Consider the following 288,358-nt stretch of genomic DNA (forward strand, 5'->3'; position numbering starts at 1 on the left):
ATACTTTTAAATCATACCTCCTAGTGGGCAACCTTTCAAGTTAAATGGACCCTTAAAAAAGGTCCTGAGTAACTAAAGGGACCCTTAGGTGTCCAGTTACATAGGGGGGACTGTCTGAGTCAAATATACCCAAATCTCTGGGTCCCTACACCTGTCTTTGTTTATAAGTAGTCCGTTTGGAAAACAAGGGGGTGGGCTTTACAGGGTGGTCAAAAGTGGAAGGTATAGGCAGAGATCCTGGCAGCCTATAGCTACAATACTGCTGCCACTAAACCAAGTATATGGGCGTCTAGTACAGAATGTAATAATAAGGGTCAACTTCCCCTTTCTTGTTCCCCAAGACCAGACACTGAAGCATCACTAATATGCTGAGGCTCTTGATTGTGCCCGACAGTGATGCTTCAGTGGGGAGGCTGGTCTTGGGGTAGAAGAAAGGAAAATTGGGACTGAGCTATTATACCAGTGGTTTCATAGGTTCAATCCCATCTTTGTGATCCAAGGTTTGTTCAAGAACCCCATACCTCTTAGCAAGGTCTCTATATCACAGAGAAGTATAGCATACCGCTCAAATGTCCCATTTTTCTCGGGACAGTCACGATTTTGACAGCTCAACCCGCAGTCCCGGATTGATACTGAAATGACCCGGTTTTCTCTTTGATCTCCTGCACTGAACAGTGCGAAAAAGATACGATGTTTCTAACTTAACTGGCTTTTGACAGAGAGCTCATAATACGTGGCAGTTGCACTTGGATACATTTGTAACAATTTAAGATAAGCAAAGAATCTATTGTAACTATTTAGATAAGCAAAGAAACAATTGTAACAATTTAAGGTTAGCAAATAAGTAATTGTAACAATTTAAGATAAGCAAAGAAACTATTGTAACTATTTAGATAAGCAAAGAAACAATTGTAACAATTTAAGATTAGCAAATAAGTAATTGTAACAATTTAAGATCAGCAGGTCTCTTGGGGGAAACTGTGACTTGCAGCTTAAAGGGCAATTCCCCATCATTAGCAAAACTGTAATAACACATAAAAGCCACAGAAATGTGTTCAGACTTTCACAAGCTGTCAAATTTTGTAAAACGGACATGGTAATTAGGGGGCGTGGCCACACAATGGGCGTGGTCAAAAACATTTTGCCACAGCAAAACTTTTGTCCCTCTTTCTATTTCCAAAATGTTGGGAGGTTAGTTATACTTCCTACAATATCTATGAGAGCATATAAGATCTTACTCCAAATTTTTAGTGGAACTGACTTGTGGATTGAGTTGAGTTTACGGGACAGACGGTAGATCCTTCAAGTTTAGCCCCACAGTTTAGGGACCCATAGGAGAAAAATTGTAAGTTTGAGGGCCTCTGTACTAGACGCTTAGAATACAACTTACACCTCTACAAGAGGTCCCAGTTACACCTGACTTGTATAGAATGCACATGAAACCTTATCTACACAGGCATGGCCGTTCCCTTGCTTCACTAAAAAGGAACATTCATACAGACTCAATGTTAATCCCTAAAAAGACAGTAACAAATGTCACTTTACATTTCTTGTTTGGGGTTATTTCAGTTTGTTTAGCCGCGTATCGAATGTTCCTACGAGCAGACAGCTATAATCTAATACATAAAGGATTGTGAGCTGCTCTGAGTCACGCGGAACAGGCCACGGCAACTTCAAATTCTTCACTGCTCATTTCATTGATTTCAGTGGTTTCATCGGTTTCATCGGTTTCGACTTTTTAACAATGGGGCCTGTTTTAGGAATTCCCAGGGGCACAAGCCCTAATCATTGAACTCACGTTGTACAAAATAGAATTTTTAACGTTTGTCTGAAGATTCTCCCTCGTCCTGAATTTCTATTGTTCATAGTTTATTCAATATTATTATTATTCCAAACATTTAAAAAAATAGAAAGAAGGACAAAAATATCTGCTGTGCTGGGGCGTGGCAACATTTTATACCACACCCCTTTTGTGGCCATGCTCTAAATACCACACTGATTTTACATACTACAGTATAATCACTAAGTAAATGGCTAATAGGCCTATTAACCCCAGACATGCCAGTATAATCACTAAATAAAGTGTATAATCAATTTATTAATCCCAGACATGCCGGTATAATCACTAAATAAAATGGATAATGGGCATATTAATCCCAGACATGCCAGTATAATCACTAAATAAACTGGATGACTAGCAAATGAACCCCAGATGTGCCAGTATAATCACTAAATAAAGTGGATAATGAGTTTATTAATCCCAGACATGCCAGTATAATCACTAAATAAAGTGTATAATAAATGTATTAATCCCAGACATGCCGGTATAATCACTAAATAAAATGAATAATGGGCATATTAATCCCAGACATGCCAGTATAATCACTAAATAAACTGGATGACTAGCAAATGAACCCCAGATGTGCCAGTATAATCACTAAATAAACTGGATGACTAGCAAATGAACCCCAGATGTGCCAGTATAATCACTAAATAAACTGGATGACTAGCAAATGAACCCCAGATGTGCCAGTATAATCACTAAATAAAGTGGATAATGAGTTTATTAATCCCAGACATGCCAGTATAATCACTAAATAAAGTGTATAATAAATGTATTAATCCCAGACATGCCGGTATAATCACTAAATAAAATGAATAATGGGCATATTAATCCCAGACATGCCAGTATAATCACTAAATAAACTGGATGACTAGCAAATGAACCCCAGATGTGCCAGTATAATCACTAAATAAAGTGCATAATGAGTTTATTAATCCCAGACATGCCAGTATAATCACTAAATAAAATGGATATATATCAAATAATCCTCAGGAATGCCAATATAAATACAAAATAAAATGGATAATGGGCATATAAATCCTAGATATGCCAGTATAAACACTAAACAAAATGGATAGGTAGCAAATGAACCCCAGACGTTCCTGTATAATCACTAAATAAAATTAATAATGGGCATATTAATCCCAGACTTGACAGTATAAACACTAAATAAAATGGGTAAATGGCCAATTAATTCCTGACATCTGACATGCCAGTATAAACACTAAATAAAATGTATATATAGCATTAATTCTTCAGGCATGCCAATATAAATAGTAAATAAAATGGATAATGGGCATATTAATCCCAGATATGCCAGTATAAACACTCAACAAAATGGATAGCTAGCAAATGAACCTCAGACATGCCAGTATAATCACTAAATAAAATGGATAATGGGCATATTAATCCCAGATGTGCCAGTATTAACACTAAATAAAATGGATAAAGGGCATATTATCCCCAGGTATGCCAGTCTAAACACTAAATACATGGATAGTGAGCATATTAATGCCAAATGTGCCAGTAAAATCACTTAATACAATGGACAACATGCATAATAACCCCAGATTTGCCAGAATAATTACTACAGAAAATGGATAAGCAAAATATTACAGACATGTCAGCAAGATCACTGCAGAACTGGCCAGTGAGCACCTCATTAACTCCAGACAGGCCAATAAGATCAATGCAGAAATAAATCGATTGATAGAATGACCTCACCTAGACAAGCAGAATACCGGTGACAACGTTTTCTTCTTTCCTAACTTTCCCATCAAAATGATGGCTTCAAAACAGCATAAAACCACCCTCGTCCCTGCTTATAAATACAAAAGATTGTAGGATTTTTTGAAAATATTATCTGGGCTATTGCTGAGCTATTGTAATGTAAAGTAGGCCATACAAGCTTTGGTTGGGCAGTTATTTCAACCATAAAGACTGACCATCCAGGTTTTGCATAACCAGTGGTTGGGCCATTGATAATGATAATTCCGCAATCCTAGAGCATTGTGGATAATTGATCCATTGGTCAGGTTACCAACCATTTCTTTGCCTTGCTCCAGTTGAAAGTTATAAGGTGCGACACACCACGCCGCTTACATGCCTCAATGTTTGGGGAAGACTGGAAACTCGTAACCCTACAGACAATGAAGAAACGTCATCCATCAAAGGTTGCATTGTGAATTAAATCATAGCGTGTAGCCTCGTTTCTTCATTTTGCATGTTCAACCAATTAGAGCGGCCACTGTGTTTGGTCATTTGATAAGTCAACTTGTCACCTTGCTCTGAAGAGGAACCTGTGTTTCTGCAAGTTGTAGTTGAAAAGGTAGATAGACAATGTAATAACAGCATCAGATTGGGTCCACCAGAGAACCTGACACCCTGGGCCCACTCGTACAACACTTAAATGTAGAGAGTGCCAAATGGTATCAGATTTTATATAGGCCCAGAGTAGAAATAAAGCAGAGAATTGTCCTAGAGAGGGCCCCAGATAGCCTGCGCCCATTGGAAGATTCTCTTGTAGGCAACACTTGTGTATTTAATGGAGCTTCCCCCTGCAGCTTCCATTGCAAAGTAGAGATTATAAACTTAATTACATATGCAAGAGGATCACTTTGTTTTGGCACATACTGGCAGTTGTAGTCCAGTAGTATTTGGGTAGAACAGCTCTGCTATGTGAGGTTAATGTTCCTTATAATTGAATTATCCTTGTTCCGTACATGGTGATGAGCTGATGGCCACCATGTCTTGCCTTTTATTCAACCCTATCCTGAAAACCACAACTCTTCTGTGTTGAGCTCTCCGCTACAATATCTCTTTTATTCGATTCTCAGCCTTTGGCTTAGATGAGATCCCAGCAAAGGGAGGTATGGAAGTCCCCATCCGGTGTTGAAGGACAGAGAACTATTTCATCCTCTGGCCAAAGGGTTTGGAGCCTGAGTAATTTGTGTCCCAAGCTGGGGTGCCTGAGAATCACAGTTTTGCAGAGCACTGTGATTTTAATGGCACTAGAACGCTATATGACAGCTCTTTTACCGCTCTTTGCTCTTTTGGCCCCAGGTTTGTTGAAATCTTTAAAATCTGGCCAATAGGCTGAGGCTGTACACAGCTATTTTTTATTCTTTTAACTCTTTTTGGAGTCACCATGCCACTTTTGAATCTGGTGCAATAACCTCCAGATATAAATTATGGATCGGGAGGTGGCCATTAGGCTCCTCCCCCCCTAAAAGTTGTCCCTGCCAAGGGTTCATAATGTTGTTGGGACCTCGTCAGAGGTCCACTTGTTTATCCTAAAACCTTTAAGCTGGAGGGAGGAGGGACAAATGGGCTCTCCTAGCCTTGCGGTGAAGACCCTTGTCTCCTGCAGGCCTTTTGGTGGGAGAGGTTGGGGATAAATGGGCTTCCCCTAGTCTTGGCGAAGGGAAGCAGGAAGATTCTGGATCATTTTTTGTGATGACCAAGAGTTTGGACTAAATCATGCACCCTTCTGCACTTGTGTTCTCACTTTTGTGTTCTCACTTTTTTTACAGGGCCCACCTATAGTAAAGAATTAATTAATACACAATGGGGTTATGTAATGAAAGGCGCTACATTTGCCAAGGAGAAGTAACACGTAGCAACCAATCTGCAGGAAGCATTTACTGATCACCTATTTCAATGCAAATATATTTTTGGTTGCTATCGGTTAGCAGTGTTTCTTTTAAATCCATCAACCCACATGCTATAAACAATAATATATTGACGGAGTAGGCTTAGGGTTGCCACCAGTTCAGTTTTGACCCGGGCAACCCGGTTTTAAGAAGGGCCAGAAAGTGGCCCAGTGAAAGGTGGCAACCCTAAGTAGGCTGGGAATGTAGTTAATGGTGAGGAACAATGTTTTATATAAACCTTCACCCCCACATTGAATCTAATCGGCAAGTCTAGTCAACAACCACAATACTCATCTCAGAGGCATAAAATTCTATAGTTTTTTAGATTTCCCTATTTTGTCCCTCGTTCGTATGATAATTTCCCAATCTAGGTTGCCTAAAGGAACCCTTACGGTAAGGATGGTGATCACTGATGTTATTTATCCTACTGAGGATGGGGGAGTTCCAAGTCTCTTATATGGGAGCTCCATGGTATAGTTCCCACCAGTGACTTGTCATTCTCCATCCAAAGGCTTCATTTACTAAGCTCAATGCAGGTGCACAAATGCAAAAACACAGGCAGAAAGATCCACAAAGGCTCAGTTACTAATGCAAGTGCAAATCTGGTAAAGTGGTGCAAGGTACTTGCACCCATCATCATTTCTTGCATTGCACTGTATACATTAAGGCTAGGGCCACACAGCACGAATCTTGGCCTGCAAAGAAAAGCAAACTGAAAATCTGCTGCTCCTCTTCTACTGAACTCCCTGCACTCCAATACTTCTACTCAGGTGCAGGCAAAAATGCAAGAAGAGAGGAGGAGGAGTGCGGCAGCGGATTCTCTGCCAATGCGCCCACCCAGCTTGCTATTATGAATTATGAGCAAGTGCACCAACTGACGACGGGAAACCCTAAAATTACCTCCAACCTTGAACATGGAGATAACTGGAGCATTCTTACAGCGGGTGCAACAGACTTCCAGTGAGCAAACTGCATGAAATTTGTTTTTGTTTTGTTTTTTTGGCCCATCACACACAGTTGTGGCAGAGACAATCAGGCACACTTTGCATACTGCAGTGCTTTCTTAAATGAGGATTATAGGTTTTTGCTCTTTGCACCCTGCCCCAGAGTTTGCACTGAAAGACTTAACTTTATGGGAAAGGAGGTGTGCTTTCCTAAGAATAAAGCACTGGGACTGGGCCAGTGGGACACTTGAAAAAAACCCTGTGAGCCCACCAGCCCAGTCCTTCTACCCCACCCAGACCCCAAACTTGCTCCCCACCCAGACCCCAAACTCGTTCCCCACCCAGACTCCAAGCTCTCTCCCCACCCAGACTACAAACTCACTCCCCACCCAGACCCCAAAATCGTTCACCACCCAGACTCCAAGCTCGCTCCCCACCCAGACTAAAAACTCGCTCCCCACCCAGACTCCAAGCTCACTCCCCACCCAGACTCCAAGCTCACTCCCCACCCAGACCCCAAGCTCGCTCCCCACCCAGACTCCAAACTCACTCCCCATCCAGACCCCAAGCTCGCTCCCTACCCAGACTCCAAGCTCACTCCCCACCCAGACTCCAAGCTCACTCTATTATGGGAGGTCAAAGAGTACAAGCTTAGGGATAAATTAAACATTGACCCCCTGCCCTACAATTAGCAATTAAGCCTTCAAGGGTTGTTTTTACAGCATCGCACCTTGCACCAATTTTTAATCTGCGATCCAGCACTGGTGCCTGTGGGATTAGTCAGTGAGGTCCCATATATACAACTGTGTCCAATTTATTGTTATTTTATATAAAGGTAGGGGACCTGTTATTCAGAATGATCGGGACATGGGATTTTCCAGATAATGGATCTTTCCGTAATTTGGATCTTCATACCTTAATAAATCTACTAGAAAATCATGTAAACATTATAGGGTGGTTTTGTTTCCAATAAGGATTAATTATATCTTAGTTGGGATCAAGTTCAAGTATAAGGTTATTAGAAAGAAAAAGGAAATCATTTTTAAAAATTTGTATTATTTGGATAAAATTGAGTCTATGGGAGACCATTCCGTAATTCAGAGCTTTCTGGATAATGGGTTTCCAGATTATGGATTCCATACCTGTGTGTGTGTATATATATATATATATATATATATGGGTTTTTTGCCTTCCTCTGGATCAACTGGCAGATAGGTAGTTAAAAAAAAAAAGTTGAACTTGATGGACATGTGTCTTTTTTCAACCTTACTTACTATGTATATATATATATATATATATATATATATATATATATATATATATATATATATATAAAATTCAATAACAATAATATCCATAAGTGGACAACAAAGACAGTGTTTTTTTCATTATAGAGATGGTGACCCAGCTCACTAAAGCTTTGACGACACATCTCTGAAGCTCATATCAAGGTGATACAGGGAGGCCCCAGGCATTGGCTCATTCTCCTGATAATCCTTCCTGTACTGAGCGTCATTTCCAGAACATCACATTCAGCCCAAACTGGTTGTGCAGGTACGTCCTGCTTGGTGAGCATATTATATCTATGATCTGTGCAGTATCTGTGGATACAGAAAATATTTTTAAAGGGTATTTTTACATACCCCTTGGGTGGTTGCCTTTTCCATTGCATGTGATGTACAGGAAAACACAAACCAGAATTCGCAGAGTAAAACCGCTAATATCCCAGAAAGCACTAAAATTAGAAAATGAACGTGAACTGCAAAATGCCCAGAGGAGAACTCTAAGCAACTTTTAAATTGGTCTTCATTATTTATTTATTTTTTATAGTTTTTTAATTATTTGCCTTCGTCTTCTGACTCTTCCTCACTTTTCTCCTTTCTAATGGGGGTCACTGACCCCATCTAAACAAAATGCTCTGTAAGGCTACAAATTGTATTGTTATTGCTACTTTTTATTACCCATCTTTCTATTCAGGCCTCTCCTATTCATATTCCAGTCTCTTATTTAAATTAATAAATGGTTGCTAGGGGAATTTGTTGAGATTACAAACTGGAGAGCTGCTGAATAAAAAGCTAATTAACTCAAAAACCACAAATAATAAAATTCTCTTCTATTCTCTGCACTGCTGGCTCAGACTGTCGATACAATATAAGACAAGGCAGCTGATAAACAGACCTATATTTGCTGGGGAACTCAGACTTTTGCAACATTGTTTAAAAAGCAAAAACAACCAGGAGTTACGCACATTAATGATGTACAAACTGGGCTGTTGCTCTTCTTGCGGGTTGCAGGTGGGTTCGGGTTGAGCTCCTCTGCCTGCTCTCCCCACCCATGACCTTAGACTGCTGCCTTCCGACTTCTGGCTTCCTGTTTTATAGATATGTGCCTGCCCCGCCCCTTTTCTGATGTCATCAGCGGGGTGGGTTGGTGTGGTCTATAAATGGGGGCGGTCCGTGTCCGGTGCGCACATCACATACATGCTGCTTTCAATAGCAATTGTTTTTACAAATAACTTTAAAAGCACTGAAAATCTTTAATAAATGTATATTGGAAAGTTGCTTAGAATAATGTTTTCTTGTAGTAGGCACATTTTTATTTTGGGTTGGACTTGACCTTTTAACCCAATGGAGTTGAAACTGTTAAAGGTAAACATCCGTTTCTCTTCCCCTCTATAATCTGTTTCTATTTATCCTGTGGCCCATGCCTTTAGATGTCCAAAATATCCAAATTATTTAAATTTTTAGAATATCTATAAAATAACATCTCTCAGGATCCTTGTCTAATTTTACGTATAATCTAGTGGGGAAGGGACGAACCATACGACTTGTATATTGACTAGGGAGGCACCAGATCCAATATATGGGATTAGGCCAAACCCCTGAATGTTTCATTAAAGATTTAAACCAGATACCGAACCAAATCCGAATCCGTATTTACATATGCAAATTGGGGGGCGGGAAAGGAAAAATATAAAGTGGAAAGAAGATAGTAAATTCAGGATGGCACCTTCCTACCCTAAATAACTTTATTTTCTTCAGGTAGACGTGGCATTGGGTGTACCTACCGCAGCTACTTTATCTATCCATCTATTGACTTAATTTATACTGTTACCTCCTACTTTTATTTCTACATTTTCATCTTTTTGTTCCTTTATTGGTTTATGCTCCTTAGGTATCAGATGACTCCTTATTCCATATTTACTACCTTATTCACATTATATTTTTTATCAGTATTTTCCTTTTATCATTGTTTTTTTATCAGCCTTTTCCTCTTTTCATTTTTTTTCAACTCTTTTTATTTGATTTTCTTCATAAGGTTGAATACATAGTATTAAACAAAAATAAAGACATATTATATTTAAAATAAGTTGCAAAATATAACTGTGAATAATACAAATAATCATAACAAATAATAAAGCAAAACTAAGCAAAATTAAATTAAATTCAAAGAACAAAGACAAGGTTAGATCTTTTATTATTTTCACGCTTTTATTACTGTAGTATTGGCTTTTCTTTGTATTTTGAATATTTTCTTCTGTATTTCTGTAGAAAGTCAGGTGATCATTTTCATCATTAGAATATAATGAGGCTTGACCAATTTGGTTGGCTCTAAAGGTCTTCTCAAACCTAAGCCAATAAATCGGTCCAAGGGGGTGGTTTACCTTTAAGTTAACTTTTAGTTATAGAATGGCTAACTCCAAGCAACTTTTCAATTGGCCTTAATTTTTATAGTTTTATATTTAATTATTTGCCTTCTTCTTCTGACTTTTTCCAACTTTCATACGGGGGGTCACTGACCCCATCTAAAAACAAATGTTCTGTAAGGCTACACATTTATAGTTATTGCTACTGTTTGTTACTCATCTTTCTATTCAGGCCTCTCCTATTCATATTCCTGTCCATTATTTAAATCAATGCCTGGTTGCTAGGGGAATTTGAACCCTAGCAACCAGATTGCTGAAATTGCTGTAGAGATGCAAAATAACAACAACAAAAAAACACAAATGATAAAAAATAAAAACCAATTGCATACTAAAAGTTTATTTAAAGGTGAAAAGCCCCTTTAAGATTTTTCAGCAAATAATACTTAAAATACAATATTTGGGGAAAGCTGCTGCCTAGAAACACACAGATAATAAAGTAAAATATAAATAAAAGTTGTTGGCGTGAGTTTAGGGTATTTATATAATATATGTGATGTCTTAATCAAGGTCCTCTGTGCAGGACCGAAACGTCGACTTACACCATTAAAGTTTTGCACATTAATTAAGTCCCATGAGTGCTCTGGGTTCTTCATGCTGATATATATATTTATAAAAAAAAAAAAAAGCTTACTGTCTTCATTGCAAGTTTTTTTCCAAAACTGCAGCAAAAATTTAAACAAGAAAATTTACAAGAAAAACTAAGGAGAAGTACACCCTAACAATGAATGTGGCTAAAAATGCCATATTTTATATAGTGAACTTATTGCACGAGGCTAAAGTTTCAGCTTGTCAATAGCAGCAATGATCCAGGACTTCAGACTTGTCACAGGGGGTCACCATCTTGGAAAGTGTCTGTGACACTCACATGCTCAGTGGGCTCTGATTGGCTGTTGAGAAGCTAAGCTTAGGGCTCGTCACTAATTATCCAGCAGAAAATGAGCTTCCCCTGTAATATAAGCTGATGCTACAGGTTTGCTGATTATTAAATTCTGATGCTAATTGCACTGGTTTCTGTGCTGCCATGTAGTACTTATCTGTATTAATTACTAATCAGCCTTATATTGTGACATTTCTATTCTATGTGTACTGTATATTGTGAGTGGGTCCCTAAGCTCAGTAAGTGACAGCAGCACAGAGCATGTGCAGTGAATCAGCAGAAAAGAAAATGGGGAGCTACTGTGGCATCTTTGGAGACACAGATCTTTATTGCTAAAGGGCTGTGGTTGCCTTGGGCTGGTACAGTAGCCCAAAACATAACGTACAACATTTCTACCTACTTCTTTAGTTAGGCTTTAGTTCTCCTTTTTAAGCATTTTTGGCATGAGAAAAACACCCATTGACTTCAATGTATTTTTTGCATTAAAAAAAAAGAACATGACCAAAAAACACCTAGGTAGAGCGACTGAATCCAACTGAGCCCTGAGTGTCAGATATATACAGTAATTAGCACTGCCCAGGCCTTTCATTATACACCTTGTTCAATTAGCTTAGCCTGCAGCCTTTGTTTGTTTAGGAATGCTCGGCTTGGAGGATGAAGTTGAGAGTGTGAGGCTCCAGCTGTCAATGTCACTACTGACTCCACCTGTGCTGTGTCTGTTCAACTTTTATATCCCTGTTATCTGCTCTTGCCATAACTCCCGTCTAACCATCTACCCGTGTTCATGCCTATAGGCCCAAATTTTAAGCAAGAAAAAAAATCGCATTAATCGAGTGTTCGAGTGAAACTTATCGAAAAAAAACCCCGAACATCATGAAGGCTACAAATATCTTCAGATGGTTCAAGGGAGCTCCGTCATTGACTCCTACATGACTTCGGCAGGTTTTAGCTGGGATTCAATCTATTTCCAGCTTGGGGGCAAAAAGAAATTTATCCCAAAAAAATCTACTTTTTTTTTTACCCAAAATATTGAGTTTTTACTGAAAACTACCCTTGAACAGGGTCGGACTGGAGCAATAGGGGCCCACCGGGACTGCCACATGAAGGGCCCTCCAGGCCAGCACGAACGCCATCAAGTTTTTTAAGGGGGCTCCCAAACAGGGGACAGGTCTGGGCCGGCGGGGGCCCAACAGGGCCGGGGCCCACCGGGTTTTTGCCCAGTCCAACACTGCCCTTGAAAACTCGAATTTTTCAGGAAAAAACAACACTCAACCTTACTGTAGCCTTACAGAGCATTCATTTTTAGATGGAGTAACTAACCCCCATTTGAAACCTTCAAAGAGTCAGAAGAAGAAGGCAAATAATTCTAAAAATATTTAAAAAAATAAAATAAAATTAAAAAAAAGACCAATTGAAATGTTGCTTAGAATTAGCCACTCTATAACTAACTAAAAGTTGACTTAAAGGTGAACCACCCCTTTAAGGCTTTTTTTGGATATTTAAGTAATGTACACAAGGAACTACCTCCCAGCTGAGGGCATCGGCATAAATACAACAGTAATTATAAGGGGAAACGCACCTATCATTTGCTATTTTAGTGTCTTGTAAATGGAAGTTATCAAAGCAACTTATGATTGGTGGGAAAAAGCAGGAAAAAGAAGGTCACAATTCACCACTACCGTTATTTTCCTCTGCTTAATTAAAGGTGTTGTTCATCTTTACGTTCATTTTTAGTGTGATGTAGAATTTTCGAGTAATTTAGCTTTTCATTCCGCAGCTATCCAGTTTGCAGTTTCAGCAGTCCGATTGCTAGGGCCCAAATTACCCTAGCAACCATACACTGATTAGAATAAGAACTGGGATATGAATAAGATAGGGCCGGAATAGAAAGATGAGTAAATAAAAAATAGTGAACACAAAATTTGGGGAATTTTTTTAAGATGGGGTCAGTGACCTCTATTTGAAAGCTGGAAAGAGTCAGAAGAAGAAGGAAAATTATTTTTAAAAATCTATTTAAAAAAAAAAATGAAAAGAAAACCAATTGAAAAGTTGCTTATAATTGGCCATTCTGTAACTAAAACGTTAACTTAAAGGTCAGCCACCCCTTTAAGTGATTATTAAATATTCCCTGCTAACAAAGCAGAATGGGGCCCAAAATGTAAAAAATCCAACTAAATTCCACACTGGCATGTACTAACCAGCTCAGCCATGACGCATTATACCCAGAACATGACCATGGTCTTCCCAAACCCTGTCCACTACCCCTACATTCTCTACCCCCTGTACAATCCTCATCTCACAGGTCCCCCCTCTATTGGCCCCCTGCTTGGACTGGACTACCCTGTACCCCCTGGTCCTATTAGCATCCAATTCACTTGTCAGTTACACATTTCTGATGAACGAGCTCAGTGTCGGCCCACCCAAAAAGCTTTGACCAGGGGCCCACCAATTAATCTTAGACCAGGGGCCACTCTTCCTCTCCTTTCTTGCTCTCCTCACTCAACCTCTATTCTCCTAGTCTCTTTTCCTTACATATTATACTCTATTTTTCCAACTATTTAGCCTCTTTGTTCTCATAAAAATATGAAATGACCATGAAATAGGCAAAATGTTTAGCAGCATGAGGGCCCACTGACACCTGGTGCCACCGGGAGTTTTCCTGGTATACCTGTGGGCCAGTCCGACACTGAATGAGCGAGGGGAACCCTTAGGGGCAGATTTATCAAAGGTCGAAATTCTAATTTTAAAAATTCAAATTTCAAGCTATTTTTTGTGCACTTCGACGAGGGAATAGTCCAAATTTGATTCGAATTTGAGAAAAATTAAAAAACTCGAATTTCTAAATTGATCATGTACCTTCGACTGTTCACCATCTAAAAGCTGCCACATTGCTGTTTTAGCCTATGGGGGACCTCCTAGAATTTACTACTATTTGGAGTCAGTTGGTGAAAAATAGAAGTTTTTTTTTTCGGGAATCATATGATTCAAATGTGCTCAAGGTGGATGCCTCCGAAGATGCTGTGGGAACGATTCGTACAATTCGAATTTGATCAAAAACAGACCTATTCCATGGACCTATTTGGCCAAATTCGAAATTCGACCCTTGATAAATCTGCCCCTTAATCTACTGCCAGGTCCATGGTTCTCTTGAATCACTTGCACCAAGGATTGGGGTGAATTTTAGTTCACTTGTCAGTTACACATTTCTGATGCTACAGGAACCCTTAGGGGGCAGATTTATCAAAGGTTGAAATTCTAATTTAAAATATTCAAATTTCGAGCTATTTTTTGTGTACTTCGACGAGGGAATAGTCCAAATTCAATTTGTATTTGAAAAAAATTTGAAAATTTTAATTACTAACTTTATCATGTACTGTCTCCTTAAAAATTCGACTTCAACCATTCGCCATCTAAAACCTGCCGAATTGCTGTTTTAGCCTATGGGGGACCTCCTAGAACCTATGTGGAGTCAATTGGTCATTTGAAAGCGCTATTACTTCGATTCGTATGATTCAAATTCAATCGAAAATGGACCTATTTGGCCAAAAAAAAACTTCGATTCAACTGCGATTGGTATTTTTGAATTCAAATTTCGAAGTTTTTGAAATTCGACCCTTGATAAATCTGCCCCTTAATGTACTGCCATGTCATGGTTCCCTTTGCATCACTTGCACCAAGGATTGGGGTGGCTGCTTTTCCATTGCTTTTGGGGAGGCTAAGCCCCCATAATCTTAATATCCATCAGGTTGAGGAGGTGCGTTGGCCCTCACCAATCAGATCATGTATCTTTCCGATCAGTGTCAATTTGTTGTCCATTTTAGCATTTTTCAATTGCTTTTGCATTTTTGTATTTATGGGTAGTCTTACGGAGCATTTGCTTTTTAGATGGGGTCAGTGACACCCATTTGGAAGCTGAAAAAGCATCAGAAGTAGAAGGCGGATAATTCAGAAACTATAAAAAAGAAAAAATGAAGGCCAATTGAAAAGTTGCTTAGAATTAGCCATTCTATAACATACCAAGGGGCCACTTTATCAAAGGTCGAGTTGAACTTTCGAATTCAAAAAATTAGAATTTCATTTTTTGTGTACTTTGACTAGGGAATAGTCCAAATCCGATTCGAATTTGAAAATTTTTTATCATGTACTGTTTCTTTAAAAATTCGACTTCGACCATTCACCATCTAAAACCTGCCGAATTGCTGTTTTAGCCTATGAGGGACCTCCTAAAACCTATTGGTGGACTTTGGAAAATCTATGTTTTTTTGGGGGAAAACATTGATTCTATTCGTTCAAATGCGCTATTATTTAGATTCCTACGTTTCAAATACGGGCGAATACAGACCTATCCGATGGAAAACAGGCCTATTCGGCCAAAAAAAACTTCGACTTCATTTTGGTTGGTCTTTTTGAATTCGAATTTCAAAGTTTTTGAAATTGATAAATATGGCCCTTTATAAATATGCCCCTTTAAATGTTGAACCACCCATTTAACTCCACTAGAAAATCACATGAAATAAACCCAATAGGTTGGTTTTGCTTCCAATAAGGATTAATTAAATCTTAGTTGGGATCAAGTACAAACTACTGTTTTATTATTACAGAGAAAAAGGAAATCATTTTTAAACATTTGTCTGGTCTTTCCGTAATTTGGATCTTCATACCTTAAGTCTAGTAGAAAATCATGTAAACATTAAATAAACCCAATAGGCTGGTTTTGCCTCCAATAAGGATTAATTATATCTTAGTTGGGATCAAGTACAAGCTACTGTTTTATTATTATAGAAAGAAATAATTTGCATTATGTCAATAAAATAAAGTCTATGGGAGACAGCCTTCCTGTAATTCTGAGCTTTTTGGATACTGGATCCCTTTGTCTCACTTGTTACTCAGCCTAAACGTGGTGTTCGATTTCAGTTTGGTTCAAAAATGATCATTTCAATAATTTTTAAAATGGCACATTTATTGGAGCTCCCCACAGGTTTTCTCTGGTCCCTGACTATGGGGTGAGGGTTGGACGGGGACCAATGCTCTTTACTTCCTAGGAACACAGTACGGTGTGGGCAGCTCTTCCCTCGCACAGGATCAAATATATCAGAGTTCACTCTCAGTTATTCCAAGCGATTGGCTCCCTGCTCACACAATGGCTACAGACTGGCACCCAGAATGCAACGTTCCTAAACAGCCTGGCAATGCAGCCAGCAGCAGTGAAAGTGTTGGGGAGGGTGCAACAGGCCGCAGCACTGAGCTCAAACACCCCTAAATTCAAAAAAATAAATAAATGTCATTTTTTTCTTATCATATAATATTGACAACTGCCCAATAGAAAGACAATTTCTTCTGCCATAAAACTAAACAACCACGGCTTGCACTCGACTCCTAACAAATTAGGGATGCACCGAATCCAGGATTTGGTTCGGGATTCGTCCGGGATTCGGCCTTGTTAAGCAGGATTCGGATTCGGCCAAATTCTTCTGCATATGCAAATTAGGGTTCGTATTCGGTTCGGTATTCAGCCGAATCTTTTGTGAAGGATTCGGGGGTTCGGCCGAATCCAAAATAGTGGATTCGGTGCATCACTATAACAAATGGAGGAGATCTGTAAATGATCAGAATCATAAATTCTTGTGTTTTTTCCTGGTTTCAGAATAATACCAATAAAGGGACCCTGCAATTAACCGTTAAAACTGTTTTTGCGGAACTTGTTTGGGGAATGTCTGAGTGAATGGAACAACATATACTTAAAGTTCAGGTTTTGCATCAGACACAAGCCACACCCAGATAGTGTATATTACCTTCAATTCTTGCTATTAGCAGCACTTTTACTACTGAAGGGCTGACAGCTGCTACAGACAGGTAGGTGTCCCTGTGCTTAACTACTAGAGAACTTTCCATTTGTGTCTATAGATAACCACGGAATATTGTGATATATATCTATATATTTTTCTATTTATTTATTTATTTTTAAATATCATGTTATATTAAGATATTTTTTGGGGAAAATTAAATGTGAAAAGCATTTCATGCAAAATGTTTGATACTCCAGGTTCGCTTTTGAAGCCATGCAAGGCTCTACCATGTCGTACAATATTATGCTCCCTATATATCATGTGTATATTAAAACATTTTCTTTGCAATAATACATTTCAGCATCCCTAGTGCAATTTATGCAAAACGTTACTTTTTTTTAGCTGACTTAACTTATAGTGATCTAAATTATGGAAAGGTCCCTCATCTGGAAAACCATACATTCAGCATTCCAGATAGATAGATAGATAGATAGATAGATAGATAGATGATAGATAGATAGATAGATAGATAGATAGATAGATAGATAGATAGATAGATAGATAGATAGATAGATAGGAGATAGAGATAGAGATAGAGATAGAGAGAGATAGAGATAGATAGATAGATAGATAGATAGATAGATAGATAGATAGATAGATAGATAGATAGATAGATAATAGAATATAGAGATAGATAGATAGATGATAGACAGACAGACAGACGGACGGACGGATAGATAGACAGACAGACGGACAGACGGATAGATAGACAGACAGACGGACGGATAGATAGACAGACAGACAGACAGACGGACGGATAGACAGACAGACGGACGGATAGATAGACGGACGGACGGACGGACGGACGGACAGACAGACAGACAGACGGACGGACAGATAGACTGACGGACGGACGGATAGATAGACAGACAGACGGACGGACGGACGGACGGACGGATAGATAGACAGACAGACAGACAGATCCCCAACGCAAACTTTTTAACATTTCATAAGCTTCACTTGTGAGAGTCAATGAATATTATTAACTAAGCATTACTGCAGATATGGAATCTATTATAGAAACCACGAGGATCCAAAAAATGGGAATGTCACACTTTAAAGCGGTTGTTCACCTTCCAAATACTTTTTTCAGTGCAATTGTTTTCAGATGGTTCTCCAGAAACAAAGACTTTTTTCAATTACTTTCATTTTTTATTTTTGACTGTTTTTCCACAATCTAAGGGGCCGATTCACAAAGGGTCAAATATTGAGGGTTAATTAACCCTCGATATTCGACTGGGAATTCAAATCCTTCAACTTCGAACAACGAAGTCGAAGGATTTTAGCGCAAATAGTGCGATCGAACGATCGAAGGAATATCCTTCAATCAAAAAAATTTAGGAAAGCCTATGGGGACCTTCCCCATAGGCTAACATTGAGTTCGGTAGCTTTTAGATGGCGAACTAGGGGGTCAAAGTTTTTTCTTAAAGAGACAGTACTTCAACTATCGAATGGTCGAACGATTTTTAGTTCGACTAGTTCGATTCGAAGTCGTAGTCGAAGGTCGTAGTAGCCCATTCGATGGTCGAAGTAGCCCAAAAAACACTTTGAAATTCAAAGTTTTTTTACTTCGAATCCTTCACTCGAAGTTAGTGAATTGGCCCCTTAGTGTAAAGTTGAATGTTGGTGTCTCTGGTGTTTGAGTCTGGCAGCTCAGTAATTCAGGTGCAGATTCTGATCTGTTACAGTTTTACAACATTTAGTTGATACATTTCTCAGCAGCATCTCTGGAGTATTAGCAACTATTGTATCAATTCTAACAGCTGCCTGTAATGAAACCCAGGGATTCTGCTCAGCAGGGACAAAGATAAGAAATGTATCAACTAAATGTATCAATTTAAATCAGTTTACAGGGTCGGCGACCCCCTCCCCCCGAGCTGCTTTAGAAGGTAAAAAATGACAATTTACACTTTAATATTAGAAAAAAAAGGTCACACATAGAAAATAGAAAGTCATTGGAAAACGTCTTTATTTCTGGGGAACAATCTGAACTGAAAAAAGTGTTTGAAGGTGAACAACCCCTTTAATGAGTCATATTTAAGCATTAGAATCTTATTTTTTGACTGATTTTCTTCCTTTCTACAATAATAAAACAGTACCTTGTACTTGATGATATCAAAGCTATAAAAAGTAATTGTTGTTGGCCAAACAAAACCAATCACAGTGTTTTTTAATGTGTAAATGTTTATTAGTGGCCTTAAACCAGGCCCACCTGCTGTGGCATTGGGGGGGGGGTTCAGTCTGAAGGTCAGTAAAGGAGACTTTCAGTTTGTTCTCCTACATACACCTGAAAGTCCAGCTTGATGGACAAGTTGGGTGTTTGGGGTGAATATCTTCCCCTAGAATAACTTCTATGGATAGTATTTTCCTATATATATTTAAGGGGAGCCATGACCAAAGGTTGGACTTTTAAGTGGGTCTTAAACTGAAAAAGTTTGACAGCCACTGCCTTAAAGGGGTTATTCCCCTTTGAATTACCTTTTAGTATGATGTAGAGAGGGATATTCCGAGATAATTTGTAATTGGTTTTCATTTTTTATTATTTGTGGTTTTTGAGTTATTTAGCTTTTTATTCAGCAGCTCTCCAGTTTGCAGTTTCAGCCATCTGGTTGCTAGTGTTCAAATTTCCTTAGCGACCATGCATTGATTTGAATAAGAGACTGGAATATGAAAAGGAGAGGCCTGAATAGAAAGAGGAGTAATAAAAAGTAGCAATAGCAATACATGATGGCTGATTCAGTTAATGACTATAAGAATGGCTTGGATGATTTCTTGGACAGACATAATATCAAAGGCTATTGTGATACTAAACTCTATAGTTAGTATAGATATGGGTATATAGAATTTATGTGAAAGTTGGGAGGGGTGTGTGTATAGATGCTGGGTTTTCATTTGGAGGGGTTGGACTTGATGGACTTTGTCTTTTTTCAACCCAATTTAACTATGTAACTAACTATGTAACTATGTGTAGCCTTACAGAGCATTTGTTATTTAGATGGGGTCAGTGACCCCCATTTGAAAGCTAGAAATAGGAAGAAGGCAAATAATTCAAAAACGATATGAAAAAAAAATAATGAAGACTAATTGAAAAGTTGCTTAAAAAAAGTTGGCCATTCTATAACATACTAAAAGTTAACTTAAAGGTGAACCACCCTCCCACAAGGAATGGTGATCTAAATAACCGTAATACCCGTTTTCTGGAAAACCCCACTTCCCTCAAATTCCAGATGACGGATGTCTTACCTGCTACTGGCTTCCACTTGTGCACATCTCTATCTCTGCTGAGAACAATAAATAACTGTGGACTAACTACAAATGATAGAAATTTGTCTTTGTCCTGAAGTAGAACAATAAAACCCACGTTTGACCAGAGCATTTATCATGATGTAGAAAGTTGCATGCTGCTGCTCTACCATAAACCCAATACGTTTTGTTTTCTACACAGGCTGATTGTCCTGACCTCAATATGGGGGTTCCGCTGAAAAGTGCCCTGATTCTGACAAGTAAGTGCAAACCCATGGAGTACAGTATATAAAGTACCCCCTATTGTAGAATATATGGTGAATAAAGTACCCCCTTTTGTAAAATATATTATAAGTTACCGAGGAGTTTCATGACCATATAAAACACGAGGCCGAAGGCCGAGTGTTTTTATACAGGTCATGGAACTCCGAGGTAACTTCTAATATCATCATATTTTACAACTGGGGGTACTTTATTTATTATAATACACAAGTTTCAGTGAGTCATGTGACAGAAATGACATCACTACTCACCGTTTATAACTGATGACATCAGAACTCACCGTTTATAAGGATATAATTTACAGGATATTCATGGCTTTTGTGTATTATAAGGATATTATAACTTACAGAGGAATTCCATGACCAAATAAAAGCATAAGGCCAAAGGATACAGATCATGGAACTCCGAGGTTACTTCTAATATCCTCATATTTTGCAACTGGGGGTACTTTATTTATTATAATACACAAGTTTCAGTGAGTCATGTGGCAGAAATAACATCAGAACTCACCGTTTATAACTGATGACATCAGAACTCACCGTTTATAACTGATGACATCAAAACTCACCATTTATAACTGATGATATCAGAACTCACCGATGAGTAACTGATGACATCAAAACTCACCATTTATAACTGATGATATCAGAACTCACCGTTTATAACTGATGACATCAGAACTCACCGTTTATAAGGATATAATTTACAAGATATTCATAGCGCTTGTGTATTATAGTGAATAAAGTAGCCCCTCTTGTAAAATATATAGTTTATAAGGATATCATTTACAAGATATTCATAGCCTTTGTGTATTATATGTAGTTACGTGTGAGCACCAACACAAATGGAGGCAAAAGCACTACTGGATTTTGTGTTTGGGCAATGTCCTCCCTGAAGTCGTTATACTTTTGTTCTATATTTCAGTGGTGGAAAATTACAGTCCTGGTGTATTGTGTTATCTTATAGCTTCTTCTTATCTGCCGTTATGGCAGAAATGCGAGTTATTTCTGATATGAAGATCTATCCAGATCTATCCCATTCTGCAAGCCAAACCTGCCCGACTAATGGTTTTACTCAACAGGCCCAGTAAAACAATACCCCAAAAGGGGACTGGATAGAGGTCACACTGGTCTTTACTGGTGTTTGTTTTGTTTTAGTTCTGGTTGTGTAGAATAACAAAATGTTGGCTGTGGTTATATCATAACAAAAGTCAAAATGGCTTATATAGAAGAGCAATTATTCACATTCCTAAAATGCCTTTTACCGTGCAGAGAACTGCATTTGTGCATGGGGTGCTTTTTGGCACTTTAAAACCTGGAGAAGGTATCAAAGCTCCCCAAATTACACCACTCCGGAACATCCATAAAACAAATAGTAGAATCCTTACGCGTTTCATGTCATTCGCTCTCCTATGATAAGTGTCCCTGGATGACACGAAACGCGTAAGGCTTTATCTTTTAGACATAATGTAAAATAAAGAAACATTTTATTCTTATACTTCAAGTTTGGCTCTTGGATTCTACTATTTGTTTGATGGATGTTCCGGAGTGGTTCCTGCCTGTCATTGAATTGCCGTATCCCCTATGCTAAAGGTCTGGGGCATGAGCACCTGGACCCAACTAGGAAAGCAGTAATCTTATCCTGATGATTCTATTGATTCTTGCTTTTCTAGTCTATCTAGTGAAATGTATATCCCAAATGACCCCCCAATCTTCTTGCATTGTAATATTTGTGCAACACCTCACTCCCAGCCACTATCTCCTAACAAGCACGACTAAGCGCCTTTGGTATTGCGTTTCCACCTTTACCCTTAAAATTTAATATACTGGAATAAAACCATCCCTCATATGAGACATTCATATATAGGTCCCTTTTGGAAGAGAAACAAAATGACTGCGAGTGTAACTGATATGATGTTTCTTTTGTTGCATTCAGGCCTTCTGGTTATTGTGTCTGCCGCTGTCAACAACACTGTAAGTGTAAAAACTTCCCTGTCCCAATGTATTTGCTTTTTTCTCTCCCAATTATGTGGTTTGTTACAGGGTGTGTGAATTTAAGGAACTAAGGGGTACAAAAGAATTTTGCTTCCTCCCCCAAAATGGCACTTCCCCTTGCTCTTAAAGGGGAACCATTGTGAAAATGAAAATGTAATATAAGCTTCCTCATACTGAAGTAAGAAACTTTCTAAATACAATCAATTAAAAATTCTGTACTGTTTCTGAAATAATCAGGTTTATCTTCACTATCCCTCTCTCAGCATCTGTTTCTCTTCATTCTCTCTTCATGCAGCAGTTGGGTGTCAGATATTCATTGACAGTTAGATCCAATATATCTTATAGGGGGGCTTCTTTTGCCTAGAAGATGTATTAGAGCTCACGCAAATAACTGATTCCAGTACAAACAAAATCTAACAAAATAACTGCCTTTTGCACAAAATCTGCATGTAGAGAGACATGATGTCTGGTGATTTTAATAGAGTGAGCTCTAATACATCTTCTAGGCAAAAGGAGCCCCCCTATAAGATATATTGGATCTAACTGTCAATGAATATCTGACACCCAACTGCTGCATGAAGAGAGACTGAAGAGAAACAGATGCTGAGAGAGGAATAGTGAATATAAACTTGATTATTTCAGAAACAAGGCAGAATTTTTAATTGATTGTATTTAGAAAGTTTCTTATTTGAGTATGCTGAAGCGAATATTACATTTTCATTTTCGCCATAGTTCCCCTTTAAACTGGAGACATACAGGCAGATAAAGTCAAATCAAGTGTCCCCCTCTGATTTGGTCTATATACAATTATAATAAATACATTTTAGCCGAGAGTTGGAGTATACAACATTTCAAGGTAGTCCACTTAGTTTATTGGAACAGTTTTTCTAAAGATTCCTTTACTAGTCCCGTTTTGTATTGTCCCAAATGTGATGAGACTAATGTATCCCTTTTCCACTATCTATGGTCTTGTCCAGAGATTAGTCTATTTTGGAGGGAGGTCACTAGTTTCTTGAACATTAGATTGAAAATAATAATAAAATTGTATTCATGTTCATGTATAAATGGCCGGTGGGATGGCATTCAGAACGCTTCATTTACCGAAGTTCGGGCGACTTTGGAAAATGAATTGCTCCGAGTGCCATCCCACCGGCAATTTATATTCTAGTCGGCGGGGAGGCAGTTCGGGGAGATTAGTTGTCTGAAGAAGAGGCGATTTGTCGCCGGGCGTCTAAATATCCCAGAATCTTCTTGACTGTCTTAGACTGCCCTTAGACTTAGACAGCCTCCTTATTTTGAGGTCTGTGACTCCCAATACCAAAGGTCAAATTCAGGAGCATAACTACAGAGGAAGCAGACCCTGCGGCTGCAGGAGGGCCTAGAAGGTATAGGGGCCCCATGAAGCCCTAATTCATTTACTGCTTCGATAAATATTTGTAAAACTGGTCAACCTCTAGACACTGTACGGGTCTGAAAAATAATTAGCTGTGGGGCCCAGTAATATCTAGTTACGCCACTTGTCAAATTTCTCAGTTTCTTCGAATGTAAAATGAATGACTGCTGGGAAATTCGACTTTCCCGAAAACAATGGGCTTTTTCTCTTTTCTTTTTGCCTTTACATCCACTGGCTTAGTTCCTTTTTCTGTTTTTCTCCATTAAATGTTATTCATCTTTAAAATAACATGCCGTTGTACCAATTACACCACATCCTTTGAGTCTGTATGGTATTTGCTGTCATGTTGATTTCTCTTGTTTATGTGAAAATCAAATAAAATATTTTAAACACATAGGGGCACATTTAGGGGCCCATTTACTTAGCTTGGCTACTTTGACCATCGAATGGGCTACTTCGACCTTCGACTTCAATTCAAACGATTCAAACTAAAAATCGTTTGAATATTCGACCATTTGATAATCGAAGTACTGTCTCTTTTAAAAAAAAAATTCAACCCCCAAGTTTGCCACCTAAAACCTACCGAGGTGCCGTGTTAGCCTATGGGGAAGGTCCCCATAGGCTTTCTAATGTATTTGTGATCGAAGAAAAATCGTTCTATCGATGGATTAAAATCCTTCGAATCGAACGATTCGAAGAATTTAATTGTTTAATTGATTTTTCGTTCGATCATTCGAATTGCGGTAAATCCTTTGACTTCAATATTCGAAGTCGAAGGATTTACATTCGGCAGTCCGAATATCGAGGGTTAATTAACCCTCGATATTCGACCCTAAGTAAATCTGCCCCCTACTATTGGTCGAATGTTAATTAATTAACCCTCGATATTTGAACCTCGAAGTAAAATCCTTTGACTTTGAATATCGTCGTCGAAGGATTTACCGCATTTCTTTGATCGAACAAAGGATTTTAATCCATCGATCAAACGATTTTCCTTCAATCAGAAATTGCTAGGAAAGCTTATGGGGAAGGTCGCCATAGGCTAACATTGATGCTCGGTAGGTTTTAGTTGGCGAAGTAGGTAGTCAAAGTTTTTCTTAAAGAGACAGTACTTCGACTATCGAATAGTCTAATAGTCGAACTATTTTTAGTTCGAATCGTTTGATTCAAAGTTAAAGTCGTAGTCGAAGTAGCCAATTCGATGGTTAAAGTAGCCAAAAAAAACTTCGAAATTCAACGTTTTTTTCATTCGAATCCTTCACTCGAGCTTAGCAAATGTGCCCCATAAAGTCAGTCAATAGAGTGCAATTACAGAGCAATATGGCCAAAACCCTGCTGATGTTTTTGAAGGGTCAGTAGATGAGCTTATCTGATCATGAAGCTAATAGGGTACCTACTCCCCCACATTATCTTAGGGAAAGATTGCATCTGAACTTGGCATGTAGACAGAGTAGACATGATTCTTTTTGCAGCTCTCTGATGATCAGTTGATTGGTGCTGCCATGTGCTGCCCCCATTTTTGGTATACAGGCAGATAGACATGCCATGTATATACTTTAAGGCTGCCTAGTCTTTGATAATACAGGACTATATTTACCCATGAACAATATAAAATATATATTAAGCTTAGGGTAATCGTCTTTAACTCAACATTTTTGCTTCTCCTACTATTGAACCAATGAGCCAATGCTGATGATGAGCCTATGTTGCTCTAAACTCCCAGTTTCCATAGACAACTAAAGCGTCATTTAATAAAAGTTTGGCCACGTCCACTAAACTATAGCAACCAATCTGGCATTTGTATTCAAGCAGCTGACCCATAAATGGGACCTGCTGATTGGTTGCTACGAGTGAGTAGGCCAGTAACAAACGTTGCACCAGTTATTACTTCCACCCCATAAATGGATTATGATAAAAAAAAAAAATGACCGGTCCTAATGCAAAATGCATCTCTATGATTGATTTACATGCTTTTGTCATTTTGCCTGAAAACGATGCTAATGTCTTGTTGGTTCTCTCTACAGTGCCCCCCCAGCTCTGTTAATGGTAGGTTCCTAATGTGACATTTTAATGTTTTGGAGTAAAATAAACTATGTTGCCCTAACCACTCTTTTGTTTGTTTTTCATAGAAACAGTGCTGTGTTCCAACGTCAACAGGTAAGGTAGTTGTTATTCCTGATTCTGCGATGCCCATCTAGCAATGGGAGGGCAGCCTGGGACAGTGACCGCATGAATAAGCCTTGGGCTAGTGGCACACAGTTCCATAGACTTAAAGGGATCCTGTCATCGGAAAACATGTTTTTTTAAAAATGAATCAGTTAATAGTGCTACTCCAGCAGAATTCTGCACTGAAATCCATTTCTCAAAAGAGCAAACAGATGATTTTGAAATCTGACATGGGGCTAGACATATTGTCAATTTCCCAGCTGCCCCTGGTCATGTGACTTGTGCCTGCACTTTAGGAGAGAAATGCTTTCTGGCAGGCTGCTGTTCCTTCTCAATGTAACTGAATGTGTCTCAGTGAGACATGGGTTTTTACTATTGAGTGTTGTTCTTAGATCTACCAGGAGCTGTTATCTTGTGATAGGGAGCTGTTATCTGGTTACCTTCCCATTGTTCTTTTGTTTGGCTGCTGGGGGGGGGGGAAAGGGAGGGGGGTGATATCACTCCAACTTGCAGTACAGCAGTAAAGAGTGATTGAAGTTTATCAGAGCACAAGTGACATGACTTGGGGCAGCTGGGAAATTGACAATATGTCTAGCCCCATGTCAGATTTCAAAATTGAATATACAAAAATCAGTTTGCTCTTTTGAGAAATGGATTCCAGTGCAGAATTCTGCTGGAGCAGCACTTTTAACTGATTCATTTTGAAAAAAAAAATGTTTTCCCATGTTTTTACCCAATGGTCACTTAACCACCACTTATCCTGAAAACACACACATAGCTTCTGATTCCTGTAAACAGAACTGAATAAACTGTTGTCTAAAGCTTTTTACACATTCGCACGTCTTGTTCCATCCATGGCTCAACTGAACAAATGTTTCCCAGTGCATCCGTACACATGAGAAATCAAATCCAAAGACAAATCTGTATTACTTTCTCTTGGGTTCCATGAACCACCGAAGCAACTGACCTATCTTCAATATCTTCTTTTTTTTCATAGAACAATTTCAAACGTTGCAGACGTTTGCCGATGGACGTTCAAAGAGTATGCCTGTACACCAGTGAGTATGCCTGTTACCCCTACTAACTATGCCTTGAGTTTACAATCCCTATATGTGCTGATAATTTTGGTGATCTCTTCCAGGCGGCCAATTTTAGTAACTTTACCCCTGATCTCCTGCTGAATATGACTGCCTGTTCCAACAACAGTGCAATGATCAACGACAGTCTGTATTCCATCTTGTTTTTCTCAAAGCTGAGCAACAACAACTCAGTGGCCATGCTCTCCAACCTCACTGGGCAGGTGTGTATAACTATCCGTTACATAGACTCCAAAGACAACGCATGACAAACTGTAAATTCCATAAATCATGGAAGTCCCTCTGTACTTTCATTTCCAATCAGCTTATCAGCTTGAAAAAGGAACTAAACTGTTCTGAAAGCTTCCTATGATTATATTCGTTAGCCAATAAAGGTATCACCTTTATATTTTATTTCAAAAGGGTTGCCCTGTAATACTTTCTTTTTCTAAACATTCCCAAAAGCCTTTAGTTCATGGTGGGACATGTTCTACAAATACCTCTAGCTTTGCAAGTTGGACATCTCTTGTCTAAACAATATTGTTGGTTCTAGATGTTTCTAACTGTTCTAACTAAGCACGGAATCCCTATTCCAGAGCTTATGAGCTCACATGTTTCCTATTCATCTTACCTACAGCTGCTGCTTTGTCTCCATCTTATGTATAGGTGAAACTACTTTGATTGGAATTCAGACAGTTCTGCTCTGCATCTCCATTCATAATTGATTGACCCATGGTCAGTCAAAAGCCCATTCATTTTTCAGAGATCCAAGTGCAGCCCAGATATCCCTTCCTAGAGCCATTGTCTACGTCAGTGATCTCCAACCAATGGCTTGGGAACAACATGTTGCTCACCAGCCCCTTTGATGTTGCTCCCAGTGGCCTCAAAGCAGATGCTTATATTTGAATTCTAGACTTGTTTTGATTGCATAAAAACCAGGTGTACTGCCAAACAGAGCCTCCAGAAGGCTGCCAGTCCACATAGGGGCTACCAGTCACAGCCCTTATTTGGCATCTTCAGGGACTATATTGATGCTTGTGTTGCTCCTCAACTTATTTTACTTTACAATGTGGCTCATGGGTAAAAAAGGTTGGGGACCCCTGGTCTACATGGTTGTATTTTAGAGGAAAAGTTCCTTAAAATTTACGAATTCTAGATAACCTGTTTGGGTAGAAAGTATGACTTGATACAATAGCCAAGTGAATGTCTGTACGCCTGTATGTAAAGTATGGGACCGTTTCAGGCAAATACTGTTTGTTGTCTATCTAAATCTATTTTGACCAGAGCTAAGGAAATTTTGTTTGTTCTCAAATTCCACTTTTTCTGGTTGGTTAACTTTTTTAACCAAAACACGTAAAGGGCGAGTCAGAAAAACATAATGACTCATTGCAGTCATGCCATTGTTCTGCCTTCTGTCTGTCATTAAGTTTTTTATTTATGTATTCATGAGCACTAAATAGATATGTCGATACAGTCTAAAGGCATAGAATGGATGGCGTCCGGGAAAATTCTGATTCCCTGTAGCAGAATGACATAACAAGACGTTCCTTTGCTCGGGAAATTAATTTTCAGCCAAGGGTAGACAGTTGTCCAGATGGATTCACTATATTAGGTGTTTAAAAACGGCTAATATCTAGAAAAAAAGGGTTTACAGTTGCTTTAACAAAAACCATAACAAAAAATAGTGACATTTCTGCTTATTTTCTTTTGATTAGTTTGGGAATGTAAGCCGAGAATGGAAGTATTTCTTCTTGGCAGGGATCTGGCCCACTATTATACAGAACTTAAACAGCAGCGGCCCTGCTAATGGACCCCCTCCTCAGTTGATCCCAAAACATGTTTGGCCGTTCCTGCCTTATCTTAATGCACCAATGATGCAGTGTCTGGTGGACAAGAAAGCGCCATGTGAAAACATCCAGGAATTGTAAGTATCCACTTTAGGATGAAGCGGACGCTGGCACAACTACGAATCTTAGGGGCAAATTCACTAAGATTCGTAGTTGCGCCAGCGTCCACTTCGCCGCACTTCGCCAGGCGTATTCTCGCCAGCGCTACGCAAATTCACTAAAATCCGAAGTTACGTTCAGGGGAAGCGTAAGGTTGCGAAGTTGCGCTAGCGTTAATTCACCAAGTAAAGCGAAGTTACGCTAGCGATGGTTAATTTGCATACAGCGCCAAATTTAAGTTACAATGGAGGTATATGTAGCAGCACTACACAAGCCTGGGAAACCTTCAAAACAGCAATTAAAATTTTTATTTTGCCCTACACATGTGCCCACTGTATAGTTAAGGTGCCATGAATTAGGAAATGTAGGGGGGAAGGAGGGTAACCCCAAAAAAATTTTCGTTCTTTTTCAGCTTATCACCCATAAAAAAGAAAAAACGCCAGCGTTTTTTGGGACTTAGAAAAATGTTTAACTTTTTTTGAAGCAATCCCTATCTACTCTATTGCACTTCGCCTAGTCTGAGGTGGCGAAGGAAGTCTCACGTAAAAGGTAGCGTTCAGAATAATTTGCGCATCAATGAATTTGCGTAGTTACGTCCATTGCACAAATTCGCCAGGATAAGGGTGCGAAGTAACACTAGCGATTTTACGCCAGCGTCCGTTAGTGAATCGGCGAATTAATGAAAATGCGATACGCTAGCGAATTAACGCTAGCGTTAGGCGCTTCGTCGTTTAGTGAATTTGCCCCTTAGTCTCCACTAACCAATACAGTTCCCTTCTAAAGATGTTAAGGCTGGTCAGCTAATCTGGGTGATATCAAAATACTTTCTTATTCTTCAAGGGTGAAGAATATTGGTATGGAAGACCCTGGTATGACTATCACCAATGGGAAAGAGCTGTTTCCAATCCTCAAGTCGTTGTTAAATGTCCGTCAGAATTCTTCAGGTATGTTCTTCCACCAAGGACCTTCCTGCATAACATCATCAATTTGATTGGACCCAGCCCAAAAATAACTGTATGTGAAATGTCATTGACCCAACTGCATGGAAGCAGCTGGACATTTTTAGGGTATTTTTAGTAGCACAAAATGTCTTAATCCCCTATATATATCTTGATAATGGGTGAGTTCAGAAGATCTCTAGTCTTTAGCAGTTGGACATTTTGCAACTCTTTGTTTCTTTTACTAGGTAATGCCTGTTCAAAGAACGTCAACTCCAGTAACTGGCTGGCAAACAACTTTGGGCAATTTGCTCAGTTTGCGGACTACAAAGACTTTACTGAACTTAACCCTAACTTCACGGCTGTAAGTAGCAAATGGAATAGTCTCTAAAAGCCACCAGTCATGGGGATACAATAAACCAGGAATGGTGATATCAGTAATAACTGATGTGAATGAATGAATGTGAGTGGTTGTAGTCAAAATCATGACTACATCATAACATCATAACACTGTGATGGCTTCTTCTTCCAATCGACGAATAATTCTGGTTGGTCTTGAACACTGAAAGACAAATATTAAAAAAAAAAGTGGGAGGAGCAACATATTGGTGTACCAGTCATAGTTCCAAGAATCTCTAGGAGAGAAAAAAGGAAAATACTTATTCATCCCAAATCTTACCCTGAGCAACCTTCTAGTAGGGCTTCCAGATTATGGACATTCTTCTCAGTTCTCACCCTAACTGGCCTGAAGACAGAGGCTCCCCATGACACTACTGCAACCTGCCCAAGAGGCTAGCCACATGGTTTGGAAACCATTGCCCTAAATTACCCAAAATGTTTATAACTGAGCATAATAGTGAAACCCTAGAAAATCTTCATATTATAGTTGGGTCCAGTGCTGATACGTGAGCTTACTTCTATAAGATCCAGGCATGGGCAAGTCATCTACTTTAAGGATAGGTGGTCTTGTAGAACGGCTTAGCATAAGGCCACATACCCAGAGGGATTTGTAGACACATTTGGCACTACACTGTCTTTTAACAAACTCAAAACTTTTTCAGCATAAATTACCCCCTCTGTGTCCAGAGCCCTATTTGCCCTGTCCAATGTATTCTGATATAAATAAACGTCCCTTCTTTCCGAATCCCTCATTGGTTTCTTGTGTGTGTTATGCCTTGCAGTTGGACGCATTGACTAGCCTGACACTGCCGCAGCTGGCAACCTTCAGCCTGCAGCCAAATGCAGCAATTGATGCTAATGCCACTGGCCAGATTATGGGAGTACTGAAAAATTCTACTGACCTCCAAAGCTTCCTAAATAACTTCAATTTAGCTGTGGTAAGTTATTCTTATTTACATTATTATGCTACATTTGTGCATATATAAATTCACAGAACCCCTTATTGACTTCTAATATCCTTATCATTTACAGTAGGGGGTACATTATCCCTTATAATACATGAGTGATACTCAGAGTTCCCTGTATTACTCAACCTGCAGCCTTGTGTCTTTATATGGTCACAGAACCCCTCAGTGACTTCTAATATCCTTATCATTTACAGTAAGGGGTACATTATCCCTTATAATACATGAGTGATACTCAGAGTTCCCTGTATAACTCAGCCTTGTGCATTGTGCCTTTATATGGTCACAGAACCCCTCAGTGACTTCTAATATCCTTATCATTTACAGTAGGGGGTACATTATCCCTTATAATACATGAGTGATACTCAGAGTTCCCTGTATAACTCAGCCTGCAGCCTTGTGTCTTTATATGGTCACAGAACCCCTCAGTGACTTCTAATATCCTTATCATTTACAGTAGGGGGTACATTATCCCTTATAATACATGAGTGATACTCAGAGTTCCCTGTATAACTCAGCCTGCAGCCTTGTGCCTTTATATGGTCACAGAACAACCCCTCAGTGACTTCTAATATCCTTATCATTTACAGTAGTGTGTACATTGTCCCTTATAATACATGAGTATCAGGGGGATACATAAATAAAAATTTCAAAATAGAAAAATTCAATGGCATCACTATGAAATTTCATCTACCTTCAATTACTATGTTACAGATTCAGTCACCCAGCAAAACTCAATGAATGTCTGCCTTTTAGTGTTTTAAAAAGCTCACCTATGCAAAGCTCACAAAAAGAAAGAATTAAGCATTTTTCCAGTAAACCTTAGCAGCAAAACAGGCTATACAAATCTGCAAAAGCCGCACCCTTCTGTGCTATTCTAATAAAATAACTGGTCTCAAGAAGATGCAAATAGAACTGACCGCTTTGTACTGATCCATGACAGAAAGTATTTAGTATTTATTTAAAGGAATTACCCAAAAGCTTTCACCCACGCACTTCTTGTCACAATAAAGCTTAAACTGCGGGAGTGTACAGTCTGTATGTATTTGTTGTCCATTCCCATGTTACTCAACACACAAAAAATTTAGAAAAGGTTAGTTACTAATATGATAGAGGCTTACAATAGGTGGCTATAGAGCTCGGCCTTTGGGTGCTGCTTAGACTTCACAAAAGGAAGAGGTTCACCTTTTGTGTATTACTAATGGAAATATTAAGAAGTAAATATGTAAATATTTTTCCTGATCTTTTTTTTTTTTGTCCTTTTAATAATACAAACTACTGTTTTAAACTTGCCAAAGATGATAAAGTGCATAGAAACAAGAAATGGGTGGAGGGCACTCCAATTATATAGAAAGGCAAAAATGTAAGAAATTGAACGAGGAGCAAAAAAGCCCCAAACCACTCCCATATAGTGGTCAGGGCCACCATCAGGGGGGGACAGGGGGCAGAGTTGTAGGGGGCCCCGAGGGTAAGGAGGGCCCGGCCACGCCACACTTACTTAATTAGCCGGCCCCCCATCTGACTTCGGGATTTACAAAATTGAAGCATGGACAGACTGACAAAATAGTATTATACAGGTCCAAAGCTCATAGACTATACAGAGCTAGGGTTGCTACCTTTTCTTGAAAAAAAAAAACTGGCCTTCCTATATTTTTATGGATTTCCCCTCATCATCATTGGGATCAAGCTTAATTTTTACAGGCAAGGCCGCTAAAATACCGGGCACGTGGCAACACTATACAGAGCTAAATACAATAATGTCAACAGTGTACCCAAGGTTAGACTGGTCAGTCACAACACAAGAAGTTCTCCCAGTAGGCTATAGTCTGGGTAAATTGCTGTTAGATCTTTCTGACTAATACCATAACCCTGTATAACTTTTATACCACTTGGCACTGCCAACTAGTCAGTTGGAACATGGGTACAGTCAGTTGCACAGGGCACCCCTGCGGATTCCGGTGTTCACCAACGCCATTTTGGGGCCTTGGGCTTTCTGCTGCGGAACCAACAAGGAGTTAGTGCGTAAAATGGTAAAAGTCAGTAAACGAGGTACCGGCGAGGATTAGGCAAAACGTAGACAAAGATCAGGCGAAAGGGTCAAGGTAGGCGGCAGGAATCAAAGTCAAGAATCAAGCAGGAGTCAAAAACCAGGAATTCAAACACAATAACAATGCTTCAGCAGGATCAGTAAACTGAAGCCAGCTTGGGCACTGCCAAAATGGAGAATTGGCCTTTTAAAAGGAATTTGGTGCCAAATTCTGGGCCAACTGATGATGTCATGGCGCTCATCGTTGACGCTGGCGAAGCAACGCCAGCATCACTTTAAGGCTGAAGACATCAGCAACGGACACGCCCGCGCCCACAACACAGTGGAAGAGACGCGCCGGGAGGTAAGGATGCCAAGAGATCTCCCGGCGCATCTTATACTCCGCTTCATTGTTGTGAGAGCAAGACCTCAATGTCAGTTTTTCTGGTGGGCCCTAGGAAGCCCAGGGGCTTATTTAATGAAAGACAATAAGTTTGCCCAGGAGAAGAAACCAATAGCAACCAATCAGCAGGTAGAATTTACTGGTCTACACCCTATTGGTTACTGCTACTGGTCAAACTTTTATTACATCCCTCTCTGACCCAAACCCCATCCCTATTCAGATGAATCCACCCATTTTGGTCCAATATTCAGGACTAAAATAGGGACAGTTGGGAGGGAACAACTACAATGTAGAACTGAGCACTTGAGGCTCTGTGAAGTCTTTTAGATACTTTTGTTTTACCTTCCTTTCAGAAGTTCAGCCATAACTGCCATGGTTTTAAAGCTCTTCCACAAACTTTATTATTGTTTTATTTTTTGCAGAACAACCTAAGCTCAATTCCGCGCCCTCTAGCCCAGGGTCTGATCAACAAAACTTTCCAGGTTTTGATTCCAAACCTCTCAGCCTCCAAGAGCTCTGACTGGGCAGGGGTCTTCCAAGATAACCTGAAATTTGTTCTGCCTGAGATCACAACTGACCAACTTAGGATCTTACCCTCAAATTTCTCTTGTGACTCCTTCCAAGCTGTGTAAGTGAAGTCCAACCTCAGCCATAAATGCAGATAGGACTATGGTGCTCCATCTGTGTTCACTGGTGTCAAGAGAGTACTCCACATTTCAATATTTCTGTGCATTTGTATTGAAAGCCCTTGCCTTTAAATCAATGTAGATTGTAATGAAACCTGTTACGGAGACCCAATGGTGATTTAGAATGAAGCAACGAGATTTTATTGACTGTAAATCTACATTTCCCCAGTTTTAATTTTTCTGTTTCTACCAGAATGAAATCAATGGACTTGGCCTTCAACCAACTGAAAAATATAAAACAAGAGGATGTTTACAAAGTCGTCATTCAACCTTATCTCAAAAACAATGGTAATTTTAGAATTATAGTAAAGATCTCAGTTTACTAGTTTACATTAGGTTACAGTATAATAGTGTCTAAAATGAAATGCTTTCTTCAACTTTGTTCCCTAGAAGACCATTCGTCCCATTAACAATGGAAGGTAGTAGTCCAGGGGTTTAAAGACATATAGGGGGTTATTTACTAAACTCCAAATGCAAAACTCCTGAAAAATTTGTGAGTTTTTTTTAAAATTGAACTTTTAAAAAATCGCAATTTTTTTGTAATTTATTAAACCCAGAGGTTGGAAAACTCTTGCATATAAGTCAATGGGAGAAGTCACAATTACTTATGATGTGCGCTGGGTTTCGTGCATTACCCCGAAGTTTTTGGGCAAAAAGCATAAGAAATCTGAGTTTTCGGGTGAAAAATGTGAAAAAATAGCTTTTTTTCCGCAAAGCAAATTTTCGGGAAAATGTTATAATAAATAAGCGTAAAAAACCTGAGCAAATTTGATTGGAGTTTGTAGCAGAAAATGTTGAGATAAAATCGGACTTTGATAAATAACCCCCATAATGTTTATACAGTTCAGCTGAATAGTAAGCCCTCAGCCAAAGCCGAATCCTGTAAATAGTGGTTGGATTCGGTCAAAAAGTCTCCTGGACTCAGTGTATCATTAAAGTGTCTAAAACAGTTCATCTTAACCAAGATTGGGGTAATAGGCCTAAAAAGATTTGGTGTTGAGATGGGGAACTTCTCGTCATGCCTTTGTAAACAGTTTGTACCAGACAGATACTTTTCCAGGTGGGGTTGTTTGTAATTTGTACATCGTATGAATGATGTCTACCTGCATCCTGGACTTGATGCATCCAAAATGTTTGTAAAACAGTTCTTAACCAAGGTCTGGGGAAAGGGGATGAGGAACTTCTTGTCATGCTACTGACAGATAGATTTAATTTCTTTGTAATGCCTACATCATATTGGGCTGAAGGGCGCTACAACAATGGTATCCTTATTCTATTCCTTTCCTCTTCTGTTAGGTTCATCCTGCTCACAGAACGTCAATACCAGCACCTGGGTCATGCAGAACCTTGGGAAATACATGCAGTTTGCAGAGTACAAGGACTTGGTTGCCTTAAATGCCAATTTCAGTGCAGTAAGTATTGTACCCTCCATCTGTTTGTCCATCTTTATTTTTCACTTCTCTATACAGTCCCTAAAAATATACAAACTACATTGTGAAAATGTGACTGTTTATGTGTACATGTGGTTCCTCAATGAATTCCTGGCTAACTGTTTTATTTATTGTGCTTTGTAGCTGGATGTATTGTCTAGCCTGACAGTTCCGCAGGTAGTGAACTTCAGCCTGGAGTCTGATGCTGTAAACAACGCTAATGCTGTGGGACAGATAATGGCACTATTTTCGAACCCGGGAGATGTCCAAAATGTCCTGACTACTCTTAACTCAGCAGCTGCTCTAGTAAGTCTTATTCCCCTGCTTCATAGTCATCAGTTTCAGTTCACCCACGAGGTCAACTTCCTTTTAGGGGTGTAATGCAAATTACTGGTTAGAAGTTTGTCGCAGTTCTATTCAGCTAGCATTTACCAGTTTGCTGTTTAAAAAGCAAACATCTGCTGCTGCTGGTAAGAAGACATGAACCAAAACGTGGTGACACATAACTACATTGTTCCATATTTTGTATTTGCAGAAAAATATGAGCACCATTCAGCGCCCTCTTGCTCAGGGTCTGATCAACAAAACTTTCCAGGTTTTGGTCCCAAGTCTCTCGCCTTCCAACAGCTCTGATTGGGCAGGGCTCTTCCAAGATAAACTGAAGTTTGTTCTGCCTGAAATCACAACAGACCAGCTCAAGCTTCTCCCCCAGAATTTCTCTTGTGACTCCTTCCAATCTGTGTAAGTAACACTGTTCTCTTAAATTCACCTTGTTAATCCCTACAAGTGCCATTATGATTAAGTAATAAGTGTAGAACAATGACAAACTTTACAGAGAACCTATAAAATGTATGCTCATAATTGGTGCCCAGTGATGTCCCTTGTGTCACCTGACTGAAGACTAGGGGGCAGATTTCTCAAGGGTCGAAGTGAAAAATTGCATTTTGAAATTCAAATTTCAAGTTTGTTTTAATGAAATTCGACTAGGGAGAAGTCAAAATTCGGTTCGAGTTTTTAAAAAATTAACTGTCCCTTTAACACTTTGAAATCGACTATTCGCCACCTTAAACCGAATTGCTGTTTTAACCTATGGTTTGGAGTTGTTTGCTGGCTTCCTGACATTCAAGTTTTTTTTGATTTTTTTTAAACTTGGGTGAATGGGATCGACCCACAAACTCCAATTGAATTTGAATTACATTTGATTCAAGTTTCCAGGTAGATCCCATTCACTGAGTTTACATTTTTTTTTAATTTTTTGATACATTTTGATTGGTTTTTAACTCGAATTTCGGGTTCAGTTAGAGTCCCATGAACTCTAAATTCAACCCTTGATAAATCTGCCCATAGGACTTGATGATGACACCAAGGGCAAAGCATCTAAGCTGTCCTACAGATCATACGATTCCATAGGCTCAGATGACTAAAAAGATAAAGCTTATTAAAAGTGAATGCCTTTAAACTGATGCAGAATTTACTGAAACCCAACAGTACACAAGAATTAAGCTGTTGTATATACCTGTACAGCAAATCTACGTTTCCCCAGTTTTAATGTTCTTTTGTTTCTAACAGAATCAAAGCAATGGACTCTTCCTTCAACCAACTGAAAAATGCGAAACAAGAGGATGTTTACAAAGTCGTCATCCAATCTTATCTCAAAAATAATGGTAATGGGAGAATGTAATTTGTTCAATTATAGCAGTGATCCCAAAGCAGTGGCTTGTGAGTAACATGTTGCTCACCAATACCTTGTATGTTGCTCTCAGTGGCCTCAAAGCAGGAGCTTATTTTTTAATTCCAGGCTTGGAGGCAAGTTTTTGTTCCATAAACACCAGATCTACCACCAAACAGAGTATCCTATAGGCTACCAGTCCACATAAAGGCTACCAAATATCCAATCACAGCCCTTGTTTGGCACCCCTAGGAACATTTTGCATGCTAATGTTGCTATCCAACTCTTTTTATATTTGAATGTGGCTCATGGGTAAAATAAGTTGGGGACCCCTGGTTTATAGTATAGATTTCAGTCTACTACATAACAGTTTCTCATGAACTGACTGAGATTTTTCTCATGAGTGACTGAGATTGTGTCCAGCAGTCTTGTGTTGTCCTAATATAACAACAATCAAGACTAATTGCTAAGAGGAAAAAATATCACAAAAATAGAAGGACAACGATTTTACAGTGATTGAGTCATAAACAGATAGGTTCCGGGACTCAGATGCTCCAAGAGGTCATCTTGAAATTTAGTTTTGAAGAGATTGAGAGAAGGAATGGAGGGATGAAAATTCAGAAGTATGGAGCAGCAAGAGGGAATTTAATGAGGAGGAGAAGCGGCAGTGGTGGTGTGATCAGGTGGAGCATCTGAGAGGAACACCAGAAATGTATGGAGACACAAGAGAAGAGATGTAGCGCAGAGGAATTTGAAAGGCATGAAAAGGGTTTGTAGTTATTCTTTTGCTGAATGGGAAGCCATGGTAAGAATTTCAGAAGTGGAGGAACCTGTAGTAGCAAGCAATAAGCAGGGATAGTATGAAGGCTCTGATGAATGTTGCTTGCGAGAGAAAGGGACAGATGTTTTCAATATTGCGTGGGAAAAAGTTACAGCTTTTGACCATGGTCTTAATATGATCAGAAAAGGAGATGGGTGAGTCAGAGCTTACCCCAAAGGGCGATTGTAAGAGCTGGACACCTTTCCTGTTCAAGTATCTAAGCTCTATATTCCACTATGTGGCCAACAGAGGACCATTTGTCCCACTGCCCAATATTTTGGTGTATACCACTTGTTTTAGGTGAACAGTGATATTTGGCCAGTTCTTGTCATGCCAATGTAAACATTAGTAACAAACAGACTTTTTTTAAAAGGGGGATGCATAGTCTACAACAGAAAATCCTTTGTAATGTCTACATCATATTGATTGTAATTACTCCAATGGCACTATTCCTGTAACTTTCTTTTTGTCTCCCTTAAGGTTCAGTCTGCTCAAAGAATGTCAACAGCAGCACCTGGATCAAGTGGAACTTTGGGAAATATTCTCAATTTGCTGAATACAAGGACTTGGTTACCTTAAATCCCAATTTCAATGGAGTAAGTATCTGATGCTACAGCTAAAAAATCTAGTCCAGTCGAAAGTAACATACATTAAGGGGCAGATTTATAAAAGGTTGAGTTGTGTTTTCCCAAATAAATTCGAGTTTTTCAAGGGTAGAAAAAAATACAATTTTGCAAGACTTCTTAAATGAGTTCTCTGAATAGGTATGCTCTGTTTGCACTTTTAAATGTTATCTAAGGGATTTACTTATATGTTTCTGTTTCTTTTCTGTTCATTTATATTCTAAGAGTATTTATAGATGTTAACCTTCTATTGGTCAAAAACGTTGTTTTTCATGGTCAACTTCCTGAGCTCAATACAGGAAAGAATGCAAAAAAAGGAAAATGCAACTGTATCTTTATATATATATATATATATATATATATATATATATATATATATATATATATATATATATATATATATATATATAAAAAAAACCTTAGTAGAAAAAATGAGTGACAAAATCTCCAGCCATGCCAAAAGGTGACTCCTTTGAACAGTTTTCTTATAGGTAGATAGAGCCACACAAGGAATGGATTTTTTTTTTCAATAGCATTAGAAACATACTCATGCTCATCAACTGTGTCTTTATTCATTACTTACGTTCATTTTTCAGCTGGACGTGTTGTCTTTGCTCACAGTACCACAAGTGGCCAGCTTCAGTTTGGAATCACCAGCTGGAACTAACCCTAACTCCGTAGGACAAATTGTGGGATTACTGCAAAATACCAACGATGCCTACAATTTCTTGGCTCAGATCAGTTCTGCTGCTGCATTGGTGAGTTCTGTGATCATTCTCTGTAGTGTCCCAGGGAAAATACAGTATATTCTATTAATAAGTGGTGGCTTCTCTACCACCTTCCGCTGATGTCTTCTGGAATTCAACTGTTTACTATTTGAGCCTGATGTGAGAAGCTATGCACGTCATCAGTTTCAACAATCCTGAAAATTGTGCTTCTTATTTTACAGAAAAATATGACCTCTGTTCCATCTCCACTAGCTCAGGGGCTACTAAACAAAACCTTCCAGACTCTGGTTCCTCAAATCAATAATTTGACCAGTTCTGACTGGTCATCGCTTGTCCATAATCTGAGCCTTGTTCTGCCTGAAATCTCTAAAGATCAACTCAGCCTCATCCCACAGAACATCACTTGTGACTCTTTCCAAGTAGTGTGAGTTATCTCTTTCTTCCTTTTGGGCTATATACACCAATAGAAATGAAGCCAGCTGCCTACTTCTGTATGTCCTGACCAATGGGCCCTCTAATCCAAGTGCTTGCATGTGCACAAACCCACACAACAAACTGCTGCACAAAAGTCATCATTCTGCTATTCATAGGGAACATTGCTCCTGACCTCCTTTAAATTTGTCATGCACATACAGTACTATGAGTTGCATTGACCCAATTTCCTAAATTAGTTCTGATCTTGATAGCTGCTTCTCAGTTAATGCATTTCCCATGGGGTATTAATTATAACTCCCAGAGCCCCCAGACAGTTAAAAGAGCAGAGACAATTGCTAGAAAATGAATGAAGTAATGAGCAAAGGTTTGCCCTGGTCTGGATTCATCAGCAATTAGACTCATCACTGGTCTAGTGTAAAGTAAATAAACATCTTATTGGCTGCTCACTCAAGACTATATTTGCTCATATTACCACTGTGACCCCAAATGGGTTCTATAGGATCTTCTTGGTCATGTATATGTCGCTCAATGATGTATGGCCAATAGCTTGTTTGGAAACCTTGCCTGTGATGTTTATGTGTATGGTGAGCTCACAAGTTGTAGTTGATCATATTAGATATATCATCTCTTAATGTTTTGAAATCTATTTTTTGTATCTAATTGTATATTGTTTACATTCTTCAGATTCAATGGTTTGAACTCCGCTTACAAACAAATGAAACCAGACAAACAGCAAGCTGCTTATGGATCCTTCATCAAGCCCTATCTGAAAAATAATGGTCAGTTTCATTAAGCCAACAACCATCATAACTATGAAGGACTTCCTCCAGAATGCAACTGGGCAAGGGATACAACTCAGACACACAGAGATTGTCCTCATTTGTCACAAATTATGTTGTAGAACATAACATCCCTAAGCAACATTTTGGCCAACCCCAGCTTGACAAAGAGCTGGGAGAAACCTATAACACTGGTTGGAAGCGCTGTGCCCTACACACTTCTCCATAAAGGGCTTGGGGAGCCCACAGTGTTACTTGTGACTATACACACTACATCATTCATGAATAGATCATTCATCTGACATAAGGCCGTGCTGTGATTTGTATGTTGGCAAATTATATGTAAATGTGCACAGTTGTCCCACTTTGTGGATTGATAGGGAGTGTAGTTTTATAAGATTTTTTGACCCATGTAAATGCAAATACAGCAGCATAGGTGATTGAGTGGCCTGTGCTTGATAACTATACTGTATGCTCATGCATGAATGTGATTTCCCATTTCCCAAACCTCTATCTTTGTAGCTCAAGCACCAAAATGCTACAACCAAAGTGATCCCAACTCTGGAGTCTGGCTTTTGAACAACATGGGCTACTTCTTGGCACAGTCTAGCCAGACAGATCTGTTAACATTTGCAAATGAAACCATAGTAAGTTCTTTTGCTTTCCAGGTTCCTGGTTACTCTATGCAACTATGGTAGAAAGACAAAATAGTTAATCAAATAACCAATATACTGATACACCCAGTGTAATTGTGTAAGCCCCTTAAGTTTGCTCATTGTCTGTACAGAGAGATACCATAAAACTATGGCAGCATAGGTATTCCCCTGTACTAAACACAATTAAGCAGGAACAGTCCCCTAAGTTTGCTCATAGTCTGTACAGAGAGATCCCATAAAACTATGGCAGCATAGGAATTCCCATGTACTAAGCACAATTCAGCAGGAACAGCCCCCTAAGTTTGCTCATAGTCTGTACAGAGAGATCCCATAAAACTATGGCAGCATAGGTATTCCCCTGTACTAAGCACAATTCTGCAGGAACAGTCCCCTAAGTTTGCTCATAGTCTGTACAGAGAGATCCCATAAAACTATAGCAGCATAGGTATTCCCCTGTACTAAGCACAATTCTGCAGGAACAACCCCCTAAGTTTGCTCATAGTCTGTACAGAGAGATCCCATAAAACTATGGCAGCATAGGTATTCCCCTGTACTAAGCACAATTCTGCAGGAACAACCCCCTAAGTTTGCTCATAGTCTGTACAGAGAGATCCTATAAAACTATGGCAGCATAGGTATTCCCCTGTACTAAGCACAATTCTGCAGGAACAGTCCCCTAAGTTTGCTCATAGTCTGTACAGAGAGATCCCATAAAACTATGGCAGCATAGGTATTCCCTGTACTAAGCACAATTCTGCAGGAACAGTCCCCTAAGTTTGCTCATAGTCTGTACAGAGATACCATAAAACTATGGCAGCATAGGTATTCCCCTGTACTAAGCACAATTCTGCAGGAACAGTCCCCTAAGTTTGCTCATAGTCTGTACAGAGATACCATAAAACTATGGCAGCATAGGTATTCCCCTGTACTAAGCACAATTCTGCAGGAACAGTCCCTAAGTTTGCTCATAGTCTGTACAGTTAGATGCCTTAAAACTATGGCAGCATAGGTATTCCCCTGTACTAAGCACAATTCTGCAGGAACAACCCCCGATTTGCTGTCTTTGCTGGTACAGAACATGATTATTGGTGTTTAGTTGTAACTTTGCTAAAATTCCATTTTGCAGCTGAAACAGTTTGCCAACAACCCGGCCACTGCCCAGTTTGCCAGCCAGCTCAACTTTGACAAGGACACTGCCATTTACTTCACCACACTCATGACCTCAGGTGGAAATGCCAATCTAAGCAGGTACAGTAGAGACAGATTGTTATTTGGTTGATGGCCAGCTGTTCCTCTACTTCTTTATGAATCCTGGTAGTACGATCCCCTTGTCTCTGTCCCTATAGGCACCTGTCTCCCAATATCAATATGGAAACTGAGAGCAGAGCAATAACCATTCCAGCACTACCCATTGCCTTTCATATTTAATGGACTGGACTAGAAAAGTCTAGTCAATTACTAGTATAAAAGTATTTCACTCTGTTTAGAGCAATTTTCTCTCTGCTATATCTGAGATATTGTGTAAGAACACTCAATAACAGTAATTCCTTTATTTATCTACATTGATACTATTCTTAGTCTATCCCATACTATGCTGTACACCTTTATTTTTTACTTAAAATCCAATAAAATATAAAAAAAGTATTTAAAGGATAAGTAAACCTTAAAAATAAGTGAATGTAAAATTGATGAGGGTTCTATTCTAAAGGCATACTGTCATGGGAAAACATGTTTTTTTTAAAACGCATCAATTAATAGTGCTGCTCCACCAGACTTCTGCACTGAAATCCAATTCTCAAAAGAGCAAACAGATTTTTTTATATTCAATTTTGAAATCTGACATGGGGCTAGCCATTTTGTCAGTTTCCCAGCTGCCTCCAGTCATGTAACTTGTGCCTGCACTTTAGAATGGAACTACTTTCTGGCAGGCTGCTGTTTCTCCTTCTCAATATAATTGAATGTGTCTCATTGGGACCTGGATTTTACTATTGAGTGCTTTTCTTAGATCGACCAGGAAGCTATTATCTTGTGTTAGAGAGCTGCTATCTGTTTACCTTCCCATTGTTCTTTTGTTAGGCTGCTGGGGGCGGAGGGAGAGGGTGATATCACTCCAAACTGCAGTAAAGAGTGACTTAAGTTTATCAGAGCACAAGTCACATGACTGGGGGCAGCTGGGAAACTGACAATATGTCTAGTCCCATGTCAGATTTTAAAATCGAATATAAAAAAATCTCTTTGCTCTTTTGAAAAATGGATTTCAGTTCAGAATTCTGTTGGATCAGCACTATTAACTGATGTGCTTTGAAAAAAACATGTTTTCCCATGACAGTTACCCCTTAAGCACTTTTGCAATGTACTATTAAGGGATACATGGACTGTTAATATGAATGAACAGCTCTGATGTTCTTCTGAAAAAGGTTGAGAAAGGTTTCTAATTTTTGTTCATAAGCAGAAGAACATCAGAGCAGCCTTTTTCTTCACCTGACAACTTCCTTGACTACTTGGTGGTCAGACTGGTGGGAAACTGACCAGCAGGTGGCGCCATTGTAACAAATTTCATTCATATTAACAGTATATTTCCCTTAATATCTTGGAATTAAAAATAAATAAATAATGAATGTACATGGCAAAAGTGCTTAGAACAGCTGCCTCATCAATTTTACATTCACTAATTCTTAAGGTTTACTTATCCTTTAACTCTAGCTGTGGATCAAACTACACCACCGTACCTCTAGGGCCAGATTGACCTGACAAATACCACAAAACCTCTTGAAGGGCCCCACTGCTGGAAAATTCCCATAACTTCTCTTATATCAATCAGTCAGCCATTTCAAACCAATACCCTTTAGAATTTTTTAGATCTAATGGTGGAGATCTAAGAGGGGGGGGGGCTCGGGATTTCAGCTTCCCTAGGAGGTCCGGTCCAACGCTGCATAAGTCTCAACATCTGGATATCAAAAAGTTGCCCCAATTACATACAGTAATTAAAGTATCTCCTTGTGGTGCTGAAGTTTATATCAATCTCCATCTCAAGGTCAACTAGTAATAATTGTTTTATTTTGAACTTTTTTAGCATCCCGCCTAGTTTCCTCTGCTTCCTGACACCAAAAGCTTTTGGCAATATGACTCCCGCTGATGTTTTAGAAATCTCCCAGAAAATCAACAAGGCCTGTGCTAAAAACCAGACCCAAGGAGCTTCGGTCCAAACCACTGAGGAACTACAGGTAACAATGTATTCTGTAATTTGTTGTTTCCCCTTTACATCCCTAGTGGCCATAAATAGATAACACTGTTCAGTTGCAGCCTGTACGGCTATAGTAACAGTAGACAGAGCTACACATTAAGCCCTGTCTGGGTATTCTAATACTGTCTAATACATATTCCTAATACTAACAGCGGTAAACCATTAGTGGAAGGAAACTTTAAAGGGATACTGTCATGGAAAAACATAATTTTTTTTCAAAACACATCAGTTAAAGTAGAAGGAAAGGCTTAAATTAAGTAAGTTTTATCAGAAAGGTCTATATAAATACACCAGTAAACCCTCAGAGTAATGCTGCTCTGAGTCCTCTGTCAAAAGAAACACAGCATTTCTTTCCTTCTATTGTGTACTCATGGGCTTCTGTATCAGACTTCCTGTTTTCAGCTGAAACCTCCAGTGCAGGGCTTGAGCATGCTCAGTTTGCTCCTCTCCCCCTCCCTCCTCCCATCCCTGCTGTTATCTGAGCCCAGAGTTGTAAGTGAGCAGGGAAACATAGGCAGGAAGTGATGTCACACCAAGGTTATATGGCTGCTTCTATCCTAAAGAAACAGAGACAGTGTCTAGAGCTGTTTACTCAGGTATGGTAAAGCAGTCTGCAGAATAAATATAGCATTCTAGCTTGCACTAATGTGGCTATGTTGGCAATAAACTGTCTTGGAGCTTTCCTTGTCCTTTAATAGTGCTGCTCCAGTAGACTTCTGCACTGAAATACATTTCAAAAGAGCAAACTGATTTTTTAGATTTAATTTTGAAATCTGACATGGGGCTAGACATATTGTTAGTTTCCATGGAGCCCCCAGTCATGTGACTTGTGCTCTGAAAAACTTTAGTCACTCTTTGCTGCTGCACTGCAAGTTGGAGTGATATCATCCCCTCCCCCCAGCAGACTAACAACAGAACAATGGGAAGGTAACCAGATAACAGCTTCCTAACACAAGATAACAGCTGCCTGGTAGATCTAAGAACAACACTCAATAGTAAAATCCAGGTCACATTCAGTTACATTGAGTAGGAGAAACAACAGCCTGCCAGAAAGCAGTTCCATCCTAAAGTGCTGGCTCTTCCTGAAAGCACATGACCAAGCAAAATGACCTGAGCTGCACCTACACACCAATATTACAACTGAAAATAATTACACTTGTTGGGTTGCCTTCTTCTCCCAGCAGGTTTGCCCGACGGGAAACCAGCAGTTCAAATAAAAAGAAATATTAAAAGAAAATAATAATTGAAAAAAAAGCTACATGGGCCCCTGATCACAATGGGCCCCTAGGCTACAGCTTAGGATAGCCTGTGCATTAATCCGCCCCTGTGTAACAGGATTTTGCTGTGGGACCCAGTAAAGCTTACTTATGCCAGCATATAGCACACATGTATCTATATTTCAGCTAATATTCTATTCTAACCCTCCTTTTTATTTCCTTAGGTCTCAATTTCCCTTGTCAGCAAGCTGAACAACTTTACAGCTGACGCTCTCAATAACCTGGGCCAAACTGCCGTCGGGCTCTCACAGTCCCAAATCAGCAGCATTAAGGACAGTGATCTCAAGAATGCCCTGCCCTCTCTCAGCAATGTCAATGGCTGGAATTATGGACAGTCAAAGTCAATAATGAATAAGCTCCTCAAATCCGGTTACCAGGTAAAATGTTTTTACGGATATGTTAGATGCATTGTGCTTTCAAAAAGTTGCCCGTTGCAGATCAGTTCTCAGCATGCCTCTACTAGATAATAAAAAAACATTTCAGGGATGTCCAGCTGGAGACCCGAGTTATGGCCATTTGCAGGCACAAGATCTTTATAGACCTCTTTCTATGGCTTGATTGTTTTCTAAGAAGCCGGCCTTTTGGCATGTCCATTTAAAGATACTAAACATTATGATTTCTTTTATTTATTTTAGGTCACAAATCTAGAAAGCTTGGGCAGCTTGGTGGTTGGGCTTCCAAGCCAGAAGCTTCTAGATATGGATCCAAGTTTGATTGTTAATGCATCCAAAAATGCTCAGTTTGCAAGCCAGTTGTCCAGTGCTCCTTCTTCTCTGCAGACCATATTTGTTGCCAAGGTGAGTGGATATCCAAAGCCATCTCACAGACATGGTATGGAATATTAATTATCTTTGAGCATTTTTATGTATGTATCACCATGGTTTATTAATACTATACTTATTATAAATACTCATTAATAAAAGGCCAATCCTTGCAAACGTTCTTCTGCACAACTTTCATTTTAAACATCAGTTAAGGAGGCCATATTTAGACTGATCTGGTATGCCCTCCTGCTGATCTGGCCCAGGCTAAACATATGTAGAGCATATGATGGACCACACATGGTGTAGTTGACTTTCTATAGTTAAAATTGTTAATGAAAAGAGAAATGAACCATGATGAACCATGTATTGATGAACCATGTACTGGCCAAAATGCCAATATTAACCGTCCCATTTGCCAAAATTTTACTGACTATCAAGCCTGACTAGTCTTTATTTTTAACACTTTTCACTAGGTTTCAAAAAGGAAATTTCCTTTTTCTGCATCGGGACGGTATTTTCAGGTGTTTTGTCCATCCAAGTGTCATTGCCCTAAAGGCAACCACAACTTAATCTTATTTTCTTCTATTTCCATAGATTCTATCTGCAGATCCCAAGCCAGAAAACTTTGTAAAAATTGTTCCCAACGCCATGGCCGTACTCATTCCCAAATCACGTCTTGTCTTCGTGCCCGTTCTGGATGACATTAATAACAAAGCCTGGGCCCCAGAACAGGTAAGTCAGTAGCAAGAGAGTTATACAGAGGGATGAAAAGAGAGAGTAAAGAAGGTCCATAGTCAGAAAAGCAAAAATGGATTGTGATTTGACGGAATGAACGCTGACCAAATTAAATCCAAATTCAACATTACGTGACGTTAAAGCTCCACACAACAGAAGATTGATATCGGTGTTCAAATCTTTTGTGCCAAATCAGATGTTCATTCAAATCAAAAAATGTATTGACTTGGTGCATTCTTGTTATAAATATATTGCCAAGACCAGGCAGTGAAAACTTATGTTGTGCACAGACAAAACTATACACTCTGCCATTACATTATTGAGCCAGTGATGGAATGAATAGTAGACTAGACTAGATACTAGAGATGCTGTATCTACCTACTTTCTGTTGAACATTATTTTGACACAAACTTTGTGTTTCACAGGCCGCCATGTTTTTTGATAGTGTTGTGCCTGCACAATCCGTCTTATCCAAGTAAGTTCCAACTTACCTATGATAGTTTTTTTTTAAAGATATTATGCAAACACATGGAAAAAAAAATCTCCAGTGATCAGTTTTTTGGTTTGTTTGTGAATTACCAACTGTATCATAGCTTAAAGGGGGGCTCTTTTTGCCAATGTTCAGGGATATTGTCTCCCCTTGAATAAAAATGAGAAGATTTGGTTGAGATCAACCCAGAAAATCACCTAAAGCAACATAAGAATAATGTCTCCTCTTTTTTTAATTTTTATCTGCAGTATTTCTGCCTCGGTTTTGCAAGGGTATACCTGCGGCTCCAATAACATAATGACTGCTTCCCAAGTCCAGTTGTTGGCCAAGGCTATGAAGATAAAAAATGCCAGCCTGTCAGAAGACCAGGTATGATTTTTTTTAAGCATTGGGTTCCCTTTCGATTTTGGTTTTAATGGTTTTTGGGGCTTCAGTCTCCATTGTTGCGTCACTAAAAATGTTAATGAAGAACCCATTGATGGGGCACCAATAATCTAACTACAGAATTAGAACCCCAGAATGTGTCTTTCTCCAACTGTCATCTATAATATTGAGTGTAAATTATTACATTGTATTGTATTTTCCAAAATAATATAGCATTCCCGTTGTTATGTCATAATATAATAGAGTGGTCATTATTACATAAGTAATACATTTACTGTAATACATTTACTGTCTCTAGAAACCTAGATTATGTCTTTTCCTAAGAGTCATCTATAATATAAAGTGACCAGTTATATCATGAACAATTTTACTGTGGCTCTAAAACCCCCTAGATCATGTCTTTCTCCGAGAGTCATCTATAATATGGAGTGCCCGTTGTTACGTCATACATAATTTTACCACGGATCTAGAACCCTAGATTATCAATTTTCCCAAAAGTTATCCCCCGAGTTAGAGTTCCCGTCTTTATGTCATAATATAATGTGTGTGCTCATTGTAACACAGGTATGGGACCTGTTATCCATAATGCTCGGGACCTGGGGTTTTCTGGATAACAGATTTTTTGTTACCTTAATTCTACTAGAAAATTATTTAAACAGGATTTATTATATCTTTGTTTGGATCAAGTACTATTTCATTACTATAAGTATGTGGTCTGATATTCAGAAACCCGTTATCCAGAAAGCTCCGAATTACAGAAAGGCCATCTGACGTAGATTCCATTTTATCCAAATAATCCAAATTGTTTCAAATGATTTCACTTTTCTCTGTAATAATAAAAGAGTAGCTTGTACTTGATCCCAACTAAGATGTAATTAATCCGTATTGGAGGCAAAACCAGCCTATTGGGTTTATTTAACCCAATTTTCTAGTAGACTTAAGGTATGAAGATCCAAATTACGAAAAGATCCCCAGGTCCCGAGAATTCTGGATAATAGGTCTCATACCTGTACAAAGAAAAAGGAAAGAATTTTTAACAATTTGAATTATTTTCATGGAGTCTATGGCAGATGGCCTTTCCGTAATTCGGAGATCTCTGGATAATGGATTCAATACTTGTATCGTTAATTGTGTCTGTAGAACCCTAGATCATGTTCCTTCTAAGACTTGGCTGTAATATAAAGTGGCCATTAATACTTTTTAGTGAAGCTCTCAAACCCTAGATGATGTATATTTTCGAACATTGTCTATAATATAGAGATATGTCCATTATAATATTATAGAGTGACCATTGTTACATCACTAATCATTTTACTGTATCTCTAGAAACCTAGGTCATCATATAATTATAATGGAAGATGCTGATTCACAAAAATGATGGGGCTTTGTTGACACCATGTTATGAAAACCTAGTCAACGTCCCAACTTTCAATCCATCCTGCCCGGCTGAACCAAATCCAAATCCTAATTTGCATATGCAAATTAGGGGTGGAGAGGGAAATTGCTGGACTTTTTGTCACAAAAAAAGTAGTAAAAAAAAAGTTCCCCTTTCCCACCCTAATTTGCATATGCAAATTAGGACTTGGTTTGGTATTCGCCCGAATCTTTCACAAAGGGTTCGGCTGAATCAAAAATAGTGGATTCGGTGCATCCCTAATTTATATAGATCTTTTATGATAAAGCTTACTTAATGTTAGCCTTTCCTTCTCTTTTGATGTGTCTATGTTGTCGATTTGTCACCACAATGTCAATTCTGTTTCAGTTGAACTGCCTAGCCAAGCCCATCATCAAAATTAGCAGCGATGCGGACATGGACAGTTATCCAAAAGAAATATTCCTGTTTGCCAGGTAATGCCTCGACCATTTGGGAAGGCTTAGCCTCTGAAGTTCCTGCTGGGGTTGTAGATAGGTGTATAGCAAACCTGAAACTCTTGAAACATTGTACACCACACAGATTCAACCACATTGGTGGTACTAGGAACCTAAGGGCCCTGGTGCACATTTTAAAGGAACAGTAACATCAAAAAATGAAATTGTTTTAAAGTAATAAAAATATAATGCAATGTTGCCCTGCACTGGTAAAACTGCTGTGTTTGCTTCAGAAACACTACTATAGTTTATATAAACAAGCTGCTGTGTAGCCATGGGGGCAGCCATTCAAGCACAGGATACACAGTAGATAACAGATAAGTACTACTATAGTTTATATAAACAAGCTGATGTGTAGCCATTGGGGCACCCTTTCAAGCACAGGATACACAGTAGATAACAGATAAGTACTACTATAGTTTATATAAACAAGCTGCTGTGTAGCCATGGGGGCAGCCATTCAAGCACAGGATACACAGTAGATAACAGATACGTACTATTATAGTTTATATAAACAAGCTGATGTGTAGCCATGGGGGCAGCCATTCAAGCATAGGATACACAGTAAATAACAGATAAGTACTACTATAGTTTATATAAACAAGCTGCTGTGTAGCCATGGGGGCAGCCATTCAAGCACAGGATACACAATAGATAACAGATTAGTACTATTATAGTTTATATAAACAAGCTGCTGTGTAGCCATAGGGGCAGCCATTCAAGCATAGGATACACAGTAAATAACAGATAAGTACTACTATAGTTTATATAAACAAGCTGATGTGTAGCCATGGGGGCAGCCATTCAAGCACAGGATACACAGCAGATAACAGATAAGCTCTCTAGTATACAATGGAATTCTTCAGATCTTATCTGTTCTCTACTGTGTATCTTGTGCTTGAATGGCTGCCCCCATGGCTACACAGCAGCTTGTTTATATAAACTATAGTAGAGTCTCTGAAGCAAACACACCTGTTTTACCAGTGCAGGGCAACACTGCATTATATTGTCATTACTTTAAAACAATTTCATTTTTTGGTGTTACTGTTCCGTTAAAACTAATTTTAACCCCTATAAGCCCTTATCTGACGTGTTATTCACATGTTGATTTCAGCCCTCCAAACAAAACGAACGCAACAGCCTGTAAAAATTTCTATACCAATGTCGGTGCGGCAAACATCAGCGTCCTTTCAGCCGATTCCAAAAAGCAAAAGAATTTACTGCCAAATGCCTTATCCTGTTTGGTAAGTGGAATAAATTACAGATTTTGGTATGGTTCAGCAGTAGATTGTGTATACAGGTATAAGACCTGTTATCCAGAATGCTTTGGACCTGGGGTTTTCCAGATATCGGATCTTTCCGTAATTTGGATCTTCATGCCCTAAGTCTACTAGAAAATCAGGTAAACATTAAATACACCCAATAGGCTGGTTTTGCCTCCAATAAGGATTAATTATATCTTAGTTGGGATCAAGTACAAGTTACTGTTTTATTATTACAGAGAAAAAGGAAATCAATTTTAAAAATTTGGATTATTTGGATAAAATGGAGTCTACGGGAGACGGCCTTTGCATAATTCTTATCTTTCTGGATAACAGGTTTCCAGATAACTGATCCAATACCTGTATATATCAGCAGTTGTAGTGCTATTCTGAGTATTTTTTCCATAATTATTTTTGGAATTCAAAACCCCCAGATTTGTGCATTTATACTTCCTTGTTTAGAGCAATAACAAATATATTAGGCGACAGTGTATATATATATATATTCCCTGAGCTATTCTAATGTTTATGGTTTTCCTACAGAATGTTACAGGGTTTGCCCTCACCAGTGACCAGATCCAGGTACTTGGACAATTAGCCTGCGACTTGAATGGGACATACATTGAAAATTCCGACAGCAGTGTAATAACCCAGCTGCCCCAGTGCACGGCCTTCACTGATGACCAAAAAACCTCCATTATTAAAGTGATCGCTCAGGGGAAATCACCATATGGGTAAGAGCGTCCACTCAAACAATGTACATTATTTCTGCAAATCTGAATGATCTGACTTATAATACGAAAGTGTTATTGTTAGTTAAATCTACTTCTGTAATCCAGGCTGCTATAAAATAACTAGCAGATAATGTACACTCTAAAATATAATATACAATGATATCCCAACAGCCTATATGGACACAGGGTGGAGGCAGCTTAATAGAGGTCTAATAGGGAATTTACAGAATATTATAAGGGATATTGTCCCCCCCTACTGTAAATTAGAAGTATAATTAGAAGTCACTAAAAGCACAAGGCTGCAGGTTGAGTAATACAGGGAACTCTGAGTATCACTCGTGTATTATAAGGGATAATGTACCCCCTACTGTAAATGATAAGGATATTAGAAGTCACTGAGGGGTTCTGTGACCATATAAAGGCACAAGGCTGCAGGCTGAGTTATACAGGGAACTCTGAGTATCACTCATGTATTATAAGGGATAATGTACCCCCTACTGTAAATAATAAGGATATTAGAAGTCACTGAGGGGTTATGTGACCATATAAAGGCACAAGGCTGCAGGCTGAGTTATACAGGGAACTCTGAATATCACTCATGTATTATAAGGGATAATGTACCCCCTACTGTAAATGATAAGGATATTAGAAGTCACTGAGGGGTTCTGTTGACACATAAAGGCACAAGGCTGCAGGCTGAGTTATACAGGGAACTCTGAATATCACTCATGTATTATAAGGGATAATGTACCCCCTACTGTAAATGATAAGGATATTAGAAGTTACTGAGGGGTTCTGTTGACCCAAAGACACAAGGCTGCAGGCTGAGTTATACAGGAAACTCCAAGTATCACTCATGTATTATAAGGGATAATGAAACTCCAAGTATCACTCATGTATTATAAGGGATAATGTACCCCCTACTGTAAATTATAAGGATATTAGAAGTCACTGAGGGGTTCTGTGACCATATAAAGGCACAAGGCTGCAGGCTGAGTTATACAGGGAACTCTGAATATCACTCATGTATTATAAGGAAAAATATATGCCCTAGTGCTGGTTTATTAGCACAGATACAGCCTTGTAATTTCAGAGCCACAAATCCAAAGTTGTAAACATCTTGTTTCAGTTTTGTTGAATCTTATCATCAGAGGATATTAGAACAGGCTTCTCAAGGGGTAGGACTTGGAAGCAAAAGAAACAGAGAGGCCTGGTTGAGATGTGCTATTATACGTTCATAGAACTCCTTATATAATAATCCTTATATTTTATAGTAGAGGTATGACTATGAAGATTTTCATTATAGTAGCGGCTACACGATTGCCATTATAAACAAAGCATAAATAACCCACGACACTGCTAATAATTATTCATGGAATTCGTTTTTCATTTGTTGTTTTTTTTTAAGGCAACCATCCACTTGGTCAAAGTCAACACTGATATCTCTTAAGGGAATCATGAGCTTTGTTAACATGGACATCCTCTCGAATATTTCCAGAGTAAGAACTCAGAGAATAACTGATAATTATGTTTATACTGGGGGTGTACACCCTATCACTATGAGCCTACGTCTGCCATACTGTTGCCTCTTTGTCCTAATCCCACAATCTTGCCTAATGTTTCCATCAGACCCTCACATCTCCATCTTGTCCTAATGTTGGCCCCTTGTACTGCTGCCATTATGACTATAGATTTCTTGTCCTACTCATTTCATCTTTTGTTATAGCCTTTACAGAGACTTAAGATTATTTGTGCTGGGAAGTTTACTGATTTAGTGCCCCGTGAATTATAATTCTCCAGTTTATCCCATAAATCTGTAGAGAGGCACCAGTACATTGAAGAGGGCTGATGATATTGATTATGGTTTTTTTGCACAGGATGTCTTAGCATCGTGGATAAAATATACCTGAATGATCTGACTTATAATACGAAAGTGTTATTGTTAGTTAAATCTACTTCTGTAATCCAGGCTGCTGTAAAATAACTAGCAGATAATGTACACTCTAAAATATAATATATGATGATATCCCAACAGCCTATATAGACACAGGGTGGAGGCAGCTTAATAGAGGTCTAATAGAGAATTTACAGAATATTATAAGGGATATTGTCCCCTCCTACTGTAAATTATAAGTATAATTAGAATTCACTAAAGGCACAAGGCTGCAGGCTGAGTAATACAGAGAACTCTGAGTATCACTCATGTATTATAAGGGATAATGTACCCCCTACTGTAAATGATAAGGATATTAGAAGTCACTGAGGGGTTGTTCTGTGACCATATAAAGGCACAAGGCTGCAGGCTGAGTTATACAGGGAACTCTGAGTATCACTCATGTATTATAAGGGATAATGTACCCCCTACTGTAAATTATAAGGATATTAGAAGTCACTGAGGGGTTCTGTGACCATATAAAGGCACAAGGCTGCAGGCTGAGTTATACAGGGAACTCTGAGTATCACTCATGTATTATAATGGATAATGTACCCCCTACTGTAAATGATAAGGATATTAGAAGTCACTGAGGGGCTCTGTGACCATATAAAGGCATAAGGCTGCAGGCTGAGTTATACAGGGAACTCCAAGTATCACTTATGATCATGATTATGTTTTTTTGCACAGAATGTCTTAGTATCGTGGATAAAAGATACCTCTGACCTGAAAAGAAGTCAACTTGCAACTATTGTGAAGACCTTATATCCCAATAGGGCACGACGAGCAGCTAGTAAGCATCTGTACATCTTGTTTTATTCTTCATTCCCATTAAACAAACTAGAAATAAAATATAATATATAAATAGAATATATATAAAAAATAAATAAAATATATATATAAAAAAAAAATATATATATATATATATATATATATATATATATATATATAAATTAAAAAAAACACCATCAAGAGGCCAATTTACCAACATTTGAATTTCTATTTTTTTCCCAGAATCGTATTTTTAAAAAATGTCTAAAACGTCACGTTATTATGGGGCAGATTTATCAAGGGTCGAATTTTGAAGTAATGGGAGTTTTTTGGAACTCCCATAACTTTGAAATTCAAATAAAAAAAAGACCAATCAAAATGATTCGGGTAACTTCGGGTGAGTAGGCTGTATTCGAATCGTTCGAATCAAAGTTTTACTGCATTCTATGGAATTCGAATCAAAGTATTTGTCCCAAAAAACTTCGATTTCACCAAATGACTCCAAATAGGTTCTAGGGGGTCCCCCATAGGCTAAAACAGCAATTTGGCAGGTTTTAGATGGCGAATGGTCAATGTCGAAGTTTTAAAGAGACAGTACATGATAAATTTTAATATTCAAAGTCAAATTTTTTTCAAAATATAAATTAATTTTGCCCTATTCGACACACAAAAATAGTGCGAAATTCAAATTTTTTTACTAAGAATTTTCAGTTCGACCCTTGATAAATCTGCATAACATGCAGAGATATGATTGTCGGCCGACAGAAATCTTTTAACCTGTCCGATCGACTGAATGACCGATTGGCACGGCAAGATAAATGTCGGGACTCTCCACACATGATCTGAAAATCGCACGAATCGAGGATTCGTACGATCGGATCTTTGTGTCTATGGCCAGCTTAAGTGTAAAAGTCTTGAAAAACGCTACTACAAAACTTCATCAAGTAAAAGTAGTTGAGGTCCTATCAATGGGAGCTGTGCTGATCCTACGTGACTTTTTTTTTTTAAAGTTATTCAGGCTTAGATATAATAGATATAAAACTATGATTGCTAATGAAAAGTTTTGTATATAAAAAAAAGATATTTTTATGGAATCCATTATCCAGAAGGCTGTGTATGGCTACGGTCGTGGAGGGGCCCGGGGAAAAGGGAGGTTTGGACTGTAGGGTCTGTTTCCTCTATAGTGTTGAATCCCCCTCCGGCTGCTTTCTCTTTCTTTAAATTGACACACCGGGGGGCCCGGCGCGCTGTTACACCCCTGCTCCGAATTACAGAAAGGCCGTCTCCCATAGACTCCATTTTATCCAAATTTCTAAAAATGATTTCCTTTTTCTCTGTAGTAATAATAAAATAGTACCTTGTAGGTGCTATATAAATACATGTTAATAATAATAATAATACTTGGTCCCAACTAAGATATAATTAATCCTTATTGGAAACAAAACCAGCCTATTGTGTTTATTTATTGTGTACATGATTTTCTAGTAGACTTAAAGGGATACTGTCATGGGAAAATCCATTTCTCAAAAGACCTAACAGATTTTTTTATATTGAATTTTGAAATCTGACATGGGGCTAGACATATTGTCAATTTCCCAGCTGCCCAAGTCATGTGACTTGTGCTCTGATAAACTTCAATCACCCTTTACTGCTGTACTGCAATTGGAGTGATATCACCCCCCTCCCTCCCCCCCCCAGCAGCCAAACAAAAGAACAATGGGAAGGTAACCAGATAGCAGCTCCCTAACACAAGATAACAGCTGCCTGGTAGATCTAAGAACAACACTCAATAGTAAAAACCCATGTCCCACTGAGACACATTCAGTTACATTGAGAAGGAAAAACAGCAGCCTGCCAGAAAGCATTGCTCTCCTTAAGTGCAGGCACAAGTCCCATGACTTGTGGCAGCTGGGAAATTGACAAAATGTCTAGCCTCATGTCAGATTTCAAAATTGAATATAAAAAATCTGTTTGCTCTTTTGAGAAATGGATTTCAGTGCAGAATTCTGCTGGAGCAGCACTATTAACTGATGTGTTTTGAAAAAACCATGTTTTCCGATGACAGGATCCCTTTAAGGTATGAAGATTCAAATTACGGAAAGATCCATTATACGGAAACCCCCAGGTCCCGAGCATTCTGGAAAACCGGTCCCATACCTGTATCTTAAATTGTTAAATTTATCATCTTCCAGATTGCACAAGTGGACAAATAACAGCAGATAACATTAAGGATAACAGTCTCCCACTGACTTACACTACTGAACAATTAGATGCTTGCTTAAATGACACGGTACTAAAAGATTTCCTGCAAGACCTCGGCAGCAAGCCTTTCACCAACAGTCAGCTGGGAATACTAAAGAACCGACTGGACACGGTGAGAATCTAAAAGAATTACAAATCAATTGTAATTTAAAGTGATTCATGTTATTTTCCAAAACAATCAAAAACAAACATAAAAATGAGAGAACTCTCTGTTTTTCCAGATCTATCCCGGTGGTTACCCAGAGGAAGTGATTCCCACACTCGGCGCCATCGCCAATGTCTGTTCTGAAGCCGATGTGGCCAAGTGGAACATCACCTCTGTCGATACCCTGGAGAGTTTGCTGAAGAATGATCTGTCCAGCAATTTGGTACGTTACCACAACCTCATTCTTTATTTAAGAGCAAAAAAATTGAAAATTGCAAATTAGGATACAGTTTCAGTTTGGTATTCAGCTGAATCTTTCATGTAGGTTTTGGGGATTCGGCTGAATCCCAAATAGTGGATAGTGCTTGACCCAAATTTTACTTTAATTGGCCTTTCGGTTGGGATTCCTGTATCATCTAGGGCAGAGATCCCCAACCAGTAGCTCGCGAGCAACATGTTGCTCACCAAGCCCTTAGATGTTGCTCCCAGTGACCTCAAAGTAGGGGCTTATTTTTGAATTCCGGGTTGGAGGCAAGTTTTGGTTGCATAAAAACCAGGTATACTGCCAAACAGAGCCTCAATGTAGGTTGACAATCCACATAGGGGCTACTAAATGGCCAATCACAGCATTTATGTGGCACCCCAAGAACATTTTTCATGTTTGCATTGCTCCCCAACTCCTTTTACTTCTGAATGTTGCTCACGGGTTCAAAAGGTTGGGGATCCCTGATCTAGGGAAGCATTTAAGTATCCACTCCAGATCTCATCCTGAATTAAATTTACACTGAGCTTCCAGAATATCTAGGGGAGCAACTGCACCCACCCCAAATCTCAAACTGGAAATACTGTATATCAAGTTTGCAAAAAAAGAATGGTGCTCAAAGCAAAAGTATTGGTACTACCAGGAAAAGATATAATTAAAAATGTAAGCAAAGGTAAATAAATGTTCACAGAAGGGCATACTCACAGTTCACCCCAGTCCCAGGGGGCAAGTTCACAGTAACATATGCCACATCGCTAGCTATTGCACTCGCTGCACTAGAAGAGCCAAATTTCCATTTCAAAAAACACAAATTCGGCCCTAGTAACTGCCCGCTCCGTGCCGTCTGAGGCCAGAGCGGCCCTGTACGATGCCACACAAGACACAAGTGTTAAAACATTAAGTACACCCCTACAAGTTATAAAAAAAAAAACATTGGTGGCCACGGACCCCCTACAATTTATAAAAAAAACATTGGTGCAAGGGCCCCTACAAGTTATAAAAAAAATCATTAGTGGCCAAGGCCCCATCTTGTTATTTTTTAAAAAAGTTTGTGGCTACGGCCCCTACAAGTTATTAAAAAAACCTATGTGGCCAGGGCCCCAACAAGTTATAAGAAAAAATAACACTGCTCTTACTTTAGCCAGGGAGCTCAGGTGCCTGTATCTTCTGTTTCCTGTGCTCTGATTCGCCAGTGAAGTGTAAGTCCCGGTAAAGCCGCATGGTGACTGGATAAACTGGAGGGGAGGTTCAAACTTCACCCATCCAAACCCCAGGTAGCTTTACCAGGACTTACACTTCACTGGCGAATCAGAGCACAGGAAGATGCAGGCTCTGGAGCTCCAGCCCAACCTCCCTTCCGAAACATGCAGCTCACTGACTGCAGGGCCCTGGCTATGCAAACCCAATTACTCCAACCAGATCTGAACCCACATTTTTGCCCACGCTTGAACACCCGACCGCTTCCCACTAGGGTTGCCACCCGGCCGGTATTTTACCGGCCTAGCCGGTAAAATACCTGCCAAGGCCGGGGCCAATATTAGAAATTTACCGGCAATGTAGCTGGTGGTAAATTTGTAATGCGATTAAAAGGAGCCCTCGGCCTGCCCCCCAATCCCCTGGAACATCCCCTGAAACTTACCTTTTCTCTTACTTCCTCTAGCGTCCATGTCGTGGCCCGCCCACTTTGCCGTCACGGCCCGCCCCTTTGTGTCCCCGCCCCCCAGCAGCCGGTAAAAGGTTTTTAAAAAGGTGGCAACCCTACTTCCCACATACACAACACAAAAACCAGATGTGATGTCACATGAACTGGAAGTGACATCACATAACGGCTGGTTTCAATGGAGAAGCATTATATTTTCATTTTTTAACCTCCCAAATGGCCACCTACTTGTCCCAAGCTGTAGCTAAATGGTGCCTGTGGACGGCCTGCACAGTGGGGACATAAGAAATATTCACACCACTTTGTGGGTATTCCGTGGGTTAGTGATGTGCGGGCTGGCCTGATACCCGTGGGTCGGGCGGGTTCGGGCAGAACTCGCACTCCTCTCGGTGGGCTCTTCTCCTGCTCTTCCCGCCTGCCACCTTCAAATGCCGGCTTCCGGCTTTATAGCCGCACGCCTGCCCCTTTTGTGACGTCATCAGCGAGGCGGGTCTATAAAAGGAACCCGGAAGTCGGATGCTGGTGGGCGCGGGATGAGGGAGGGCGGGTTAGGGTCGGGTGCAGGTAGGGAAAAACCTGACCTGCACATCACTACAGCAGGTACCTGACCCGACTCTACCTTCCACTGCTGGGTCTCCCTAGACTGGACAGCACCACAGTTTAGGAGGTTATGTATTAACCAATGACTATGTAATGGGGGGGGGGGGGCTTTTACCCCACTAGCAAATAATATAGCTAGAAGTTATTAAGGCCCATGGCAACATTTCTTAGGAAGTTTCATAGTAATTCTGTTTTTTGTAAACACCAAATAGTTGCAGGGGCTTTAAAAAGGAAAGACCGTCCCCTTATCTAGTTCTACCCATAAATGTACTAAACTGGAGAGAAAAAAAATCTCTGTTTTGTATTTTACAGGTTAAAGCAGTTATTGATAAATTCATTTCCGGAAACCCACTGAACACTTCTGCACTGAACGTCATCGGCAGCCCATACATTTGCCTTCTGAATAGCACCCAGCTGAGCGGCATCACCCCAAGTGCCATCGGGTGAGCCATGCTCTTAAAGTCATTTACTAATTATGGACACAATTTCCTTGCCAGGTGGCTGTAGAAGCTATTTGAATGTAAGATCCAGTGTTGAGTGGTGTGTGTGCTCCGGGTCCAGTAACCCATAGCAACCAGAGGTCTGATCAGTAAATGTTACCTGCTGAACAGTTGCTATGTTTTATGGATTTTCTAGCACTGAAGGAAATGTTTTGCTATATATCATATGCAAGGTCTTTAAACAGTCAATTTCACTAGACACTTTTCAAGTAATGTTGCTGAAACTGTTTTTTTTTCACTTAAAATGCGTTTTTTAAAGGGGCTGTTCACCTTCCAATTAACTTTTAGTATGATGTAAAGAGTGACATTGGTTTTTAGGTTTTATTATTTGTGGTTTTTGAGTTATTTAGCTTTTTTTTTTATTCAGCAGCTCTCTAGCCATTTCAACAATCTGGTTGCTAGGGTCTAAAATACCCTAGCAACCATGCATTGATATAAATAAGAGACTGGAATACAAATAAAAGAGGGACCGAATATGTACATAATATTAACTAGAGCTGGGTCAGTCTAATGCTACTTATAATTGCATATTTTTTTTATTTTAAATAGGGAAATCTGCAGATTTCAGATTTCATTATATGTTTTATGAAGTGTTATAGACTGATTATAAATTAATTATGCTCACTTCACTTCTTTATATCATTTGCTGTTGCTTTATAATTTTTTTTTTTAAATATTTTTTCAGAGATGCCAAACCATTAAACGTCAACCCATGTAGTCAAACAGTGAAGGACCAGCTGTATACTAAGGCCAATACATCATTCCAGAGTATGCTTGCCAACTCATCTATATACTTTAACCTCAAGAAACCATATTTAGGTGAGCACAAAACTCCACACCCATAACTCTTTTACAGGAAACCTGTTATTCATAAAGCTCAGAATTATGGAAAGGCCGTCTCCCATAGACTCCATTATAATAAAGTAATCCAATTTTTAAAAAATGATTTCTCTGTAATAATAAAACAGTAGCTCGTATTTGATCTAAACTAAGATATAATTAATCCTTATTGGAAGCAAAATCAGCCTATTGGGTTTATTTAATGTTTACATGATTTTCTAGTAGACTTAAGGTATGAAGATTCAAATTACAGAAAGATCCATTATCCGGAATACCCCAAATCCTGAAAATTCTGGATAACAGGTCCCATACCTTTATAAGAAAAGGAAGGGGTTCTTCTATTACTTGACAGAAGTGATACCTTATGTGAAAGGTTCCTAAACTGTGCGGCCAAAACAGTAGAGAAGAAGCCCAGTATTATGGTGAAATGTGGGGGGTTTGCTAATATTCTGTTCTGGATACCCCTAAAACTGTTAAGTCTGGTAGATACGCTATGATGTTTTTATAATTATGACTGAAGGGTAAACCAACTACAATTTTTGCCTGAAAAGGGGGAACTTAAACCCCAAAACCTCCACAAAAAAAAAACCTCTCTCTTCACACAGATTTTTTTTTTACTGAATTAGTTCTAAAAAAAAGGGCCAAAATGAAAGTCAAATAAAAAATATTTTGACACAGAAGTGATTATTTATCCCATTCTACAGTTTAGCGCTTTAAAGAGCCAAGGATCATCTCATTTACAAGTCCTCCCCCTCTCCCTTATATGCAGATTACACCGTACACTCTATGCCGACGCTCTATCATGGAACGTTTAATTGTGAGTTTTAAATGCCATTGTCTTGCATTACAGGCGGGGCACCAGCTACAGATTTGCAATACCTCGGCTCCAAAAATGTTAGCATGGACATCGGAACGTTCGTGAATTTAAATGTAAACTCAGTGCTGGTAAGTTCTAAGTTCAAACAGGGTGGCACAATTGTTGATCCTCAACCGTGAGCAACATTCAGAAGTAAAGGGAGTTGGGGAGCAACACTAGCATGAAAAATGTTCTTGGGGTGCCAAATAAGGGCTGTGATTCGCCATTTGGTAGCCCTTATGTGGATTGTCAACCTACATTGAGGATCTGTTTGGCAGTACATCTGGTTTTTATACAACTAAAACTTGCCTCCAAGTCTGAGGCCACTGGGAACAACATCCAAGGGGTTGGAGAGCAACATGTTACTCACAAGCTACTGGTTGGGGATCACTGCTTTAGAACATTTTCCTTATGTCATCCTACTGGTAAAGTTTTACTATTACCATCTTGTCCTACCAGTTTTCCCATATTATTCCGACCAACAACCAATGTCATAAAGGGAGCCATTGTGTTCAGGATAGTCTCCCCTGTTTGGACCTCATAAATAAAGCTCTTTTTCAGGACTAAAGAAACTAAATTGGTAGTAGACCAACCAGCCTTGAATCTCTTTCATGCCTACATGTCTGCTTTAAATGTTAAGCAAATGCAATGATATATCCGTGTTGGATGGATCCTTTATTGCCTTGTAATATCTTCACAGGGTCTATCAGTCAACGATGTGAAAGGCCTACTTGGAAGCAACGTGGCTGATCTAAAGACTCAGGAAAACAACACAGTTGTGAGCACATGGGTCAAATCTCAGAGTCAGTCAGCCCTGGACCTACTTAACATTGGACTCTCTGGAGGAAGAGTTGATGCTGCGACTACGACAGTGAGCCAGACCACTAAAAAAGGTATTCAAATTGATAAAACAGGTTTCACTGCAGCAGGGAGACTCCCAGACCAAATGCAAACTCCAGACAAATTTATTGTGGTCCCTAACCTGATCAAGGGCTCTAAATACTTCATTGTACAGTATATCACAATTTCCTTATAATTCAGTCCTATAATATGTCATACATTGGATAATCGGCTCATTATATCCTAATGCATTGCTGAACTGACCCTTCTCATAAAAGGGGATTGTTCACCTTGAAATCAACTTAAATGTGCTGTAGACAGTTCTATTCTAAGAAATGTTTTTTTTCATATTCTAATATCAGTTTTTTATTTTCTAGTGAGTTCTTCTGCTGTAGCAGTTGTCCTTTCCCATTCCTTGCTCATCACTGGTCTGATCGCCTTCCTCCTCTCCTAAGTTCCAGAACATCAGAAATCATTCAGAACCTCAACTTGTGTTCTAATAAGCAAAATGATGCGACTAATGAAGAATTTTACTTATAAACTCACTGTCCTACCTCTACCATCCTCTACCATCTTTTGAAGCCGTTTCTACTAAAAAAAAAACATGAGAGAAATGCTTTTTTGACTCCAAATGTGATGACCTTTTCCAGATTCTTGACCCAATGATATAACGCTGTATGATTTGCTTCTGAAAATTCTCTCAACAGTATCTACCATCCTATACCCTGTAGGCATCAATATATGAATAAAGAAAGTTATCCATATGGCCAACCTATTGATTATTTATAGAAATAGAAAAGAATTGGTATCTGGGTTATGCTCAATACCGGACAATGTTTGCAACAGCTGATCATAGTCAGGCCATCCCCATGCCCAGTGCACACTTTCTCCCTTTTGAGGGGTTGTTAAATTAATTATTGCCTGGAGTGCTTCTGGAAATGGTTAGTATTCATAATTTATATTTTTATCAATTACATGAAAATATGATTAGTAGACACGTAAATGAAAGAGAGTACCTTGATTGTTAAAGGCTGTACCTTCTTCCTCTTTTTTTCTTCTGTACACAGCTCATGATATAATCAAATCCTACTCTCTGGAATACAATTTAATTTATTATTTGTATCATAAACTTTAAAAAATGTATAACGAATGTAAGATAATGTTAAATAAACCTTCAAACCTGTAAGCATCTGATTCATGATATGTTTGGAAGTATAGTCTTAATTCAGGCAGTAACCCATAACAACCAATCAGATGTTTGTTTTTTAACAGGAAACCAGTTAATTCTGCTGTCTGATTGGTTGCTATAGGCAATAAGCAAAATCTGCACCTTTTATTACATTACCCCTTTAGAGAATAAAGCATGGCTACAGGATGTGATGAATAAATGTAAAAAAAAAAGCCAATTCTGGTGTTTCTGAGCCTGCGTATCTGAATGCAGAGTATAAACATTGACTCACAACTCACACAAACCTATGGACCTAACTCATAAGTAAAATCCACACCTTGCTAAGATGGTAACATTGGTTTTCTTCCGTAATTCATTTTATACAAGACAACATATCAGAGCCAGCCAAATGCCTGATAAGATGGAAATCATGCAAAAGAGCCATATGAAAAATAAACCATTTTATTTTATATGATGAAAATTAAGTCACAGGGTACGTCATTCCATGAACACTTCACTATCCCAGAGTTATTGTTGGATAATGCTTTATATAGCAGCTTCATTAGGGGTAGACCATAGCAGCAGCAAAGGTGTTTCTTCCAGTCCCAGACCAAGTTGGACTGGGCTGATAGGACATCAGGAAAAACCCGGTGGGGCCTGTTGACCCAGTCCCTCTCCCTGGCAGTGGCGCTGCTGTTTTACCTCCCACCCGGGACCCAATTGTGCCTTAAGAATAGAAGGTACGAGGGGTGGAGGTGTGGCTGAGGGGTTGCCTTGGGGTGTGTGGGGGGCCCTGAATCGTAAGTCCTGGACCCCACACAGTCCGATGCTGGTCCCAAATGCTTCACCTTAAAAAAAAGTATATAACATTTAAAATATATTATATTTTCCTGTAGAAACTCTGTCCAGTGGTCAAAGCTTTCAGGAGTATTTCCCAGCAAGGAAAGATTCTCGGAACTTTCTTGAAAAGCTGCAAGAACATCCAGCTAAAAGATTTACCATTCAAGTTGGTATTCCGGTTTCATTTCGAATTTGACTAGCGCTTGTCAAATAGATATACTGAAATTCCATAAAACTGCCCAGCAGACTTCAAAGACTTGACTTATTGTTAAAATACAAATTAAAATAAAAATGGAGCTCACCGAATGTGTTCATCGGATTTTCCCACGGGGTATCCTGTGTCTGATATCCCAATTAAGTCAATCTATAGAAGTTTAGAGGTGTGGGACAAATCCAAGGCAGCAAATGGACTGCAAAAACTTCTTTATTGGGGGGTAGAGATACTGCGCCGACAAAGGGCGCAGCCTGAAACATGTGTATCTCTACCCCCCAATAAAGAAGTTTTTGCAGTCCAGTTGCTGCCTTGGATTTGTCCCACACCTCTAAACTTCTATAGATTAATTGTTAAAATAATTCCTTTGGTTGTTCTGGAGTGCCATAACGTACAATTTAAAAAGAAAGCCATATCCTTTTTCTCTCTGACGTTTCTTCTTAGAATGTCATGTGCTTGTGTCAACAACGAAAGGTGGCAGCTTCAAACCGTTTGACTTCCTGTTAATAACGCACCTATGTACCGACGCCATAACTTGCTCCACCAAAGGAGGGAATGGAAGCAAATGGCTTGTTGACTTCAAAATAGTGCATGCCTTAATGTTTTACTGCTAATAGAGCATACTGCTATGCTGTTATAAAGCATGCAAGGTAAAAACATCAAACTTCTATGGCAATGCTGGAAGATATTCACTATGACATTAGCACAGGAAGGTGGAACTACGGCATTAGAGCTTGTCATCCAATGACCCTACAGTAGCAATAGGTTTAGTCTAACGCTGGAAGACTTGCTACAACAGTGTTGGTTGAGGGGAATGTAGGCAGCAACTGGACGAAGACGGGCAATCTGAATAGGAGCTGGTTGCCAAAGGCATTATTCAAAGGCCCACTCTGCTAACCACTGCTGACACACTGCTCTCTCTTCTTCTGTGTCGTTATTGGAGCTCTCTGGCTTCTTCTCAGGTTTCTCCAGTTTACTATTCTGTCTGTTTCTTTCTGATGCCTTTGCAGTAGCAGTTAGGGACTCCATGGCTTTGCCCAGTGGACACAAGGTGTCATGGGGTGTCCAGTTAGGATCCTGGTCTGGCTGGAAAAGGTCAGGAGCTGTGACTTCTATGAGCTCTAGGTCAGAAGGGATACGGAGGTAGTAGGCGTGCAACATCATTCTATATGGTTCAGTGTCCTTCTTAAAACTGTATGTAAAGTCTCCAACGATAGGATACCCCAACGCACTGCAGTGCACTCTCAGCTGATGCGTTCTGCCTGTTGGCAAACATAAAAACTTTATATTCTAATTCAGAATTAGGTTGTTAAAGGAATTTTTAGATATATTTGAACACATTCTATAACGTAAAGGGGTGGTTCACCTTTAAAGGAATTGTTCAGTATAAAAATAAAAACTGCATAAATAGATAGGCTGTGCAAAATAAAAAATGTTTCTAATATAGTTAGTTAGCCAAAAATATAATGTATAAGGGCTGGAGGGACTGGATGTCTAACATAATAGCCATAACACTACTTCCTGCTTTGCAGCTTCCTTGGTTTCCAGGCAGTAACCAATCAGTGACTTTAGGGGAGCCACATGGGACATAACTGTTGCTTTTGAATCTGAGCTGAATGCTGAGGATCAATTGCAAACTCACTGAACAGTTATGTCCCATGTGGCCCTCCTTCAAGTCACTGACTAACTCAGAGTTGAAGAGCTGAAAAATGTACCGCCAATTGTAAAACAAAAAAATATTAAAAATCAAGAGGCAACGTGCTTTTTATACAGGTCATGTAACTCCGACATGAACTTGTGACTAGGGACGTACCAAATCCACTATCTGGGATTCAGCCAAATCCCTGAATCCTTCATGAAAGATTTGGCTGTATTTCGAACCGAATCCTAATTTGTATATACAAATTAGGGGGGGGAAGGAAAAAGTGCAAAAAAAATTTACTTCCTTCTTTTGTGACGAAAAATCATGTGGTTTCCCTTCTTGCCCCTATTTTAAATATGCAAATTAGGATCCAGATTTGGTTCGGACAGGCACAAGGATTTGGCCTGAATCCAAATACTGCTGAAAAAGGCGGAATCCTGGCCAATACAGAACGGAATCCTGGATGTGGTGCATCCCTACTTGTAACATCCTCATAATTATTAAAAGCAGGTACATTATTCATTATAATAAACAAGTTTCAGTGAGTCATGTGACAGTACTGATTATAACGGATGCCATCACTAAGCACATTTTTTTTTGGATATAATTTATATATTATATTTCAAACAGGGGAATCCAAATATCCTGGATATGGCACTCCAAGATATTGTAATGATCCCTGCCTATGGGCTGCATAGACTGCTGTGTATGACATCATTTTTAAATAATCTGTCCCATTGATATGTAGTATGTTAACTACCGTATATACTCGAGTATAAGCCGACCCAAGTACAGTATAAGCCGAGGTACCTAATTTTACAAAAAAAAAAACTGGGACAACTTATTGACTCGAGTATAAGCCTAGGGAGAGAAATGCAGCAGCTTTCAATGCTTTCTTTAACTGGACTACAGCTCCCAGCATCCTCCAGCAACCATTCAATTATCAAATCATAGGGGGCACTAAGTTTGGAAGTGAAAGGTTGGGCGCATGGATCTCCATCCCGGATCAGCTAGGTACAAAATTTTTGTGCAAACAGGCCTGACTCAAGTATAAGCCGAGGTAGACTTTTTCAGCATATTTTGGGCGCTGAAAAACTCGGTTTATACTCGAGTATATACGGCAATCAGCCCACTACATGGAAAAAGTTGGACGGCTTAATAGTTTGTACTAGCTCAGAGAAAAATAAGTGGGGCTCTTTTATAAACACTGGGCAAATTTGCACCTGGGCAGTAACCCATGGCAACTAATCAGATGATTGCTTTCACTGTTCAGCCTACAGTTGGGTGAAAAAATTTAATCACTGATTAGTCACTATGGGTTTCTGCCCAGGTGCAAATTAGCCACTTCAATTAAGTGTACAATTTAAATTCCAGTATTAATGGCTGCTACCCCAATGGCAACAGATGACATTCCATAAGCTGATTGGCTAATGCTGGTATGGGGATTATAACACAACAGGAGGGCTATATGGTAAGAAAGGTTTTGGCCAGCCGCCCTGGAGACAACTGCCAAGATCAAAACAGCAAGCTCAGATAAACTGGTTTGTGCAGGTTCTCCGTCAACTTCATTAAATCTAACAAGCTCTTGGTTTACTGGAGGTGGAGTGGGAAGCGATGTCTACATATCATAGGCTAGAGGCTGCCACATGATTAACCACATACCTGTTAAAGGCTGTAGCAAAACCTTGGTGACTGGATCTCCTTTATAGGAACCATGCTGTAACACAAAGAGGTCTGTCTGGCAAGGCTTGGCATTCTTACACCCTGCAGGGAAGGAACAAATGTTAGGGCGTCAAAATTCATCCCCTTCCATAGAATGCTCATAAAAAAACAGAATCCATCATCTTTTCTAAATGAAAATAAGACGCTGCAGGAGAAATAACATCATTCTTTGTGAAGGCCTCTCTGGCTGGAATCCAGTAAAGTATTAAGCTCTTAAAGGAGAAGGAAAGCTACGGAGGCATTTTATTGCCAATAGATTAGCTACAATAGTGCAAGCTAGAATGCTATATTTATTCTGTAGAATGTTTTACCATACCTGAGTAAATAGCTCTAGAAACTCTCTGTTTGTTTAGGATAGGAGCTGGAGTATTAACATGGTGTGACATCACTTCCTGCCTGAGTCTCTCCCTGCTCTGGGCTCAGATTACAGTAGAGAAAGGAGGGGGGTGGGGAAGAGGAGCAAACTGAGCATGCTCTTGCCCAGGGCAATGAGATTTAAGATGAAGGCAGGAAGTCTGATATAGAAGCCCATGAGTACACAATAGAAGGAAAGAAATGCTGTGTTTCTTTTGACAGGGGACTCAGAGCAGCACCACTTTGGGGGTTTACTGGTATATTTAGATGGACCTTTCTGATAAGGCTTACTTAGTTTTAACCTTTCCTTCTCCTTTAAGGGCAAGAGCTGTCTATTTTAGTAGATTGCTACATTAATGTGTTTTAAAATCCCATTTTTTCCTTGCACATAAAGCAATTAAGCAGGAGCCAATGTATGTGAAGATCAGCTGAATCGACAGCTATAAGTAATTATGTCTCAACACTTACCCGGCACCCCTTCCACACACATCATATGGGTCAACCCTTCTTGAGTGTTTTTGCCGATGGCCAATGAGATTCTCACGCATTTTTCCGAAACTGTTCCTCTGACCTGCACATAGAGCAAAACAACATACTCTTAGCTACGGTATGCGTAGTGGACCAAATAGTGCCAACGAACCATGCAAGGTTGAGGTTTTGATACCTGTTATTTATCTTTTAATTAATTTGCCTATTAAGGGGACCTGTTGCAGCAAACCAGTGTCCCTCACTGCTGGCCAAGTTAGGGATAATGTATGGCTCTTGGCAGGTCCGGACTGAGAATTAAAATAGGCCCTGGCATTTCAGGTACACAGAGGCCCAAACAGCCTTCACCAGCCCACTAAATACTGACTTTCTATGGGAACTTATAGCAGCCCCTCTGGCATTTGCCAGAACCCACAGATTGCCAGTCCGGGCCTGGCTCTTGGACACCCAGGCAAAACACTGTAGAGGGGGCAAGAATAGTATGGTTCCCTCAACTATCTGGATATATAGTGATTGCTTCAGTGATTTAGCAATGTGACTTTGAAGCAATGTATCTGTGAAGCACAGGGCCGCCATCAGAGGGGCACAGGGGGTACATTTGTACCGGGCCTGGGCCTAAAGGGAGCCCAGCTATGCTGCACCCTTCAAATTAGCCAGGACCGACTCAAGAGTGCCAAATCATAGAAGTCCAGTGGAGCCGAAGATCTTGAATAGCCGAAGTCCCCAAAGCTGTGAAAGGAGCCGAAGCCGCGAAAAGACCCGAAGCCACAAAAAGATCCAAAGTTAAAGTCCTGAAGCCTCAAACGGAGCCTAAGGTAAGTTCCACTGAACACCAATGTGTTTTTTTAAATTTTATTAAACCACTGGCCACCAATGTATTGTTTTAAAATTATATAGGCCCCTGGCCACCAATGTTTTTTTTAAAAATATTCTTTGGGGCCCCTGACCACCAATGTTTCTTTTTAACCTGTAAGGGGGGGGGCATGGCCACCAATGACATTTTTCAACTTGTAGGAGGGCCCTGACCACCAATGTATTTTTAAAAAATTTTATGTGGGACCCTGGCCGCCAATGATTTTTATAACTTAAAATGGGGTCCTGACCACCAATGGCTTTTTTTAACTTGCGTGTGTTGGTTTTTACCATTTTTAGCGCTGCCTGTGTGGCCTTTTTACTGTGGCATTGGCAGGATCTGGGGAGGGGCTTGGGGACTGGAATTTTTGTACGGCCCGCGTGATTTCTGATGGCAGCCCTGGTGTAGCAAAATAGAATCTTCGCAAAATGTATCTTTTTCACTAGTGGTTACGGTGACAAAGTGCAATGAGAATCAATATGGAAAAACAGAAAATATTTTTCAGCTGCTATATCATTTTGGAGAACCAGCAGTGCAGAGACTGGTTTCAACAGCAGCAACATTTACTAACTTTTGCACCATTAAAACAATTGGAACGAACGCACATTCAGGTTATAAAAGAAACAGCATTACCAGGACATATCTGGTATTAGTAATTTTAAAACAACTGGACTTGCTGAGTAATCATTGAAGACGTTTCACTACTCATCCGAGCAGCTTCTTCAGTTCAACTGACATTGTAACTCTTTAGGGTGGTGACACACACTACAATTCGGGGTGATTTAGTCGCCAGTGACTACTCACCTCTTCTTCGGGCTACTAATCTCCCTGAAAAGCCTTCCCGTCCGCTGAAATGTAAATCGCCGACGGGATGGCACTCGGAACGCTCCGTTTTCTAAAGTCGCCTCACAAGGAAACTTCGGAAAACGAAGTGCTCTGAATACCATCCCGTCGTCGATTTACATTTTACCCGGCAGGAAGGCTTTTCGGGAGATTAGTAACCTGAAGGCGATTTGTTGGTGACTAATTCTCCCCAAATCTTAGTGTGTGTCACCACCCTTAGGGTTTGGCAACACGGGGAGATTAGTCGCCAGTCGACAAATCTCTTCTTCACGGCGACTAAACTCCCTGAACTGCCTCCCCTGCTTTCCGCCGGCTAAAATGTAAATCGCCTTCGTTTTCCGAAGCCGCCTGAAGTTTCCTTGTGAGGCAATTACGGACGACTTCAGAAAACGAAGCTTTCCGTGTGCCTGCCCCCAGGCGATTTACATTTTAGCTGGTGGAAGGCAGATCGGGGGGATTAGTTGCTGCAAAGAAGAGGAGATTTGTCGTTTGGCGACTAATCTCCCTGAATCTGCCCATGTGGCCAGTCCATAAAGAGTTACAATGTGTCACCAACCTTAGAGAGGTGACATCTGAAACTCTACCAGTCAGTTGAACTAAAGAAGCTGCTCAGATGAGTACTCAATGATTACTTAGCAAGTCCAGTTGTTTTAGTATTACTTATACTAGATAAACAATGATCTGCATGAATAAAAATCTTCATAGTAATTACCAGGGCAAGATAAGCCTTCGTTACTGTACGATCCTTAAAACATTTGTATGCCCTTCCTGCAGCTTCTTTGTTGAGTGCAACACATAGGGCTCCGCTGGTAGAGAAATCAAGCTGGTGGCAAAACCTAAAGAGATAAGAATTCAAATGCATAGATTTCATAGATACATAGATTTCTCATTAGACTGTGCAGGATCCAGTTGTGGATGAGCTGGGTGTTTAGTTGGTGCCTACTAGCCCATGTGTGGGCTCAAATAGATCCCTTAACTCATCAAAATGTAAAGGGGACTTGCTCAGACATCAGTCATACAAGGTAGAGGACAGTAGGGGAACAGGTTATCTCCATAATGTGTTGGCCTGAGCACCAAAGACTTGGCCAAGCAGAAATAACATTTTGATACACTTAAAGGAAAGTCATTTGCCAAATGTGAGGCATCCCAAAGTGATTGTATTTACTTACCGGACACCCCGGTCCGGTGCTCCTATCAGGAGAAGCGTGAAAAGCCAAACTTTAACTAAGAAGTTGGCTATTTAGTTTTAATGCACATCTGTCTGCCCCAGGAAATTTGAAAAGAAGAATCAGGAAGACGATTGATCCGTAGAATAACCCCAGGCCGGTGTAGATTTCTGCTGATAGGAGAACTGGCCCGGGGTGTCATGTAAGTAAATACAATCACTTGTGGTCCCTAACATTTGGCATCCCCAATTGGCAAATGGCTTTCCTTCTCCTTTAACTACCAACTGCCATAATAAGTGGTGTTGGCAATGATTTTGCCCATAGGCCCTGTAATATGCACCTACCTGAATCCATAATATGTGCCCGGGTCAGCTAGTTCTGGGAACCTGTGCTTTAGCTGGCTCTGCACCGTTAGCTTCTCATACCACATCTTGCTGTCGATACGGATGTCCCAGTGCTTGTTGACCACCAGAAAGTCTGCGCTCTGGTATAGGATGGAAAGGTTCTCAATGCTGCAGGGCTCCATACTGAAATATTAACTGGAGGACAAACGAAGTATTCATTTCAGCAAAGTAAATACCCCCCTTTACTTACATGCAATGATTCCTAGAAGGCATTCATGTGAAAATGTACAGTGAAACCCTAGTGGGTGACCATGACACTTTGGGCTATGGTACATGGGATGATTTCAGTCATTTTGAGCAACTGTTTCTTAAGTAACCCAAAAACAAGACATTGGGAGAACTGAGACTTTCAGCTTAAAGGGCAATTCACCTTAATTAACAAAACAGTAATAACTAGGGATGCACCGAATCCAGGGTTTAGTTTGGGATCTGGCCAGAATTCACCCTTTTTCAGCAGGATTCGGATTGGACGGATCCTTCTGCATATGCAAATTAGGATTCGGTATTCAGCATAATCTTTCACGAAGGATTCCGGGGGTTCGACCGAATTGAAAATAGTGGATTTGGTGCATCGGTAGCAATAACACATAAGACATTGTACTAAAACTCCCAGAAATGTGTTCAAACTTTTCATAACCTGTATATTATAATACAGGTTATAATATAATAATTCTTACTTTAATAAAATTGCTTGTTGGTCAGAACCTGCATGCATGACACACTTTTTCGTACGACTGGCAATAAAATGTGGTAAAGCCTACGTATCTGTTTTGCATGTCTCTGCCCATAATGCCTGTGAGAGCAGGTATTAAGGCCGTGCTATGTATATGGAAGGAGGCAAGTAAACACCTTCTATTTTCAGAAGGCTGCATGTCTTGCATGTGAAGGGCTTTTTGGCTCTTTTCAGCCTGTCTCACCCTAACCAAGTTGGTTTCTTTGTTTCACTACTCCACAAGTCCCAACCCCTCAGAAGCCATGTTCCAATATCTTGCACTGATGAGATCTAACAAGATGGAAACAGGCTGTCTCAAAGTTGGATATATGACTCTGAACTGTTAGACTGTACCTTTGCTATAAAACCAGCAGATCTGGATGCATGGTTGGCCAAAGGGACAAAAAGGAGTGATTTGCATGTCTCCACCCATAATGCTTTATGTGAGAGTTAAACTTCAATTTCTGGAATTAAGGCAGTGCTATGTTTTCAGAAGGCTTCATGCTGCATGTCTTGCATGTGAAGGGCTTTTTGGCTCCTTGTAGCCCGTCTCACCCTTACCAGGCTAGGTTCTTTGCTTCGTATCTGTTCTTGAAAGGCCCAGTCAGTTAGATTAATTGGTCTGGGAAAGAGGAGCTAGGGCACTTTTGCAATGGGTAGGTTTTTTTTATAGGCCTAGTGAGATATGCGCCTTAAAAAATGAAACCTATCACTATCAATTCCATGCCATGACCCTGTGCTACAGGCTAAATGGTGAAGTGGTTCAGACTTACTACATTTGGATATTGTTAAAAACAGTGGTTCTTAAACTGTAAAGCTGGCCCCATAGCAGGGCCAGAGCCTTGGGACGAAGGAGACTGAATCAAGGCAAGTTAGGAAAGTTTTGAAGCCAATGCCTATGTCCCTTAGATACTCCTTGATGTTTGGGGTGAACACCTATTTGCTGTCCTACATAATGTTGGAGCTATTACGGAATGAGTGATAAAATGAGGTGTAATTTATATGTTGGGTCTAAAGGGGGGCTTGGAAACCACTGGTTTATCAGTTTAGAGCTTCTTTTTATACTGCTTCAGATTTTTCCCTTTGTCTCATCAATCATCCAACATGCATCTTCCCCAAGCAGTGGAGTCAAAATAAGATATTTGACTGATGGCACTGGCTCTGATCCTGAGATTAAATGTATAATCTCTACCATAACGCAGAGCAGAACTTCTATTCTTTGCCAGCAGGTAAAAAGCAATGTATTCCACCAGGGACAATAACCTCACCGGAGAACTAAAAGTAGAATAAATGGAGGGGAGGCACCTCCCAACGATTATAAATCGCTTACTGATACTTTTTTTAGTCTACTGCATATCCGCCTGCCTGGAGAAAAGAAGTCCACAGAGGAAGTTGATAATGGTGAATGACCTTCTACACCAGAACACGGTATTCAAGAAGGGATTATAAGCAGGGAGGGGCATCCTCCAGTGATTTTACCTTTAGTTCTCCTTTAAAATCTTCTTAATGTACCATATCACTTAAAACAGGCCTGCCCAGTAGGAGGTCTGGTGGCTGAATAAATGCCTTCAAGGGATTTTAAAGGGGTTGAGTTAACTTTTAGTATGTAGTAGAGAGTGATATCATTTGCAACTGGTTTTCATTTTTTATTATTTGTGGTTTTTGAGTTATTTAGCTTTTTATTCAGCAGCTCTCCAGTTTGCTGTTTCAGTAAACTGGTTGCAAGGGTCCAAATTACACTAGCAGCCATGCATTGATTTGAATAAATAACTGGAAATATGAATAGGAGAGGCCTGAATAGAAATATGAGTAATAATTACCAATAACAAAAAAAAATGTAGCTTTACAGAGCATTTGTTTTTAGAAGGGGTCAGTGACCCCCATTTGAAAGCTGGAAAGAGTCAGAAGAAAAAGGCAATAATTAAAAAACTATAAAAAAATAAATAATGAAGAAAAATGTAAAAGTTGCTCCGAATTTTCCATTGTATGACATACTAAAAGTTAACTTAAAGGTGAACCACCCTTAAATGATCACCAGCTTGATTTAAGACAGCCATAAACTTCACATCATTATTGAAGTATAATCTGGCCCAGGAATATGCAGGGCTGCCTTGCCACCAGCAATAATGGAACAGAATACATAAGCCATGAGAGAGAAAGGTATAGTCGCCATTAAATAGAAAATTTATATAAAATCTGCTTATTAAAACAATAAAATGGGGCACCAGGACATGTGGTGTGTTGGTGCAACCATTGTAACCCTCATTTCATTTGTGTGGCTAACTCTAACCTCCTATTGACTGCCATATGATATTCCTCGTTCTTTGGGTGTAACATCTTATGTGGAAGACCATACGTGCCATGGTACATGATATGGAGAAGAGCCAAGCCAAAAGCTACTGGTGTAAAAGGCAAGGGCCTTGTGCTACCCTTGTCACCAATCCCACCTGCTTGCTCATGTGCAGGGCTGAAGTTAGAGAGCAGCAGAAATATAGGCTGTGTCCTAGGAGTCCACTCCACCCCACGGCTATGCCCTAGGCATGTGCCTCTTCTGTCTACCCCTAGTTCCAGCCCTTGTTTGGAGCACGTTGCAACAAAAGAGCAGCTACTATTTACTAGTTTTAGGTAGGGATGCAACTAATCCAGGATTCGGATTTGGCCGAATTGAATCCAAATCCTAAATTAAATATGCAAATTACAGGACAGGAAGGGAAATGACAACTTTTTTGTCACAAAACAAGGAAGTAAAAAATGTTTTTTCCACTTTTTCCCTTCCTGTCCCTAATTAATAGTAATAGAAGTACAGAATCCTGAGTTTTTAAAAGCAAAATAATTGTATTAGAGGCAAACAAAAAAAACTACACCAGCAGAGATCATTTCATTGGCTTTATTGCAATTCAATTTAAAACTAGCAAAACAGATACATTAACACATCTTCTTGCCTTTTAATAGACACAAGAGCATTCGCTATGGTGAAAGGGGGCATCTCTTGTTGACTCTTAATTAGTTAAATTCCATATACCCTACATTAGTTGTTGACAAACTGCGGAGCCTGGAAATAGTGTGTTGGGTGGGCCTCAGCCTCAAAGCCAATTAAAGAAAGGCGAGAGACGGAATCCAGGGATTCCGGCCTTCTACCAACTACCCCACATAAGTAGCCCTCGAGATCTTGGGCCATGCACCACCCCTACTATCCCCTCACCTCCCACTGTGGGGAAACTCCTATTTAACTCACTTTAGATGCTTGCAAGACTCTGCTTTCTGGCCAAGACAGTGTATCAAATGCTTGATGGACCTCCTAGAAAATCACACCTTCCTCACATATCCCACACTTCAACGAAAGTGCCACCCAACGCAAATTCTACTTTTTAAGTACCTCCAACTCCAACATACCTTCTACTCCTAATTTAGCACCATTACCCCCCCCCAAACAGTCTTGCCTTATCAGAACTCTAACTCTCCATGATCCTAACCCTGTAAAACTAGTGTCCTCGTTCTATCAACAACTCCTTCTATCTGGCCCCAAACCTTTTCAATTAGCACAAGAGTGGTGGACTAGCAAAATTGTAGGCCTTGAGCAAGATGACTGGGAGGAAGCAATAGAGCAGTGATCCCCAACCAGTAGCTCGTGAGCAACATGTTGCTCTCCAACCCCTTGGATGTTGCTCCCAGTGGCCTCAACGCAGGTGATAATTTTTGAATTCCTGACTTAGAGGCATGTTTTGGTTGTATAAAAACCAGGTGCACTGCCATACAGAGCCTCAATGTAGGTTGACAATCCATATAGGGGTTACCAAATGGCCAATCACAGCACTTATTTGTCACCCCAAGAACATTTTTCATGCTAGTGTTGCTCCCCAACTCTTTTTACTTCTGAACGTTACTCACTGGTTCAAAAGGTTGGGGATCCCTGCAATAGAGCATGTATACACTGGCCTGATCTCGTTGAAAGACAAACTAATACAGTATAAAATTATGCACCATGTTTACACAACCCCCATACGACAAACAGATGGGCCAAATCCCTTGTGACTCCTGCCCCAGGTGTCATCAACTGGCCACGGATTTCTTCCATCTAATCTGGGAATGCCATCACATTTTGAGCTTCTGGACACAAGTCGTAAACTATCTAGCGCAGTGATCCCCAACCAGTAGCTCGTGAGCAACATGTTGCTCTCCAACCCCTTGGATGTTACTCTCAGTGGCCTCAAAGCAGGTGATTATTTTTGAATTCCAGGCTTGGAAGCAAGTTTTGATTGCATAAAAACTAAGTATAGTGCCAAGTATAGCTCTTGTAGGCTGCCAGTCCTCATAGGGGCTACCATTTAGCCAATCACAGACGTTTTTTGACCCCCCAAGGGACTTTTTCATGCTTGTGTTGCTCCCCAACCCTTTTTACATTTGAATGTGGCTCACGGGTAAAAAAGGTTGGGGATCCCTGATCTAGCGGATAAAATTGACTTCCCGAGAGTAATTACTCCTAATATTTGAATTTTGGGGGTCTTAGAAGAGATAATCCCAGCCAAATATGCTTGAATTTGTTTCCGTATCCTACTTTTTTTATACAAAAAAAATGTAGCCATCCACTAGATGGGTAACCCCCCACCCTCTCTTAGAGCTTGGATACAATTGGTTAATAGTGTAGTACCTCTTTATAAACTCACCTACAAAGCTAGGGAAGCACCAATGAAATTTTATAAAATTTGGGGCTCATGGAATGACATCGACCCAATTCCTTTGTAGTGAGTCTCAGTTGAGATCACCCCTTCCCACTTAGTCCGGCGAGCCTTAGCTCTCCTTAATACTCTCGAGGGTTCCAACCTAGCCCGTAGCTGTAACGTACAACTGTGTTTGGGAGTGTCCATCTATACCTTTAAATAACTTTATTGTATTATGCTTGGTGACAGCTTGTGCCTTATATCCACTTTTTTAAAGTTGTATGGATTGGTCTGCGTATGTACTTATCTGTTGTATGTATGATTGATGTGTGTTAAAAAAGGAAATTACCTTTAAAAAAAAAAAAAAAAAAAAAGGCAAGAGATGGGCGCCTACCTGCTTTTATAAATACTCTTAAAAACCCCTATCAGTAACCTTGTTATTCACAATGGGGGACTGCTACACTAGCTTTATTGCCAAGATATTTTTTAATCATCACATATCCCACACTTTTTGCTATGGCTCTGTGCTGTGATTGATGCAATTAACACTGCTATACCCCTCCTCCTGACACTATGGAACGATCTACATTCTTTTGTTTGTTGCACATTTGCATATTCTACATATAATTTGGATTCAGCTATATTGAACTTGCCATGCCTTCCAATTCTAGAATACCGTTTTATAAAAGAAAAAAAAATAATGACTATCATTACTTACAAAACTGGCTATACTTTATTATTGCATCAAAAATTAAATTTAAAAAGCACTATTTCCACCGTTTATTCATCGAAACAGGGTTACAGTACAGACTGTGCTTTGTAATTGTATTTGGGTTACTGAACATAAAACCATGGCAGCTACAATTTGTCAGCTGCTTAAAAATTTTACTTTAATGTCACAGAAATAAATATGAGTTTGTGAGGCGCAAGTTAAAATCATGGGAATCGTCATAAAACACTCGCATTGGGTATAAAATAAAAAAAACCTTTGGCATGAGAAGGAACACCTTGAATTGTAATGAACTGCACAAAACTCAAATGAGCACCGACAATCACTTCTTTTTCTTTAACCCTGAACAGCATTATATCAATGAAAATAGTTTGGCATCAGTTTTAAAGACGTTGACCTATCAACTTGGACCAGTAGCAAATTAACCAGAAGATCGGCCAGTTTTTGGGTGACTATTTTGCACCTTGGAGCAGGGTGAACCTTGAATTGCAGTTCTGGATCTGGTTAAGGGAGCACAATTTTATAGCATCCAACATCATCTTCCGCAAATGAGCATTTGAGTTTAATTTGGGTGGTGATTTCAGTTCAGATGGGCTGTTGGTTCCAGAGTAAACTACTTTGTGTCTCTGTAGGCAAACACTTTCCTTTACTTTTGAGGATACTTTAGGCTTTGTGTGTCCCATGTGCACATTTTCATTGTATGTAAGAGCTGCTAGTTTGGTCCTTGCATCCACAGCATCCATCCTGAAATAGACTTCACTGGGTCTATATTTTTGAAGAAAACGATGGTATAACTTAATTTCTCTTCCATTACTAAATGGAGAAAGACAGGCCAAGTCTTTTGCAAGTTTGGAGGAAAAAATCACGCCTCGTAAAGCATGGAACGCCAGACTCCATTTCTTGATCCAGGGAAGTGACCGTGAAAAGCAATTCAGAGCTTTATGGCAACATGCATGGCACACTCTGGAAGCATCACGCTTATTGTGGTTTGTAATGTGCAGGAGTAGTGATTGCCACTTCTCACACAGAAGTTCTGCATCCCCATGACTGGTTCTCCAAGACCATTCCAAGTGTTGGATGATTGCAGGAATCCACTTGCTAATATGTGAACAATTTCTCCTTTTGCTGGCAGCTATCAACTGTCTTTTTACCTTTTGGGCACACACCCAAATATCATACTTGTGAACGACAGGATTGTATTTTTCACACATTATTTCTTTTATAGCAGGATGTTGGTCTGTTGCAATGGCCTCAACAACAAAATTCTCTTCCAGAAGTCGATTTAAGCAGGTTTCAAAGGCTAGCTTTTCCATTGCAAGGGATGTAGTTGTCTTTGACTGCTGGACAACTTGAAAATCTAGAATACGTTTTGTCTCAACATCAGCGAATGTGTACGTAGAGTACTTGGAGACCTGCTTATCTCCAGAAAGGCACATCTTTTTGCATCCCATTGCTTCTTTAAGCCTTTTGCGCTCATATTGCCAGTGCTTATCAATTGTAGGAAACAGGAACATGCGCTGGTATTTATAGTATGTATCATAGGAAATAAGCTGTAGGCCTAGAAGTTGACTCATTTCTTCAACTTTATAAAAGCCAGAGCCGCTAAAAAGCACAGCAGCGGAGGACAAAAGATTTCCCAGTGCAATGTCTCCTACTACAGGCTGGCTGTCCCAAAGATGAAAGTGGTGGCCTTTGTAACAGCGTCCAAATACGGACAACCAGGAACCCTTTATGTGCTTCTCAAGTTCAACAATATGAGCAGTGCAGTCCACATCAAACCTGCAGGGAAGCTTGAGAAGCAAGACATCAAGGCAAGACTCAAAAACGATAAACTTTCTTTCATTCACAAGATCTCTGATTGCAATGTCATAGTGCATGGAGAAGGGTGGTCCTGTTACTACAGAATTGCTGGAAATATTTGGAATATTGTCAGTTTTTGCTTTGTAGGAGGAAACTTCAAGTGTCTCTTGGATTCCAGAAACCCGTACCTGACTCTGTGGTGGGTCATCAGAAATAATCCTATAAGAGTCAGCGTTCGCTGAAGTATCGTGGAAATTCTTTCTGAAGAAATCAGTGTGCTGATCATCTTTTATTTTCAATACTTTGCCACTTTCGTTTATCTTTTGCCACGGCAAAGATTCATCTTTGGAAAACATTGCCGGATCTGTGAGCGTGCTTGCGTCAACCATTTTCTTATGTACGCATTTGCAAATTGCTTGCCCCATGGATATATTGCTGGGATAAGGATGACCATCTTCTCCTACATAATATGGAGTGCTCAGAGAGGGCTTTGCGGCTAAAGCATTTACTTTAAAGGCAGATGGAAATCTGGTATAATTTGCAGAAGGTGAGCTTTGGGCTCCATTTAACGGGGCACATATTTCAGCATAAGCAGGAGCTGTTTTCCGGTTAGGAAAAATTGAGGGCAACGCATCTGTTCTAAGCCGCTTTGTTTCATAATGGTCCACATAACTTTCAGGTAGAAAATGCTCTGAACACAAACGATAAGCACCATTTCTCTTCTGATCCAGTATTTTTTGTGCAAAGGCATCAATATCACCAAAGTTTTGGCCGATCTGCAAAAGCCATAACTTAATAGTTTTAATGTTCGCTGGGAAGCAATGCATTTTTATTCCTTTTGCATGTGTTGTTTTGTTAGTTTTGTTATTGCAAGCAGACACAAGGCAATTCGGCATGATTTAAACCTGGAAACATAACAATAAATGAATTTTATTGTGGAGCACAAAAGTCAATACTAAACGCAGCAGTGCATAAATAACTACATAGACTTCCATGTCTAAACATCACGTATACTAAGCAGCATCATTACTGTGATTACAGAATAATATATAAGGAGCAACTAGGTAGTATGCAATGATGTTATGAGAGTTTAATGGTCTATAAAATCCCTTTAGAGCTTAGAAACTTTTGGTTATCAACTACAGTGCTGCAGAGCAGCAGCCTTGGAGCAATGCTCAACATGTTTGTGTGGAGACCAGCAAAACCAAAGTACCATTACCCAAGGAGACTTAATCCAGAATGCACAAGCCCATGGCAGTGGGTTAGATCTGTTGGTCAGGGAAAATTGGTTATAGCAAGTATAGATTTCTTTTTGCACTGGGTTCCTATAGTTCTTTGCCGGACTGCACCAACAAGACATAAAAACTTTGAAAAGCACATACAGAGCTTAGATGGGGCACAAGGACATGGGGTATGTTGGTGCCACCGTTGTAACCGTCATTTAATTTGTGTGGCTATCTACAACCTCCTATTGCCTTCCATGTGATATGTCTTGTTCTTTGAGTGTAACATCTTATGTGTATGTGCCATGGTACATGATGTGGAGAAGAGCCAAGCCAAAAGCTACTGGCGTAAAAGGCAAGGGCCTTGTTGTACCCTTGTCACCAATCCCACCTGCTTGCTCATGTGCAGGGCTGAAGTTAGAGAGAGCAGCAGAAATATAGGCCTAGGGTCTTAGGACTCCGCTCCACCCCACCGATAGGCCCTAAGCATGTGCCTCTTCTGCCTACCCCTAGTCCTGGTTTAGAACAAGCAGCAACAAAAGAGGTGTTCCTATTTACTAGTTTGGGCTTTTAGAAGGAAGTATGGTACTCATTTACGGACAGTCACAAGAGCAGTTACCCATAGCAACAAATCAGATCTTTGGAACAGTAATGCCATCAAGCGAAAAGTTTTAGTGAGGTTCATACATGCTCTAAATTGTACAAATTAACACTTGGCGAAAAATTACCTTTTTTATATGACTACACAGCAGCTTATGACAACAGAAAACACCCAGGCATTTTGGGGGTTGCTGTGCCCCCAGAAGGAACTATAAAATAAAAAGCTCTACTTATGTCAGAAGTTGCCTCTATTAGACAGGGATTACTATGGTAAGTTCAAATAAGCAGTGCGGAAGGCAGTTCGGGGAGATTGTCGCCCCGAAAAAGAGGCGATTAGTCGACAGGCGACTAAATCTCCCTGAATCTGCCCACGTGCTAAAGCCCTTAAAGATGCCATAGCTGCAAACATCCAATCATTCGAATCCTCGTACGATCTCCCGATCTGCCACTAACCATTCCGATCAAATAAAGTAGTAAAACAACAGATCAGCCAATGTTCTGCCCCTGACAGCAATCGTACGAAAGTTATGTCCGACAAAAGCTGGTGACAGTCTCCCACTGAAAATCGTACGATCAGCAATACAGTCGACAGAAATCTTTTAACCTGTCCGATCGACCAAACGACTGATCTCTGTGGGACTAAAAATGTCGGGACTCTCCACACACAGTCTGAAAATCGTATGAATCCTCAATTCGTGTGATCGGATCTTTGCGTCTATGGCCAGCTTTAGAGACTAAACATACCAGCACCCCACCGAGAAGCCTCTATAGATTGAGCTGCGCTTTATCTTAAAAGATAACAGGCTGTATAGCTGGGGGAGGGAAGGGTTCATTTATACAGAGGGCGTCTCAGTGGACTGCTGATTTGTTTGACATTGCTATGTGGGACCAGGAAGTAGAATGTGGCTTTAGTTTTTATTTTAAAATGTTGGCCTAATTAGAACAAGAAAGATATTTCCTAATTAGAAGATATTTCCGAATTAAAAAATAGGCAAAACTTATGTTTAGCAGAATCTCTATTCATTGATCCAATGTTGACAAGGAGACACTGTCCCTTTAAAGAGACCATCCTTTAAAGTAACTTTCATGGGAGATTACTAGATTTTAATGACTTCTTACAAAATGCAAAAAGCTTCCATAAAATTCCTTTGGTCATCCATTACCTATATCCCAAAGTATGAGATGCAGGATGGATATAAACTTTTAATACACAGTAAAATAAGTACAGAGCCCCGAGTTTTGAAAATAACAATTGTGTTTTTCCCGACGATTACCGAAGAAGATGGAGCTGTGAACTCCACTGGACAGAATCTGCATGGAGGGGTAAGTAAAGACTTAGGGGCATTTGCCCGGGGGCAGCTAGGCAGGTTGGGTTTTTATTTATTAAGGGGTTGTTTCTCCTTTAAGTAGACAGTACAGCATTAGATATGGTGGAAGGGGTCACAGGGATGCACCAAATCCACCATTTTGGATTCGGCCAAAACCCCGAATCCTTTGTGAAAGATTCAGTCGAATATCAAACCCCAACCCTAATTTGCATATGCAAATCAGGGACAGGGAAGACTTGTGTGATCTGATTTTTTTTTATAATATGAAATATAACAAGTAGTGATGGGTGGATTTTTCGCCTGCAAATTTTCAACGCAGTTTCGCAATAACATTCGCAGGCGGCAGAACACGGAAATTTGCCGCGTAACCATGCCTGTCGAATTTATCCGCTCATCACTAATAACGAGTGCCGGTAAAGTCCATAAAAGGGTAGTAATTATTTGTCCAATGAATCACATAAACCTAGAAATTTAACTTTTTGAATATGAAACTGCCAAACTAATATTTAAACTAACAGGGCCAGGCTAAAGCTTTAAAGAGGTTGTTCAACTTTGAGATAACTGTTAGTATGATGTAGAGAATGATAGTCTGAGACAATTTGCAATTAGTTTTCATTTTTTGTTATTGAAGGTTTTTTAGTTATTTAGCTTTGTATTCAACAGCTCTTCAAATTACATCTTAAGAAATCTGGTAACTAGGGTTCAAATTCCCCTAGCAACCATGCATTGATTTGAATACAAGACTGGATTATGAACAGGAAAGGCCTGAATAGAAGTATCAGTAATAAAAAGTAACAATTTGTAGCCTTACAGAGCATTTGTTTTTTAGAAGGGAGTCAGCAACGTACATTTGAAAGCTGCAAAGAGTCAGAAGAAAAAGGTAAATAACTATAAAAAATAAATAATGAAAACCAACTGAAAAGTTGCTTAGAATTTGCTGTTCTACCCCTTTAAAGGAACAGTAATGCTATTAAGTTATTTTTTTATTTGAAGGGACAGAGTACCCCTTTTCATAAAGCAGAGAGTGATATTCGGAGACAATTTGCAATTGGTTTTCATTTTTAATTATTTGTAGTTTTTAAGTTATATAGCAGCTCTCCGGTTTGCAATTTCAACCCTGCATTGATTTGAATAAGAGACTGGAATATGAATAGGAGAGGCCTGAATAGAAAGATCAGTAATAAAAAGTAGCAATAACAATAAATGTGCAATCTTTGCAGGGTGTTTGTGTTACGATGACACCAGTGACCCCTATTTAAAAGAGTCAGAAAAAAGCACATTTTTTTTTAATTAAGACCAATTGAAAAGTTGCTTAGAATTGGCCATTCTATAACATACTAAATGTTAAATTGAAGATGAACCATCCCTTTAATCAATAATGCTTGTGCTTTTACTTTTTTTTTTTTAAACTTACTTGTACTTTTTGCTTATTGTTTTAAATAAGAAATCTCTTGTTTAAGGCAGAAATAACCAAAACATAGATAATTCTAAGAGTTTAGGGTAGGGACACACTGGACGATTTGTCGCCAACGTTTTTAAAAAGTAAATCGCGGCGACAAGACGGTCGTCTTTTTTGAACAGACGATTCACAGCGACTATTGGCACAGAGCGATTTGTATCCCATTACTCTGTGCGGTACGTGCTCCACCCAAACCGGAAACAGTTTGTGCTTCCCGCTGTAACCTGGCGTCTTTACGTGCTTGCGTTCTTGCGTCATTGCGTTCGCATTGTAATTTGAATACAATTCCTGCTACCTATCTGTATGTGTGTGCGTGTCTAGGAGATTTCAGTGCTTTTCTAAGTACAGTACATGCTATTTCTGATAAATCGCTCGGAAAAGGGTCTCAGTGCGTTTTGGAGCTACAGGCGATTCACAAACGCGCTGTGGGCACAGGAGCTGGCGTCTTTCATTTGGTTTTGTTCAGAGACAAAACGAGCGATATGTCGCCGCGATTTGCTTTTTAAAAACATTGGCGACAAATCGTCCAGTGTGTCCTTAGCCTAAAGATGCATTTTAAGTACAAGTCATTGTGCTCACTTTAAGCAAAATTGTTTTTAGATGTATATTGTCCCTTAAGGGTAGGGACACACTGGGCGATTTGGGGAGATTTAGTCGCCTGGCGACTAATCGCAGCGACTTTTCTCCCCGAATGCTTCCCCTCTCTCTGCGCCTGGCTAAAATGAAAAATCGCCTGCGCTAATCACACGCAGCGATTCGTTTTCCGAAGTCGCCCGAAGTTGCCTCACGAGGAAACTTCGGGCGACTTCGGAAAACGAATCGCCGCGTGTGATTAGCGCAGGCGATTTTTCCTTTTAGCCAGGCGCAGAGAGAGGGGAAGCATTCGGGGAAGATTGGTCGTGGAAAGTCGCGGCGATTAGTCGCCAGGCGACTAAATCTCCCCAAATCGCCCAGTGTGTCCCAGCCCTTAAAGTTTGTAAGCGTTCGCCCCACAACTTAGCAACAAAATGTCCTATTTTATATAAGGGCTGGGACACACTGGGCGATTTGGGGAGATTTAGTCGCCTGGCGACTAATCGCCGCGACTTTCCACGACCAATCTTCCCCGAATGCTTCCCCTCTCTCTGCGCCTGGCTAAAATGAAAAATCGCCTGCGCTAATCACACGCGGCGATTCGTTTTCCGAAGTCGCCCGAAGTTTCCTCGTGAGGCAACTTCGGGCGACTTCGGAAAACGAATCGCTGCGTGTGATTAGCGCAGGCGATTTTTCATTTTAGCCAGTCGCAGAGAGAGGGGAAGCATTCGGGGAGAAAAGTCGCTGCGATTAGTCGCCAGGCGACTAAATCTCCCCAAATCGCCCAGTGTGTCCCTACCCTAAGAAAGGTTTTCAGTCTAGAGCTGAATGGCATACCATGAATGGCATGTGGTCTCCTGTTGATCTTCCTGTTCCATATACAACACCATTGTATTCTAGGCCACTTATGTTTTATCTGCTATGTAAACATGTGCATCAATGGCTGCACCCATAGCTACACAGCCGCTGATTTGTATGAACTGTAGGAGTGTTTATGAAGCACCCAACACAATACAAATGTAGAGTTAAGGTGGCCATAGACGCAAAGATCTGCTCGTTTGGCGACATTGCCAAACGACCGGATCTTTCCCCGATATGCCATTAACAAGCATGGCTATATTGGGGGTAATCTGAACGTTCAGCCGCATGGCCCGAACGATCCGATTACAATGCGCAATGGGCTCCGGCGGGTCAAAATCAAACCTATCCGATCGACCAAACAACCGATCTCCGCCGGACGAAAGATGCCGGCACTCTCCACACACGATCCGAAAATCGTACGAATCAGACGGGGAGATTAGTTGCCCAGTAAATGCCTCGCTAGGCAAATTAGGAAAACTGAAGCGATCCCGCCGGCGATTCACATTCTTACCGGCAGGAAGGCAGTGCGAGGAGATTAGTCGCCCGCAGTAGAGGAGATTTGTCACTGGGCGACCAATCTCCCCGTCTGCCACCCCCTTTAGAGCAGAGACACACACACTCAGATTCAGGGCAGATTCGGGGAGATTAAGTCGCCTGGCGACTAATCACCTCTTCTTCGGGGCAACAATCTCCCCGAACTGCCTTCCCCCCTCACGGTGCTTCATTTTCTGAAGTCACCCGAAGTTTCCTCGTGAGGCAACTTCGGAAATTGAAGCGCCGCGAGTGCCATTGTGCTGGCGTTTTTTCATTATAGCAGGCGGAAGGCAGTTCAGTGAGATTGTCATCCCGAAGAAGAGGGATTAGTCGCCAGGCAACAATCTCCCCGAATCTGCCAGTGTGCCCCTGCCCTCAGGGAGTTTAGTCACTCCGCAACAAATCAACTCTTCTTTGGCGTGACTAATCTGCCTGAACTGCCTCCCGCTGCCTAGAATGTAAATCGTCGGCGGGATGGCAATTGGTGCGCTTCATTTTATGAAGGAAGGAAACGTCGGGCGACTTCAGCCGGGAGGAGGCAGTTTGGAGAGATTAGTCGCCTCAAAGAAGAGGTGATTTATTGCCTGGTGACTAAATCTCCCAGCATCTGAGCGTGTGTCTCTGCCCCTATATGGTCATGGTATATTTTGACTTTTTTTTTCTTAAATGAAACGTTCACAAATGTGCAACTTTAGCTAGACAAAAGATAAGGCCTGTGGGATAAAAGACTTTCTGACTTCTTCAATGCCCTTAGAAAGAACTGCAACCCTGATTTGAGTGGTTTACCTGCAGCAGTCCTCAGTGCCTACAAGGTAAACCAATTTTCTTGACTTGTCACCGCACTAAAATGCTGGAGACAAAATGATGCATCTACAGTGCGCTGGGACCTCCTGCAAAAAAATAGAGGATTGGTACAATTTTCGGATTGGGTGTGGAGAGTGCCAACATCTTTCGTCCATTGCACATCGTAATCTGATCGTTCGGCCATTCGGCCGAACGTTCAGATTACCCCCGATATAGCCATGCTCGTTAATGGCATATCGGGGAAAGATCCGCTCGTTTGGAGATGTCGCCAAACGAGCGGATCTTTGCGTCTATGGCCACTTTTACTCATTAATGATAAAATGGCTCACTGATAAGTAGAGCTGCATTTGTGCATCGCTAAATAGAAGTTGTTTCATTTACAAAAGCCAATGGGAAAAAAGCATGTCCACAAATAAATACATACTGGAACTATTATTCCATTAATTTTTGTAAGGTGCAGGCTGGAGTGAAGCTGGGCAGCCAAGGAGAATAGCGAGGGGCTAAAACCATCCAGGGGAGAACACTAAAAAATATATATAGATACATAGATGTAGAGCAGGGGCACACGGGCAGAATCGGGGGAATATTTAGATGCTTGGTGACTAATCGCCTCTTCTGCGGGGTGACAATCTCCCCGAACTGCCTTCCCCCTGCTATAATGAGAAAACGCTACTGCAATGGCACTTGCAGCGATTCGATTTCCAAAGTCGCCCGAAGTTGCCTCACGAGTGAGTGCATTGGCACAGGTGATTTTTCATTTTACCAGGCGGAAGGCAGTTCAGGGAGATTGTTGCCCCAAACAAGAGGAGATTAGTTGTCAGGCGACTAAATTTCCCAGAATCTGCCCGTGTGCTCCTTCCCTTACTGTGTATGGTAACAACAGATTAAAAGAACGCCTTCATTTCTTATTCCCACTTTGTACTCATTGAATGGAAACCCTAAAGCAACACTAACATAAAAAAAATGAAAGTGTTTTAAAGGAATGATAATTCAATATACTGTTGCCCTGCACTGGTAAAACTGGTGTGTTTGCATCAGAAACACTACTATAGTTTATATAAACAAGCTGTAGCCGTGGGGGCAGCTATTCAAGCACAAGATACACAGTTGATAAGATCTGAAGAATACCATTGTATACTACAGAGCTTATCTGTTATCTCTTGTGTATGCTGTGCATTTTGACCTTTTTCATTTTGAATGGCTGCCCCCATGGCTACACAACAGCTTGTTTATATAAACTATAATTGTGTTTCGCAAGCAAACCAGTTTTACCAGTGCAGGGCAACACTATATTATATTGTCATTGCTTTAAAACACAAATTTTTTTGGTGTTCCTTTAAAGGAAAGCTAAAGCTTAACAAAGAAGCAGGCTAGAAATGTTGTACATTATGTTATGGGGTTCAGTACCAGCCCAAGGCAATCACAGCCCTTTATCAGTTAAAGGGGTGGTTCACCTTTAAAGTGGACCTGTCACCCAGACACAAAAATTTGTATAATAAAAGTCCTTTTCAAATTAAACATGAAATCCAATTTCTATTTTTTATTAAAGCATTCATAGCTGTTGTAAGCTCATTTAAAAATCTCAGCTGTCAATCAAATATTGTCTGCCACTCGTCTAGGCCAGTGGCATAGAGGCGGGGCAGACAATTACTTTCACTTTCTATTCAGCACTTCCTAGATGTCACTGCTCTCCCCACATTCCCCCAGTTCTCTTAACCATTTAATTGTGTAGCCAGGACATGGGGATGGACATCAGGTCCCCATTCTGGTTCACAAACAAGATTCTGAGATGATACAAGGCTTGTCTTAATAACAGTGTCCACAAAATGGCTGCTGCCTGCTTGCTATAATTTTGAAATCCCAGACTGAAGGAAGCAAGAATTAAATAATTTATATAGTGTAATTAAAGTTCATTTTGCTTGACTAATGTGATAGAATAGGATTTTGAATAATTTTTTTGGGTGACAGGTCCCCTTTAAGGTAAATTTTATTATGTTATAGAACGGCCAATTCTAAGCAACTTTTCAATACGTTTTCATTATTTATTTTTTCATAGTTTTATAGTTATTTGCCTTTTTCTTCTGACTCTTTGCAGCTTTCAAATGGGCGTCGCTGACCCCTTCTTAAAAACAAATGCTGTGTAAGGCTACTGATCCTTCTATTCCGTATATCACTTTCAGTAATTGCAGAGGCACACTAACATTTAAAGGGAATCTGTCGTCATTTTAAACTTTTTTTTTTTTTGCATTTTTATAAATACCACACATCCATAAACACTGTCTGGCAAATAAAATGTTAATCCACAACTCCATGCATGAGTTATTTTAGTTTGTATTTTGTCATCGGGGCTTCCATTTCTGCTCATTACACATTCATCCTGTGCTGCTCTAACAGCAGGCACAGCATTACCTGTGTGCTTGGAGGCAGCCACTCTGTAATGAAAAGCCAGGTCGCACTACGACATGAGAATCCCCTCCTCTCTGCCCATGCGTGTGATGTCAGGAGGAGAGAGGTCACATCAGGGGTGTGCCGCCAATGAGGCGAGTTGAGAAACTCGCCTCAGGCGGCAACGCAGGAGAGGTTTCCAGGGGCGGCAAAAAGCCGCTCCTGGTACCTTTAAGAGCCGAATTTCCAGTTTTTAAACCGTTAGTGTTTAGTGTTCCTGCCGGCGAGGGAGGGGCGGCATTGAAGGAGCCGCCTCAGGCGGCGCTGTAAGTAGAATCGGCGCTGGGTCACATGGTTTGCAGGGAAGCAATAACTTTCTTTGCCTGCTCTACAGCTGCACTAGCAGCCCCCCCTCCCACAGACACTATCAAAGCTCCTGCCGTTCTGTAAGTTTGTTCTCTGCTTTCCTTTGGAGGGGGGAACTTTCTCTCCTTGCTGCCTTCCTAGTTAGTTTTACTGGTTACTAGATGAGGTAAAGGAGCTGTGAGTTCCCTCTGCTATCCACCTCACACACACTGCGCTCCTTTCCTGCCTGCAATACTTCTTTTTTCATTAACTACTTACTGCCTCCTTTCTCCTGAGCTATTTTTACCCTTCCTAGACTTCCTCCTAAGTTTTCCTGGTTTTCAAGTATGTCCTCCTTATTTTATCCTTTTTTTCCTATTCCCTGTCATCAGTCCTGGGATTGTACTCCTGTGTTTCTGCCATTCATTTTTGTGTAAACAAATATAAATAAACTATCTATATAAAATATTTTTCCAGTGCCCAAAATTAATTGTGTGAGTATTTATATATTATTATTTTTTTTTTTTTAAAAACGTAAGTGGGGGCAGTGATCACAGGATCTTATTTCAGTCCTTCTGAAGTGGTGTCAGTAGGAGCTTATCTTGATACCTGCCTATTGTTCAATTGACAGGCTCAGCAGACAAGGCTCTATTTACATTACAGCAGCTTGTAGGAGGGAGGGGTAATGACATCACTCCAACTTGCAGTGCAGCAGTAAAGTGTGACTGCAGTTTATCAGAGCACAAGTCACATGACCTGAGGGCAGCTGGGAAATGTCAAAATGTCTAGCCCCATAGCAAATTTTAAAATTAGATATAAAAAAATACATTTCTTGTTTTGAAAAACGGATTTCAATGCAGGATTCTGCTGTAGTAGCACTATTAACTGATACATTTTGTAAAAAACATGTTTTTCAACGACAGTATCCCTTTAAACTCAACCTCTCCTCTAATATACATTGTTAAAAAATAAACTAGAAAAAAAATACTAAGTAACATTCTGCTGCCCTCTATGTCCATTTATTGCTTTCTTAGCCGCAGCTGAAGTTTTATGTTACATTTAGTATCTAAAAAAGAGATTTTAATTGCCTCTGCAATTACTGAGAGTGATATACGGAATGAGTGTATAGTCTTAAATATATGTATGCTAATTTTGTTACGGATTCTGACACGACTTTTTCAATCTGAATTTTTCCCGCCATTCTATTTTGTGTGAACCTTATCTGTATGATATTGTATCTAATTTCGGACACTGCACCCAGGCATATTTGAATTTTGTGACGTGAGTGCCGACTCCTCCATGGACTGTGTATGTATGTATGTATGTATGTATGTATGTATGTATGTATGTATGTATGTATGTATGTATGTATGTATGTATGTATGTATATATATATATATATATATATATATATATATATATATATATATATATATATATATATAAAGTCCTTGTGTTTTCTCCGCACTCCAAACAGCAGTAAGTGACCCAGGTGCTACCCGTAATGGAATAGATAAATATGTTGTAGATGGGTGCACACCAGGAACGTTTAAAGCCAAATTACTTAAAGGTTAAAACATACTTTATTGAAAAATTTTTTAAAAAACAGGCCAACGTTTCGGTCTCCTTCTCAGACCATTATCAAGTCTTGATAATGGTCTGAGAAGGAGACCGAAACGTTGGCCTGTTTTAAAAATTTTTTCAATAAAGTATGTTTTAACCTTTAAGTAATTTGGCTTTAAACGTTCCTGGTGTGCACCCATCTACAACATATATATATATATATATATATATATATATATATATATATATATATATATATATATATATATGACACACATGCTAATAAAGGTGATTTGACTCACTGACAAATTATATATATATATATATATATATATATATATATATAGACCAACCAACACCCACAAAACTCAATCACTGCCACCATCTATCATTCACAGGCGATAGAAACCTAATGTGACTATTTCCCCTGTTCTCTCTAACAGGTAATAATTCACAATACACCAATGCATTAAACACTCTCTCACTATAGTCAGTTATTTCCTACTGATTCTACAAGTACTTCAGCATGCAGAGGGTTAAGGCTCACAGTTACACTCTTTCAGGCTAGGTTCGTTTAGAGCATCAAAGACAATCTTATTAAATTCTCTTTAATATTATAAAAGGTATAACAGTGCAATATACAAATAGATGTTACAAGAAGAGACATACATGCAATAATACAATTACAAACAGTTGTAAAATAAAAGGGAAAACATGGAAAACCTATACTTAACTCTAAATATATAGAATTCCTGGTCCTGGAGGCAAGGGGAAACAAACGGGATAACTTCCAATCGCAATTGGTCCTCCAAAGTAAATCCAAAGTTTAGTCAGAAGAGCTGACTATTTATTAGTGATTTCAGGGCATCAGGTAACTGCACACTCCCCCCTCCCTCAGAAATGCAAGGGGTGTGGCCTAGCAGGACACAGATTGAGTTTTCATGACCTCCTGTGAGTAGGAACTGGACCAAGAATTATGACCATAACTCTTTATAGGAACATAGAAGAGAGATGATATTTTATTCATTGGTTATTAATTCTCTCAGGGATTCCATAGATACTAAACATCAATACTGTGTGACCTTCCCCTGCCCAGATATTCACATCTGATCTACAGAGTACCAAGCCTAGTCATGTTTGGACTCGTTTGAAAGCTGAAATTGCCTTGAACCCGTCACCAGTTATTTATACTGTTGGTACAACAGGTATGGGTTCTGTGAGGAGAAATATATTTGAGTTTACATTATGTGTGACCTTCACTTCACCTTTGAGGGTCTTGCTGGGAAATTTAAGTTCTCACTCCTTGGGCTTCCCCCTCCCTATGGAATGGCTCTTATCAGCCAGGGCTTACAGGAGGGCATTACAGCTCTGACCCCCCTGACCATAGTGAAAAGAGGCCTGTTATGTGTCTGATTTAGATGTTGGAAGAAATATTTCTCATGATACCATGGCCTGTTTTATTTACTATTACAGGCCTGTATCATGACATTATATATATATATATATATATATATATATATATTTATTAGGGATGCACCGAATCCACTTCTTTGGATTCAGCCGAACCCCCGAATCCTTCACGAAGGATTCGGCCGAATACCGAACCGAATCCGAACCCTAATTTGCATATGCAAATTAGGGATGGGAAAGGGAAAACATTTTTTACTTCCTTGTTTTCTGACAAAAAGTCATGCAATTTCCCTCCCTGCCCCTAATTTGCATATGCAAATTAGGATTCGGCCGGGCAGAAGGATTTGGCCGAATCCGAATCCTGCTGAAAAAGGCCGAATCCTGGCGCTGGTTCGTACAAAATAGTATACCGTATATACTTGAGTATAAGCCGACCCGAGTATAAGCCGAGGTACCTAAATTTACCTACAAAAACTGGGAAACCTTATCGACCAGAGTATAAGCCTAGGGTGCTGGTAAGTTTTCCTAAATTTGGCCACCAAAAAAATCTAATCAAGCAGCAAAGCTAATATGATTATCATATATTTTGAGTGTGTATACCACTACATGTTAAACATTCAGGAAGGACATCTTGTATTTATACTTTACAGCACTAAAGGAGAGAGAGCTCTGTAAAATCATTACAACTCAGTAAATTTTTCCATAATAATAAGTATCAACCCCCGAGTGTTAATGCCCATTCTCTGAACCAGTAGTAGTAGACAAGTGATGTAAAATTAGATTTGGAGCAGTAAAACTTCAGCCATCTACAGAACTAGTTTTTTATATTTTTAATATGCCCAAAGATTATGTTATTGAAAACTTGTTTTTAGCTTGGAAATGTTAAAGGCTATGAACAGTAGCTGAAATGGCTTGCATATACCATAATAAAAGGAGAGAGAGAGACAGAGCTATAGCTAGAGAGAGAGAGTTATAGAGAGCTATAGAGAGAGAGTTATAGAGAGAGAGCTATAGAGAGAGAGCTATAGAGAGAGAGCTATAGAGAGAGCGCTATAGAGAGAGAGAGAGAGCGCTATGGAGAGAGAGCTATAGAGAGAAAGCGCTATAGAGAGCGCTATAGAGAGAGCGCTATAGAGAGAGCGCTATAGAGAGAGCGCTATAGAGAGAGACCGCTATAGAGAGGAGAGAGCGCTAAAGAGAGAGCTAAAGGGGTATATTTATCAAAGAGTGAAGTTAATAGTGAAGTTCCGCCACTAGAGTGAAATTCCACCACTATCCATTCATTTCTATGGGATTTTTAAAGGCGTATTCATCAAAGGGTGAACTTTCACCCATTGATAAATACGCCTTTCGAAATCCCATAGAAATGAATTGAGAGCTGCGGAATTTCACTCTAGTGGCGGAACTTCACTCTTTGATAAATTTACCCGAGAGAGAGAGAGAGAGAGAGAGAGAGAGAGAGAGAGAGAGAGAGAGAGAGAGAGAGAGAGAGAGAGAGAGAGAGAGAGAGAGAGAGACAGACCCCTCCGGCACTAGAGTCCCGTAGTTATTGTGTCAAAAAAAAACAAACAAAAAAACCAAATTATATATATATATATATATATATATATGCCGTGTAGTCATGGAGACAGACATTTCAGTTGAATACGGCCAAAAAAAGCTTGTGTCTACAGAAAAGAGATAAGCTTTGCAAGTTTTGTTCTTGCACAGGAAGATAAACACAGATCAAATATCTTTCATGGCTCTCTACAAAACTACAGAATGAAAAGCTGTTTTTCTATGAAATACAGGCTTTTGCTATTGTGTGTGTTAGTTTGACACTTAACTTACACGTCTGCCTAAATGTATTTTGTCTAAACACAATGATTGATCCATCGCTATTGCTACTGTAGCTCACAGGGAACACACCTCCAATGTAACAAGAATATTTAACCCTTTTTGTATAACCAGGCAAATCATTCAATTGCTGCCGATATAGAGACAGTCGCCAGTTAACAAAGCAGTAACGCCACCACCTGCAGATTTAATTTGCTTTATTTTAACTCATTTAAAAAAAAACAAAACACAGCCACAGTACTTTTTTTGGCATCAAGTGCCTATAGCTTCATAAAGCTACAGCAGGCTGTATAGACATGGTGTAGCTCAAGAACAGAAGAATGAGCTGAAAACAATGATGTATATGTATTTTAAACCAAAAAAAAAAAAAAAATCAAGGAAATCTCCAGCATGGAGTATTGTAGCTCACATCCCTATCAAATGCATGCCAATACACCATTATTGAATGTGCACATACTATACTATGGCCTGATATCACTAATTATTTAAAGGGAAGCCGTTAGTACATATAATGCTACCAATAAACATCTTCCGGATCTTCGGTCTTCTCTGGGTCCTCTGTTCTCTTCGACAATTCACAGCACTTTTGGTGCATGCGCAGTTGCTACAAACTGGAAGACTGCTGCAACTGCACCGATATTGTGTTCCCTTTCAGACCGAAGATCTGGAAGATGGCGCCCATGCGCTTATCTGTGCTTACTCTGCACCAATACGTGAGCTATGTATATACATGTTGTTAATAATAATAATAATAATGTATTTGGGACACTTTCAAGGGCAATGAACTATGCGGGGGGGGGATAGTTCTCTTCAGGCCTGGACTGGGAGTCAAAATAGGCCCTGCCATTCCAAGTACACAGAGGCCCAAACAGCCCCCTACCAGCCCACTATATGGTAACTTTCTATGGAACCATACAGCAGCCCATCTGGCATTTGCCAGAACCCACAGATTGCCAGTCCGGGCCTGGTTCTCTTTAAAGTACACCTCCATCCCACATGATGGGGGTGTGGAGGCTGTCTGCGTCGAGTTGGGCCGGGACGAATCACTGGATGGCTCACAGAAGAATTTTGTCCTATCTTGTTTAAAATTGGTTTTGTATAATAATTTTTTTCTCTTCAAGGACCAATTCTTCTTACAAATACGAGGAACGGCGATGGGGTCCAATGTGGCCCCATCATATGCAAATATTTACATGAATGCATTTGAGGAGGCTTTTGTCTATACTAATGATTTATACAAAACACATTGTTTGAGCTGGTATAGATTTATTGACGATATTTTCATAATATGGTCGGGGCCACAGGGGACCCTGGAGGAATTCCATCGCCAGATTAATCATACCAGAACCAAACTAAAATTTACCTTACATAGTGATGTAAATCAGGTTTCTTTTTTAGATACCCTTATCAGTCGAAAGGAGAATGCACTGTCCTCGGACCTTTATATAAAACCAACTGACAAAAACACTTTATTACATTATAGATCATTTCACCCCATACAGATTAAAAAGTCAGTACCTAAATCACAGTTTAGTCGAGTTAAAAGGATTGTGTCCGACGACAGTGCATTGGAATTTCGACTAGATCAAATGCAAATAAAGTTTGAAGAAAGGGGATACCCCACAGAGTTATTGAAAAAACAACGGGCTGATTTAAAACACAATATAAAGAGACCCCTAAACAACCAAATACAGAGAATTCCATTTGTGTCCCGATATAGTACTATAAGTACACACGTAGAAAGAACAATTAAGAAACATTGGCCATTATTGAGGGAAGGTTTACCGGATATTGATATATTCAAAAATACCCCATTGGTCTCATATAAAAAAGCGAAAACCATAGGATCAATGGCTATAAGATCAGATGTGGAAGGGACACTAACACAGGAGCGACTGTTGCGGCCAAAAAAAAATGGGACATACCCATGTCTTGGCTGCAATTGTTGCTCTAATTGCTTAAAGGGAGAGATTTTGTATCACCCTAGGAAAGGAACAGCAATTAAAATTAATGGATATTATACATGCGAAAGTACTTTTATAGTGTATGTGATCAAGTGCCCGTGTGGGCTATCCTATGTTGGACAGACCACAAGAAGTGCTAAGGAACGGATAAGAGAACATAAGTCCGCCATAAATACTAAGAAAAGCGATCAAGCAGTTGCAAACCATTTGCTTGTTGCGGGTCATGGGGTCCAACAATTAAAATACCAAATAATAGACCATGTTCCGAGAATGCGGAGAGGTAGTGATAGAGTTAAAATATTATTGAAAAAAGAAGCGAGATGCATTAGAAGATTGGAAACGTTGGCTCCCCATGGCCTCAACAGGGAATATGATTTAAGTAAAATTTATCGGTAAATTTGTCTTTTTAATAATGTTTTTTAAAATTGAGTAATGGAAAATTTAATAATGGAAAATGTTTTACTGATAATGTGTTTATTATGTATCTTTTTTACAGTCAATTTTTTCAGAAGGATATTTATGGACACTAAAGAAATATGGACACTTTATTGCGTAAAGGTAGAGAGAAATTTTTTGTATTATGTAGCAGAATGTATATTGCAACAAATGTGATGGTTTGGGAATGTGTAAGATTGCATTTTGGAAAAGAATCACTAGGGGTCACTGTGTGATTATGTATAAATAACTGAGCACAGGTGTTGTAAAGGTGGCTTGATAAAAGACAGATGGCGGTCTGAAACGTTGCCAAGTGTATTGGGGCCAGAAACCCATGTCTCAATAAAGGCATTTTAAACAGCATAATCTATGGCTGGTGCTGTCGACATCTGTAAATTGTGAATAAACGGACGCATGGTGGAAACCGTTGGACGTGCATCAAGCTTAAGATTTGGGAAGCATAGGTGCTGACTGAGAAATCTAAATCTCTTTAAAGAAGGACACAAGTTCTTAATTTCTTATTGGCACTTTGTACTTGCCTCACGAGAAAACTTCAGGAGACTTCGGAAAACGAAGCGATCCGAGTGATATCCCGCCGGCAATTTCGATTCTTTTTGGGGAGATTAGATGCCCGAAGAAGAGCCGATTAGTCGCCAGGCGACTAAATCTCCCCGAATCTTCATGTGTCTCTGCCCTAAAGGGACAATACTGATTTCTCATTTATACTTGCATTATGGAAATATTGAGGTGCTAATACAGGTATGGGACCAGTTATCCGGAAATCTTATCCAGAAAGCTCAGAAATACGGAAAGGTGGTCTCCCATACATTTTAAAAAATGATTTCCTTCATCGCTGTAATAATAAAACAGTACCTTGTACTTGATCCAAACTAATATATACACTCAGTCTTTATTGGAGGCATAACCAGCCTTTTGGGTTTATTTAATGTTTAAATGATTTTCTAGTAGGCATAAGGTACGAAGATCCAAATTACGGAAAGATTGGTTTTCCGGAATGCCGCAGGTCCTGAGCATTCTGGATAACAGATCCCATACCTGTATTTGATTTCATCTTCTATTTGTTAAATGACACTAGTGCTCATGGGCCCACAATTCATGAATTTGAGATGCATCTTTAATGCTTTATAAATACACAACACTACTCTGAAAAGACACAAATTCATACGATACAAATTACATTGAGCAATACTCACAAGTATTTATAAAAGTTGTTGTAATAATGAACATTGTGGCTATGAAATGCATAAAAATTTCACACAAATGCGCTGTTGCCATACAATTCTTAATATGGGCTTATTCAGGTTTGCAATAAAAAATGAACAGTCATGTATATCCTCAACTTGTATGTAGTAAATACTATATACGGATTTGTCCATTAAAACATTTCCATTAACCTCTTGACTGCCTGCCACATTTGTTTTGATTACTTATTCATATTCAACCATGAACAGTAAAATGTACACTGACAGGAAATAGGGTTCCGGAAAAAAAATAAATAAAATAAGGCGCAGGAAGTTTTATGATCTACGGGAGGCATGGGGTTAAAAGCAGAAAAATGCACACAGTTCTTAATGTAGTCTATATTTAGAGGACCTCAAAAAAGTCACTTTCATATTTACATTACTAAGAGAAAAAAAAAATCACAGCTTTACAGAAAGTTACAAGATCTACAACAAACCCTATAAAAGTTGCAATCAAAGACAAGTATAATTTCCTGCGACCGGTGTAAATGAAGGGTTAAATATAAAAACCATGCTGAGGTGGTGATTTGACATAGCACACAAAAAAACCCTCAGGCATCAAAAGGGTCCTCCCTCCCTAAGAAGATGCCCTACAATTGCAAGATGCACAACACAATGAAAGGACTGGTTTGTTAAAGGTACAGTAACACCAAAAAAAGATAGTGTATTACAGTAATGAAAATATGATGTACGTATAATGTGCTGCACTTGTACAAGCGGTGTGTTTGCGTCAGAAACACTATGAGAAAAGGCACAGGATATAACAGAAAACGCTCTGTAGTATACAATGGGATTCTTCAGATCATATACCTGATCTACGGTGTATCCAGGGTTTGAATGGCCTCCGTCATAGCAGCACAGCAGCTTGTTTATATAAACAATAGTAGTGTTTTGGAAGCAAGCACACCAGATTTACCAGTGCAGGGCACAGATTTTTATAATGTAGTTTTTATTTCTAAATTACACTGTTACACTGCAATAATTCACTCTACAATATAAAATTTCATTCCTGAAGTGTATGTTTTTCAGTTGTAATATTGGTGTCGGTCAGTGGGACCTGGATTTTACTATTGAGTGCTGTTCTGAGATCTACCAGGCAGCTGTTATTTTGTGTCTGGTAACCTTCCCATTGTTCTGTTGTTAGGCTGCTGGGGGAGGGGGGTGATATCAGTCCAACTTGCAGTGCAGCTGTAAAGAGAGACTGAAGTTTATCAGAACACAAGTCACATGACTGGGGGAACCTGGGAAACTGACAATATGTCTAGCCCCATGTCAGATTTCAGAATAAAAAAAATCTGTTTGCTCTTTTGAGAATCAGATTTCAGTGCAGCCTTCTGCTGGAGCAGCACTATTAACTGATGTGTTAATTTGTAATTCCTTTAAAACACTTTCATGTTTTGGTGTTACCGTTCCTTTAACTTTTTTTGCAGACAGTGATCATTGTTGCCTTAAAACAATAGAAATAAGATAGGATACCCTTTTAATTGTTCTCCTTTTGGGTTCTGATATTTGCAATACAGTGCATAGCAAGGCGTATCTAGACTGCAAGGCTTGGGTTAACAGAGCACAATTTTATAGCATCCACCATCATGCGCAACAAATGAGCATTCGAGTCTGGTTTGGACAGTGATTTCAAGGTCCGCCAACTGTAATCCATCTTGAGTCTCTCCTGGGCAGCACCACCAGATGTTTCTAGGGAGACCTGAGATTTTGTATGCCCCATGTGTACATTTGCATTGTATGCAAGAGCCGCTAGTTTGGTCCTTGCATCCACAGAATCCATCCTAAGACGGACTACACCAGGCCTATATTTCTGAAGGAGACGATGGTATAACAAAATCTCTCTGCCGTGGCTAAACTGAGAAAGACGGGTCAAGTCCTTCGTCAGCTTGAAGGAAAGAATCACTTCACGTAAAGCATGGAAGGCCGGACACCACAACTTAATCCAGGGAAGTGGCCGCGAATTACGAAGGAGAGCTTTATGGTCGCATGCATGGCATACTACGGAGCCGCCCCACTCATGGTGATTAGTAATGTGCATTAGCAGCGATTGCCACTTTTCACGAAACAAGGAAACGTTCCCTTGACTAGTTTTGGAAGACCATTCAAAGTGTAGAATGATCGCAGGTATCCACTTGCTAATCTGTGAGCACTTCCTTTTTTTGCTGGCAGACACCAATTGTCTTTTTACCTTTTGGGCATAAAAGCCAACATCATACTTGTGAATGATAGGACTGTACTTCTGACACATGAGTTCTTCAATAGCAGAATGCTGGTCTGTTGCAATGGCCTCAACAACGTAATTATCTTTTAGAAGTCGATCTAAACATATTTCATAGGCTAGCTGTTCCTTTGCTAGGTCCTGTTTTTGACTGGTTTTAGACTTCTGAACCACCTGAAAATCTAGAATTAGTTTACTCTGGGGTTCAGTGAACGTGTACGTAGAGACCTTTGAGTTGTGACCATCCCCAGAAAGGCACAGTTTTGTATATCCTACGGTATCTTTGAGCCGTCTACGCTCATTAAGCCAATGGCGATCGATTGTAGGAAATAGAAATGCACGCTGGTATTTACGGTAAGTGTCGCAGGAAATTAGCTGCAGGCCCATCAGCTGACTAATTTCTTCAACCTTTGAAAATCTAGAACCGCTGAAAAGCAGAGCAGCTGATGCCAAAAGATTGCCCAGTGCAACATCTCCTGCTACAGGCTGGCTGTCCCACAGATGAAAGCGGTGGCCTTTGGAGCACCTGCCAACTACAGACAAGTAAGAGCCCTTCACTTGCTTCTCAAGTCCAATGATGGGGGAACGGCAGTCCACACCAAAACCACAGGAAAGCTTGTGAAGCAAGACATCAAGGCAAGACTCAAATACGATAAACTTCCGTTGATGCGCAATATCTAGAACTGCAGTATCATTGCCCATGGGTAAGGTGTGCTCTGTACTTCTATTACTGCTGGACTTGTTTTGAATGCGGTGTCTTACTTTGTGGGAGGATGGAGTGGAATCCATAAAACTGTCTGCTTTGGTTATTTCTGGTATCCCAGAATGAAATGGATCTAAATTTACGGAGGGCTGGTGAGTCTGGGTGTTATCATTGTTACTGCTATCATTATCATCCACCTCCTGCTCCTCATCTCGGCTGTTTTTATTATTACTCGTGCCCATCAGATCTTTTTGACAATCGCGACCGACTGTAGGTTTCTGGGTGCTTTTCCTTGAAGAGCTTGAATGGTAGTAGTGATCGTGCTTTATTTTCCATCCCTCACCAGCTGTATTAAACTCGAATTCTGGCCACTGTACACCAGCTTCTTTGTAAAACATTGCTGGATCCGTGGATGTGCTTGCATCAACCATTTTAATTTTCATACACCGACCACAAGGTCGTTCCGGGTACATAAAGTAGCGATTGCGAATAGCGCTGCGCCCTCTGCTCTCTGGGGTGTTCCAAGCAAATATCGTGGGCACTGCATCTGCTTTCAGTCCCTTTGAATAGCCGAATTGGACGAAACAATCAGAGGAAAAATGGGCAGAGCAAATTCGATAGGAATTCTGTTTCTTTCCATCCAGGACTTTCTGTGCAAAATCATCAATGTCGCCAACATTTTGTCCGATGTTCACGAGCCATTGTTTTATTCTGGAAAGGTTGTTTGGGAATCCGTGCAAGGCGATTCCAGGAGAAAGGCATTTTCTTGCTGTGCTGTGATGACAACCACGGACTATGCAAGATGGCATTGTTTCAATCTGAAAATGCAGTAGTACAATTGTAGTGAGATAAATAATTAACTTTTATCTATAAAGTGCCAACATATCTCACAGCACTGTACAACACATGGGTGCATACACTGAACACAGATTAGATAACAAAACATAGACCTAAAATGAGTGGTGAAGAGGGAACTGCTCAACAGAGCTTACATTCTAAAAAAAGAAATAGTCATGAGAAGGTATAGGGATGGGCAAGAGCAGCGAGACATGTGGCACTGAGCACTGCAATTTAAATGACAAGGAAAGGCTTCAACTGCATCACACATATCATAAAGCCCCTGTACCTCTTCGCCAACTTTATTTTTTCAAAATTCCGCTCATGTCTCCTGCAGTGCTTTTTCAAAGTTTGCACAACTTCCCCTTCATCACAGCTGCCGTTTTAGTTATTAATACGTCATTAATATGGCGCTGCAGAACTCATTGCGCATGTGTAAAACTGCAGGACAGCAGGGCTAGCAGAACGGGGAAGGATGATAGAAGGAGGCAGAAGCAGCATTAAAACACACCGATGGGCTCACAGGAGAATTTACTACTGAAAACTAGCCGATCAGTGTGTATTTCTTCTGTAGAGAAGCGCGTCACCATGGCAACCTTCGTAGGCTGCTGCCATTGGCGCAATCTTGCAGAAGGCAGGGCTTCTGGGTTCAGTGTACCTTATTGAAAACGAACAGGCGCACTCACAAAGATTGTTTATGTCCCCGAGCTGCCTGTCCACGATTGTTCTGAGCATGCCAGAAAGTCTTGGTCTTGATGAAAGAGTGATGGATCATGGGAATTTTACATAATGAAGTAAGCTGTTTTGCCTAGAACATGGGGATAGCACTGACAAAGCTCTTAATGAAGAGGAGAATGGAAATAATGAATGGCATCACTGTAAGTATGGCTTATAATAGAGGTTAACTCATTCCTAACCTTTCCTTGTCCTTTAAAGTAAGCCTTATCAGAAAGGTCCACCTAAATATACCAGTAAACCCTCAATGTAATGCTGCTCGGAGTCCTCTGTCAAAAGAAAAACATTTCTTTCCTTCTATTGTGTACTCATGGGCTTCTGTATCAGACTTCCTGCCTTCAGCTTAAACATCCTTGCCCCGGGCGTGAGCATGCTCAGTTTACTCCTCTCCTCCCTTCTCAGGTATGGTAAAACATTCTGCAGAATAAATATAACATTCTAGCTTGCACTATTGCAGCTAATCTATTGGCAATAAAATGCCTCTGTAGCTTTTCCTTTAACAAAACAAAAAAATAATATTTATAGTAAGAGTGTAAAGAATGTACAACTTTGGACAGATGGACAGACAAATGTAGTAAAGGTATGGGATCCATTATCCAGAATGATTGGGACCTGGGGTTTTAATGGATTCTTCTGGATATCAATACCTTAAGTCTACTAGAAAATCATGCAAACGTTAAATAAACTAAATAGGATTGTTTGGCCTCCAATAAGGATTCATTATATCTTAGATGGGATCAAGGACAAGGTACTGTTTAAAGGGATACTGTCATTGGAAAAAATGTTTTTTTCAAAATGAATCAGTTAATAGTGCTGCTCCAGCAGAATTCTGCACTGAAATCCATTTCTCAAAAGAGCAAACAGATTTTTTAATATTCAATTTTGAAATCTGACATGGGGCTAGACATATTGTCAATTTCCCAGCTGCCCCAAGTCATGTGACTTGTGCTCTGATAAACTTCAATCACTCTTTACTGCTGTACTGCAAGTTGGAGTGTTATCACCCCCCCCCAGCAGCCAAACAAAAGAACAATGGGAAAGTAACCAGATAACAGCTCCCTAACACAAGATAACAGCTGCCTGGTAGATCTAAGAACAGCAGTCAATAGTAAAAAACCATGTCCCACTGAGAAACATTCAGTTACATTGAGAAGGAAAAACAGCAGCCTGCCAGAAAGCATTTCTCACCTAAAGTGCAGTCACGAGTCACATGGCCAGGGGCAGCTGGGAAATTGACAAAATGTCAAGCCCCATGTCCGATTTCAAAATTGAATATAAAAAAATCTGTTTGCTCTTTTGAGAAATGGATTTCAGTTTAGAATTCTGCTGGAGTAGCACTATTAACTGATGCGTTTTGAAAAAAAAAACATGTTTTCCGATGACAGGATCCCTTTAATTATTACAGAGAAAAAGGAAATCATTTTAAAAAATTTGGATAAAATGGAGTCTATAATTCTGAGCTTTTTGGATAACAGGTTTCCGGACAACGGATCCCATACCCGTAATTATTTATCCATCAGGCACAGAACAAATGCCGCTTCAGTGACTGCAGAGGACCCTGGTGTATGTAGATCATATTAGGAAGCTACTCCTGTGCAATATCAATACATGTATGGGACCAGAATGGAATCCAGTATGCTTGGGACCCGAGGTTTTCTGGATAATGGATCTTTCCCTAACTTGTATCTTCATACATATCTCCTATATGTCATGTGCCTTTTCTCCTTTTTCCGCTTTGAATGTCTGCCCACATGGCTACAAAGCAGCTTGTTTATATAAACTATAATAATGATTCTGAAGCAAACCCACCAGTTATACCAGTACAGCGCAACAGAACATTACTTTAAATAACTAATTTTTTTTGGTATTACTGTTCCTTTAAAGAGGGACAAACAATCACAGCCCGGCAATCACACAAGCAAAGACAGACTTCAGTTCCCTATCAGGTCAGTTTAGCTGCTGATTGGTTCCTGGCTTACAGTGCAGTGTACCGTCAGCTCCCCTGCACAGACTGGGAAAGGAGGTAGTGGGTAGTCAAAAAGATGGGCGGGACTAGTAGTGTTTTTGAAGAAATTTTCAATAAACCAGCCCAAAACACTACCCATTCACAGCCAATAGGACCTTCGGCATTCTTGGCTCAATTCAAGTGAAAAATCAAGAAAGCTGTCAAGAATCATAACCTTGTTATCTGGTATATTCTAATATTTCCCACTGCCTGTAATGGGGGGGGGGGTTAACTGTGAGTGTTTGAGTAGGTGACAAAAGAAACACACTGTGTAGGTAATAACCCTTTGTAAAACGCATGCCAAAGTAGAAATCCCATCAGAAAACCTTTGTTTCTATGGCCATTGTGATAGAAGTAAAAAACACAAAGGCTGTGATAAAAGAAGTAATTATATAAACCTGCCTGTATTTACAGAAAGTTTGCCCAGGACCAATTAAAGGTGCATAAAGATGAGTTAGCAGCGCACATCTTATATGCACACCAAGACAGTCACAAACAAAGGGGTGAAAGAAGGCAGTTATTTACGCAAAGCCCATTATCATTAGTTAGTTCATTTATTTATAGGGGAGTGTGAAACCAAAACAATGCTTGGTTACTGCTTTAGAATTGTTTTTGCTCATTTTGAAAAAAGTGTGCATATGGTGGATACTACCCCTTTAAGCAGCACTGATTTAAAGGAACAGTAACTCTGCATTATAAGAGTTTAAGTAATTCAAATATAATGTTCTATGTCCCTGCATGAGCACAATTGGTGTGTATGCTTTAGAAACACTACTGTCATTTATATAAACAAGCTGTCCTGCTATGGCAGCAGCCAGTCAAAGCACAGATTACATAGCAGATAACAGATGCACTTTGTTGAATACCATTGTATCCTGTTACACGGAATATGTTATCTACTCAGTAACCAGAGCCTTTTCTCCTTTTACAGCTTGAATGGCTGCCCCTATTGCTACACAACGGCCTATTTATATAAACGATAGAAGTCGTTCAAAAGTATAACACAACGTTTACTAATGCTGGGCAACAATACATGATATTTTTGGCACAGAGTATTTCTTAGAGGGATTCTTTCAACTTTAAAGGGATACGGTCATGGGATATAAAAATGAATCAGTTAATAATGCTGCTCCAGCAGACTTCTGCACTGAAATCCATTTCACATAAGAGCAAACAGATTTTTTTTATATCCAATTTTGAAATCTGACATGGGGCTAGACATAGTCAATTTCCCAGCAGCCCCTGGTCATGTGACTTGTGCCTGCACTTTAGGAGAGAAATGATTTCTGGCAGGCTGCTGTTTTTCCTTCTCAATGTAACTGAATATGTCTCAGTGGGACTTGGATTTTACTATTGAGTGTTGTTCTTAGATCTACCAGGCAGCTGTTATCTTGTGTTAGGGAGATGTTATCTGGTTACCTTCCATTGTTCTTTTGTTTGGCTGCTGGGGGGGGGGGGGTGATATCACTCCAACTTGCAATACAGCAGGAAAGAGTGATTGAAGTTTATCAGAGCACAAGTCACATGACTTGGGGCAACTGGGAAATTGACAATATGTCTAGCCCCATTTTACCTTGTAAAAATGCCATTATATCAGAGCTGCACAGAGATGTTTACTCGTCTGTGTCTATGCTGAAATGAGGAGTGGGCGTGTCTCTTCTTTCTCCCACAGGAAATTGTTATCACACTGACTGACAGGCTGAACACACACACAGCAGGGAAAGCCCTTCCCAGGTTCCTGCCCGTATCTCTCATCAGCCTGCAAACATGCGGATTCTCCCTGTATCTAACCTTATACTGATCCTGCACAGTGTTATTTATTTTTAAAAAATTAAAAGGCTTTGATTTATTTTCATATGTGCTGTACATGTGGGAGGACGGTAGCTGATTGTGTAGGTGGCGATTGGGGGAGGTGAATGGGGAAGGCATCAGAGTGGTGATCGAGTTAGGTGGACGGGGAAGGCAGCAGGAATGCAATCGGGGGAAGGCAAAAGCAATAGTGTAGGAAAGTAATGTGGGGAAGTGCATGGGGAAAGCAGCGAGGGGATAATGGAAAAAAGAAGGGGGAGGGCAGCGGGGCAGTGCCTCCCCCATCTGCCTGCCCAGTCCTGCCTAAAGCTGGCCATAGACGCAAATATCTGATCGTACGAATCGAGGATTCGTACGATTTTCGGACCGTGTGTGGAGAGTCCCGACATTTTTCGTCCGGCGGAGATCGGTCGTTTGGTCGATCGGACAGGTTAGAAAATTTCTGTCGGCTGCCGATAATATCTCTGCGTGTATTGCTGATCGTACGAATTTCAGTGGGAGACTGTCACTAGCTTTAGTTGGACATAGATATCGTACGATTGCTGTCAGGGGCAGAACATTGCTGATCTGTTCTTTAACTAATCTGACTGGTAAGACTTTGATCTGAATGGTTAGTGGCGGGTCGGGAGATGGGAAAGTCCGAACGTACGATGATTTGTACGATCGGATCTTTGCATCTATGGCCAGCTTAAGTGGATATGCTGTTGCTTCTGCCTTTGGAACAGCCGTCGGCCGCTGAGAGATATGGAGAGGAGCCTTGGACCGGAAGTATGGTGGGCTTAGTGCTGTTTTTTGGATTTTTGATATAAATTTGACCTGAAATGTGCAAAAATAAAAATGTATTCTATTTCATGTTCATAAGCATATTTTAGTGCACTCTGAAATTTTATGGAATATGTCCCCTTTAAAAGTTACATGTCTTGGTGTTTTTTTTTTAGTTCTATACAAACAAATTTTTTTATTATGCTATGGCCTATTCTTAGGAAATGTTTAATTGGTCTTCATTATTTTATTTATAGTTGTGTGAGTGATTTGCCATCCTCTTCTGACTCTTTCCACATTTCAAACGAAGGTCATTGACCGCAGCAGCTGAAAAACGATTGCTCCATGCATGCGTTTTTTTGGTTATTGTCACGTATTATGCCTTATCTTTCCATTTAGACCCTCTTCTATTTATATCCGTCTTTCTTTCAAACCACTGCCTGGTTGCTAGGTTAAAGTGGACCCTAGCAACCAGATTGCTGAAATTGCAAACCGGAGAGCTGCTGAACAAAGAGCGAAATCACAAACAGGCCTGGACTGGCATTTTTACCGGCCAGGTGGCAACCCTACGACCAACTGCAATTTGTTAGGGGTCCCCAACCATTTTTGGCCCGGGGACCAAAAAAGAGCAACATTTTTTTCCAGGGGTCGAGATGGGTTGGAGTCCAATTCAGGGCGCTCCGCTTAAAATGTTCGGCGGCCAAGTTCAAGACTGTCTGCAGCCCGGTTCTTGCCAGCAGCCCTGCTCTACATCATACTAAAAGTTAATTTAAAGGTGAACGACCCCATTAAAAGCGAGTAAACTTGAACCTGGGCAGTAACCCATAGCAACGAAACCAGTGATTAGATTTGACCAACTCCCAGAAATACTAAGGGGCAGATTTATCAAAGATTGAGGTGAAATTTCGAGCTGAATTTTCCGAATTTAAAAACTTCGAATTTCGTGCTGAATTTTTCAAATTTAAATACGTAGAATTTCGAGCTGAATTTTCCGAATGAAAAAATTTGAATTTCGAGCTGAATTTTCCGAATGTAAAAACTTTGAATTTCGAGCTGAATTTTCCGAATGTAAAAACTTTGAATTTCGAGCTGAATTTTCCGAATGTAAAAACGTTGAATTTCGAGCTGATTTTTCCGAATTTAAAATTTTCGAATTTCGAGCTGATTTTTCCGAATTTAAAATTTTCGAATTTCAAGCTGATTTTTCCGAATTTAAAATTTTCGAATTTCAAGCTGATTTTTCCGAATTTAAAATTGTTGAATTTCAAGCTGATTTTTCCGAATTTAAAATTGTCGAATTTCGAGCTGATTTTTCCGAATTTAAAATTTTCGAATTTCGAGCTGATTTTTCCGAATTTAAAATTTTCGAATTTCGAGCTGATTTTTCCGAATTTAAAATTTTCGAATTTCAAGCTGATTTTTCCGAATTTAAAATTTTCGAATTTCAAGCTGATTTTTCCGAATTTAAAATTGTTGAATTTCAAGCTGATTTATCCGAATTTAAAATTGTCGAATTTCGAGCTGATTTTTCCGAATTTAAAATTGTTGAATTTCGAGCTGATTTTTCCGAATTTAAAATTTTCGAATTTCGAGCTGATTTTTCAGAATTTAAAATTTTCGAATTTCAAGCTATCTTTTGTGTACTTAGACGAGGGAATAGTATAACTTCGATTCGAAGTTGAAAAAAACAAAGAAATTAGAAATTTATCACGTATTGTCTCTAAAACTTCGACTATTCGCCACCTAAAAGCTGCCGAAGTACTTGTTTTGGCCTATGGGGGGACCTCCTAGAACCTGTACGGAGGCAATAGGTGGAGTTTGAGAGATCAAAGTTTTTGGGTGAAAAACTTCTAATCGAAGGAGACATTCCATTTCGATCGACCACTTCGAGCCCCAAAAACCTTCGGCCTCTATTCGATTGGTCTTTTTGAATTTGAAGTTCAAACTTTAATAAATCTGCCCCTAAGTGAGCAAAAAAGTAAATGGTTGCCGCAGTTTACGGCACTAGTGTAAAATGTTCCTACTGTAAATAAACCACATCCCACCCCAACGCCCTAAATATTAATGAAGGCCACCATCGGGCCCACCCTGCTACTGTTAAACTACATCTCCCACTCTGAGAGTCGCGGCTGGACGAGAAACAAGTACAGGTTGCCTTCAGCTCAGTTATTGCTTTTAGCACTTAGCTAGCGCCTATACGTAGAAAAAGTCACATTACCTGATCAGTGCGTAGTTTCCTCTGATACAACTAGCGCGCAACTCGACAGCAATGGTTGTTCCGCCGTATCCGGAAACACGTAATCGTTCCCCTAGGAACCAATCGCAGAGCGCTTTCTGGAAGAGCAGCCAATCAGAGGTCCGGAGCACGACCAGCCCGATGAACGTCAGAACGGCGTCCGCGAGGAAGTGGCTGTGATTGGCTGAGGCAGAGTGTTGGCGCGAATCTTAGCAGGAATCCAATGGTACCTTGCAGCGAGTGGGGGGCAAAGCAATGGAATGAGAGGTGTCACAGGCAGCGGTCGGTTCGTGATTAGCCATGGAGGAATATGACTTGTACGGAGTGGAGGATGATTTCGAAAGCCAGTTCGCCTCGGAGCTGGAAGTGCTGGCCGAGCTTGAGGGTGAGGGGAGAACAAGAAAACAATATCATAGTTCTCACATACGTGTGACTCTGCCTGATCCTTGTAGCACTACAACTCCCACAATGCTCTCTGCACTCAAGGGCAGGGGGTGGTTGGGAGTTGTTTTGTAAATAGCTAAGATTCTAGAAGATACACTTCTACCTCATCCTGTAACCCGAAGTGTATGTATATTAAAAGGAGACCTATTATGTAAAATATAATTATGTACCAGTGCATTCTACTCATTTAGATATAGAAGAATTGTGCGTAAAAAGTAGTGTTTCAGGCTGATTTATTGGATATTTCTGCAAAAACCCTAATAATCTCTCCCTTCTCTTCCACTTCCTGCTCCCTGAATTCCCAGGCTGTGCAGGGGAGCCGTGGCTCTCAGATCACTGCACTGTAGGACAGGAACCAATCAGCAGCTAGCAGGAACTGAAGCCTGTCTGTGCTTGTGTGAATGCAGGGCTGTGATTGGCTGTCCCCTCCTACTGTGCTTCTGGCAGTGATCATTAGGACACGCCCACTAGTGATGTGCGGGCCGAGAATTTCTCAACTCGACCCTAACCCGCCCACTCCCTACCCGCATCTGACCCAGACCCGCTGCTCCCCTTTATTTATAGACCCGCGCCCGCCCCACAGTGACGTCACAAAAGGGGCAGGCGGAAGTCTATAAATTCCTGCGCTGGAAGCCGGCAGTACTAGGTGCGGGCAGGGAGAGCAGGAGAAGAGCTCGACCGACCTGCGCATTTTGTCCAGGGGTCAGCCCGGACCCGCAGGCCTCGGATCGGCTCGCACATCACTATCACCCACCGCTCATTTGAAACACAGACAGGGACCAGGGAACATCTATAGGGAGCTCCAAAAAGGGGCTATTTTTAAAGATAATATTAATTTTAAGCACCATGTAAAAGCAAAACCATATATTATAACTGCCTACAAAATTAGTTTTTTTTTTTTTTCATTTATCCTACATGTCGCCTTTAATTTCTATAGTGCTCCTTGAGGGTAAAGAACTGCATAGCAGAACAACGAATTAGTAGAAGAAACGGGGTCATTGCAATAATAAATATTAATAATTACATTATTAAAGGGCACCTGTTGGGTAAAAATGTTGTCCCCAAGCTTTGTGCCCTAGGCACTTGCCTAACTCTGCCTTCCCCTAGTTCCAGCCCTGAATACAGATGAAGTGCTCCGTGTCAAGGAGATAAAAGGATGGAGGGTAGGGCTGCCTTACAGTCTAAATGGGAGGGTAACTTACAGACACAATTCAGAGGGCTATTAAAGGGCCATAGGTTAACAGTGTGTGACACTGCCATGTATAAGTGTCAGGTCCCAGTTCAGGTCTTATCCAGGTGCTCCAAGAGGTGGGGCTGAAGGTTCCTTACCCAATCATTTTGGATTTTTTTTTTAGCGGCAGGTCGGGAGACGAGGACGTACGATTGTTCGTCCGATATTGAGGTAAAGTCTTTGCGTCTATGGCCAGCTTTACACGTGGTGGTTTGAGTTGGTGTAAATATACAGCGACAGCCTGACATACTGACAAAATACACGTGGTGGATATATAGAGTGTGGGTCAGTTCGGCCATATTAGTATAAACTACTACACTATATTAATCTTTATGCTATTTACTTGTTTGTTGTTTTAGCGCTGACTCCAACCTATTGAAACACCAGTTTTACCAGTGTAGGACAACACTGCATTATTCTATTTAATACAGATCCAAATTCTGTGTAATAACTGAGTTGGTGCTTTATTCTGGGGTACTCTGTTGCTCAGGAGTTCCAATAGCAACCAGAACAAGAAGGAATATGATGTCACTGATGCATTCAAAATCTGCTGACTATTCTCGGTTTGTTGAATAAACCAAGAATATTTCAGCACATTTTGCATGCCATCTGATTCCCTTTTCATTTTTTGACGTTACTGTTCATTTAACAGACCTGCGCAAGCCTGATTTCTGTCTCTGTGTATTCCGCAGCATTACTGATCCCCTTGCATAGATATTTCACAGGACCTGGGGCATCCAAAATATCTAATGTTTTCTTTCTATGTCTTTACTTGCCTCCCCCTCCTTGTAGTAGTGTCTTCACATCACAGTTACATCACTCTAAATAACCATCATAAATAAATGGCTTGCGTTCTATATGTTCCCGCCATCTCTGGTATATTGTTTGCTTCAGAAGTTAAAGGGGGTACGTTTAAGTTAACTATTCGTATGTTATAGAAGGTTCTAAGCAACTTTTCAATTGAACTTTTTTTTACAGTAGAACCCCCATTTTATGTTTCTCGGGGAACCAGAAAAAAATTTAAAATCCAGGGAAATGTATTATGCATAATATATAAGTGGGACCAGAAAACAACAATGTAAATGAGGGGAAACTTAAAATCAGGGGATGTAAACTGGGGGTTCTACTATATTTAACATTTATAGTTTGCTTTCTACTTTTTCTACTCTTTCCAATTTTCAAATGTGGGTCACTGACCCCATCTATAAAACAAATGCTCCACAAAGCTACACATTTATTGTTATTGCTTTTTATTACTCATCTTTCAATTCAGACCTCTATTCCTATTCCAGTCTCTTATTCAAATCAGTGCATGGTTGCTAGGGTAATTTGAACCAATAGTTGGCCTTCGTTGTTGTAAGACCCACTAAATCAGACAACTTCGAGGCAGACAGACATGGTGTTTGAGTAACTGGCCCACAAGTTAGTTCAGTGGTTGTCAGATTTCTTCAGTTTGAGCTTCCCTTTGGAGCTCCAACATTTGCTTGTAACTTTTATAGTTGCATATACCTTCCTCCAAACTAATCTTCAGTTTAGGATAAATGCATTGATGCACTGGCCCTTATCTGTTCCAAGTTGGCCATGGATTTTCCACGTTCACCCATAGAGAAATCAATGGATCAGATCTTTTATTCACTATATTTTACCAGCCCGTAATAATTTGTCCTGGGGAGGAGATCATGACATGTGGTTAAAGGGGACCCGTCACCCAAAAAAATTATTCAAAATCCTATTTTATCAGATTAGTCAAGCAAAATGAACTTTAATTACACTATAAAAATTATTTGGATCTTGTTTCCTTCAGTCTGGGATTTCAAAATTTATAGCAAGCAGGCAGCAGCCATTTTGTGGACACTGTTATTAAGACAAGCCTTGTATCATATCAGAATCTTGTTTGTGCACCAGAATGGGGGACCAGATGTCCATCCCCATTGCCCTGGCTACACAATTAAATGGTAAAAAGAACAGGGGGAATATATGGAGAGCAGTGACATCTAAGAAGTGCTGAATGGAAAGTGAAAGTAATTGTCTGCCCCGCCTCTATTGCCACGGGCATAGAGGAGGGGCAGACAATATTTGATTGACAGCTGAGATTTTTAAATGAGCTTACAACAGCTATGAATGCTTAAATAAAAAATAGAAATTGGATTTCATGTTTAATTTGAAAAGTACTTTATTATACAGATTTTTGTGTCTGGGGTGACAGGTCCACTTTAAAATGCTTAGCAAGGGAACGTCGTGGGGAAACTGGTCAAAAATATATATATTTTTTCTGTATGACCAATGTAAAATATTAATCCTATGGATAATAAAGGGAGCAGTCAGTGGGGTAGGCTTTTACTTAAGCAGGTGTAAGGTTAATAGAGCTCTGTGGTGTAATAACTAATATATTTTGTAAAACCCACGTGTTGCTCTATGTGAGTTTGTGCCTTGATAAGACATGTAGGTGTCTCTGCTGATAGGCCCCTAGAAGTCCCAAGGAGGTTGTGTGCACACTTATAAAGCAATGTACTGTGCAGATTTCTGCCCACCATATATAATATGATTCTTTTAATATTTTCCTTACAGATGATGTACCTTCCCGTCCTGGTCCCCAAAGGTCCCAGCTTCGCACCAAACTTTCCTTCGAGGAGGCAATTTCTGCCGGGGATACCGTAAGAAGCAAACCAACTGGCGAGAGCAACGGCGAAGCTCTCGCTTGTATCGATACCAGCAAGTCCAAGAAGAGAGATGCAAGCTGCATTGATTTTGAAGAGGATGAATTCTCGGACAGCATCTATGAACCTCCTATCAGTACGTTCTGAGATGATTCCTGCTACTTGTTTGACCTTGATTTTGTGTCACTGCGTTAATATTATACAGTTGTTTTTTTGCACCTCTCCCGTATATTATGATCCAACATTTGTGTTACTACAGATGCATCCTCACTATTGAGCTACTGAAACTTTTTTTTCTTTTGAATACAGCTTATGGAGTTAGTAACAGATGCACATATAGAGGTACATTTATCAAAGGTCAAATTTCGAATTCATGTGAGTTTTAAAAAACTCCCATGAACTTGAAATTCAAAGATTTCAATTCAAAATGAAATCTATTAAAAAAAATTGGATTTGTAAAACTTGGAACATTTTTTCCTCATATCCGTCATATGTCTCTTTCTTATTTAATGTATTTTTCCACTATTCCCAGCTCCCAAACACAAACGTGCAAGAATTGAAGCTGTTAAGAAACTAGACTTTGGAAGAGATGAATATGCAGGCAACAGTACTGCTCTCAGTGATGACATCACACCTCCACCCTCACCCAATCATTCTCCGAAGAAAAATGAAAGGTAACACTTCAATTCACAGTAGACAATTGTTAATCTGTATTTGCATAGCCCAGTATCTATACTGTATAGATTTACATAATTTCCCTGTGCAGACAATTTAAGGGGGGTCGGGGTTTATTGGCATAGCCCAGTATCTATACTGTCATAGATTTACATAATTTCCTTGTGCAGACAATTTAAGGTGAATGGGGGTTTATTGGCATAGCCCAGTATCTATACTGTCATAGATTTACATAATTTCCCTGTGCAGACAATTTAAGGGGGTCGGGGTTTATTGCATAGCCCAGTATCTATACTGTCATAGATTTACATCATTTCCCTGTGGATCCAATTTAAAGGGGATTATTGGCATAGCCCAGTATACCAGGGGTGTCCAACCTTTTGGCTTCTCTGGGCCACATTGGAAAAAAGAAAAATTGACTGGGGCCACACATGAAATACACACTTTTGATTTGTTAAGATTAAAGAAAATACACAGAAAAGAACTACAATACCAGTTGGATAACCAGATGGAGCTATACGTTGGGAATATGGGGACACCTGGATATTAAACAGACATTATATTATTATTACTAACTGGCAATGGGCAGAGTCCTCCCTACTCCATAGGTCACCACATTGTTACAACCTGGCATAGTACATACTCAAGTATAAGCCAACCCGAGTATAAGCCGAGGTACCTAATTTTACCTACGAAAACTGGGGAAAATTTATTGACTCTAGTATAAGCCTAGGTGTAAAATGACAGATCAACCTGTTCCATTGCATACCTATACTATACAGTATAAAGATCCAATATATAAATACCCCCAGAAGGCATAGTAGGATGGCACAGAAATTATTTCATATATAAATACCCAAAGAAGGCATAGCAGGATGGCACAGAGATTACTTCATGTATAAATACCCCCAGAACTTAAGGTAGCTGGTTGTGACAATGGGCCAGGCCAGAGGGACCACAGGTAGCAAACCAAAAAAACATTTTTTTAACTGACAGTGGGTCCCCAAAATGATGTGGGCACTGTAAGTGCCATTCAGCTTTAGAAATCAGCATTTTTTTACAGGGGGCCTTGCCTTCATACTAAGGCAGATGGATAGAAAGAGAGAGAGAAAGGCAAGTAGAGATTGATAGCAGAGAGAGAGAGAGAAAGATGATAGATAGACCAGGAGGAGGAGGTTAGAGAAAGTGTGCTTGAGGGTGCCTGGCTCAGCTGGCTGGGGCCTGGGGTGAAAGTGTGCGGAAGTGGAACAGCTGCAGAAGCCGGTCACTCACTGTGTGCGACAGACTCAGTGCGGTCGGGTAGCACTGCAAATCCGGATGGCTCTTGGGAGGTATTTGCAGGAACAAGCGAGCACGGTGCGTGGTGTGATATGCAAACGTTCCGCGATGCGTCGACTCCCTCTCTGCAGGACTGCGAGTGCCACCCACTGATAATCCAGGAATATACGGTAATCTCCCATTGCTCCCATGGAGTCAGGACCAGCGCGTGCTGTGATGACATCAAGTACCAACGCGATACTTGGCTCCTTCTGAGGCGGCACTTCCTCTATCCGCCTATTTGTACTGCTGGCCACTTCCACTTTACCGGGTGGAGGGGGGTGCGAGCTGATCGAGAGAGGGAGCCCAGACACAAAGCAGGTACAAGCAGACACAAGCAGGGGCCCCTTTTGCCCGCTTATTAAAGCGGCCCTGGGACGGGGCAGCTAGGGAAGATCCGGCCGGGAAAGGGGGAAGCGGCACTGCCCCCCCTCTGTGGAAGCTGACTCGAGTATAAGCTGAGGTAGACTTTTTCAGCAGATTTGGGTGCTGAAAAACTCGGCTTATACTAGAGTATATACGGTAAGCCTGTTCCTAACAAGATGACAGACTGAGGTGGTTAATGTGTCTGGACTTAAGCATAAAGTGTTATTTCACTCTTGTTTTCTCTGTATTTCCATACATTATTTCTTAATTTCTTTCCCTTCTCTTCCTTTTCTGTCTCCTTCAAGCTGGGCCACATTCATAACCATCCTGGCCGCAGGTTGGACTCCCCTGATCTATACTGTCATATATTTACATAATTTCCCTGTGCAGCCATTTAAGGGGGTGGGGGTTTATTAGCATAGCCCAGTATCTATACTGTCATATATTTACATAATTTCCCTGTGCAGCCATTTTAAGAGGGGTGGGGTTTATTGCATAGCCCAGTATCTATACTGCCATAGATTTACATAATTTCCCTGTGCAGCCATTTTAAGGGGGTGGGGGTTTATTGGCATAGCCCAGTATCTATACTGTCATAGATTTACATCATTTCCCTGTGCAGACAATTTAAGGGGGGTCGGGGTTTATTGGCATAGCCCAGTATCTATACTGTCATAGATTTACTTATTTTCCCTGTGCAGCCAATTTATGTGGGTTTATTTGCAATTGCTATCTAAATATTATATTGCTACTAAATATCCCTGGTGGGTATTGTAACAGGTGTCTTCCCACATATTCCATGGGTTTGGTTTTTCCTGGTGCATGTCTACTGTTATTGTAAAAACAATTTTCTCAGTGCACTGAGATCTGCATATCAAACATTACAAAGAATTTAAGGGAGGTGGCACAGCATCTGTGACCTCGAAGAATCATTAAAAGACTTTTGTACGTTTTTGTGCTTATTGTCCTTATATACAAAATAGAGTGTTTGTTTGTATTGGGCATATTTTTTTTCTAGTCTTGTACAGAGACTGTAATTAGATGAGGACTCAGGCTATATTTCTCCAGTTCAACCTAAGGACCAATTGTTTTCAAATGAGATCTACTGATAACAAGACAACGAGAGATAATTTGGCTGCTGCTGTCAAAAAAGTAGTGTTTAGTTAGGCCTAAAAGGAATTTGTAATTCTGTGTTTAGTAGTGTCAAAAATTCAATTGATAACATATTCATGAATGGGTTAAGTTCTTATCACGTTATAGTGATCACAATAATGATCAATTGATATATGAAATGTGCATCATTGAACAAAGATGTTTCTTTTCACTTCCTCATGTTCTGATTATTTGGGCTGTCCGATAAATAGCAAGTTGGCCATGCAGTATATTGCCTACACTATCCATCTGTTTGGTGCACAGTCCAATCGGTTCTGTATTATATAGAGGATAATATACTATAATTATAAGTCTCTTAGAAGCCACTGAGGGGCTCTGTGACCATATAAAGGCACAAGGCTGCAGGCTGAGTTATACAGGGAACTCCGAGTATCACTCATGTATTATAAGGGATAATGTACCCCCTACTGTAAATGATAAGGATATTAGAAGTCACTGAGGGGTTCTGTGACCATATAAAGGCACAAGGCTGCAGGCTGAGTTATACAGGAACTCTGAATATCACTCATGTATTATAAGGGATAATGTACCCCCTACTGTAAATAAGGATATTAGAAGTCACTGAGGGGTTCTGTGACCATATAAAGGCACAAGGCTGCAGGCTGAGTTATACAGGGAACTCTGAATATCACTCGTGTTATAAGGGATAATGTACCCCCTACTGTAAATTATTGAGTATATTGCATCACTTGTCCACTTTGTATCCACTTGTTTTGACAGGGATTCCAAGTTCCCAAGCTGTGAAGCCTTTGAGGTGAGTGACATGGCACCCCTGCAAGTAACACCCACGGAATCGGAGCAGAAGCGTGTGCTGAAGCGCCCCCCTGTGCTGGAAGATTATATCAACGTTACATCCACTGATGGTTCCAGGGTGTATATGGCATTAAAAGAGGATAATGATGGTGCTCAGGTAAGACAAATATGATAAATAAAGGTGGTGTAGCAGGAAAATTATAGCTGATCATATAATGCTCCCTGTTTAGAAGTGGACACCTAACCTATTGCCATTTGTCACGTCCCCTTGCAAGAGGTTACCTGTTTGGCCTTATTATGCAGGAGCCATACTTGAAGTCATTTTTCATTTTGCACTTTAATATTTGTTGCATTTACAGGAAGGAAGGAGTGCTCATAACTTATGCCTGTAACCTTGCTTATATATAAATAAAGCTCCATGTAAAACATTACCAAACACTCAAAACACTGTTCTGTAACCTTTTTATGAAATTTTGCTGGTGTTTAGGACAAACATGTCGTCTTCTTCTTTCGTCTTTCTTTTTTTCGTCTTTCTTCTTCTTTCTTTTGTCTTTCTTATTATAATTCTTGATCCTTCCCTGCAGCTGTTTAGCTCAACTTGTAGCAGTGGCACTTCTCTCAGTGGGCTGTACACAGTACAAGAGAACAGCTAATCAGAAAATGTTTTGTCTCGGTCTCTTAAAAGTTTTACTGCTGTTAAATGTCTTATGGATACTTTCCCAAGAAGAGCATTATTATACTCTTAAACATTTTTTATATTTCAGCAAAAGCAAGGGAACTTGAAGTGGAACAGTGGTCAGCAGTTGCATCTTCTGGGGGTTCCATTCTCCTACTTAAAGGAACAAGTTAACGACGAGGTAATGTCTGCCTTATATTTGTGCTCTTTTATTATGTACTTCAATAAATATGGTAGGGATACAGGTCTTTTCTTCCTTGGGCATCGCTGGAGGCTGATAGCATGATTTGGCTTTATAAAACTCTATGATGGTTGATTTTTATTTATTTTTACTTGGTTAGTCCTGCCATGTTGTAGATTCAGCAGATTCGTTGTTTACCAGTATATTAAACTCTCTCCAGATAAGTGACATGAAGCATCTGCCTGCCTTCTCTCTCAAAACATTTTCATTTCTTTTCATTTTTCATGTCTTTAAAGTCATTCTAGTGCTGTACTTTTCCTGCATACCCAACCCACTAGTAAATGACTATTGCACTTGTCTAAAGGTGGCCATACATGGAGAGATCTGCTCGTTGGCGATGTCGCCAAACGAGCGGATCTCCCTCCGATATGCCCAGCTTGAGGTGGGCAATATCGGGCTGATCCGATCGTGGGCCCTAGGGCCCACGATCGGATCCTAACGATGCATAACGGGCGGTCGGATCGCGGGGCCGCATCAACGAATAGATGCGGCCGCGATCCGACGGGATTTTTTGTCCCATCCGATCGAGATCTGGCTGACTTTCGGCCAGATCGAGATCGGTGAAGCTTGTTGGGGGGCCCCATATAAGGGCCAATAAACTGCCGACACAGTCTGTCGGCAGCTTTTATCAGCCCGTGTAGGGCCACCTTAAGTGTAGTTAGATAAACAGTTGGGTGGCAGACAATGATTTTTGTTTTCCCAGTGGTGCCTGACCATAAAGGTGAAATAAATAAATAGAATAAAAAAAACTTTCCATTTTAAATACACAGTGAAGCTGCTCTGTCAGGTATGTCCTTTCTTTGCCCGTCTGCCTTGTCTGGTTCCCATTTTTGCCATGCTTTTCTTTGGAAGTAACTGGCCACACATTAAGGAATGATAGCGAAATCGATATCGGAGTTGCATTGCACAGCATTCACAACCGCTTTAAATTTCCCTTGTCACCTTGCTGGATAGTTACACTGCACCACTGTGATTGGATTTTTGGAAGAGTTTATATTTCGAGGATTGCCCGTACTAGTCAGTTGAACTGAAGAAGCTGCTCAGATAAGCAGTGAAAGGTCTTCAATGATCAGTCCAGTTTCTCTAGATTTACTTCTACTTGATATACCATGGCCTGGATGAATGGAAACCGTCATAGATGTATATTGGTCCCTAAGCTCAGGTAGAAGATGGGAAGCCACAGGGGAGAGTCTTGGAATGCACAGATCTTCAGTTCTAAAGGGTTCTGGAAGCCCAAAACATAACACGCGCCATTTATAGCCTACTTCTTTGTTATATCTTCAGTTCTGCTAATTCTGATACTTATGTGTAAAAATAATGAACCTATATAAGTGACTTTTTGTTTTTATAAATACTCTATTTTGTGTCTTAACGCACTTTTAATTGCTCTAACTATTTTCTGTTACTTTATTCCAATGCAGCACCGACGGAAGGTGTTGGAAGAATCCCAGCGGCTTACAGAGATGCTTAACAGGTGGGTATAATTTGTACGCTGAAGTGTTCGACTCACGATGAGTGAATGTTGCTGCTCACTCAATATGCACATGATGGGAAATCAGACCTTCACATACTGAGCAAACCAAGACACTTACTTGCTATGGGTGTGACCCAGTTTGACCTTCCACACCTGGGGGCATATTTATCAAAGGTCGAGTGTTAAAGTGGCCATAGACGTAGAGAGCCGCTCGTTTGGCGATGTTGCCAAACGTGTGGATCTCACCGATATGCCCACATTGAGGTGGGTGATATCAGGCTGACCCTTTTTTAACCTGCCCGATTGAGATCTGGCCGACTTTCAGTCAGATATCGATCGGGGAAGCCCGTCGGATGGCCCCACACCCGGGCCAATAAGCTGCCGACTCGGTATAAACTTGAATTACCTCAAAACTCGAATGGTATCTTATTTAAGAAAAAAACTCTTCTTAAATTCCGACTCGAAAACTCGAATTGAATTGGAATGCTTGAAAAACTTGAATGTTTGGTAGGCTATTAACTTAATCAAATAGGTTAGCGGACCTCTGCCATTGACTTCTGTCATCTTGTGTTAGGGAGCTGTTATCTGGTTACCTTCCCATTGTTCTGTTGTTAGGCTGCTGGGGGGGGGAGTAGGGTGTTATCACTCAAATTTGCAGTACAGCAGTAAAGAGTGACTGAAGTTTATCAGAGCACACGTCACCTGACAGGGGGCTCCTGGGAAACGGACAATAAGTCTAGCCCCATGTCAGATTTCAAAATGAAATAGAAATAAAATCAGTGCAGAATTCTGCTGGAGCAGCACTATTAACTGATGTGTTTTGAAAAAAATGTTTTCCCATGACAGTATCCCTTTAAGCTCAAGTGGGGAAAACAAATTTTCTTTTATAGGTTCCCTTTAAGTAGTCTTAATTATACACTGTTAAATAAGCTGTGACCTTATACCAGTTGGTGGAGGTCATGGTAATATTCAAGGTAGCATTTATTCTCTGTACTGTAGTGGCAGCAATCGCCTGTAGTTTGTCACCAGGTCTGACTTATTCTCTGATGTCTACAGTCAAATTAATGAGGAGTTTGGAGAGAACGACAGTGAAATACTGGAAAATGACGATAATGCTGGGGAAGAGGATGACGAAGACGAGCCTTCATCTCACTCACTGTGGGTAGACCGCTTCACTCCCAGGCACTACACAGAATTGCTCAGTGATGATGTAAGATATCGTGACTGGTTTTCTATGTGTGTGTTGTCGTACATCCACATGTAATATGGTCAGAGGTTTGTTTACTGTCATAATTAGTGATGAGCGAATTTATTCGTCATCCATGAATTTGCAGCCAAATTGCGAATTTAGTCATTTGCAAATTTTTTTCACAAAACTCTGGCAAAAAATTTGCAGAGAAAAACGCCCATTGACTTTAATGCATTTGGTCAAAAAAGTCTATAAGCAAAAAACACCCACTGACTTTAATGCATTCGGACGAAAATGCCTCCATAAGAAAAAAAACCCATTGACTTTAATGCATTAGGATGAAAAAATCTCCATAAGAAAAAAAAAACCATTGACCTTAATGCATTAGGAATTTAGGACGAAAAAGTCGCCATAAGAAATAACGCCAATGCGAGGGGATTTAATAAAAGTCGGTAACGGAAAAAATATTCGCAATGCGAAAAGTTATGCCTATGTGAGAATAAATTTTGCTTTGCGCAAATGTAATATAGCTTGCGAACCCGGAAACTGTTTAGCGACCACTTCTGACAGTGGAAGACCATTTGCGGATTTCATAGTTTTGCGCCGTAAATGTAATAACTCCTTACTGAAAAAGTCGTTATGTTTGCTCCAAAAGATTACGACACCTTCAAGCACTTCTTAAGAGTGCGCAATTAAAATTCGCAATGCATAAACAGTTTAAGGAACAATATTACATTGCGAGATGTGGATTTTTATTCTTATTGGTGCGAATTCTTTTTCTCTTTGTGACTTTAATTACATCCCCCCATTGACTTTAATGCATTAGGACAGAACAAAAACCGCGTTAGAAAAAAACGCCCGTTGACTTTAACGCATTTGGACTAGGGATGCACTGAATGCACGGTTCGATTCAGGATTGGGCCTTTTTCAGCAGGATTCGGATTTGGCTGAACCCTTCTGCCCGGCCAAACCAAATCCTAATTTGCATATGCAAATTAGGGGCAGGGAGGTAAATCACGTGACTTTTTGTCACAAAACAAGGAATTCAAAAATGTTTTCCCCCTTCCCACCCCTAATTTGCATGTGCAAATTAGGATTTGGTTCGGTATTTGGCCGAATCTTTTGCGAAGGATTCGGGGGTTTGTCCTAATCCAAAATAGTGCATTCGGTGCATATAACCTATTGACTTTAATGCGTTTTGATTGTTGCATGTGTAAAAAAAAAAGTTGGGCCCGTTGACTTGCGTTTCGTGAATTTTTTGCCGTTTCGAGAATTATTTTGCAATTTTGCAAATTTTTCAGCGAAATGGGACAGATTTTGCTCATCATTAATCATAATGAATTCTTGAGGGTCTGAACAGAAAGAGAAGTAACATGCAAACAATATCTCTAGCCTCAACATCTGATGTATGGTTTCCCGAATCATTGAATCCAGGCAACAAAAATAATTCAGAAATTACAAAATATCTGTACAAAACATTATGCCACATTTTGGTTAGTTGGTTTGCTATTTATAGAGCAAAACAAGCCACTTTATACTATACGGTTATTAGGGCCCATTTATCAACACTGAGCAAATGTGAACGCGTGCAGTAACCCATGGCAACCAACCAGTTTTTGCTTTCATTGTTATACCACACTTAGTGGCTTGAGGCTGTGCAAAATGTCCATAGGCTGTATAAATGTTATTAAAGGGATACTTTTTTTCCAAAACACATTAGTTAATAGTGCTGCTCCAGTGCTGCACTGAAATCCAATTCTCAAAAGAGCAAACAGATTTTTTTATATTCAATTTTGAAATCTGACATGGGGCTAGACATATTTGTCAGTTTCCCAGCTGCCCCAGTCATGTGACTTGCGCCTGCACTTTAGGATGGAATTACTTTCTGGCAGGCTGTTATTTCTCCTACTTAAAGGGATACTGTCATGGAATAAAGTTTTTTTTTCAAAATGAATCCGTTAATAGTGCTGCTCCAGCAGAATTCTGCACTGAAATCCATTTCTGAAAAGAACAAACAGATTTTTTTTTTTATATTCAATTTTGCAATCTGACATGGGGCTAGACATATTGTCAATTTCCCAGCTACCCCCAGTCATGTGACTTGTGCTCTGATAAACTTCAATCACATATTAATCCTAATTGGAGGCAAAACCAGTCTATTGGCTTTGTTTAAAGGGGCTGTTCACCTTCCAAACACTTTTTTCATTTTAGTTGTTTTCGCCAGAAATAGACTTTTTTCAAATACTTTAAAATTTTATTTTTTTTTATAGTTTTTCCAAAATCTAAGTTTAAACTTGAATGTTCTTATCTCTGGTTTCAGTCTGGCAGCTCAGTAATTCAGGCACAGATGCTAAACAATTTGCTACATTTATTTGATGCATTTAGTTGATACATTTGTCAGCAGCATCTCTGGAGTATTAGCAACTATTGTTTCAGTTCTAACAGCTGCCTGTAATGGGATTCTGCTCAGCTGAGACACAGATAAGAAATGTATCCATTTAGACAGGGCTGGTCCTATCAAATGTGGGGCCCAATTGGGACCATGTTGGCGGGGCCCCTAGACAAAGTGTTGCTGGCTACTGACACACCAAGTATTTAGGAAAATAAGGGCATACAGGCACAAAATAGAAAGGAAAGGGGCAGACAAGGTAACATAATAGGGGCACACAGGGTAAGAGAGAGAGGGAGGAAATAGGAGAGTGGACTGGGCCAATTAGTTTGGGGCTGGGCCGATTCAGCTTGGGAGCAGGCTTGGTTGGATTGGGGGCAGGCAGGGCCTATCAAGGTTGGAGGAAAGCTGGGCCTATGAGAGTTGGGGGCAGGCTAGATCTATGGATTTGGGGATGGGCTGGACTCTCAAAGTTGGGGGCAGGCCAGGCAGCATCATGTGCTGAGGGAAATATTATCTGTGCTGCCCTGTGGTGCGGGGCCCCCCAGAGGTGCGGGGCCCAATTGGGCCCAATTGGTCCGGGGCCCAATTGGCCTAAGGCCGGCCCTGCATTTAGAAGTTTACAGGGTCGCGATCCCCCCAGAGCTGCTTTAGAAGGTGAAAAATGACACTTAACGCTTCAGTATTAGAAAAACTGTCACACAGAAGAAAATAATTGGATAACGTCTACCCGAAACCAACTGAACTGGAAAAAGTGTTTGAAGGTGAACAATCCCTTTAATGTTGACATGATTTTGTAGAAGGCTTAAAGGGTTTCTTTTTTTTTTTTTTTATTATGTAGTTTTTATTCCTATATTACACTGTTTTCACTCTAGTATGTAAAATATAATTCCTGACACAAGTGTATTTTCTTAGTTGTAATATTGGTGTGTAGGTGCATCTCCGGCCATTTTGCCTGGTCATGTGCTTTCAGAAAGAGCCAGCACTTTAGGATGGAACTGCTTTCTGGCAGGCTGTTGTTTCTCCTACTCAATGTATCTGAAGGAGTCGCAGTGGGACCTGGATTTTACTATTGAGTGCTGTTCTTAGATCTACCAGGGAGCTGTTATCTTCTGTTAGGGAGCTGTTATCTGGTTAACACTGCTGTTCAGCTGACGAGCTACTGGGGGGGGTAAGGGGGAGCCGTGATATAATTAAAGAGTGACTGAAGTTTATCAGAGCACAAGTCACATGACTGGGGGCACCTGGGAAACTGACCATAGGTCTAGCCCTATGTCAGATTTCAAAATTAAGTATTAAAAAACCTATTTGCTCTTTTAATAAAAAAAAAAGAGGTCTGCTGGAGCAACACTATCAACTGGTGCATTTTGAAAAAAAAAAACATGACCGTATCCCTTTTAAGGTATAAAAATCCAAATTACGAAAAGATCCGGAAGACCCCAGGTCCCGAGCATTCTGGATAACCTGTCCCATACCTTTACTGATTCCTATTTATTTTCATAGACTCTGTAGAAAACAGACATTCCTTCCTCCTCCCTTTTGTATCCTACAATACTAATCATTTAGCATTTTACAAGCATTCAGTTCAGTTCAGCAGTCCACGTGTTGGTGATTGCTATAGGTATTTTTTTTTTTTTTTTATCAACATCCTATGGAAAGTGACTGCAATTCCCAGCATGTGTTCCTTGTTCCTCATAGGCATCTCATCTTCTTGAATGTTGTCTTTGTAGTACACAAACCGCTGCCTCCTGAAATGGCTGAAGCTTTGGGACACTGTGGTATTTGGGAAAGAGAGGGTGGTGAGAAAACCCAAGGCAATTGTGGATCCACGAGCCAATCATTTTAAGAACCAGAAAGAGCAGCAGAGCAAGTTCAAGACCAAAGCTCAGATAACAGAGGAGATCCTGGAGGCTGAACTGGATCACCACAACAGACCCAAAAACAAGGTGGTTGTTAACTTCATTCATTTTAATTTAAAGGACCAGTAACATCAAAAAGTTTTTTTTTTAAAATCCGTTGGTGTATCATGAAAAAAAAAACAAGACAAATGAAACTTTAAAATTGCACAGCCTTTATTAAGAAATAACTTACCAAAGCGCCGCTTGCACTCCTCTTCAGAAAAGGCGTTGCGGCAACGATCCGTCGTGCGGTGCTCTATTTCTCCTCCCTGCCTTCCTTATAGGAGATAGCCAGGGAGGAGAAATCGAGCGCTGCACGATGGATCCTAAGCGGGAGGATTGCAAGCGGCGTTTCGGTAAGTTAATTTGTCTTGGTTTTTTTTTTTCATGATACGCTAACGAACTTCTTAAAAACAATTCAGATGTGTGTACCTCCGTATAAAACTGCTCATGGGAAAAGTAGCTGCTGTGCTACTTACCATTGATTAAAGGGGAATTATTGCGAAAATGAAAATATAATATTAACTTCAGCATACTGAAATCAGAAACTTTCTAAATACAGTCAATTAAATATTCTCTATAGTTTCTGATATAATCAAGTTTATCTTCACTATTCCTCTCTGTTTCTCCTCATTCTGTCTACTTCAGGAGTTGGGTGTCAGATCAATGATCCAATATATCTTATAGGAGGGCTCCTTTTGCCTAGAAGATGTATTAGAGCTCACTCTATTAAAATCACCAGACATCATGTCTCTCTACATGCAGGATTTGTGCAAAAGGCAGTTATTTTGTTAGATTTTGTTTGTACTGGAATCAGTTATTTGAGTGAGCTCTAATACATCTGCTAGGAAAGGAGCCCCCCCTATAAGATATATTGGATCTAACTGTCAATGAATATCTGACACCCAACTCCTGAATGAAGAGAGAATGAAGAGAAACAGATGCTGAGAGCAATACTGAAGATAAACTTGATTATTTAAGAAACAATGCAGAATTTTTAATTGATTGTATGTAGAAAGTTTCCTATTTCAGTATGAGGAAGCTTATATTAAATTCTCATTTTTGCAATAGTTCCCCTTTAATCATTTTAGCTTCACAAAATGTTATAGATTCAAGCCATATGACACAGAAATATACATAGACTGCATAGAGCTCATCATTTATTTGTAACTGCTTTAATCCAAGTGCTTTTATTATCCTATAACAGGTTTCACTTCTTTGTGGCCCACCGGGCCTTGGAAAGACCACACTGGCACATGTAATAGCAAGGCATGCTGGATACAATGTGGTGGAAATGAATGCCAGGTAAGATTGGTCATTTTTCATTTAAATCCCTGTCAGTGTGTATACAACAGAGTTACATAAAATGGGTTGTAGGGTGTATATTCCTTTTTAAACCCCCCCCCCATCCATCAATTCCATTGCTCCATTAAAGGAGAAGGAATGCTACAGAGGCATTTTATTGCCAATAGATTAGCCACAATAGTGCAAGCTATAAGACTATATTTATTCTGCGGAATGCTTTACCATACCTGAGTAAACAGCTCTAGAACCTCTCTTGTTTGTTTGGGATAACAGCTGCCATATTAGCTTGGTGTGACATCACTTCCTGCCGGAGTCTCTCCCTGCTCACTTATAGCTCAGATTACAGCAGAGAAGGGGGGAAGAGGAGCAAACTCAGCATGCTCACGCCCGGGGCAAGGAGGTTTAAGCTGAAAACAGGAAGTCTGATACAGAAGCCCATGAGTACACAATAGAAGGAAAGAAATGTGATGTTTCTTTTCACAGAGGACTCAGAGCAGCATTACTTTGAGGGTTTACTGGTGTATTTATATAGACCCTTCTGATAGGTCTTACTTAGTTTTTGGCCATTCCTTCTCTTTTAAAGGGGTTGTTCACCTTTGAGTTAACTTTTAAGAGACCCCCCAAATGGATAAATAGCAGACAAAATTTCCATGGGCAAAATGAAGTAACAAAGAACTGAGCAAAATACAATAAAATCACTAAAATCCAATAAAACCACAATCAATGATTTTTTTTTTTCTCGCTTACTGTAATCGGCAGTCAGAATCACAGTTTGGATATTTTAGCATGGCCAAATAGGTTTTACGGACAGAAGTAATAAACAACACCTAAACAAAGCTGACAATGAAATAAAATCGCTAAACGTGCAATAAAATGCACCAAAAGCACTGAAATTGCAATATAATGACCAAAATAACATACAAAAGGTATTGCGCAGTGCAATTAGCAAATACGCTCTTCGCAATGGCAATAAGTTTTTTCAGGCAAAAAAACAGACGATGCAATAAAAAGACACAATATGGTATAAGTGTGTGTGTGTATGTGTACACTTGGCAAATTGCGTGCTCTGTGCCTGTGCAAGCGTGTGAGTTCTGTGAATGTGTGTGACCCCCTGATCCACTAAACTAGGGAAAAGAGGCAGGAGCGCTCCAACCCCCCCGCCGCCGTATGTTTAATCCAATATACTGGAAGCCTTTTCTTTTTAGCGGTTACTTTTACGTTCTCAGAAACTTGCTCACCGCTATTCTAAAATGGTTCGGGTGCACTTGCCCTGAACCCTCCGCTTTTAACTTTCCAATGCAGTAAATTGTGGGTCACTCACCGCTCCTGTTCGGTGGCCCGGGTGCTGCGCCCTGAACCCTCAGCATGGGGGAGACATCAAAACTTGAAAATCGGCAGTTTGGCACGCATAGGCATGCCTATGATTACGCGTGGTAACACACGAAACGCGTTAGGACGATAAATGTTTGTGTAACAAAGTAAAGTGATCAGGGCCGGAACTAGGGGTAGGCAGAAGAGGCAGCTGCCTAGGGCACACCGATTAGGGGGCGCTGGGCAGCTACCTCTTCTGCCTACCCCTAGACTGGACTCACCTGGAACTTCGCGTATGCAATACGCCCCAAACGTTCCTGCGCATGCGCACCCGCGCCGTTCCTGCGCATGCGCACCCGCACCAGCGTGTGTGACGGAGGAAGAGAGGGGGCGAGCTGACAGCTGGGCTGCCTTGGGCGCCCGGCTTGCCTGGCCCGCCTCTGAAAGTGATATTTTGCCGATGTCTGGAGTCCTGTCGAGTGTGTGCCAAACTGCCGATTTTCAAGTTTTGACCCCCTGATTCCCCTAAATGTTATTTGTGTGTAAGCGTGAATGTAAGTGTGTATTGGTAAAATAAGTGTGTGTGGGGCATTAACCTGTGGTGGCATGCTCACAGTCATCCAGGAGGCCTAGAGGAAGAGATGGCACAGACTTCTTCATTTATCCTGTAAGTAGGCGGAGCTTGGCACATCAGGAAGTGCGGGCAGCAGCAGAAAACGTATATTGCACTTTATAAGCCACTCCTCCATTCCAAAACCCTTTAATGCTGCATAACGTCGAATCTACGATCTGTGGCATTTCAAATGACTTGTGGCATTTAAAAGGTTAAAACAAAGTGCATGATTGGTTGTAAACGAATTATTGTTTGAAGCAAATTCATTGACAACATTTTTCTCATGGGACACAGATTCAGAAACACTGCATGGTGCTCCGAAGTGACATAAATACAGGTATGGGACCTGTTATCAATGCTCGGGACCTGGGTTTCTCTGGATTACAGATCTTTTTGTAATTTGGATCTTCATACCTTCGTTCTACTGGAAAAGCATGTAAACAATAAATAAACCAATAAGCTCCCAATGAGGATTAATTATATCTTAGTTTGCCGAGCATTCTGGATAACAGGTCCCATACCTGTACAGCACTGGCCTTATGCTAAAAATGCTAATCCACTTTCATGCTGTGTTCTTCTGCTGGCACTTTTTTTGCAAGCTTTGCTCTGTTTGAGGTCAGTTTGCTGGTGTTTGGGGACCACCTTGGAGTCGAAGCTCATGGTTGGGATGTTGGAACTGAATATCAGAATGAGAAGATTCTTATTTTCAAGTTGATTAAACCAAATAATATTGTGTGTGTTCAATATTTATTATGTCTTTCACTGCAGTGATGATCGGAGCCCTGAGGCCTTCAGAACCCGTATAGAGGCGGCAACTCAGATGAAATCTGTTTTGGGTGTAGACGAGAGACCCAACTGCCTCATTATCGATGAAATTGATGGTGCTCCAACCGTAAGTTTTAATTGTTTTTTAAGCATTTGAATGCAAGCCTTATTAATATGCAAATGATACTGTATGTAAAATACCTTGGCAATGCAGATGAATATTAGGACTGCTGTTTTGATTTTTTAGCTGGTTGCCCAATACTAGCTGTGAAGTATAGGAAAACCACATCAGCTCCTATTAATATTCCCGTGAAACTGCCAGGGATACTGTCATGGGAAAAGTTTTTGTTTTTTTTAAAAAATCCAACAGATTTTATTATATTCAATTTTTAAATCTGTCATGGGGCTAGACATATTGTCAGTTTCCCAGCTGCCCCCAGACATGTGACTTGTGCTCTGATGAACCTCAGTCACTCTTTACTGCTGTACTGCAAGTTATAGTAATCTCATTCCCCCCCCCCCAGCAGCCTAACAACAGAACAATGGAAGGAGCCAGATAGCAGCTTCCTAACACAAGATAAATGCTACCTGGTAGATCTAAGAACAGCACTCAATAGTAAAATCCAGGTCCCACTGAGACACATTCAGTTACATTGAGTAGGAGAAACAACAGCCTGTCAGAAAGCAGTCCCATCCTAAAGTGCTGGCTCTTTCTGAAAGCACATGACCAAGCAAAATGACCTGAGATGCACCTACACACCAATATTACAACTAAAAAGAATACACTTGTTGGTTCTGGAATTAAATTTTATATCGTAGAGTGAATTATTTGCAGTGTAATTTAGAAATAAAAACGACATAATAAAAATCATGGCAGAATCCCTGTAACGGGGTGGTTTGCCTTCTAAATACACCTGTCTTCCCAGGTCTCCATCAACATGCTGCTGAGTTTAGTCAACCGAAAAGACGCCAAGGAAGCCGAGGGGGGCACAGAGGCAACAACAGGAAAGAAGAAAAAGAAAGAAGGGGGTTTGCTGCTCAGGCCAATCATCTGCATCTGCAATGATCAGTTAGTATTCCTGTCAGATTCTTTTAGCTTTACATCCATGGTTCTGTTCTCTGAGAGAAAAAGCTTTTACCAGATTGTTGTAAATAGCAACTTGCTCTGTTTTCTTTCCTTTGCCTAGGAAAATTACAGTATAACCCCCATTTTATGTTTTTTAGGGGACCGGAAAAAAATGTAAAATCAGGGAAATATGTTAAAGTAACTTTTCCTTCAAGTACTGTGCTTGAATGGCTGCCACCATGGCTACACAGCAGCTTGTTTATATAAACTATAGTAGTACTTATCTGTTATCTACTGTGTATCCTGTGCTTGAATGGCTGCCCTCATGGGTACACAGCATCTTGTTTATATAAACTATAGTAGTACTTATCTGTTATCTACTGTGTATCCTGTGCTTGAATGGCTGCCCCCATGGCTACACAGCAGCTTGTTTATATAAACTATAGTAGTACTTATCTGTTATCTACTGTGTATCCTGTGCTTGAATGGCTGCCCCCATGGCTACACAGCAGCTTGTTTATATAAACTATAGTAGTACTTATCTGTTATCTACTGTGTATCCTGTGCTTGAATGGCTGCCCCCATGGATGCACAGCAGCCTGTTTTTATAAACTATAGTAGTACTTATCTGTTATCTACTGCGTATCCTGTGCTTGAATGTCTGCCCCCATGGCTACACAGCAGCTTGTTTATATAAACTATAGTAGTAGTTATCTGTTATCTACTGCGTATCCTGTGCTTGAATGTCTGCCCCCATGGCTACACAGCAGCTTTTTTATATAAACTATAGTAGTGCTTATCTGTTATCTACTGCGTATCCTGTGCTTGAATGGCTGCCCCCATGGCTACACAGCAGCTTGTTTATATAAACTAAAGTAGTGTTCTGGAAGCAAACACATCAGTTTTACCATTGCAGGTCATTACATTATATTTTCTTTAATCTTAAACACTTACATTTTTTGGTGTTCCTTTAACTTTTAGCTGCTTCCCTATTCCCTTACCGACGTGGGGACTGCCATGTTTGGCCACATCACATACTGTCCGGTGCTCCTAGGAGCAGATCGCTGACCACAGCGATGGGCACAAAAAAAAATCATGCATCTGCAAGTCAAAGAAATTATTCCTCAATAAACTGGCTGCTGTATGGCACAAGAAGCAGGCAGGAAAGAGAAATGTCTAAGTGTTGCTATAACAGTGTTGCTAACACTGACAGCCATTTTTTATGTTTTCTTGCACAGATATGTACCTTCCTTACGGCAGCTGAGACAACAAGCTTTCATGCTGAATTTCCCTCAGACTATGCCCTCCAGACTGGTGCAAAGGCTGTATGAGGTCAGTGATGGGAATGGGGTACCATTCTATTGGCGAGTAAATCAAAAACAGAAGAACTTCAGCAGGATAACTGCAAAACATTTATTCCAGGTTGTGGTTACACAACATGTTTCTGGTCAAAACCCTTTATCAAGTGTACAAAGACCATTACCATGTGATCCTAAATTATACCAGTAGAGACCTTGAGCCCAATTAGCCCAAAACATTCTGGTTAAAGATTTAGCTTAAACCTCATTAAATCCAGAGCAGTTCTGCGTGGCTATTCAAGGTGAATCATAACAATAAAAGACATATCAATAAGTGATGTTTTAAATATTTTAACACAATGTTGCAAAGTGTCGAACACTCCAATAGGCCAAAAACCGGTTATGGCAGAAAAAAATTCCATCTTAAATAGTCCAAATCTATTTGGTTATCTGGAAAATCCAAGGGAAAGTTGTCCCAAAGACAAAATTCAAATAACTCCACTTAGGACAGGCCACTGCATGAACCTGATCTTCCTGATGGGAAACTGCCCATAGGCCTATCCCAGGTCGAGACTTCCGTCACAGAAATGTAGTATATACCTCAACATGGCACAAAAAGCATATATACATCTTTAAGGTGGAGTTGCAAGCACAGAGCAACTACATGGAAGTCGAACACAACACTTTATTCGTGTTTGTTTAATCGTATTGTACAGACCACCTACAATCTTTTTTTGGACTCCATTTTATTGGCTGCAAGCCTATTTTTTTCTAGCCCTTATGCTCTTTTAGCCTTTTTATTACTTTAAAGGAGAATTCAACCCATAGTAAAAAAAAAAAACCCTCCCCCTACCCTGGGTAGAGCCCCCTTCCTCCCCCCCCCACAGCCTACCTGCCCCCTCGGGCAAATGCCCGCTCTAGACAGATAAGTTCTCTTCTGCTACAGATGGGTCAAGTTAAAGACAGACTTGGACTTGACCATCTTAATTAATTTGTGCTGGATCATATTATTCGACTTCTATTGATGTCAGTGGCTGTACATGCTACAGCCCAGATCAGATTTACACCACAGATATTTAGGCACACCAAAGCCTACAGTTTTAATGAGCCTTTAATTCACAATCGCATTCTTTGTTCTTTTTACTTCACAGTCGCAACTGTAGTCTCTTGTCATTTGACAGTTATTCTTCTTTAAAATACAAGCCAGGAATCAGATAAAATGAGTAGACTTGCTTTCATTATGGCAGAATTGTGTGAATGAACTCCATGCATCAATGTTTATAATACCACACTGTAGTATTTAGGAATGGTAACATCATATTTAGGTTATTGTTTTAATGAAAACCCTGCAAACCAAACCTTTATAGCACCTTCATTGTGCACATTTGTTAAGTACTCCTTTTACATATCCTTAAGAAAAAAATGTAAATTATCACAGAAATTCATTGGTTTATAACGGATACTGTAGTGCTGTGTGTTCTCAAACTTGTCTCTACAGATCGCAGTTAAGCAAGGGATGAAAGCAGACACTGGGGCTCTGATGGCTTTATGTGAAAAGACAGAGAATGATATCAGATCCTGTATTAATACACTGCAGGTAAGTCTGTGGTTTCTGTTTTCCTTTTTACTCTTCTGAGGTCTCCTAAATCAATTAAAAAAACAGCCAAGTTCATAATATAATGCATCGATAAATTACATATTAGCAGTACAATTCATGTTCCGTTCCAATTGATTATTTTGAATAAGCCATTGAAATGGAACACGAATTGTACTGGAAATATTTATCGATGCATTATATTATCCACTTGGCTGTTTTTTAATTGATTCAAGAGACCTCCGGCCAATAAAGATTGATTGGGAATAAACACCTTTTTGGTATAGTCAATTCTTGATTTATTCTGTTCTCACACACCCCTTGAAATATGTAGTAGTAAATTGTTGTTTACTTTTTTGCGCCGAATGACCCTGTTCTTCTTGAGATACGGGGAGGTTAGTTGCCCGGCGACAAATTGCCTCTTCTTCGGGCGACTAATCTCCCCGAACTGCCTTCCCGCCGGAATTAAAACCAAACTCAAAAAACACAAATTATAAAAAATGAAAACAAATTGTCTCAGAATATCACTCTCCACTTGAGTTAACTGGAAGGTGATCAACTCCTTTAACCAATGGGGTTTTAAACCTAGCACTACTGTCTGCAGCAAAAATCTAAGTATATTCTGCTTTAGGCACAAACTAGTAAGAAAATAGCATGACTTTAATGCAGGGATCTTTAACTGATCCGGTAATGAAATTATTCTTTTTTGGGGTCCGTAAAGGACAAGGAAAGGTTTATAAAGAATTAATCTCCATTCACCTCCAGTGCTGTTATCCATGCATTTAAGGGAGAACTAAACCCTAAAAATGAATGTGGCTAAAAATTCCATATTTTATATAGTGAACTTATTGCACGAGGCTAAAGTTTCAGCTTGTCAATAGCAGCAATGATCCAGGACTTCAAACTTGTCACAGGGGGTCACCATCTTGGAAAGTGGGCTCTGATTGGCTGTTGAGAAGCTAAGCTTAGGGCTCGTCACTAATTATCCAGCAGAAAATGAGCTTCCCCTGTAATATAAGCTGATGCTACAGGTTTGCTGATTATTAAATTCTGATGCTAATTGCACTGGTTTCTGTGCTGCCATGTAGTAATTTAATCATTATCCTCTCTGCAGTTCCTACACGGCCGAGGAAAGAAGGAGCTCAATATGCGCAGTGTGCAGACCATGAGAATTGGGTTGAAAGATCAAAACAAAGGACTGTTCTCTGTTTGGCAGGAGATTTTCCAGCTTCCCAAAATTCAGAGGTGAGGAGCTTTTTTTGGCAGTGGAAATTCATGATGGATGTTGATAAACCCCCCCAAAAATTACAGCATTAGGATTATTGTTAAGATTTGGGGGGTTATTTTATCCTTTTAGTAGTCCTGCACCATCCCTCATGCCTTTCTTGTCTTCTTCAGGAAACGCATTGGCCAGGAAGTTGCAACTAATGACCTACATCTTCTTTTGGGGTCGGAAAATGATTCTCTTGGCATGCTGGCTAAGGCGCCATTAAACGCCGTGGCACAGAGATTTCATCATATTCTGCACCTTTCCACTTCCACGGGAGAGTACGAGAAGCTCACCATGGTATGTAGATGCATATTAATGGCTGATATTTCTCTATGAAGAGACTCAGAATGGACAGGCAAATAAAATTATCTCAGTTTATAGATGACTTCCAGCAGGCTAAAACTAGTTCCCCTATACAGATGAGCTTCTAAATAGGGGTTATGTGTGAAGGGGTTATGTGTGAAATATTCTGGTTGCAAAATTACACTCAATTATTATAATTAAGGATGCACCGAATCCAGAATTCGGTTCAGGATTCAGCCTTTTTCAGCAGGATTCGGATTCGGCTGAATCCTTCTGCCTGGCCCAACTGAATTCAAATATGCATATGCAAATTAGGGGCGGGAAGAAAAACGCAAACTTTTTGTCACAAAACAAGGAAGTAGAAAATGTTTTCCCCTTCCCGCCACTAATTTGCATATGCAAAGTAGGATTTGATTCAGTATTTGGACGACTCTTTCGTGAAGGATTCGGGGTTCGGCCGAATCCAAAATAGTGGATTCGGTGCATCCCCAATTATAATTACACAATTATTTTGATTATGGTAAAGATTTCACTTACATTTTAGCATAATCTAGTGACTTTTGTGGGATCCCTTTCATGCGGTTACTACTGTTTCCCAGGTACCCCAGGTGACTTGTGCTCTGATAAACTTCAGTCACTGCTGTACTGCAAGTTGGAGTGATATCGCCCCCTCCCTTCGCCCCAGCAGCCTAACAGAACAATGGGAAGGTAACAGCTCCCTAACATAACCGCTGCCTGGTAAATCTAAGAACTGTATACAAGAGTAAAAATCCAGGTCCCACTGCAACACATTCAGTAACATTGAGTAGGAGAAACAACAGCCTGCCAGAAAGCAGTTCCATCCTAAAGTGCTGGCTCTTTCTGAAAGCACATGACCAGGCAAAATGACCTGAGATGCACCTACACACCAATATTACAACTAAAAAATACACTTGTTGGTTCAGGAATGAAATTTTATATTGTAGAGTGAATTATTTTCAGTGTAAACAGTGTCATTTAGAAATAAAAACTACACCATAAAAATCATGACAGAATCCCTTTAATCAGAGGCAACATTATACATGCCCCCTACATTATAAAGTAATCTCAACAACTGAGAGCTGCATTTCCCAGTTAGAATATGCTGGAGGCAGTAGTTCAGACAGAAATGCTGTATATAATCACGAGGCAGTCGGGAAAGCTTGTAACTCACTCTGGCTTCTTCTCTCTGTGCAGGGTTTGTATGACAATTTCCTAAACATGAAGGTGAAAGAGTCCAACTTCAGTACAGTGTGCCTGGCTTTGGATTGGTTGGAGTTCACGGACATTGTTAATTCGACTATAATGCACGGGCAGAATTTCCAGCTCATGCGATATCTGCCCTTCCTGCCTGTTGCTTTCCATCTGCTGTTTGCAGCCTCAAATGTGCCTCGCATTGCATACCCCAGCAGCCACTATGAGGTATGTCAAAGATAGTGGACACTTAAAGCATAAGTAAACCTTCAAAATAAGTGAATGTAAAACTTGTATGGGGATTATTCTAAAAACTTTTGCAATGTACATTCATTATTTATTCTTTTTTTCATTCCAAGATATTAAGGGATACCTTAGGGATACAGCACCACCTGCTGGTCATTTTCCAACCAGTCTGACCACCAAGTAGTCAAGGAAGTTGTCAGGAGAAAGAAAGAGGCTGCTCTGATGTTCTTCTGCTTAGGAAAAAATTAAAAACCTTTCTCAAATCTTTCCTAAGCAGAAGAACATCCAAACAGCCTCTTTCTTTCTCTCCTGACAACTACGTGATTTGAGTATGCTCTAATACATCTGCTGGGAAAGGGAGCCCCCCCTATAAGATATATTGGATCTAACTGTCAATGAATATCTGACACCCAACTGCTGCATGAAGAACGAATGAGGAGAAACAGATGCTGAGAGAGGAATAGTGAACATAAACTTGATTATTTCAGAAATGATGCAGAATTTTTAATTATATTTAGAAAGTTTCTTATTGAAGTATGATCTAAGCGTATATTAAATCTTCACTTCCGATGGTTTCCCTAAGGATCAAGAAGGCTCCAGAATGTAATAACGCCTAAAATAAATGCACTCTAGCCTGATGATTTTTATTTGTTTTTTGTTTTGTGTAATAAATTCAAACAGGTTTAAAAATGGTTGTGGTCAAAATAAAATAATCAACACAGACAGATCAATACTATTCGTTTATTTTCGGAAATGTCATATGCCCACCTGAATGCACAGCTCTTAGTTACCCTTGCATATCATTATTAGCAAGTTGTTGTTCCGTCACCAATACATTGTTTTTTACTTCACCTCTAGGCTCAGTCCAAACGTAATCAGATGCAAAATCTTCTCAATGCGATGGTATCCGAAATTTCTCCAGCTATCCGGACACGCGTGGGGCCTCAGTCGTTGGTGCTTGATGCTCTGTGCCTTCTCCTAGATGTTTTATCTCCTAAACTGCGTCCGGTAAGTTCTACGTACTTTAACCCAGAGTTTCCAGGTCAGATATGGAAAGAAAACTGTGATAAAATAACTGAAAACCCACAAATAATTCAAATTTTCTCAGAATATTACTCCCAATATCAAACTAAAAGTTAAATTAAAGTGTTCACCTTTAAGTTAACTTTTAGTTTGATTTTGGGAGTAATATTCTGAGACAATTTGGATTTTTTTTTTATCTGTGTTTTTTGCATTATTTGGCTTTTTATTCATCAGCTCTCCAAGTTGCAATTTCCGCAATCTGGTTGCTAGGTTCCAAATTACCCTAGCAACCATGCATTGATTTGAATAAGAGACTGGAAAATGAATAGGAGAGGACTTCAATAGAAAGATGAGTAATTTAAAAGTAGCAATAACAATACATTTGTAGCCTTACTAGGGATGCACCAAATCCACTATTTTCGGTTCTTCCAAATACCGAGCCAAATCCTAATTTACATATGCAAATTAGGGGGTGGGAAGGGGAAAAAATGTTACTTCCTTGTTTTGTGACAGTCACGTGATTGCCCTCCCCACCTCTAATTTGCATTTGCAAATTAGTATTCAGTTTGGCCGGGCAGAAGGATTTGGCCGAATCCTGGATTCGGTGCATCCCTAAGCCTTACAGAACATTTGTTTTTTAGATGCGGTCAGTGACTCCTATTTGAAAGCTGGAAAAACTCAGAAGGCAAATAATTAAAAAAAAAAAAAATTCTAACCTATAAAAAATGAAGACCAATTGAAAAGTTGCTTGAAATTAGTAATTCTATAACATACTAGAAGTTAACTTAAAGGGGAACTTCCTCTTTCCCTTTTCAACATGGGTTCAATAACATGAACTTGTGCCAAACAAATTTTCTGTTTTAATCACAATCTTTAGTGTTCTACAGATTTAGGGACTGGCCTTCCAGAGGATCTCCTTTGAGGCCCACACACAAGTTGGGCACATATGAATCACAGTAGTAGCCTACATAGTATTGGCTTAAAAAATAAAAGAAAATTCATATTTTGTAGTATGTGTTATTCCTGCAAGAGTTAATGCTCTAGTTAATGCTCTCAAGGTTCACCCCCTTTTTTTAATTTAAATCTTCTTTTGTCAATTAGAAAGGGAATTTAATTTGTATCTCAAGGTGATTCAAGCACCAGTGCAATTAATTGTAAAGTTCTGAAATCTGTCTCTTCTGCTGAGCATTATTATAATTGGTATTTACTCGTATTTATAAAGGGCCAGCGTTGGGGGGGGGGGGGGGGGTTTAACACTGAACTTGTAAATTACATTGTGTTCTACATAGTATCATAGTTACTAATTTACACTGAACTTGTAAATTACATTGTGTTCTAGATCCAAAAATACATTAATTAGAAGATGTGCTAAAGGGGTTCACCTTTAAGTTTAACTTTTAGTGGCAGATTTATCAAAGGTCGCAGTGAAAGTTCGAATTGAAAAAAATTTGAATTTAGAGCTAATTTTTGTGTACTTCGCCTAGGGAATAGTCAAAATTCTATTCAAATTTGACAAAAAATCTAAAATTTGAATATCGAAATTTATCATTTTCTCTTTAAAAATTCGACTGCGATATTCGCCATCTAAAACCTGCCCAATTGCTGTTATAGCCTATGGGGGACCTCCTAGAACCTATTTGGAGTCAATTGGTGGACTATTACTTCGATTCGTACAATTCAAATTAAAACGAATACGGACCTATTCACCCAAAAAAAAAAAAATTATATTTTTTTGATAAATTTGAAAAAACTCCCATTACTTCGAAATTCGACCCTTGATAAATCTGCCCCTTAGTATGTTATAGTATGGCCGGTTCTAAGCAACTTTTCAATTGGTTTTCATTATTATCTATGGTTTTAAAATTTATTCCTTCAGACTGGGGGTCACTGACCCCATCTAAAAAACAAATGCTCTGTAAGGTTACAAATATACTGCTATTACTGCTTTTTATTTCTCATCTTTCTATTCAGGCCTCTTATTCATGTTCCAGTCTCTTATTCATATCAATGCCTGGTTGCTAGGGTAATTTGGACCCTAGCAACCAGATTGCAGGAACTGCAAACTGGAGAGCTGCTGAATATAAAAAGCTAAATAACTCAAAAATCACAAATAATAAAAAATGAAATTGCAAATTGTATCAGAATATCACTCTCTACATCATACTAAAAGTTAATTTAAAGGTAAACAACCCCTGTAAAGGCACGTGGAGGTCCAGAGAACTTCTGGTGTATATATTGTTGGATAGCATTTGAGTTGTAGAATTTAGGCACCTTAGAATAAAACCTACTCTGAGGCACGCACTGTGTTAAAGGGGTGGTTTACGTTAATGTTTAGTATCTTATAAAATTGCCAATTCTAAACAACTTTTTTTAATTGCTCTTCGTTACTTTTTTTTTTTATATATAGTTTTTTTTAATTATTTGCCTTCTTCTGACTCTTTCCAGCTTTTAAATGGGGGTCACTGACCCCATCTAAAAATGAAATGCTCTGTAAGGCTTCACATTTAGGGGGTTATTTATCAAAGTCCGAATTTATCTCAATATTTTCTGCTACAAACGCCGATCAAATTCGCACTGGTTTTTTTACGCTCGTTTATTATTACATTCCGAAAATTTGATTTTCACGATTTTTTCATACGATTTTCATAATTTTGCAACTTTGGGGTGTTGCATGAAACCCAGCGCTCCTCAAAATATCATTTAGACTTCTCCCATCGACTTATATGCAACCTTGACAGGTCTGAGATGCCAGATTTTCAGATTCAGACTTTTCCATCCTCGGGGTTTAATAAATTCCGAAAAATTTGTGATTTCTTAAAGTCCAATTATTTATATATATATATATATATATATATATATATATATATATATATATATATAAAATCACACATTTTTTGTGATTTTTGCATTCAGAGTTTAGTAAATAACCCCCTTATTGTTATTGCTACTTTTTATTACTCATCTTTCAATTCAGGTCCTCTCATATTCTAGTCTCTTATTCAAACAAATATATTGTTGCTAGGGTAATTTAGACCCTAGCAATCAGATAGAGAAATAATAAAAAATGAAAACCAATTGCAAATTGTCTCAGAATATCACCCTCTACATCATACTAAAAGTGACCTTAAATATGAACAACCCCTTTAAAGGAGAACTAAAGCCTAACTGAAGAAGTAGCTAGAAATGTTGTATATTATGTTTTGTGCCTCTGTACCAGCCCAAGGCAACCACAGCCCTTTAGCAGTAAAGATCTGTGTCCAAAGATGCCCCAGTAGCTCCCCATCTTCTTTTCTGCTGATTCACTGCACATGCTCTGTGCTGCTGTCACTTACTGAGCTTAGGGAGCCACTCACAATATACAGTACACATAGAATAGAAATGTCACAATATAAGGCTGATTAGTAATTAATACAGATAATTACTAAATGGCAGCACAGAAACCAGTGCAATTAGCATCAGAATTTAATAATCAGCAAACCTGTAGCATCAGCTTATATTACAGGGGAAGCTCATTTTCTGCTGGATAATTAGTGACGAGCCCTAAGCTTAGCTTCTCAACAGCCAATCAGAGCCCACTGAGCATGTGAGTGTCACAGACACTTTCCAAGATGGTGACCCCCTGTGACAAGTTTGAAGTCCTGGATCATTGCTGCTATTGACAAGCTGACACTTTAGCCTCGTGCAATAAGTTCAGTATATAAAATATGGGGTTTAGTTCTCCTTTAACAGTTAACAGCAGAGCAGGTCTATGAGAGTCCCAACACAATTGTCCGTAACTGAAAACATGCACCGGCAAGATCAATATGTTTCCTCGAAGGAAAATGTGTTGCCGTCTCATCCGTGATCAATGTTTCGAAAGCGCTACCTTCATTCTGCTCACTTTCCATCAATGAATAAATGATGGTGGTTGAGTGTTTGTAATCAGGAAGTTTGTCTTGACCCCTGCTTGTCCATGCCGTGTTTTAACACTTCCCCATCCCTAATATTTGCCAAACAGCTGAGGCTTGTTCATATGAGTGGTAAAGGGTCATTAGTTTATTTCAGGAACAGTGCAGAATTTTTATTCACAACTGAGCATTTTGTGTTATGCATAAGAGTATTATTATTATTATTATTTAATGCATTTTCTTTTCTCCAGGTAAATACCCAACTGTTCAGTACCAAAGAGAAGCAGCAGCTGGCTGAGCTTATTAATACAATGCTCGCCTATAACCTGACATACCACCAGGAGCGTACTATGGAAGGGCAGTATGTCTACAAACTGGATCCGTGAGTAGGATTTTGTTTCCTCCATAAAGGGATGCTGTCATGGGGAAAAAATGTTTTTGTTTTTTTTTTCTTTTTCAAAATGTATCTGATTTCAGTGCAGAATTCTGCTGGAGCAGCACTATTAACAGTTTCTCAAAAGAGCAAACAGATTTTTTTTTTTATATTTAATTTTGAAATCTGACATGGGGCTAGACATATTATCAGTTTCCCAGGTTGCCCCCAGTCATGTGACTTGTGCTCTGATAAATTTCAGTCACTCTTTACTGCTGTACTGCAAGTTGGAGTGATATCACCCCCTCCCTTTCCCCCCAGCAGCCTAACAACAGAACAATGGGAAGGTGACCAGAAAACAGCTCCCTAACACAAGATAACAGCTGCCTGGTAGATCTAAGAACAGCACTCAATAGTAAAATCCAGGTCCCACTGAGACACATTCAGTTACATTGAGTAGGAGAAACAACAGCCTGCCAGAAAGCAGTTCCATCCTAAAGTGCTGGCTTTTTCTGAAAGCACATGACCAAGCAAACGGACCTGAGGTTAGAGTCCTGCAGTGGGTCGGGTACCCGTGGGTTGCCGAATGAGTGGAATATTTTCAGGTGCGAGTATACCCGCGGGTCTCATCTAAATTTCTTATCTTATGTAATATTGTCTATATTGTACTACTTTTAAAGTTTTACAAAACTGGTTTCGGTCCCGCCCACTTTTGATGACATCACTTTCGGTTTGCAGCACCACCACTTCCTGTTTGATGGTGGTTAGCAGGTTGCGGGTCGGGTTGCGGATAAGCCAGTTGCGGGTCCGGGTCTGGTAGCAGAGTGGGTAAATATGCGGGTTGCAGTTCGGGTCGCGCGGTTGGGTCTTGGTCTTAGAAATTAGTTCTGCCCAGAACTCTACCCGAGGTGGCAGCCTACACACCAATATTACAACTAAAAAAAAAAAAAATACACTTGTTGGTTCAGGAATTAAATTTTATATTGTAGAGTGAATTATTTTCAGTGTAAACTGTAATTTAGAAATAAAAACTACATCATAAAAATCAAGACATAATCCCTTAAAGGGATACTGTCATGGGAAAATTGTTTTTTTTCTAAATGAATCAGTTAATAATGCTGCTCCAGCAGAATTCTGCACTGAAATCCATTTCTCAAAAGAGCAAAACAGATTTTTTTATATTCAATTTTGAAATCTGACATGGGGCTAGACATTTTGTCAATTTCCCAGCTGCCCCAAGTCATGTGACTTGTGCTCTGATAAACTTCAATCACTCTTTACTGCTGTACTGCAAGTTGGAGTGATATCACCTCCCTCCCTTTCCCCCACCAGCAGCCAAACAAAAGAACAATGGGAAGGTAACCAGATAACAGCTCCCTAACACAAGATAACAGCTGCCTGGTAGATATAAGAACAACACTCAATAGTAAAAACCCATGTCCCACTGAGACACATTCAGTTACATTGAGAAGGAAAACAGCAGCCTGCCAAAAAGTATTTCTCTCCTAACGTGCAGGCACAAGTCACATGACCAGGGGCAGCTGGGAAGTTGACAAAATGTCTAGCCCCATGTCAGATTTCTAAATTGAATATAAAAAAATCTGTTTGCTCTTTTGAGAAATGGATTTCAGTGCAGAAGTCTGCTGGAGTAGCACTATTAACTGATGCGTTTTGAAAAAAACATGTTTTCTGATGACAGGATCCCTTTAAAGGAACAAGAGTTTGACTCTCAATACTTTTTAAAGGAACAGTAACACTATTTTAATTGCTTAATCCCCCCCAAAACAGCTTGTGATAAAACAAACTTGATTTGCTCCTAACTGCTTCAACAAATGGTATGTGTATGATAACCTTTGCTCCTTTCCCTATGTGGTTTTTGATGTTGTATAGCCAGACCCGCATTGTCAAAAGAGCAAACAGATTTTGTTATATTTTATTTTGAAATCTGACATGGGGCTAGATATTTTGTCAATTTCCCAGCTGCCCCTGGTCATGTGACTTGTGCCTGCACTTTAGGAGAGAAATGCTTTCTGGCAGGCTGCTGTTTTTCCTTCTCAATGTAACTGAATGCGTCTCAGTGAGACATTGGTTTTTACTATTGAGTGCTGTTCTACCAGGCAGCTGTTATCTTGTGTTAGGGAGCTGCTATCTGGTTACCTTCCCATTGTTCTTTTGTTTGGCTTCTGGGGGGGAAAAGGGAGGGGTGATATCACTCTAAAGCTCCCCATAGACTTGACGATTCTTCTTGCCGAACGACTGATTTTAGGGAAGCCCGACCCATCGTTGAAATTATCGTGCAGTTAGTGGGATTCAAACGATGGTACATCTTACGATTTTTCGGCCGACATCTGTCATGAAATTGATCGGCCAGGTCAAAAAATCTTTGTCGGTCCCAGTGCAATCTATCTATGTTTGCAGGGCCAAGCAGGCAGCTCCCCTTTGTTTTCCTGGCAAATTGGTCTTTTTAGTTGATGGTTAATTCGTAACGATCGTTCCGAGAAAATCGCGGTCTCACAATGAGGATCTGATCTTTTAAAAATGTCAACATCTATGGCCAGCTTAACTTGCAATAAAGAGTTTATCAGAGCACAAGTCACATGACTTGGGGCAGCTGGGAAATTGACAAAATGTCTAGCCCCATGTCAGATTTCAAAACTGAATATAAAAAAATCTGTTTGCTCTTTTGAGAAATGGATTTCAGTGCAGAATTCTGCCGGAGTAGCACTATTAACTGATTCATTTTGAAAAACATTTTTTTCCCCATGACAGTATTTTTTTTAGGGTTTTTTAAGCTTTTCTTAGGGTTTTGAGGAAGTTGGGCATTTATTCTCAATCTGTTTTTACACTTTCCAATAAAGACCAATTTCCTGCGAAGTGATTAAAAGAACTACATTTGATTTGTTACATAACACTGCATTTTATTCAGTTTGTACAGCACTGCTTCTCCCTTTCCAGTAAGCGGCCGATTTATTAAAGGTCGAATTGTAAATTCGAACCTTGAGCCTTGGAACAATTCGACTATTCGCCACCTCAAACCTGCCGAGTTCATGTATAAGTCAATGGGACAGGCCCAGTGACCCATTTGAAGATGTCAATAGCCTTCCTGGCATTCAAGTTTTTTTTTCGATTAGAGTTTTCGGGGTCGATATTATTCGTTCAGTTTTTATATATTCGATTTTTTTATGAAATAACCTTCCTATCGAATTTCGAGTCTATTTGAATTTATTAGAGTTAAAAAAAAAATTGTCCGCTAAGGGGCATATTTATCAAGGGTAGATTTTCGAGTTTTTTTTATGGCCAAAACTGTCAAATTGACTAGGGAATTGTTAAAATTTAATTTGTTGGTTTTTTTTAATTAGATTTTCCAGATTTATCATACTCTGGCCCTTTAACAACTCAAATTCGACTATTCGCTCCCTAAAACCTGCATATTGCTGTTGTAAGAGACGTCCTGGGATCAATTTGCTGCCTTCCTGACATTCAAGTCAAATCGACTTTTTAAATCTCAAATTGAATTCGATTTGAGTTTTTGGGTCTATCCTATTCACCCGGAGTTTAGAAAATTAGATTTTTTTTTTTAATAAATTTCAGTTGGTTGAATTCAAGTTCATGGGAGTTTATAAACAAATTCCCATGAATTCGAAATTTGACCCTTGATAAATCTGCCCCTAAATGTGTGATATTTACTGAGGCATCTTGACAGCATTTGGAGGAAGAGCTTTGATTTATGCTGGTCACTACTTGGCAGCATGTGAAGCCGGGAGTCCATAAATCAGATCAGCCTTAGAGAAATTAGAGTGAGAAAAGGAGGATTAGAACTGCTTGTTCTCTTATCTATAGTATCAGCGCTTCAAGGAGCTCCACGGGCCGATAAAAGCTGCCAACAGACCGAGTTGGCAGCTTATTGGCCCATATATGGGGGCCCCCGACGGGCTTCCCCGATCAAGATCTGGCCGAAAGTCGGCCAGATCTCTATAGGATGGGACTAAAAATCCCGTCGGATCGCAGCCGCATCTGTTCGTTGATGCGGTCCCCGCAATCCACCTCCCGTTCGCTAGGATCCGATATTGCCCACCTCAAGGTGGGCTTATCGGAGAGAGATCCGCTCGTTTTTACAAAAATTCGTTAGAATACAACGAAAAAAACCCCACCAAGACAAATTAAAATTTAAAATTGCAAAGCCTTTATTAAGAAATAACTTACCTAAACTCCGCTCTGCTTCAGAAAAGGCGACATGCCGACCATCCATAGTGCGGCGCTGGATTTCTCCTCCCTGGCTAGCTCCCAAATTTGTGTGACGTCAATTTTGAAATGGGGAAACACTGACAATAAATGCACTAGGTCACCCTAATGTGATGCCCAAAATGAAAACAGATTGATTTGCAACTTACTGGAGTGTGGGGGTCTTTTGAAGACATATTTATAAATAATATATTTATAAATAATATATATATATATACATATATTATTTCTTTCTATCTTTTTTTATTTCCTCTTAGGAATGTTGAAGATGTGTGCAGGTTTCCAGATCTCCCAATCCGTAAACCATTGACTTACCAAACCAAGCAGCTTATAGCGCGTGAAATTGAACTGGAGAGAATGAGGAGAACAGAAGCGTTCCAGCAAGCGAGAAATGCGGGAAGGGTAAACCTAATCTTTGCTCTTTATAAAAACTGCCCATTAGCTTTCTGTTGGTTCAAACCTGTGTGCGGGGCTCACTGGCACTTTGTGGATAATCTCATAGGTGAAAAATTCCTAAATCCAAAGATCACTGTCCCAAGGCTTTTTTCTTCAGTAAAAAAATATATTTTTATTTAAATTAGCATTAAAACTGAGATACATACTGACCCCACAAGGCCCACCTTACGCGTTTCGCCCCCTCCGGCGCTTAGTCATAGAGACACCTATGACTAAGCGCCGGAGGGTGCGAAACACGTAAGGTGGGCCTTGTGGGGTCAGTATGTATCTGAGTTTTAATGCTAATTTAAATAAAAATATATTTTTTTTACTGAAGAAAAAAGCCTTGGGACAGTGATCTTTGGATATAGGAATTTTTTGCATACGATTGCCTGTGAACTGGGGCGAGTCCCTCAGGCATAATTAGATGTGTTTTCCCAATTGACGAATACTATAATCTCATAGGTGAACATAAGGATAAGGTAAGTGAATGGGGATTCAGGTTTGTGACCGTGGGATTATGGGTACACGTGTGCTGCGACTAGTTAATTAGTTTGGGATTTGCTGGCTGCAGATGCCAATAAATCAGACCCTTGTGTAGCATACAGATTGAGATCAAAAAAGGGATAAAAGCTTTGTTAAAAAGGAAACCAATCCCTAAATGCATCCAAATCCGAAGCAGGAATAGTAGGATTAAGTGATTTTCCTCCAGTAGGAAGGATTTACCTAGATCATATTAGGGATTTCCATATTCGGGATTGGCTAAATCTACTTACCCTTTAGTAAAAGCAATGCAGGTCATGAGTCCGAGGTGTTGCTCTTATGCTTCAACCACAACCCATATATATTATTATTTTTTTCCCTTTATAAATATCTCTCTGTGGAATTCGACCAGGACTGCATAATCTAGATGGAAAGAAAGTAGAAAAACCTATTTTTGTCCTTCCAATTTTCAGTCCCTGGAGCGCTGCTGTGTGACGTTACTATTGCAACACCATTATTTCTAATGATGAACGTTGTCTCTCTCCATGCCAGGCAATCCCAGTAGGTTGACAGTTGGGGAAACATGAACGTCCCAGAAGGGTTCTAGTTGACACTGTATCCCAGAGACCGTAGGCAGAGGACCCATAAACAAATGTTATAAATACACGGCCTACACGAGTTGTTGACTGTGTTTTGCTGCTGCAATACCTAATAGTCCGCAATTTGCTGCTAAATATTGCCAATAGATTAGCCACAATAGTACAAACTATAAAACTACATATTTATTCTGCAGAATAAACAGCTCTAGAAGCTCTTTCTATTTCTTTAGGATAGCAGCTGCCATATTAGCTTTATTGTGACATCACTTCCTGCCTGAGTCTTTCCCTGCTCACTCATAGCTCTGGGGTCTGATTACAGCAGGGAGGGGGAGAGAGGAGCAAACTGAGCATGCTCAAGCCCTAGAGGGTTAAGTCCATGTGTACACAATAGAAGGAAAGAAATTCAGTATTTCTTTTGACAGAGGACTCAGAGCAGCATTACTTTGAGGGTTTACTGATGTATTTAGGGATGTGCCGAATCCACTATTTTGGATTCAACCGAATCCTTTGCGAAAGATTCATCCGAATACTGAACCAAATCCGAATTTACGTATGTAAATTAGGCATGGGAAGGGGAAAACTTTTTTTTTACTTCCTTGTTTTGTGACAAAAAGTCACGCTATTTCCCTCCTCGCAAATTAGGATTTGGTTCGGCCCGGACAGAAGGATTCGGCCGAATCCTACTGAAAAAGGGCAAATCCTGGATTCGGTGCATCCCTAGTGTATTTCTATTGCCCTTTCTGATCAAGCTTATTTAATATAAGCCTTTCCTTCTCATTAAAACACAATATGGAAGCTTTGGTTGAATTTCATCTGCACAGAAGGAAATATATTGGAGGGGGGGAAGAAGTATTATCTAAAATCTTAGTTTATGATCCTAGTAGTGAGTAGGTCCATAGCAATAAGTACAAAGGTTGCTCCAGGCCATCTAACTTATAGCAACCAAATAGATGTTTGCTAGGCAAGGAGAAACTAATTACATTATCATCTGGCTTCCTTATAATCATTGGATAGACTGGAGAACAGGGTGGAGAAAATGACAGTGGGCTACCAGTTTGTTCTTATATCAGACCACATAACTCCTGCTGGTCCACCAATCCGATTGCTGCTCACCCCCCTCATGCCTCTCAACCATTTCTGTAAGTCACTCAAGTCTGCAAATGTAAACGGTTCTCCAGCTTATGACTGAACCAGAGAGGCAGAGGTAAGCCACATTCAACTGTGGTTCATTACAAGTAACAGACACTTTCCTATCTGTCACCTCTGTCAGTATCACTTTAAAGGAGAACTAAACCCTAAAAATGAAAATGACAAAAAATGCCACATTTTATATAGTGAACTTATTGCACCAGCCAAAATTTTCAGCTTGTCAATAGCAGCAATGATCCAGGACTTCAAACTTGTCACAGGGGGTCACCATCTTGGAAAGTTTCTGTGACACTCACATGCTCAGTGGGCTCTGATTGGCTGTTGAGAAGCTAAGCTTAGGGCTTGTCACTAATTATCCAGCAGAAAATGAGCTTCCCCTGTAATATAAGATGATGCTACAGGTTTGCTGATTATTAAATTCTGATGCTAATTGCACTGGTTTCTGTGCTGCCATGTAGTAATTATCTGTATTAATTACTAATCAGCCTTATATTGTGACATTTCTATTCTATGTGTACTGTATATTGTGAGTGGGTCCCTAAGCTCAGTAAGTGACAGCAGCACAGAGCATGTGCAGTGAATCAGCAGAAAAGAAGATGGGGAGCTACTGGGGCATCTTTGGAGACACAGATCTTTACTGCTAAAGGGCTGTGGTTGCCTTGGGCTGGTACAGAAGCACATAACATAATGTACAACATTTCTAGCTACTTCTTTAGTTGAGTTTTAGTTCTCTAAGAAAAAAGTATGGCCTTTCAGTATGTTTTAATAGTAACCTTGGTTGTTTCCCATAACAGGACAATACTACTGCTGCTGCTGCTGCTGTCAAGACCGCTGACCCCAAAGGTGCCAAAAGCACAGCTAAACCTGCTGCTTTAAACCACGAGCAGCGGTTGGAGAACATCATGAAGAAGGCAACATTTGAGGAAAAGGTAAGTGTGAAGGACTAATCCACTGCAACCAAACTTGGAGCATTAAAGGGGTTGTTCAACTTTGAGTTAACTTTGAGTATGATGTAGAGAGTGATATTCTGAGACAATTTGCAATTGGTTTTTATTATTTGTGGGTTTTTTTGGCTTTTTATTCAGCAGCTCTCCTGTTTGCAATTTCAGCAATCTGGTTGCTAGGGTCCAAATTACCCTAGCAACCATGCATTGATTGGAATATGAATAGGAGAGGTCTATATTGAAAGACAAGTAATAAGAAGCATCAATAAAAATACTTTTGTAGCCTTACAGAGCATTCATTTTTAGATGGGGTCAGTGACCCCCATTTGAAAGCTGGAAAAAGTCAGAAGAAGGCAAATAATTCAAAAACTGTAAAAAAGAAAAAAATCAAGTCCAGTTGAAAAGTTGCTTAGAATTATTCATTCCATAACTTACTAAAAGTTAACTTAAAAGTCAATCACACCATCAATCGGTTTGTTCAATATTTTTTGCAGCCTGAAAAAGATTTCTTTGGACGCCAGATAGTCAAGAAAGTGGCAGCACCTGTGACAGGTAAGGAATACATATAAATATATTTGCCTTGGAGAGTGGAACCTTAGCAAATACCTTCGGGAACACTACAAAATGCCTTGGTAACCTTCATCAGCCCTTACTTGCCCTTTACTCGGGAGCATTCTTTGCCGTTAACTTTTTAAAGACACAGTACCTCAAATCTTTAGCTATTCGGAGCCATTCTTGGGCAAAGGTCATGTGGACTGATGCCATAGAATTCCAAGGTGTATTCTCCATTGATAAGTATGATGCAATCATTTTCCTTCAGTGCATCTGATGTCATGCCCAGCAAACAAGGCAGTAAATCAACCTCAATAACTTCCAGCTTAAAGGATAAGTAAACCTTAAAATTAAGTGAATGTAAAATTGATGAGGGGGCTATTATAAGCACTTTTGCAATGTACATTGTTTATTTATTTTTAATTCCAAGATATTAAAGGATACATGTGCTGTTAATATGAATGAATTTTGTTACAACAGCGCCACCTGCTGGTCCGTTTCAAACCCGTCTGACCACCAAGTAGTCAAGGAAGTTGTCAGGAGAGAAAGAGGCTGCTCTGATGTTTTTCTTCTTAGGAAAAAAAAAACAAACCTTTCCCAAATCTTTCCTAAGCAGAACATCATCAGAGCAGCCTCTTTCTTTCTCCTGACAACTTCCTTGACTACTTGGTGGTCAGACTGGTGAGAAAATGATCAGCAGGTGGCGCTGTTGTAACAAAATTCATATTAACAGTACATGTATCCTTTAATATCTTGAAATATTAAATATATAATGACTGTACATTGCAAAAGTGCTTACAATAGCCCCCTCATCAATTTTACATTCACTTATTTTTAAGGTTTACTTATCCTTTAAGGGCAGAGACACAAGCTCAGATTCGGGAAGATTAGTCGCCCAGCAACAAATCTCTTCTTCGGGGCGACCAATCTACTCAAACTACCTCCCGCCGGCTGCAATCTAAATCGTCGGCGGGCATCGGTGCACTTTGTTTTCCGAAGTTGCCTCACGAGGAAACTTCAGGCGACTTTGCAAAACGAAGCCCACTTATTGCCATCCCGCCGGCGATTTAGATTCTAGCTGGCGGGAGGCAGTTTGGGGAGATTAGTCGCCCCAAAGAAGAGGCGATTTATTGCCGGGCAACTAATCTTCCCGAATCTGAGCGTGCGTCTCTGCCCTAAGTGTTCCTGTACTAAGCACAATTCAGCAGGACCAGCCTATATTTGTATAACAAAAAGATTTATATGTGTGTTTTATTTCCCCCCTCGGCTCAGCAAGTGCAAACCAGGAGGAATCAGTGGAGAGAAGAATTGGGAAAGCGGTGGGAAACAGCGACGTTTGGTTTCGCTTTAATGAGGGCGTGTCTAATGCTGTGCGGCGGAATATATACATTAAGGACCTCCTTTAGGTTTTCATGTCTTACAGAGGGACGTATGTGTTTTATAGAGACTGACCGTTCCCACTGAGGACGACTGGGTTACTTTTGTCTGAACCTTTCCACCAAGCTCGTTTGGCTTTCACTTAACCCGTTCCTTCAGTGGAAGCAATAAGGATATTTATGGAAACAGTGTTGCCTTTGTACATAGGGAGTGTGTTCTTTCCCGGTTCACGTGCTTAAGGACCAGGTCTGGGCACAAAAAGATTATTAACAAGTTATTTGGTTACAACAGTTCTTTGTTATTAAGAAAATAATAAAAACATTTTTTCAACACTTCTACCTGCCTTCTTCCCAGTAGCGTGCACGTGCTTTATCCATTCCACCCCACTTCTCCCAAACAGCAAGAACTATCTCATGCCTATCTTTCAGTTACCGTTTTGGTATTTCATAGAATGGCTAATTCCAAGCAACTTTTCAATTGGTCTTCATTATTTTTATAGTATTTGTATTATCTGCCTTCATCTTCTTCTGACTCTTTCCAGCTTTCAAACGGGGGTCACCGGACCCATCTATAAAACAAATGCTCTGTAAGGCAACAAATGTGTTGTTATTGTTACTTTTTATTACTCGTCTTTCTCTTTAGGTCCTCTTACATTTATATTCCATTATCTTATTGAAATCAATGCATGGTCGCTAGGGTAAGTTGCAAACTAGAGCTGCTGAATAAAAAAGCTAAAAATACTCAAAAATAATAAAATGAAAACCAATTGCAAATTGCCTCAGAATATCATTCTCAACATCATACTAAAAGTTTACTCAATGGTGATGTTTTTCCCCTCTTGCTTTGTGCTCCCTAGCTTCTGTGGTTTTAGTCTTCCATTGTTTACTGCCGGGCTGGCCACAGCCTTCCCTTCACTTTTAGTTTCTGTAATGTTCTAAAGCCCTTACAAACTAGAAGGGAGAGTGGATAGGCACGACTTCTTGTTGTTTGGGAGAGGTGGGGTGAATTGGAGAAAAAATAATATAAGGGCTAGAGGTTTAAAAGTTAAAGGACAAGTAAAGCTTGAAGCAATAGGCACCCCTCTGCGACTGTGTTCACCTTAGGGATGCATGGATCTTCAGCAGGATTCTGTTTCGGACGAATCTAATCCAAATCCAAAAAATCATGTAACTTGTCACACAAAAGAGGAAAGCAAAAATATTACGTGTACAGCACGTGGTTCTCTCCATATGCAAATTCTGATTTGGTATTCGGCCAAATCTTTCACAAAGTATTCGGCCAAATCCTAAAATAGTGGATTCTGTGCATCCCTAGTTACCTCTACCTGTGATGCTCCACTTCTATAAAAGGAACACTAGCCCAGGATGGTTTGCAGCTAGGTGGGACACCCTTATCTGCCCTCCGCTTCTCAGGCATCCCCTGTTCCTTAGTCAGACTTTGATACAAAATGTTCTGTACTATTCATCAGGGTGGACCTGCTTGATGCAACCCCAGACCGGTGGACTTTTTGAAGTGGAGTGCTTTAGGTAGATGTAAGCGACTACCTTTACGGGGGGGGGGGGAGGTGGGGTGTCTAGCAAATTGCCACTTCCACAGTTACTCAAACTTTCCTTGTCCTTTATCTTTAGAAAAACCAATGATGAGTCCCTCCAAAAAAGTAAATCAAAAAGTACAAAAATGTTTTTTTAGGACACAATGGACAAAGCCTGATGCGTTTCGTGCCTATTAGGGCACTTTTACTTCTCCTTTGTCCATTGTGTCCTAATAAATTTTTTTTTTTTTTCCATATGGATATGCACTACTGATATTCTGCCTACTCTGTACTCCTACTAGAGTCCTGCAGCGGGTCGGGTACTCGTGGGTTACCCGCAAGAAAAGCGGGCACCCTGCGGGATAAGTGGGAGGATTTTCACTTCCTGTTTGACGGTGGTCGGCAGGTTGCAGATAAGGCAGTTGCGGGTCCAGGTCGGGTAGCGGATCAAAGTGGGAAAATATGCGGGGTCAGGGTCTTAGAAATCGGTTCTGCGCAGGACTCTAGCTCATACTGGCTTTAGGTAACCTTTGTTATACTTTATCTTTAACCCTCCACCTGTGGCTTTTCCATTATTTCTTATCCAATTACTCTCTTCTAAGGCAGGATTATTACCCCCTTTTTTTGTACCCGTTTTCCATTATTTGTACGTCTTTTCTGTCTGCATAGGTTAATTTTGTATTTCTCTATTCACAAGTCCTTCTTTCCTGACCACCTAAGGGACCATTATCTCCTTTACCCCTTTCTTTATGTGCCTTTGCTCCTTCTCCATGAGCTTTGCTATCCCCAACCCCACTGTGTTGTTCAATCGTACCTTCCATATTTCTCCATATATTTTGCTCCTCTCCTGGGGCCTCCTCTTACTCGCCCTATCCTGAAATCCCTAAATCTCAAGGTAGGTCATTTTTTTTTTTTTTTTTTTTTTTTTTATAATTGCATAAGTTTTTTATTGCATGAAAAAACAAAAAACACAACATGGGAGGAACGGTTAAATATATATATTTTTTTAGAAAGCATTTTGTTTTTCCTTTACACATTTGAAAAGTAAAATAGCTCCGTGGAAATGCATTAGAAAGAGCTACATTTTAAGAGAAGGAAGAAAAACATCAAGTTTCTGGAGTGGTCTCTGGGGTTAGTTGACTTTTAGGGGTAAAAGGCTACAGAAGAGTTGGGGATTTAGCTAGTAAAGTATTGACATCAACCTGAAGAAAGCTTAAAGAGACACTACAAACATCCATTACCCTACTTGTTACTCCTTTGTAGAGTTGCCAGTGTATTAACCCTGTCTTTGCCATAGTAGCACTTACTTGGAAAATGAGTCTGAGCCTGTACGCCATCACTTTTTAAAGTTACTTGTAGGTTACAAGTCTTTGTTGAGTCTCGGGTTGGGTGGGCATTTAGGGGCAGTGCTTTTTCTCCGCAACAGATGACAGTTGCGAGCAGTTCCTCCAGCTGCCCATACCCAAACTGAGAGAAAATGAGCCTGAATAACTTTCTAGATAGACTCTATTTATCCAGGTTAGTGCTGTAAAGCCTTTAACGTACATTATGAGGGGGTAGCATTAGACTAGGGCTAAAAAAAATAGGGTAATTGACTATTTGTAGTAACCCTCTAGTGCATAGGCCGGTAAGTAGTGTGAGTGGGCTTTGCATTTACCCACAGCAGGCTGGGAATTATTTTCTGCATAGTACGGATCAATGTTCCGCCAAAGCCCCTGTCTGGTTTATTGCTGTCATACAAACGTGACAACTGAATACATGCCAATATCCCCCCCCCCCTGCCCAAATGGATTCTGACACCATCTAATATAACGATCAAGCTAGAGATTAAATATTAGAGATTTAGGGCCACATTAATCCACTGACCTTGCAAAGAAAAATCCCAAATCCAAATGATTCCAGCCCCACCCCCTCCCTACACCTCTATTATTTAATACATTTTGTTAAATAGCTCTGATAATCTCTCTGAGCAGCTTCCTATCTATATCCTAATATTGTATAGATTATAGTACATTCAGAGTACGTGGCTAATGGATACTGCCGGGACGAGGGTCGGGAGCGAGCGCTTCACAGTATGCTGCATTTTCCTCTTTCCACCCAAGGGTTATTCTTCATCAGCTCCGGATTTAGGAAAGGGTCGTTGGGTACGCCTTCCTCAATCCACTTTAGCAGCCTGTCGGAAAAACAAGACTCTGTATTTGAACTTGCAGCATAGCATTGATGTCACAATGGGTGAACCTTTTGTCCCTACGACTTATACTACCAAACCCTACAGGGGATGCACCAAATCTCAGCTGCATTTAACTGAATACACAATGTTTGAAATGCAAAGGGCTGGTCTAATGTGGAGTCAAATCCAGACTGTAATTTGCATATGCAAATCTTGGCACAACTGACAAAATTGCATCGTTTGTGAACGAAGGAAATGGTTCTGGTAAAGTGATAGCATTCAAATCTGATGTCATTAATGTAATAGATTTCAGTTTCACTCGCACTCCCTTCCCAGAGCTATTACCCCACTGTTACTATAGGCACCATCTCTCCCTACTATACCTGCTATCCCACAGTCACACTCCCTTCCCAGAGACTATTATCCACTGTTACTATAGACACCATCTCTCCCTACTATACCTGCTATCCCACAGTCACACTCCCTTCCCACAGGCTACTATTACCCACTGTTACTATAGGCACCACCTCTCCCTACTATACCTGCTATCCCACAGTCACACTCCCTTCCCAGAGACTATTATCCACTGTTACTATAGGCATCATCTCTCCCTACTATACCTGCTATCCCACAGTCACACTCCCTTCCCAGAGACTATAATCCCACTGTTACTATAGGCACCATCTCTCCTTACTATACCTGCTATCCCACAGTCACACTCCCTTCCCAGAGACTATTATCCCACTGTTACTATAGGCACCATCTCTCCCTACTATACCTGCTATCTCACAGTCACACTCCCTTCCCAGAGACTATTATCCACTGTTACTATAGGCACCATCTCTCCCTACTATACCTGCTATCCCACAGTCACACTCCCTTCCCAGAGACTATAATCCCACTGTTACTATAGGCACCATCTCTCCCTACTATACCTGCTATCCCACAGTCACACTCCCTTCCCAGAGCTATTACCCCACTGTTACTATAGGCACCATCTCTCCCTACTATACCTGCTATCCCACAGTCACACTCCCTTCCCAGAGACTATTATCCACTGTTACTATAGACACCATCTCTCCCTACTATACCTGCTATCCCACAGTCACACTCCCTTCCCACAGGCTACTATTACCCACTGTTACTATAGGCACCATCTCTCCCTACTATACCTGCTATCCCACAGTCACACTCCCTTCCCAGAGACTATTATCCACTGTTACTATAGGCATCATCTCTCCCTACTATACCTGATATCCCACAGTCACACTCCCTTCCCAGAGACTATTATCCACTGTTACTATAGACACCATCTCTCCCTACTATACCTGCTATCCCACAGTCACACTCCCTTCCCAGAGACTATAATCCCACTGTTACTATAGGCACCATCTCTCCTTACTATACCTGCTATCCCACAGTCACACTCCCTTCCCAGAGACTATTATCCCACTGTTACTATAGGCACCATCTCTCCCTACTATACCTGCTATCTCACAGTCACACTCCCTTCCCAGAGACTATTATCCACTGTTACTATAGGCACCATCTCTCCTACTATACCTGCTATCCCACAGTCACACTCCCTTCCAGAGACTATAATCCCACTGTTACTATAGGCACCATCTCTCCCTACTATACCTGCTATCCCACAGTCACACTCCCTTCCCAGAGACTATTATCCCACTGTTACTATAGACCACCATCTCTCCCTACTATACCTGCTATCCCACAGTCACACTCCTTCCAGAGACTATTATCCCACTGTTACTATAGGCACCATCTCTCCCTACTATACCTGCTATCCCACAGCCACACTCCCTTCCAGAGACTATTATCCCACTGTTACTATAGACACCATCTCTCCCTACTATACCTGCTATCCCACAGTCACACTCCCTTCCCAGAGACTATTATCCCACTGTTACTATAGGCACCATCTCTCCCTACTATACCTGCTATCCCACAGTCACACTCCCTTCCCAGAGACTATTATCCACTGTTACTATAGACACCATCTCTCCCTACTATACCTGCTATCCCACAGTCACACTCCCTTCCCACAGGCTATAATCCCACTGTTACTATAGGCACCATCTCTCCCTACTATACCTGCTATCCCACAGTCACACTCCCTTCCCAGAGACTATAATCCCACTGTTACTATAGGCACCATCTCTCCCTACTATACCTGCTATCCCACAGTCACACTCCCTTCCCAGAGACTATTATCCCACTGTTACTATAGGCACCATCTCTCCCTACTATACCTGCTATCCCACAGTCACACTCCCTTCCCAGAGACTATAATCCCACTGTTACTATAGGCACCATCTCTCCCTACTATACCTGCTATCCCACAGTCACACTCCCTTCCAGAGACTATTATCCACTGTTACTATAGGCACCATCTCTCCCTACTATACCTGCTATCCCACAGTCACACTCCCTTCCCAGAGACTATTATCCACTGTTACTATAGGCACCATCTCTCCCTACTATACCTGCTATCCCACAGCCACACTCCCTTCCCAGAATGGGGGGGGGGGTTATTTATTTTAAAAAAAAAATGATATTTAAATAGTAAATAGTCCCGACCCGAAAACTCAAATCAATTTCGATTAGACTAAACTCGACTAAACTCGATTCGAGTTTTTTCTGTGAAACAAACTTGTCTGTCAGGAAGGCTACTAACCGCATAAAGATGGTCACTGGACCTCTCCCATTGACTTATACATGATCTCAGCAGGTTTTAGGTGACAAATGGTTGAATTTGAATTCTTAAAGGGCCAGAGTATGATAAATGTCAAAACTCACATCAAGTTTGGATAATTCACAATTTGAATTTGATAGTTTTCACCATTAAAGAAAATTAGAATTAGAATTTTCAATTCGGCCCTTAATAAATCTGCCCCATAGTGTCAGTACTCACTCGGGTATAGATTTGGAACACATCTCTCTCTTGTAAGCCAGCTGGTACTTCAAGCTCTCTACCTCCTTCTTCATCTGTGGAGCATCCATTTCATCCATTGCAGCAGAGTTAAATGGTACAAGCCCTTGGAGAATACACTGTAATACAGGAAAGAAATTCAGGGCTCACAACTTGAATTTAAAGCGGCAAGCCCTGGTTACAATATATTTTCCATGCATTTACTATAGAACAGGACTCCAAAGTTAAAGAAGAATGCAACAAACATGCCTTTGGGGAAAACTTGCATAAATTGCGAATATTCAAGCTCCGGCTGTTGCAGAACTATAACTGGCAGAAACCGGAACTGTATAAATGACCCAACATTCACAGAGTCTGCTTCCTCAATATTTACTCCCAGTTGTTAAGTCCCAAGGCACTGTATATACAGACCGGGATTCTAGTTTATTGTGATTTTGGCAATCTCAGCCTAACTCAGCGTTGTAGAAACCCAATGAGCCCTGAGCTGGTGGTTCTTTCTTACCTGCCGGAAGCCTGATGTCTTGGGGTTGTCTCTCCTCTCCGACCCTCAGCTGATTTCTCTTTTTGCGTAGACTCCCAGCAAGAGCTTTGGTATTCAAATCTGCAGAGAGAATTTGATTCTGATTTGAATTTTCCAGTGTCGGAGAACTACTGTGACATAGAGAGAGGGGGGGGCACTGCTGAGCCAGTGGCAGGTTGAGGCTCACAAGTAGGACAAGCTGTGGGGGTACGGTGGTCTAAGTGTCTGGGGGGGGGATGCTAAAGTAGGACAGGAGCAGGCTGGAAAGAAATTATTCACTACTAGGGGCTTTCAGCAAGAATTAAAGGGGATCTAAAAATAAATGTAGCAGGTCTGTCTATCAGCTGGCTTCTGCTCTATTGTTCCAGGAGTCGCAATCGGCAGTGCAGAGAATATCAAAATCCACATTCAGTGCACTCAATAGTGATTACAATTACAAATAACTTTAAAATGCAAATTTTGCTGTCGTGCCCCCATCTGCCGGCTCCCCTCCCCCCATACACCAAGCTGTCTGTGTGCGAGTGTGTGTCTGTGCCTTTAATTGAGATGAGACACACTATAACAGATGCTGCCAGGGCACATTAGCTGAACACGTTGTAGAACACACAGGGGATGTAAATATGAAGGTATTTGTTACCGAGGCACACGATCGTTTACCAGACTTATGTTACCTGCTGCTTTAATTCAAGGGTCAGGGCACACAGGCAGATTCGGGGAGATTAGTCGGCCCGGCGACAAACCTCCTCTTCTTCGGGGCGACTAATGTCCTTGAACTGCCTTCCCACCGGCTAAAATGTAAATTACCGGGATAGCACTTGGAGCTATTCGTTTTCCGAAGTCGCCTGAAGATTCCTCGTCAGACGACTTCGGAAAACGAATTTACATTTTAGCCGGCGGGAAGGCAGGGGAGGCATTTTCGGGGAGATTAGTCGCCCCAAAGAAGAGGAAATTTGTCGCCGGGCGACTAATCTCCCTGAATCTGAGCGCGTGCCCTGACCCTAAGGGATATAACAGCTTAGTGGCATGTTCCCCCTACGAGCCTCACTTCCCCTGGTCCTGGTTATTGCCATAGAAATTATTGGGGTTGGTAGTTTGTAGTAGGGATGCACAAATTCACTATTTCCACTACTTTTTCCACTATTTTTAATCCTTCATGAAAGATTCGTCTGAATACTGAGCCAAATCGTAATCCTAATTTGCATATGTAAATTAGGGGTGGGAAGGGGAAAACATTTATTTACTTCCTTGTTTTCTGACAAAAAGTCGATTTCCTTCCCCACTCCTAATTTGCATATACAAATTTGGTTCGGCGTGGCAGAAGGATTCGAAGGAATCCTGCTGAAAAAGGCCGAATCCCGAACCGAATCCCGGATTAGGTGCATCCCTAGTTTGTAGCAGCTAAACCCTTCCACTACCCTTAGATTAATGTTCCTTCTTGCAGCCCTAGTCAATAGAGGGGCTCCTGTTCTTACATGACCTATAGAGTGTATAAATGGCTGGTTTTTGGCCAGTTATTGTCTGGGATGATGTCAGGCAGGTAACACAGGCCAATAGGCTAACATTTATCTATTCAATGTCCACGGATGGCCAGCTGTATGTACATTCTATCCGTATCTATGGAGGCTATCCATTCCAATTTATTGTAGCTTATCTAGAGCCTGACTACAATTATTAACATGTATTTATATAGCGCCAGCATATTTCGCAGCGCTGTATAAAGGTGGCCATACACGGATAGATCCGCTCGTTTGGCGATGTCGCCAAACGAGCAGATCTCCCTCCGATATGCCCACCTTGAGGTGGGCAATATCGGGCTGATCCGATCGTGGGCCCTAGGGCCCAACGATCGGATCCTTCACGTTCGCAAACGGGCGGTCGGATCGCGGGACCGCATCAACGAACAGATGCGGCCGCGATCCGACGGGATTTTTAACCCCATCCGATCGAGATCTGGCCGACTTTCGGCCAGATCTCGATCGGGGAAGCCCGTCGGGGGCCCCCATACACGGGCCAATAAGCTGCCGACTCGGTCTGTCGGCAGCTTTTATCGGCCCGTGTATGGCCACCTTAAGAAACATGATATCTGTTGATTTTAATAGAGTGAGCTCTAATACATCTTCTAGGCAAAAGGAGCCTCCCTATAAGATATATTGGATCTAACTGTCAGTGAATATCTGACACCCAACTGCTGCATGAAGACAGAATGAAGAGAAACAGATGCTGAGAGAGGGATAGTGAAGATTAACTTGATTATTTCAGAAACGGTACAGAAATTTTAATTGATGGTATTTAGAACGTTTTTTTTTTTCAGTAAGCTTATATTACATTTTAATTTTCGCAAGTTTCCCTTTAAGTGCATTCTCCACCTAGTGGCAGTTTAGAGCATCTATTAAGAAATCTCAACCCTTTATATGGGTTAACGAGCAGAAATAAGATGCCAACAGATTAAGTTGGCATTTTATTGTCCTGTGTATGGGGCCCTCCCTGAAAGTCAGGCAGATGTTGGTCGGGCAGGTTTAAAAATCCCGTCTGATAAAAGACCGCTTCAGTTTATTGATGTGGTCCTCGATCTGACCGCACATATTCTCCTTGTTGCGATCCGATCATCAGGCCCTAGGGCCCACGATCGGATCAGCCCGATATCGCCCATCTCAAGGTGGGCATATCGGGGAGAGATCCACTTGTTTGGCGACTTTGCCAAATAAGAGGATCTCCGTATGTATGGCCAACTTAAGTCTAAAAATATGCAAGTGAAGTGGCTTACTTATATATCAGTGAGGAAAAGGAAAAGAGAGAAGGGACAGTGTTAAACGGAATTTGCATATTCAATTCTGCTCATTCCCCCTATAAAAAAGTTCTATTCTCTGGCTTTAACCAAAAGCTGCAAGTATACCGGTATCTACTCCTACTGTCGCTAATTAACCCAAAACAAAACTTAATGATGGCAACACTGCCTGGGGCCCGTCCCCTGAGACTCCGCAGAGCTGTTTGCAGAGATAATTGCCAAATCCGGAGCAAAGGGAAAGTGCTGAGCTGAAGTATTCTATAAATAAATATATATATACATAACCATGTATCTGTGTATAACCCACACATTGACAACTGACAGGTCGGAAAGTTTCAGAAATACCTTGTTAAGGCTTAAGAAATAGGAAATTGCAGATTCTGCCCTGGAAAAAAAAGGGGGAAGAACTTTCAGTTGCACTTGGCAGGAGGAAGCAGCAGGAAGTGAGAGAAAACTCTGCAACAAAATAGAAATAATATTAAGGACAGTTTGGTAGAAGGAGATAATCACTTAAATACAGAAGTGGAACTAGAAACTCATGGACCCAGGGCAAATTTCCAATTACTTGACTCCATGTTTAGTCCCCATGGAGGGGAGTTTACAGGTGCAGTTGTATATCTGTTCCCCTGTTGGTTATGCCCGTGCATGAATACAATAGACGGACCCCTTCTTAGTGACTGCTCAGCGACGTTACACCACTGGTCTTTTTTTTTTTCTGAGACCCTCTTTCCGTTCAGGGGTACAAGGCAACGATTCTCTGTATTGTTCACATGAATTTGAGATTTGAACTAAATGTGCCTCTATATGTCAGTGGTCTCTAATCAAAGGTGGAGGGAACCGATGATAAACTCTGGAAGGCAATGTAAGATAGTAGGTATAGTAGTGAGAGATGGTGCCTATAGTAACAGTGGGACAATAGTCTCTGGGAATGGAGTGTGACTGTGGGATAGTAGGTATAGTAGGGAGAGATGGTGCCTATAGTAACAGTGGATAATAGTCTCTGGGAAGGGACTGTGACTGTGGGATAGCAGGTATAGTAGGGAGAGATGGTGCCTATAGTAACAGTGGATAATAGTCTCTGGGAAGGGAGTGTGACTGTGGGATAGCAGGTATAGTAGGGAGAGATGGTGCCTATAGTAACAGTGGGATAATAGTCTCTGGGAAGGGAGTGTGACTGTGGGATAGCAGGTATAGTAGGGAGAGATGGTGCCTATAGTAACAGTGGATAATAGTCTCTGGGAAGGGAGTGTGACTGTGGGATAGCAGGTATAGTAGGGAGAGATGGTGCCTATAGTAACAGTGGGACAATAGTCTCTGGGAAGGGTGTGTGACTGTGGGATAGCAGGTATAGTAGGAAGAGATGGTGCCTATAGTAACAGTGGATAATAGTCTCTGGGAAGGGAGTGTGGCTGTGGGATAGCAGGTATAGTAGGGAGAGATGGTGTCTATAGTAACAGTGGATAATAGTCTCTGGGAAGTGAGTGTGACTGTGGGATAGCAGGTATAGTAGGGAGAGGTGGTGCCTATAGTAACAGTGGATAATAGTCTCTGAGAAGGGAGTGTGACTGTGGGATAGCAGGTATAGTAGGGAGAGATGGTGCCTATAGTAACAGTGGATAATAGTCTCTGGGAAGTGAGTGTGACTGTGGGATAGCAGGTATAGTAGGGAGAGGTGGTGTCTATAGTAACAGTGGATAATAGTCTCTGGGAAGTGAGTGTGACTGTGGGATAGCAGGTATAGTAGGGAGAGGTGGTGCCTATAGTAACAGTGGATAATAGTCTCTGGGAAGGGAGTGTGACTGTGGGATAGCAGGTATAGTAGGGAGAGATGGTGCCTATAGTAACAGTGGATAATAGTCTCTGGGAAGGGGCTGTGACTGTGGGATAGCAGGTATAGTAGGGAGAGATGGTGCCTATAGTAACAGTGGATAATAGTCTCTGGGAAGGGACTGTGACTGTGGGATAGCAGGTATAGTAGGGAGAGATGGTGCCTATAGTAACAGTGGATAATAGTCTCTAGGAAGGGAGTGTGACTGTGGGATAGCAGGTATAGTAGGGAGAGATGGTGCTTATAGTAACAGTGGATAATAGTCTCTGGGAAGGGAGTGTGACTGTGGGATAGCAGGTATAGTAGGGAGAGATGGTGCCTATAGTAACAGTGGGATAATAGTCTCTGGGAAGGGAGTGTGACTGTGGGATAGCAGGTATAGTAGGGAGAGATGGTGCCTATAGTAACAGTGGGATAATAGTCTCTGGGAAGGGAGTGTGACTGTGGGATAGCAGGTATAGTAGGGAGAGATGGTGCCTATAGTAACAGTGGGATAATAGTCTCTGGGAAGGGAGTGTGACTGTGGGATAGCAGGTATAGTAGGGAGAGATGGTGCCTATAGTAACAGTGGATAATAGTCTCTGGGAAGGGAGTGTGACTGTGGGATAGCAGGTATAGTAGGGAGAGATGGTGTCTATAGTAACAGTGGATAATAGTCTCTGGGAAGGGAGTGTGACTGTGGGATAGCAGGTATAGTAGGGAGAGATGGTGCCTATAGTAACAGTGGGTAATAGTCTCTGGGAAGGGAGTGTGACTGTGGGATAGCAGGTATAGTAGGGAGAGATGGTGCCTATAGTAACAGTGGGTAATAGTAGCCTGTGGGAAGGGAGTGTGACTGTGGGACAGTATACTGTATCAGTAGGATGTAGTAACAGTAACTAAATGGCCCCACTTTATATAAATGATAGGCCTAGAAAGTCTATTTTGCCCCGGGCCGCACCATTGAAGAGGGCCCTATCTATATATTAACCCTTGCATGCTGGGAGGATACCTGGCACACCTAACTAAAGCAACATTCAAATCACTCACCTCGTAATGAGACGCCTGGAGCAGAATGAGGGTCTCGCTGACAATACGGAGAGAGGGGGGCAGATGTGTCCGGCAGCCGAGCAGAAAGTCCAAGTGGGATTTCAGCAGAACGAATCCAGTTAAATGTGCCTGAAATCCACAATGTAATCTATTAATTCCCGGCCAATCCAGCTGCATTACAGAGAGAGACAGCGGATAAGGAGGATGTTCTTTTTGATTCCCTGATATTTTTTATATCGTTCCCACCCCCCGGGCACAGATATAATGCCGGCCTTACGGAGCACTTTACGGACACAGCCCGGATCTCTCTGTTCATCTAAAGCACTTAAAATGCTCTCTGCTATAAGTGGCAGCTTCCTATTTTTTTTTCTATAGGAAAACACACAGCAGCAGCAGCAGCAGTTACGGCCTCAGATGGCGCTGTGGCTAATGACATGCGATGTTTGGCTACCATAGCTACCTGTCTGAGAGATTCTCTATTAATTGCCTCCCCAGAGGAAACTCTACAGAGAGGCAGCTGTGCTTGTGTTTAGATACTGACGCCCAAATACACAGCAAGGGAAGGTACAATTTACGCAATTATTGGACGCAAATAGTCATTTTTCACCCTTAGTTGACGTCACAATTTCCATTCCCTAAAATGTACACATGATAGACGCAAATTCAGCACATGCTTCCCCCCTGCGTTTATTTCAGACAGGCGCAGCGAAGTAACAGCATTAGCGTCCGATTCACTTGGCGCAAGTCATTTGCGGTTATTGGGGCTAACCAGTAACGTAACTATGGGGGTGCGGAACCATAAATGTTGGCAATCACTCCGCAGTCCACTCGTTGGGTAAAAAACATCAAGTTTATTTCAGTAGATTGAAAAACATCTCAATCCTGACGCGTTTCGTATCACAGATACGTAGTCATAGAGACCTATGACTACGTATCTGTGATACGAAACCTGTGAGTGCGGCCTTTTCTGAACTTATACAAATTGTATAAAGATTGTGGGAACCCAGGAGCGTGGGACCTGGGATATATATACACCCAGGTCATCGGCTAAAAAGGGTGAGCACGTTGGCTGGAAGAAGGCTTTTAGTTAATGCATAGAATAATTATTAAAAGAGTGGGATTGTGTTACCCCCCAAAAAATTATTTTTAATATGCTAAATGCCTTATAAGAATCAGAGGTTGAGTTTGAGTTTATTTTTTGTATGGGGGTGCGGACCCTGGTAAAATTGCACCCCCTGCTCCCCCGGTAACCCTAATCAAAACTCATGCAATTTGTAGTGTTTAGAAATTAAAGAGGTGGTTCATCTTTAAAGGGGAACTATCGTGAAAATGAAAATTTAATATAAGCTTCCTCATACTAAAGTAAGAAACTTTCTAAATACAATCAATTAAATATTCTGCATTGTTTCTGAAACAATCAAGTTTATGTTCACTATCCCTCTCTCAGCATCTGTTTCTCTTCATTCTCTCTTCATGCAGCAGTTGGGTGTCAGATATTCATTGACAGTTACATCTAATATATCTTATAGGGGGGCTCCTTTCCTAGCAGATGTATTAGAGCTCACTCAAATAACTGATTCCAGTACAAACAAAATAACTGCCTTTTGCACAAATCCTGCATGTAGAGAGACATGATGTCTGGTGATTTTAATAGAGTGAGCTCTAATACATCTTCTAGGCAAAAGGAGCCCCCCTATAAGATATATTGGATCATTCATCTGACACTTAACTCCTGAATGAAGAGAAACAGATGCTGAGAGAGGAAAGACTTTTTAATTAATTGTATTTAAAAAAAATCTTATTTTAGTATGCTGAAGCTGAAATTTTTGAGATAGTTCCCCTTTAAGTTAACTTTTAGTATTTTAAAGAAAGGTTAATTCTAAGGCCTTCATTTTTTCTTTTTTTAATAGTTTTTTAATTAATTGCTACCTTTTTCCAAATCTTTCCATCCTTAAAATGGGGGTCACTGACCCCATATAAAGAACAAATGCTCTGTAAGGCTGCAAATTAGTGATGTGTGGGCTGGACAGGAATCGGCGGACCCACGGGTTTGGATCGGCTGCCGCAACAAGTCTTCGGGTTCCTTCCGCTCTCCCCGCCTGCAGCCTAACACTTCCGGCTCCTCCATTTATATATTCACGCCTGCCCCTCATGATGTCACTGTGGGTGCAGATCAATCTATAATCTATCTGTCATCTATCTATAATCTGTATATCATCAATATATCTCTCATTTATCTATCTTTGTATCTATCTATCTTTCTATCTATATATCTTTGTATCTATCATCTATCTATCTATTATCTATCTATCTATTATCTATCTATCTATCTTTGTATCTATCTATCTTTGTATCTATCTATCTATCTATCTATCTATCTATCTATCTATCTATCTATCTATCTTTGTATCTATCTATCTATCTATCTATCTTTGTATCTATCTATCTATCTATCTATCTATCTATCTATCTATCATCTATCTAATCTATCTATCTATCTATCTATCTATTATCTATCTATCTATCTATCTATCTATCTATCTATCTATCTATCTATCTATCTATCTATCTTTGTATCTATCTATCTATCTATCTTTGTATCTATCTATCTATCTATCTATCTATCTATCTATCTATCTATCTATCATCTATCTATCTATCGTTGTATCTATCATCTATTATCTATCTATCTATCTATCTATCTATCTATCTATCTATCTTTGTATCTTTGTATCTATCTGTCTGTCTGTCTGTCTGTCTGTCTGTCTGTCTATCTATCTCTATCTATTATCTATCTATCTTTGTATCTGTCTGTCTGTCTGTCCAGGTCAATATCTATCATCTTATATATCTGGCTATTATCTCTCTTTATGTCAATGAACATCTCTGTTCTATTGTCTCCCTATCCAGCTGTCTGTCTGTTTCATTCTATAATTCCTGCTGTCCTGTCCTCAGATCACACTACAGATTGTCTCAGGTTCGGGAACTCATTCGAGATATAATGGAGGTGGGATGGTGTAGGGACTGAGCAGAATGCAGGGTCTTTATTTGAGTGCAGAGTTTGGACGCAGACCCTGGGAATGTGCCAGAAGCTTCTCAGCCCTTAATGGAGAGTGTTGCGTCTCTCTGTGCATTAGATATATGAATAAAGCAGTAATATTGAAATGCTCTCTAATATAAGCAGATTACTAGAGAGATGCCCCAGATATTATGATTCGGGTGCAGCTGTCAATCTGGCAATAACCCAAATAGACAGGCCAAGTTAATCCCCTGACAAGTGCACCCCTTTTATAAATTGGAAAAAAAAGTGTATTTTATCCTAATCTGGGAGGTAATCCTTTCACTGGCAAATGGCTCAGGCATCTGATATGTGTTTTTACATTCTCAGGGACCTTGGAGACAATAAGGTTTCCACACTCATGTCACACAGGGACTTGGAGCCGGATACCCCCAGGCTTCATTAAAGTCTATGGCCGGGGGTTCCCAAATTGTGGGGCTTTATGAAGCAGTGGCTAGGGGGCAGCCTAAAGGTAAAGTTGGCCGTGAGCTTTGAGGACATTGTCAATTTGCTCTCCTACATACAAATAAAAGCCCAGCTCGAAAGTCAGTTAAGGTAAAATTTGGGGACAGTGTCTATTTGCTCTCCTAGAGAAACCTGAGCTGGGGTGAGATTTGGGGACAGTACCTATTTGCTCTTCTTGAAGGTCAGCTGGGGTGACATTTGGGGACAGTGACTCTACTAGATGCATCTGAAACTTGAAGGCCACCTGGGATAACATTTGGGAGGCAATGATCATTTGTTCTCCCAGATACACCCGAAAACCCAACTGGAAGGACAGTTAAAGTGATATTTGGGGACATTGGTCTCCCAGATACTATGGAAAGCCTAGTTTGAAGGTCAGTTGAGGTGAGATTTGGGGACAGTGTTGATCTGCTCTCTACGATACATCTGAAATCCAAGCTTGAACGGCAGCTTGTGAGATTTGGGGACAGTGTCTAACTGCTCTTCTTGAAGGTCAGTTGAGGTAACATTTGGGGACAGTGCCTATTTGCTCTCCTAGAGACATCTGAAAGTCCAGCCTGAAGGTCAGTAGGGATAAGATTAGGAGACAATGACTATTTGCTATCCCAGAGGCATCTGAAATACAGTTTGAAGGCCTGTTGGGACGAGATTGTGGGACAATAACAATTTGCTCTGCTAGATACACCTGAAATCCTAGCTTCAAGGGCAGTTAGAGCAAGATTTGGGGACGTAACCTATCTCTGTTTTTTACATACAACTAAAAGCCCAGGTCAATTCGTAAGATCTAGAGACAGTGTCGATTTGATCTCCTAGATACACTAGCGATCTTATCTTGAAGGTCATCTGGGGTGAGATTTGGGGACAGTGCATATTTGCTCCCTGTGAGTCACAAAGTTAAGTCTATCTGCTGCCCTCTAGTCAATGCCCTGGGCTGAGTTAAATACAGGATAGTTAAAAAGCCCATTCCTTACCTGGAAATGAACCCGCCAAGCAGAACTTGATGCAAATATGGAAGGGGAATCGTGGGTGACCCTATTTATCAGGACTGGCTCTCTGTTCAGCCATATTGCTGATTGGCTCCCCATGTAACCTGACCGCCCCAAGTACGTAACGAAGCCGACATAAGCTGGAAAATATTCCGTTATGCGTGCCAGTGTTATATTTGTATTATTCTCTTGTATAATTCAGCATGAGCCTAATAAATATTTCACCATGATTGTAACTTGTATCACTCGCACTGAAAAATCCTCTATAATGGCCTTCATTTAAAGGGAAAGCTCATTTGAATAACGTACCATATCATAGTAGAATCAAGTATCAAGCATATGAGGAAGTTGTGTGCCAATATGGCTACACCAGATACTTCACAACCTCCACTACTTATGAGGAACATGACATCCCAGGAGGGCTAAGGGAGAAGAGAAGGAATGTTGGGTTTCAGAACAATGTTAATCCTACAAAACTGAAATCTAGTGATATTAGTGCTGGCCTGAAACCCGCCAACTTTCACAGAAGATTTGTGTACCTGTCCTGTAGTTAGATCCACTATCTGGGATTTGGCCGAATGATTTGTCTGAATACCGAACTGAATCCGAATCCTAATTTGCGTATGTAAATTAGTGGTGGAAAAGGAAAAAGTGGGGGGAAAAATGTTTATTTCCTTGTTTGGTGACAAAGTCACATGCTTTCCCTTCCAGCCCCTAATTTGCATATGCAAATTCGAATTCTGCTGAAAATGGCCGAAGCCTACCTGAAGTTGTGGCCACAATCAGGGCCAGAGGGGGCGAGATCAGGGGGCAGCATGGGCCACCTGAGTTTGGGTCGGCAGGGCCCACTAGCTTTTTACCTGATGTCTCGCCGGCCAAGTTGACCCTGCTGCCAGATGTCAGTTGTGCAGACTGTCAGGACACATAGATTTGGCAGCTTTTATTGGCCTGTGTATGATCACCTGAAACAACACCGTATGACAAAGATATGCAGCCGGAAGCTGATGGGCCTGTCCAAATGGCTTTCAGCATCAACAAATTGATGTGGTCCTCACCCAATGAGATTTTCTGACCAAATATCAGGTAAGCTTTGGTAAGGGCCAATGAGCTTTGGAGTTGGCAGCTTTTCTTGGGTGGTGTATAGCAAGACCTTCAAAGAGAGCAAGGCTCTAAATGGAGGCTGATGGGCCGGATGAAGCCTGTCTAGATGGCTTTCAGCATCAACATATTGATGTGGTCCTCATCCAATGGGATATCAGGTAGGCTGATGGAGTCTGCACATTTTATTGGCCTGTGCGTGGCCACCTTTAGCAATACCTTCAAAGATAGTAAGGCTCCAGCTGAAGGCCAGCACGGCAGATCCAGCCTTACAAAGTGGCTTTCAGCACGTCCAAGGGCATCACCCCTTTCTCACACAAATCCCCCCTCGAACACTTTATGTTCCCTTTATCACGGTAGACATAACTACGTCAATAACAAGTTGTCTACGCTGGGACGGATATAAAATAGGCACTTTAATAAAGATTCATGAAAAACAAACACTGCTCGCGGACAAACAAATGAAAACAACCAATCAGAATCACTATTGATAATAACCATGTCTTTGTTTAAATAAGGAAGAAACACACGGGTGTCGCAGTGAAACAAAACATACAAAGAACATTTTTATTTGGATTCCTATACTGCACATACTACTGAGTCTAAAACAGTGTTGGGTCCGCCATTGGCCAGTGCCAGCCAGCCATTCAGAAGTGACAGAAGGATTTGGGTCCCTTTAAGTCTAATGGAACAGACAATACGCAGCCATGGGATAGTGTTGGGAGTAGGGATGAGCCAATAGACTTACAGATGGACCTTCAACAACTTTGACCTCTGGCTGCCCAGCTGTTACAATACTAACTCCCAGCATGCTCAGTGACAGCAGGGGACCCTACAGCTGGAATATTACAGATCTATAAACTCCATGGTGGGGATTCACCAAACTGGGGTCAATAATACTCTGGAGTATTAATCAGCAGCTGCCCAACTAATTGCCGATTGGTTGCTATGAATACAAGTGAAGACTGCAGTTCAGCTCAGGCTACAGTTAAAGGGGCAGTAATGTAGTGCTACTATATATGCGCAGTGCATCATCGTAATAATAATAATAAATACATTCACTGTTGCCAGGGGAAAATAAAACTGCAAGTGTGCAAATAAGAGATATTATTTGGAGGATCACAAGTTGAAGGACAGAACTGCAGCTGGATACCACACTCCACAGATATCTGGAATATAAAATCAACCTTATAAAAAAAGCTTTTCTATCACTTAAAGTCCAAGAGGCACTTGAGGATGAGAACAGGCAAGAAGATTCTCTCAGCACAAAGTGCTTATGTATTTAATGCAGTCTCTTCTTTTTTTTTTGGGGCTGGAGAACTGCCCATTAACAGTGGTTTCTTAGTCTTGCAATCTTGCTCTGCAACGTCTGGATGTCGGCGAGAACATTTAGACTCTGGCTGTCCAGCACCTGTATGTGATATAGCAGAATAAAGGTCAAGCAATGCCACCGGTGTAAATATTCATGTTTAAAGTACACACTTTAAAGGAACAGTAACACCAAAAAATGAAAGTGTGCTAAAGTAATGACAATATAACATAGTGTTGCCCTGCACTGTTAAAACTGGTGTGTTTGCTTCAGATCCACAACTATACTTTATATAAACAAGTTGCTGTGTAGCCATGGGGGCAGCCATTCAAGCACAGGATACACAGTAGATAACAGATATGTACTACTATAGTTTATATAAACAAGCTGCTGTGTAGCCATGGGGGGAGCCATTCAAGCACAGGATACACAGTAGATAACAGATAAGTACTACTATAGTTTATATAAACAAGCTGCTGTGTAGCCATGGGGGCAGCCATTCAAGCACAGGATACACAGTAGATAACAGATAAGTACTACTATAGTTTATATAAACAAGCTGCTGTGTAGCCATGGGGGCAGCCATTCAAGCACAGGATACACAGTAGATAACAGATGAGTACTACTATAGTTTATATAAACAAGCTGCTGTGTAGCCATGGGGGCAGCCATTCAAGCACAGGATACACAGTAGATAACAGATAAGTACTACTATAGTTTATATAAACAAGCTGCTGTGTAGCCATGGGGGCAGCCATTCAAGCACAGGATACACAGTAGGGAGAGGCTTCAGTTCCCGGACAGGGAACTAAAGCCTGTCTGTGCTTGTGTGACTGCAGGGCTGTGATTGGCTGTCCCCCTCCTTCTGTGCTTCTGGCAGGGACCATTAGGACACGCCCACCCCTCATTTGAAACACTGACAGGGACAGTAACAGATTTATCGGGAGCTCCAATAAAAGGGCCTTTTTTAAATATAATGATCATTTTTAGCTCAGAGTGAAACCTTGCATTATTCTTTATTTCCTACAAGATCTGATGGGGTTTTGGTCATGTTTTTAGTCCCTTAAAGGCCGGACACAGAGACCAAAATAAAACTGCCGTTTCTCTATCCTAAGCAGCCATGTTTGACTTATATTCACTGTGGAATATACACACATATTTGAGTATATAAATTGAAAAAAAAGGCCCAAGACCCTTGTATTATGCTTTTTAAGTTTCATGGTCACAGACCAGAATGTGGGGGTCACAGGTACAGAATGTGGGGGGTCACTTACCCGGACTTTCAAGTAACCAGCAAGGCCAGGGCTCCATGGGAACCTGCGAAGCAAAACAGAACCAGTGTAACAGCCAATCGGCTTCTCAGGAAATGGGATCAAGTTCCCTGTGATTTAATTGATTAGTATTTGGCTGCTACATGACATGGAGTACCTTCCATAATCATTAGTAAGGGTTAAAGGACAAGCAATCAGGACACTGTAGTTACTGCAGGTCAGTGACTGTGCAATAGATGAGCATCAAACCCTGTCATAGTGGAATGGGGGCAGATTTCACCAGAAATTAACTCACATTTTCTTCTTAATTTGATCCGCACCTCGTTATATATTATAGGCCCCGAGTCTGCCCTTGTCACACCCAAATTCATCTGAGCCACCACCCTCTTTCACCTTCAAGTCTATGATTTGGGGTAAGCATGGCACTAGTCACTAAATAAGTGCACGGTTGCTAGCGTAAACTAAACCCTAGCAACCAGCTAACAGCCAATACCCCATAAATCACTGTTGTCATGCTGTTACTATCTTCCTTGTTCTCAGCATAGGAAGGTATATTCAGATCTAGAATACTTACATGTTTAAATTCCGTATGATGATGTCGAGGATGTGAAAGCCAACGGAGCGAACCGTATCGAACGAGTGCAGTAAAAAAGCTGAAACCAAGTGTGATGCATAGGGGACGCCGTTCCTTCTCAGTCTGTTAAAGAACGAAAAAACACAGAGAGTGTGTGATACAATCAAGTTGCCTGCCAGGGACTGGGGCTCATCTATGCCAACATTACAAGCCGTGCCGGCCACTGGATCCGACATGTACTTGTTGGTGGGAAGCCAAAAGAGGCCAACAATAGAATTATACAGTCACAGCTGCACTAAAAACAATACCAGTCTGCAGTGACTACACACGGGGAGATTTGTCGCCTGTGATTTTTAAAAAGGCGATTGTCTTTGTGCAAGCGAAGATTCCGAGCGACTGTTGTTCCGGAGCGATTTGTATCCCATAGTGTGTCACGCTACTTTCTCCTCCCACGCAGGGAACGGAAAACAATGACTGTTTACTATGTTGTTTTTCGCTCACTGTTTTGTAAATACGCATACGTATAAATGATATATTCTCACACACACACATGCGAAGGAGAGCGTTTGCCTCGAGCATTTGGTAAAGGAATGGTGTTCCTGCGGCACGACCTTTGCAAACGTCCTTGCGTAACTGCGGCATTGCGCACGTGTAAGAATTTGCGTTTTATCGCGGCTACTAATCTCTATGTGTGTGTGCGTGTAGGAGATTTCAGTACTTCTCTATGTACCTGCTATTTCTGACAAATCCCTCCAAAAAACGGTGTTTTGGAACTACAGACGATTTCAAATCGTGACGTGTGCATAGTGACTGGCATGTAGAGACAAAACGAACGACTTGTCGCCAAAACTCGCTTTTAAAAATCATGGGCGACAAATCTCCCCGTGTTCCCCTACCCTTAAAGGATTTCTATCAAACAGAATCAGGAAATGTTCATTCTGTTATTGTGGCAGAACCCAGATTCCCCTTGGCAATAACCAAAGTGCACCAGTGAGCATGGAGTAGAGATAACAACGTGTATATATATATTACTCTGCCAGGAGAAGCTGCTCCTCTTCGCACAGCTCTTTGTTCAGGTTGGTTACGAAGTCGAACAACAGCGATTGCATATGGGAGATCCCATCCATCAACAGCACCAGCGCCCAAATATTAGTCTGGGACAAGAGGAAAAAGAGTTTATTTATTAAACAGGAACAGTTCAGTGTAAAAATAAAAACTGGGTAAATAGATAGACTGTGTAAAATAAAAAATGTTTCTAATATAGTTAGTTAGCCAAAAATGTAATATATAAAGGCTGGAGTGACTGGATGTCTAACATATTAGCCAGAACACTACTTCCTGCTTTTCAGCTCTCTTGGTTTCCACTGATTGGTTACAAGCCAGTAACCAATCAGAGACTTGAGGGGGGGGGCACATGGGTCATAACTGTTGCTTTTGAATCTGAGCTGAATGCTGAGGATCAATTACAAACTCACTGAACAGTTATGTCCCATGTGGTCCCCCTTATAGTCACTGACTCAGAGTTATAGAGCTGAAAAGCAGGAAGTAGTGTTCTGGCTATTATGTTACAGACCCAGTCACTCCAGACTTTATACATTACATTTTTGCCTAACTAACTATATTAGAAACATTTTCCACAGCCTATTTAACCAGTTTTTATTTTTATACTAAACCTTTAAAGGCCAACAGTACAAACTCATCATGGACAAAGGGAAAATAATGCGCCTCCAAATGGCACAGTTACACAATCCTTACCCCAAAGGCTAACACAAATTGTAGCATGGCTCGTAAAGGGGCTACTGAATTCATCATGAACTGAGTGACAGCCTGGACCACGAGGATCAGCTCGCAACTAAGAGGAGACTGCAAGAGAGAGAGAGAGCAGAGGAATCAGTGACAGTGCAAATATGCCATGAACAGTTATCAGGATTCCCTGCCTCTCATTCATGTGAGAGGAATAGAAATTTGAGTCCCCCCTCCCCCAGTTGCATTCAATCAAGTTTTTTTTACATTAATAAAAAAGGAAACATTAGAGTTGTGAGTTTATTTGAGGTAGAAAAAAACCCCTCACAAATGTGACCTTTGATAAATAACCCCCTAAAGGTGGCCATACACAGAGATCCGCTCGTTTGGTGATTTTACCCATGCCCGACTTTCGGCCAGATATCGATCGGGGAAGCCCATTGGAGGACACAGGGGCCAATAAGCTGCCGACTTGGTCTGTACGGCCATCTTTAGACTACAGATAAGATTAACCAGCCATACACAGGAATGTTGCCTGGTCTTCCTTCAGTCCAGCAAATCCACAAATATCACCCACTTTCCACTGAGCCGGAGTCCTGCAGTGGGTTGGGTACCTGAGAGTTACCCGCAAAAACCTGTTGTACCCTCCGGGTTGCAGGTAGAAGTTTTGGGAGCAGGTATAGACGCGGGTCAGCGGTTCTCCGGGTTTGCGGGTCGGGTTGCAGGTCTTCTCAATAGCGAGTTTTACTCCTTTTTTTCTAATCACGCCTACTTCTAATGATGTCACTTCTGGGATTATGACAGCGCTTCCTGTTTCTTGATGGTAAGCGGGTCGTGGTACTCTCGGGTTGGGTAGCGGGTCCAAGCGGTTAAGTATGCAGGTTGCGGGTCGGGTTTAACTAATTGGTTACGCGCAGGACTCTACTATGAGCTCCCTTGAGGGCCCAGACACCCATTTGGGGGGGGGGGGAGGAGAGAACACACACCACATTTTTAGAGAGCAGGTTTAATTGTTTCTCTTGGAGTTTGTTTGCACCATATGGAACAGATCTCTCCCACTGCAGTAGTGGAATCTGCTTCCCTCCAGCCCACAGGTACCGGACCAACTAAAGGTGGCCATACACAGCAGGGATCCCCAACCTTTTGAAGTTGGGGAGCAACACTAGCATAAAAAATGTTCTTGGGCTGCCAAATAAGTGCTGTGATTGGCCATTTGGTAGCACCTATGTAGATTGTCAACCTACATTGAGACTCTATTTGGCAGTGCACCTTGTTTTTATACAACCAAACTTGCCTCCAAGCCAGGAATTGAAAAATAAGCTCCTGTTTTGAGGCCACTGGGAGCAACATCCAAGGCATTGGAGAGCAACATGTTGCTCGCGAGCTACTGGTTGGGGATCACTGCCTCAAAGTAATGCTGCTCTGAGTCTTCTGTCAAAAGTAACACAGCATTTCTTTCCTTCTATTGTGTACTCATGGGCTTCTGTATCAGACTTCCTGTTTTCAGCTTAAACCTCCAGGGCTAGGGCTTGAGCATGCTCAGTTTGCTCCTCTCCTCCTCCCCTCCCTGCTGTAATCTGAGCCCAGAACTATGAGTAAGCAGGGAGAGACTCAGGCAGGAAGTGATGTCTCGCCAAGCTAATATGGCAGCTGCTTTTCTAAACAAACAGAGAGAGAGCTTCTAGAGCTTTTTACTCAGGTGTGGTATAAATAAATATAGTGTTACAGCTTGCACTATTGTGGCTAATCTATTGGCAATAAACGTCCTCTGTAGCTTTGCTTCTCCTTTAACCCGATATGCCCACTAATGGCTGGGCTATATTGGATGATCCGAACATTCGGCCCTGGGGCCGTATAATTAAATTACAAATCTGCAAATGGGCACCGACGGGTCAGAGGAGTGCATCAACTAGCCAATGCGGTCCTGGATATCTGCCCGATTTTTGGCCTTATATTGATCGGGAGGACCTGTCGGGAGCCCCCACCCAGGGGCAGATAAGATGCCGAATTGGTCTAAATTACAGATATCGGCAGCTTTAATCTGCCCATGTATGGCCACATAAAGAGAGCGAGTAAACAGATTAGATGGACTGTGTTGTGCCAAGGATGAGGCACAGGCAATGGGACGGGCAATGCCACCAAGTAGAGCACAGCCATTACGCAGACAGAGAAACCCACTTGGACCAAAGATCTCCCATTTAGCAGCCAATCATGTTCCAGTAGCATAAGTGTATGGCTCCTATCACTCTGGCCCACAGGTGTAGCAGTGAAATGAAGAAGAAGAGCCGGTCACTCACCTTTGGAAATGGATCGGGGAGGTTTGCGTGCGTTTGCCTGCGCAGCTCATCCAGGATGGCACAAGACATGTCCGTCAACATCTGCAAGAAGAGGATTCCGGATCTTTCATCATCACTGTATGTTTATTCATTTCAAAAATAAACACAGGCGGGAAAACATCTAGTGGGGGGTTAAATCCCAGTCAGAAGGGGGTGTTATTTCTATCAGAATAGAGCAGTGCCAGGCTCATATACAGTATACTGTGCATGGCTCCATCTTCTTATTCAGAGCTCTACCTTGATAGCCTGCAGCAGTCAGTAGCCCCTAAAAACACCACGGATTTAGGGGATGGCTCTGCTGCATTATTTAGTGATTTTTTGCTGTCATTATCACAATAAAGGGGAACTATCATGAAAATGAAAATGTAATATAAGCTTCAGCATACTGAAATAAGAAACTTTCTAAATACAATCAATTAAAAATTCTGCATTGTTTCTGAAATAATCAAGTTTATCTTCACTATTCCTCTCTCGGCATCTGTTTCTCTTCATTCTCTCTTCATGCAGCAGTTGGGTGTCAGATATTCATTGACAGTTAGATCCAATATATCTTATAAGGGGCTCCCTTTCCTAGCAGATGTATTAGAGCTCACTCAAATAACTGATTCCAGTACAAACAAAATAACTGCCTTTTGCACAAATCCTGCATGTAGAGAGACATGATGTCTGGTGATTTTAATAGAGTGACCTCTAATACATCTTCTAGGCAAAAGGAAGCCCCCCTATAAGATATATTGGATCTAACTGTCAATGAATATCTGACACCCAACTGCTGAATGAAGACAGAATGAAGAGAAACAGATGCCAAGAGAGGAACAGTGAAGATAAACTTGATTATTTCAGAAACAGTACAAAATATTTTTTAATTTTCGCAGTAGTTCCCCTTTAATAAGCATCCATTGGTTACTAGCTGCCCAGCAATCCTAACCACTTACCAGAGCCCTTCTTCACAGTTATAATTAGGGATGCACCGAATCCAGGATTCGGTTTGGGATTCGGCCTTTTTCAGCAGAACCCTTCTGCTCGACCGAATCAGAATTTGCATATGCAAATTAGGGGCAGGGCGGGAAATCCCGTGACTTTTTATCAAAAAACAAGGAAGTAAAAAATGTTTTCCCCTTCCCACCCCTAATTTGCATATGTAAATTAGGAGTTGGTTCAGTATGTAAATTAGGATTTGGTTCACTATCCAAAATAGTGGATTCGGTGCATCTCTAGTTATAATCCCCTGTAGCCGGCAGAGGGCAAGGCCTAGTTGCAGTGTGGGAGTGGCCAGATAAAAGAGCTGAATATGCAATTAATGTCATAGTGGCAAATTCACCACTAAATGCTCCAATATCCCGTATATAGTGAATAATGCACCTCCCTATTGTAAACATATAAGGATATTGCATGAGGCTGAATACGGGTCACGGAACTCTGAAGTGACTTATTATATCCTCATATTTTACAGCAGGGAGTTCATTATTTATCATAATACTCAAGTTTCATGAAGTGGCGTGATATCGTGGATATAACTTGCAGAATATTTATTGTGTACAGGTATGGGGATCTGTTGTACAGAAACCAGTTATCCAGAATTACGGGAAGGCACAGTCGTTTTTAAAGAGATAATTCTAATTTTTAAAAAAATGATTGCCGTTGTCTCTGTATTGATACTTATTCCCCACTAAAATATAATGAATGGAGGCAAATCGAGTCTATTGGGTTTATACAATGTTTGAATTATTTTTTTTAGTAGACAATGTACAGAAAGACCCCTTGGGTCTCGAACATTCTGGATAACAGGTCTCATACCTGTTGGGATCCGTTATCCGGAAACCCGTTACCCAGGAAGCTCCGAATTACAGAAAGGTTGTCTCCCATAGACTCCAGTTTATCCAGATTTTTAAAAATGATTCCCTTTTTCTCTGTAATAATAAAACAGTTGCTTGTACTTGATCCCAACTAAGATATAATTAATCCTTATTGGAGGCAAAACCAGCCTATTGGGTTTATTTAATATTTACATGATTTTCTAGTAGACTTAGGGCATGAAGATCCTTATGGAAAGATCCATTATCCGGAAAGACCCAGGTCCTGAGCATTCTGGATAACAGGTCCCATACCTGTATTACAAAGTGACAACAACACAAGGGCCCCCTAATGGACAGACTCAACACTGTATCTCCTGCACAAATAATGGAAGAAAAGCAGGACTCGGTCCAATTGATGGGTGCAACGTACTTCTTGGAAATGTGGGTCTGGCTCTTCTAAGTGCAGGGGACTGAGTGTCCCTTCTGGGGTCAGCATGTCGCAAGTGCACCAGGTTCGGATTAGGGCAATCCAGCATTTCACCTAAAGGAAAACAGAGTATGTTCAATGTAAGATACAAACGCCTCCAGCTCCCACATTGCCTTACATGCTGGTACCTGCAAGTCATATTGGAAAACAGAGACTTGGCTGGAGAGGATCTGACTTTGCTACATTGTTTCACCATTGCATTTTTTTCATTATGTGGGTGGAGTTCCCTTTTAAAAGAGAACTAAAGCTTAATTAAAGAAGTAGTTAGAAATGTTGTACATTATGTTTTGTGCTTCTGTACCAGCCCAAGGCAACCACAGCCCTTTAGCAGTAAAGATCTGTGTCTCCAAAGATGCCCCAGTAGCTCCCCATCTTCTTTTCTGCTGATTCACTGCACATGCTCTGTGCTGCTGTCACTTACTGAGCTTAGGGACCCACTCACAATATACAGTACACATAGAATAGAAATGTCACAATATAAGGCTGATTAGTAATGAATACAGATAAGTACTACATGGCAGCACAGAAACCAGTGTAATTAGCATCAGAATTTAATAATCAGCCCCAATGGGAGGAAGCCTCTACTGTGACCTGATTTCCCTACGTGCTAAATTTATCCAATATAAATTCCTTCATCAATTATATATTACCCCCATAAAATTTCAGAAAATCGGCCGACAAAACTAGGTGCCCAAGATGCCAACAACCTGAGGCGTCTCTCCTACATTTGGCATGGCAATGGCCTCCAATACAGAGGTTCTGGCAAAGGGTGATGAGATACTTGGCAGATAATTTGTCACTCCCACAGGTGTGCTCCCCCGAGGTCTGTTTACTTGGACTTGTAGAAGAATTATTACCCCTAAACCAGACCAGATTGCTCATGAGAACATCTATGTACTATGCTAAGAAACTGGTAATTATGGGTTGGATGGGCAATAATCCCCCCCACAGTAGCCCAATGGGTCAACCTAATTAACAAAGCCCTCCCATCCATCAAGCTTACCTACCTACCTAGCTAACTAACTAGAGGCTGCCCTGGAAAAATCAAAAAGATATGGGACCCATGGCTAGAACTCAATCCACTTGTGCTCCCAGAATCCTAAGGTTTATCCTAGACCACCAAAACACTACCGGCACGGTATATTGACTATATACTAGGTGAGCTGTAGGGTTGTCATTTTACCAAGTACTGATGACTATGTAATCTTTATTGAATGTGCAAAGGAAATACTAACCCCCAAATGTAATAAAAGGCACTCAGTTTGCCCAGGAGCAGTAACAAATAGTAACCAATAAGATGGTTGCTTTTAAACAGGTGACCAGTAAATGCTACTTTCTGATTTGTTACTATTTGTTACTGCCCATGAGCAAACTTAGTGCCTTTTATTACATAACCCCTTAAGTGTTGACTGTCACCAATATTTGTGAACCAAGTTGTTGTATGTAGTTCTCCTTTAAGAGCTTGAGTAGGTGTCCATTATTCTGTCTCTATGAGACACCTCCTCAGAGGAGCAGCTCACGTTGCTGGAGCAAACCATTAGGATCATGTAACAACAATGTATCACAGGCAACCTCTGGAGAACTAATTTGGGGTTGAAGCCCCGCCCTAATCAAAAATGGCTCCCATTACCACTCACCTGCTGAGCAAGGCAACGGTTCATGAAAAGAATTCTTATCGCACAGCGAACTAAGATTCCCTTCCTCAGAGGCGGCCCTTCAAAAACAAATGGCATCCGGTTATATCAATGTAATTGTCAGTATAGAGCCCTAAACATTACTAGAGTCAACTGAATTAAAGGACTTTAAAGGGATAGTGACAGATTCTAGTTTTAAAGTACAAGTAAAGTGCTATTTGCTGGTGGAGTTCATTTAATATGTCATTTAATAGGTAAGCCACAGTAATTGGAAACACTAACCTCATCTTTCAGGGATAAAATGCACTGAAAGGGGGATATTTATTTTCTAAATCTTCAAGAATTTCCCAGGATCCCATGCAGCTGTCCAAAACAGGTTGCATGCACAGTCAGGTTGCCATTAGAAATCATGGGGGGCCCATACTACTAAGTTAATAGGGCCCTGCCCCCCCAGTTATTAGTCCATATGTAATCCAGCTCCCCTGAGTCAGCAAGTTGAATGGATAAAGTCCCCTGAACACTCACATGGTCATAACCCTGATGTGCCCTGAACATGCCATAATATATCAAAACCCTGCCCATGACCTGCACAAACCCCACCCATTCTGCTACAAGCCCCGTCCCATGGCTATTTAAGAATTGCCCTTTCACGCTTCTCGGGGCCCCTGACTTAAAGGAGTGGTTCCCCTTCAAGTTAACTCTTACTATGTTATAGAATGACCAATTCTAAGAAACTTTTCAGTTGGTCATTATTTACATTGTCAATTTAGGATTATTTGCCATTTTCTTCTGACTCTTTCCAGCTTTCAAACAGGGGTCGCTGACCCCATTTAAAAAACAAATGCTCTGTAAGGCTACACATTTATTGTTATTGCTACTTTTTATATCTCAGGTGGACCGGAGGTGTAGCCATCAGTGATCCATGTGAATCAGCCAGCTCACAGTAAAGGGTGGTTCACCTTTAAGGCTAAGGCCACACTAGGCGATAGCGCCGCGATTTGACTCACGGCGACTTTTCGCCGCGACTTTTAAGCCGCAATCGCTGGGGAAACTTTTGTGCTGGCGTCTATGGGGAATCGCCAGCGTAAAAACACACGCGGCGATCTTTTTTCTATTGTCGCTCGAAATCGCCTAGCGAGGCAATTTCGAGCGACAGTAGAGAAAAGATCGCCGCGCGTGTTTTTACGCTGGCGATTTTTCGCGATTCCCCATAGACGCCAGCGCAAAAGTTTCCCCAGCGATTGCGGCTTAAAAGTCACGGCTAAAAGTCGCCGCGAGTCAAATCGCGGCGCTATCGCCTAGTGTGGCCTTAGCCTAAAGGAGAAGGAAAGGTTAAAACTAATTAAGCCTTATCAGAAAGGTCCATCTAAATATACCAGTAAACCCCCAAAGTAATGCTACTGTGAGTCCTCTGTCAAAAGAAACACAGCATTTCTTTCCTTCTATTGTGTACACATGGGCTTCTGTATCAGACTTCCTGCCTTCAGCTTAAACCTCATTGCCCTGGGCAAGAGCATGCTCAGTTTGCTCCTCTTCCCCCGCCCCCTCCCTTCTCTGCTGTAATCTGAGCCCAGAGCAGGGAGAGACTCAGGCAGGAAGTGATGTCACACCACATTATTACTGCAGCTCCTTCCCTAAACAAACAGAGAGTTTCTAGAGCTTTTTACTCAGGTATGGTAAAACATTCTACAGAATAAATATAGTGTTATAGCTTGCACTATTGCAGCTAATCTATTGGCAATAAAATGCCTCCGTAGTTTTCTTTCTCCTTTAAGTAACTTATAGTATGTATAGAATGCAAAATCCATAAAGAATTGCAGCAAATAGTAATAAAACCGCCTTTTTTCACTTTACATCTGGCACAGCAATGTTTTGGACCTCCTGGTCCTTTCTCAAGCTGACAAAGTATGTATAGATTGGCCAATTCTAAGCAACTTTCAATTGGTTGTAATTTTTTTTTAATAGTTTTTTAATTATTTGACTTTCTCTTCTTTCCAGCTTTTAAATGACGGTCACTGACCCCATCTAAAAAGCAAAAGGCCTATAAGGCTACAAATGTATTGTTATTGCTACTTTTTATTACTCCTCTTTCTATTCAGGCCTCTCCTATTCAAATTCCAGTCTCTTATTCATTTCAGTGCATGGTTGCTAGGGTAACTTGGACCCTAGCAATCAGAGTTGCTGAATAAAAAACTAAACTCTAAAACCACAAATAATAATATGTGAAAATCAATTGCAAATTGTCTCTGAATATCACTCTCTACAGCATACTAACAGTTAATTTAAAGGTGAACAACCCCTTAAGAGACCATTACAGCAGCCCTGTGTTCAGTACATTAAAATATCCTGTTATTATATAGTACATGTAATCAAATATAACACATTGGACAAAAAAAGCTCGTTATTTAGAAGGAAATATGTCACTGTGTCTATATCATTCCTTCTTTCATTCACCTGCAAACGGAATCCATATTTCCTTAGCCACGGGTTCATTCCCCGGAGGGGAGCTGCCGGTCCTGAACATGGTGAGGTACAACTCATATTGTTCTGGAGTGAGAGACAGGGCCATGTTGCGGGGCAGGTTCTTCAGCTGGATGAGCGCAAAAACGGCACTTGCAAAATCTCCGTATTTGCACATATAAAAGGCAGTTTTTTGCCGTAAGCGTGTCAATCTACAAACAAGCAGGAAATAGACAATCTGATATTTAAACTGTTCACAGGGGAAGGAGTAGAGATGGGCAAAGATTATATAGATATGCAGGTCCAGACTATCTGTGGCATCTTACAGTAGCCCCTCTGGCATTTGCCTGAATCTACAGATTGTCAGTCCGGGCTTGGAAATATCTCTGTACAGACTATGAGCAAATTTAGGGGGCTGTTCCTGCAGAATTGTGCTTAGTACAGGGGAATACCTATGCTGCCATAGTTTTATGGTATCTCTCTGTACAGACTATAAGCAAACTTAGGGGTTGTTCCTGCTGAATTGTGCTTAGTACAGGGGAATACCTATGCTGCCATAGTTGTATGGGATCTCTCTGTACAGACTATGAGCAAACTTAGGGGCTGTTCCTGCAGAATTATGCTTAGTACAGGGGAATACCTATGCTGTCATAGTTTTATGGGATCTCTCTGTACAGACTATGAGCAAACTTAGGGGGCGGTTCCTGCAGAATTGTGCTTAGTACAGGGGAATACCTATGCTGCCATAGTTTTATGGGATCTCTCTGTACAGACTATAAGCAAACTTAGGGGTTGTTCCTGCTGAATTGTGCTTAGTACAGGGGAATACCTATGCTGCCATAGTTGTATGGTATCTCTCTGTACAGACTATGAGCAAACTTAGGGGACTGTTCCTGCAGAATTGTGCTTAGTACAGGGGAATACCTTTGCTGCCATAGTTTTATGGGATCTCTCTGTACAGACTATGAGCAAACTTAGGGAGCTGTTCCTGCAGAATTGTGCTTAGTACAGGGGGAATACCTATACTGCCATAGTTTTATGGTATCTCTCTGTACAGACTATGAGCAAACTTAGGGGACTGTTCCTGCTGAATTGTGCTTAGTACAGGGGAATACCTATGCTGCCATAGTTTTATGGGATCTCTCTGTACAGACTATGAGCAAACTTAGGGGACTGTTCCTGCAGAATTGTGCTTAATACAGGGAATACCTATGCTGCCTTAGTTTTATGGGATCTCTCTGTACAGACTATGAGGAAACGTAGGGGACTGTTCCTGGAGAAATAGTGCTTAAGAAAATCACTGATCCTGCCTAACATTGTCTCAAGTGTGTACTTGCTGGAATGAATGGTCCTGTCACTGCACACATAGAGCATTTGGTAAGCACAATCCGTTCCATGGGCATGGTGGTAGGTGCATCCCAATTATTAAAGGGGAACGATCATGAAAATGTAACATAAGCTTTGGCATACTGAAATAAGAAACTTTCTAAAATTAAAATTTTTAAATATTCTGCATTGTTTCTGAAATAATCAAGTTTATCTTCACTATCCCTCTCTCAGCATCTGTTTCTCTTCATTCTCTCTTCATGCAGCAGTTGGGTGTCAGATATTCATTGACAGTTAGATCCAATATATCTTATAGGGGGGCTTCCTTTCCTAGCAGATGTATTAGAGCTCACTCAAATACAGTAACTGATTCCAGTACAAACAAAATCTAACAAAATAACTGCCTTTTGCACAAATTCTGCATGTAGAGAGACATGATGTCTGGTGAGTTTAATAGAGTGAGCTGTAATACATCTTCTAGGCAAAAGGAGCCCCCCTATAAGATATAAGATAAGATAACTTCCCTCCTTGTATTACATCCACTGTTCCCTGCATAGGAGAAGAGATTTCAGCTGACAGTGCCCACTAATCCACATGGGAAGCCACTGGGCAGATTTCTGTGGGTATAATGGATACTCACGCTCCTGTGTCGGGGCATCTCACAACATTTAGGTAGCGCACCAGCTGTCTGTAACTAAATAAAAAAACATGGTTACATAAATATATATTTTTTGTCATTTGCATTTCTTTTTCCCCCCTAGTTCTGAAGATATTAGACGTTTATACACCACCAATATAATGCACTTGAAACACCAGCACCACCTGCTGGACATTTCAGCCAACTACAGTGTTGTTCTGTTTGGACCTGGCCAGATACAGTTGTTGTACTGTGTTAAGGTGACCATACGCGGCGCCAATAATATTGTAAGAAACACATTTTCGGTGGGAGGATGGTGGGGAATGAGCCGACAGATATTGGCAGAAGACTTGGATATTGGTCGGCTCGAAAATTTTGATCGGGCCCATTTGAAGGAACCCAAACATCGGCCATTGTTCGAATTCTATTGTTTCTCCCTATATATGTGAAGATTCAGCTCTACAAGTGTGTATTGAAACCAACGATCTTCCCTGGAAACATCTTTTCCAGGAAAGATAGTAATTGTAATGTCTATGGCCACCTTTAGACAGTCACAGGGCAAAAAAATTAGGGATGTGCTGAATCCACGAATAATTTGCATTATGCAAATTAGGGGTGGGAAGGGGGAAACATTTTTTACTTCCTTGTTTTGTGACAAAAAGTTATGCAATTTCCCTCCCCGCCCCTAATTTGCATATGCAAATTGGGGTTCGGATTTGGTTCGGCTGAATCCGAATCCTGCTGAAAAAGGTCGAATTCCGAACTGAATCCTGGATTCGGTGCATCCCTATGTAAATTAGGGAAACAAGAGGAAAGAGAACATGTATAGATAAAAATGTTTGGACTTCCTTGCTTTTGTGACTGAAAGGAAGATGATATTTTGGATTTGGATTCGGTTCGGCCAGGCACTTGGATTCGGCCAAATCTGAATCCTGCTGAAAAAGGCTAATCTTGGCCGAATCAGAGTATTTTAGTTCCAGGTGACAATCTCTGCTCACTAACTTAATTTTCTGAGCTTGATAAAAGGGCTGTGCATGGGGGCACAGTAAAACCATTCGGCAGTTTAAACCTGTTGAAAGCTACATACTAGCAATTCATTTTCTGAGCTGAGCAACATCACAAGACTTTATTTTTTCCTTTTCTTACTAAATTCATTTTCTGGCAACTGTGGCTCATTGGCCATAATAAAAAAAAAATCATAGTAGCAGTAGAAAAATTGCTGATATCTTCAAAACCAGGAAACTACGGTGTCCTATCAGCCAAAAAGGAATAGCAGGTGCTACGGTTGTTTCAAACTCATTATATGATCAGTGTTAAAACTGCTAACATCATCAAAACTAGAAAACAAAATGTATGTTAATGACAAAAGGGCCAGCACGGTTTCACTTTCAGTTAATGAAAGGCAGGATAAACAACCTACTTCTTGTCATTCTCCAGTCTCTTTACTCTGGCCTGCACCACAGGTAATGGCTCCCAGAGGAATTCTTTCTTCCCTTTGTTAGCGCGCTGACCTGTTGTATTCTGCCCGGCGAACACTGAGGTCAAGAATAAGTTATCCCAGCGCAGGACATTCAAACTGACAGAAGGAAAATAAGGAGTCAATTTAATTTATTTCATCTCTCGCTCTCAACTGGAATCTTTCCTTCTCAACTAAACATGCTCTTGTCAGCCCCAATATAAAAAACCCTTTTGTGATCCCTCTAATCTTGATAACCTTCGACCTATCTCTCTGCTACCTTTTATCTCTTAACCACTTCAGCTCCTATTTTATAACAGACTAACTTCATTTTTATCTGACAATAACCTGCTGGGCCCCCTCCAATCTGGTTTTCGGCAACAACACTAAACTGAAACTTTCCCAACATGACTTACTAATGACATTCTGACAGCAAAAGCCAACAATCACTTCTCACTACTAATACTTCTTGATCTCTCAGCTGCATTTGACACTGTAGATCACCTTCTCCTCCTCCAATCCCTCCATTCACTTGGTCTTCGTGACACGGCCCTTTCCTGGTTCTCTTCCTACCTCACTAATCGTTCCTTCAGGGTCTCCTACAATGGAGTAGCATCTTCTCCTGTTCCTCTTTCTGTTGGGGTTCCTCAAGGCTCTGTTCAGGGCCCCTTATTATTTTCTCTCTATACTTCCTCCCTCGTATGGTTTTCACTACCACTTATATGCAGACAATACTCGGATCTATCTCTCCTCGCCCGATCTCAATCCATAGCTCATAGCTCAGGTCTCATCCTGCTTGTCTATTTCTACTTGGATGTCACAACGCTGCCTTACATTAAACCTCTCTAAAACAGAAATTGTTATCTTTCCCCCAACTAACACCCGTAACATCCCAGAAGTATCTATTGTAATTCCACCATCACCCCGTCTCCCCTTGGGGTTATCCTAGATTTTGCCCTGTCCTTCACTCCTCATATCCAGTCACTTATTAAATCATGTCACTTCCACTTAAGGAACATATCCAAAATATGATCATTTATCACCTAATATGCCACCAAAACTCTTATTCACTCTCTCGTCAGATCACGTCTAGACTACTGTAACTCTCTTTTAATTGGCCTTCCCCTCCAGAGACTGTCACCTCTCCAGTCCATAATGAACACTGCTGCGAGGCTTATACACCTCAGCAACCGCTCCTCCTCTGCCTCGCCATTCTGTCAATCCCTGCACTGGCTTCCGCTACCTTTCAGAATCAAATTCAAATTAATGAGCCTGATATTCAAAGCACTTCATAACTCTGCCCCACCCTACATCTCTGAACTCATCTCTATATACTCACCCAACCTCTTACTACGCTTCTCTACTGACCTTCTCCGCACCTCTTCTTTCATTACCTCCTCCCTCCTTCAAGACTTTGCAAGGGCTGCACCCCTCCTCTGGAATTCTCTACCACGGTCTGTCCTACTTTCTCCAAACCTTTCTGCTTTCAAAAGATCTCTTAAATCTCATTTATTTAGAGAAGCCTACGCTCACTCGGTTTAGCTCCCAAATACAATACCATATGCTAAATCTCTCACTTTGCTTATTTCTGATTTTGTCCATTCCCAAACCTTGTGTCTCATTCCCTTCCCCTTTTAGATTGTGAGCTCTTTTGTACAGGGCATTCCTAAGCTTTTGTATCAGTGCTGGTTGTTGTGTGTAACTCTGTATGTTCTGTGTATGTAATTCATGTGATTTCTTTGTATGAATGCATTTATTTTACAGCACTGCGCAATATGTTGGCACTCTAAAAATACGTTAATAATAATAATATGCAAGCCCATTCTCTAGTTTAATTACAGTGGCACTGCATTATCTACGGTTTGCTCTACTACATCCCAAACCCTGAATACTTGCAGCCAGCTCACATTGTGTTTCTGCAGTAATAAGGAATCCTGTGCCATAGAGTCTGCTATTCCTACAGTTGTATAAAGACCCTTTAGAGAGTACAAGTCATGAGCACTACTAGTGTGAGAATGGGAACAGTGACCTCTAGTGGCAGAACATTAAATGAGCACTAAAACAATTAACGTACCTATTGACATATGCATACAGGTGTGGGGGAAGCGCTAGAGACTGGAAAAACATCAAAAATTTATCGTGAAGATCCTTGGGGAAATCCGCATCTACAAGAAGCCTCTGGAGAGTCCTTATAATCCTGCATACAAAGGTAACAAATTGGTTTTAGATGCCAAATGTATGGCTCCAAAAATAGTGCTCGCAAGGATCCTCTTAACTCCATGGTGATCACTACTGTAGTACCCGTAAGTCCCAAAGCCATCAGAAATGATTATTCACCTAAGACTTGACAGTTTATGACAAAATCTTTCTTATGTTGACTTTATTTAAGGGTTGTTCACCTTTAACTTACCTTGTAATATGATGTAGGGAGTGATATTCTGAGACAATTTGCAATTGGTTTTTATTTTTCATTATTTGTGAGTTATTTAGCTTTTTACTCAGCAGAATCTCCAGTTTGCAATTTCAGCAATCTGGTTGCTAGGGTCCAACTTACCCTAGCAACCATACACTGATTTGAATAAAAGACTGGAATATGAACAGGAGAGGGCCTGAATAAAAAGAAGAATTTGTTTTTTTAGATGGGTCATTGACCCCCATTGAAAGCTGGAAAGAGTCAGAATTTGAAGGCAAATAATTCAACTATATAAACTATAAAAAAAAATGAAGGCAAACTGAAAAGTTGCTTAGAATTAGCCATTCTATAATAATAATAGTTAACTTAATGAACCACCCCTTTAACATTCTTAGGCATGGGCCATATGAGTGAATATTTCAGCATGGCCCTATCGTAGGAGGTAGTGATCTCTGGTTTGGAGCCTGTTCACTTTACAGGTTGGCACAGTAAGTATGTCATTGTAACATCACTGTGATGTCATGTTAAGGCTCTAGGCAATTGGCTAGTAAAGTAATTTCTCGTTACAGCTGATCATTAGTCAATCAGCATGGAAACTCGGTCTCCCAAATAGCTGATACCTGGGCAATGCTGTCCACAGTGGGTGTGTTTGATGACTCTCAGCCAATCTTGAACATAATAACAGGTGAACTGACCAAGAATAATAGGCAACCAATTAAAAATCACTGGTTGGTGCCCATAAACCTTTAAAATAAGTGAATGTAAAATTGACCTGTGTGCTATTTTAAACACTTTTGCAATGCACATTCATTATTTATTTATTTTTAATTCCAAGATAATAAAGGATACATGTACTGTTATCATCAAGGAATTTTGTTGCAACAGCGCCACCTGCTGATCATTTTCTGACCAGTCTGACCACCAAGTAGTCAAGGAAATTGTCAGGGGAAAGAAAGAGGCTGCTCTGATGTTCTTCTTCTTAGGAAAGATTTCTAATTTTTGAATGTACATTGCTTGCAAGGTCTTACAATAAAACCCTCATCAATTTTATATTCACTTATTTTAAAGGTTTACTTATCCTTTAAAGCCATATTCAGGGATAGCCTCTGATAACAGAGAGAGAGCAGGGTGCATACCTATCCATTAGTTGCACTGATGACTCTTTTAAGCATGCATGTGGAGTCTTTAGTCCAAGTGGGCTGCAAAAATAAATACAAATTAGTAAACATACAACACGCAATAACCATAAGGCACATTTCTGTTATTAATATAAAAAGCTGAAAAGCCAAGGGAAATAAAAGAATACACTTACAAAATCTAGGGCAAACAATATGTGGATGATGCTTGAGCATTTCTGGATTAAAGGTGGCCATACATGGATAGATCCGCTCGTTTGGCGATGTCGCCAAACGAGCGGATCTCCCTCCGATATGCCCACCTTGAGGTGGGCAATATCGGGCAGATCCGATCGTGGGCCCTAGGGCCCAACGATCGGATCCTAGCATTCGGCAAACGGGCGGTCGGATCGCGGGACCGCATCAACGAAGAGACGCGGCTGCGATCCGACGGGATTTTTAAACCCATCCGATCGAGATCTGGCCGACTTTCGGCCAGATCTCGATCGGGGAAGCCCGTCGGGGGCCCCCATACACGGGCCAATAAGCTGCCGACACAGTCTGTCGGCAGCTTTTATCGGCCCGTATATGGCCACCTTATGTCACTGCTCCGTATGTTCCGAGAACTGCCCTAACTATAGATTGCTATGGGAAGCAGTGAAGGCCATAATAGCTGATGGAAAAAGCCTAACTAAGAGAACTAACTGAACCCCCCACAGGGAAGCTTCTCGTCCCAGAGCTCAGTTTTTGTAATGAACCCGGGGTCCATAAAATGTTAGTGCCCTGTATTGAGACAATTTGCAATTGGTCTTCCATTTTTTATTATTTGTGTTTTTTTTTAGTTATTTAGCTTTTTATGCAGCAGCTCTCCAGTTTGCAATATCAGACCCAGTTGCTAGGGTCCACATTATCCTAGCAACCATGCATTGATTTGAATAAGAGACTGGAATATGAATAGGAGAGGCCTGAATAGAAAGATGAGTAATAAAAAGTAGCAATAATACATTTGTAGCATTACAGAGCGTTTGTGTTTTAGATGGGGTCAGTGACCCCCCATTTGAAAGCTGGAATGAGTCAGAGGAAGGCAAATCATTCAAAAGCTGTAAAAATGAAGGCCAATGGAAAAGTTGTTTAGAATTGGCCATTCTATAACATACTAAAAGTTAACTGAAAGGTGAACCAAACCTTTTTTAATGCTGCAAGAAAAATCAGGATGGTTGGACAAAGCCAAGCTGAAGGGGTGCACAAAAGTAAATGATGTAGTATCCTCTGAAGTGGGACAAACCTTGGGGTTGCTTTATGACTGACCAGCTCTTTGACTGCACCCAGATGCATCACCGTAGACATTTTTGGCCTTTGCAGCTCTGCTTTATTTAAATATTCTGTTACTGCTTCATACACTGGAGCATAACTGTAATGGGAAATGAAAAGGATCTTCAGTCAGTGCATCTAAAACAAGGTGCACATCTCCACAAGAAAAACATTCCGAAATATAAGGTACAAAAGTCCTTTGTTCAACAAGTAAGTGTGTGTGTGTGTGTGTCTGTGTGTGTGTGTGTGTGTGTGTGTGTGTGTGTGTGTGTAAAATACAGTGACGATCCTGTAAATTATATCCTATAAAAGATGCTTAGTGATGTCATCAGTTATAATCGGAGGTTAGTGATGTCATTTCTGTCACATGACTCACTGAAATTTGTGTATTATAATAAATAAAGTACCCCCAGTTGCAAAATATGAGGATATTAGAAGTCACCTTGGAGTTCCATGACCTGTATAAAAACACGCAGGCTTATGCCTCCTCGATAACTCAGAATATCCTTATATTTTACAAGAGGGGGTACTTTATTTACTATATATATCCATGGTTCCATAAACCCTTACAAATAAAACAAGTTAATGTAGGTCTTTCTGTCTAGGAAAGGAAGAAAAGGGGAAAAGGACGGCATTACTTATGAACGAGTACTTCTTTGTGATGCGCTGCGCAGCTGTTACATAGTTGGGTTGCTTTCCTACGGTGGCAGGCGCACAAGCAGGAATATAGGATCTCTCGATTCATCATCTCCCCATCCAAGTACTTCTTGTATATAATGATTATTTCATTGAGGAAATTCTGCAGCAAACTCCCTAAAGGCAAACAAACAATAAATCAGCATTTAATTATCATTATTTACGTCTCAGTGACAGGGGACCCCATTTGTCTCTCCCACCAACACTAATCACACTTATATACATTTATAGGAGAATCTCCAAGTCCAGCCAAACGTTCAGTAAAATAATGGTGCACTGGCAGTATAACAAACATATAATAGTGCACTGGCAGTATAACAGAAACATATAATAGTGCACTGGCAGTATAACAGAAACATCTAATAGTGCACTGGCAGTATAACAGGAACATCTAATAGTGCACTGGCAGTATAACAGAAACATCTAATAGTGCACTGGCAGTATAACAGAAACATCTAATAGTGGCATGGCAGTTATACAGAAACATCTAATAGTGCACTGGCAGTATACAGAAACATCTAATAGGTCACTGGCAGTATATAAAACAGCAGTATATAAGAACATATAATAGTGCACTGGCAGTATAACAGAAACATATAATAGTGCACTGGCAGTATAACAGAAACATATAATAGTGCACTGGCAGTATAACAGAAACATCTAATAGTGCACTGGCAGTATAACAGAAACATATAATGGTGCTATAACAGAAACATATAATAGTGCACTGGCAGTATAACAGAAACATATAATGAATAAAATGGAGTATACAGTATAAATAACAGAAACATATAATAGTGACTGGCAGTATACAGAAAACATGTAATAGTGCCTGGCAGTATAAAGAAACATCTAATAGTGCACTGGCAGTATAACAGAAACATCTAATAGTGCATCTGGAGTATAATACAGAACATCTAATAGTTGCACGTGGGCAGTAATAACAGGAACATTTATAGTGGTAGCTATAAGTTCAATCAGAAACTCTAATATTGTGCATGGAGTCTATTAAATTACACATAATATAGTGCACTGGCGGTATAAAAGAAAACATTATATGGTGCACTAGCAGTTCACTAGAAAGTAATAGTCGGCACTGGCAGTTACCAAACATAGTATACCGTGACTGGCTAGTGTAATACTTGTACAGAACATAATTTAGTGGCGCTGGCAGTACTAACAGAAATATAATAGTGCACTGGGGTATACACAGTTAAACTCATGATGTGGTCACTGGCTAGTTATAAAGAAACTATATATAGTAACTGGGCAGTAATACCTACGAAATCATCATAATGTAGTGCACTGGCAGTTATAACAGAAACATATATCGGTGCTATGACAGAAAATAGTAATGTGCTTACTGGCAGTCATATGATCAGAATTCATATACTATGGTGCGTATAACAGATCTTAAACATCTAATTAGTGCACTGGTCGTATAGTACGAGAAAATCTAATGTAGCCTAGGCAGTAGGTAGGACTAGTAAATAAACTCTAATGTGCACTGGGTATAACAAGGTGTTAACATATGGTGGTGTCAATAACATGATATACATATAATGATGTGCAATGTGCTGTGTCATACGCTTATACCAGCAGAACTTCTAATATGTGCACATGGTTAGTATATGTTTGGTATGTAAATACACTCTAGATAGTGCACTGAGTATAGACAGAAACATTATAGTGACTGGCAGTATACAGAATCTTATTATGGTGTGATACCATGACGAACATATAATTGATTGTCATCGTGGTATATCACCAGAACATATCATTCTATAACTGGAACATCATAATAGTTCCGTCCTGGCAGTATATATACAGAAAATCTTAGGCCTTAGTGCACTGTTCAGTAATATACTACAGGTAACATCTAATAGTGACTGGTAGTTAACACAGAAACGTTATAATAGTCGCATTGGCAGTTAGAACAGCATAATCTTATAATGGTTGGGCTAATAGCACAGAAACATTTAATTTCAGTTGCCTCGGCAGTATGTAAGACCATAGTATATAGTGCCTGGGCAGCTATATATAAGATATTCATATGTATGGTGCACTAGCAGTATGACAGACCAACATATAATGGTGGCATAGCAGTAGAAGAAACATAACAGTGCGCTGGCAGGTATATTAGAACATATTATAGTGCACATGGCAGTATACACCTGATGAAACAATATACCATATCCTGGCAGGTATAATGAAACATTAATAGTGGCTTACTGGCAAGTATAACATGAAAGGCTATTAAATTAGTAAGCTGTGCTAGTATACTAAGAAAACTCTAATTAACGTGCAGCTGCATGCTTAAAGCAACACGATAATCATGGTGTCTATATCAATAGAACATATAATAGTGGCACTGGCTAGTATATTTATAAGATAACATAATGAATGGTGCTTTAAAGAACATTTATGATAGATGGCACGGCAGTTCTACATCTATATTAGATCAAGTGCATTACTGGCAGTCTCACCAGAACTCATATATTAGTGCAGTCTGGCGTAATACGAAGATCTACGAAACGTGATATGTGCCTGGAGCTATAGACAGAGAACATATTGATGTGTGCTACTGGGAGTATATGAATTAATCTATAATGGTGCCTGGCTCATATACGAAGGAGAAATATGAACTGGTTTGCACTGGCGTATAACTAAGAAACATATTATAAATCCATTGATGTACTGTGTGTGATAACAGAAACATAATAATTGTTGTGAACTGGCAGTATATTAGATGAACTATTAATTGTTGTGCACTGGCAGTTAAAAATCTATATATCGGTCGAATACTGGCAGTAGGTATTAGAGTTCATGTAAGAGCAGAACAATTATGGGTGCAACTGGTAGTCATATTAACAGAACTCCATGATAAATATTTGTGTCCACTGGTCTGATCTAATTTTCAGAGAGAAATTAACGATTTCTGTTATTTTAACACTCACAACCACACTACCACCTACTCACACAAGAAACAACACCAACACACCACAACGTATTATAAATTCTCTTCTCTGTCTATTAACCTCGTATTAACAGAAGACATCTAATAGTGCACTGGCAGTTAATACAAGCAGAATCATTAACTAGTCCGAGCACTGGGCAGTAAATAACACAGGAAATCTAAAGTGCACTGGCAGTATCCCATCAGAAAACATCTAATAGTGCACTGCGAGTATAAAGAACATCTAAATAGTGCACTGGCAGTTATAAAAGAACATCTACATCAGTGAACTGGCAGTATAAACGATGAACACATCTACATAGGTGCATGGCAGTTATGACAGAAAACTCTACATAGTGAACCTGGAAGTTATAACAAACATATCATCAGTTGCACTGGCAGTATAACAAGAAGACTATATATCAGTGCTCTGGAGTATCAACAGAAAACATATATATGTGCCTGGCAGCTAATCAACAAACATATTAATACGTGGCAGTCTGGAGTTAAAAACATATAATGTAAGCCTGGCTAGTATAACAGAAACATATAGTGCACTTGGCAGCTATAAGAAACTATAGTGACTGGTCATATAACAGAGACCATTATAAGTAGGCACTGGTAGTATAACAGAACTTATCTTAATAGTGCAATGGCAGTATACCAGAATACATCTAATAGTGCATACTTGGCACTATAACAGAACTTCTAATAGATGCACCTGGCAGTATACCAAAGAAACATTTAATACGTGGCACTGGAGTATTACAGAATAATTATAGTGGCAACTAGGAGTATAACATGAAACATCTCATCAGTGCACTGGCAGTATAACAGAAACTATCTATTATAGTGCACTGTGCAGTATACCCACCAGAATACAACATTTAATTAGTGGCACTTGTTGGAGTATAACAAAACACATCTAATCAGTGAACTGAGAAAGTATAAGAACACATTCTAATTAGCTGCACTGGCAGTATAACAGTAAACAACCTCTATATAGCTGCACTGGAGTTCACAGCTAAATCATAATAGTGCACTGGAGTACATATAAGAAATACATTATTAAATAGTGCATGGCAGTATTACAAAAAACATAATAGTAATCTGGCAGTAACGACAGAGACCCCATATAGTGCGCTGGCAGTCATAACAGAAACATAATAGTGCGCTGGCAGCTCATCAGACAGAAACATAGATCAGTCTGAGCTGCGCAGATATAACCAGAAAACTGACTAATAGTGCCTGGAATTATTACAGACAATCTAATAAGTCGCACCTCAGAGAGTATAACAGAAACTCTAATACGTAGATTGAGCAGGTATAACCCAGAACATTTATAGTAGCACTGGCAAGTAATTAAGCAAACATATACATAGTGACTGGCAGTAATACACATAAATATATAATAGTACATGGCAGTATAAGTAAACATATCATAGTGCGCTGGCAGTAGTAACAGAGAACCATACACTCGCTGGGCGCTGGCAAGTATACAGAAAACATAATAGTGCGCTGGCCAGTAATAACAGAAAACTGCTAATGATGCACTGGCGATAAATAAGAAACATTTAATAGTGCGAAACTGCAGTATACTAACAGAACATTGCTAATCAGTACCTGGCAGTCAACAACAGACCACTCGTAATAGTGCACTGGCAGCTATAACAGAAACATCTAATAGTGCAACCTGGCAGTATATACGAACATATATAGTGCCTGGCAGTATAAAACATACTATAATAGTGAACCTGGCAGTAATTACAGAAACATCATAATCAGTCGCCTGGGCCCACAGTCATACCCAACTATATGTCGCACTGGAGCTCTATAACAGAAATTCCTACAGCGTCTAATAGCTGCATCCCTCTGCAGTATAACAGAAATATAATACGTGCACTGGCAGTATATAAGAAGAAAAAGCCAGGGCGATTATTCACATGTGCCATTCTCTCAGTGTTAACACTGAGTGTTGTTCACGCTTCCCAACTTCTATTCTTCATGTTCAGTTGCTTCTCACGAACTTGGTTCCCAGAATAAAGACGTTTTCCATTGATTTGATTTTTACTGTTTTCAATCCTCTGCACGTGGTCATCTACACATTCTTGCCAGCCATTTCAGTCTGTACATCTTCAGCCAGCATCTCTCGGAGTATCTCACGATCTAACTTAATTGCTATCAGTCCTAACCAGATGCCTGTACCAGTGAACCTCAGAGTTTCTGCTCCAGGCCAATGGGACAAAGATAAGAAATGATCAATCATTCATAAAATGTAAATCATGTACGCACAAGTATCATTCCTCCATGCCTAGAGCTAGCTTTACGATAGGTGAACATTACGACATTAACACTCACAGTACCTGACACTCTATAGTTTATACTAACACAAGCCCTTGCATTGTGTATGCCAATGGGGGCAGCATTTAAGCAGCAGGATTACACACACAGTAGCACTCCCATGCACTAACGCTAACCTCTCTTCACCCATGATCCGAGTTTTTTAAACAAGCATAGCTGTGTAGCATGGTGGTGCAGCATCAGCACAGGATTATACGATCAGGTAGGATGAACTGCAACTAAGTAAATACTAATAATACAAAACCACACCGTCTAATATACAAAAAGACTCCTCATGCTCCCCTATAGGGGGCGACGTCCTAATCAATAACATACTAGCAGACGAGGCATTACTAACAAATAAGACATAAGAAATGATAACGCTAACTACACTTAATACTCAAAACTCAAAGCTTACCTCTACGATTATCAGACTATAGAATCACCACATACCACTGAAAACAGGCTGTCAGTAAGTACTATCTAGTTGGAAGGACTGTCATTTCAAAGACACAGGTATTCACAGATAGAGAACATACTGTTGAAAGATTCCTGTTTATTTACATTCTAATAAAGGGATACAGTCATGGGCAAATACATTATCTCTATTCTATATTCTTATAATTGTACGAACCATCTAGATATACTAAAAATCTCTGTATGACGTTATTGCACTTCGAATATCGAGTCGTATCGCAATAAAAGTGAGTCTAACACAACAGCGAGTAACCGGGATTAAACAACTAATCTGCTCAAACATAGTATATACAAAGTCCAAATTATGATTTATACAACTTGATTATAAAACAATGCAACATTTACACAGCTCATCCCTTTCTTTCAGCGGGGAACACACACTCTTTCCTCACCTGCTTCCCGAAGCTCTGAGTCAATCTCTGTGAGATCCAAGTTGAATATAGTTAGCACCCCGGCCAAAGCGGAGTTTCGCTGCTCCTTCCAGTATTTGCTCTTGTTGTGAGCATTGCAGTGGCAGGAAGAAACACTCGTCCAGCTGGGGCACTGCATGGGGGCAATAACATAATAATATTATACTGAGAATTTAACATATATCGTTCTGATATGGCAAGTGGAAAGGGGCAAGAATCATACCCCCATATGTAATAAAAGGCACAAAGTTTGCCCAGGAGCAGTAATCCATAGCAACCAATAAGATGTTTGCTTTTCAAGAGGTGACCAGTAAATGCTGATTGGTTGCTATAGGTTACTGCTCCTGGCCAAACTTAGTGCCTTTTATTTAGGGATACACCGAATCCAGGATTCGGTTCGGGATTCAGCCAGGATTCGGCCTTTTTCAGCAGGATTCAGCCGAATCCTTCTGCCCGGCCGAACCGAATCATAGTTTGCATATGCAATTTAGGCACGGGAAGGGAAATCACATGACTTTTTGTCACAAAACAAGGAAGTAAAACATGTTTTCCCCTTCCCACCCTAATTTGGATATGAAAATTAGGAAATGGTTCGGTATTCGGCCAGATCTTTTGCAAAGGAGAGTATTAAAGGGGTGGTTCACCTATAAGTTAACTTTTAGTCTGTTAGAGTATTCTAAGCAACTTTTCAATTGGTCTTCATTATTTATTTTGTTATCGTATTTTAATTATTTGCATTCTTCTTCTGACTCTTTCCAGCTTTCTAACGTAGGTCACTGACCCCATCTAAAAAACAAAATGTTCTATAAGGCTACAATATTATAGTTATTGTTCATCTTTCTATTCAGTCCTCTCCTATTCATATCCCAGCCTCTTATTCAAATCAATGCATGGTTGCTAGGTTAAATTGGACCCTAGCAAGCAGATTGCTGAAACTGCCAGCTGGAGAGCTGCTGAATAAAAAGCTAAATAACTCAAAAACCACAAATAATAAAAAATGAAAACCAATTGCAAATTGTCTCAGAATATCACTCGCTACATCATACATAATTTAAAGTGGCACAACCCTTTTAATAGGTGGATCAAGTTCAAACACTCTTTGATTACATCCGAGGGAGATAGGGGGAGAGAGAGGGAGTGATGTCTAGTATATAGCTTTCCCTCTTTAAACCCCCTTACCTCTGAGGCCAGCTTATCACAGAGATAGCAGTAACACTCTGCACATGCTTTTTCATTATCTTCCAAAGGCACCTGGGTCTCTTGCTCAGCACGTCTGAAACAGAAAGTGTTATGACAGTTCTTAAAGGAACAGTAACACCAAAAACTGAAAGTGTTTTAAAGTAATGAAAATATCATGTAGTGTTGCCCTGCACTGGTAAAACGGGTGTGTTTGGTTCACTAACACTACTATAGTTCATATAAACAAGCTGCTGAGTAGCAATGGCGGAAATTGAAAAATGGCTATATGGCACAGGATAATTAATGGATAACAGATAACATTATGTTCTACAGAGCTTATCTGCTGTTTAACTTGATCCTTTTATCCTTTGAATAGTTGCCCCCATGGCTACACAGCATCTTATTTATATAAACTATAGTAGTGTTTCTGAAGCAAACACAGCAGTTTTACTAGTGCAGTGCAACACTGCATTATATTTTTATTATTTTAAAACAATTTTATTTTTTGATGTTACTGGTCCTTTAAAATGATGGACCGTCCCTGTGAAATCAAATTTTGGCTTCCAACTTACGAAAAAGAGTACGTCGTGCAGTCGTATCTGGCATGAGGCATCACATTGCCCCGTTTACTAAATGTAATGGCAAGTTCCTCATCCAGCACTTCCTCCGTTCTCTTATCTTGAACAAAAGACTCCTCTGTGAAAATGGCATAAACATCAATGTATTACATTCCTCCTACATCAGCTTTGGCCTATGATACAATTGCAATAGGTGGGCATCCAACTGGGGATGAGACTGACCAGCAGTGTGCAGCCAAGTTATTGACTTGAAGTCACAAAGGTAGGGGCCAGGGAAGTGCCGAAACTTTAAAGGGGAACTATCAAGAAAATGAAAATTTAATATAAACTTCAGCATACTGAAATAAGAAACTTTCTAAATACAATCAATTAGAACCAATATATCTTATATGGGGGCTCTTTTTGCCTAGAAGATGTATTAGAACTCACTCTATTAAAATCACCAGACATCATGACTCTCTACATGCAGAATTTGTGCAAAAGACAATTAGTTTGTTTCGTTTTGTTTGTACTGGAATTAGTTATTTGAGTGAGCTCTAATACATCTGCTAGGAAAGAGAGCCTCCCTATAAGATATATTGGATCTGTCAATGAATATCTGACACCCAACTGCTGCATGAAGACAGAACGAAGAGAAACAGATGCTGAGAGAGGGATAGAACATAAACGTGTTTATTTCAGAAATGATGCAGAGTTTTTAATTAATTGTATGTACAAAGTTTCTTATTTCGGTATGATGAAGCCTATATTACATTTTCATTAAATAGGAGAAAACATCACTTCAGGGTGGTCTATACTCGACCCTAACACACATATTAAATGTAATTAAAATTAAATCCAATTACATTTCATTTAGATTAAAATTAAATTACAACCCAAAACAGCCCAACCCATTAGCTCTTAGTACCACTGTTTAGAGGGATGTGACCAGATAACTGGGGCTATAGAGTCAGGCAAAGTGGAAGCAAATCATGAAAGGAACCAGGAGGAACAAACTGGTCACTTACCTCCAGCATCTTCTATTAATAACACCGAGTTCCCCAATCCCAGAGTGACCTCTCCTTCATCATCACTAATGACAATGACACTTTCTTCCCCGCATGCTTCCTCCGCAGAATTCCTCTCATCGGCAACTTCACTTACTGTCCTCATGGTAATGGTAACTATAGGATAAACAAAGGAAAGGTTGGGGGATGAGTATTGATCATGATTGAAACAAACATTGCAAGTGACCTTGAGAAAGCAATATGTAGATTCTGGCTAATGCCAGAGAGGCTACTGTTAAGGTGGCTACAGACGTAGAGATCCGCAAGTTTGGTGATGTTGACAAACAAGCAGGTCTCTCCCCGATATGCCCTCATTGAAGAGGGCCCAACGATCGGATCAGAACGGAGGCCAAACCTGCGGTCGGATTGCGTGACAACATCAACTAAAAGATGCGGCCGCGATCTGACGGGATTCTCTAACCTGCCCCATCAGCATCTGCCCGATATCAATCGGGAAAGCCCATCAGGGGGCTCTACACATGGGCCGATAAGCTGCCGAATTGGTCTGTCGGCAGCTTTTATCGGCCCATGTATGGGGGCCTTAACATGTGATAGACAGTCACTATTTAATGGGCCTGTAGGAGGCTGCTTGGCCTCAATGCCAAGGGTCTATTTTGCATCTCAGTCAGACCTGCCTCCCCCCAGTCCTCTTGAGTCACACTGGACACAGCAACAAGCCACTGCTGTATAAAATCAAATGGTTTGGGCCAGTACTACATAATGAGATATATATATATATATATATATATATATATATATATATATATATATATATATATATATATATATATATATATATATATATATATATATATATATAGTGAATAAAGAACCCCCCTTGTAAATTATAAGGATATTATAAGTTACAGAGGAGTTTCATGACCATATAAAAACACAAGGCCGAAGGCCGGGTCATGGAACTCCGAGGTAACTTCTAATATCCTCATATTTTGCAACAGGGGGTACTTTATTTAATATAATACACAAGTTTCAGTGAGTCATGTGACAGAAATGACATCGAACTCACTGTTTATAAGGATATAATTTACAGGATTTTCATGACTTTTGTATATTATACAGATATAATCTGGAAAGTGCAAGATATTCACATGGCATGGAATTTCCTGACCTGCATAACTCATCCTACAGCCTTTATATATTCACATAACCCTCAGTAACTTCTAATATCCTTATCATTTACAGTAGGGGGTACATTATCCCTTATAATACATGAGTGATACTCAGAGTTCCCTGTATAACTCAGCCTGCAGCCTTGTGCCTTTATATAGTCACAGAACAACCCCTCAGTGACTTCTAATATCCTTATCATTTACAGTAGGGGGTACATTATCCCTTATAATACATGAGTGATACTCAGAGTTCCCTGTATAACTCAGCCTGCAGCCTTGTGCCTTTATATGGTCACAGAACAACCCTCAGTGACTTCTAATATCCTTATCATTTACAGTAGGGGGTACATTATACCTTATAATACATGAGTGATACTCAGAGTTCCCTGTATAACTCAGCCTGCAGCCTTGTGTCTTTATATGGTCACAAAACCCCTCAGTGACTTCTAATATCCTTATCATTTACAGTAGGGGGTACATTATCCCTTATAATTAGTTATATGACTATTGAAAACAATTCAGTAATTAATAAGAATGGATTTTAGAACATGAAGTTGAATTTATGAGTAAAATAGGCAAAGTTGCCCAGTTGCCCTCTGTTATGGCACATGCCGGCCTAGGGAAGACAACACAAGGGCTGCTCTGGGCAGACTGATGGTAAGCTCTGCGCACAAGGAATCCATGAATTAGCACTGCGTCTAAAAGCAAAAACTTTGCTAGTGAGGGTTTAATTTTCCTTTTAATCATCTCCCAGAGAGACAGGGTAGGGGGTCCCATATAGATAAAACAGAGGCCCACAAGCTTTTGTTCCCAGGAGTCCCATTTAAATGTAGAAAGGGTTAGAGAGCCAACGGCTGTGATTGGTTGTTACAGGGCACCACGTGACCAGCTAATCATATAAATAAGGAGCGAGGAGGTTTAACAGACAACATAAGTAGAGATTTCTGGGCCCCACCAAAAAACTAGCTAATATTTGACAAAAGAACAACAACGACATCGTTAAATCAGTTGTACGCGCCCATTTAATGTCTCAAGCTCCCTATACACGTTCCCTTACTAATACCCCACCAGCCCCTGATATGGCCCTTCCGAGCGAGTCTGCTCTCATTCCCCCGGTCCCTCTGTCATTTCTGCATCCCCGGGCGGTACTGCAATTCCTACCTTCTCTTTCCTTTCCAAACTTTCGCGCCAGCTGCCTAGTACTTCCGGGACGTGACGCATATCCGGCAACTGCGGTCTCCATAGCAACAGGGGCTTTAGACAAGCGAGACGTCGTTTTCGGTTTCTCTTGCTAAAGTGGGTGCTGATTGGATGATCTGCTTGTCACTTGGCTTTCTACGCGAAGTGATCACGTCATCTGTGCAGCGCTGTTTGTTTCCTTGTGAAAGTAGTAGCAGAATCACTATGCTGCCTTAGTTTTATGGTATATCTCTGTACAGCCTATGAGTAAATTTAGGGTTCTGTTCCTGCTGAATTGTGCTTAGTACAGGGGAATACCTATGCTGCCATAGTTTTATGGGATCTCTCTGTACAGACTATGATCAAACTTAGGGACTGTTCCTGCTGAATTGTGCTTAGTACAGGGAATACCTTTGCTGCCATAGTTTTATGGGATCTCTCTGTACAGACTATGATCAAACTTAGGGGGCTGTTCCTGCTAAATTGTGCTTAGTACAGGGGATACCTTTGCTGCCATAGTTTTATGGGATCTCTCTGTACAGACTATGAGCAAACTTAGGGGACTGTTCCTGCAGAATTGTGCTTAGTACAGGGAATACCTATGCTGCCATAGTTTTATGGTATCTCTCTGTACAGACTATGAGCAAATTTAGGGGCTGTTCCTGCAGAATTGTGCTTAGTACAGGGGAATAACTATACTGCCATAGTTTTATGGGATCTCTCTGTACAGACTATGGGGTCCGTTTACTAAAGTGCGTTAAAAATATTCGCACAATATATAGACAGAATTTTCGCCAAATATGCTATCACCAGTTTACTAACCTGCGGTAAATATAAATTTGCGAATTTTCATGCTCAAGAATAATTGTTCGCCAGTTATCGCATTTGCTGAAAATAACACTACGTTCACATTAACGCATGGTTTAATAAACAGCGAAATGTGCTAAAGACAAAATTAACGCCAGAATATTCGCAAACTTTTACCGCCACCTATGTAGTGGCGTAAAAGTATTTTTTTCGCCAGAAAATTCTCAAGGGGCAGGAAATATCCCATAATACTGTTTTTTTTACCCATCATTCTTTGCTGACAGGAGAGAGATCTGTAGCTATTGCTGACAGGAGGTTTTTGCTTCTGCTTCTATCTGGTGCAACAGCAGCAGTTTCAGCTCAGAGTCGTATTATTGGCAGCGGGCATCACAGTCCAAGGATTCGTCAGCCGCTACACTTTTTTGGTTTCATTGTGATTGGCTACATTAAACTGTGCATTTCTATGAAGCAAAGAGATTGACTGGTATGATTTCTTGTTCCTATGATTCTATTGGCAGAAGGGTTTATATGATGCAGACATGTTTGATTGGTGTTACTCTGGTGATGTTGTTGGATGGTATAATCATCAGTCAATAAAGTTTATGAGTTTTGAAGGCGCATTTCTGGCCATAAATGTCACAGTAAAAATTGCCATAATAACCGCCATAAAAGAAGACTATTTTATAGCATAAATATTCGAAAAAACTAAATTTTTCGCCCGAAAATTCGCAACTCGCTAAAATTACCGCTAACGTAAGACTTCTGAGTGTATCGCTGTTTAGTAAACTTAGTTGCTGTGAATATTCTGGCGTAAAAATATTCTCAGCGATAACATGCGGAAACTTAAAGTCAGATTTACCGCACTTTAGTAAACGGACCCCTATGAGCAAACTTAGGGGCTGTTCCTGCTGAATTGTGCTTAGTACAGGGAATAACTATGCTGCCATAGTTTTATGGCATCTCTCTTCCATACATACGGCCTGCACAATCTTTCTGCAAGCAAAAAAAGAAAGCCATCTTAAGATGAAAAACGTATTGTTTATTACAGACAAGGTAGATACAAAACATAGCATTATAAAGTATTAATTACATACCATATAAACCATATACACTGATATATAAATGGTTAATTATGCACAGCCGTTGAGACAGCTACTTGACAAAGAGCAAGGATTTGGTTGGTGGTTATGGGTAACTGCACTCGCGCCATGCCTATGTTAGTAAATCTTTTTGGGGAGCCATCTTTTTCTTTATGGCTGATGTGCTGCTGTTTAAGTGCAGCTCTCAGTAATCCCTTCCATATAGAACTTACACGTCCTTCTGAAGCCGGGAGGGAGCCATATTCGGCAGTGCAGGTGATGCAGGTCAGGAGGGGGCCTCTGCAGGTGCCCAATAAAGTATACATTCTACATCAGCATTGGCATTCCACAGTAGTACAAACTGTTCTACAGAAAAAAACAATTGAGGATATAGTGGTCCTTTAAATACTTTTTTGGTTACTTTTTTGGCAACTACGTATTAGATTTGGGAAGCCGTTTTGGTTATGGTGGTGCACCTGGTTAGTATTTCTTGGCGTGTTGGCCTTGGAGGCACCATTGGTGGTCTGGTGTTGGACATGGTGTCTGGTGAAAAACGTGAAACGTAGAAACCTGTAGCAGAATGCGTTTGATCCAGCCCAGAATCTTTTCTTAGGCTGCTTTGTGTGGAATCTGTTTGGCTTTGGTTCGCTCTTTCATCATCATCTGGTGATATAATAATTGTGATCTTTTCACTGTTGTTGCTTTCTGTAGTTGGCAAGGGATAATCATCATGCTGAGGGACTTGCCATGCAGCGAAACCTTCTATAAAAGATCTTGTCTCCAGGACGTCTCCATGAAATTCTTGAAAATCTTTGAACTCACCCATGGAACGAGACCTTCTCCAGCTAACAGACATGTCACTATTCCCATTCTCAGATCCAGACTGTCTGTCTTCAGTACCAGGATCATGGATTCCACCGAGGCAGCTTGGATCCTTGTGGAGGTTGGGGGCGGATCCAAATCTGGAATGAGCAAAGGTGACCTGCAGTTGCTGGTGGGGGTTGCAGTATGGCTTCAGGAACATAGATGGAACGTAACCGCACCGACCATTGTAACTAAGGAAAAGGCAAAATATCAACAGTTTAGGTGACTTCCACTGATTCCTAGGGTTGCCACCCGGCCAGTCTAGCCGGTAAAACACCTGCCAAGGCCGGGGCCGGTATTATAAATTTACCGGCAATGCAATGTAAATCCCTCAGCCCGCCCCCAATTCGCTCAGAACTTACTTTTTTTTCATCCTTCTGGTCATCGCGCGATGTTGCTCCGCCCCCTTTTTCTGCACTGTACGTGGCTCCACCCCCTTTGCATCACGGACCGCCCCTTTTGTTCCCACCCCCCGGCCGGTAAAAGTTTTCAGAAAAGGTGCCAACCCTACTCATTTCCCAAAAGAGACACTGAGAGGCCCAGGGGCGATCCGCCAATGAGGCGAGCTGAGGCGCTCGCCTCAGGCGGCATCGCCAGCTAGGTTTCCAGGGGCGGCAAAAAGCCGCTCCTGGTGCCTTTAAGAGCCGAATTTCCGGTTTTTGAACCGGAAATTCAGCTTTACTAGGGCGAGAGAGCGCAATTGCGCTCTCCGCACTAGCGTTGCTGCCTCCCCCCCGGAAATCGAATCGGGCTGGGGGGGCGGCATTACTGGAGCCGCCTCAGGCGGCAATGCATACCGAAACGGCGCTGGAGAGGCCCATTTATCCAAGGTCGAATTTTGAATTCATGTGAGTTTTTTTAACTCTAATAAATGTGAATATACTCTAAATTCGATTGGAAGGTTATTTAAGAAAAAAATCGATTATCTAAAACTCGAACGAATATTACCGACCCCAAAACTCAAATCGAATTAGACTAAACTCGAACTGACTCGAATGTCAGGATAATAACATCTTCAAATTGGTCACTTGACCTGTCCCATTGACTTATACATGAACTCGGCGAATAGTCGAATTTGAATTATTCCCAGGGTAAATGATTTGATAAATCTCCAAATTCTAATTTAAATTGAAATTCAAATCGAGTTTGGATAATTCACAATTCCAATTTGAGAATTTTGACCAAAAAATAATAATTTTGAATTCCAATTTCTTATTTGTCCATTAATAAATCTGCCCCTGAGACTTCAAAGGGTCAGATATGTTTTTTGGTTGCCCCTGCCAAGGAATCAGTTAGGTGTAAGTCTTACTAAAGTCACTTGGATGAGTGTAGTAGTATACCCAGGTAATGCTGCTCTGGGGGAAAACAGTGATGCCATATTACTTTAAGACCAACCATTGTCAGGTTCAATGAAACTTGACCCCCTTAGGCAACATCTTGCAGAACTACAGTTAGGTCCATAAATATTTGGACAGAGATAACTTTTTTCTAATTTTGGTTCTGTACATGACCACAATGAATTTTAAATGAAGCAACTCAGATGCAGTTGAACTGCAGACACTGCCTCCCAAATGTTTTATATATCATGTGCTGTTCTACGCCTTCTCCATACTTTTTTCTTGCAATCATTCTGGTAGAGGTTGATCTTAGTTTCATCTGTCGAAAGAATGTTTTTCCAGAACTTTGCTGGCTTTATTAGATGGTTTTTTTTTTTAGCAAAGTCCAATCTAGCCTTTCTATTCTTATGGTGGCTTTTCAACTTTATGATCATAACTTTGTAACTAAAAACCGGTTTCGTAAACTTACTTTTGAGACAGGGGACTAGGGAATGTGCATTAAAACGAGCACTTCCATTATACTTAAATATACTATTACTTAGCCTTTAGAGTGCTTCCACACCCCCATTTTGTATTGTTGCTGGAAGCTGTGGCTGAGCTCCATGTGGTTTTTAATAGCACCCCATACCCCCCTCAAACTAATGGGGCCCTATACTTTTAAAAATGGGCGTTGATTTGGACAATTCCTCTCCCTTAAAAGCCACAGACTGGCGGGGGAGGATAGATCCTACACACTGAAACTAATGCTACTATGCAGAGAAGTAAGACGTTTTACACTATGGACGAAAGGCAAACAAGTTAGGGTTTACCTTGACATGGTATGGTGACTTTTCAACTTTATGATCATAACTTTGTAACTAAAAACCTCTGTTTTGTAAACTTACTTTTGACACAGGGGACTAGGGAAGGGAATGTGCATTAAAACTAGCACTTCCATTATACTTTAATATACTATTATTTAGCCTTTAGAGTGCTTCCACACCCCCATTTTGTACATTTCTATTCTTGATGCATATGAGTGGCTTGCACCTTGCAGTGCACCCTCTGTATTTACTTCCATGCAGTCTTCTCTTTATGGCAGACTTGGCTATGGATACTCTACCTCCTGGAGAGTGTTGTTCACTTGTTTGGCTGTTGTGAAGGGGTTTCTCTTCACCATGGAAAAGATTCTGCGATCATCCACCACTGTTGTCTTCCGTGGACGTCCAGGTCTTTTTGTGTTGCAGAGTTCACCAGAGCTTTCTTTCTTTCTCACAATGTACCAACTGTAGATTTTACCACTCCTAATATTTAGCAATAGCAATTTCTTGGATGGGTTTTTTCTGTTTTTGCAGCTTAAGGATGTCTTGTTTCACCTACATGGAGAGCTCCTTTGACTGCATGTTGTCTGTTCCAACTACAAGCACCCCCCTCAAATCAACTCCAGGGCTTTTATCTGCTCAATTGATAATGACATAACAAAGGAATTGCCCCCACCTGCCCATGAAATAGCCTTTGAGTCAATTGTCCAATTACGTTTTGAGCCCCTGAAATAAAGTGATTGTGTTAAAAAATTACTGAATTAAAGCTGAAAGTCTGCAGTTCAACTGAGTTGTTTCATTGAAAATTCATTGTGGTAATGTACAGAACCAAAATTAGAAAAAAGTTGTCAATGTCCAAATATTTATGGACCTAATTGTACATTGCTCCCAGGGCAAAAGAAAGCAATTCCTCACCAGACTCGCCACCAGCCATTGTCAGTTTTCTCTGTTACTTCAACAACCACGCCTACTCCCAGGGAAAGTTCATCAGAGTTGTGAGCCTGGTATCCCTTTACTGCATAATAGGATTTGCCTGGAGGGGTGAAACAAAACCAGAGTTCCACAGTAAGTAACAGTGTCTCCCTTATACTTATATAAGTGCTTAAAGGAATTGTTCAGTGTAAAAATAAAAACTGGGTAAATAGATAGGCTGTGCAAAATAAAAAAAATTATCTAATATAGTTAGTTAGCCAAAAATGTAATGTATAAAGGCTGGAGTGACTGGATGTTTAACATAATAGCCAGAACTCTACTTCCTGCTTTTCAGCTCTCTAACTCTGAGTTAGTCAGTGACTGTAAGGGGGGCCACGTGGGACATAACTGTTCAGTGAGTTTGCAATTGATCCTCAGCATTCAGCTCAGATTCAAAAGCAACATTTATGGCCCATATGCCCCACCCCTCAAGTCACTGATTGGTTACTGCCTGGTAACCAATCAGTGTAAACCAAGAGAGCTGAAAAGCAGGAAGTAGTGTTCTGGCTATTATGTTACACATCCAGTCACTCCAGCCTTTATACATTACATTTTTGCCTAACTAACTATATTAGAAACATTGTTTATTTTGCACAGCCGATCTATTTACCCAGTTTTTATTTTTATACTGAACAATTCCTTTAAAATTTCAGTGACCTGAGCAACCAGGAGTCGTATTGATTGTTATGGTATCCTAGTGATTCATCTTATTTTACTTTCTAGTCACATCTTCTGCGATTGTCTGTTATTCCGACATTCAAGCAAAGCATGGTAACTAGAGTGAGTGGTACCCTAGCAACCACACAGCAGGGGAAACTGTAATTCCAGACAATACTCACCATCACTTGACTTCGTGCCTGAGCATTTGTAGGCCGCATCCTCAGGCTGTACCAAATAGGGCCCAGGAAACCATGCTAAGCTTTTATCTTCATTCTCTACCAGCCACCAGCCTGCAAGAATGAAATGGAATATGTTTATATAGAGCAAATAATTCATCTATTAGAAGAGAACACTCTGCATTGAAGTCTGTTCCTTCAATGACCAGAAATAGGAATATCAGGAGCTGAATAACAGAGGAGGTGCTTTGCCTTATCTTCATTCCCCCACATATTGTATACAGGTATAGGATCCTTTAATTGCAAACCAGGAAGCTCTGAATTACAGAAAGGCCGTCTCCCATAGACTCCATATTATCCAAATAATCCACATTTTAAAAAGTGATTTCCTTTTTCTCTGTAATAATAAAACAGTAGCTTGTACTGAGATAAAATGAACCCTTATTGGAGGCAAAACCAGCCTATTGGGTTTATTTAATGTTTACAAGATTTTCTAGTAGATATAAGGTATGGAGATCCAAATTACTTAAAGGAAAACCCTAGGTCCCGAGCATTCTGCATAACAGGTCCAATACCTATATATATAAAATGAAACCATCAGCGATCAGGAATAGGAATATCATAAGCTGAATAACAGAGAGGTGCTTTGCCTTTTCTTCATTTCCCCACATATTGTATACAGGTGTAGGATCCTTTATCCGTTATCCAGAAAGCTCCGAATTACAGAAAGCCCCTCTCCCATAGACTCCATTTTATCCAAATAATCCACATTTTTAAAACTGATTTCCTTTTTCTCTGTAATAATAAAACCTTGATCCCAACTAAGATATGATTAATCCTTATTGGAAGCAAAACCAGCCTATTTTGTTTATTTAATGTTTACATGATTTTCTAGTAGACTTAGGGTAAATTACGAAAAGATCCATTATCTGGAAAACCCCTTGTCCCAAGCATTCTGGATAACAGGTCCCATACCTGTATGCCCATATTCTGATGTTAATTCAATGTACTGTACCTGTAGGATCTTTGATGACCACATCAATTAATTCATCTTTGCTGACTTTGAAAGGCCTGTTCTTGGTGTCTTTGGTTTCAAATGTTTCAATGCAGATGTATTTCTGGCTAATCACTGGCTCTGATACTGGTGCCGAGGACTGCATTCTGTGGTTGATCTTTTTATGGACTTGGTCTTTGTCTGAAGGCATTATCACCAGGCTGCAAACACACAGTGAGGTTTATTATTAAAGGCATGGAAGACCTGACCCTGGTGGTCCTTAGACTCCAACATTGCTCTGATCTAATTTTGGTTTGGAAGCCCCTAAAAAGGGGTTTTCATTTGGTCCCTAATGGAAGAAGGCAAGGAACATTCACCAGGGCAAGCAATGATGTACCATGTAAAACAAGCATTGTGAATAATACATACATAAAGCTATGGGTAATAGTTTCATGCAGCATCTAATATATGAAAGATAGCATCCATTCCATTGACTTTGCTGCATGTTTTGATCACTGACTAGAATCCCTATCCAAGAAATGTAGTTCATATATGATGAACATCAACTTCAAAAATCCAACAAGTCCTTGAAAATGGAAGACTGAAAGCTTAAAACTCTCGGGAAGCTTAGGAGCAAATTTATCAAAAAAAATTACATTTTCAAGTTTTTTTATGGTCAAAACAATCAAATTTGACTAGGGATTTATTCAAATTAGATTCAAGTTTTTTTAAAGATTCGAATTCGATTTTCGAGATTTATCATACACTGACCCTTTAAGAAAACTCAAATTCTACTATTCGCCACCTAAAACCTGCCGATTTGCTGTTTAAGTCAATGGGAGACATCCATGGATCAATTTGGAGTTATTTGCAGCCTTACTGACATTCGAGTTTTTTTTGGAGAAAAAAAAAATTGAATCAAGTTTTTAAAATTCGAAATTTGATTCGAGTTTTTGGGTCTATCCTATTCACCCGAGTTTCAAAAATTTAATTTTTATAACAAGTTTCGATTGTTCGAATTTCGAGTTCATGGGAGTTTTAAAAAACTCATGAATTCAAAATTCGACCTTTGATAAATGGGCGTCATTATGATCTGCATTAAAGGGAGAGCCTTGGCCACTGTCTGTGCCTTTGGGCTTGCATTTACTGACCAATAACCTAGTGATGATGCTATAACAAAAGTACAGTAGATCTGATCTGACCCTACTGTGGTTGTACATTGTAATCCAATGGAAGACCAGTAGCTCCAAGGGTTTCTTTAACAAAAAGTACAGGTATGGGATCCGTTATCTGAAAAACCCGTTATCCAGAAAGCTCAGAATTACGGAAAGGCCGTCACTATTTTATCCAAAAAATCCAAATCTTTCCCTTTCTCTGTAATAATAGAACCCTGATCCCAAATAAGATATAATTAATCCTTATTGGAAGCAAAACCAGTCTATTGGGTTTATTTAATGTTTAAATGATTTTCTACTAGATTTGGGACTCATCAACAGATGAGCTTGTGTCAGGCTCTGCTGGGATTCAAGCCAGGCACCTTTGGGTTTCTGGATCAATGCCTTAACCATTTGGCCAGGTGAGCAGCCTGTAGGATTGTTAACTATATGTTACCTGGCCTCTGCAGCCCCAGGGCTGACTCTGCCCTATTTAAGGCCAGCCCTCCGAACACTCCTGGCCAGAGGATTGGTTCCCATCCTAGCAGTGCGGCATTGTCCCTAGCTAAGGGTTCCTGTTCTAGTCTCTTTCCTATTCTGCCTTATCTTGTCTTGTCCTGCCTTATCTTCCAGTTCTGCTCTGGTCCTGCTTTAAACCTTGATCTTTCCTTGCTGTGACCTTGCCCTGCCCAGCTTTCCTTGCTATTCTGAATCTTCTCTGCTCCTCACTTCTAACCTGATCTTGCCTAAAGCTCCCCATAGACGCGAAGATTCTTCTTGCCGAACGAACGATTTTAGGGAAGCCCGACCAATCCTTCGAAATTATCGTGCGGTTAGAGGGATTCGAACGATCGTACATCTTACGATTTTTCGGCCGACATCTGTCAGGAAATTGATCGGCCAGGTCAAAAAATCGTTGTCGGCCCCAGTGCAATCTATCTATGTTTGCAGGGCCAAGCAGGCAGCTCCCCTTTGTTTTCCTGGCAAATTGGTCTTTTTAGTTGATGGACAATTCGTACGATCGTTCTGAGAAGATCTCAACATCTATGGCCAGCGTTAGTGATGGGCGAATCTGTCCCATTTCACTGAAATATTCGAGAAACTCCGAAAAAATTTGCATTGAAGTCAATGGGCGTCAACATTATTTTGACGTGTGATAATTTTTACGCCAGCCACTTTTTTGTTGCAGCAAATTATTTAGCCGGTGAATTTTCACAGCAGTTTTTCGAAACAATTTGCAGGTGGTAAAATTTGACGCAAATCTATGCCTGGCAAATAAATTCGCCCATCGCTGTTCACTGCACATGCTCTGTGCTGCTGTCACTTACTGAGCTTAGGGACCCACTCACAATATACAGTACACATAGAATAGAAATGTCACAATATAAGGCTGATTAGTAATTAATACAGATAATTACTACATGGCAGCACAGAAACCAGTGCAATTAGCATCAGAATTTAATAATCAGCCCTGTAGCATCAGCTTATATTACAGGGGAAGCTCATTTTCTGCTGGATAATTAGTGACGAGCCCTAAGCTTAGCTTCTCAACAGCCAATCAGAGCCCACTGAGCATGTGAGTGTCACAGACACTTTCCAAGATGGTGACCCCCTGTGACATGTTTGAAGTCCTGGATCATTGCTGCTATTGACAAGCTGAAACTTTAGTCTGGTGCAATAAGTACAGTAAATAAAATATGGCATTTGTAGCCATATTAATTTTTAGGGTTAAGTTCTCCTTTAAAATGTTCTGTAAACTGCACCAGAAGAAGGACCTCTTTGGTCCAAAACATGGGGCAAATTCAAATTCGCCGAAAATGCGCTAGCAACAGCTTCACCACACTTCACCAGGCGTAGTTTCGCCAGGGCTGCGCAAATTCACGAAGATCAGAAGTTGCGAACAGGTTACTGAACGGTTGCGCTTGCGATAATACAATAAGCAGTCCAAAGTTACACTAGCGATGCCTAATTAGCATACAGCGTGTAGTTAAAGTACAATGGACGTATATATTCTGCAGTAACTACATTACACTACACAAGGCCAGTGGAACTTAATAAAATTAAATAGAGGTTTAATATTGCCCTACACATGTGCCCACTGTAAAGTTTAGGTGCCAAATGTAAGGTGGAAGGAGGGTACCCCAGAAAACATTTTCGATCTTTTTTCAGCCTATCACCCAGTAAAAAGTAAAAAATGCCATAGTTTTTTGGGACTTAGAAAAAATTTCAACCATTTTTAGAGAAACTCCTATCTACTCTATTGCACTTTGCCTGGTCCGAGCTGGCGAAGTAAAGTCTGGCGCAAGAGGTAACGTTCAGTAAAATCCGCCACTTAGTGAATTAGCTTAGTTACGTCTCTTAGCCAGAGCGCAAATTCGCCTGGCGTAAGGGTGCGAAGTACCGCTAGAGTCTGTCTACTTCACTAGCGAATTTACGACAGGGACCATTAGTAAATCGGCGCAGTGGCAATATGACGTCACGCTGGCGAATTTTCACTAGCATTAGCCACTTCACCCTTTAGTAAATCTGCCCCGTAGTGTCATTCATCTCTGAATAAATTGACACAGAAGCCAAACTCATCTGCTCTCTAGTGGATTTTCATTATTTCAATAGAAGCCACTACTTCTCTAGCTTTTGCAGCACAAGCCTGACACTGAGCCATGGTTTGATTTCTATTCTATTGATGTTGGACTAGATGTGGCAGCTTACATTTATCTCAGATAACGCTTTATGCAATAACCATTGCCTAAATATAAATGGGCAAACAATGGGGCACTCTTAAAGCTGCAAGCTCTGCCAGTAACAATAATGTAGAAGATGTGTGGAGTAGCGAAGGTGATGGAGTAACAAAAGAAAAAAAAAAAATATTCAGCTTCTATTAATTCCATTAGACAAATACATATAAAGCACAGTGTCTCGTGTGATACAAGGGAAACAGTGCGGCAGACGCTATCAGCATACTAGGGCATACGACAACAATTTTCTGGGCCCTGGGCTGCGGCCGGCAAGGCCCATAAGGTCTTGCCTCCCCACCACAGAGCCAGCCCCACCATAGTAAAAATAAAAAAATATTGGTGGCTAGGGTTCACATGTTAATAAAAATAAAAGATCTTGGGTGGTCAGGGCGCCAATAAAAACATTTGTGGCCAGGGCCCCCCATTAAAAAATATTGGTGGCTAGGACCCCACATGAGAAAAAAAAATTGGTGGCCAGCCCCCCCCCACGTTATAAAAAAATGTGGCCAGGGCCCCTTAAACGTCCATGCCTTCCCGAAGTTAGCAGCTCTCAGAAAGATGGGGGGCCGGCTAATCAAGTAAGTGTGCCGTGTCCAGGGCCCCCCTTACCCTCGGGCCCCCTACAAGTCTCCCCCCTGTCCCCCCCTGATGGCTGCCCTGAGTGCAGGTGTAGAACAAACAATGGCTGGTGTAGGCTGTGGAATTTGTATTTGTGTATTTGTAGTAAAGCTTTTCTTTTGGAATGGCACCATAATCCAACCTATTTGTATATTCAAGAATCAAGTAAAACTGTTATTTTACTTACACGCCAAACAAGTCAAGCAACTACGCCTTAATGATTCTTGGGGAAACCCGATAAGACGTGTATACAATCTATTCTCAGATTCAGTTTAGTGCTTACACTCTTTGTTTTGTGTTTGTGTGTAATATATATATATAACAATAGCTAGATACCTGTTGTCTACGAAGGTGGGGGCAAGGTCCTCACTAGTCGGGGAGAAGAACCGAATGACATCTTCACTCTGAGAAATCTTTGAATCAGTTTGTAGCAACTCCTCGGAGTAAATTTGAACCATATGCAGCCTCTCAATAAAGCGGTTGGAGAAGCTTCTGTAAATCAAGGGGATGTCTATAAAAGAAAGAGGACAGTTATGATTTAGGTGTTTCATCTCTCCCTGCTGTAAAGTTTTAATACATACGGAGCTGCAAGTGTAACTTGTTGAAGTGCAAAGTCTGTGTGTACATGTTCATTAGTGTCATACCCTATGGTTTATTAAAACAATAGCAGTCAGAATGAAAGCTACAGCACTAAGGAAGACAAATCTGCACCCATATCGCTCATTCACTAAACACTTACCTCCAGGGATTTGATAAGGATAAGGGTTGCACTGAATCCACTATTTTGGATTTGGCCGAACCCCCGAATCCTTTGTGAAAGATTTGGCTGAATACCGAACTAAAGCTGGCCATAGATGTAAAGATTTTTAAAAGATCCGATCCTCATCGTGAGACCACGATTTTCTCGGAACGTACGAATTGACCATCAACTAAAAAGACCAATTTGCCAGGAAAACAAAGGGGAGCTGCCTGCTTGGTCCTGTAAACATAGATAGATTGCACTGGGACCGACAAAGATTTTTTGACCTGGCCGATCAATTTCCTGACAGATGTCGGCCGAAAAATCGTAAGATGTACCATCGTTCAAATACCACTAACCGAATGAAAATTTCGAAGGATTGGTCGGACTTCGCTAAAATCGGTCGTTCGGCAAGAACAATCGTCGTGTCTATGGGAAGCTTAATCCGAACCCTAATTAGCATATCAACAAATCAGTAAGGGGGAGGGGAAAAGAGATACGCGTGTGCAGCATGATTTTAAGGATTTGCTTTCAGTTTGGCCAAATCCGCATCTTGCTGAAAAAAGCTGAATACCGAAACAAATCCTGTATTCAGTGCATCCCTGGTTTTGATGGACTCTGCACCTTGGGCTGGGAGAAGCACAGTCCTGTGCTGGTGTACATGAGGGTTATTCACCTGTAAGGCTCCTTAGCACCCTGCACCCCCTAGCGCTCCCAAACATGTGCTTCTAAATAACATGCAAGTTATTGTCCGACCACTTGAGAGCTCAGTACACCCTGCGCAAAAGTCAGTCCTTCTAAATGTCTGTTAGTCAGCTAGGCTTCTGCATCATTTTTTTTAGTAGTTGTAACCAGCAGTGCATAGAATATAAACAGATAGACAGATACTGCCTTCTCCATAGACATGAGTGCAACAATAGTGCTTCTAATGATATGGTGTAGCTCCCCTTTAATTTGTACATTCACAAATTATATGAATCCTCTTTCCACTTTAATGAGCAACTGAGTTCCATTAGGGTATAATCTTTCAAGAGCCATTAAGCTGCTCCTAATAAAAGATGTCATTGACTTTACTACACATGCTGTTTGGCTACCTACAATCAGCTATAATTACTGGAAGGGAGGGTAAAATTGTGCTTTACAGCCCCACAAATGTCTTTACATTCAATATTGTCATTGTTCCAATCACTTAGTTATTCACATCCTTTTATCAACTTCAACAATATAAATTCAGGCCAATTATAACTATTATCAGCACTAAAAATGAAGGCAAAGATTAATTGTATATTATGGCAGAGATGCCTTTAGAAAGGCTACAGGAGGGTCAGCTGCTTTTGTATCTGTTTAGCAGTTTACCATGACTGTGGGACAGCAGGTATAGTAGGGAGAGATGGTGTCTATAGTAACAGTGGGGATAATAGTCTCTGGGAAGGGAGTGTGACTGTGGGATAGCAGGTATAGTAGGGAGAGATGTGCCTATAGTAACAGTGGATAATAGTCTCTGGGAAGGGAGTGTGACTGTGGGATAGCAGGTATAGTAGGGAGAGATGTGCCTATAGTAACAGTGGATAATAGTCTCTGGGAAGGGAGTGTGACTGTGGGATAGCAGGTATAGTAGGGAGAGATGGTGTCTATAGTAACAGTGGATAATAGTCTCTGGAAGGGAGTGTGACTGTGGGATAGCAGGTATAGTAGGGAGAGATGGTGCTATAGTAACAGTGGATAATAGTCTCTGGGAAGGGAGTGTGACTGTGGGATAGCAGGTATAGTAGGGAGAGATGGTGCCTATAGTAACAGTGGGATAATAGTCTCTGGGAAGGGAGTGTGACTGTGGGATAGCAGGTATAGTAGGGAGAGATGGTGCCTATAGTAACAGTGGATAATAGTCTCTGGGAAGGGAGTGTGACTGTGGGATAGCAGGTATAGTAGGGAGAGATGGTGCCTATAGTAACAGTGGATAATAGTCTCTGGGAAGGGAGTGTGACTGTGGATAGCAGGTATAGTAGGGAGAGATGGTGCCTATAGTAACAGTGGGATAATAGTCTCTGGGAAGGGAGTGTGACTGTGGGATAGCAGGTATAGTAGGGAGAGATGGTGCTATAGTAACAGTGGATAATAGTCTCTGGGAAGGGAGTGTGACTGTGGGATAACAGGTATAGTAGGGAGAGATGGTGTCTATTAGTAACAGTGGGATAATAGTCTCTGGGAAGGGAGTGTGACTGTGGATAGCAGGTATAGTAGGGAGAGATGGTGCTATAGTAACAGTGGGATAATAGTCTCTGGGAAGGGAGTGTGACTGTGGGATAGCAGGTATAGTAGGGAGAGATGGTGTCTATAGTAACAGTGGGATAATAGTCTCTGGGAAGGGAGTGTGACTGTGGGATATCAGGTATAGTAGGGAGAGATGGTGCTATAGTAACAGTGGGATAATAGTCTCTGGGAAGGGAGTGTGACTGTGGGATAGCAGGTATAGTAGGGAGAGATGGTGCCTATAGTAACAGTGGATAATAGTCTCTGGGAAGGGAGTGTGACTGTGGGATAGCAGGTATAGTAGGGAGAGATGGTGTCTATAGTAACAGTGGGATAATAGTCTCTGGGAAGGGAGTGTGACTGTGGGATAGCAGGTATAGTAGGGAGAGATGGTGCCTATAGTAACAGTGGATAATAGTCTCTGGGAAGGGAGTGTGACTGTGGGATAGCAGGTATAGTAGGAAGAGATGGTGTCTATAGTAACAGTGGGATAATAGTCTCTGGGAAGGGAGTGTGACTGTGGGATAGCAGGTATAGTAGGGAGAGATAGTGTCTATAGTAACAGTGGATAATAGTCTCTGGGAAGGGAGTGTGACTGTGGGATAGCAGGTATAGTAGGGAGAGATGGTGTCTATAGTAACAGTGGATAATAGTCTCTGGGAAGGGAGTGTGACTGTGGGATAGCAGGTATAGTAGGGAGAGATGGTGTCCTATAGTAACAGTGGATAATAGTCTCTGGGAAGGGAGTGTGACTGTGGGATAGCAGGTATAGTAGGGAGAGATGGTGCCTATAGTAACAGAGGGATAATAGTCTCTGGGAAGGGAGTGTGACTGTGGGATAGCAGGTATAGTAGGGAGAGATGGTGCCTATAGTAACAGTGGATAATAGTCTCTGGGAAGGGAGTGTGACTGTGGGATAGCAGGTATAGTAGGGAGAGATGGTGCCTATAGTAACAGTGGATAATAGTCTCTGGGAAGGGAGTGTGACTGGGGGATAGCAGATATAGTAGGGAGAGATGGTGCCTATAGTAACAGTGGATAATAGTCTCTGGGAAGGGAGTGTGACTGTGGGATAGCAGGTATAGTAGGGAGAGATGGTGCCTATAGTAACAGTGGATAATAGTCTCTGGGAAGGGAGTGTGACTGTGGGATAGCAGGTATAGTAGGGAGAGATGGTGCCTATAGTAACAGTGGATAATAGTCTCTGGGAAGGGAGTGTGACTGGGGGATAGCAGGTATAGTAGGGAGAGATGATGTCTATAGTAACAGTGGATAATAGTCTCTGGGAAGGGAGTGTGACTGTGGGATAGCAGGTATAGTAGGGAGAGATGGTGCCTATAGTAACAGTGGATAATAGTCTCTGGGAAGGGAGTGTGACTGTGGGATAGCAGGTATAGTAGGGAGAGATTGTGCCTATAGTAACAGTGGATAATAGTCTCTGGGAAGGGAGTGTGACTGTGGGATAGCAGGTATAGTAGGGAGAGATGGTGCCTATAGTAACAGTGGATAATAGTCTCTGGGAAGGGAGTGTGACTGTGGGATAGCAGGTATAGTAGGGAGAGATGGTGTCTATAGTAACAGTGGGATAATAGTCTCTGGGAAGGGAGTGTGACTGTGGGATAGCAGGTATAGTAGGGAGAGATGGTGTCTATAGTAACAGTGGATAATAGTCTCTGGGAAGGGAGTGTGACTGTGGGATAGCAGGTATAGTAGGGAGAGATGGTGTCTATAGTAACAGTGGATAATAGTCTCTGGGAAGGGAGTGTGACTGTGGGATAGCAGGTATAGTAGGGAGAGATGGTGTCTATAGTAACAGTGGGATAATAGTCTCTGGGAAGGGAGTGTGACTGTGGGATAGCAGGTATAGTAGGGAGAGATGGTGCCTATAGTAGTAACAGTTGGAAAATAGTCCCTAGGAAGGAAGTGTGGCTGTGGGATAGTAGGGATGTAGGTAGAGGTGGTTCCTATGGTAGCAGTGGGAATATAAATTCTTGGAAGGTAGTATAAATGTAGGAATAGGATAGCAGGTAAAGGAGTGAACTGGACTGTACCATCACTTCTGATCTTTACATACAGTTCTCGTATGTACTTACCTTGAAGAATGGGAATGATTCTTTCTGATTTATTTAAAAGCCCAGATTCCAATGGAAAATTCCTTTTCAGTTGCTTCTGGATAATTAAAAGAGAAATATTGGGATTAAATCTGAGTATTTGCTCATTATTGGGAGTTTTCTGTCAGCCATGGAAAATCCCATAGTGGGGTTGAGGTGTTCAGTGTTCATTTGTTTTCCAGTGAGAACATCAATGTTATGGGGTGTATCTGGCCTTAATCTAAATAAAGATAACAAATGCTACAAATCACCATTGATTCTGTGCTCTAGTAGAACTGTAGCTCCCATCATCTGCCTTTATAGCTAGAATAAAAGTTAAAGGGCATTGTAGTTCTCCAACTATGTGCAGTTTTATCATCAAGAAGCATCAGTATAGGAGTTAAAGGGCAACTATGTCCCAATTCATCTTTGAATTAAATATTAATTGTATTTGTAAGGCATAAAAGTTACTTACGGCCAGATCCTTGAATTCCTCATACGTTCTGTATATGAGAATGTTGTTGCGGTCCGACCAGAGGATAGAGAGCATGTAGGTCTGCAGGAAGCAAGCAAAGGATGCCTTCACTGTTGTGTCTTATTTCTACCCTTTATTTGCAATCAAACTATTACATGAAGCCATGATTTTTGGTACCATTACCCTTATTTTTCCATTTTGCACCATCGAAATACCGGTCGCTTCCACTGGGTATCGGCTGAAATTCATCTTCCTTCTTGTCCTCTGAGCTGAGAGGCAGGAATGCAGGTGAGCTAATACCTGTACAACTCAGCAATTTATATCATGGGGCTGGGCTGAAAGGAGGCGGCTAATTAGAGACTGGCTACCAAACCCTCCTCCTTTTCTTTTCTTGCATTTTTGGCAAAGGAATCAATTTGCTTTTAACTCATCATTTATTTTTATTCCCTTGAAAATGATCACAAAACTATAGATGTGGGTTTGACAATGAACAATGTTATAGCAAGGTACAACCAACTGGAAGATTTAAAGTTCCCCTTTAAAGCATTACATTTAGAGCAATGTATCCTCACTTGCAGCAAGGTATATAAAGTAGATCTAGTGCCATCTCGTGATACAAATGTAGCATTGTCTCTGTGGACTGTTGCACTCACAGGGGACTTGGGTCATTCCCAAAAACTGATGCCGCAAGTCCCATCGTGTAGGCAGAGTTGTAAACACAGGGTTAAAATAACTAGTGGTTTATCCTAGGCTTCAGTGGTGGGCCCAGTATTTCAGTCTATGTATTAGTGATCTGAAAGCAGGTCTGGAAGGTACTGAATCTATGGGATGGCAAGTTGCTCAGAGTGACAAAGACTTATGAATACAAGTGAATATTTATGAAGGCTTGCAAGGGTTAATCCTCCCAAAAACAAAACTAATTAAAAACCTGAGAGGTGTTATACCTGGAGTGGGCTCTCCTGCCATGTGTTCTGGGTATTATACATGGAATTGCCATTGTATTTATCTGCCTTGTGTTCTGGGGTATTATACATGGAATTGACACTGTATTTATCTGCTGTGTGTTCTGGGGTATTATACATGGAATTGGCACTGTATTTATCTGTCGTGTGTTCTGGGGTATTATACATGGAATTGGCACTGTATTTATCTGCCATGTGTTCTGGGGTATTATACATGGAATTGGCACTGTATTTATCTGCCGTGTGTTCTGGGGTATTATACAAGAAACTGGCACTGTATGTATCTGCAGTGTGTTCTGGGGTATTATACATGGAATTGGCACTGTATTTATCTGCCATGTGTTCTGGGGTATTATACATGGAATTGGCACTGTATTTATCTGCCATGTGTTCTGGGGTATTATACATGGAATTGGCACTGTATTTATCTGCCATGTGTTCTGGGTATTATACATGGAATTGGCACTGTATTTATCTGCCATGTGTTCTGGGTATTATACATGGAATTGGCACTGTATTTATCTGCCATGTGTTCTGGGGTATTATACATGGAATTGGCACTGTATTTATCTGCCATGTGTTCTGGGGTATTATACATGGAATTGGCACTGTATTTATCTGCCATGTGTTCTGGGGTATTATACATGGAATTGGCACTGTATTTATCTGCTGTGTGTTCTGGGGTATTATACATGGAATTGGCACTGTATTTATCTGCCTTGTGTTCTGGGGTATTATACATGGAATTGGCACTGTATTTATCTGCCGTGTGTTCTGGGGTATTATACATGGAATTGGCACTGTATTTATCTGCCTTGTGTTCTGGGGTATTATACATGGAATTGGCACTGTATTTATCTGCTGTGTGTTCTGGGGTATTATACATGGAATTGGCACTGTATTTATCTGCTGTGTGTTTTGGGGTATTATACATGGAATTGGCACTGTATTTATCTGCCATGTGTTATGGGGTATTATACATGGAATTGACACTGTATTTATTCTTGCCATGTTGATTCTTGGGGTATTATACATGGAATTGGCACTGTATTTATCTGCTGTGTGTTCTGGGGTATTATACATGGAATTGGCACTGTATTTATCTGCCTTGTGTTCTGGGGTATTATACATGGAATTGGCACTGTATTTATCTGCCGTGTGTTCTGGGGTATTATACATGGAATTGGCACTGTATTTATCTGCCATGTGTTATGGGGTATTATACATGGAATTGACACTGTATTTATCTGCCATGTGTTCTGGGGTATTATACATGGAATTGGCACTGTATTTATCTGCTGTGTGTTTTGGGGTATTATACATGGAATTGGCACTGTATTTATCTGCTGTGTGTTTTGGGGTATTATACATGGAATTGGCACTGTATTTATCTGCCATGTGTTCTGGGGTATTATACATGGAATTGGCACTGTATTTATCTGTCATGTGTTCTGGGGTATTATACATGGAATTGGCACTGTATTTATCTGCTGTGTGTTCTGGGGTATTATACATGGAATTGGCACTGTATTTATCTGCCATGTGTTATGGGGTATTATACATGGAATTGGCACTGTATTTATCTGCCGTGTGTTCTGGGGTATTATTCATGGAATTGGCACTGTATTTATCTGCCATGTGTTCTGGGGTATTATACATGGAATTGGCACTCTATTTATCTACTGTGTGTTCTGGGGTATTAAACATGGAATTGGCACTGTATTTATCTGCCATGTGTTCTGGGGTATTATACATGGAATTGGCACTGTATTTATCTGCCGTGTGTTCTGGGGTATTATACATGGAATTGGCACTGTATTTATCTGCCGTGTGTTCTGGGGTATTATACATGGAATTGGCACTGTATTTATCTGCTGTGTGTTCTGGGGTATTAAACATGGAATTGACACTGTATTTATCTGCCATGTGTTCTGGGGTATTATACATGGAATTGACACTGTATTTATCTGCCGTGTGTTCTGGGTATTATACATGGAATTGGCACTGTATTTATCTGCCGTGTGTTCTGGGGTATTATACATGGAATTGACACTGTATTTATCTGCCATGTGTTCTGGGGTATTATACATGGAATTGGCACTGTATTTATCTGCCATGTGTTCTGGAGTATTATACATGGAATTGACACTGTATTTATCTGCCATGTGTTCTGGGGTATTATACATGGAATTGGCACTGTATTTATCTGCCGTGTGTTCTGGGGTATTATACATGGAATTGGCACTGTATTTATCTGCCGTGTGTTCTGGGGTATTATACATGGAATTGGCACTGTATTTATCTGCCTTGTGTTCTGGGGTATTATACATGGAATTGGCACTGTATTTATCTGCCATGTGTTCTGGGGTATTATACATGGAATTGGCACTGTATTTATCTGCCATGTGTTCTGGGGTATTATACATGGAATTGGCACTGTATTTATCTGCTGTGTGTTCTGGAGTATTAAACATGGAATTGACACTGTATTTATCTGCCATGTGTTCTGGGGTATTATACATGGAATTGGCACTGTATTTATCTGCAATGTGTTCTGGGGTATTATACGTGGAATTGGCACTGTATTTATCTGCCATGTGTTCTGGGGTATTATACATGGAATTGGCACTGTATTTATCTGCCATGTGTTCTGGGTATTATACATGGAATTGGCACTGTATTTATCTGCCGTGTGTTCTGGGGTATTATACATGGAATTGGCACTGTATTTATCTGCCGTGTGTTCTGGGGTATTATAAATGGAATTAGCACTGTATTTATCTGCCATGTGTTCTGGGTATTATACATGGAATTGGCACTATATTTATCTGCCATGTGTTCTGGGGTATTATTCATGTAACTGGCACTGTATTTATCTGCCATGTGTTCAGGGGTATTATACATGGAATTGGGGATAGGGATGTAGCGAACGTCGGAAAAAAAGTTCGCGAACATATTCGCGAACTTGCGCAAAAACGCGAGCGGTTCGCGAACGGTTCGCGAACCCCATAGACTTCAATGGGAAGGCGAACTTTAACATCTAAAAAAAAAATTTCTGGCCAGAAAAATGATTTTAAAGTTGTTTAAAGGGTGCAACGACCTGGACAGTGGCATGCCAGAGGGGGATCAAGGGCAAAAATGTATCTGAAAAATCTGCCTGTGTGTGCTTGGAAGAGATAGTGTAGGGGAGAGCTGTTAGTGATTTCAGGGACAGATGATAGTAAGTTTGCTGGCTAGTAATCTGCTTGATACTGCTCTGTATTGGAGGGACAGAAGTCTGCAGGGATTTGAGGACATTTTAGCTTAGGTAGCTTTGCTGGCTAGTAATCTACTGTTCTCTTTAAACAACTGCCATACGTTGACCTTGTAGGCATTGTTTGCCCAGTTTTTTTGGACGCAGCCACTGAAGCACAGTTGCCAGAAAAAATATGCCATATAAATGCTGAAAATAGTCATTTTTCGCCATACGTTGACCTTGTAGACATTGTTTGCCCAGTTTTTTTGGTTGCAGCCACTGAAGCACAGTTGCCAGAAAAAATATGCCATATAAATGCTGAAAATAGTCATTTTTCGCCATACGTTGACCTTGTAGACATTGTTTGCCCAGTTTTTTGGTTGCAGCCACTGAAGCACAGTTGCCAGAAAAAATATGCCATATAAATGCTGAAAATAGTCATTTTTCGCCATACGTTGACCTTGTAGACATTGTTTGCCCAGTTTTTTTGGTTGCAGCCACTGAAGCACAGTTGCCAGAAAAAATATGCCATATAAATGCTGAAAATAGTCATTTTTCGCCATACGTTGACCTTGTAGACATTGTTTGCCCAGTTTTTTTGGTTGCAGCCACTGAAGCACAGTTGCCAGAAAAAATATGCCATATAAATGCTGAAAATAGTCATTTTTTGCCATATACGTTGAGTCAACGTATGGCAAAAAATGACTATTTTCAGCATTTATATGGGATATTTTTTCTGGCCTCTGTGCTTCAGTGGCTGCGGCCAAAAAAACTGGGCAAACAATGCCTACAAGGTCAACGTCGTTGACCTTGTAGGCATTGTTTGCCCAGTTTTTTTGGCCGCAGCCACTGAAGCACAGAGGCCAGAAAAAATATGCCATATAAATCCTGAAAATAGTCATTTTTTGCCATACGTTGACTCAACGTATATGGCAAAAAATGACTATTTTCAGCATTTATATGGCATATTTTTTCTGGCAACTGTGCTTCAGTGGCTGCGACCAAAAAAACTGGGCAAACAATGCCTACAAGGTCAACGTATACACTACTACAGCGGTGGATACGGATTACGTAAAATATATTATGGCTGCTTGAAAAAAGTCACTCCGGTGTTTTTTCTGGAGACGGTAATATTATGGATATTTAGACAGAATGTGAACAAGGTCACACAGCTAGATGGCGGGTTGAAGAAAACACTGTGCAAATAATGCCTACAAGGTCAACGTATACACTACTACAGCGGTGGATACGGATTAAGTAAAATATATTATGGCTGCTTGAAAAAAGTCACTCCGGTGTTTTTTCTGGAGACGGTAATATTATGGATATTTAGACAGAATGTGAACAAGGTCACACAGCTAGATGGCGGGTTGAAGAAAACACTGTGCAAATAATGCCTACAAGGTCAACGTATACACTACTACAGCGGTGGATACGGATTACGTAAAATATATTATGGCTGCTTGAAAAAAGTCACTCCGGTGTTTTTTCTGGAGACGGTAATATTATGGATATTTAGACAGAATGTGAACAAGGTCACACAGCTAGATGGCGGGTTGAAGAAAACACTGTGCAAATAATGCCTACAAGGTCAACGTATACACTACTACAGCGGTGGATACGGATTACGTAAAATATATTATGGCTGCTTGAAAAAAGTCACTCCGGTGTTTTTTCTGGAGACGGTAATATTATGGATATTTAGACAGAATGTGAACAAGGTCACACAGCTAGATGGCGGGTTGAAGAAAACACTGTGCAAATAATGCCTACAGGGCAAATAATGCCTAAAAGGTCAACTTATACACTACTACAGCGGTAGTAAAATAAAAAAAAGTAAAATAAAATAAAAATGAATATTAAAAAAAAAAAATTAAAGTTGGTGCTGCTGAACTACTAGGAGCAGCAGATTAGCACACCAGTCCCACTCCCCAACACTGCTAGACTAATAGCACTGGGCTCTTATAGTAGTAGTAGTAGTAGTAGTAAAACAACAAAAAAATAAATAAAAGCAGTCCTTACAAGGACTACTGTTATTGCAGCAGTCAGAGATGAGATCAGAAGCAGGACAGCTGCCCACTGCAGCTACATACAGAGCACTGCAGTAGAAGGTAGATTACTAGCCAGCAAAGCTACCTAAGCTTAAATGTCCCTCAAACCCCTGCAGACTTCTGTCCCTCCAATAACAGAGCAGTATCAAAACGATTACTAGCCAGCAAACTTTCAACTGTCCCTGAAATCACTAACAGGCAGCAGCTCTCTCCCTACACTATCTCTTCAGCACACACAGGCAGAGTGAAAAAACGCTGCAGGGCTTCGGTTTTTATAGGGAAGGGAGGGGTCCAGGGGAGAGCTTCCTGATTGGCTGCCATGTACCTGCTGGTCTGGGGTGAGAGGGCAAAAAAAAGCGCCAACAATGGCGAACCCAAAATGGCGAACGTCGCGCGACGTTCGCGAACTTCCGGCGAGCGCGAACACCCGATGTTCGCGCGAACAAGTTCGCCGGCGAACAGTTCGCGACATCTCTAATTGGGGAGGGGGTAGTCCCAGAAAGCTTCATATTTTGTTTATATTCTTTATATTGTCTTATAAATATTTATTAAATTATATTGCCATAGATTTTTCTTTGCAGAGACTCTCATCTATTTACATACTGGTGTTCTTTCTTATCACTGTCAGTAGCCATGATTTCACAGATGAGCTAAACTCCCAAACTTGGACAAATTATCTCTCAGGCATGGGAGCGACCTGATTTTACTCATTCCAAAAGTCTTGTTAAAAGCCGTGATTGGTCAGTAGAAGGCACTTTAAACAGGAAAAAGAATTGTCTGAATCTGGAAGAGACTGTTGGGAGAGAAGCACATGCAAGTATGGAGAGATATCCAAGAACAAACGAAAAGATTCTTTTATAACAGCTTTATTTCTGATTATACAAATCACACAGAGATCAGCGAGTTTCATCACCACATCAGTATATGTGACAGTGTCCCCAGCTGCAGACGAAAGCCATTATATAATTGTATTGTTACCATAAACCATACACTTGGCTTATTATTTGTACATATAATTATACTGCACAGAAATCAGAATTCTCCTCACCGAGCTGAGGGCTTAGGCTATAGAGATACCATACTTTTTCATTACCATTTGCATAATTATGCCACTTATATATTATATAATAATATAATGCATTTGTTGTTAAATCTATGTGCTATATGAATAATCAATATATTTATAGATATAAATATACAATAATAATAATAATACCTTGATACAAAGTACATAGTCATCAGTAGAGAGACAAGCTACCCAAACACCCAAAGCAACACCAGCTATACAGCCTACCCATTTAGGACCCGACCCAGACCTCTTCTTTTATGCTTTCATGCTGGTCATAGTAAGGGCAGGTAGATCTGCAATGGATCTGGTTAACTATCCCTGGGGTCTTGAAGAACTGAACTGATCCTAAAATGTGTGAGTACCATTTCTTGTCGCCAAAATACGATGGTGACCTAAGCATCCATCTGCCCTACCTTTTTCCACATCTTGATGGGCACAGGAATAAAACCACCACCATTGTCTCCAGAAGGCTAACACCTTTCTGGTACTGCTGGCCCAACTGTGCTTGTGTGGGTTGCTACTAAATATATAATTATGCACATACATATAATTCCTCTTTAGAAACCCCACCACACGTCACTGCTATTGGCCACTTGTAATCATTGGAGTAGAGAAAATTCTACTACATTTCAAGCTTTACCGCTTCTTAGATTCATGCCTCCAATGGGCATTACATAGACCTCACATGTACCACAGAGATCCTCAATCAATTTCACTTGAGTAAAATTCTATCTTTAGTCAGACAAACAATATCAATTTTCTTTCCCCTCTGCACTTTCCAGTTGAGCCTCTGCCAGGACCTCAAGGAGATGTGGCCTGAACAAGGATTTTTTGCACTGTGCGTTTGGTCACGGTGCTACAATTCTGTAAAATCTCATTTGGTTTTGGCCTGGCTGGAATTTTAGGAGCACGAAAAGCTGGCTCAATGGCTGACAGAGAGGTGTTAGAGCCGCCTGCTGATGACTCCCCATCCGAGACTGAGGGTGAACTTGAACTATCCAGATCGGAAGCGATGGAAGAACTCTTATTGGATGTGACTGATGCATCACCCACAGACTGAGACCGGTCTCTATCCTCCTTCATGATTTCATCTCGCCCTTCATAGAGATTTGGAGTAGAAATGTGCAAGTCTCGGCCAAGAATGTTCTTGAACTTCTCACATGGATTCCTGTATGGCTTTAGATAGATGGACGGGATATATCCTGACCTCCTGTTGTACCTAGAGTAATGTACCACATAATGCATTAGAATCACTTATCTACTGCATTGGATGTGTGCTAACAATTTCTTATTATAATATTTGGTGTAAGATCTATGAAGCCAAGTGCAACCAATCGAAATGGAGACTTGATGATGCTCTGTAGCACAAAGATGATCCTACCTGATCAGCCACCAGCCATTGTCAGATTTTTCCAAAACTTCCACAATGACTCCGATACCGATGGAAATTTCGTCAAAGTTCTGGGCCTCGTAGGCTTTCAATACAACACAAAAGGTTCCTGTGAAGAAAAAAGATATAAATTATAATGGTGTAGAGTAAGGAATTCTAGACTGATGGTCTACTTGAGATGGCGTGTAGGATTCTTCAATGAAGGTGGAACCCTTCAGTCAAGTGTGGCTTCTGTTGTCTAAACCAAACATGCCAGGGCTGTTCAGTTTCCAGCATTCCTGGCCAAGTCTTTGCTTAGTTTTCTTTGCATCCAATAGAAAGTCTACTGACTCCTAAGTTGCCTTTCCACCAAAACCCTCAAGTGACATGAATCCTTCTTTCTTGATATCATGATATGAGACACAAACTTTTAATGACACTATGGTTCATCTACTTCTTGGTCACTCATAACCTTTCCCACAGAACATAGATCATGTCTCTCTCCTCTTTGTGTTCTTTTTAAAACCATAAGGACCAACAAAAGCGTTGGACTCAGAACCTACCTTCTTGACATGCTTGGTTTCCACAGCCATCTTCAGTATTTCTGTGGGCCTTCAAGTAAGGTGCTGGAAACCAGGCAATTTGCCGATCTTCATTCTCAACCAACCACCACCCTGTAATAGGAGAATCATTAGGCTATAGTATATCCAAGACTAACTACTAGATCTAGTTGTTTCCTTGTTCCCTGGGAACCCAGTGCTTCAGCATATAATGTGGTGTAAATGTATAGAAATGCTACACAAGTTGTTGGCAACCGGGTCAAAGATTTGATCACAGTTGATGCCCATGCAGAGCAACCAGGAAAGGACAACACCCAAGGGTCAGTCTGATCGAATGTCAACACCTCCGACATTCTGATCGATATCTGCCCTAATAAACTGGGGATTGGGGAGCTATTGGGGTGCTATTGTTTTGGCCCATACATAGTCTACGGGTTAAAGACTCACAAGTGACCATCCAGCTATTCAATATGGTCCCGTGTATGGTTATCTATATTCACAATTTTAGCCTTGTCTAAGGTACAATCATCCCTGGCTGGTCACAACCTTTCTTATCCACTCCCTTAACACTTTTGTTATCATAAAGTAGACAAGAAGTCGACCAAGAGAACAAAAAAGTCTGATGTCATTAGTGGTGTGACCAGATGAGCAAGGATATAAATGTAACATTCCATAGTAAAAGTTGTCAGGGGGTGTTGAAACCTATAGTTCAACAGAATGTGGAGCATTAGAGGTTGACTATCGCAATCATATTCTCATGCCATCTGTAGCCAGATGTGGCCTTCCTCCTACTAACCCAGTTCTAGATTAAGCCTAGTACACCCAAGCCATGGAACCCACCTGTGCTTTCTTTCACCAACACATCCAGCAGCTCATGCTTCTTTGCAGTGAATGGCTTGTTTCTCAGGTCAACTGTTTCAAAGTCAGCAGTGCAGAGATAAGTCAACGAGACGAGGGGTCCGGAGACATTAAAATTTTGATTCTGGCAGATGCTCCTCTCTTCCTTGGTGTCGGAAGGCATTATCACCAGACTGGAACAAACACAATGACAAGTTCTTTCTGTTAACATTAAGCCACACAAACAACACAGGACTGATGTTTCCTTCCCTTAAAGATACAAAGGATCTCCTGACAAGCCACCGCACTGTAAATTGCTACAAAATATGCAGCAGGGTTTCTGACTGGAGAATGGTCCTGCATAATGAATTAATCAATATGCATGTTCATTCTCCAATCAGGAAGAACGTATAAGGAAATGCTCAATACATATTGAGATGTTGCCTGGAACAACATCAACAAAGTCAAAAACCACATGCAACTCTATATTGTTTTGGAGGCCAAGGTTCAATGCGACCCCCCCCCCAACCAACTTTAGATTCCAAGATGAAATGGGTGGTGGGAGTCGTCTATGAGAGGCAATAGAAAACAGCACCTCGTTTTTGGGTGATCAGCATTACCTGTTTTCTGGGAATGATGGATTCAAGTCGTTATTGTGCAGGGTAAAAAACTGCACCATGATGGGGCACTGCGAGATCTTGGCGTCAAGCTTCAGCAATGCGCAGCAGTAGGTCTCCAGCTGCCGCAGTCTCTCTAAGTACTTTCTGGAGTCTTTTTTCTTGGAGCCTCTACGTAAGGCATCTGAAAAGAAAGCAACAAATATTTTTGTTAGAAGACAATAAATCACAAAAGCAAATAAAGGGTAAAAATATATAGTTTTTAGTGAGCAGTGCCATCTACTGGCAAAACATTGCAATGATCATACTACACAAATGAAGACGGTGTTATAGCCTGCGAGACAAGCTAGGAGGCGCTAGAGATGTTTTTTCCACCGCACTTACACCTCAAAACAAGTCAGAAAGCATCAGAGTTATCAAGTATTGCAGAGAGTTTAATTTGAGCAAAGGTCAGTACCAACCCTGTTATTAAAGCAACAGCCACACCAAAAATGTGTTTTAAAGTATTAAAATATACTGGTATATTTTACCAGTAAAACTGGTAAAACTGGTGTGGTGGCTTCGTAGTCATGGGGTTATTCAGTGTGAAAAAGGAAAAAAAGGCACAGGTTACATAGCGCGTAGCAGATAAACTATATAGTGTACAATAGGGCTTATTTATTAACACTGGGCAAATATGCCTATGGGCAGTAACCCATAGCAGGTAGAACAATGAATGCAACAATTTGATTGACTGCCATGGGTTACTGCCCGGTGTTGATAAATTACCCCAATGGGTGTGGCTTCCTGTGTTAGAACTGAAACCATGGTATTGTGCAGAGTTTATTGGTGATCTGCTGTGTAACCTGTGCCATTTAGCCCATATCAGAATGGCTACATCACAGCTATACCCAGTTTTGTCAGTGCAGGGCAACAATACATTATATTTTTATTACTTGAACACACTTTCATTTTGTTGGACCTAGGGATGCACCAAATCCAGGATTCGGTTCGGGATTCAGCCACGATTCGGCCTTTTTCAGCAGGATTCAAATTCAGCCGAATCCTTCTGTTTGGCGAACCAAATCTGAATCCTAATTTGCATATGCAAATTAGGGATGGGAAGGGAAATCTCATGACTTTTTATCACAAAAAAATGAAGGAACTAAAAAATGTTTTCCCTTTCACACCCCTAATTTGCATTTGCAAATTAGAGTTCGGATTCGGTTTGGTTTTCGGCCGAATCTTCCGCAAAGGATACGGGGGTTCGGCCGAATCCAAAAAAGTGGATTCGGTGCATCCCTAGTTGGACCACAACTCGCAAGGGTTGAAGCATGCTGAGAGTTGAGCTGTAGCAAGATAAGTGATGGACTAGAACTTTTTGTCTTCAGCGTTTCAAGGCCCTAGCAGTGTCGGACTGCGCCGGCCCAGGTCTGTACCCACATCTGCCCTTAATGGCGCGGCCCCCTTTGTCGGAGGTCGCGGCAAAAAAAAGGCAGAGGCTGTGTGCGCATGCACATATACACGGCGGCACTCACATGCGTACAAACGCGGTGCCGCACGCAGGCTCATGGGCATGGCGTGGCAGGGTTGGGGCTGAAGGGGGGCCCTGGGGCAGTAGCCCCTGTGGGCCCCCGGCCCCCCATTTCGACCCTGGGCTGTAGTATCAGTAAAAAAGTTGGTTGATGTTGGACAAATACCCTTTTCACCCAAGGAGTGCCCACTATTGCTGATGACAGCCCTCTTCTCACCCTTCAGCCTTATATCACTCTGTTCTTTATTAGATTGAGCCCCTTTCATATGGCTACATATACCAAGTGAGAGTACCTTTAGGACAAAAGTTTGGTAAAACCCATGGCCATACTGGTTACTCTGCAAATACCATGTATACTTATGCCTTTGTGTTGGACCTGCCGTCCTTTAATTCCAATGATACAGTGCCCTCAGGTGGGAGATTATCATGGTAAAATAGTGACTTGGCTTTGGGAAAGCATCAGACTTGGGACAAGACTATTATTCACATCATGTCCCTTTTAATGGCAAACCAGTGCCAATGCCGTGTGTCAGAAACCTCTCCCAGGATGGCACCTGCACCCGGACCCACAATTATTTGTAAACCCCGTGTATAGGGGGACAAGGAGATACAGTTTAGATATCTCATGACACACTTTGTGTTTCTTGGCATTGTCCTTTATGAACCTGTCGTAAATCTGTTGTGTTTGCGTCTGTATCTGACACTGGTTACACAATAGAGTGTGACCTTTATACCTTTAGCTATTGTTTTCCTCCCTTATGCCGTAAGCATTGTTTCTGCTCGGGTGCAGGCAGACGAGGTGGATTTTGGCACCAAAACGAGCCATTTTGCATTTCGCCCCAACATCTGCCTGCAATTGAAAAGGCAAGGGGAGCAGCAGGGCAGCCGATTCTCCAACTGAGGAGAGTTCACATTGCTAAACATCATCTGGCCCTAGCCTTAGGGACCCCTGGAAAACAGAGGTCCCAGGACAAATTTTGTTAGCCTAAAAACCCTAACTATATAGACTTTGGTCACCCCCTGCCTCGAGTATGACAATGGCCAAGTGGTCATTTAATGGCCGGCAGCAGCATAATTAAAAGTTATTTGAACCCCATTGGAAAATCCATTTAAGATCCCCTCATTCCAATACCACAATTACCTTACCCGACCCTCATACCCCACATTTTAGGATATATGATTTGGGTATTTTAGGACCCTCAGTTGGGCTACATCTACTCCTGAGCCCCAGCAGTCTGTTCTCCCTGTTATTATGTCCCTGTTACTGACAAGCTGTGACTAGTGATGGGAATATCTGACACATTTCACTTCGCCCAAAGCGAAAATGCATTGCACTCTATGTGGCATCAATTTTTTCTTTACGTGCGACAATTTTTTCAGCCATTGAAGTCTATGGGCGGCATTTTCGCGGTGAAACTCAGCGAAAATTTTCGCTCATCACTAGAGCCTGTCTCCAAGATCCTGCAGTGTGTGTCTGTGTGTGTGTGTGGGGGGGGGGGTTCTAGTAAATTGTAATCTTGTTATTGTTTTCTGCACACAGCTGCTTGGCAATATATTCAGGCAAATTAACTCACCCCACACTCAGGTCTGGAGAAGAGAAAACCAGGATTCCCAGACCTCCCTTGATAATAATATAAGCAGATCCCAGATCTCAGTGTTACCTTTAAGCTTGGGGATTGTCCTCTCTGATTTCTTCATTGCCCCGGCTTCTAATGGGAATTTCCTCTTAAGTTCTTTCTGCGATGAAGGAGAAAACTGTATGTTAATCCTTTGTATTAGAAAGGCTGGACACTGTCATGTGTAATTATCCATCATCCGACCCCAAGGTTTGGGACCTGTGTTCTATTTCAAAGAGGGGCCCATTAAAGACTGAGTTCCCCTTTATATTAAAGGGATACTGTCATGGGAAAAAAAATAATTTAATAGTGCTGCTTCAGCAGAATTCTGCACTAAAATCCATATCTCAAAAGAGCAAACAGATTTTTTTATATTCAATTTTGAAATCTGACATGGGGCTAGACATATTGTCAATTTCCCAGCTGCCCAAGTCATGTGACTTGTGCTCTGATAAACTTCAATCACTCTTTAAACTGCTGTACTGCAAGTTGGAGTGATATCACCCCCTCCCTTTCCCCCCAGCAGCCAAACAAAGAACAATGGAAGGTAACCAGATAACAGCTCCCTAACACAAGATAACAGCTGCCTGGTAGATCTAAGAACAGCACTCAATAGTAAAAACCCATGTCCCACCGAGACACATTCAGTTACATTGAGAAGGAAAAACAGCAGCCTGCCAGAAAGCATTTCTCTCCTAAAGTGCAGGCACAAGTCACATGACATGACAGGGGCAGCTGGGAAATTGACAAAATGTCTAGCCCCATGTCAGTTTTCAAAATTGAATATAAAAAAAATCTGTTTGCTCTTTTGAGAAATGGATTTCAGTGCAGAAGTCTGCTGGAGTAGCACTATTAACTGATGTGTTTAAAAAAAAAAAAAAACATGTTTTCTGATGACAGGATCCCTTTAAGGAGGCTAAGACCAGAAATACAATTGTTTCAATCGCAATCACATCTATAAATATCTCTAAAGTTTACATCAAACATTTCTCACGCCCCTAACTGGTTGCTAGGATAAATAGGACTCTGGCAACCACTAAAATGGAGAGCTGCACAGGAAAAAAGTGCATTCAAAATAAATTGCAGAAGAATGAATAACCTTCTCCGTAGATGTGGTTGAAAAAAGACACAAATCGATCCAGTTCAACCTTTCCTACACATAATATTATTGTTAATATGTATTTATCAAACACCTACCTGCCAACGTCATTCAAAAAGTGACTCAGAACCCTTATCAGTGCTTTATGCTAGGTTGTGAGTGTGAGTGTGGGGGGTTGTACATTCATTGTGGTGAAGATGAGTCAGATTTGGACCTGCTACGGTAGAACTCATACCTGCAAAGGGCATTTACCTGGAATTTTGTAAACTCCTCCACTGTTCTGTAAATTAAAACCTTAATGTGGTCCGACCAAAGCACAGAGAACATGTACGTCTGCAGGGAAAAAACAATGCACAGTTATTATAGTTATAGTAATATTGTTACTCTGCACAGTATATACAAATAGAGAGAGAGAGAGAGATAGATGATAGATCGATAGATAGATAGATAGATAGATAGATAGATAGATAGATAGATAGATGATAGATAGATAGATAGATAGATAGATAGATAGATAGATAGATAGATAGATAGATAGATATAGATATAGATAGATAGATAGATAGATGATATACAGATAATAGATAGATAGATAAAGAGAGAGAGAGAAAGAGATAGATAGATGATAGATACATAGATAATAGATAGATAGATAGATAGATAGATAGATAGATAGATAGATAGATAGATAGATAGATAGATAGATAGATGATAGATAGATATAGATAGATAATAGATAGATAGATAATAGATAGATAGATAGATAAAGAGAGAGATAGATAGATAGATAGATAGATAATAGATAATAGAGAGAGAGAGAGAACGAACAAGACAGACAGGCTGACAGACAGATAATGGCTAGATAGATATCAAGGGGTTGTTCACCTTTGAGTTAACTTTTAGTATGATATAGAGAGTGATATTCTGAGACAATTTGCAATTAGTTTTCATTTTTTATTATTTGGTTTTTGAGTTATTTAGCTTTTTATTCAGCAGCTCTCCAGTTTGCAATTTCAGCAATCTGGTTGCTAGGGTCCAAATTACCCTAGCAACCATGCAATGATTTGTTTATAAGAGACTGGAGTATGAATAGGAGAGGAGTAATACAAAGTAGCAATAACAATTAATTTGTAGCCTTACAGAGCATTTGTTTCTTAGATGGGGTCAGTGATCCCCATTTGAAAACTGGAAAGAGTCAGAAGAAAAAGGCAAACAATTCAAAAACTATATATAAAAAAAAAAAATAATGAAGACCAAATGAAAACTTTCTTAAAACTGGCCAGTCTTTAATAAAAGTTAACTTGAAGGTGAACCTCCCCTTTAACAGACCTGTGTGTGCAAGGCAGACTTCTGTGACATTGTTTCAAGAGTAAGAACCCGCAGTGCAGAAAGGGACAGGCAAACATTGATTTCGATGGCAGTTACACTGACCAATAGCTTTGAATACATTGAGCATTTCTACTGTATGTATATTAAGAGGTGGATTTTTATCCCCTTTAAAGGGTTGGTTTACCTTCAAGTTAACTTTCAGTATGTTATAAAATGGCCAATTCTAAGAAATTTTTTAGTTGGTCTTCATTATTTATTTTTTTATAGTTTTTGAATTGTTTGCCTTCTCTCAAACTCAAAAACCGCAAATAATAAAAAATGAAAACCAACTGCAAATGGTCTCAGAGTATTACCCTCTACATCATACTAAGGGGCAGATTTATCAAGGGTCGAATTTCAAAGTAATCAGATTTTTTTTGAACTCCCATAACTTCGAAATTTGAATAAAAAAAGATCAATCATTATACAAGGTGTAAATGATGTAAATCCCCTGGTTTATACCGAACAGTTACATTGAGCAGGTGCCTCTAGTTCTTTATTGTATTATTCTCTGCAAATTTATTTTTCTCTCATTTTTATTTTCATTTTTGAATTATGGTAAAATGTAAAAATTACTTGTTTTCGTGAAAAAATAAAGAATAAATAAAAAAAAATCTGGGTTTTTAACTTCAGAGGAATAGGCTGTGTTCGAATCAAAGTTTTACCGCATTTGATCAAATTAGAATCAAAGGATTTGCCCCATAAAACCTTGATTTTTCTCGAAAATGACAGGTGCAAATTCACTAAAGCGCGAAGAGGCTAATGCTAGCGCAAATTCACCAGCGTGACGTCATTTCGTTACTTCGCCCATTTACTAACGGGTGCTGGCGTAAATTCACTAGCGAAGTGGACCTACTCTAGCGCTACTTCACACCCTTACGCCAGGCGAAGTTGCGCTATGGCGAAAGGATGTAACTATGCTAATTAACTAACTTGCGCATTTTACTGAACGTACCTCTTACGCCAGACTTGCCTTCGACCACCTCAGACCAGGCGAAGTGCAATAGAGTAGATAGGGCTTGCTTTAAAAAAAGTTGAAATTTTTTCTATGTCCCAAAAAATGCTGGCGTCTTTTACTTTTTTAAGGGTGATAGGCTGAAAAAGATCGTAAATTTTTTTGGGGGCACGCTCCTTCCCCCCTATATTTCCTATTTTATTTTATGAAGCTTTCCCAGGCTTGTGTAATGTAATGTATTTGCTGCTACATATAGGTCCATTGTACTTTAACTTGGCGCCGTATGTAAATTAGGCATCGCTAGCGTAACTTTGCTTTGCTTGACGAATTAACGCTAGCGCGATTTCGCTACCTTTCACCTTCCTGAGCGCAATTGTATTTTAGTGAATTAGCGCTGCCCTGGCAAAGTGCAGCGAAGGCGTCGCTAGTGTATTTTTGGCGCTTAGTGAATTTGCCCCCAAATAGGTCTAGGAGGTCCCTCATAGGCTAAAACAGCAATTCGGCAGGTCTTAGATGGCGAATGGTCGAAGTCGAATTTTTTTCAAATTTGAATCGAATTTTGATCTTTTTGATAGTCAAAGCACACAAAAATAGCTCGAATTTTCAGTTCGACCCTTGATAAATCTGCCCCGTAGAGTTAACTCAAAGGTGAACAACCCCTTTACTCAGCTGGCTTCTGCTACATTGCTTCAGTGGGCAGAACCAGCCATGCAGATAGATATAGACTACTATATATATATATATATATATATATATATATATATATATATATATATATATATATTATAATATATTGGAAATTTGCTTAGAATTACAATTTCTGAAATCAGGAAAACAATTTACGTTTGTGTTTACATCCCCTTTGTACAGGGCTACTAACCTTGTGGTTGCCATGGTGCATGAGTCCGACCCCTTGCACTTCTACGGGGTGCCGGCTGCTGCTCTGCTTCATGGTTCCTGAGTGCCTGGGATGCTGCTGAGACTTATCGTTGAGATGCTGAGCCTGCCAATGCTGAAATAAATAGGCTGGGAGGGGGGCAGAGCCACTAAACTCCCTGCCAATCAGGAAGCAGCTTCTCTGGTTACTTTCCTCTGTTATGATGCAATGGCAAGAGAAAGGAAATTTCTGTTGCAATTTGTAGAACAATCATAGGAGCAAGTTGTTTCCTCTTTGCCTTTGTTCTGTGCAACTGTAACATTTGCCCATATGATGGAAGTCTCTGCATTGGCAGCTTCCCCTGGCACTGAGCCCTCGAGCCTTCACTTAGCACTTGTATGTATTGTAGAGGTATGAGACCTGTTATCCAGAATGCTCAGGACCTTGGTTTTGCCGGATAACGGATCTTTCGGTAATTTGGAGCTTCATAACTTAAATCTACTATAAAATCATTAAAGGGGTGGTTCACCTTTAAGGTAACTTTTATTATGTTATAGAACGGCCAATTCGAAGCAACTTTTCAATTGGTCTTCATTATTTATTATTTAAAGTTTTCTAGTTATTTGCCTTTTTCTTCTGACTCTTTGCAGCTTTCAAATGGGGGTCACTGACCCTATTTAAAAAACAAGTGCTCTGTAAGGGTACAAATGTATTGTTATTGTTACTTTTTATTATTGGTCCTCTCCTATTCATATTCCAGCGTTTTATTCAAATCAATGCATGGTTGCTAGGGTAATTTGTACCCTAGTTACCAGATTGCTTAAGATGCAAATTGAAGAGCTGTTGAATAAAAAGCTAAAACAGTTATTTCAAAGGTGAACAACCCCTTTAAGTGGCATATTTATCAAGGTTCGAATTTCAAATCTGAAAAACTTCGAAATTCAAAAAGACCAACCGAAATTAAGTCAAAGGTTTTTTTTGCCCGAATAGGTCAGGTTTTGATCGAATCGGTTAGTATTTGGCCGAATTCGAATTGTACGAATCAAAGTAATATCACATTTGTTCGAATTCGAATCAACATTTTTCCCCCAAAAAAACCTTTGATTTTTCAAAGCCCACCAATTAACTCCAAATAGGTTCTAGGAGGTCCCCCATAGGCTAAAACAGCAGGTTTTAGATGGCAAATGGTCAAAGTCAAATTTTTAAAGAGACAGTACATGATAAATTTGGACTAGTCGAAGTACACAAAAAATAGCTCGAAATTGATAAATCTGCCCCTAAATTAACCCAACAGGATCGTTTTGCTTCCAATAAGAATTAATTATATATTAGTCTGGGATCAAGTACAAAGTATTTGATCCCATATTAACTATGTAACTATTTACTGTTCTATTATTACAGAGAAAAAGGGAATCATTTTTAAAACCCTGGATTATTTAATTATAATGGAGTACCAGCCTGTCCCATATGAAGTGAACGAGAATCAGTAGTGGGGCATCTCTCTGCTGCAGGAGAATACACCCCATGTGACTTAGCCCTAAAAAAAAAAAATCGTTTTAAAGGGGAACTATCACGAAAATGAAAATGTAATATCAGCTTCAAGATACTGAAACTAGAAACTTTCTAAAGACAATCAATTAAATATCTGGTACTGTTTCTGAAAAAGTTTATGTTCACTATCCCTCTCTCAGCATCTGTTTCTCTTCATTCTGTCTTCATGCAGCAGTTGGGTGTCAGATATTCATTGACAGTTAGATCCAATATATCTTATAGGGGGGCTCCTTTTGTCTAGTAGATGTATTAGATCTCACTCAACTGATTCCAGGACAAACAGAATGTAACAAAATAACTGCCCTTTGCACAAATCCTGCATGTAGAGAGACATGATGTCTGGTGAGTTTAATAGAGTGAGCTCTAATACATCTTCTAGGCAAAAGGAGCCCCCCTATAAGATATATTGGATCTAACTGTCAATGAATATTGACACCCAACTGCTGCATGAAGACAGAATGAAGAGAAACAGATGCTGAGAGAGGAATAGTGAAGATAAACTTGATTATTTCAGAAACAGTACAGAATATTTAATTGATTGTATTTAGAAATAGAGCCCGGACTAGGGGTAGACAGAAGAAGAACTTGCCAAACACCCCCATCATTGTGCCCTTTGCAGGTGTCCCTATTGCCTACCCCTAGTTTTGACCCCCATTCTGCATTTCTCCCTGTCCAGTTGTCATACACCTCTGCTGATCATGATGCATGGGGCCAGAATTAGAGACAGCAGCAGATGTAAACTCAGCAGGGCCGGTACTAGGGGAAGGCAGAGTAGGCACCTTCTCTGTTGTCTACCCCATGTCTGGTCCCGTCTCCCCCTGGCCGCTGCTGTAATCTCTGTGCGTAAATGTGCTTCTGTGCATGCGCGCACAAGCTCAGTTTCCGTCTCTCACGGCACTGCTGGAATTTCGGTAAGTAAATGCGCATGTGCTGTTTTGTTTTGCGCGTGAGCTCGCGTGCAGTTTCGAGCATGCGCAATCAAACGCTCTATCAGCCAACGCCGTGACCGGCCAGGTTGCCTGGGATGCCTGCCCGGGTTGGCCCGGCTCTGAAGCTCAGACTGGCAATCCGTGGCTTCTGGGAATTGCCAAAGGAGCTGCTTCACACAACAAGAAATTAAGAAATGTTTTCCCCTTCCCAAATTAAGATTCGGTTCAGTATTCGGACAAATCTTTGGCAAAGGATTCGGGGGTTCAATCGAATCCAAAATAGTGGATTTGGTACATCCCTAGTATAAAACAAGAATATTAACCAGCCAAATGGAGTTTGTGAGCAGGAAACAAACGGGATACAAATACCTGGGAGCTGAGCTGGATAGGAAGGTGCAGCAGTGGCCAGAGCTATTTTCACGTCCCATCCAGTAAAGGTGTGATGTAATGATGTGCCAGGAACTGATAACAATGTGTTTATTAGATCAGATGTGTCCCATCTCACTGGGTGTATTCATATTGCTCAATAATCCGCATGAACACATAGGTATTGGCACTTTCTTTGTCCGACCAAGGACATCTCACATTCCTATAAATCAGGGGAGAATTAAACAGCATTGGGGCTTATTTAAAGGGAATGTAAACCCTCAAAACAAAATAAATTGGTCATGGTGCTTGTGAGCACTTTTTGCAGTTGACATTCATTTTATTTTCTAGCTTTCAAGACAGTAGCAGTTTGTACACTTGTAACATAATGAATTTGAAACAACAGTGCCGCCTGCTGTCTAGTTTGGCCAACATAAAAAAAAAGCGAGAAGGGGTATTTCCTACAATGATGCTCTGCTTAGGATTGACCAGAGATACATCACATGACTCTTCTCTGCTCATTGATTTCATTTTCTCACAAGACTTTTCTTTCCTCACTAACTTAAAGGGATTCGGTCATGATTTTTATGATGTAGTTTTTTATTTCTAAATTACACTGCTTACACTGCAAATAATTCACTCTACCATGTAAAATGTAATTCCTGAACCAGCAAGTGTATATTTTAGTTGTAATATTGGTGTGTAGGTGCATCTCAGGTCATTTTGCCTGGTCATGTGCTTTCAGAAAGAGCCAGCACTTTAGGATGGAACTGCTTTCTGGCAGGCTGTTGTTTCTCCTACTCAATGTAACTGAATGTGTCTCAGTGGGACCTGGATTTTACTGTTGTTCTTCGATCTACCAGGCAGCTGTTATCTTGTGTTAGGGAGCTGCTATCTGGTTACCTTCCCGTTGTTCTGTTGTTAGGCTGCTGGGGGGAGGGGAAAGGGAGGGGTGATGTCTCTCCAACTTGCAGTACAGCAGTAAAGAGTAAAAAGGAAAGGTTGTGGGAGCACTCCATGGCTAAATAAAAATGTACTATCATAAGATTGATAAGCCATCATACCATGTCAAGGTAAAACCCATATGACGGCCCTAACTATTTACCTCTGGTCAGTAAAGAGTTTATCAGAGCACAAGTCACATGACTGGGGGCAGCTGGGAAACTGACAATATGTCTATCCCCATGTCAGATTTCAAAATTAAATATAAAAAATATGTTTGCTCTTTTGAGAAACAGATTTGAGTGCAGAATTCTGCTGGAGCAGCACTATTAATTGATGCCGTTTGCAAAAAAAAGAATTTCACATGACAGTATCCCTTTAATCATCTGCTGAGTTTGACCAGCCAGCAGAACTGAGCAGCAGGTTCAGTCTTAACCTATTATCTTGCTTCGTACTATTTACAGTTACTTTTAGCCACTTATGTAATATTTAACCTGAATGCATCGTTTATAAGCAGTAATAGACTCCAGACTCTGTCACTAGGTGGAGCATGCAGGGAAACATTTTTATGCTAAGGTGCTTGCTAAATGGCAGTGCTGCAAAGTTGGAAGGACTCCAGCCCCCGTCTTCTTAGCAAGTCCTCGCTTGACAAAGGGTCTTAATTGGATCCTTAGGAGTTTATGGCAGGAACATGCAGATGAGGGAACCCTTGTTACTGCCCGTACAGTTTTAAATACATATATTTATATATTCCCCTAGTCTCATACAGGCAGCAACACCCCAGGCTCAGGTAAGGAGTACTAATGCTACAGTACAGCTAGTAACAACATTATTACACATCTATACTATTTCCTATGCTGATGGCACCAAAGGCAAATCACCGGGTGTGTCCCTATTCTTATATATAACGAGGCTGAGATTTTCCCCAGACTTCCTCCTCTCTATTGAATTATTAGGTGATGGCAGCGCACGCTGCTATTTTCTTTGGAATTTACACTACTCCATTCTAAGGAGTGGTGCTTGAGATATAATATGAGTAAAAGTTCGAAATTATGTAGAAAGTATAATTTTCAAGTTCTGAAAAATGTTCACAGTTTTGGGAATTTCCCGGGAAATTTTTTCGGCGAACCGAAACTGGAGAAATTCGCCCATTCCTAATTCTGAACTGTTACAATTTTGCCACATTTAGTTGATCCATTTCTCAGCAGCATCTGTGGAGTATTAGCAACTATTGTATCAATTCTAACAGCTGCCTTTAGGGCAGAGACACACGCTCAGATTCGGGGAGATTAGTCGCCCAGCGACAAATCTCCTCTTCTTCGGGGCGACTAATCTCGCCAAACTGCCTCCTGCCGGATAGAATGTAAATCGCTGGCGGGATGGCAATCAGTGCGCTTCATTTTCCGGGGGTTGCCTCATGAGGAAACTTCGGGCGACTTCGGAAAATTAAGTGCTCCGAGTGCCACCCCGTTTTAGATTTATAGATGTTAGCCGGCGGGAGGCAGTCCGAAGAAGAAGCGATTTATCACCGGGAGACTAAATCTCCCTGAATCTGAGCGTGTGTCTCTGCCCAAATCCAAATCCTAATTTGCATTTGCAAATTAGGGGTGGAAAGGGAAAACATTTTTTATTTCCTTGTTTTGTGACAAAAAGTCAAGCAATTTCCCTCCCCGCCCCTAATTTAGATTCAATTCGGCCAGCAGAAGGATTTGGCTGAATCTGAATCCTGCTGAAAAAAGCCCAAATCCTGGCAGAATCCGGAACCGAATCCTGCATCCCAAATATAAAGCAGCTTTTTGTTATTGAGCCTTAACGTTAACAGTTTCTATTCCCAACTGGAATTGATATTTATTTACGGAGGGAGTTGACCGTAAATGACCGAGTGCGATCAGTGAGATACTTTCTACATCATTTCTTCCTCCACTCTATTCTTGTTCAGTTTTAAAGGGCTGAGGTGGCAACCCTACTGGGCTGACACAGTTTAGTATATAATAAACAGCATTTCTAGCTTTTTTTCTCTTTAGGGTTTAGTTACCCTCTAATTCATACCAGCTGTGTAACCCCAATAAATGAGGGAGAATACAAAAACCATACTAGACCTATTAGTTTAACTATGCACTGTAAATTCTTACTAATGAAACATGCATAATGTGGGTTGCATGGAGGGCTAGTATTAAATGGCTAAGATTGTAGAATTTATCCCCATTAGGATAGAAGAACTAGACTAGTAATGATGTGTACCCTAAAGGCACATTATGATCATTATGTAAATGGGGAGGAAACCTGGTCATTCCGGAAAATGCAGCTAAGTGGAGTAAAGGGCTCACTAACAAGTGACATACATCACCCTGCAACACACATTCCTATGTTATATAACCAAATCTTAAAGGAACAGTAACACCAAAAAATGTAAAGTGTGTTATAGTAATGAAAATATAATGTACAACTGGTGTGTTTGTTTAAGAAACACTGCTATAGTTTATATAAATAAGCTGCTGTGCTGCAATGGGGGTAGCCATTCAAAGGAGAAAAGGCTCAGGTTACACAGCAGATAGCAAATAAGCTCTTCAGACCTTATCTGATATCTACTGTGTATCCTGTGCTTGAATGGCTTTCCCCATGGCTACCAGCAGCTTGTTTATATAAACTATAGTAGTACTTATCTGTTATCTACTGTGTATCCTGTGCTTGAATGGCTGCCCCCATGGCTACACAGCAGCTTGTTTATATAAACTATAGTAGTACTTATCTGTTATCTACTGTGTATCCTGTGCTTGAATGGCTGCCCCCATGGCTACACAGCAGCTTGTTTATATAAACTATAGTAGTCTTTCTGAAGCAAACACACCAGTTTTACCACTGCAGGGCAATAGTACATTATATTGTCATTCCTTAAAAACATTCTTCAAACATACTTTCATTCTTTGGTGTTACTGTTCCTTTAACCCTGCCAACTACACAAAGCAAGTATAGAAGGAAATACACAACCGGTATTTTTTCTTCTTCTTCTACAGACATTTCCTGGCATCGGGGTGGCGTGAGGATCAATCGCCCTGTCAAATCGTCTTTGAAGGTTTCGGCTCAGATCTATATTAAATGTATCACCTGTTAGCTCAGATAACGTGGGCACCATTCCATAATGCCAGGTGCTCAGATGGGTATCAGACGTGCTCTAGTGAGTCTCTGGCTGCCCAGTCTGGCAGGGATTGCTATAAAGGCTTTGTGCTGGGTGCAGGGTGCCTAGGGTAGGGTGCATGGTCATTTCCACCCACAGGGCTTTAATTATCGACTGAGATGGGTTTCTTCAAAACACATCAGTTAATAGCGCTGCTCCAGCAGAATTCTGCACTGAAATCCGTTTCTCAAAAGAACAGATTTTTTTATATTTAATTTTGAAATCTGACATGGGGCTAGACATATTGTCAGTTTCCCAGCTGCCCCCAGTCATGTGACTTGTGCTCTGATACAATTCAGTCACTCTGAACTACAAGTTGGAGTGATGTCACCCTCATCCTTTCCCTCCAGCAGCCTAACAGAACAATGGGAAGGAAACCAGATAGCAGCTCCCTAACACAAAATAACAGCTCCCTGGTAGATACAAGAACAGCACTCAATAGTAAAATCCAGGTCCCACTGCGACACATTCAGTTACATTGAGTAGGAGAAACAGCAGCCTGTCAGAAAGCATTTCTCTCCTAAAGTGCTGGTTCTTTCTGAAAGCACATGACCAGGCAAAATGACCTGAGATGCACCTACACACCAATATTACAACTAAAAAATACACTTGTTGGTTCAGGAATGACATGTGTAATGTGTAATTTAGAAATAAAAACTACACCATAAAAATAATCCCTTTAAAGGAAAAATGAAAACACTGTGGGGGTGGGGCAATTCTGGGCACCCCCTGTAAACCTAACTGCTAACCTTCTGCCCAGACAGGGAGTCTGGGATACATTGCTGCAGGGCATTGTGCTGCCATTTCTTCCTGGGTGACCCTCCTGGGCAGGGCACTTGTATAGTAATCCTTATGGAAACTGGTGCCAAGTCCAGCTTTAACTGGCACAAGAGATACACAAAACATGGCGATAACCGTGCTCTGTATTGATGTGCGGGTCCAGTTTCCCCTGACCTTGACCCGCCCCCTCCCAACAATAACCCGGCCCACTCCGTCCCCTCTATTTACAGTATAGACCCACACCCGACCCGTGGTGATGTCACGAAAGGGGCTGTCTGGTTCAAAACTGTGTGCCCGGTTTTCCAAATTAGGAAAACTGGGCAGGATTTCCTATGATTGATGTGGCGATCGGCCAATCGCCAGTTGCCATGTCAAAGCTCCACCCCTGATGTCATGGCATCACTGGCCCACCCCCATTACATTGCAGCTCCGCCCCATTATGTTGCAGCTCCGCCCCATTATGTTGCAGCTCCACCCCCCTGCCCAGAGTTCCACGGGACAGAAGGTGGTAACCCTAGCACCAGTGAAGGTCAGAAGGCTAAAGACTGGGTTCACTCGAGGGTCCCTAACAAATTGCACACATCCCAGTTTATTCTCATTTACTTCTCCTTTAAGCCAGTAGAACTAGGCTCTGGAATCATACAATGGGTCGTATAAACAGGGGGGATACAGAGTAAGATTTGCACGACTCCCAGGGGGCATATGAGCAAAAAACTTGGCATATTCCACCGGTCTCTTGAACCAGACCCCCTGTAATAAATGAATTCTTATTGAAATCTCTTTAAAGGGGTTCTTCACCTTTTAATTCAGTGATCTTCTGAGACAATTTGCAATTGGTTTTCATTTTGTATTATTTGTGGATTTTGAGTTATTTAGCTTTTTATTCAGTAGCTCTCCAGTTTCGGCAATGTGGTTTCTAGGGTCCAAATTACCATAGCAACCATGCATTGATTTGAATAAGAGACTGGAATATGAATAGGAGAGGCCTGAATAGAAAGATGAGTAATAAAAAGTAACAATAACAATAAATGTGTAGCCTTATAGAGCATTTGTTTTTAGATGGGGTCAGTGACCCCCCGTTCGAAAGCTGGAATAGTCAGAAGAAGAAGAAGGCAAATGATTCAAAAATTATTTTTAAAAAAATGAAGACCAGTTGAAACGTTGCTTAGAACTGGCTATTCTATTACATACTAAACTTTAAAGGGATACTGTCATGGGAAAAAATTTTTTTTCCAAAATGAATCCATTAATAGTGCTGCTCCAGCAGAATTCTGCACTGAAATACATTTCTCAAAAGAGCAAACAGATTTTTTTATATTCAATTTTGAAATCTGACATGGGGCTAGATATATTGTCAATTTCCCAGCTGCCCCAAGTCATGTGACTTGTGCTCTGATAAACTTCAATCACTCTTTACTGCTGTGCTGCAAGTTGGAGTGATATCACCCCCCTCCCTCCCCCCCCAGCAGCCAAACAAAAGAACAATGGGAAGGTAACCAGATAGCAGCTCCCTAACACAAGATAACAGCTGCCTGGTAGATCTAAGAACAAAACTCAATAGTAAAAACCCATGTCTCACTGAGACACATTCAGTTACATTGAGAAGGAAAAACAGCAGCCTGCCAGAAAGCATTTCTCTCCTAAAGTGCAGGCACAAGTCACATGACCAGGGGCAGCTGGGAAATTGACAAAATGTCTAGCCCCATGTCAGATTTCAAAATTGAATATAAAAAAATCTGTTTGCTCTTTTGAGAAATGGATTTCAGTGCAGAATTCTGCTGGAGCAGCACTATTAACTGATTAATTTTGAAAAAAAATGTTTTTCCCATGACAGTATCCCTTTAACTTAACGAGAACCACCCTTGTAAGAAGCCCTCCATGTAATGGTCTGGTTCAATTCCAGCCAGGACATTATCTTCAAGGAATCTATATATTCTCCCCCTGTCTGTGTGTGAGTTTTTCCACTTTCCTCCCAGTCCCCAAAAACCTACAGGCAGTGAATGTGACAGGGGCCTTTGACTGTAAGCTCCACTGGTGCAGGGACTGATGGAAATTATGAATAATCTCAGTACAGATGTCTGGGGTCTCTAATGGCATCTCATGACCTACCCAGAGTTTTACCAAAAATGTTACTAAATATGTTTTCTCGGCAGAAATTCCAGCTAAATTCAGCACATGTCCATGATGAGCATTGTTTTTTTCTCTGCCATAACTTTTTCTAAAGAAACGTGGGTGGTTTTTCCCAGTCGGAGTGCTATATTTAGAGAGGGTAAAAGTCAGCTACAAAGCAATGTTTCTGGCTATGGGTGAAAGGCAGGCGAGTTGCAGTAGTGCGGGAGGGCAGGGCATGTGGACGTGATTGAGGGACATGTGTGAAATGGAGAAAGCTGCACTCGCCGTCACTACAAACCATTACAGAAGGAAATAGTTGTGAACTAGGAATGTCCCATCACTTCATTCCCCACAGTCAAATGACATTGGAATGTAGACGTATACAGTAAGCCATGAGCAGCAGTGCCAGCGAGCAAGGATGTCAGGTCACCGAGTCCATGCGCTGCATCTCATGGAGAAAATGGACAAGTGTATTGGAAATATTGTTTGTGGTGCATGTTCTTAATGTCACTTCACTCAGCCTTGTGCCTTTATATGGTCACAGGACCCCTCAGTGACTTCTAATATCCTTATCATTTACAGTAGGGGGTACATTATCCCTTATAATACATGAGTGATACTCAGAGTTCCCTGTATAACTCAGCCTGCAGCCTTGTGCCTTTATATGGTCACAGAACCCCTCAATGACTTCTAATATCCTTATCATTTACAGTAGGGGGTACATTATCCCTTATAATACATGACTGATACTCAGATTTCCCTGTATAACTCAGCCTGCAGCCTTGTGTCTTTATATGGTCACAGAAACCCTCAGTGACTTCTAATATCCTTATCATTTACAGTAGGGGGTACATTATCCCTTATAATACATGAGTGATACTCACAGTTCCCTGTATAACTCAGCCTGCAGCCTTGTGCCTTTATATGGTCACAGAACCCCTCAGTGACTTCTAATATCCTTATCATTTACAGTAGGGGGTACATTATCCCTTATAATACCGGAGTGATACTCAGAGTTCCCTGTATAACTCCGCCTGCAGCCTTATGCCTTCATATGGTCACATAACTCTCAGTGACTTCTAATATCCTTATCATTTACAGTAGGGGGTACATTATCCCTTATAATAAATGAGTGATACTCTGAATTCCCTGTATAACTCAGCCTGCCTGCAGCCTTGTGCCTTTATATGGTCACAGAACCCCTCAGTGACTTCTAATATCCTTATCATTTACAGTAGGGGGTACATTATCCCTTATAATACATGAGTGATACTCAGAGTTCCCTGTATAACTCAGCCTGCAGCCTTGTGCCTTTATATGGTCACAGAACCCCTCAGTAACTTCTAATATCCTTATCATTTACTGTAAGGGGTACATTATCCCTATTTATACATGAGTGATACTCTGAGTTCCCTGTATTTTCCGTATCCTTCTATGGTTTATTTGAGATACAGTATTCCGCATTATTCCAGGCACCTAAGTACCAATTATAGAGATAACTGGCAGTTAGCAGAAGGTTAGCTCAGGCCAATGGAATGTCTGTAATGTCAACAGATGAGTCATGTGACACACACAAAAGATAGAGAGTCGTTTTGCTCTATCTGCTTCCTGCTAGCAATAAAATTATGCAAAAAAAATTTTTCTTTAGAAACCTCTACATTTTTATTTTATGTTAAAGGGACATTCCAAGATGCTGCCATATTGCTTACAGTGTCTGACAATAAGAGCAGTGGCCCCATTCATTTAAGGCTGTTGGGCGGTGCAGTTTCTATATCATCTTTGGCCTTTATCTTAGACAATGCAAGTGATATGGCAGCATCCCCACTCCCCTGCGTCAATGCAGTTCTGCTACAGAGTCTGTATAATTCACAACAATGGGTGTAGTGTGTACATGCAAGAGTAGAATAGTGAAAATACACAGCTGCCCTTATAGTGGATGGTGCCATGAAAAGTTTTCTAGAGGTGATCGTGTTTAATGACTTTATATTGAAAAATTGCTTGGAATTATATCATTATGGTGAAAAAAATATTATATATATATATAATACACAAAAGCCATGAATATCTTGTAAATTATATCCTTATAAACGGTGAGTTCTGATGTCATCAGTTATAAACGGTCAGTTCTGATGTCATTTCTGTCACATGACTCATTGAAACTTGTGTATTATAATAAATAAAGTACCCCCAGTTGTAAAATATGAGGATATTAGAAGTTACCTCGGAGTTCCATGACCTGTATAAAAACACGAGGCCGAAATGGTCATGAAACTCCTCGGTGACTTATAATATCCTTATATTTTACAAGAGGGGGTACTTTATTCACTATATATATATATATATATATATATATATATATATATATATATATATATATATATATATATATATATACACAGAGAGAGAGAGAGAGAGTTCCTATATATATATATATATATATATATATATATATATATATATATATATATATATATATATATATATATATATAACAAACAAGGGAAAGTTGTGCTCACCACTATTTTTTAAAACCATTAAGTGGGGGTGCAATGAGGGTGTGACCACAAAATACATATAGTCAAATACAAGAGGTCCTCTGCACTCAACCCATTATCAATATATTTAAGACAGCGACATTTTGTGCATACTGCTACTGAAAAATGCCTTACCCTTTAAACAACACAGGGATTGTTTGTCCATATATTGCAATATATTTAAGCTGGCCAACTACGTCAAAGTCATCCCATATCTGGCCAGTCCTACGCTTAATTTTCATCTGATTCATTAAGAATTCAATTGCTTATACATTTTACAAAGGGACTAAGTTTTACCTGCAACTTACTAGCTGGTCTATGCCCACAGCAACGTCATTCACCCTAACTGCCCAGGGCATGACTTTCTAACCTGCATGGCAATGACTGGGCTAATGTGTAACGGGGTTACGTGCAGAATTATGTGCCACTTCCCTGCTACTCAGCCTGGGACTATTGTTCCAGGAGGAATTCCAGTGTAAACGGTGAATAATTGTCCGATTGCAATCTGATGTGTGAGAAACAGATTAATAACTCACACAATATGTAAATATACTGTATAACCAGCAATGAGACTCTCCCCATGTACCAACACCGCCTTTAGGGGTAATATCACTTAAGCTCCCCTCGGTGTTCCATGACCTGTATAAAAACACTCAGCCTTCGGCCTCGTGTTTTTATATGGTCATGAAACACCTCGGTACCTTGTAATATCCTTATATTTTACAAGAGGGGGTACTTTATTCACTATATACAATCAACACACATATCTGAGAATTTTATTTCCCCTCACTGACATCTAAGGAAAAGTTAACAGGGAAATTTCACTGAAATAAACTGTTACTATAGGCACCATCTCTCCCTACTATACCTGCTATCCCACAGTCACACTCCCTTCCCAGAGACTATTATCCACTGTTACTATAGGCACCATCTCTCCCTACTATACCTGCTATCCCACAGTTACAGTCCCTTCCCAGAGACTATTATCCCACTGTTACTATAGGCACCATCTCTCCCTACTATACCTGCTATCCCACAGTCACACTCCCTTCCCAGAGACTATTATCCACTGTTACTATAGGCACCATCTCTCCCTACTATACCTGCTATCCCACAGTCACACTCCCTTCCCAGAGACTATTATCCACTGTTACTATAGGCACCATCTCTCCCTACTATACCTGCTATCCCACAGCCACACTCCCTTCCCAGAGACTATTATCCACTGTTACTATAGGCATCATCTCCCCCTACTATACCTACTATCCCACAGTCACACTCCCTTCCCAGAGACTATTATCCCACTGTTACTATAGGCACCATCTCTCCCTACTATACCTGCTATCCCCACAGTCACACTCCCTTCCCAGAGACTATTATCCCACTGTTACTATAGGCACCATCTCTCCCTACTATACCTGCTATCCCACAGTCACACTCCCTTCCCAGAGACTATTATCCCACTGTTACTATAGGCACCATCTCTCCCTACTATACCTGCTATCCCACAGTCACACTCCCTTCCCAGAGACTATTATCCCACTGTTACAATAGGCACCATCTCTCCCTACTATACCTGCTATCCCACAGTCACACTCCCTTCCCAGAGACTATTATCCCACTGTTACTATAGGCACCATCTCTCCCTACTATACCTGCTATCCCACAGTCACACTCCCTTCCCAGAGACTATTATCCACTGTTACTATAGGCACCATCTCTCCCTACTATACCTGCTATCCCACAGTCACACTCCCTTCCCAGAGACTATTATCCACTGTTACTATAGGCACCATCTCTCCCTACTATACCTGCTATCCCACAGTCACATTCCCTTCCCAGAGCCTATTATCCCACTGTTACTATAGGCACCATCTCTCCCTACTATACCTGCTATCCCACAGTCACACTCCCTTCCCAGAGACTATTATCCACTGTTACTATAGACACCATCTCTCCCTACTATACCTTCTATCCCACAGTCACACTCCCTTCCCAGAGACTATTATCCCACTGTTACTATAGGCACCATCTCTCCCTACTATACCTGCTATCCCACAGTCACACTCCCTTCCCAGAGACTATTATCCACTGTTACTATAGACACCATCTCTCCCTACTATACCTTCTATCCCATAGTCACACTCCCTTCCCAGAGACTATTATCCCACTGTTACTATAGGCACCGTCTCACAACTAAATTGCCCTATCCAAGTGTTGCCCCAGCAGGGCATCTAGGTTATAATACTTAGGGGTAGTCAGTTTAATAAGGCACCAGTGTACCAGGAACAAATAACTTTGACACTGAGTTGACTCAATTCATATTTTTATCATTCATTCTACCATACATAGATACATTTTATGAGCTATTTTGGTTTACCCTTTGATCTACCCCATGCTGTAAATCCACAGCATTTCACAATCCAGAGCAACAAGTCAAACACACAAGGATTGTAGCTGGATAAAAAAAACAACACACTGTATTTATACCACAATGACGTGTAGGGAATTGGGCTCAGGCTTCACTGTCTCACTCACTTACTCGGTTATACCCCGACTTTACAGCCTGACTGCAATTTAACCATCTACAAATGCAACTGGGAAGAGTGACTTTATGGCCTGTAATATACATGCAGGGGATACATGAGAAACACAATGTTATCTGACTTTACTGTATTTAGCATTTTTACAAGGAAAACAAATATTCATATAAAGCCGAACGCTGCGGGATCCAATAATGAACTACCTTTGCTCTCACATACTTTACTGTGTTTATGGAACATTTCTTTATATATATATATATATATATAAAAGTAGCAAACAAACCGCACAACCAGGTCTTGCATAAAGTGTAAAAATCAAAAACTTGTTTTATTTATCGACGTTTCGGCTCCAAACTTAAGCCGTCTTCAGGAGGCTTAAGTTTGGAGCCGAAACGTCGATAAATAAAACAAGTTTTTGATTTTTACACTTTATGCAAGACCTGGTTGTGCGGTTTGTTTGCTACTTTAATATTGTTGATTTAACCAGCACCCAGGCATTGACCGAAACTTGGGAGTGCTCCAGATCGTGTGTTTGTATATATATATATGTATATATATATATATATATATATATATATATATATATATATATATATATATATATATATATATATTAAGAATAAGGCTGATCCTGCACGTGTTTGGCCAGCTGGGTTTTTCCAGTCTTAATCTACTCCAATGCCCCCTCCCCATTGCTGTTTAATACTGTATGTATAATCGCAGTACAGGGGACTCTCTTATGAAGTTGTCCTTCTAATGATGAATTCCATTGATAGTAATTTGACCAAACACAAGCCAAAGTTACATCATTCCTAGGGATTTATAATGGAATTATTGAACAATAGGAGGTCCATGAGATATAATAATGAAGGTTTTAGATAAAATAATGGAAACTTACGCAAAACTGCTGGCCGAGTCAGTAACACCAAAAGCTATGTTATAGTTATACAAGCATGTGAGAAACCAGGGAACCCACATTTATAGCTCAACTTCAAGTGCCGATACAGTAGGGGGTACATTATCCCTTATAATACATGAGTGATACTCAGAGTTCCCTGTATAACTCAGCCTGCAGCCTTGTGCCTTTATATGGTCACAGAACAACCCCTCAGTGATTTCTAATATCCTTATCATTTACAGTAGGGGGTACATTATCCCTTATAATACATGAGTGATACTAAGAGTTCCCTGTATAACTCAGCCTGCAGCCTTGTGTCTTTATATGGTCACAGAACCCCTCAGTGACTTCTAATATCCTTATCATTTACAGTAGGGGGTACATTATCCCTTATAATACATGAGTGATACTCAGAGTTCCCTGTATAACTCAGCCTGCAGCCTTGTGCCTTTATATGGTCACAGAACCCCTCAGTGACTTCTAATATCCTTATCATTTACAGTAGGGGGTACATTATCCCTTATAATACATGAGTGATACTCAGAATTCCCTGTATAACTCAGCCTGCAGCCTTGTGTCTTTATATGGTCACAGAACAACCCCTCAGTGACTTCTAATATCTTTATCATTTACAGTAGGGGGTACATTATCCCTTATAATACACGAGTGATACTCAGAGTTCCCTGTATAACTCAGCCTGCAGCCTTGTGCCTTTATATGGTCACAGAACAACCCCTCAGTGACTTCTAATATCCTTATCATTTACAGTAGGGGGTACATTATCCCTTATAATACATGAGTGATACTCAGAGTTCCCTGTATAACTCAGCCTGCAGCCTTGTGTCTTTATATGGTCACAGAACAACCCCTCAATGACTTCTAATATCCTTATCATTTACAGTAGGAGTTACAGTAACCCTTATAATACATGAGTGATAATGAGTGATAATCAGAGTTCCCTGTATAACTCAGCCTGCAGCCTTGTGCCTTTATATGGTCACAGAACCCCTCAGTGACTTCTAATATCCTTATCATTTACAGTAGGGGGTACATTATCCCTTATAATACATGAGTGATACTCAGAGTTCCCTGTATAACTCAGCCTGCAGCCTTGTGCCTTTATATGGTCACAGAACCCCTCAGTGACTTCTAATATCCTTACAATTTATAGCAGGGGTAAATTATCCTTGTTATAAATAACCTGCTCATAAAATTATATAAACAGGAAGTTATGAATAAATAATTGAATGCAATCATAAGCCAAGAGATGCTCATACACTGCCTCTCCCTTGCTGCAGGCCTAATGTCCCATGCTACTAGCTGGCACGTGTAATGTCGCTAAGCATTTGTAGTTGATAAGGAAAGTGATGAGTTGACTTGAAAAGAGGCCATTATGGTGCCATGGTGCTCACAACCAGTTCATACGGGCACAAAATACAAATCAGTTTGTGTAGCTCATAATTTGTTCCTGGACCCATCAAAGATGGACCTGGGACTATGTTCCTGGAGTCATAGTATAAGGGTGTCACATATATAAGGATATCCAATTCAGGATTATGGACAATGTAACTCAGTGGGAGTAACAAACACAGACATTACAACATTATGAACACATATACAATATTAGCTACTGCTTCAGGAAAGTCACACTCTACAGACTCGAATGAAACAATAGCAGAAACCAATAAACACAGAGTGGAGTGATAATATTAACGGAGCTATCGGTTTCCTCTGATATCGTCTTTTCACCACCTCTAATGAAAAGTTCAGGTGCCCTCTGTATCAGCTCAGCATGAAGAAGGCTTATTCAGGGGGTGCCAATGAAAACTGACAGCCCTAGAATCCGATGGCGGATAAGAGTGTACTGGCTGGTCTGGTCTATCTGACCCGGGAACACTCCAAACGATGATTAATGCTTGATCTCATTAAAACTATGTAGTTTATAGGACAGATATTTGCCCTTGTTTGATAGAATTCATGAACTGCCTCAGCAACAACCCTAGTTCTTGTAGTAAGCTTGGAGCTTCAAAAACCAAAAATCTGGGGCCCCAATTTTTCCTGCTCTTGGAATATTCCCAGTTTATTTTATCATTGTGTCTCTTTAATTATCTTCTTCCCTCCTCTATCTTCTTCCCTCTTCTATCTTCTTCCTTTTTCTTTCCTCATCTATCGTCTTCACTTTTCTTCCCTCTTCTATCTTCTTTCCTTTTTCTTTCCATTTCTTTCTTTTTACCTTTTCTTTCCACTTCTATCTTCTTCCCTTTTCTTCTCTCTTCTATCTTCTTTCCTTTTTCTTTCAATTTCTTTCTTTTTACCTTTTCTTTTCACTTCTATCTTATTCCATTTTCTTCACTCTTCTATCTTCTTTCCTCTTTTATCTGCTTCCATTTTCTTCCCTCTTCTATCTTTTTCCCTTTACTTTCCTCTTCTGTCTCCCCTTTTCCTTCATTTTCTATATTCTTCAATTTTCTTCCCTCTTCTTTCTTCTTTCTTCTTTCCTTTTCTTTCCTCTTCTATTGTCTTCCCTTTCTTTCCTCTTCTATCTTTTTTCCTCTTTCATCCTCTTATTTCCTTCCCTCTTCTGTCTTCTTCCCTTTTCTTTTCTATCTTCTTCCCTCTTCTATCTTCTTCCATCTTCTACCTTCTTCCATTTCTTTCCTCTTTTATCTTCTTCCATTTTCTCCCCTCTTCTATCTTGTTCCACCTTCTATCTTATTTCCTTTTCTTTCCTCTTCTATCTTCTTCCCTTTTCTATCTTTCTCCTCTTTTCATATAGTTTTTGTTTCACCCAACTAGAGAACAATAGACAATGAAATTCCATCAGATAACCATCAAGTGATGGTGCAATGTTCCCTTGCCATTCTGAGTCTTGGCAGGGGGTGAATTGACATTACCAATGCATCAGTCCAGACGTAACATAACTCTTTAAGGAAGTTATTGTATGGTTTAAATGACTGCGTGGTTCTGCCAAATTTAACGACAAATTGAGCGAGTCATCATCAACTTCTAATGATGTCAGGAATGTCAGATAACAGTATGGTTACTTAATTAATATATTGAAGTTGTTTTCCTGCTGTGCAACATTGGGCAACATTGTCCTAGATTCAGCAACCCCAGATGAGGTTGACACTCTCAAACTGAAACCAGCGGGAGCTAATTAAACTCATTGTCAGTATTTATCATCATAAATGCATGCAAAAACCAACAACTACTCCTCTACTGCAAGGAAATCACTTTTCTTTTTTTTCAAAGTGTTTTTATTAGTTTTCAAAGCATGTTTTACATATTTTGAACAATTAGCACATCCAAGCATGGATGCACAATATCTTTTTTGGTGTCAAAAGAACATGCATATAAAGAGGAAAAAAAGAGAAATAATAAAAGAAGGAAAAGGAAATGAATTCAAAGTTAACATAACAATATATTCCTATGTATAATGTCACAATGTATAATATCAAGTCTCGAGATCAGTTCAGAGTATTGATAGGAGGAGAGAAAAATTCAACAGACTAGGCTTGATTACCTTAGGTAAGATGTCAAAAGTCTATCAGTACGGTGATTCCTGGGGGGCGAGTTTGTAGGTGGTCCAGTTCCGTGCAGCATGTTTTGAATATGATTATTTGTTTCAAGTAGTAGCGAGTTGCCCTGTAGAATTTCTGTGTCATACCACGTCGTATTCATGAAGGTGTAGGTGGTTAAATATCTGAGTGGTATGGGGAGACTGCCAATGTAAGTGATCCATGTGGAGAAAAATTTTCCGGCTTGTTGCTCTTTTTTTGTCGTGGCTTCAAGCCAGTCCATATGAAATATGTGGTGTAATTTCTGTTTCATAAGTGTGATTGATGGGGCCTCCACGGATAGCCATTGGAGTAGAATTGTCTTTCGAGATGCTGCCGCAAACCTAGCCGCCAAATGTCTCTCCCCTTTAATTAAATTCGGGTAATGGTGAACAGTACTAAACAAGGCCCAGTCTATAGTGGGTTGGATCGGTTTGTTCACAATTTGTGTCCAATAAGAGGTTACTTCCAGCCAAAAGTTTTTTATTCAAGGACATGACCAGAGCATGTGGAAAAGATCTGCCTTAGAAGGAAATCACTTTTAAACCAAGAACTGACAACACAAATAGAGGGGTTCCAAAAGCAGCGTTGGACTTGGCCTTATAGGGCCACCCAAGAACATGACCTTTCAGGCCCACTCCTACAAAATAGGTTTACTGTGGAAATAAGAATGGGCTGGGTTCATCAGATGATCCTCTGGTACTTAAGACCTTGCCATTTCATTATATACTACTAAAAGTATAAGGGCTCTACCTATAGTAGCTATTTTTGTTCTTTTACTGACAGATTCACCCAAAACCTTCCTAGACTCAACCAGTTTTTCCACTTCCAGTGGGTTGCTTTCCCAGGCTAAAGAGCTGGGCCAACACTGAAGGGTGCCCAAGGCAATATCCCTGGCTGAAGCTCCTCTCTCTGTCTCATCACTCATTCAGGAGTGGAAGAAGGGAAGAATCACGTAGGCTCCCCTCCCTTACCCATTCCCTCATTTGCATATCATTCATACATGCAAGTTAAGGAGTGGGAAAGGAAGCAAGCCGCAATGGGACCTCCTGCGCCCTCTGACATTTAAATGGGTCATCCTCTATTGCCCTCGGCAGAAGTGGTGCCTGAATAAGCACAAAGGGATCTTTAGCACCCATGCACTTCTGCCCAGGGGATTATAAATGAACCCTTAAATCGCCAAGATGCTTAACATGGGCGAATGGGAAGCCAGCAGGTAGCAGACCTGACAGGGAACTACAGTTTCACTGTGTGAAGACAGAGCTGTGATTGGCTTCCCAAATAATGCCATTCTTCTGAGGAAGAACCATAGGGACACACTCGCTATTCATTTCTACACAGACTCGACCAGATAGATTCTATTGGGAACTCTAAGAAAGGTGTTATTTTTAGAGGGACCATTCTTTTTTACTCCAAATTAAAACCATTGGCTACTGAGCATGGTGAGGGTGATCATTACAAATACTAGATGTCCCCTTTAAGATTATTTTCCCCCACTGGAAGCAATGCACAAGGGCAATATAACAGTAATGTCTGCATGCAACTATGTTAATGGCACTCTTTGCTTTGGAATTCATATTACCATGGTCCCCTGCAGCTTCAACAGTGTCAGACTGAGGGGAGTCTGGGCCCACAGGGCTGCAACATCAGGGACCCGTGCACACCCCAGGGCCCCCGCTCCCCACCCCCAAAGGCCACCACTAAAAAGAGTTTGCACATCATTTTATTTTCTTTCATTGAGTAACACTTTATTTTGGGGTGCATTTACCCTTTAGAATTAGCTGCTAATTAATCAGCATTGACCTGTCTCTGCAGGTACCATCTCTATGTGCCTAGCCAAGATTTATTCTTGTATTTCTGCATTCCTTACATTCACCCGGGCACGGCAGAACTGTCAGCGGCTGTCAGTGACGTTTAATTAATGTTACAATCGATGTCTCTGGATTTGCAAGTCTCGTGAATTACTACGCAATTTGTTGTAGCGAACCTGTAATTTCCTCCCATATGCCCCAAAGCATTTGTGCTGTGATCACACCCTCCTTTGTCACATACAGGTCCCATTGATGAATAAGCCAAGGGCCTTTTCCCTGCCATATCATTAATAATACTCAACAGATTCCCAAAATCAAAGTTCCAATGTGAATAGGTGCAAAGGAGTTCAATATTGTGCCCCTTACTGCTCCTGCATTTACACCGGGGGCATTGTTAAAGGGCTTGTTTACTTAATTTAGTGTGATGTAGAGCAGGGATCCCCAACCTTGTGAACCCGTGAGCAACATTGAGAAGTAAAAAAGAGTTGGGGAGCAACACAAGCATGAAAACTGTTCTTGGGGTGCCAAATAAGGACTGTGATTGGCCATTTTGTAGCCCCTATGTGGATTGTCAACCTACATTGAGGTTCTGTTTTGCAGTTCACCTGGTTTTTATACAACCAAAACTTGTCTCCAAGCCTGGAATTCAAAAATAAGCAACTGCTTTGAGGCCACTGGGAGCAACATCCAAGGGGTTGGAGAGCAACATGTTACTCATGAGCTACTGGTTGGGGACCACTGATGTAGAGAATGATATTCTGAGAGAATTTGCAATGGTTTTCGTTTTTTATTATTTGTGGTTTTTGAGTTATTTAGTTTTTTATTCAGCAGCTCTCCAGCTGGAAAAAAAGGAGAAGAGGCACAGGTTAAACAGCACATATCAGATAGGCCCTGTCAATACAATGGTGTCTTATCTGTTATCTACTATGTGACCTGAGACTTTTCTCCTTTTTCCAGCTTGAATGGCTACCCCCATGGCTACACAGCAGCTTGTTTACTATAGTAGAGTTTTGGAAGCAAACACATACGTTTTACCAGTGCAGGCAACAGTACATTATATTTTAATTACTTTGATACATTTTCATGTTTTGGTGTTACTGTTCCTTTAAGTTCTAAGTGGGCCCTGTTTAAAGACTGGACTGAAAAAGTCCAACAGCCACTGGGTGTGGAGGAAGCAGACCCTATGGTTGCAGGGGGTCCCAGGACGGAGTGTAGATGGACCCTAATTAATGAGCAATTTCTATGTATCTATTCAAATAGAACAGATCCACTTACCCAATGTCTGAGAGTGGTTGTGAAAAGAATTTGCTGTGTAGCCCAGTAAGATCTAGTAATGCACCAGCAGTACGTGCTCAGCTTGAGATATCTAATGGTGCTACAGGCCATTTATCTGTTGCTTTTCCATCTCACAGGGTTTTACTGGAAATAGGACACAAGATAACAAACAAAGCAGCAAAACAGCGAGGAAATTACAATTTTACACTTCATGTGAATCTCAACTGTCTGGAGTTTCCTCCTTTTTGTTGTGCTAAATAAGCTCGGCGCTTGTCTGTCTCCCTGACTGTTTCCTTATCTGATGTCAATGGGCTGCCATTCCCACTTGCTGATTATAGTGCGGCCGCTACACTAAAATAACTTGCATCAATGATCGCCAAAGGGGATGTAAACAAAAATATATCAATGCAGAAAGAATGATAGGGAATATAAGTCACAGCAACTATTATACACCCATTATTACCTGTGACAGATAGATGTGGCTTTCAATAGAAATTTCATTTACCAAAGGCACCATACCAAGAAGTATTTGCCTTGAGTGCCATTACTACTTGGCCCGGCTCTGGAACAAGGAACAACAATGAAGGGCATTTTGGTTACCTCCAGCATTTTGGTGGTCGTAAGCCTTAGCCGGTGTAATGATGGCCATAGACGTGCAGATTTACCTGCAATATCGAACGAACAATCGGATGTCCCCATCTCCTGACCTGCCACTAACCATAAAGTAGTAAAAGAACAGATCAGCCGATGTTCTGCCCCTGACAGCAATCGTACGAAAGTTATGTCCGACAAAAGCTGATGACAGTCTCCCACTGATATATTGTCAGATCAGCAATACACGCAGAGATATTATCAGCAGCCAACGGAAATCTTCAAACCTGTCTGATCGACTGAACGACCGATCGGCATGGCACGACAAATGTATGATCGGATCTTTGCATCTATGGCCAGTTTAAGGCTACAATAAAATGAGCAGCACCGTTACTCTCACTATGAACTTTACCCCAATGTTTGCTCCGGATGAGACCCAAGGGGGTGAGCCCTTGCAACGATGTGGAGTCAGGGTGCAATATACTGTAATCAGTTTTATTATAGAGGAATGGGCTTCAGCGGTTCTTTGAACAATTACCAGGACTGATTTATTAGAACAGATCCACAAGGGAGAATATTACAACAATGCAGTACACATACATTGATTAGTCAATACAACTCCCAATAAAGATCATCTGCAGAATATAACGCTTGAGAGAAGGGTAACTTACTCCCAGAGTATCTCGAGGACACCTCTTAATTGGGAGTCTATCTAGTCCCTATAACCTGTCTCTGGTTCCCAGACTGGGAAATAATGCTCTTGTGAATCTAATGCCTTGGACCTGGCGCCCTAGGCAACCTGGCTGGTTGTGGCGCCGTCTGGGCGCTCGCATGAGACATTGGACGCACATACGCTCATAAACACTGCATGTGGGAATACACGCTCGTGCGCATGCGCAAGTATATGCTCGCACGCCTGCACGGATCAATGCACATTGGCGAAAACTACAGAGCAGAGAAGGAACGGAACCGAGAGGGGACCAGACTAGGGGTAACAGGCAGAGAAAGCATTTGCCTGGCACCCCCCCAGCTTTGTGCCCTGAGAACGTGTCTACTCTGCCTACCGCTAGTTCCGGCCCTGCTTCTAATACTCCTTGGTGAAGCCAAGAGCTGCTCATATAGGTAGCCCTATCCCTGGTTATCTCTCCTAGAGAGACCTGCAGCAGGAGCTGACTAATACTCACTGGAACCTATGCTCACAGGGGGTTCCAAGCTGCTGACAAAAAAGCCAGTCCGCATGGCTCAATCAATATGCAGACACCATTATCAGTCCTCTACACCTGTAACACAATATAAGGTCAATAGGTTTGTCTTGCATTGCAGCACGAAGGAGAATTTGGGCAAGGTCCTGCCTTTGTGTTCTTACTGGAATATTAGAACACGCAGTGATGAAAACATATCTAGCAATTACAGTGGCCTGCAATGACTTGTTGATGTAACACACATGTAATTATGTCCAAATCAGGAGGCCTATTTCATCTACCAGCAGGTGAGTTTTTAGGAAGTCTGTACCCCCTTTTCACCCATAGCCCAATCTCTATCATTTGCACCTGATCAGGGGGTGATGGTGGACTGGGACATCATGAGATGCATAGATAACGCATAACAATAAAATCAATCTATGATTCAACAAGCTGCCAGACCCACACAAATGGGTACAGTTGTGAAACAGGCGATTGCACTGTGATGTTTATTGATGGGAGGTCTTGTTACGCAATGTACTAATTGACGATTGTCAAACATCTGCCTCTAAGAACATTGCATATTGTGAGTCACCTGCAAATAAAGAATTCTTTTTGGGGCCAGTTGCAGGGATTCCTTTCCTCGTGTTAATTTTTTACAAATGATCCAGTGATGCTAGAGCTGAGTGTATGTGCCAACTCTTCTTGCCCTGTATTTGTACATTAGTGAAATATGTTGTATTGCTCCTCTCTGACAAATACAAAATATTATAGGCACCAGTCACCCTACTTGGTGCCCATGAACTACCACCATGGTACATGCAAAAAACGATGTCCCTCTATGTTTAGAGAGGAAATACATAGAAGACAGACCCTACCCCTGCTCTATGAAATCTCTCTGGTGGTGGTCAAGATTGAAGTTGGGAACCTGGAGCCCTTTGAGGGTGAGATATAGAGGCAATGTCTATATGCTCTTGTAGATACTCCTGGAAGCTACGCATGAAGGTCAAATAAAGTAGAGGTTAGCACATATTTTGTTTTTCCAAAGTAATCTTGTCATGAGCTAAGGGAGGAACCAGGCACTCAAAAACTCCACAAAGGCCACCAAAAACAGCAACAAAAAATATTTTTATTATACATTACATTTAAAAAGAAAACAGCATCTCCAATGACCCAACAATGTTTGTGCCCTGGGAGGCATGAAACATATAGGGCCATTGGAGATATATTTTTTAGTATTTTTGGTGGCCCTGAGGGGCTGGTTGCCACTTGTTTCCTATTGGTCGATCTGCATCTCAAGCTGAAGCTCTGGACCACCTGATCTACAGTATGTGGTGAGTGCATGATATAATGTTTCCTGTGCTCCTGTTCATTGTACTACATTAATGTGCTGAGGGAGGCCCATGCCAACGTTTGTACCATGATCTAATTAAGTTAGATAACCACTTGATCTACTTGATGGAGGTAAGGGGCACACCCACTGTGTTCCTATACAAATTGTGACGCAATGGTTAGTTGCTGACGATCTTGAGCCGATTTAGAACAATAAAAATATCATGATCTCAAATACCTTATCTTTAGTGCGCCTGTAAGATAACCACTAGTCTACTTGGTGGAGATAAGGGGCACACCCACTGTGTGCCTATAAAAAATTGTGAAGCAATGGTTAGTTGTTGATCTTCTTGGGCCAATTTAGAGCAATAAAAAATCATAATCTCAAATACGTCATCTTCAGTTTGGCCGCAAAATAATCACTAGTCCCTCTAAAAATTGTGAAGTGATGATGTTGTTGACCTTCTTGGGCCGATTTAGACCTTCTTGGGCCAATTTAGAAGAATTATCTAGAGCAGTGATCCCCAATCAGTAGCTCGCAAGCAAAATGTTGCTCACCAACCGCTTGGATGTTGCTCCCAGTGGCCTCAAGACAGGAGTTTATTTTTGAATTCCTGACTTGGAGGCAAGTTTTGGTTGTATAAAAACTAAGAGTCCTGCAAAATAGAGCCTCCTGTAGGCTTCCAGACCATGTAGGGGCTACCAAATAGCCAATTACAACACTTATTTGGCTCACCAGGAGGTTTTTGCATGCTTGTGTTGCTCCCCGATTCTTTATTTTTGAATGTGGCTCACAGGTAACAAAGGTTGGGGATCCCTGATCTAGAGAAATGTTCTACAGCTAATCTCGTGATAGGGAGGTCATTGTTTCATAACATTAGGCAAAGTATATTGATGGATGCCTCACGTGTTATGAAACAATGACCTCCCTATCACGAGACCTCGTTCAGATTAGCTGTAGAACATTTCTCTAGATAAGCCTTTCCCCCCCAGCTGCTAATATAATGTCAATATGCGACAACCTGGTAACTCCAGACTGTTGAGGCTGAACATTAGCACTGATTATTGATCTGTTCTGTATACAGCCTGTTTCAATGAAAATGTTCTCATTGCAAAGTCTCCATCACAGAATATTGCATCCGACTATGTCCCCTTGAACTTGAGCATTGCTCCAAACCTCCGTATTGGATTTATAATCAAGACCCAATAATTCTAAAGAACAATGTGGTTGAATAGAGAAACAAATGACCCTTTCCTTCTGCCAGTATACACCTTACACAAACGTTTTGTTAAATAGGGCCGGTCCTGTTTAAACAACGGCTTATTGTCAAATGTAATGTTAAATGGCTTGTTCCTCAGCAGCATGACAGACAGGCCCTCCAGGCAAAGATATTAAAACAAATCTGTAGAAACATGGACAGGTTGATCACAAAAGATATCTACGGGCTGCTTTATTGCATCAATACAGTACCCACAGCAACTAATTGGATCTCTGCTTGCATTTTCCAGCTAGAAGACTAAATCAGTGCAAAAATGGACGCAATATGGATGCATGGACACCATTTATTAAAGGTATTTGCACCTAAATATGTTCCTAACACATGTGTGTATATATGCTATGTGGCAGTCTGACTTTTGCAACATTGTTTATAGGAGAAGCAAACCCTAAAGTTCAAAAACAATTTTCTGTTTCGCGACAACTGCGCATGCGCCGATACTCACGAAAATTTCCGAAGCGCCGGTCTCATTCCGAAGATTACTGAATCGGCTGAAGATGGTGCCTGTGAACTTCACTGGACAGAATCTGCTCGGAGGGGTAAGTGAAAGAGTTAGCAGCTAGGTTGGGGGGGAGGAGGGAGGGGGGTCTATGTAGGGTAGGGGGTAGGGTTTTTTTTAACTTTAGGGTTTAGTTCTCCTTTAAGAAGAATCAACCAGAAGTTAAAGGGGTGGTTCACTTTTACATTAACTTTTAGTATGTTATAGAATGGCTATTCTAAGCAATATTTCAACTTCTCTTCATAAATTTAAATTTTTAAATCATCTGACTCTTTCCAGGTTTCAAATGGGAGTCATTGACCCCTTCTACAATATAAATGCTGTAATAGTGATGTGTGGGTCCAGATTTTCTAGAGCCGCACCCAACCTGCACCCGGCTCCTCCATTTAAAGACCCATGTCCGCCCCGTCCCACAGTGACTCTATAAATGGAGAAGCCGGAAGTGTTGGGTCACGGATGGTGAGAGCGGAAATAACTGCTCAACCCGAACCTGCCCGCGACCCAAAGACTTGATGCGGCAGCCGGTTTCAGGCCGACCTGTACATCCAGTCCCGATTTGTAGAAAGGCCACCAACGCCCGAGCTTAGGACAGCAGGATTATAGGGGGTGGCTTGCTGCCCAACCACACCCACATTGGTTCAGAAACATTGGGGATGCGTTTTTTAAATTTCCCAAGCGCCAATCCCCATTGCTCCAGTCCAAATGCAAATTTTCATAAATAAAAGGGAGGGGAGAGGGGCCACGAATGGCAGCGGGCCTAGGGGTGCCTGATATGTAAATCCGGCCCTGTGCACATCGCTACTCTGTAAGGCTACACATTTATTGTTATTGCTATTTTTTATTACTCCCCTTTTTATTCAGGCCTCTCCTATTCATATTCCAGTCTCTTATTTAAATCAATACATGGTTGCTAAGGTCCAAATTACCCTAGCAACCATGCATTGATTTGAATAAGAGACTGAAATATGAATAGGAGAGGCCCTGGTAGAAATAGGAGTAATAAAAAGCAGCAATAACAATAAATGTTGAAATTGCAAACAGGGCTGCTGAATAAAAAACTAAAAACTCAAAAATCACAAATAAAAAATGAAAAACAATTGCAAGTTGTCTCAGAATATCACTCTCTACATCATACTGAAGGTTGACTCAAAGGTGAAGAACCCCTGTAAGGCATTGTTTCGCTTTTGCATATACCATGGTCCATGGCTATTCCAAAATGAGAGAAGAATTTAAAGGGATACTGTCATGGGAAAAAAAATTTTTTTCAAAATGAATCAGTTAATAGTGCTGCTTCGGCAGAATTCTTCACTGAAATCCATTTCTCAAAAGAGCAAACAGATTTTTTTTATATTCAATTTTGAAATCTGACATGGGGCTAGACATTTTGTCAATTTCCCAGCTGCCCCTGGTCATGTGACTTGTGCCTGCACTTTAGGAGAGAAATGCTTTCTGGCAGGCTGCTGTTTTTCCTTCTCAATGTAACTGAATGTGTCTCAGTGGGACATGAGTTTTTACTATTGAGTGTTGTTCTTAGATCTACCAGGCAGCTGTTATCTTGTGTTAGGGAGCTGCTACTGTATCTGGTTACCTTCCCATTGTTTTTTGTTTGGCTGCTGGGGGGGGGGAAAGGGAGGGGGTGATATCAGTCCAACCTGCAGTAAAGCAGTAAAGAGTGATTGACGTTTATCAGAGCACATGTCACATGACTTGGGGCAGCTGGGAAATTGACAATATGTCTAGCCCAGGGGTGTCCAAACTGCGGCCCGAGGGCCACATGCGGCCCAGGATGCTTATGAATGCGGCCCAGCTTGAAACGCTTGGTTCCCGAGGAAATAGGAGGAGGGGGGACCCTGCCCATTGCCCAGTTAGTAATAATAATATAATATGTCTATTTATAATCCAGGTGTCCCATATTCCAGTGTATAGCTCCATCTGGTTATCCAACTGGCATTGTTGTTCTTTTCTGTGTATTTTCTTTACTTTTACAAATCAAACGTGTTTGTGTATTTCATGTGTGGCCCCAGACAATTTTTCTTTTTCCAATGTGGCCCGGTGAGCCAAAAGTTTGGACACCCCTGGTCTAGCCCCATGTCAGATTTCAAAATTGAATATAAAAAAATCTGTTTGCTATTTTGAGAAATGGATTTCAGTGCAGAATTCTGCTGGAGCAGCACTATTAACTGATTCATTTTGAAAAAAAAATTTTTCCCCATGACAGTATCCCTTTAACAAACACACGAGGGCAAGGATAGCGGGGCGAACCCCTGCGTGTTTAATTCACGTCAGTGATGTAACGTTCCACGTGCAGGCCCCTTTGTCGGGCATACAGATTAGCGTGCACATTACATATATTTATAGTCCCAATAATTAACAATTAAGTGAAAAATTAGCCTTTTCAGGCTGCTGGCCCAGGCACTTTCCTTGAAGGTGTACTGGAAGCTTTCCTTCAGCTCTTGGAGATTCAAAAGGCACAGCAGACTTGGCAACTTCTCTCTTCTCATCTGGATGGCCTCCAACTTTCTCACGGGATTCCAGATCCACCTCCGACACATGTTGTTGCACGCCCTGCTGGGGCTGCCAGGGCTAACGATCATGATCTTGGTAGCAGGAACCCTGGTACTGCTTGAGAGATCACACCCTTTATTGAGCAGGAGACCTCTGCTGGGATCGGTCTTCACTTACTCCCCTTTAGTGCCCAGAAGTATAAGGGTCCCATGAGGCCCTAATTCATATACAGGTTCAATAAACATTGGTAAAACAGGTCAATCTCTAGACATTTTGAGGGCCTGAAAAATTATTTGCTGTGGGGCCCAGTAATTTCTAGTTATGCCACTGAGTGGGGCACCGGATTTTCCACCTTCGGAGAATCTGTCGTGTCGCCCTAGCCTGAAGGAAGGCAGCGAACAGTAAACTTTGGAGATAAAACAGAAACAAGAGCTTATGCAGGTATTGTAGTAAACAGAACCAGCTTGAGCTATATTAAATTTGGTGCACCAACGCACCGCTGTCAGGAGATGGGCTGCCACATGCATGTACTGCCCTGGGGTCCAACTGGCAAGAGGGAGCTCCAGTCTCCTGAAGTTACTGACACTGCCTTTATCTTCTTCAAGATAGGAGCTAACTGCTGTCAGCAAAGCCCTTACTTCCTGGGGAAAATAAATTAGGGTCTCCGTACAAAGGCTATGCCAAGCTCTTAAATGCATTTACAAACATAATTAATTCACATTGTGTTTGCAACTGGAGTTAATCGTAACCATATTTTCAACATAGTCCCCCGATTGCCAGTGCCTAGGGTGGAAGCTTTGGGGAGGCACATGTACAGGTAAAAAATGCTCACTGCCAGATGTTTGCAACTAAATCCAACCTTTTCCTTCCATTCCTCATTCTTTTGCATTTAGCACATGTGCCAATCAGCAAGGGGAGGGACTGATCAGGAGTTAATGCACCATTTCAGCCTGATTTGATGTTGATGGGTCTTTATAAACACACCTACTTGACTCTGAAGCTGGGAAGCCTGGCGGGATTATTGTATTGTAACCCAAGCCAAGTCTCCATATTGCCCCATATCTTAGACTAGTATCTTTTCTCTGTGTCTGAAAAATATTGTCAACGCTGTTCCATGACTAATACCAAAAATAACTTGATTTCTGCAAGTATAGTCCAATAGATATTTATATGAATCTGCCGACCAGCAGTCGTACAACAAAAGCCAAAGCCGACAGTTAGGGATGCCAACAAATCCCAGCTGCAAAGGCTTCAAACTATCTTCTTCTTTAAAACAATTGGTCATTGTTCCCTTCCAATCAGAGTTCTTTGTTCTAGAAGACTGCTTTTGATAACATTGCCTCATCTCATTATCCTTAATATAATATGAGCCTTGTGCTTTATCTTTGAACCTTATTCCATCATTCCCCTGTTTCTTTCTACTTTTCATTAAAGGGATCCTGTCATCGGAAAACATATTTTTTTCAAAACACATCAGTTAATAGTGCTGCTCCAGCAGAATTCTGCACTGAATCCATTTCTCAAAAGAGCAAACAGATTTTTTTATATTCAATTTTGAAATCTGACATGGGGCTAGACATTTTGTCAATTTCCCAGCTGCCCCTGGTCATGTGACTTGTGCCTGCACTTTAGGAGAGAAATGCTTTCTGGCAGGCTGCTGTTTTTCCTTCTCAATGTAACTGAATGTGTCTCAGTGAGACATGGGTTTTTACTATTGAGTGTTGTTCTTAGATCTACCAGGGAGCTGTTATCTTGTGTTAGGGAGCTGCTATCTGGTTACCTTCCCATTGTTCTTTTGTTTGGCTGCTGGGGGAAAAGGGGAGGGGGTGATATCACTCTAACTTGCAGTAGAGCAGTAAAGAGTGATTGAAGTTTATCAGAGCACAAGTCACATGACTTGGGGCAGCTGGGAAATTGACAATATGTCTAGCCTGATGTCAGATTTCAAAATTGAATATAAAAAAATCTGTTTGTTCTTTTGAGAAATGTATTTCAGTGCAGAATTCTGCTGGAGCAGCACTATTTACTGATTCACTTTGAAAAAATGTTTTTTTCCCATGACAGTATCCCTTTAAGAATTTCTGTTTCCTTGTTGAGGGCAAATCAAAAGATGTTTTCTAAAGGTGGAAGAGTCTTTCTGCCCCATTTACTATAAATCAAGTGAGTTTCCTTGTAACGTGAAAACACGTGACTGACATACGTTAGCATTTGATTAACCCCTTGGGCACTGATGTGCCGCAAAGTCCTTCTTTCCTCATTTACATTCATTAAACAATGTTTGCATTCCTTGAGACTTAGCCAAAGTATTCATTGGGTTTAACATATTTACATAATATGTAAAGCCTTTGACACAAAAAGAGTTTTTGACTGCTGAGATGCTCTCTGGGGAAAATGCAGTTGAATAGTCTCAAATCTGGATTTGCATAAATTGATCTGCTTCTTCTCTCTTTCGCTTTCCAGAGTCCAACCTGCTTGACTGGGCTATAAAGGGGTCAGGGTAGGAGTTTTGAGGGCTTTATGGAGGTCAAAAAGAGCACTGAGGAGGTCAAACGCCTCAAGTACCACAGGCCTGAGAAAGAAAAACACCTTATTTATAGGTGATGTTAGTTAATAGAAAATAACATATTCCATACATATTATTGGCACAATAAAGGAAATCCTGCCGTTAAAGGAGAATGATTAGAATTTTACAATTGTTAGGCACCCCAAGTGACTATTTTCACTTATCTGACACCTCGGTGCTCCTATCAGCACCGGCCCGGGGGGTTTTCCAGCGAGCACCACGGAGAGGTCGTCTTCCTGCTTCTGGGGCAGATTCATGCGCAGTAAAGCGAAATAGCAGACTTTTCCATTAAAGTCCGGCTTTCCGTTCTACTGCACATGTGCAACTGTGAGAAGACCCTAAGAAGCAGGAAGAGGATCTCTCCATGTTGGTCGCTAGAAGAACCCCCGGGACGGTGTGGTTTTCTGCTGATAGGAGTGCCCGCCTGGGGTGTCAGGTAAGCAGGACCAAAACAGAAATTTGCCAAACACAAAAGGCTAGTGTAGTGGGGATATCCCTTGCACGTTTATTTAGTCATGTGATGTAACGTTTCGGGGGGGCGTGCCCCTTCCTCAGACACGCCCCCGAAACATTACATCACATGACTAAATAAACGTGCAGGGGATATCCCCGCTACACTAGCCTTTTGTGTTTGGCAAATTTCTGTTTTGATACTATTGGGAGAGGTGCCGACCCCTCCAGCCAACACTAGGCAATTATCATCAGGAGAACCTAGGGGAAATAGGGATTGTTTTTCTGGCAGGTAAGCAGGACCGCCATTAGAAATCACGGGCCCAGTACAACAAAATTTTCCAAGCCCCACCCCAGATCACGCCCACTCCACATCAAAGTTAAAAGACCACACAGACATCAGCGTTAAAAAAGGTAACCCCCCCCACACACACACAAGTTATAAAAAGCTATTGGGGACCAGGGCCCCCCTATAAGTTAAAAAAATTGGTGCCGGGCCCCCCCCATAAAAGTTTTTTTTAGAAAAGCATTGGTGCTCCAAAGAATATTTTTTAAAAAAACGTTGGTGGCAGGGGCCTATAGAGAATTAAAAGAATACATTGGTGGGAGGGGGAATAAAAAAATAAAAAAACACACATTGATGTTCAGCGGAACTGAACTTGTGGCTTCAGGGCTTTAACTTCGCCTCCTTTCGTGACTTTGGGTCTTTTCGCCGTTTCAGGACTTCAACTTCGGCTGTTACGGTGGCATCGGGTCTTTTCGCCGATTCGGGATTCGGCTTTGGCTATTTTCATGGCTTCAGGTCTTTTTGCCAATTTTGGACTTCGGCTTTGGCTATTTTCATGGCTTCAGGTCTTTTCGCCACTTCGGAACTTTCCACTCTTCCGCATTTTGGCTGTCGGGACTTCGGAAGGAGGCGGTATAGCTTTGGTGATGTCAAGGGGGGCCAGCTCTTTCGAAAAGTTCAGCACTGCCGGGGCCCCCTTCAGGCCTGGGCCCAGTACACTTGTACCCCCTGTGCCCCCCTGATGGTGGCCCTGCAGGTAAGTAAAAGTATTCACTTGAAGGTCCCTGGGGTCAGTCCACCATCTACAAAATGCAGCCCATTTTATTATAAGCCCTAATGTTTTTTTAAAAAAAAAAAGAAATAGCCCTCTCAAAATCACTAAGCTCTCTTCCTACACTAAGGGGCCTATTTACTTACATTCATATTTAAAAAAAAAATTTCATGAATCAAATTTTTTCTTTAAAAATGTTTTGGTTTTTAAAACTTTTCTAAAAGCTTAAAATTTGAGATTTATAATCAGGAATTTAAATTTGTATGGCATGTTTAAAATGGTGTTTTCGGTTTTCGTGAATGTTTAGTGCCGCTCGCAATGTAAAATCATTCGCTGGCGGATATTACACGGCTCTTTATCGCTAAGCAAAATTTAGTGCTAACACCTGCTCTGGAGTTTCCTTAAATTTATTTTCCCCCAAATATACTTTGCGATTGCGAAATTTTATTACATACACTACGCATGTTCATAAAAGCCATTTGATTGAAAACTTTGCGAGGAGGTCTGTAATTGGTAAAAAGGAGGCAAACATGGTCACTAACGTTCTCGGTGGTCTTTGCAAACGTTTTTTGAGCTAATAAAACATTACATTCCCCTGGAAAAAGTGAAAAGAACACGAAAAATCTCATACAAAACTTTGTAAAAGCAGTCGAGGTCCTATAGAAGTATGAGCTGAACAGATCCTATTTAGGGATGCACCGAATCCACTATTTTGGATTCGGCCTAAACCCCGAATCCTTAACGGCCGAATATCGAACCAAATCCAAATCCAAATTTGCATATTCAAATTAGGGCTGGGAAGGGGAAAACATTTTTACGTCCTTGTTTTGTGGCAAAAGGTCACATGATTTCCCTCCCTGACCCTAATTTGCATATGTAAATTAGGATTCGGTTCGGCCTGGCAGAAGGATTTTGGCGATTCCGAATCCTGCTGAAAAAGGCTGAATCCTGGATTTGGTGCATCCCTAATCCTGTTGGACCTTTTTTTTAGCTGTTCTGACTAGTGATGGGCGAATTTTTCCTGTTTCGCCGAAAAATTCTCGAATTTCCCTCGACATTCGCAAAACGGCGAAAAAATTCTGAAACTCTTTTGACGCCCACGTCAATTCACGTCAAATGTGACGCTGGCGTTAAAGTTAAAGGGCGTCCGAATAGTGTTGGCGCGCGATAGTTAAGACGCAAGCAAATTTTCGAGGGAGTTTAGCAAATTTATTCGCCCATCACTAGTTCTGACTTTTTATAGGTTTTCGGATTTTTCCGCTAGTAATTGTCCCAAAAACTTGAATTGTTAGAGTTTTAGTCATTTTTTCGATTGTGCTTTTAATATTCGGATCTTTTAATAAATGACATGGCATTTGTGGTTTTATACAGGTTTTTATACAGGTCATGGAACTCCGAGGTAACCTCCAACATCCTCATATTTAACAACTGGGGGTACTTTATTTATTATAATACACAAATTTCAATGAGTCATGTGACAGAAATGACATCAGAACTCACCGTTTATAACTGATGACATCAGAAGTGTATTGCGTATCTTGACAGCGCTATATAAATAAATGATGATGATGATGATGATGGTTTTAGAGAAGATTGGTTGAATTTGTGGTATCAAAAATCTTTAAAACCACTTACATGAGAATGTTGATAAATGTGGCCAAAATACTGGACAGCAACTACTTTTCCCTGCACTTCTACCTGTTCTTGGGGGAAGCATCTGACTCCGTCTCTAAGCTCTGGATGTTTCAGATAGTGTAGTAGGTAGTGAAGGGCACCAACTTCCAGTGAGCACCATGGAGCGATCAACTTCTGGTTTATTCTTTTTTCTTGCGGCTGCGCAAGTGCAGTAGCACAAAAAAACAAACTTTAACGAAAAAGTACATGCAATCACTTGGGGGTGCCTAAATTTTGGCACCCCCAAGTTAGAAGACCTTTCCTTCTACTTTAAAGCTTTGTAATAAATGTATTTGGTTCATGTTAGGTGTCCTAGTGGGACCAGTTGGCACACTCTCTGATCCCACTTTAGCAAAGTGCAGCAGGTTACCAGTCTCCCCAGATCAGAGCAAAATGGTTTGTCCAGTGCCGAAAGGTGGGCACCACAGACAGACACATCAAATTCTGGTTAGATTGGCAACAGCCGTACAAAAGAGTGCTGGATTTTTTACTGGCACCCCTGAAATGTTTTTGCAGTTCTCCATTTCTAACCTCGCGTAGCTTTTTCCGATTTCGTTGTGACATTATCAGCCCCATGTTGTTTAGAGTTGGAATGCAGAGTGACTCACATTCTACAGAGATAATATAATGAATAAGCTGTGTTTTATGTAAATATACTGTTTCTAATTGTCCTTTGACAAAGAAAACCAGTCAATAGCATCCACACATGGATAAAGTCGGTGGGAGGTTGATTTGCACTGTTTTTTCAGGTTGCCATGAAATGTCAGGGGAAGTTCCCACTACTCAAGGCAACAAGGAAACAGACCTATATCACGGCCTCATAATCTCAGGGTTCCATTGCATCTTAGATATGACTGAATGCCAATGATTTGCTTAGGGAGTTTTCTGCAATTCTGTGACCGCACGCAAAGCTAAAACCTTGTGCCTGTGAGCTTCATGGGACCATTCTTTATATAAATATTAGGCCAATCTTATTTTGTGTAGTTGTGAAAGGAATTGTGTTTCTGAGGATATAACAAGTGTAACAGATTTGGGGACTAACATTTGAAATGATTTTTAGCCTCTAAGCTAAATGTGTGTTGCCTGCTATGAATTGGCATAAATTATCGGCACCCTTGACTTAATATTTGATAGCTTGGCCTTTGGAAAGCACCACTGTAATCAAGCACTACTTACAGGCCTGTATGAGCTGCACCAAATCTACTATTTTGGAACCCCTGAATCCTCCCCGAAAGATTGGGCCGAATACCAAACCAAATCCTAATTTGCATATGCAAATTAGGGCTGGGAAGGGGAAAACATTGTTTACTTCCTTGTTTTGTGACAAAAATTCACGAGATTTCCCTCCCCGCCCCTAATTTGCATTTACAAATTAATATTTGGATTTGGTTCCAGGCAGAAGGATTTGGCCGAATCCTGCTGAAAAAGGCCAAATCCTGGATTTGGTGCATCCCTACTTTCTATATGTGTCCACTGATCGTTTTGGCCACTCTTTTTTTGCAACCTGCTTCAGTTCTCCCAGATTTGAGGGATGTTTTTTCCTAACTGCAGTTTTCACAAGGTTTTGTTGGGATTTATAACTACAATCATTGCTGGCTAGTAATGGCCAAATTTCTCCTGTTTCGCAGAAAAATTCACCCGTGTCAATTTGCGTCAATTTTGACGAAGGCGTTAAAGTCAATGGGCTTCCAAATAGTGTTGACGCGTGACGGTTTTGATGCGAGCAACTTTTCCGACATGCGTCCAAATTAGTTTGACGCTGGTGAATTTCCGTTGAAGCTTCACGAATTTACTCGCCGGCGGCGAAACGTGGAAATTGACTGCAAATTCGAGCCTGGTGAGTCCATTGCTATTGCTGGCCATTGCACCACAGTCTAGCATTTGTCTTAACCATTCCTAGGTGCTTTTTCTGACACGGCATCAGTACTGTGAGCCATAAATGACAAGCCAATCTCTTGGTTTCATGATGCCAGGCACAAACTGAAGGAACTTGTTTTCAGAGGCAGAAAAGTATTCCCAAAACGTCAGAAAACCATCTGGATGTTTGACTGTAAGAATGGCGTTCTTTCCTTTGATATTTTCATTTTTCCTCTAAACAAAGATCAAATTTCTTCTCATCTATCCACAGGACAGTCTCCCAGAAGGATTGTTCAGATGTGTTTTGGCAAACTCCGTTTGGGCTTTCTCATCAGGGCTGCTTTCAGGTAGAAGTGGGCAAATATCTCACTGGGCTCCCACTGCCCTCCACAATTTGTGATACTCTTAATCCGATTAATTTCAATGTATATAAGGCAGGTAATGAAAAAATGTGCTTACTGGAGATTTCATCTAAATATTTGGAAAGGGGTTTTTTTAAGTGAGAAGTTGTGGAGTTCTCTCCCTCAATGTCGGACTGGGGGAGGGGTCCGTTGATCCCCCAGCCAATTCCCCCCTCAACAGCCACAACCCTCCTCAGGGGTGGGGAGAGGTCAGGGAGCGCAGCGTTTCAGATTGAGGGAGTTGATCTGGACCAGCGGGACCCACAAGGTTTTACCCAGTGTCCTGCAAACCTAGTCCAACCCTGCACTCCCTAAATCATTTGTACTGGCAAATACATAAGATAGTTTTAAGAAAAGATTTGATGGCTTTCTAGCAAAGAGAGAAAATACAGTTATGGAAGAGATAGTACAATTTGATCCAGGGAATGGTCCGATTGCCATTTTGGAGTCACAAAAGATGTTTTGCCTAACTAGCAGTTAGACAAATTTTATATAGACATTTAGGGGCAGATTTATCAAAGGTCGGGGTGAATGTTCGAATGAAAAAAAATTCGAATTTCGAGCTATCTTTTGTGTACTTCAACTACGGAATAGTGAAAATTCAATTCGAATTTGAAAAAAATGCGAAAATTCAAATATCGAAATTTATCGTGTACTGTCTCTTTAAAAATTAGGCTTCGACCATTCACCACCTAAAACCTGCCAAATTGCTGTTTTAGCCTATGGGGGACCTCCTAGAACCTAATTGGAGTAAATTGGTGGACTTTTTTTTGGGGAAAAACTTCTAATGGAATTCGATCAAATGCGCTATTAGTTTGATTTGATTGATTCGAATTCGTCCGAATAAGGACCTATTCGATCAAAAACGGACCGATTCGACCAAAAAAAACTTAGACTTAATTTCAATTCGTTTTTTCAATTCGAAATTCGACCCTTGATAAATATGCCCCAAAAAGTTGAACATGATTGACGTGTGTCTTTTTTCATTTCCCAATTTTTCGAAATTCATTTTGCCCATTTATTACGACAGCCTTGTGTCTCCGTCAAAAGTTTGTTTTTCTTTTTTCTTCTACATAAAGGGGTTGTTCACCTTTGAGTTAACTTGTAGGGGGTTATTTACTAAACTCCGAATGCAAAAATCACAAAAAATTTGTGATTTTTTTTTATAAAATCGGACTTACGAATTTATTAAACCCCAAGAATGAAAAAGTCCAAATCAAAAAATCCAGCATCTCAGACCTGTCTAGGTTGCATATAAGTCAATAGGAGAAGTCCCAATGATTTTTTTTATGTGCTCTGGGTTTCAAGTAATACCCCAAAGTTTTTGGGCAAAAAACATAAGAAATCTGCGTTTTCGGGTGAAAAATCTGAAAAAATCGTGAAAATCAGTTTTTTTCCCACAAAGCAAGTTTTCGGGAAAATGTCATAATAAATTGTAAAAGCGCAAAAAACCTGAGCGGATTTGATCGGAGTTTGCAACAGAAAACGTTGAGATAAAATCAGTCTTTGATAAATAACCCCCGTAGTATGATGTCGAAAGTGATATTCTGAGACAATATGCAATTGGTTTTCATTTTTTATTATTTGTGGTTTTTGAGTTATTTAGCTTTTTATTCAGCAGCTTTCCAGTTTGCGATTTCAGCAGTCTGGTTGCCAGGGTCCAACTTACCCTAGCAACCATGCATTCGTTTGAATAAGAGAGTAGAATATGAATAGGAGGTATTCATGAATAGCAATATAAATAGCAATAAAGAGATTCTGTCAGGATTTTTATGGTGTAGTGTTTATTTCTAAATTACACTGCAAATAATTCACTATATCATATAAAATGTAATTCCTGAACCAACAAGTGTATTTTTTTTTTAGTTTTAATATGGGTGTGTAGGTGCATCTCAGGTCATTTTGTCATGTGCTTTCGGAAAAAGCCAGCACTTCATCATTTGTTTGATTAGGCTTGTGGTGCAGTAAGTTCATGTTTATGTTTAGTATACAAAATACAGCATTTCTAGCCTCATTCTATTTTAGACTTTACTTCCCCTTTAAAAACAACTGACTGCAAATGATTTCCTTAGGGTCTCCGACCACATGCAAAGGTGGTGCCTCTGTGCTTCATGGACCCTCTCTTGACATAATGCTGAATGGCGAGTGGCTTTACAGGTTTATTTTGTAAAAGTCTCTAGCTCAATGTTGTTATGTGTCGGAATGCAGAACAACACACATTTTACAGAAGTTATTTCATGTATATTCTGGTTAATGAAAGTATGATGTTACTAATTGTCCTTTGACAATGGAAATCAGTCAACGACATCAACATAAAAGATGTTGTCAATGGCACTAGATACATCTGAAGTCACATTCTGCAGGTGTGCGCAGGTTATTCAGGTTGCGATGACAATATCTCCACATCTCGGGGTCACTGCTGCTTTCTGTGCATCTTAACGATGACCGGGTGCAAATGATTTTCTTAGGGAATGTTCAGGTTCATAAAGGTGAAACCCTGTATTCTGTGCATCATAGTCCCTCTCTTTACACATTACCAAACCACCATAGAACTGTTTGTTTAGTTGTTAAAGTTGACCATACATGAGTAGATCCGCTCATCTGGCAAAATCGCGGATCTTTCACCGGTATGCCCACCAACGGCAGGGCTATATTGGGGTAGTCCGAACATTCGGCCCTTGGACCAAACTATCGGGTTGGTTGGCGAAAAAATAAAACCTTCCCGATTGATGTCGTGGCCAGATATGGATCGGGAAGACCCGCCGGAAGCCCCCATACACGGGCAGATAAATTGCCGAATTGTTCTAAAGGACCGATATCGGCAGCTTTATCTGCCCGTGTATGGCCATCATTAAAAAAGGAATTGCTTGTCTGCTGATATTACAAGTGTGCCATATTTGGGGACTTATTCGCTAACATTTAAAATGATTTTCAAATCTAAAATAAATATGTTTGCCTGCTCTGCGCTAGAGTCTTACGCGGGTCCATTTTTTGGAACCTATTCCCAACCCGTACCTGCAACCTGCAATCCGCATTCTTACCAGCTTGGACCCGCTACTCGACCCGCAAGTACCTTATCTGCAACCTGGACCCGCGACCTGCTGACCATCAAGAATCAGGAAGTGCTGTTATTGTAAACCGGAAGTGACATCATCAGAAGTAGGCGTGATCAGAAAAAAATGAGTAAAACAGGAAGTGCTGTCATTGTAAACCGGAAGTGACATCATCGGAAGTAGGCGTGATCAGAAAAAAATGAGTAAAACAGGAAGTGCTGTCATTGTAAACCGGAAGTGACATCATCGGAAGTAGGCATGATCAGAAAAAAATGAGTAAAACAGGAAGTGCTGTCATTGTAAACCGGAAGTGACATCATCGGAAGTACACATGATCAGAAAAAAAGCATAAAAATCCCTATTGAGAAGACCCGCAAACATGCAGAGCCACCGACCCGCGTCTGTACCCGTACCCGGAAATTCTACCCGCAACTCGCAAGGTACAGCAGGTTTTTGTAGGTAACCCGCAGGTACCCGCACCGCTGCAGGACTCTATTCTGCGCTATCATATATTATTGAAACTCTTGACTTCATACTTGGTAGCTTGGCCTTTGAAATAGATAAAAGGCCAAGAATAAGGGGCCAATTTATTAACATTCAAGTTAGATTGTTTACAGAGTTTTGGGATTTTCAGCTAAAAATCACAAATACGAGTTAGGGGTTCTGAAACTTAAATTTTTGAGATTTATTATGCACTAAAAACTTGACAGTACAAATTGGAATCATAAAGTTTGCAAGTTTATGAAGAATTCAATGGGAGTTGTCCTAGCAAAATTCAAGTGTTTTTTGCAATTCGTGCTTTTTGAGTTTTTGTTTATAATTTGATAAGACTTAGGGGGTTATTTACTAATATCCAATTTTTTTAATATTTTAAATAAAAAAAGCTTGACCAAACTCCCATCCACAATTTTGCCTTATTTATCATTAAAATAACTTGAATTAATCGGATCAGGAAAAAAAACTCGAAAACCAAAATTTTTAGGATTATCGAGCTAAACCCAGCACAAACCACAATATCTTCAAATAGATTGGGACATCTCCCATTGACTTATGCATGACCTCTAAAGGGGTCCATATCTTCTAAAGTCAACATTGTATGGCTTTACAGGTTTTCACTTACCTGTTTGTTATATTATTGTCATTGATTTGTCCCTATTTATTGAGGACTTGTCTATATTTTTTACATTTGTTAAATATATCTTTGCAACTGCATCTTAACAGGCTGTGTTTTAATTCTGCTTTCTTTATGGTGAAACTTCAATAAAATATTTAAGACACAAAATACAGGTTTTCAGTGTAACAGTATCTAGCTGTATGTTGCTACGTGTTGGAATGCAGAATTACACATGTTTTACAGTAGTAATATAACGTATTATCTGTGTTTAATAGAACTGTAAAGTTACTAATTGTGCTTTCACAAAGAGAAGTCACATTCTGCAGGTGTGCGCTCTATTATTCAGGTTGCTGTAAAAACACCTCCAATTCTCCAGGTCACCATTGTTTTTCGAGCATTTTGACTGAATGCAAATTATGCCAAGTGTATTGGGGACTGATTCACTAACATTTGAAATCATTTTCAATCTAAGATAAATGTGTTTGCCACCCTAGACTTCATTTTTGGTAGCATTTGGAAATGCTTTTGGTAGCACTTTGGAAAGAGCAACAGAAATCAAGCAGTAGTACTGTTGTCCAGTATGCCTTGGTAATCTCCTCAATCCATGATGCCATTCATAGACTGAAGGTGCAAGTGCAGCAAAGGAACCCAAAAAACATCAGTGAACCTCCTCAATGTTTGACACCAGGGGTGGTGTTCTTTCATTTGAAGGCTACATGTTTCTTATGATCATATAGATGTTGTACTTTTCCAAAAATGTCTAAATTTTGTCTCATTTCTCCACAGGACATTCTCCGGGGAAGGGAGAGGTGTGTTTTGGTCAAGGCCGCCATCAGAAATCGCAGGGCCCCATATGAAAAAATGTCCTGGGCCCCCTGGGCTGCGCCCACCGCAAGCCCCACCTACAGATCCGCTCTCCACACCCCACAGGTCCGCTCTCCACACCCCACAGGTCCACCCCCCACCACACACTACAAAAAAAAAAAAACATTGGTGGATATAGTTTCCACATGTTAATAAAAAATATTGTTGGTCAGGGCCCCCCATTGAAAAAAAACATTTGTGGTCAACATTTGTGGTCAGGGCCCCCCATTAAAAAAAATTGGTGGCCAGCCCCCCCCCCCACGTTATAAGAAAATTGGTGGCCGGGGCCACCCTTAAATGTCCATGTAAAAAAACTTGCATTTTCTTCACTTATTGGGCACAGAATTTCAAGTCCTGGTAAAGCTGCATGGTGATTGGATGAGCTGGAGGAGAAGTTCAAACCTCAGCTATCCAATCCCTGAGCAGCTCAGCCGGGACTTAAACTCTGTGACAAATAAGGGAAAGTAATGGACAGAAGATACCTCCCCCTGTGCTCCCGCCCTGCCTTCCCAAAGTTAGCAGCTGATTGATACTTCATTGAAGATCATTCAAAACAATTTTCATAAATGTTTTATGCAGTCTTTGACTAACTTTTCCCTTCGTTCTTGTCCAGCAACCTAGACTGCAGCATCATAGGACTTGATAGCATTGCATATAGTGGACACAGTCTCTGGAGATGGACTTGTAGCCTTGAGATTGGTTAGCTATGGGCAGTGATAGTAAATGTTTTAGCCAGCCCCAAGGGCGTAATTACAGATGAATCAAAAATTGCAGTTGCAGGGGGGGGCGGTAAAGCCGTAATCAATGAGCAATTTCAAAATATCTTGGTGCAATAGGTCTATTTACCAAATCTTTGGGGCCCTGTAACATCTAGTTATGCCACTAGTCAGGCCGACGGTTCCCCTCAGAAATCCACACATCCAAATTCAGTCTTTGACACCCAACTGCTTCCTATCTTTTAAATGCACAAAACTTTTCTTAAAGGAGACATTTTGTGTGAACAACAAGAACCTACCAGTGTATTATACTCTTTTAAATATAGAAGGAATGTGCTTAAAAAGTGTGTGTTTAAGGCTGATTTATTGAATATTTCTGCAATATCCCTACTAGTGCCACCCAACTGTTCCACTTCCTGTTGCATCCTTTCCCAGGCTGTTCAGGGGAGCTGGTGGCTCTCAAGAATAAGGAAGTGCTGTCATTGTAAACCGAAAGTGACATCATCGGAAGTAGGCGTGCTCAGAAAAAAAGGGAGTAAAACAGGAAGTGCTGTCATTGTGAACCGGAAGTGACGTCATCGGAAGTAGACATGATCAGAAAAAAGGAGTAAAAATCGCTATTGAGAAGACCCGCGGCCCAACCGCCGACCCGCGGCTATACCCGCACCCCGAACATCTATCCGCAACCCACAGGTTACCGCAGGTTTTTGCGGGTAAACCGCGGGTACCCGACCCGCTGCAGGACTCTAGATTGGGACCCCAGTCACTGCTACTTCACACCACATTCAGTTGGGCTTAACATTCATAATTTCTTATTAGGTCATAATATGAAAGAACAGTATTGGGATCAGTTTCTCTTTATTACTAAAAAGGCTTTAACGTGCCCCTTGCCGCTGTGCATCCATAAACCTTCCTTAATCAAAGGAGTTTGATTCATCTAGATCAGTTTAAAAGGATCGTTCTTCATTGAACCCAACCTGTCTCGTTGTAAGTGTAATTTTCCTCTCATGTCAGACTTACTGGCCTGTAATTACTGAATTCTTTCTTCTGCCCTTTCATTCGGTGGAGTGAAAATAGCAATTCTCTGCTGGAACAATGCCGGCTAAAGGGCGGGTAAAACATATATGCACAGAATTGAAACTTCATGATTCAGCATTTCCTCGTAGTTACTGCTTCAAACAATGCCCTTTTAGTGAATAAATCACCCACCTAACATATGTCATGTATAACAATGACCTCTTTTAAATTGAGACAAGTATTCATTCTATAGGTGTGGGTGACCTGTTCTGCATTTGCAACATATTCAATCGGTAAAAGGCTTTGTGCCATTTATATAAAGTAGCACTATAAGACCTATTCCCTCACACAGCTGTTGTTAAACTGGCGGTTATGCTGTAACTGTCATCTGGCCATACTGCCATCATACCTCTGTTTCCACCTTGTTTTGTTATTTACTGTATATATATAGTGAATAAAGTACCCCCTCCTGTAAATTATAAGGATATTATAAGTTACCAAGGAGTTTCATGACCATATAAAAACACGAGGCCGAAGGTAACTTCTATCCTCATATTTTGCAACGGGGGGTACTTCATTTATTATAATACACAAGTTTTAGTGAGTCATGTGACAGAAATGACATCACTACTCAACAGAGAGATACCATAAAACTATGGCAGCATAGGTATTCCACTGTACTAAGCCCAATTCAGTAGGAACAGTCCCCTAGGTTTGCTCATAGTCTGTACAGAGAGATACCATAAAACTATTGCAACCATAGGTATTCCCCTGTACTAAGCACAATTCAGCAGGAACAGCCCCCTAAGTTTGCTCATAGTCTGTACAGAGAGATCCCATAAAACTATGGCAGCATAGGTATTCCCCTGTACTAAGCACAATTTTGCAGGAACAGTCCCCTACGTTTGCTCATTGTCTATACAGAGAGATCCCATAAAACTATGGCAGCATAGGTATTCCCCTGTACTAAGCACAATTCAGCAGGAACAGCCCCCTAAGTTTGCTCATAGTCTGTACAGAGAGATCCCATAAAACTATGGCAGCATAGGTATTCCCCTGTACTAAGCACAATTTTGCAGGAACAGTCCCCTACGTTTGCTCATAGTCTATACAGAGAGATCCCATAAAACTATGGCAGCATAGGTATTCCCCTGTACTAAGCACAGGAACAGCCCCCTAGGTTGGCACATAGCCTGTACAGATGGACACCACAAATCTATGCAGCAGTCTAGCACATGTATTCTCTTTTACTAAGCACAAAGGCTTTTTAAGAAGTTCTTAATCCTGATTAGATTCTTGTAAATCGCATCCATCTCTATATAGTACAATAAAAGGCTTATTAATATGGAAACTTCCCACCAACATTCGATTTTACTGTTCAGTAAAGGATACAATAACAAAGTTTTATGTAATGGGGGAAATTCAGTTCCTGGTAGGCTTCAGTGTGGGGAATTGTAAAGCTGAACATAATATGATGTGCTTCCTCCTCTATCCAGTCTATAAACAGAAATATGGGTTTATGGAGCCTGAAGGAAGATCAAGAATATACTGTTGTGGAGGTAACACTTGTGTAATATGATAGCAGCCAGAGATTCTTTTTGCTATAGGCCTGTGAAGATTCACTGAAGAACATAAATATATTGCTTAAGTTAAACCCTCTGGCCAGTGCCCACTACTAAATCCCATGCTGGAACAGTCGGAGGCATGAGAAGCACCTGGAATTCAGTACATTGATGACATTTACTATGTATAAACAAGGAAAGGACTGGAGGAATGTTTATTGGCTCCGTTATAATAAGAAATCGTTTTCAACTCATAAGTGGCACGTGATGAATTACGTGGCAGCGGAAACTCCTGTTATTGCTAAACTGCCAACTCGTGCGCTGCTGCCTACGTGGGTGCCATGAGACAATACAGTGCAATTAGTGGATGTGCATACCTCCCAACTGTCCCTTTTTCGGAGGGACAGTCCCTCTTTTGACAGCTCAACCTGCAGTCCCTCATTTGTACTGGAAAGTCCCTCTTTTCTCTGCGCTGAACAGCCAGAAAAAGAAACAAAGTTTCTCACTTAATTGGCTTTTAGCAGAGAGCCCAGAACAGCTAACAGGTGCAGATAAGATACTTTGTAACAATTTTGAGACACAAAAACACAGTTTAGATAAGGAGAAATATTTTCAAACTTTCATAACCTGCTAAATTTTGTAAAACAAACACGGTAATTAGGGGGTGTGGCCACAGAAAGGGATGTGGTCAAAAAATGTGCTGCGCTATGTGCGGAAAAAAATTTTTGTCCCTCTTTTTACTTCCAAAATGTTGGGAGGTATGGATGTGAGATGATGTTGTTCCCATAGGGTTGAACATGTAAGAGGTTTTGGCACAACATCACTTGGATGCCTTCCTAATGTTTTACTTTTATAGCAATTCAAATGTTAACCATTTAAAGGGCACCTGTTGGGCAAAAATATTATCCCAAACCAAAGGTGCAGGCTAATAATAGAGCCCGAATTACAGGAAGGCCGTCCCCCATAGACTTCATTGTAATCAAATAATTCAAATTTCAAAAAATGATTTCCGTTTAGACTGTAAGAGTAAAACAGAACCCTGCACTTGATC

At 40.6% G+C, this 288,358-nt stretch overlaps 8 protein-coding genes across 10 annotated transcripts; 2 read left to right on the forward strand and 6 right to left on the reverse strand.

Moving 5' to 3' along the window:
- Positions 1-16,832: 16,832 nt before the first annotated feature.
- msln.L (mesothelin L homeolog) lies at positions 16,833-63,720 on the forward strand. The gene is made up of 41 exons (XM_018236605.2): positions 16,833-16,876; positions 20,315-20,372; positions 22,330-22,367; positions 25,806-25,827; positions 25,911-25,938; positions 26,945-27,005; positions 27,089-27,247; positions 28,739-28,947; positions 29,810-29,913; positions 30,156-30,271; positions 31,089-31,244; positions 34,123-34,328; positions 34,580-34,674; positions 35,683-35,798; positions 35,961-36,122; positions 36,352-36,557; positions 37,386-37,480; positions 38,786-38,901; positions 39,525-39,686; positions 39,878-40,080; positions 40,776-40,870; positions 41,393-41,517; positions 42,653-42,774; positions 44,600-44,750; positions 46,212-46,424; positions 46,683-46,844; positions 47,406-47,543; positions 47,972-48,021; positions 48,285-48,405; positions 50,183-50,268; positions 51,404-51,533; positions 52,095-52,285; positions 53,694-53,784; positions 54,909-55,011; positions 57,182-57,363; positions 57,473-57,619; positions 60,231-60,361; positions 61,104-61,237; positions 62,109-62,203; positions 62,815-63,007; positions 63,332-63,720. The coding sequence occupies exons 2-41, from the start codon at positions 20,336-20,338 to the stop codon at positions 63,406-63,408; spliced, it is 5,028 nt and encodes a 1,675-aa protein (XP_018092094.1). The 5' UTR covers positions 16,833-16,876; positions 20,315-20,335; the 3' UTR covers positions 63,409-63,720.
- Positions 63,721-64,570: 850 nt separating this feature from the next.
- On the reverse strand, positions 64,571-93,010 carry rpusd1.L (RNA pseudouridine synthase domain containing 1 L homeolog). 2 transcript variants are annotated; one of them, XM_041575827.1, is made up of 6 exons: positions 92,953-92,982; positions 72,584-72,778; positions 71,786-71,909; positions 69,360-69,462; positions 68,478-68,579; positions 64,571-66,435 (listed from the first exon to the last, which is right to left on the reverse strand). In XM_041575827.1, exons 2-6 carry the CDS (start codon positions 72,763-72,765, stop codon positions 66,047-66,049), a joined length of 900 nt encoding a protein of 299 aa, XP_041431761.1. In that variant the 5' UTR covers positions 72,766-72,778; positions 92,953-92,982; the 3' UTR covers positions 64,571-66,046. The 2 variants fall into 2 exon arrangements, with proteins under 2 accessions (XP_041431761.1, XP_041431760.1); XM_041575826.1 differs by lacking the exons at positions 64,571-66,435; positions 68,478-68,579; positions 69,360-69,462; positions 71,786-71,909; positions 72,584-72,778 and adding an exon at positions 78,724-81,448 and having other exon boundaries at positions 92,953-93,010.
- A 7,386-nt stretch (positions 93,011-100,396) lies between these two features.
- Positions 100,397-110,551, reverse strand: LOC121393080. Its single transcript, XM_018236608.2, has 2 exons — positions 110,416-110,551; positions 100,397-102,867 (listed from the first exon to the last, which is right to left on the reverse strand). The coding sequence occupies exon 2, from the start codon at positions 102,856-102,858 to the stop codon at positions 100,663-100,665; it is 2,196 nt and encodes a 731-aa protein (XP_018092097.1). The 5' UTR covers positions 102,859-102,867; positions 110,416-110,551; the 3' UTR covers positions 100,397-100,662.
- A 125-nt stretch (positions 110,552-110,676) lies between these two features.
- On the forward strand, positions 110,677-153,276 carry chtf18.L (chromosome transmission fidelity factor 18 L homeolog). The gene is given in 22 exon segments (NM_001091152.1): positions 110,677-110,818; positions 114,677-114,901; positions 115,298-115,439; positions 119,017-119,206; positions 119,814-119,906; positions 121,388-121,440; positions 122,497-122,650; positions 126,749-126,964; positions 128,124-128,221; positions 130,914-131,037; positions 131,837-131,979; positions 133,215-133,308; positions 134,773-134,871; positions 135,983-136,113; positions 136,267-136,435; positions 137,657-137,881; positions 138,758-138,907; positions 143,061-143,191; positions 147,682-147,826; positions 150,885-151,019; positions 151,529-151,586; positions 152,859-153,276. Coding segments are annotated over 22 exon segments (2,994 nt in total). The 5' UTR covers positions 110,677-110,733; the 3' UTR covers positions 152,993-153,276.
- A 3,016-nt stretch (positions 153,277-156,292) lies between these two features.
- On the reverse strand, positions 156,293-166,042 carry gng13.L (guanine nucleotide binding protein (G protein), gamma 13 L homeolog). Of its 2 annotated transcripts, XM_018236611.2 has the most exons (5): positions 165,777-166,042; positions 163,265-163,375; positions 160,117-160,215; positions 159,597-159,733; positions 156,293-156,667 (listed from the first exon to the last, which is right to left on the reverse strand). In XM_018236611.2, exons 4-5 carry the CDS (start codon positions 159,692-159,694, stop codon positions 156,562-156,564), a joined length of 204 nt encoding a protein of 67 aa, XP_018092100.1. In that variant the 5' UTR covers positions 159,695-159,733; positions 160,117-160,215; positions 163,265-163,375; positions 165,777-166,042; the 3' UTR covers positions 156,293-156,561. The 2 variants fall into 2 exon arrangements, with proteins under 2 accessions (XP_018092100.1, XP_018092099.1); XM_018236610.2 differs by lacking the exons at positions 156,293-156,667; positions 159,597-159,733 and having other exon boundaries at positions 160,133-160,215.
- Positions 166,043-171,780: 5,738 nt separating this feature from the next.
- XB5835757.L (uncharacterized XB5835757 L homeolog) lies at positions 171,781-205,378 on the reverse strand. The gene is made up of 20 exons (XM_018236613.2): positions 205,225-205,378; positions 202,895-203,050; positions 201,882-202,005; positions 201,310-201,403; positions 200,113-200,263; positions 193,890-194,064; positions 193,226-193,351; positions 191,962-192,024; positions 190,487-190,609; positions 188,377-188,532; positions 186,960-187,013; positions 184,988-185,205; positions 182,537-182,613; positions 180,843-180,953; positions 178,578-178,658; positions 176,293-176,400; positions 175,570-175,691; positions 174,538-174,660; positions 173,967-174,009; positions 171,781-172,794 (listed from the first exon to the last, which is right to left on the reverse strand). Exons 1-20 carry the CDS (start codon positions 205,304-205,306, stop codon positions 172,711-172,713), a joined length of 2,271 nt encoding a protein of 756 aa, XP_018092102.1. The 5' UTR covers positions 205,307-205,378; the 3' UTR covers positions 171,781-172,710.
- A 1,689-nt stretch (positions 205,379-207,067) lies between these two features.
- LOC108701676 (NADPH oxidase organizer 1) lies at positions 207,068-223,260 on the reverse strand. The gene is made up of 8 exons (XM_018236614.2): positions 223,176-223,260; positions 222,993-223,073; positions 222,521-222,596; positions 217,775-217,949; positions 212,953-213,152; positions 211,941-212,051; positions 211,045-211,162; positions 207,068-208,183 (listed from the first exon to the last, which is right to left on the reverse strand). The coding sequence occupies exons 1-8, from the start codon at positions 223,239-223,241 to the stop codon at positions 207,568-207,570; spliced, it is 1,443 nt and encodes a 480-aa protein (XP_018092103.1). The 5' UTR covers positions 223,242-223,260; the 3' UTR covers positions 207,068-207,567.
- A 6,771-nt stretch (positions 223,261-230,031) lies between these two features.
- On the reverse strand, positions 230,032-241,221 carry noxo1.1.L (NADPH oxidase organizer 1 L homeolog). The gene is made up of 8 exons (XM_018236615.2): positions 241,124-241,221; positions 238,173-238,253; positions 236,867-236,942; positions 233,696-233,876; positions 233,079-233,269; positions 232,242-232,352; positions 231,691-231,808; positions 230,032-231,528 (listed from the first exon to the last, which is right to left on the reverse strand). The coding sequence occupies exons 1-8, from the start codon at positions 241,193-241,195 to the stop codon at positions 231,111-231,113; spliced, it is 1,248 nt and encodes a 415-aa protein (XP_018092104.1). The 5' UTR covers positions 241,196-241,221; the 3' UTR covers positions 230,032-231,110.
- Between the last annotated feature and the right edge of the window lie 47,137 nt (positions 241,222-288,358).

This window comes from Xenopus laevis, chromosome 9_10L (assembly GCF_017654675.1).
Source record: "Xenopus laevis strain J_2021 chromosome 9_10L, Xenopus_laevis_v10.1, whole genome shotgun sequence".
NCBI classification, from domain to species: Eukaryota; Metazoa; Chordata; class Amphibia; order Anura; family Pipidae; genus Xenopus; species Xenopus laevis.

Bases quoted from the DNA above. Each gene is read 5' to 3' on its own strand.
- msln.L (XM_018236605.2), top strand. From the start codon at position 20,336: ATGGGGGTTCCGCTGAAAAGTGCCCTGATTCTGACAA. The intron at 31,245-34,122 runs GTAAGTTATTCT...TATTTTTTGCAG, and splicing joins ATAACTTCAATTTAGCTGTG to AACAACCTAAGCTCAATTCC. The intron at 42,775-44,599 runs GTACAGTAGAGA...GAACTTTTTTAG, and splicing joins GGAAATGCCAATCTAAGCAG to CATCCCGCCTAGTTTCCTCT.
- LOC108701676 (XM_018236614.2), bottom strand. From the start codon at position 223,241: ATGAATTTCAGCCGATACCCAGTGGAAGCGACCGGTATTTCGATGGTG. The intron at 222,597-222,992 runs GTAAGTAACTTT...TTAATTATCCAG, and splicing joins AGGAATTCAAGGATCTGGCC to AAGCAACTGAAAAGGAATTT. The intron at 217,950-222,520 runs GTAAGTACATAC...TTTCTTTTATAG, and splicing joins AATCATTCCCATTCTTCAAG to ACATCCCCTTGATTTACAGA.
- noxo1.1.L (XM_018236615.2), bottom strand. From the start codon at position 241,195: ATGAAGCAGAGCAGCAGCCGGCACCCCGTAGAAGTGCAAGGGGTCGGA. The intron at 232,353-233,078 runs GTGGGTTCCATG...CTCCTATTACAG, and splicing joins GTTGGTGAAAGAAAGCACAG to GGTGGTGGTTGGTTGAGAAT. The intron at 231,809-232,241 runs GTAGGTTCTGAG...TTTTCTTCACAG, and splicing joins AAACCAAGCATGTCAAGAAG to GAACCTTTTGTGTTGTATTG.
- XB5835757.L (XM_018236613.2), bottom strand. From the start codon at position 205,306: ATGGAGACCGCAGTTGCCGGATATGCGTCACGTCCCGGAAGTACTAGG. The intron at 203,051-205,224 runs GTAGGAATTGCA...TTTATCCTATAG, and splicing joins GTTTGGAAAGGAAAGAGAAG to TTACCATTACCATGAGGACA. The intron at 178,659-180,842 runs GTACGTTGCACC...CTCTTCTTGCAG, and splicing joins CAGACCCACATTTCCAAGAA to ATGTTGACGGACATGTCTTG.
- rpusd1.L (XM_041575826.1), bottom strand. From the start codon at position 81,439: ATGCCGAATTGCCTTGTGTCTGCTTGCAATAACAAAACTAACAAAACA.
- LOC121393080 (XM_018236608.2), bottom strand. From the start codon at position 102,858: ATGCCATCTTGCATAGTCCGTGGTTGTCATCACAGCACAGCAAGAAAA.
- gng13.L (XM_018236610.2), bottom strand. From the start codon at position 165,953: ATGCAGCTGGATTGGCCGGGAATTAATAGATTACATTGTGGATTTCAG. The intron at 163,376-165,776 runs GTGAGTGATTTG...ATTTTGTTGCAG, and splicing joins TCCAGGCGTCTCATTACGAG to AGTTTTCTCTCACTTCCTGC.